The sequence below is a fragment of the Copadichromis virginalis genome, linkage group LG22 (genome assembly GCF_057382275.1).
Source record: "Copadichromis virginalis isolate Kocher_CV1m ecotype Utaka linkage group LG22, C_Virginalis_male_GT1.1, whole genome shotgun sequence".
Lineage (NCBI taxonomy): Eukaryota > Metazoa > Chordata > Actinopteri > Cichliformes > Cichlidae > Copadichromis > Copadichromis virginalis.
This window is the reverse complement of record NC_140638.1, coordinates 33,900,763-34,189,120: the sequence shown is the minus strand read 5'-3', so window position 1 is coordinate 34,189,120 and position 288,358 is coordinate 33,900,763. Positions and strand designations below refer to the sequence as shown.

General features: G+C 41.6%; 2 protein-coding genes across 6 annotated transcripts; both read left to right on the top strand.

Annotated features, from left to right (window-relative positions):
• The first annotated feature begins 14,962 nt into the window (after positions 1–14,962).
• LOC146683751 (syncytin-A-like) lies at positions 14,963–16,221 on the top strand. The gene is made up of 2 exons (XM_085446094.1): positions 14,963–15,984; positions 16,163–16,221. The coding sequence occupies exon 1, from the start codon at positions 14,988–14,990 to the stop codon at positions 15,900–15,902; it is 915 nt and encodes a 304-aa protein (XP_085302220.1). The 5' UTR covers positions 14,963–14,987; the 3' UTR covers positions 15,903–15,984; positions 16,163–16,221.
• Positions 16,222–88,489: 72,268 nt separating this feature from the next.
• phf14 (PHD finger protein 14) lies at positions 88,490–228,262 on the top strand. Of its 5 annotated transcripts, none has more exons than XM_085446839.1 (18): positions 88,490–88,594; positions 90,703–90,813; positions 93,894–94,645; positions 97,042–97,174; positions 111,432–111,591; positions 112,345–112,456; positions 113,457–113,594; positions 116,966–117,112; positions 117,982–118,252; positions 120,531–120,637; positions 123,828–123,923; positions 142,714–142,820; positions 144,340–144,471; positions 146,058–146,208; positions 159,011–159,073; positions 161,282–161,403; positions 184,133–184,250; positions 200,647–200,889. In XM_085446839.1, coding segments are annotated over exons 1-18 (2,949 nt in total). In that variant the 5' UTR covers positions 88,490–88,593; the 3' UTR covers positions 200,875–200,889. The 5 variants fall into 5 exon arrangements, with proteins under 5 accessions (XP_085302965.1, XP_085302964.1, XP_085302966.1 ...); XM_085446838.1 differs by lacking the exon at positions 88,490–88,594 and adding an exon at positions 88,944–89,014; XM_085446840.1 differs by lacking the exons at positions 88,490–88,594; positions 200,647–200,889 and adding exons at positions 88,945–89,014; positions 226,564–228,262.
• The last annotated feature ends 60,096 nt before the right edge of the window (positions 228,263–288,358 follow it).

Below are 288,358 nucleotides of genomic sequence, written 5' to 3'. Positions count from 1 at the left end.
CCTGCTCCAGGGCTGGGCCCCCATGCACCCACCCGCCTACAACCCCGGCAACACACCAACCAGGACCCAAGCCCCCGAGGCCCGGTCCGGGTCCCAGCCCAGAGACGGAGCGCCCCCAGAACCTCACGCCCATCCCGGACCCACCCAGGGGCAGCCAGGCTACCAGGTCAGTAACCCACGTCCGTCAGCACAGACCCTCCCCTAGCCCCGCTGCACGCAGCCGCGAGGAAACAGTCACCTGAGAGCCAACAGAGCCCCTAACCGGACATGACCGCTACCCCGGGTTGAGCCCCCCAAGGAAGATGCCTCCGGGGAACCCCCCGACGCCCTAAGCCTGTCCCTACCCCCACACCAATCACAACAGTGAAGGCGGGACCAAACTATGACCCCCCACCCCCACTAGGTAATGGAGCTGATCAAAGGAGCCCAGAGCAATTGATCTGATGTGGTGGCAGAGGCTGTATCAAGACTAATGTAATCTAATAGATAATTTCTATATTGGTTAGAATTAAGATTATTTTTATTTTTCCAGTTCATGAGGACTGTTTTCTTGGCTATGCATAGGGCAGTGAAAACCATATGGGCGATATTCTTTTCTGAAGTGACATTATCTAAGCTGCCCAACAAACACACTAAGGGGGAAGTTGGAATGTTACATTTCAGACACTTTGATAAGTCCTCACATATCTCGCGCCAAAACTTCTGAACTGGTGGACAGAACCAAAGAGCGTGGATATAATTGTCCGGTGAATTGGTTTGGCTGTGTGAGCAGTTGTTGGTAGACGTAAAGCCCATCTTGAACATCCGATGACCTGTATAGTGCACTCTATGTAATATTTTGTATTGAATTAATTGAAGACTGGGATTTCTAATTAGATGAAAGGTTTTAAAGCAAATCTGAGACCAGAAGTTTAGGTCTAAGTTAACTGATAAATCCGCTTCCCATTTTGCAATAGGAAGTGATATTGATTCATCTGTTTTAGAAAGCATTCTGTATATTTTGGATAGTAATTTGGGGGTTTTAAGAGTAAGAAATTGAACCACACTTGGTGGTGTTTGTAATTCAACTTGACCCGGTTTAAATTTCTTTTTTACTATGGATTTAATTTGTTGATATTCTAAAAATCTTTTCTTGTTGATCCCATATTTTCTAACTAGTCCGTCAAATGAAATAAATTCTGTTCCTTCTAGTATATGTTCTAAATATTTGATTCCTTTACCACTCCAATCTGAAAAGTTTATCATATTATTGTTTTGTAATATGTCAGGGTTGTTCCAGATAGGTGTACGTTTGCATGGGATTAATGAAGACGCCTATACAGGTACAAGACACCTATAAAATGACCAAGCCAAAATGATGTACCTTCTATAAAAATGCAAAATCTAAATTTATTTATGAACATATTAAGTATTCTTTATTTGTACAATATATGTTGATGTACCTTGCAAAACTATATGAACCCATATTACCTTGCTCTGATGACTTGCAGTAAATGGAATCAGCCAGGGATACATAGTCTGAACAGTAGCTGCTGATAGCTAGCCTCAAGCACATTTCCAAATGATCATCAGTCATGTCATGTTTCTGGTTTGTTTTTAAAGTCTCGGAACAATAAGTCAGCTGCTCCAACGAAGGCCTCTTTTACCATCTCTCCGTTTTGCAAGGACGTCTTGTGCTTAACGATGAAGTAACTCACCCACGGCTTTGGTGGCTGCCTTCACTTTTGTGGTCAGCTGTGAGAAAAGTGACTGCTGTAAGATAACTGGGATTTTAGTTATTTCACCTTTCTCTTTCCCAGCTCACTCTTTGGTGAGAAGTCAGTGTCGTAGATTTTATGAACAGTCCGACAAAGCCACTTCACATTTCCCTTCTTCAGAATAGCAGTGGTAGACTTGCAGAGGAGGCAAACAAACTTGAATATGACATCCTCCCATTGCGTATGGAAATGGTAGGGTTTTGGCGGGTTACTTGGTTCAGCGTCCCCACTCATTTTTATACCCTTTCTTGAATTTAGAAGAATTAATGCGAGGCTAACTAGGCAACTCGGTAGCTTACTAGAGTTTTGTAGCAACTGGCGCGGTTTAACGCGGATGCATTGTTACCAATGTATCGGAAAAGGTCAGATGTCATGCCGACTGCCCTGTATGTCAATCAAGTGACAAATTTTATAGTGAGGATGGATGACAGGCTGACGTTTACTTTTTTAATGCCATGTAACCTACCCACGCTACCTTTGAGATTGACCGGTAGATTGCGATCAGCGTATTGGGAACCCCTGCTTTAAATCTTACCAGCTGGATAGGCTATCTGCCCTAGTTGATGGTTTTTTGTGGGGGGGGGGGGGGGGGGGGGTTTCAACTCAATTCAATTTTATTCATATAGTAAGTAAGTAAGTAAACTATTTATTAAGCGCTTTTCGCAGACAGGCAATCACAAAGCTCTGTACACAAATATTAAAATATTAAAATAAACAATAAAATCAATAGACATTATATACAATGTAAAAGATCAAATGTAAATAATGTAAAAAAAATAAAATAAAATATGTAGATCAACAAAAGGCTTGTTTGAACAGAAGAATATAGCTCCAAAACACAACAACAGTCGCCTCAAGGTGCTTTATATTGTACAGTAGATCGTACAATAATAGACAGATAGAACAACCCAACAATCATATGACCCCCTATGAGCAAGCATTTTGGCAACAGGAAGGAAAAACTCCCTTTTAACAGGAAGAAACCTCCGACAGAACCAGGCTCAGAGAGGGGCGGGGCCATCTGCTGCGACCGCTTGGGGTGAGAGAGTGGCTGTGTCCCAATCCAGCGACCGCAAGCTTTGTAGTACGCGCACTTCGCGGACTACGTACGGCAGGTACTACGAAGTGCAAGTAGTGCGGAAGTGAGAGGCTTGTGAAATGGGACGGTCTGGCCTTCGTCGCGCTGCTCAGGTTGCCTAGCAACCATGATACTAACCGCGAGAAACATTTCATACAGCATTGTTTGACAGAAATGAAGGAGAAAAAATGTTGTTTTGCTCGTTCATCTTTTAATGACATCACTTTGATTTGTTGAGTATCTGAGGCTGAGACGACGGGACTGTAAAAACATGATTGCTGGGCTTCATTTCTGTACTGAACAGTCATTTCACGATTAGTAAGTAAATAACAATTAGCTAATGTTCATGAGACTAAAGTCATCTCACTTTGGCAATGTAAATATAATATGGCCAATATTATAGTTATTGTCTGATTATTACGATATATTACAGCAGTGAGCTTGAACTCTGTGTCATTCACAAGTTGCATTTATTCAAATTTCTTGTCACCTTAAATCGTCACTCAAAGACAAGTATCTTTGACAGTGTATATGTAGATGTATTATATATAAGAGACAAATATTGTTCGTTTAATTTGATTACTAAATTTGGCTCAATGCTTACATATATGTGTAAAAAGAAAATGTACAAGCTGTGAAAACTGTTTCTGATAAAATGAAGAGTAGACTGATATATTAAATATTCCTTTATTGGGTGAGAAAATCAGACCATGTCATAACTGCTTTAAGTCATAACAGAATAGATATCAGAGCCTTAAACAGGCTGACTTCTGCTAAATGGGTCAAACTGGGCAGAAAGTATACAAACACATAACATCCTTATAGAATATGATGTAACACTATAGATCAACTTACCTCATAATATATAAAGCATATAAACAATTACAGCAATATGATGCAACAAACACAGCAGTACTACTAATCCAAAATACTCAAAGCTTCATAGAACTGAAACAAACATTTATTTTTAGCTCCATTCTGCTGCTGATACATACTTTAGGTTTCTGAACATTAAACTTGTTGCTGCCTTTCATAGTGTGTAACTTGAAGGCCCTGAGTACTTTCTCCCACACTGGAAACACTGGGATGATAAAATTATTTAAACATTACCTAATAAGACTGATTCAGGACAGACAATTAGTTATTTTAAACTTTTCTAGCAGTCCTTCACAAACAGGGAACAGTCTGTCTATTCTCTCCATCTGTCAGCTGCTGCTGGATCTTCCTCCTCCTCTTCCTCACACACTGCTGAGTTTGTCCTGGTGGATCATCAGGGGTGCAAAGCCTCACAGATGATGTGCAGCAGTGGGTCCCTCAGTCTGTCCTCACTCTGGACCAGAGATGGGCAGTAAAGCATTACTTTTAACACATTACTATAATCTGATTACTTTTTTCAAGTAACGAGTAAAGTAAGGGATTACTATTGCAAAAACGGTAATTAGATTACCGTTACTTTCCCGTAGGAACACTGTGTTACTGCGTTACTAAAACTGTGATTTTTTTGCGAGAATGTCTCATGTAAGTGAGTGCGCTGTTGGTGACAACAGCTGTGTGCAGATCAACAATGGATAATATATCGAGTGCGGGAGAGAGTATGAGCATGCAGCATTTAAAGCGTGGAAGTACTGACCTTACTTTGAGTTTGATTCCATAAAAAGTGTCAAAAACATTAGTGTCCGTTGTGCATGGGAAGAAAACGTCTTTTTACAGCGAAAAAAAAAAAACCCCTAAACAAGTCAGAGAATGTTTCATATGATTAAATTTTTGCTTGATGCATAAAGTTAAAAGATTAAAACTGATAAAACAAGATACTTTTCCATTTGATTACATTTTGTATGATGGATTATGCAAAAAAAGTAGAATTGGGCTGAAAGATCTATCGCTTTATCACCTCTTCAGGTTGTAAATCATGTTTTTAAAAAGTAACTAAGTAACTAAGCAACTAAGTAATTAATTACTTTTGAAAATAAGTAATCAGTAAAGTAACAGGATTACTTTTTTGGGGAAGTAATCAGTAATTAGTTACTGATTACTTTTTTCAAGTAACTTGACCAACACTGCTCTGGACACTTGCAGTTGTCACACATGGAAATCAAATGTGTGATAAGCTGCAGGATTCAAACACAAGTGTAACTTATAAACACACGTTCATACTTTTATTCCACAATCAGAGAGAAAGAAACAAAGAGAGAGTGCAGGACAGACAGACAGGTGACAGTCTCAGGTGTACACACTGCTACAAAACAGCACAAGAGAAGGAGGATTTAGTGTTTGTGTTATTACGAGTGCTAAACAAGAAGAGTTCCAGATGGTGCAGTGGACACATGTGTGACTCCTGTGATTAAAGCATCTTTCTTTCAGCTTAACAAGTGAACCGTCAGCTCGTTCAAACACACGTTAAAGTCCGTTTGGCTCGACACCATCGAACAGAGGCAGCAATATAACATAGCTAACATTAACAGTGCAGTGAATCCTGCTTGTGCCGTCATATTCAGGACTGCAAACCGAGCAGCATCACTGACTTTCAGCTTGTTGTGTTTGTGGATATATTACTGACTTTAATTATCCATAAAATCATCACATTCTCTGTAAGATTAAGGGTGACTATTGAACGGCGTTTATTTTAAAGGCTTTAAAACCAAGTTAACGCTGGAAGTACAAACATCGCTAATGGCACATAACTTTGCCGACATGTGACCAACAGTCATGTTTTAATGTTCTTCATTATTAAACAAGTATTATGTCACATAAATAAGTGACATAATACTCAGTACTTACTTTTAAAAGTTTACTCTTCGGCCGGCCCGCATCAGCCGTCTGCCGTATTTTTTGGCAAAATTATCCACACCCACCGCGCTATGAATTGTGCGCTGTATGGGACCACGAAGTGTACACCGGACCACACTTCAAATTTGGGAAAATCGACAGCGCATTTCTCGACCACATTTGGAAAACACTTTGGTCTCCAAATGTGCACTACGAAGCGTGTGGTCGCTGGATTGGGACACAGCCAAGGATTAAGTTCCTGATTATTCAACACGTCTCTTATTTTATGTTCCAGGAATGATCTAGATAAATAGATAAATAAAAAATATTTCCTTCAGTGTAAAAAAAAAAACAACAGCTCTTGACCCTCTGGGGTCGCCGGACGCGCCGGCCCGTCAAAATCACATGACCAATTTAAGATGACACAGCTACAAGATGCAGCGATTCAGAGTCTCCATTTCAACTTGGGTCGAAAGTGCGGACTTCAAACTACATACCAGTTTTTGAATTGTGTCGATGGGCCACGTAAAACAGAGTTATGATAAAAAATACACCTGATGTTTTTTTCTGAACAAAACACTGGTGTTTACAGCGGGATGAATGGTAAAAACGGTGTTTTCTACAGACAGCGGTAGCAAACACTTTCGCTTTGCAAGTGAAAAAAGAAAAAGAAAAAACACCCCGTCCCTATTGGTGTTACAGTTTACCATGTCAGCCAATCAAAATAATGATAAGGCAACATGTGGCACTTGGTTGTTTAGGGAGAAGGGGAAGTTTTTAGGAGTGACACCCGCGACGGAAAGCGGGCGAGCGAAAGAAAGAGGGAGAGCGAGTTTTCATATGTGAGACATTAGTGACGTTTAGCGTGTTTGGAGGCTGTAGTGTTATTGTTTTGTATTGTGTGTCAGTTATACTGCTGAATTTCACATTTTCTCCAAAAAAAGCTGTCAAAGGCAGATTCCAGTGTAAACGCTGTTCCCACATGGAAAACTGGACTGATGCACCTTCTGCTGTCAGACCTGCAGGGTTTAGGCCTTTGGTGTTCTTCTCTGTCTTATACTGAACACAAACTAAATTTTTTGGGCTGGCACAAATAATTTGTGTGCCTTCTTATTTGATGCAGCACACCTGATTGTTCTGTAAATAGAAATAAATGGTTCTATAAAAAACACCTGAGGCCTTGGCTGCATTCTTAGGTAAATAGTACCATATAACTTTGTTGTTTGCAAAACTTGTGCATAATTTTTAGAAATATACAATTTCTATTTGCATTTCAAGTTATGAAAATGATTCGTTAAACATGTTTGTGGGTTTTACAATAAGAAATATAACTTTTTTCTGCTTGGATTTTGAATTTTTTGTCTTAATTTAGATCAACTGTGCTAATATAGTATACTAAAATGAAAAAATAACTCAAATTTCAGATATTTGTGGTTATGCTGAAAATAATGGTACCAAACAAGGCAAGAAAAACATATTTTAAACGTGAAATATAGAGGTAAAATCAAAAGTAGTCAAAAACGGTCAATTATACCCAGGACCCCAGAGGGTTAATGAGCTTGGAAAATAAGTCTACATCTTAAAAAATGGCAGCAGTGTAAAGGCTAGATGAAAACAGGCCAGAAGTTGTAGAACACTGTTTCAGAGGAAGCGATGGGGATTGTTTTGATGTATATTTATTTTAGATTTGACTACGTTCTGTACGTACTGCTTGTCTTGCTTGCTTGCCCCTGACAAAATACCACTACTTCACATTGTCATTGAACTGAAAACGAATTTCTTTCATCCTAAAACTGTATACAAGATAAGACAAGGATAAATAAATGAAAAATTCCTGCCTTGGAGTGATTCAAGTCATAATGTCCGACAGAAGTTTCTTTGTCTCACTCGGTAAATTTTATTCATCCTCCACCTCCCTCCCATGTGGTGTACCTCAAGGATCCATCCTCGGGCCTCTTGTTTTTAGCATTTATTTACTTCCGTTTTGCCTTAGTTTTAAAAAACACAATGTCTCATTTCATTTTATGCAGATGACTGTCAGATTTATCTGCCCCTGAAACACAATGACCCTTACTCCCAGAGGCCTGTTTTAAGGATATCAGAGCAGGGCTGTCTCTGAATTTTTGAAATTTTAATGAAAACAAAACTGAGGTCATTATATTTGGGCCAAGTGGCCCTGGTGTCCCACCATCTGATTTGGGTCCTTTCACATCCTCCATCAAACCAGTTCTTACTTGGAGTGAAAATTGACACAACTCTTAAAATAAACAAACCAATAAATACAGTGGTGAGAAATAGCTTTTTTCAGCTGACGCAGCTCTCTAAACTCAAACCTTTTATCTCTTTTTGTGTTCCTTCCTCTTTACACTGGTTACCTGTCCAATTTAGAATTTGTTTTTAAATTTTATTGTTTGCTTTTAAAGTTTTAAATGGCTTGGCTCCTACTTACCTGGCAGACCTTCTACACATATACACTCCACAAAGGTCTCTCAGATCAACTGACCAGTCACTCTTAGCTGTCCCCAGTGTTGGGAAGGTTACTATTAAAATGTATTCCACTACAGATTACAGAATACATGCCCCAAAATGTATTTTGTAACGTATTCCATTACGTTACCCAGTGAGAGTAACGTATTCTGAATACTTTGGATTACTTAATATATTACCATGCTTTTTACAACTACATGAATGTGATTTATTACTATTACTGAAGGTCCGCGGCTCCGAACCATAGTAAAGGGACCTCTGTCCAATACGTCGGGTTCGTGTCGGGCTCGTAACTGAAAACTAGCCTTACTTTGTTGTCTAGGTCAAGTTTGCTTGCGAGAGACAGAGAGAGGCGTTGAAAGACTGCTCCAACGGAACTTATTGTTTCAGAGGAAAACAGGAACACAGTGTACAGTCGAGTCTTAATAGTTTACTTACAACTGGGCTCGTCAGGCTCTCTGTTTGGCTGCAGTGGTTATTATTATATTTACATGCTTCCAGCTCCCGTTTCTGCTCGGTGACAACTCGTACTTTTCCACTCTCTTCTCCCTCCTCGCGCTCACAGACACATAACGGGTATGGCAGTCCATTCTCCCTGCAGCAGGGACTACACTGCCCATGAGGCTACAGTCTTTAGGGCTATGCCTGTAGCATTCTGCCTATTAGCTTAGCACAACAACAACAACAACAAAAAGTAGTGATGTGTGGATCGATCCTGAAATATCGATTCCTCCGATACCAATCATTTATGTTCTAGAATCGATTCTCACATTAAAATATCGATATTTTTGTCATTTAGAGTAAATTTGTAGTTTATCATTAACAGGAACACAGTGGAAAGAAACTATAACATTCGGATTGTCAACATTCAAAGGAACTACTTCCTCTTCCGCCTTTCATAGTCATGTGTGAAATACGGCTGTATAAATGTCTCACAGCCCCTGGCGTGCGCACTCACAACAATGGCTGAGCGTAATTGCAGTCATGTGCGGACTTATTTTACCTCCACAAACAGCTGAGACGTGGCTTGCGATAGATGTGGCAAAAAAGTGCTCCAAGACTGAGGTGTTGTGGCCATACTAGGGAGACATTCAAAAGGGCTTTTTTTTTGGGGGGGGGGGGGGGGGGTAAATACATTTTACAGGGTTTATTTATTGGATAAAATATGTTAAATGTCACCATTATTATTATATCATGTTTAATCCGAGTAGTGAAAGACCGCGGGGGTTTGAAGACGATGTGTCGGTCGGCTCAGACATTTGAAGTTTACACAGCTACATTCTCACCAGAAAATATGTTAGTTTCTTTGTGACCCAGAAAGAGAAATAAGAGTAATATTAAAACTAAGTCGCTGCCGCCATTGTTGGAAACATTATCGCACTATGAATTCTGCGATATGGTTTTTCAATTTTGTTGTCCGGGTGGAAAATTGGGAGAAATTCGGGAGAATGGTGGCTCCGGGAGATTTTCAGGAGGGGCACTGAATTTCAGTATTCTCCCGGAAACATCGGGAGGGTTGGCATGTATTGTTGTGGCAAAATCACTAACCTTGTCAAACACCTAAGGGTAAATCATATCACAGAATATGATGAGCGTATGTTGAGGCAAACTGAAGAGGAGGAGAAGGACAAGTGCTGCTAGGGCGAGACAGACGTCTCTCACGGAGTACTTTAGTGCTGCAGGCAGGCAAGGTGTTCAAATAGCGCACAACTTCAGTTTTTTAATTTCTATATGATGAACTCTGCATTATTAAGTGATAAGAACAAGTAATCTGATGTCCTGTAATCATTATGATGCTATAATTTGAGATACAATAAATAAAACAAGTTTTTGTGCAAAGTATCGGTATCGGATCAGTATCGTCGATATCACCCTAAATATTTGATACTTGGTATCGGATCGGAAAGAAAATCAGTGGTGTCGCACATCACTAACAAAAAGGCGCTCTCTCACCCAGGAAACAAACAGTTGCAGAGAGAGCGCGCATCACCCTGTAACCATGGAAACCGTGATGCTGCCACCTGGAACAACAGAACGTAGCTGTCAAACAAAACCCAAACAGTCCTGACCCGCCAGAATATGAAACAGGAAAATACCGCCGTGTAATCCATTTATTTCAAAAAAGTAACTGTATTCTAAATACCACCTTTTTAAACGGTAACTGTAACGGAATACAGTTACTCATATTTTGTATTTTTTAATGCGTAACGGCGGTACATGTATTCCGTTACTCCCCAACACTGGCTGTTCCCATGTTAAGACTGAAACACCAGGGGGCTGAGCATTTGCTGTTGTGGCCCACAAATTATGGAATAAGTTGCCCCTCCATATTAGGCTGGAGAGGCAACCTGAGATTTTTAAATCACTTTTAAAAACATACCTTTTCTCCAAGGCATTTTAGGAGTCAGCTTCTAGTCAGTATTAGTCAGTTTTTGGTCATGTTAAATCTTCTTTATTTTGTTAATTTTATTTATTGGATATTTTATTGTCTATTTTATTCATGTTTTACTGTTTATTTGATTTAATTTTAACTTTTATCATTGTCTTTGGAAAGTACTTTGGGGTGGCTGTGGTAGAGCAGATCAGCTACTGACTGAAAGGTTGGTAGTTCGATCCTTGGCTTCCCCAGTCTGCATGCCAAGTGTCTTTGGGCAAGATACTAACCCCAAGTTGCTCTCCGATGCGTCCATCAGAGTGTGAATGCTTAGATTGCACTTAAGTATAGAAGAAAGTGCTTGTATGAGTGAGGCATGTTGTATACAGCGCTTTGAGTACTCCGGGAGAGTAGAAAAGCATTATATAAGAATCAGTCCATCAACCATGTTGTTTTTAAAGTGCTCTATAAATAAAGTTGGATTGGATACCTCCACACACCTTGTTTAATCATGCACCTGTTCCTGATGCCCTCATTGTGATCTCTTGTTAAGGGAATGGCAGCTCTTCAGTCTTTGCTAGATTGTTGTCTTGCAATATTTAGTGAAACCTGGCTCCAAGCCTTGATTTATTGTTTCCACTTACCTGTGAGGGAGATATTTACCTGTGTTTTCCCTGTCCTCGGGTTTGTCATGGAGTGATCCCGACAAGTTCAGCTGAGTTGATGAATAATTTTTCATTTTAGTAAACAATAGCATAAATGCATGAATGCAAACTGTCTGTTTTCTTTTTCTATTGTTGTTGTTTTAAAGTATTAGCTTTAATATATTTAATCAATTTTTAGGGTAAAGTGTGTATGATTGTGCTTCTCTGTAGAACTGAATCACCAGGCCAGATTATTCAGGCGATCTATAAACATAAATTCAGTAGTTGAGGTGGTTTAGGGGCTACTGCCACTGAGATATCAATATCAGTGGTGCCCCAGTGGTAATGGTGAGATGGCTTGGTGTGTGTGTGTGTGTGTGTGTGTGTGTGTGTGTGTGTGTGTGTGTGTGTGTGTGTGTGTGTAGGAAGCAGATAAACAGAGCAGCCTGGGGGCAGGTTGCGAAAGGTGGGGGGGGGAAGCTTTGTAATATCAGAGCACATCCTACTGTCCTCAAGTGCAGCTTAACATATTTGCATCTTGGTCATGCTTTGAAGATTCCAGGATTTCTCTGGATCTGGACATTAAGCAGGATTTTTAATTCTTTACTATCAGACAGTCTAGTGTGTACTTGTTTAAGTGGTCTGTGCATGCATGGGTGGATGCATTGCACTATATGTGCACTATAAAGTATTATTGATGAGTCAGTAATGAAGTCTGTTTTGCGTCATTATTTTTCCTTTTTTACTGTGTATAGGTATACAGCATGTATACTTTAGGGGAGTTGGAGCATTGTATTTGTTTACCATATCTGTGCAGAATATAGTAATGACAAAGATTTAGCAATTGAGTAATTAGAATGATTAAGTAGTGAAAGACTCATCTTGTACCATTACAATGACAAATCTATAATTTTGAGCAAAAAGCAAAATTTAAGTACCTTCATGAGTAGTTTAAAAAAAAAATCAAAGCACTAAAATGAAGAATGTTACCACCATGCAGAAAATGTTAATTATGCCACTTCAGAGGAGCTTCTGAAAGGATAAGGAAAGCTGCATAAATTTAGCTGTAATCCAGGCAGGCAGAACTCATTTGCAGGGATGGTCTTATCTGGGCACTGCAGCTTTCTCACAAAATTAACCTTGGATATTTGGGCCCAATTCAGCTAGCGTTTGATTCCCCTCTCTCTCTCTCTCTCTTTCTCTCTCTCTTTCTCCCCCCCCACCCCTCCCTTCACTCACACACGTTGCCTGCATACAACCCCTCACCCTATAAGCCATTACAATCCCTTCCCCTCTGTTTGTCTATCTCAGGGTTTTATGTGTTGAGTTTATCATTACAGTTGAAGCAGCAATGAAAGAAAACAAGAAGAACGAGAGAGATAGAGAGAGATGGCTAGATGGATAGATAGCTGTAATAGTAAATTTGCATTTGTATACCACTATTATGGCTCTCCATTTCTGACCAAATTTTTTGTCATTCTGTTTTGTTTTTTCTTGGGGTTTTTTGTTTTTTAAATATCATTCTGCCTAATGCTGGAAATACACTGGGTTACAAGGCTGTGTTTCATTCATTTCAGAGAATCAGGCCATCACCAGGCTGGTGCTGGCAAAGGTGATGGGACACCTTAGGAAGCTTGGCTGATGGCCAACAGCAACACAAAAAACTGGACCTCTCCTGGCATGGCAGGAAGCTTACAGTGATGTAGATCGGACCCCACTGGTAGCTAGAATAGAAGAATAGAATAGAATAGAATTATCCTTTAATTGTTCCACAAGGGGAAATTTGGTTGTAACAGCAGCATGAAAAACACATATACAAACAAACAGTACACAGGACACAGAACAGAAACATAGATAATCTTTTTACATATTTACATCAAGGATAATAGTTACCAAAAACAGAGTACTGTACAGTTATTGAAATTAAATAAAATTAAATACAGATAAGAGGCAAACCCAGGTTATAGTGTGAATCGGTTGATAAAATAGTGCCAAGTTACAGCGCTGATGTAAACATCTATGTTTGTTGGGAGCAGTTTTGATTGTACAGTCTGACAGCTGCAGGGAGGAAGGACCTGCGGAAACACTCCTTCATGCATCTAGGTTGCATCCCATCCCAGAACAGAGCTGGCCTTCCTAATGAGTTTATCCAACCTCTTCCTCTCAGCTGCCGATAAACTACTGCTCCAACATACAACACTGTAAAAAATGACAGAGTCATAGAAGGTCTTTAAAAGCGCTCCCTGGACTCCAAATGACCTCAGCCGCCTCAGCAGGTAGAGTCTGCTCTGACCCTTCCTGTAAAGAGCATCAGTGTTGTGGCTCCAGTCCAGTTTATTATTCAGGTGAACACCCAGGTACCTATAAGAGTCCACTATCTCAATGTCCACTCCCTGGATGTTCACCGCAGTCAGTGTGGTGGGTCTGCGTCTCCGGAAGTCCACCACCAACTCCTTGGTTTTCCCGGCGTTGATCAGCAGGTGGTTCTGCTGACACCAGTCAACAAAGTCCAGAGTCCACTGTCTGTGCTCTGAGTCGTTGTTACAGGAAAAATGATTCTATGTTTCTTTACCTTCTTTTAAATGTACAAAGATGCCTTTCGTCTGCCCTTTGCCTATGGTTAGATTAGTTTAGAATTATCTTTTTAGACTTTCCCAGCAAACACATCTTGTTTCTGGGACATATTGTTTTAGATTGTTTTATCTTCCCTAGCTCTCTGCTGACTAGACTAGCACCATATATGGAGTTGTTTTATTTTATCTGTTTATTATTTGTTATCCTGTTCTCACTGTCTCTGTGCTCTGTGCCTATAAAAATTACCAAGCCACTGTGCATGGTGTGAGTTGTTCTTAGCAGCTCACCCGTGTACACGTTTAATAAAGAAAGTAACTTTGTCTCATTGTGTCTTTATTTCTCCTGGGTTTTTTACAGAGTTTTCCCCCAACATTTCTTGGTCCTTCGGAGCCGGAGCGCCTCCATCGTGTCCCATCTCCATGACCAGTCCACGTTGCTCACCTGTCGACAGCTCACATACTAGGTGTGTGATAAAAGACCAAGAGCGTTAAATTCGAGTCTTGGCCAACGTTCTTAGAAAGCGACCCACGGTGGTGGGGCCCGATCGAGGTGGACCAGACCCGGCGACACTGACCAGGTAGATACAGACACACTGACACAATCTTGCGTAAAAGCGCATTTTGAATTCAGGGAATTTAAAATAGCGGAAGTAGCTCGTCGACTGGTAGCTTTGGAAGCTCGTCGACTGGTAGCGTAGCTCGTCGACTGGTAGCTTTGGAGCTCTGGGTAGCTCCCCCAGCTGGGTCTAGACTGGGTCTAGGGAGTAAGTAGCTCTGGGAGCTCCCCTTATTATAAGGGTTCCGGTCGCGCGCGTCGAAGCTGTGAATGTGAATGTGTGTGTGTGTATTGTTTTAATTAACGGAGCAACCTGAATTTTCACGGTCCAATAAGAGACTGAGCTGCTCCTACTGTGTTTTTCTTTCACTGCTGTTCGCTGAAGTGCTGGTGGTTTGGGAAAACGGTCGAGTTCCGTCTCGTAAAGTTCACACCGCTTTTGGAAATAGTCCGAAAGTAGAAGGGCGTGTGAGCATCCACTCTCATTCCACATACCAGCGAAGGTGGATAGCAGCTGTGTTGTCAATATACTATAAATAATATAAGTACATGCATGACTAAATAAATAAATAAATAAATAAGTCAGATACACTAAATAATAAAAAATTGGAAAAATGGGGAATGAAACCTCAAAACCTGTTGCCAATAATGGACAGTATACACAAAAGTTCATTAATGACGAACAGTGGATAGAAAATAAATATCCAGGTGCAGGAAAAATCAACGCCACCTGTGCCAGTAACACGACGCTGATGAGCCTCAACTGTCGCTCCGACTACAGCTACCGAATGCCACTACAAACAAAGACTCAGTACCAGACAGGATGTGCACGGACGGCACCCAGCAGTAGAGGAACCAGAGTTTTGGCTGACTGGTACTTCCTATGTGGCAATAAGGCTTATCTGTCACTCCCTGAAGGTTGGGGGGGTCTGTGCGCCCTGGTGCAATTATCAGATCACGTCTTCTTCATGCAAAGTGTTGCACATCACCCAAGCAGCCGACAGAGACGTGAAGTGGACATCGCCTCACCCAATTCTTTCGGCATTACAGTGGACACTGGAGTGCCGGGAGAGTTTCGCATCTGGGGAGGAGGAGTGAAATTCTTACAGAGCTTGATCCCCGGCATTGGAGTTGCCGAGGTGCGGGATCATGTGGAAATCAACCGATATGCTCTGCTACGACACATCAACTTGACTAAGACCCTGGGAACCGCCTTAGCAGGAGAACAGCAGGCCATCAGAACGATGGTGCTGCAGAACAGACTGACACTAGACCTGCTAACAGCATCACAAGGAGGAGTTTGCAAGCTGATCGGGGAAACATGTTGCACTTTTATCCCTGATGGATACGAAACTGGAGGAGACATTTATGAAGCTTTGCAGAATTTGACCGCTCTGCAAAAATATGTCACTGACCACACACCTGGAGCAGCTACAGCACAAGGCTGGCTGGACTGGCTGTTCAGCGGTTCATGGCTGGCTGCTGTAGCAAAGCCATTTTTCCTTCTAGGTCTCATCATGATAGCACTGCTCATATTAGTGTTGTGTGTGTTGCCATGCCTAAGAGTAATGATTTCAAAGATGATAACAACTACAATGACTGCTTATGTTGCCGTGCCTCAAGAAGAACAGCATCCCGTTGCAATTCTGTTAGAGGAGAACTTGTAATAACTGCTAATAAATGACGTGGTGATTAAAAATGACTTGTCAAGTGATCATGCATTAGTAGTTTATGCAGGTACAATATAAGGTTTTCATCCTTTTATTTTTTGAAGTTCTCATCCTTTTATTTTTTGAAGTTTTCATTTTAAATATAAAGTTTTCATCCTTTATTTGTTGTAGTTTTCATTTTAAATATAAGGTTTTCATCATTTTAAATATAAGGTTTTCATCCTTTTATTTTTTGTAGTTTTCGTTTTAAATATAAGGTTTTTATCCTTTATTTTTTGTAGTTTAGTTTTATTATTTTTTCTTGTTTATTCCACTTGTTATTTCATTTATGATTTTCTTTTTTCTTTTTATTATTTTATTTTGTTTTATTCTTTAGACCAAATGACTTCCATTTCTGCTATGCTGACATTTTGAAAATTAAAAATTGCTAAAGATGCTTAATAAATAACCTTTACAGACAATTGTTGTATACATTTAAAATAAGTTAAAACAGGAGGGAATATGTTACAGGAAAAATGATTCTATGTTTCTTTACCTTCTTTTAAATGTACAAAGATGCCTTTCGTCTGCCCTCTCCCTATGGTTAGATTAGTTTAGAATTATCTTTTTAGACTTTCCCAGCAAAGACATCTTGTTTCTGGGACATATTGTTTTAGATTGTTTTATCTTCCCTAGCTCTCTGCTGACGAGACTAGCACCATATATGGAGTTGTTTTATTTTATCTGTTTATTATTTGTTATCCTGTTCTCACTGTCTCTGTGCTCTGTGCCTATAAAAATTACCAAGCCACTGTGCATGGTGTGAGTTGTTCTTAGCAGCTCACCCGTGTACACGTTTGATAAAGAAAGTAACTTTGTCTCATTGTGTCTTTATTTCTCCTGGGTTTTTTACAGAGTTTTCCCCCAACAGTCGTCCTCACCTGTGATGAGGCCGACTATGGCAGAGTCGTCAGAGAACTTCTGTAGGTGGCAGCGTGGGGAGTGGATGGAGAAGTCTGCAGTGTAGAGGGTGAAGAGGAACGGTGCCAGCACAGTTCCCTGTGGGGCCCCCGTACTGCAGACCAGCGACACAGCCCTGTGTCCTCACATACTGTGGGCGGCCTGTGAGGTAGTCCAGTATCCACTGTGACATGTGGTGGTCCACTCCTGATAGCTTCCAGCTTGTCCCTCAGAAGTCGTGGCTGGATGGTGTTGAAAGCACTGGAGAAATCAAAGAACAGGATCCTCACAGTGCTTCCAGGCTTCTCCAGGTGAGTCAGAGCTCGGTGGAGGAGGTAGATGATGGCGTCCTCCACCCCGATGCCAGGCTGGTAAGCAAACTGCAGCGGATCCAATGAAGACCTCACCAGGGGGCGCAGATGGTTTAGAACCAACCTCTCGAGGGTCTTCATCAGATGTGATGTCAGGGCTACCGGCCTGTAGCTGCTGAGGTCCTTGGGATGGGAGGTCTTTGGTGCCGGTACCACACAGGAGGTCTTCCACAGCTGTGGTACTTTCCCCAGTGACAGGCTCAGGTTGAACAGATATCCTAGGATGCCACACAGTTCATCTGCGCAGCACCTCAGGAACCTGGAGCTGATGTCATCTGGACCTGCAGCCTTCTGCACCTTGATCATGCGAAGCTCGTTCCTCACTTGAAGTGCAGAGATAGAAAGAGAGGATTTTGGGGGAGGGGGGTGTATGTTGGAGTCCACAGAAGCCGAGGGTGTGCATGATGGCTGGGAGCTGAGAGGTGTGAAGTGCTGAGATAAAAGACAGGCAGTCCCTAAAGATGAGGGAGATTGCAGCAGGGGGGACAATGCTGGGGGAGGGGTGGGTGGTTGATCAAACCTATTCAAATATTTATTTAGGTCATTCACCCACCCCAAGTCTCCTGCAGCCTGGGGGGTTGGTTTTTGTCCTGAGATTGTCTCCAGGCTGTTCCAAACCCCTCTGATGTTGTCCTGTTGCAGCTGCTCTTCCACCTTCCTGCTGTAGTTTTCCTTCCCCTGCCTTATCTTCCATTTCAGCTTCTTCTGGACAGCTCTCAGCTCCTGTTTGTCTCCAGATCTAAAGACTCTTAATTTCAGGATTTATCCATGGCTTGTTGTTAGAAAAACACTGTACCTTTATGATGGGTACGGTGTTGTACACACAGAAGTTCATGTAATCCGTAATGCAGTCTGTCATAATGACGTGTGTAAACTCTTGCGGTAGATAGTACGGTCTCATGCTATGCCTCAGTGTCCTTACAGCTTAGCATCTCTTTGATAGATAAATGCCCAGCGTTACACCATCTATCGTTCACAAACACAGCCAAATCCCCTCCTCTCGTCTTACCACTCTCCGTTGTTCTGTCGGCCCGGATCAGATGGAAACCGTCTATGTTTGCGTGTGAGTCTGGAGTTAGCGCGGTTAGCCACAACTCTGTGAAGCACATCACGCTGCACTCCCTGTAGCTCCTCTGATGTTGGGTTAGAGCCGCCAGTTCATCCACTTTATTGGGGAGAGATCTCACGTTCCCCATAATGACAGATGGAATCGCTGGCCGGTACCTCCTAACCATACCTTACTGCGATGCCCGATCCCGGCCCGAGTGCTGCGTTTCTTCCTCCTCACCTCGCGGGGGATGTTGGCTCGCTCAGCGGTAGGCAGAACAGCAGAGGCCCCGAGGGCTAACAGCTGATCCCTGCTGTAAACAATGGGAGGTCGGACCTACACGCGCTCTCCGGACATGATTGTCCATAAAATTCTGAGCTCGATTGTAAACTAGAACAGTCCACAATATTAAAACAAGAACACGAAATGAAATAACAACAGAGAAAGAGAAAAAAGGACGCGGTCAGGTCGGAGCTGCTGATACTCGCTGCCAGCTTGGAGTGGCACCGGAAACAAAGCTCAGCAGGTGTTTACAATGGAGAGGGAGAATGGATTCTTGAAGTGGCCAATGTCAGCAGAGGAGGCAAAGTCCCGAGTCACTGAGCTGTGGAGTGATAGGATAGGCTGGGCTTCAGGTAGGCTCATACACTCAGCCAAACTTGGACCCACAGGTACCCCTGGAGGCTTGGGCTGTGTAGGACCCTCTGGAGGCTGGGGCAACACAGGGTACAGAGATCCCAATGGACACTTGGGCTGGTGCTGCACAGTCCTATTGAGGGCTCATGTTACCCTGGGCTACACAAGACACAGTCTCTTCTAGCTGGGGCTGTGCAAGGCACACAGACCACATGGACTCAGGATGCACAGGATCCTTGGGATGCACTGAATTATCTAGCACAGGTTGTTCAAAATTAGTCAGCACAAGTTCATCAAGATTCACAAGGGTAACCAGCTGAGGCGCAGTCTGTGAAGCGGTCTAACCAGATTAATATGGAGCTGACAGAGTCTGGATAGAAAAAAATTGAGCCATTCCATTCATGTCACTGTAACCTTAGCTTGAGAAGCAGCTGGCAAGCAGGTCTGCAGCAGTAGTGAAGAGGGAGGTGGCTTGTTGCTGCAACAGTGAAGTCACAGGAAGTTCGGGTGGATATCTTGAGTCAAATGAGTGGTGAGGCTCTGCTCTGGAATTGTCCTTTCATGTAAATACATGAGGAAAAAAGCCTCTAAAAGAATTGGGTACTGAAGCAGTTAAGGGTGTTTCTCAATAATTTCTTCTATGCCTGAAAGTCTCATATAACCTTAATAAACCTAAAAATAAATAACTAGCTAACAAGAGAAATATATACAAAACAAGAGGAATATATACAAAACAAGAGGAATATATACAAAAAAAATAGGAGAAAGGCACACATTGGAGAACAAAATTTTGCAATGTGCTTGGAGGTAGTGCAAAGAAAAGGCTAAGAACAGAGGTAAACAGACACTAAATACACACGTACAAGGTAACGAGGAAATGGCACACAGGAAGGAGACACTGCTGAACCTATTTAGACGAGACTGGGAGGAAGCAAACCAGAAAACATGAACATAGAACTGAAAACACTATACACAACTAGAGATGGACCGATCCGATATAACGTATCGGTATCGGTCCGATACTGACATAAATTACTGGATCGGATATCGTAGAGAAATAAAAAATGTAATCCGATCCATTAAATATCAAAAAAGCACCTCACAAAACTTGCGACATAATAATAATAATAATAATAAATTTTATTTATGAGCGCCTTTTAAGTCACCCAAGGACACTTTACAATAAGATAAAACACTTAGTAAAACAATGGCAGAATAAGAACAATAAAATAAAAGCACAAGATAAAATGAACAAACAGTGGATTCACAGTGAATATGCAGATTTGAACAGATGAGTTTTGAGTTGGGATTTAAACTGGGGGAGAGAACCAATGTTTCTTATTTCTGGGGGCAGAGAGTTCCACAGCCTGGGAGCAGAGCAGCTGAATGCTCTGCTTCCCATGGTGGTGAGGCGGAAGGAAGGTACAGTAAGCTGGATAGAAGAAGAAGAACGAAGTGAACGGGCAGAACAAGTGGTGGTTAACAGGTCAGAAAGGTAAAGAGGAGCGAGGTTATGAATGGCCTTGAAGGTGGGCAGAAGAACTTTGAAAATTATCCGGAATTTCACAGGGAGCCAGTGAAGTTCCTGAAGAACAGGTGATGTGCTGGTAGGAGGGGGTTCTGGTGATAATGCGAGCAGCAGAGTTCTGAACCAGTTGAAGCTTATGGAGGGATTTTTGGGGGAGACCATGCAAAAGAGAATTGCAGTAGTCAATACGGGAGGTAACAAGACTATGTACAAGAATGGACGTAGACTGGGTGGAAAGAGAAGGAAGCAATCTGTTAATGTTACGTAGATGGAAGTAGGCAGAACGGGTGAGATTATTGATGTGAGATTTATAGGAAAGTGAACTGTCTAGGATGACACCATGGCGTAACTCGGCTCATAACCGTAGCAGTGTGCTCACGTGATAGAGCGGCTGTGTGTATTTGTAGCCTCAACCAGCATTTCATCTCCGATGAAGTTATCCCAGAGAGAAGTAAAGCAAGTGTGTAAGTTCATCTCGGAATGTTTGTAAAGCATTCCCACGTTAAGCTTAACAACCAATATATGGAGCGACTGCCTCTTCTTGCTGCTACTTCAATCGTGAAACTGATCAATGATCAGCTGATCGGCTTTTCTGTCGCGAGTCTGTCTCTCTTGTTTGTTTATCGCCCACTTCGTGCCAGAAAGAGGAAACCAGCGGCTGAACAACAGCAGCACGTTTAAGCTTGATAAGCTGTTGTTAGAATTTATTTAATATCACTTTCTACACCAGGATCTTTTTCTACGCAGCTGACGGCTGGTAACTGCAGGGGCGGATCTAGCAAAGTTTAGCCAGGGGGGCCGATAGGGCATGAACAGGGAAAGGGGGCACAAAGACATACTTTTCTTTCTTATTCTCATTTAAAATGTCGAGCTTTTAATAAATAATTATCTGAATCTTACACCCAAAGTTTTAATATTATGTAAAATATATAGAAGTCCATTACAGTATATAGTAACTGTTAAGTCTAATATACCCTAGTAAGCTATAGTACTTTTTCCTTTGGGAACCATCTGTGCAGTCTGCAATTCTGTTGAAGAAAGATGTTGAATCTATTTAATATTTCTTGAAAAATAATTGATTTCTGTGCATTTTTTTTCCACACTGCATCAATTTAAAGTTGATTACATCGATTAAGCATCATGAGGTGGAGGGTGGAGGGTGGTTCCCTTTTTTTTTTTTTGCTGGGAGTTTGCAACCCTATTAGTTAGGTTGCTTAATATTTCTGCTAAGTACTCTTTAAAATACCAGAATAGGAAGGATTGAGTAGGTTTAAGTTTATTAGATTGATCAGTGTTGCTGAACTATGAATTATTTTGGGTGCAGTGTATTTTTTACATACAGGTATAACAGAATAGCTTTAGTGTTGTTGTTTATTTAAACTTGAGTATGAACTTATACAAAATGCAGCAATATATTAAAAAAACAGTTTTATTGATTAAAAAACACACTATATTGGATTCATATCGGTATCAGCAGATATCCAAATTTATGATATCGGTATCGGACATAAAAAAGTGGTATCGTTCCATCTCTAGACACAACACAAGGAAGGCACAGAGAACAGCTAAACACTGGGAAAGATAACAAATACCCCAAAACTAACAAAACCACTGAACATTTATAAACATAAACACGGAGTCCACAGACTCCAGACCATGACATGGTCTGAATAGATTCGGTGGGTGAGTGGCCGGAGTGATGAAGGTTACTCAAATTGAATATGTATCTAATACTCTCCAGTTTGTTCATGTAAATGGAGAGTCCTCCTCACACACTGAGGTTAATTATGGAGTTCTACAGGGTTCAGTGCTAGGACCAATTCTGTTTACATTATACATGCTTCCCTTAGGCAGTATCATCAGAAGACATATCATACATTTTCACTGTTATGCAGATGACACCCAACTTTATCTATCCATGAAGTCAGATAACACACACCAGCAAGTCAAACTGCAGCAATGTCTAAAGACTTGGATGGCCTCTAATTTCCTGCTTCTAAATTCAGATAAAAGGCCATTGTACACCACGGGGCTATTGTACTCTGCCCTAAAAATCTTAGAAATACTGTATCTAATCAGATGCTTACTCTGGATGACACTATGAGAAATCTTGTTGTTTTCAATAAGGATATCAATCAATCAATAAATCAAGGCTTTATTCGCCACGTGCAGGTTGCCCTGCAGTGAAATAGGACCCCCCCCCCCCAACCTTACACACACAACACAGACATCACATGGGGATACAGGTCGGAGATCGGTAGCGTTACAGAAAAAAAACACTGACATATACACTACAATGGGAAAGTACAAGAGGAAAAGAGAGACCTCTACTCATGCTGGGCCCTTGGGAGGACAACAAGAGAACAGGAAACAAAAAAACTCCTCTGCACAAAAAAGCACATAAATGTCCACAGCACAACATTATGGAACGCGTGACAAGCCACAGGGTCGGGTGGGGGGTGAGGACTAATCCGAAGCAAACACAGCAGCCATCCTGCCCAGCGCTACCATTCCAGCGTGAGCTCAGACCCGCCGTGTTCCCAAGAGGGAACAAGCATCGAAGGCGTTTGGAAAGGGAGGGGAGAGTGAGAGTGTGCATATCAGTGTATATGTATGTGTGTGCGTGTCCAGAGTTCAGCTGAGACAGTGTCTTCGCCCTGCTGGGCTAAGTAAACAGTGTTCCCGCCAACCCAGGTGGCCTTGCATGGAATGGGAACGAACAGTCTAAACACAGTCGTTATCAGGGTGTTGTTGTTCGGCTCCAGCCTTGCGACCGCAGCTGGCGCCGAAAGGGTATCCGCATGAAGTGATGGTGCTTCATGAGCTTCAGCTCATATGAATTTCAAAGCTGTTCTAACAGTCCAACACTGGTCTCTCAATCTCCCGTTGGAGAGCCGTGAGCTTTTCCATGATGTTATCAAACTTGCACTCTGTGATGTTGTCATTCTTGTGCTCAAAGAGCAAATTCTGAGAACTCACAACCACAGTGAGCTTCCCCGAGATATAATCCAATTTGCACCCAGAGATGTTATTCCGAGTGAGTGCCTCCAAGATGTATCCAGTCTGCACTCAGAGATCTTATTCTGAGTATTCACGGCAGCCGTAAGCCTCTCCAAGATCTTATCCGTGCTGCACTCAATGAGCCCATTTTGAGAAACTCACGCCTCTTCCCATCGTTTCAATCCCAGAGGGCAGCCTTGTGGGGGTTTGAACAGCCGGTTCCGCTTTCTTAATTCTTCGATAAGTCAGGGCCAAGCCAGCTCCGATCAGCAAGAACCCTGTTATCATGGTTCTGAATAAGTAGATATCTTCAGCACTCAGGCTCACCCAAGCCCAGACTTCTCGTTGAGAAAGGGGTGTCAATTGCAAATCCATAATTCCTCTTTTAGGTTTTAGAGAACAAACTGTGAGAGATTGTTCCAGGGAAAAGTAATACAAAGAACACGAGACTAGACAAGGACATAAGAGGCTAAGCAGGGAAGCTAAGGGAGAGGAGGCGAGGAGGCGAGGAGAAAAGTGCGACCGCCTTCGTCAAGAGCAAGAGCAGAATGTACTTCAGTGCACTAACTAATGTGTGGAACTGCTTTCTTCCATTTCTGGAATATCTCAAATCTAATATCTAAAATTTGAAACATCCTGCCTCAGAGTGTTGCTGAAAAACTAGTTCATGCATTTATTACTTCTACACTGGACTACTGTAATTCTTTATTATCAGACTGTCTTGAAAAATACTTTGTTTGATCCAAAATGTTGCAGCATAAATACTGACAGGGACTAGAATGGGACTCTTCTCCTATTTCTATCATAGCAGTCCACCATAATCTGGCAAATACCCCCTTGGCACCTTACTCCTAGAACAGCTGCCCCACGTCCAGCATTGGGCATTCCCAGTGCAGGTGCAGTAGTCACCTCTAACGCTCCTGCCTTAGTGTTTCATAGCTCTCTTTGTGGAGAGCAGAAAAAGAGAGAGAGAGGGTTACTCACCTGCATTTGTGGCTGTGGCTCCATGGTCAGGGCCACTGGAGTGGAGCTGGGGAGCTTTCTTCTCGGGGCCAGAACCAGCTAACTCTCCCCCGCCGGTAGCAAGCAGCCCATGCTCTCCTCCATCCATGCTTCCTGGTGGTTCTTGGTTAGCGTGACCACCACCTGCTGATGTCAGCGGACCAATTGCACTGTCTCCCCAGGAAGCCCCTGCACGAACTGCTCCCAGATCACCACATCAAACAGCTGCTCCTCCTCCTGTGATGGCCCCGGCTAAAGCCATCACACCCCCACATCAAAGAGACAACACGTAAATGTGAAAGGCTGATCCTTCACGTTAATTCTGCTGCTGCGGAATCACTGGCGGTGAGAAAATTAGTCGCACATGCCTTGCCAGCCTCCCTTGCACCACCCCCACCCCCTGAACCTACTGCACCATCCCTTCTCTGCAGCAAAGCTGGAGACCACAGACCACCACAGTGTTCTAAAGAGAGTTTTGGATGTTTCCTTTCCTGCACAAATGTATATAGCACATTCTGGTGACTTCACTGTAAATAAAAGCACACTAAACTCTGATTCTCCCTCCATCTAAGGCCATTCCAGTATTCATGACTGATTATGGACTCAGTGGACTCTGACCCTGTTGGTTGTGCTCCTGCCACTGAGGAAGGGCAGGTTAGCCAGCACGAACAAATACTTATGACCGAAGAGCTCATTTCCCTCACTCAGACTTTGGCCAAACACAACACTTTATCCCATGCCTGTCTCCTGCTAACTCTCTGCCCTCATCCTATTGTAGGGTCTGCTTTACAATATACAGCGCCTTAAGACAACTGTTGTGATTTTGGCGCTGTATAAATAAAATTCAGTTGAATTGAACGTGCAGAAATGCTCCAGAGCTGGTCAGGAAAAGCAAAAATGAGGCAGACGACTCCAAGAAGCAGCCTATGCAGCTGGGCTGCACTCGCCTCACCCCACTGAATGCAGCCAAAAGCTCGCAGCTGGTGAGTGCTTCTATTGTGGAATTAAAGGGCATTTCCTTCACTCCTGTCCCATGGAGCTTAAAGGCCGTGCTCACCAGTAATGGTATGGGTACTGGTGGGTGAGGACTTAACCCTTTAGAGCCGGTCGGAGCGGGCACGCTCTGTTTTGCGTAACTATTTTTAAATTCCGGTAAATCCCCCCACGTAAGCTAGCGCAATAATTTTTTTTGCATATGAAACCGGAGGAGTTGTGCTTACATCTTATGCCATCAGCAGTGTTGGGGAGTAACGGAATACATGTACCGCCGTTACGTATTTAAAATACAAAATATGAGTAACTGTATTCTGTTACAGTTACCGTTTAAAAAGGTGGTATTCAGAATACAGTTACTTTGTTGAAATAAATGGATTACACTGCGGTACTTTCCTGTTTCATCTTGTCGCGGGTCAGGACTGTTTGGTTTTGTTTGACAGCTACGTTCTGTTGTTCCAGGCGGCAGCGTTACGGTTGCCATGGTTACAGGGCGACGCTCTCTGTCTCTGCAACTGTGTGTTTCCTGGGTGAGGGAGCGCCTTTTCGTTGTTGTGCTAAGCTAACAGGCAGAATGCTACAAGCATAGCTCTAAAGAATGTAGCATCATGGGCAGTGTAGTCCGTGTTGCAGGGAGAATGGACTGCCATACACGTTATGGGTCTGTGAGCGCGAGGAGGGAGAAAAAGGGGAGTGGAAAGGTACGAGTTGTCATCGAGGAAAAACGGGAGCTGGAAGCATGTAAATATAATAATAACCACTTCAGCCAAGAAGAGTGCCTGACGAGCCCAGTTGTAAGTACGCTATTAAGACTCGACTGTACACTGTGTTCGTGTTTTCCTCCGAAAACAATAAGCTCCGTTGGAGCAGCCTTTCAACGCCTCTCTCTGTCTTTTGCAAGAAAAGTTGACCCACACAACAAAGTAAAGTTATTTTTCGGCTACGAGCCGACAGGAACCCCGCCGTATTAGTCAGAGGTCCCTTTACTACAGTTCGGAGTCGCGGACCTTCAGTAACAGTAATAAATCACACAGCAATAGTACATTCACGTTGTTGTAAAAAGCATGATAATATATTAAGTAATCCAAAGTATTCAGAATACGTTACTGTCATTGAGTAACGTAACGGAATACGTTACAGAATACATTTTGTGGCCTTACCTAAACCCCCTCAGCTTTAGAAACCACACAGCTTCTTACAGATCACGTGTTCCATGACATCAAGTTGGGCATGGTCTCCAACCGGAGTACCCAGTTTCTCTCCCAGGTCTGGAAGGAATTCTGCTCTGCTCTCAATGCTAAGGTCAGTTTGTTCTGTGGTTTTCACCCACAGACCAATGGCCAAGCAAACCAGAAACTTATGTATTGTCTGTTCTAACCAATCCACTTGGAGTTCACAGTTAACCTGTGCATAACTATCCTCTCTTGGATACCAGCCTCCTCTCTTGGATACCACCACTCAGGGCATTCCATTGCCAGCACCCTGACAAGCCTGGTGGATTGCCAGGTGGCTCCGGTTAGGACGAGGTAATTTCATGGTCCTCTGTTCTCCCTGGGTTTTTGTTTTTCTATCACTTCAGTCTCTCTCTAATATGTTATGGTTTGTTTTTATATGGGCTTTGGTGCATACTCATTGCAGGTTCCCACCCTTGGCTCCATACACCTGGAGTAATCAACCGCCTGTGGCCCATGATTGCATCAGCACCCACCACTTGTGTGTTTTTTCCTAAGGATCTGACATTGTCTTCTCCCTCCTCTGCACAGGTCTTCCCTCGATTTACCTCCCTGGAGTGTGGTGAGCAATGACTGTAGAAAACATGGACAACGCGACAGCATCTCTACCCATTGTGCAAAAATGAAACCAAAATATCCCGCTTGTGGAGGCTGCCATCTTGCATTTCTGGAGCTAGAGTCTGCTCAGTAGTGTCTTGAGGTGGAGCAACTGTGTCATGCTCCCACCCACACACCCGCTGGACGTGACCGCAATTACGCCCCCTACACTTTTTACGTAGCCCGGCTGCTCCAGTTTATTTGCTGATGGGTTTACCGCAACTGACGACTCGTTCAACTAAGGTAAATACAACCATGTCACTGTTATGAAAAAGACACACAGCTTATCATCTTATAGTTCTAAAACATCTAAAGTCACTCTGTTGTTAATTCGTTTGCTAGCTTAGCATACGCAATGTGTTGGAGGCTTGTTGCTAGCTAGTTAGCGTTGCTACACACCTGTTACTCCAATAGTCTGTATTATTGAATGATTCAACACTCCTTAGGTTTTGTTATCCATTTTTAGACAGCGGTGAGATCAGCTGCACACTACACAGAGGCCCAGAGTTACTGTTAATATCAAAAATATAACGCTGTCCTTTGAGATTTTAACATTTATGACTGTGAGTGTAATGGATCTAAAACTGTTTAAATCTTCAGAGCCGTCTATATCCTGGTAATATCGAAACTTTAAAAACAGCAACAGATGGTTTCAGTAGTGTAGTCTAATTTGTTCTTTTCATTTAATAATAGAGTACATATGATATCAACAGCTACATTCACCCTGGGGAAAATCTAGTGAGGGAGACCATCAGGACTAAGCTGGATTTCCTGGGTCCAGAGGTTTGGAGAAACTTCTTCCCTTTCTTTCATCACAGCTGTCCTGTGCCAGATGTTCTGTTGACCCACTGAGAGAGGCATCATTTAAGAAACACCAGGAAGCCTGAAGCTCATCGCATTGATCAAGCAGGACTCATGATCTTCACCAGCAGCTCCCTCACAGGGAACTCTTCTGAGCTCCACCGTAGGCCCACCTCACAAGATGGATAAACCCAGCATTTCATGAATACTGTGATGGAGACCTTTGGTTTGTGTATTGTTATAAATACTCGGATACTCCCCAGAGGCTTCGGACTTTTACATAAAGATATTATATTCAGTCCTGTAGAAAGTTATATATTTAAAAATATATTATGCTCTCCGATTACTCTGGTATGAATAACTCTGAATTACTTTATGGTAAATAACACACTATCTGCAAAAAACTGTAAAGGAATTCCAGATCACAAGTTTGTAGTTCAACATACAAGTGACGACCTTTGACCTTCATCAGGTTTTATTTAATTGTGTTAGAGAAAATCTCATATGCTCTTCATGCAGCTGAGTACATAGAGTGTTTAAAACGGAAGCTGTGCAGGTCTGAGATCAGCAGCTTTGTGAAACACCAAACTGAGGTCCTGTTAATGCTGATATATAGTGACACAGTTACAGGGGTGAGTAATCCTTTTGACTTTTTGTCTTTAACTTTATCAATAAAACAGCTGCAGCTTTCACTGACAGCACATGTGGTACTTTAACCTTTGTACTGTTTTCATCAGTTAATTTTGCAGTGAACATGTTGGATGATCTGTCTGCTGTCACTGGGTGGTGCTGAGGTCTGAATCTGAGGGCAGCTCCTGTAATCACAAAGAGAACAGAATAATCACAAACTGAAATATAAAGTTTATCTCTCAAATCTAAAATGAAGCTGATCCTTCTCTGTCCTCACACACCCAGGATCTGAAGCTCTTCTCTTACATTTTTTCAGTTCTACAGTTTAATCCATAGTTACTGATTAATGAGTTACTGAAGTACAAGCTTTAAAAAGAAAAAAAAAATGGTGTTACTGTCTTTAAAGATGTGGCAAGTGACTGAAAACATGCTGCTGTTGGAAGATATTTAATAATCAGCTCTGCACAGGAGCTGAAGCAGAGTGCAGCTGGTTGCTCTTACACTATAATACTTGTAATAAAAGTACAGTAATGATAATTAGTGACTGAGCAACCCGGGGCATTTCTCTTGATTTCTTTAGTTGGGGTAAATTCATTCACCTGCGGTAGTTACGGATTAGCTTACAAACACGTTTAACTTACCAAAGAAGTGCAGCGGGGCCTCGGGTCCTTCTGTCAGGTAGTCCAGTTTACTGAAGAACACCTCAGGCTGTCAGGTTAAAACAGTTGGTCGTGGTTTTGTAACGTAAACGCTGGCCCTCCTCTCAGAGACTACGCTCTATCTGCTATTCCCGAACAGAGATACGCAAGTTTCTCCATGACTGCAGCTGCCAGTCAAAGCTGTTATGATGACGTTACACTCCAATTTAACATCACCGCGGTAGGAATTAGAATCAAACTTATGGGGAAGGAGACCCCTTGGACATAAATCAGTGTGATGAGAACTATTGATAACAAAAGAAAGAATCTTTGGAAAACATTTATCTGAGGAGAATTAATTTATTTTAGTCTGACCCCAGTCCCATCCGCTAACATGGAGGCGGCCGGGTTTATGACCTATACTGCAGCCAGACACCAGGGGGCGATAGAGACGTTTTGGCTTCATTTTTGGGGAGCTGTCGCATCGTCCATGTTTTCTACAGTCATTGATGGTGAGCCTGCCTGTTTGAGAGAGCGTGTTCTAAAGAGAGTTTGTTGTTTGTCCATTCCAGGAATCATGGCAAGCTCCCCATGTACCTCATCCATGCATTAATGCATTTACAGGACAATTAACTGATTGTTCTGCCTCGAAGTGGACTGGTTTTAAATGGTTGATTGTTATGACAGCATAGATAATCCATCTCTGTGTCATGGAAGTATTTCATTTTAGCCATGAGAACAGTGCACACTGAAGCCCTTTAACACATACCTGTTAATCACCTCATGTGCTACTCAGTGCTACTGACACGTCTTTTTGCTTAGTTTTATCACTTTAAATTTCCTCCTCTTGACAGGAATAGTTGGACTATATCTGCCATGATCTTTTACAATGTACTGTGCAGTATAATGTCAACTTTATTTAGTGCCAAAATGATAGCAATCATAAAGTATAATAGAACATGAATAAGTCATAAGCTCCCATGGTGCGATAAATTTTGTCAGCATCTGGGCATGTACCAAGTTAACTTATATTGCCTTTATTATTGTAATTGAGTTCTGCAAGAGAGATGCTTTCAAGGCGTTCAGAACCATTGAATTGTGATTTCTCTTGCTGCAAAGGCATTTTTCCTCTGATGCTGACAAGATAAAATTCAACTAGATGCAATGAAGGCAAGTACTGCAGCTGCAAAAGCTTTTTTCCCCAACTCTGACACTACCCATAACCCTCACTGCCCACCCCTTCCACATCATTTTGGCAGTACGTCGCCTGGAGACTGATGATCCTGACAACGTCACTTGTCCCCATCTGTAACACTAATGTCCCTGTCAGGTGATGCCAAGAGAAAACATAAATCAGCCCGTCTGTTTGTTTGCTAATGGGACAACTCCTAATGTATATACCTCCGAAAATTCTGTGTGCTGGAAACATGCAAGTTATGCCTTAGTGTCCATGAGCCATGAGCCTTCAAAGTCAACCAAAGCTCCAAAATGAAGTTCTCTCTTTTCAAATTTTTGAGAGACTTTGAGCCAAAGCTGTTCACAGCATCACTATGTCTATGTTTAGGCTGTTTATATCTGAGGGTTCTTTATCTTTGAACAGAAAGCAGTAAGACGTTTATACTTAGAAAGGTGGAGAGGATTCAGTGTACTTAACCCTTGTGTGGTGTTCGTATTTTTGTTACTCAGCCAGTGTTCATGGGTCTGGTGGACCCGCTAGAGTTTTGGCTTTCCAAATTAACACTATCAAACAATTTTATGTTAAATTACTCAACAGATGTTTACTTCATCCCAATTACAAGACATATGAACAGTTAGATCACATTTATGAATTAATGTGCTTCTCGTTTTTTTATTTTATATAAAATGTTATAAATAAATCAGTTATAATCAAGTGGAGTGAGTGGAAAGACACAACACATTTACACGTGAAAAAATAATTAATTGTTTAATTTTTCTTTTGAAAAAAACTGAACACGGGTCTCACAGACCCGAACACCATACAAGGGTTAAAAATAACAGAAGAAATCCTTCCAGAAATCCTCTTGAAAAAATATTGTTTTAGATGTTTTTTCCTCCCATCTGAAATAACTCATATAAGCATTTTTGAAACATTTGCAAGTTTGCATTAAGAGGTAGATGAGATGACACTGGCACAAGCACAGCTACTCCTTCACCAGGATGCTAAAGAAGAGAAGTCAAACTCACCTTTTTTTCTTTTTCCACATTTCCTTCCCGTTTTATTCACCAGTTAGCCACCAATCATGACTACTTTCCTTTGTCCATCAAAAACAATATTTTAATCAACTGAGGTTCAAGGCCAACAAATGTCTCATAGTCTGCCAGTCCAGTACATGTCAAATATAGATTAAGGTAAGGTATGAATGGTGTACATTGCAGTTGTCACCGGAACAACAACATCCATACATCTATCGTGCCTTTGGTTTCATTCTATAATACTGGACTTTGAGAGTTTAAACAAGAGAGAAAAGTGTGAAAGTGTGTAGTGGGGGGGTTTACAGCCTTAAAACATCTATAATAAATTGTAAAAAAAATTAAGTTGGCTACTTCACGGTTTTCACCTATCATGGCTTAATTTTAGAACGTAACTCCCGCGATAAATGAGGGACCACTGTGACACGTCTTGGTTGCTGAGTAACAGTAACAGTTTCTAAGCCTGCTTTGCGTTTGGAAACATCTTCCTGAATGAGTGGTTGTGCCCATATGGAAAGGATGTACATAAATCTTATAAAGTTTGTATCTGTCTTGTGTGAAAGTTGTATGAAAAGCATATAAGAGTGAAAACAGATATAAGATCCCTAGAAAAATTATATAAATGAAACTTGTATGTTTTGGACACTTACAAAAACAATATATGAAAGTGGCCACTTTCATGAGTAAATCATTCACTATATGAAGTAGGCCACATCTGATGCAAGTCTTTTCTATTTCTTTTCCATATGGGTGGTTGTAGGTAACCTCCTCACTCTTTGTTTGTAGTGAGGCTGAAGCTGAATAAGGTTGTGATCTGCTTTCCCCAGAGTAGGCATCCTCTAGGTTTGCATACAATGGGTCTACATGCTGTCCACATACTGACAAAGCAGGTAATATTTTATCCAGCGTCACATGCTTGAAGTCCTAAGAGATTAATATTAGCGTATATAATCACCAAAATAGCATATGTGAATTCTCTCTGCAAGTAATAGGAACATAGACTGCAGCTACGATACAGCCTGCTCCCCTCATCAGGTAGACAGGGGACCTTGTTTTCATTGTTAGTAATTGATTACTCAAATGAGTCTTGGTGTGTAAGGATTCATATCCATACCCAAACACAAAACTACTGGAGAGGCTGCCGCTCACAGTGGCCTCAGAAGCGTGCCACAGTGCTCTACCCACTTTTAGCAGCGCAAATAGGAGTGTACCAGATAGTTCAAATTAAATAATAACAATAACTTTACAAACACTCTGGAAATATTTGTAAGTACAAAATTGTACATTGTAACTGTAAACCACAATGTGTCAACAGTTCATTTTATATTGAGTGCTGGGCCCCAGGTACATCTACAAATTAACAAATTGATTCCAATATGTTTTGAATACAGTATTAGTCAAACATTGCTATTAGAGTATGACACCAAATCTGGCAGACTCCAAACTAGCTAGGATAGGTTTATTATGCTTATACAATCACAAAAAAAACCCCTCTAAAACTATTTTACAAATACAAAGGTGCCATAGTTGTGCTTATAATGTTTCCTGGCACATACATCATAATGATTTAGAAATTCTTACAGGTAGTGCATGCAGAACATTGGGTGCCGTGATCTCACATGCCATTCATTCACCTTTAAGTGCTTTGACATTTCGGTTTGCCTTTTTTCTCAAAAATGGATCTTCAAGCTGATGCACTGCTTTTGATGCTCTCAGTCATTTTGCAGTAAAATGTGATACATTCTGCACTGCTCCCGAACTCAAATGGGAGTTATTAGTCACCAAATAAGCTGAACGTCATTCAACAGGGCTTGAAAATTCAGTTCCGAGAACATGGATGAACTCAAGAGATGATTGTTTAAGGACATAATGTTTGCTTAAAGAAACATTATAACATCTTTGCCGAGCATGTCTTCATGACAAAACGAAGGCTTTTTTACAGAAAAGTCCACCCGTTAATGTTATTTCCAATAGGCGGATAGTACATGGATAACAATGAAAGGAAGAAAGCAGTTCCTCACTTTTTTTTTTCTAATTTGACTGAAATTAAGTGGAAGAAACTGCAAGACAATTAACTGTGCTTTTTATCAGGGTTGCACAGTCTGAAAGAGGTTTAGTGGTGGCCCGCCTGTGCTGCCAGCTACAGTCTTTCCCTTTGCTTTTCACAGCCTTTGTTTATCTCATTTTTCAATTAACCTCTACGATTTAACTCCATATATAAAGCGGGGAGCATGTTTGCTCTAAAGAACAAAAAAAATATCTTTTTGTCTCTCTCTCCTTCTCTTTCGCACACACACACATGCTATCTTTTCTTTTTCTGTTTCTCCATCTATCCCTCTGACTCCCCTCTCTTGGCTGCAGTGTTCTTTCAGCCCAGAATGCTGAGCTTCACATTGCCTTCCAGGGTTTTAGCAGGCATGAGGCTGTATGTGTCAGATTAAAGAGGGGAAATCTGTAGCATGCAGGGAGAGCTTTGTAGATATGGCAATTTGGTGATAACTTCCTCTTCTCTGCCCCCTCCCTCCTGCCTCCTCCTCCACCTTCCTCCCTCCTGTGCCTTCCATTTGCAAGGACAGTGGAGGACTGCTACTGGAAAGATCGGCTAGACAATCTTTTTCCCAGATCTCGTCCTTTCTGTGAGTTATCAAAAAAACTCAAATGCATGTTTATTTTATTCTGACAGTTTCTGACTTTACTTACTAACTCAGCTGATCTTGAAATTTATATTTTAATTAGCGAACATCTCAGTTGTTGTCTGCAGAAAAGTATTCCAGGCTAAATTATGTGCTCCTTTCACACCCGAGAAATTTGTCATTCCCTTTAATCCACTCCACTGATTTCATGAAAAAAAGATCCACTAATCTAAAAGAGAGGGTACTGTTTCACATTGTTCTTTCAGGGTTTAAAAGAAAGTCTGAAACCCAAAATGCACAAAGGAAACTCTATGATAAATCATTCCTAATGTGGGAGGCACAGGAAAAACAACGCAAATCAAAATGAATTAACTGCCTGAAGAACATAGAAAGAAATTGTATTACTTTCGTTTCTCTATCCAAGGATTGTATGAATGTATTACCCAGTGCCCAAAGACACACAACAAGTGTTTGCCCATGTGGTCCCCATTCTCCACCCTTTCCTTTGTGGTAGGAGCTGACTATTTATCAGTGCTGGAGGGGGGTTAGGGTTAGGGTTACCACGAGTGAGAGTCACATTGGCATAAAGCTTCACGGAGGAGCAGGAATTTACCAAGTATGAGCTTAAGATGTTGTCCCAGGTTTTTCTCCCTCTTATTTTGCACTCCTTCCTGTCTCCCACTCTTTCCATTGGTGGACACTTTAGCTACATTAGTTAGTTTATAACCTAGCTAAGCCTGGTAACTGACTATGGACTGTAATAACTAACAGGTTATTATATAACTGACAGGTTGATAGTCATTCAGTGCGATTAGCATTCATTTCCAGAAGCATCAATTAATGAATTAGAACAACAACAGTGCTCAGGCACAAAAGGAAAGAAAAATAGCTAAATAGCTAATATTTGGGTATGTAAAGGACAACTGCTCAGCAAGAGAAGTGTGATAATACTCTTGGGCATTTCCTCAGAGTTACCCACTGTTAGCCACAGAAAACTGAAAATAGAAATGACACTGGAAGCAAAGTTGGGGTGGGTATGGGTTGGGAATGTTGTATTTATTTTAAGATTCTTTGTTTATGGCATTCCATAATCTTCTATAATGTGTCACCTCATGAAAGGGTTATTTATCATTTGCTATAAATATGCTTCTATAGGTTTTACTAGAATGGCTGACTTAACACACATACACTATCCATCCACCCTCTTCTGCCTATAGGAAATATGTAGTCTGGAATAATCCTTATGTGTTAATCTGAAGCTCCATTATATTAATATTCACTCCCTTTTGAATAACTTAAAAAAAAAAAAACAATATTCTGAGTTGACCCTGTATTAAAATAATTGCCCCTGATAACCCACCTTTCTTCTGTGTTGCCATTCAAACAAGCTAGTTTTGATTTCTTGATGTAGGCTTACTGTCTGCAGTTCAAGTTATCTGTTACTTCAGTGACACTGATTTATTTTCCAATAATTTGGTGAGAGAGATATTTCCATTCATGCATGGCTTTTCATTGACTCTACCACAACTTTCTTTATTTGTTCAACCTTGCATTAGTTATTTACTCATCCTCTTTTGCTTATCCTTGTGTATCCTTCTACCAAGAAGCTTTCCAATATGGATCTCTCCCAGAAAGTTTTAAGGAAGCTATAACATCATTAATACCAAAGAAGGACAAAGATTGAACAAACCCAGCTAATTATAGACACAGGCCTAATCAAGGTTGACTGTAAAATACTGTCAAAAATATTAGCACTCAGGTTAAAGAAAGTGCTAGCGCAAATGATTAATAATAATCAAGAAGGTTTTGTTAAGAATAAGTCTTCAGCTGATAACATGAGGAGACGCCTGCATCTCATTTGGGCAAATAGAAACAACTCCTCCCCTATTTCGGCTATATCTTTAGATGCCCAAAAAGCTTCTGACAGGGTTGACTGGGACTTCATGTTCACTGCATTATCCAAATTTGGTTTTGGTGACGGCTTCTGTAGATGGGTAAGACTTTTATATTTAAGTCCCAAAGCTGCAGTCTTTACCAATGGAATACTCTCCCCATTCTTTAATATATCCAGATCAACCCGCCAGCGATGAAAACTTAGCCCACTTACTTATGATATTCTTTGAACCACTAGCAGCACTGAAAATAAATGAACCAAGAATACAAGAATCATTCCTTTAAGCTGCTGATGTGTTAATACTAAGCCAAGATGCCATTAATTCTGTGTCAGCATTATTAGTTGAACTGGCTAAACACTGGACTGAAGAAAATTCAGATCTAGACTAGATTTTGATTGAAAGAGAAATTGCCTCTCCTTTCACACCGATAGAGGTATTGGCACAAGCTACATAGAAAGAGGAAGATAAACAAAAAAGCCCTATTTTACCACACTCCATGACTACGTGGTACAAAGTATGCAAAAAAATATAATATATCTCATAAATATCAAAAGTATTCATGGTTATGGTTCAACATGAAGACCAGTATTGGTACATGCTGTTTTTGGTCTCAATGGTGACAGAACACTACACCATTTATTCAAAGGAGGTGATTTTATTTTGTTACGACCTGTCTAGGGACCAGGTCATAGCATGTCAGCCACAGGAAACAATCTCATGTCATTACATGGTGTCTACTTACAGAAATACGAGGAAAAACAACCAAACAGGAATGTCAACACTTCCGGGTGAACTAAGGCCAAAATAATAAATTAATCCTTACCCCCACCCCTTCCTCACCCACAACAGAGAACAGAGCCTGCACTTGTCATAGGCTCGATTGGTCAGGCGCTGGGAAAGAAAGTGAACCTCTCTCGTCAGCAGTTTTCCAGGCACTTCCCTAGTTTGGGGGTCACTGCAGCAAGTGCTCCAGTTACCACAGGAACCACTGTTACTTTCACCGTCTACATCTTCTCGAGTTCTTCTCTCAGCCCTTGGTATTTCTTTAGCTTTGCGTGTTCCTTCTTCATGATGTTAGTGTCATTCCGTATAGCTACATCTATCACTACAGCTGTCTACCTCTGCTTCTTCACCACTAATATGTCCATCACCAGTTTCTCTGTCTGTATCCAGAAGTTCCACAGGATCTTAGCTTGGTCATTCTCAACCACCCTTGGAGAGACATCTGCCATTTTGATCTCGGGACTTCCATTCGACAAAAAAGAATTCAGATCAGTTCCATCTTATTTATACAGCGCAAAATCACAACAACAGTGGCCTCAAGGTGCTTTATATTTTAAGGTAGACACCCTACAATAATACATACAAAGTGTGCTATTGCATTGGCACACTTAATAATAAATCCAAGGAATAAGAAGAAGTGTGCTACTGAATAGGAATACTTGAAGGGGACATGAAACACTAAATGTATAATGGCGAATTTACACTAGTGACTCCTGCTCTCAAAAACTGACATAGATCTAACTCTGTTTGTGAAGCTGGATTTAAGAAACAAGTGCTTAAAGTCAAAGTTTTCAAAACATGTTTAACACCATCTTCTGTCAGTACAGAACATTATGTCACCGGGTTGGTTGGCTGGTTGACTTACATTACTGTATTATGGTTAACTAGTAACAGAACCAATAACTCAGGGGAAGATAAGGAGGCAAAAATAAAAAATCAATTTAAGGTGGTTGTTTTTGTGCTGTCTCTGTCTGCAGCAATGAGCTTTATGTTAAAACCAAGGATATACATTTCCACTTCAATAACAAATCTGACAAATAATAAGAAGTGTGCTATTACATAGGCACACTAAACAAACAAAAAAAAATCTGAGTGTGCCTTTGCTACTACTGGGTCAGTCTTCAGAAGAAAACAGGATCTAACAGGTTGTATGAAGACAATCAGAAGCAAAGAACTAATGAGTTTTAAACTGAGAGAGAAAGGGTGACATCAGCACACAGATGTGAAGACAGGTTGCTATGGCAGCTAAAGTCAGTGAAAGGAGGGGGGGTGGACTACCCCCTGTCCGTGTCGGGGTGAGGCACAGAAAGAGCCAGAGAAGATTTTGCTTGTCTTGATGGTTCCCAAGACAAAACTGCAAGTGTTATCAGAAGAAAATCTTTACTGGTGAGTGATGGAAACAAACTGCAAAGATCAAGATTTTCTTGTTTGTAGTGTTGATTATGTGCATGTGGTCACTATAGAAAGACAGCCTGCACCACAGATTATAAACCAAAATTTGGGAGTCCTTTTCTTATTGTTCCTTGTGAGCAAGGTGGATGGAAGGGACATGCTTTGGTGGTAGTTATGAGACATATACATTATATTTGTAGAGCAAAAGGTTTTGGCATGAAATAAAGAGAAACATAATTTAAATAATTACTCTCCAGGCTCAAAATTTACAGTGGGTGATGTCATCGTGCAGTGTTGGAAAAATTCCATGAATGAGTAAGGGATTGAAAAAGAATGAGGATGACGTTACACATCTGCGGGAACCAGTTGCTATGGCAACTAAAATGGAAGGAACAACAGCTGATTCCATGTAAAAAGAAATAGCAGATGCTAAGTGTGAGTGTCAGAACCTAATGGCGGCATGTGTAGAAAAAATCTGGCTGCACTTACCCCTGTAATCTTCCAGTGTAATACCTTGCAATTTATGTACGTTTAAAGATTAAAGTCTGAAGACAGTTTAACATATAGTATATCTTTAATATAAAAGCACTTTAATATCTGTTTCATTCTGAGTTATTTTGAAAGTACATATTAAACAGGAATGAGCATCCTTTACAGTCCAGATGAGTAGCTTTAACTTTTGGGAGCTTAAATTTTGAAAGCCCAGAACACTTCCTATAACACCTGTGAGTTATTAAACCCTTAATCAACAGCCGTATAGTGAGACAGCTCAAACAAAAGAATAAAGCTAAGTTTGATTTCAATGTTGTTTTTTTTATTTGAAAGACAAAAATACTCAAACATTCAAACACATCACATTTATTCATATGATTATGTTCTATACAATAATTGATTGCACTTAAATATCTGTTTACATAATACCAAATGGAATCACTGGCGAAGCCATGATAAATTAAATATAGGAAAGCTGTTCCTGTTTAACTACTGCCAAAAGCCACAGAGTTAGTAGATAATCAGGTGTTACGTCCCCCCCACCATGGCGGAGGCAAAGGTAGGAAGGAGACAGCAACACTGGACAACCACAATCAATGAAGGAGGAAGACCACAGAACAGTTAAGTATCAGGCAGGATTTATTGGTTGCTTGCCTGGATAGTCAAACTTAACAACAGAAAAGAGGTGGGGGAGGAGGACTGGGCGGTTGATCCAAATCAAAGAAATTAGTAAAACAAAAAGAGGTCGATAGCTTCCAGGGCCTAACCTAACTGAAAGAAAAAATGCAAAACAAAAGGCCTACCTAGCTACTCGACAAAAGGTCAGTGAAAACATACAAGAGTGGCATCAACCGCATAACCTAGTGTGACTAACAGAGTAAAATCTACAACCAGTGTATAGGGTACCCCAGCTTACCTGTCCAGCCTCCCACCACACACAATATAAAGAAGCCTGTTCACAAATGTTTGTCAAAGCAGAAGCCAGCAGCCACCAGCTGGCCAGGGAGCTGCTCATTTGTAGTGTTCCTTGGAGTGTGATTGGCCAACTGTGCCAATAGACACCTGCCAATCAACTTCGAACTGGCCAATAGGTGGAGGCCTGACACCTGAAAGATAAATAGAACACAAAAGCAAAGCCACACCTCTTGGCACGTAACACCCCCACCCTTTAAGAACCAAACTCAGGGTTTGGTGACCTCTCTAAACAGCACCGGAGAGTGCGTCTGCTACAATGTTTTCTGAACCTTTTTTGTGATGGATATTGAGGGTATAATTCTGAATAATCAGTGACCAACGCATAAGCCGCTGGTTGTGATTATACATATTAGAGAGGAAAACTAAAAGGTTGTGATCTGTGAATACTTGAACTGAACTCTGACCTGACTCTGTATAGACTTCAAAATGTTGCAAGGCCCACAACAAAGCAAGGGTCTCCTTTTCAATGGTAGAATACCTGAGCTGATGTTTATCAAACTTCCGAGAGAAGTAACTCACAGGATGGTCAATGTCCTGGGTATCCTCCTGGAGAAGCACCACTCCTGCCCCAACTGCGCTGGCATCTATTTCCAGTTTGAATGGTAAAGAGAAGTTAGGAGCAGACAAAACAGGGGTGCAACAAAGTAAGCCCTTAAGGCTTTCGAAAGGCTGCTGGCAACTCTCAGACCAAATAAACAGCTTTGAGGGACTGGTTAAGTCAGTGAGAGGGGCAGCAACAGAAGAGAAATTCTTACAAAATCGTCGGTAATATCTTGTCATCCCAAGGAAACGCCGCAGTTCTCTCCTGGTGGTTGGTTGGGGGAACTCCCTAATCGCAGTGACTTTGGCATCTGCAGGGCGCACTTTTCCTAGACCAACTTGCTGGCCAAGGTAGAGGACACTGCCTCTAGCAAAATCACATTTGGCAAGGTTCAAAGTGAGAGATTAATTTTCTAGGCTAATGAAGACTTCTTTCAATGTAGCCATGTGGGTTGACCAGTCACTGCTATACACAATGATGTCATCCAAGTATGCTCTGCAGTTAGGGATGTTTCCCAACACTTTATTAACCAGTCTCTGAAATGTTGCAGGGGCATTGCACATGCCAAAAGGCATAACCGTATACTGCAGGAAGTGGTCAGGAGTGACAAAAGCTGAAATGTCAGATGCTTGCTGTGTCAAAGGCACTTGCCAATACCCTTTTAACATATCAAGTTTAGTGATGTATTTTGCAGGCCCAATTTCATCAATGCAGTCATCGATAAGAGGTAAGGGATGTGCATCTGGTACAGTGACAGAGTTCACCTTTTGGAAGTCAGTACAGAATCTTGGGCTTCCATCTGACTTCGTGTCTAAGAGACATCGTGAACTCCAAGAGCTGGAGCTTGGCACTGCAAATCCATTCTGAAGAAGATACTCAACTTCCTGTTTTATGATTTCTCTCTTTGCTGGACTAACCCAATAAGCGCGCTGTTTGATTGGTGTAGGGTTAGTCAGCACCACATCATGTTTTATGACAGTGGTTTGAGACGGGATGTCACTGAACAGAGATGGGAATCCTGATATGAGTGTTATGATATCATTGCTCTGTTCAGCAGGAAGGTGGGACAGGTATTGTGGTAGTGTTGACAATATCACAGAATTACCTAGTCGAGCACTTTGAGGCTCAGCACCTCGTAACACCAACCCATCTTCATCTGGAGTAATCTCCACCTTGGTCACAGAAGCCATCGGAGATGTAACCACTTGCTCTTGGACCACAGATGGCACAGTTGAAGGTTATGTGTTCAATGCCTAATGTTTTCAGGGCTTGGGCAAATACTCTAGACTTAAAGTTAGTGCCTTGGTCTGTTTGCACAACCTTAGGCAGACCAAAGGTTGAAAAGAATCTCAACAGCGCTTTAACAATCTGAGCTGTTATCCTCCGTAGTGGGATTGCCTCAGGAACCCTAGTTGAAACGCACATGACCGTCAACAGAAACTGGTTTCCAGTTTTAGATTTAGGTAGAGGCCCCACACAGTCAACAATCACTTTTTGAAATGGCTCCTCTACTACTGGGATAGGACAGAGAGGAGCTGGTGGGATTATTTGGTTTGGCTTGCCAGTCATTTGGCAAACATGGCAAGTACGGCAGTATTGAACAACATCAGTTTTCGGTCCTGGCCAGAAGAAATGTTTCAGAATTCTGCTGTATGTCTTGTTAACCCCCAAATGTCCTGACCATGGATGGTCATGTGCTAAGGACAGTACCTGGGTACGATAAGCAGTAGGTACAACCACCTGATAAACTGCAGACCAGCCTGCGTCTTCCGAGACCTCACTTGTCCATCTGCGCATCAGAAGACCTTCATCTGAGAAGTAAGCCAGCTTTTTCTTCTTGGCATCCTGTTGACTGAGGGTAGAAGAATGACACTTGGACAGTGTTACATCATTTTTCTGTGCAGTAATGAACTCCTCTCGGGAGACTGGCAAATCCAGGATTGGTTGTGTTTTGTCAGCAGGTGGAACTGTGGCCTGAACCTTAGATCCAGAGGTAAATTTGATCACGTCACCAAAGGGATCTGACCTCATAAAGGAATAGGCCAAGTCAGGACCATACTTTTTTTGTCTGGGCCCTCATAACTACACAAGCTGGAAAAATGGCAGGCTGGTCTTGGGCTGAGTCAGAATCCAGGTTCAGCTCGGGTCTGTCTAACACTTCAGGAATGGGTATAGCCTTGCCTCCAGCAAGGTCATTACCTAGGATGAAGTCAATACCTGGTATGGGCAACGCAGAACGAATAGCCACTTTAACAACCCCACTGACTAATGAAGACTGAATGTGAATAGTGTGCAAAGGGGCAGATACAAATCCGAGTTCTACTCCCTGGACAATAACACTGTACTGGCAAAATGACTCTTCAGAAAACGGTAAGACATTTTCTCTAATGATGGACTGAGAGGCCCCTGTATCTCTCAGCATTTTTACTGGCTGTTGATCTTTTGGATTCCCAGTCAGCGAAACCACTCCCTCTAGAATGAATGGTTTGAAACAGGGATCAGGGTGGTTATTGTTCGGTTGAAATGCCCTCCCATTCTCTGTAGCTTTAATCAGTCCCACCCCTTTTGGTTGTGAGGATAGTTGCTGTTTACACTTTAATGCCTGACAATCTGCAATGAGATGACCCTTCTTGTGGCAATAAAAGCATTCACGCTCACCGTAGGGAGGTGAAGGCAACCTCACTGGCCTTGCAGCAGAGCAACTAGACTCAAGCCGTGCTGAGCGCAAGGCTGTGGGCCTATCTGGATGGGAAATAGGGATAAAAACATTCTTATGTGTTAACACAAACTCATCGGCCAACACAGCTGCTTTGGACATTGACGTCACCTTCTGTTCATTTAAGAACATTATGACTCTCTCAGGTAATGAATTTTTAAAATCCTCCAGTAGCATTAACTCGCGCAGAGACTCATAATCATCCCCAACTCCGTTAGCAGCACACCACTTATCAAAAAGAGCCCCTTTTCATCAAGCAGGTCAAAACTCATGTCAGGTTCGACGGTGCCCCGACCGGCGACCTGTGTGTGTGTGTGTGTGTGTGTGTGTGTTTGTTCTCCCGCTCTGTTTTTGTCTCCGTTGTAGTTGTTACGCGGTTGCGTAGCAACGGGAGATGTCCGACCCGGAAGTTCCGCCACTCTGAGTGGTCCCACCTGCAACTGATTCCTCGCCAGCTGCTGCCAATCATCCACCATTGTGACAGAACTATTTAATGATGTGGCTGAGTGACAGACAGCGCTGGAGTATTCCACCAAGCCGGGCTACGAGTGAGACGGAGATACGAGAGGAGAGACGTCACTGTTTACGAAAATCGTATGGACACACGAGGGGAGCACGGAAGGGACTTAGCACTATGGATTACTTTGGATTTGCTTCACTGTAAATAAAGACACTGTTCAATCTTAACGAGCGATCCGCGTCTGGGTTCTCTTACTCATCACTCCCGTAACAACTCATCTCCGACTGCAACCATGAAACGTAGACACCCTAAAATCACGGCACACTTTCATTAATATAGGTTGTCCACAGCATAAAACGATCCCAGACGAGCCCCCACTTGTGTTACGTCCCCCGAGTGGGGTAGGCGGAGGTTTACCCTGGTGCAGGTGTGCCGCGGTCAGTTGAAGAATCCGCGAGTTTCTCTGTGAATTTTCCATTACGTCATAGCGCACTCGGTGCTTGCTTGGAAGTTTAGGGGTTTTTTTCGCTGTAAAAAGAAGTTTTCTTCCCACGCACGATGGACGCTAATGTTTTTGTCACTTTTTATGGAATAAAAGTCAAAGTAAGGTCAGTACTTCCACGCTTTAAACGCTGCACGCTCATACTCTCTCCCACAATCGATATGTGATCCATTGTTGATCTGCACACAGCTGTTGTCACTAACGGCGCACTCGCTTACGTCACTGTCGTGAGACATTCTCGCAAAAAATCACGGTTTTAGTAACGCAGTAACGCAGCGTTCCTACGGGAAAGTAACGGTAATCCAATTACCGTTTTTGCAATAGTAATCCCTTACTTTACTCGTTACCACCATGCCAATCAGATTACTTCTTCCATGTGAGGGTGAAGAGGTGACCCTCCTGGATAAGATGGTGAAGGTTTGCTGCGTTTGGTGAACAGTGTGATAATAAAACCAGGGGAAAATGAAACTTGCTCCTCTTAAATATTCTTAAGTCTTTTGCTGTATAAATAGCGATATTTTTTCAAAAGATACATACATACATAAGTAATGTTAGTAGTGGGTGATATCATGTAAACACTGTCATGATTTTGTGTAAACATTTTGTCATTTGTAAACTATAAATGACATGGATTCTACACTGTAACTGATGTGATGTTCTATAAAGTGGTTTTAATAATATAAAGAAAAAAGAGGCAAAAATTAGCTTGTTTCTTTATTCAACTTTTGAACAGTGGTACTCAGTCAGTACATATTCAGTAAATGCAAATTATTTACATGGCAGTGCACTACAGGCATAAATGTAGACCCCTAGATAAAACATTATGGGTCATTCCCAAAACCCACAGCTTTACTGTGTTCCAGCAAAGTATCCAATAGCAGTGACAACTCCTCCACAGTAGCAGGTGGTATTCTTCGTTTTTGGGGACGGCTCCTTTTACCTTTCAATGTGGATGGTCTGTTTATGTTTTGATCAAGAGCCTTTTTTTGGGCAGCTGAAGAGGAGAGGTCTATCTTGTGGCCAACCTATGGCTGTATCTTAGTCATATTACCAGGCAAAACCCAGTATGCAGGTTCATCTGTAACAGTCCTTGTGCCACAGATCAACACTGTTGCTTCTACATTAAACAGAAGAGCAGCGACATGGCTGCAGGTCTCTCCGAGTCGGGCCATACAGGTGCAGTGGGCAGCTTCAAACTTCCCTGTGATGCTCACAGTGACCTATGGCTGCAATGCTGGTTCATTCAGTCTTTGAGAGTGCAGGACCTGAAACCCACACAAAGTTCATTTAAAGACCAGAACTAATGAGCCAAGGCCGACACAAATGTGTTGTATCTACGTTCAAATACATTTATCACAAATGTAATAAAGTGTTTAGAAAGTTAGCACATACATGTAATTTTTCATTTCTTTATGTGTCCATCTATAGAACGCTGCAGGTTATATTCTAAATCTGCCTGCAGAAAATGAACCTAAAGTATGTAATGCAAGGATGTCATCACTGTCAAGATGGAGAAAGCATAAAGTGACAATTATGAATCCCTTAATATGATAAGGAGATTCTGCAGGTCATTAATCAATGTATAAAACTAAAATAAAATGTATTTTTAGTGACACAGGATACAAACATGGAAGCAAGATGTGTAATTAGGATTATTTATAATAAACAGTAATAAATCATTGCAATTTCTTTAACCATACAGAATAACTAAATCCTTTAGGACAATGTCTCATCAATGCACTGAACTCACTATGTTATCCCTCTGACAGCCTCCACATGTTCTCACTGTAATTTCCCCTCATGAATGAATTTATGCTGCACTAATGTGAATGCTTGCAGGGAAATCAAACACATTTCACTTGCAGTACTCGAGCTGACTTACCTTTGTTTGAATGACGACTTGTACGCGCTGATTCCACAGACAAGGTACGAAAATATGTCAGGCTACGTCAATAGTGGTTGGTCTTCAGGGTTTCTACTCCACGGCCGTATTTCATACGGGTCCACATTTCCAATGCACGCTATTTTCTGCAAGTACTGCTGCTTCGCCTCTGAACGCAATCGGTCTCTATACAGTCCATTCTCTTTTGAGCTGCTTTTAAGCATCTTTCTTGTAGTCGTTCCAACACAGTGTGTTTGTTTTGATTCATAGACCCGGAAAAGGGCGCCGCGCTCCCACAATGCATTGTGGCGTGACGTCAACTCCAAAGCCCTATAATGCCAAATAATTAGCAACTCTATAAATAGAAGGTAGTTCTGCAAAATCACTCAGTAGAATGTTTGTTCTAATTTGCTATGACCTCAGAGCGCATTGAAAATAAAACTAATAGGCTATAAAGAGTGATATGAACATATTTAGAACTTACCAGAATGAAAATGTCTGGAGCACCGACAGATATTTGGAGATGGAAGAGAACTGGATATTAGCTTGTCTCACAGCTGCTATCCAGGCTAGATGCCTTCGTTTGGTAACATCGATACACGAGCTGCCTCATGTTGCTTCCAGGTTGGGAAAGAATGAAAAGATAAACCATTTTCAAGCTTATTCTCTTGCCGGTCGTGTGATCAAACATTGCAGATGACCACACAGCAAATACGAACCATGGCTGTTGTGTGTGCCTTCGCTCCCTTTTCACTTGCACTTTGTTTTGACCCCTAAAATGGCGGATCAGGCCAAAATCCTTTCCACGCCCACCCCCATGACATCACGCTCCAAAGCCCTATTGGGGTCTGGAATGTGGGGCCTCCCTGCTGCTGTGGAGTCGGGGGCGGTCTGCTTGTCTCCACCCCAGGGAAAAGGGTAACACCTCCTGGGTCTGAGTGCAGTTTCCCCCTCTAGGGGCAAGGATACCTACACCGGAGGTATAGAGTACGCTTGGGGAGTGTGATTGTGTGTACAGTGTCAATTTATGTCTGTCTCCACGTTGGGTGAGTGCTGAGTATTTGCATATGTGTGCATGGGGGTGGGAATGGATGTTTGTATCTGTGTGTGCCTGTTTGTCTGTGTCTATATGTCAGATCGGGTATTAGACGCCACCTCTCTGGGGACATCACAGGCCCTCCAAGGTATGGAGGCCTATCTCCCCCCACCACACCCCCTGCCTGTGGCTGACGCCCTCAGACATCAGTGCATTGGTCATTCTTGGTGTCTGGGGCTGGGCGCTCAGGTATGCACCGGCTCACTCCCAGTGGCTGCTTGTCGGGGCCTGGCGCCTGTGGCTCGGTCGGGCCCCTTCAGGGGGTGGGGTGCCCTCGGCCTCTGGGCCTGGGGCTTGGTCCATTCTGGCACCACGTTATATCGAGGGACCACTGTACTGCAAAACAAAGGTAGTATGTTAGAAACAAACCTGAAATAAACTCAGTTTGAATCCATAAATTAAAAGCAGGCAGTTCTGATTGATGACAGTTTGTAAACACCCCTCTGCCACAAACACACAATCTCTCTCACACTCTTACAGGCAGGTTGTGTATAGTCACCAACTGACACTATTTAAAAGTACAGATACACACACAGAGTTGCATTTTTACCCTTCCCGAATTTACTTCGAAGGCAGATTAAACACTTTTAAATCAACTGTATTAGTCTGATGACACAGTGCCTAGATTTAAAAATTAAAAAGAAAAACCTTTCAGCACAAGAGAGTCTCTCATACTGATCTCAAATACACATTCACCCATCTCTTAGTTTCATTAGAAGTTCTGCACAGAGTCATGACAATTAATCACACAATGTAAGATAACACACCCTGCATGGCACTCCATGGGCCTCTAAATGGGGTAAATAACCCCAGTACTCACCACGCAGGAAGACATTTCATCAAACAAATATGATCAAAACAAAACTAATGACGTGTAAATTGTTTATGATGCATTCTGAAATGAACAGGCCCAGCGCCCTGTCTGGAAGTAATCACAGACACAAGACATAATCACGAAGAAATGAAAATGAACATAGCCTGAGTGCACTTTGACACTCCCAGCGCTGTCTACTGGTCTGAAGGTGTGTGTGATATAAATGTGTCACGTCTGGCACCAGGAAAACATGAAGTCCCTGTCATTTGTGCTTGCTGTGAAAAAGGCTTTCTCAAGAGTGAATGACTGACACTGATATGAAAAGTGTTCATCCATTTCATAAAAGAGCAATCACAATAGTGAATGAAGTGCTATTTGTAAGAAAGGGGAACTGTGTTAAATTGAACCATGAACCAGCTACTATTGTGCAGTGATTCAATAAATGAACTCGAAGGGCATCGTTACGACACACTTCAATTAGCCAACACATAGACTCCCAACTAAAACTTGTTGCTTGTTAATTACAGGCGTGTCTGGTGACAAATAACTTGCTGAATATATTAAATGCATAATGCTTATATATTACACATGAAAAACAAAGTTCTCCATATGAGCCTAAGTCAATGAATACAACAATTGTGATTTGCAATCTTTCTTACACTTTCAAAATAGACTGAAAATGTCAGTTCTAGCCCTCAACTTCAGAAAACCATATCAAGATGTCACTGAGCAGTCAGTTTAATTTAAACAAGGAAAACGTTTAGTGGGCTCGTCATCCAAAGTAACTGTAATAAAAATGTATTTTTGGTCTAAATCTGTCAAATCTAATGAAAAAACTGGAAAAAGAAACACAATAAAGAAACATATTGTCACGTCTCGGCTGGTAGTCGTGTGGAGGTGAGAAAGGAGAATCCAAAAGCTTACAGTGGCAGAGATGCAAGTGGGTTTATTTACAGTGCACAAAACCCAAGGTGTGGGCAGGACCGAACATAAACCTAAACTGGGAAAACTAATACAAAAAGGAGGACATGGAGCGATGAGTAGTGCGACACAGACGGAATGACGTTGAATACACGGAAGGTTCACAGAGAAACACAGGAGCACAGGCAGACACACAGTATAAATACACACACCAGGTGATTAGGAAATGGTAAACAGGAGGGGACACAGCTGGAACTAATGAACATAACGAGACACAAATCTACAAAGTAAAACAGGAAACACACAGACTTTTACAACACAAAACTCGGGGACCCGAACAGAGCACAGAGGGAAGACACAGGTAGGGATGATGGGGACACAAAGAACAAATACAAAACAGAATAAACTAGAAACTAAAAATAGAAACACAAAGTGCTGGGTCACCGACCCAGGACCATGACACATATTGTTTGTAATTTGGTTGTATTTGTAAGAATTCACCTAAAGTCTCTGAAAATCCCTAAAGCATCTTACTGTAGCTATGTACCGGAGAATACAAGTAGTTATTGGATCATAGTGTTATTTGCCAGGAACCATGTCAAACCATATCTCTACTGTATGGCCCCATCCTCAACCAAAGCACACTGCACCACAACCAAAGTGCATCATGCAGGACCAGAGTTAGTCCTCCCAAGGCAGAGAATTATCAGTCCTTACAGGCTGAAACTGAGGATCTTCCGTTGGAGAACAAAAGCTCTGTCTTCACAGTCTCCACACTCCACATTGTAGGCACAGACACCGCAAAGGTTTAGCAGGGTCTTCAGGGAGGTCCCCAGAAGGGTTTAGAACTGGATAAAGGTAAAGACACACAATCTTTTTGGAAGAGATGATACGAAAACAGTATGGATGAGGAATGCAAAAGAAATAGGTCACGAAATGTGGAGTGAAATGCTCCCAGCAGAACTTTACAGAAAATAAACACTTACATTAGTCGAAAGTGAATGGGGGGTGGAAATAGAAAAATTAGTCCAAATAAATAAAATATGTGATTAGAAACAAGGGAAAGACCAACATTACTTTAAAAGCTAGCAATTTGCTGAAAATGGTGGCATCTTGCAACCTCAAATGATGTGGTGGGAAAAATAGATCCAACATGTCTTCCTCTAACCTAAAAAATGTCAATGTCAATTGATTATCAGGGATTGTCATTTGCGAACCCTTTTATACTTCCCACATAATGCCCTATTTCAGACTTATTTGAAAAAAGTTACATTCTTGCCTCAGTGATGTATATTCTCTTGTGCTCTATGTATCAGTGAATAACAACAAGATCTTGAAGTGTTTCATAAATTCACTAAAAGAGAATAAATATTACAAAAGTATTAGGACTCTGTTATGAATCTCACAATTAAGCACTGGTCCTGTTAGGGTTAACTGCAATAGACTATATGTGAGACAATACTAACCCATCCACTGTCTACCCTGACCTGATAGTGGTAGTGTTGTATCTATCCATACATCCATAGAGGGGCAAACTTTATCCACTAAAGTTTTATCCAGGGCACACTGTTTTAAACGTTTTATTTTTAGAAGTCCAAAAAATCAAAAGCTTGTTTGTTATGTGTGGTATTTAGACACCAGAAACAAATAGTTTGAGTATCAGGGAATTAAGTGGTAAGGATAAATGGCTGTCAGTGCCTTGGCCATCATAAGAACACATGTTGAGAATAAAAATAAATAAATAAATCAAGTGTTGTAGATATTTTAAACAAATGACTTGAATGTGGAGAGGGACAGAACTCTGACTTCTCCTCAAATGATATGAAGTCCTTTTTCATGTGTCACATTGTGTGACTGGATTCATGCACATTTCCTTTCACACAAAATTTCAATACGCATAAATCCAGCCAATGTTATACTTTGGTTCTTCTTTCCTCCTTAGTGTCTACCCATCTTACCAAAATCTGAGAAACTCGTAACAGAAAAGCATCATGTTGCAAGGGAAGTCTCAGAAATGTTAAACCACACATAGCATCTTTTTCTTAGACTGTATTTTTGTTTGTTTTTTTATCACAAAAAAATAACCTCCTTAGTGTATTTCACAGCAAATGCTTAGCAAAACCAAAAGTTAATTTAGTGTAGCACTGATAACTGCTTTACATATCATGGTAAAAGTGTAAATGGCTGTGTGGTTGTGTTTCGGGGCTCGACAAAAAAGGATTTCTCCATGTAGTCTCAGAGTGCAACAGAGGGATATTCCCCTCCAGGAGCTGAAGGGAGCAAGAGAACATTCGATATATAATTATCTTCCACAGATATGCTTACAGTGTTGTCAGGAATTCAGTATGCATCCATGATGCTGGCAATGTAATGCAATGGCCTTGTGGGGTGGGGGAAGAAACACTTTGGCCGTTCATCATGAGAAGTAGTTTGAACATCTGCCCCCACCCCACCTCCACCACCACCATTTCTTGATAGTCGGTGATGTCTCACCACGACAGTGAGTTTTTATTGCCTAAAATCTCCAGCACCCCACCAGTCACGTTTTTATTCGATATTTGTATTGGTTGTGTAAGACTTTGTCACAATTTATTTTTCATTCTTATTAACAGCACGGGTGCAATTTATTTTCCTCTCGGGCAATGGAGGTAGCTGGGAGTGAGGGCAACTCTGGTCGGAGCTGATAAGCTGCTGCTCACATCCAGGTCTGCTGGAGGGACCAGATTTGCCATGAAGACATTGTCCACCATGTCACACGTACCTAAACACATGCAAAGGCAGACACTGCACACTTATTTTTATCACTACACTTGTGAGAATATAAACAAGATTTTGACACTGAAGGAAGTTTTTCAAACTGGGTCTTGGAAGGCAAACAAACAGGCAAACAGTCAGCAGCTGTGATACAAAGATTTTTAAATGGGAAAAAGGAAAGTTCAGAGGAGACAAAAACAAGTTAAAGGCAGGAATGAAGCCAACTGTTTATTATAATACGATAATACTAATATAAATCTGATGAATTAACACCAGGCAAGTGACTTAAGCGTAGAGTTCAGTACAATTTGTTTCTTCATTTGACTCCTTTTTTATTCTTTGTTGGCATTTCTCTTTCTGTGACTTTTTTTTTTTTTTTTTTTTTTTTTTTTTTGCCTGTCCCGTTTGGCTCTTTTGCATCAGAATTGTTGTCTAAAGGCAAAGAAAGATGCCCAACGGATTTACTTTACCAAATTGACCATCCCAGCCTTGCCATAATGGTCCATTTGATTCACCTTTTATTGTTTATTTTATTTTCACTTACTGAACATGGGACAGACTTGACTGGGGGAAAGAAGGGGAGAAAGAAAGAGGGAAAGAGAAACAGCTGAGAAGAGGGACGGGGGAGAAGGGCAAAAACCAAAAACCAACAGAATGAGCAGAAAAAGAAAAAAAAGAAGAAAAAAAGAAAAAAATGCGGGTGTGGGGGGGCCACAGCCCCGTCCTCCAGGGCATGAAGCAGGTATGGAGGAGATCAAAACTCCAGACATCCAGAGGCCCCCAGAACACAAGAGACCAAGGAAGACCAACAGAGGGGCAGCCGCGCCACTGTCCCAGAAAGAGCTGAGGAGAGTCCCAGATGAGGGTTCACTCAGCAGCCGCGGAGCAGAAGCCAGGGGGAGTTGCAGTGACGCGCCCGTGAGCTCCGCCGGCAGCCAGCCGTGCCTGAGTGACCGAGCCCCAGGCCGAGAGGCCGGGGGCACCCCACCTCCGAAGTGGCCCGAGCGAGCCCCAGGCTCCAGGCCCCGATAAGCGGCCGCCAAGGAGTGAGCCGGCGTGTACCTGGACGCCCACCCCCAGACACAAAGAACCACCAACGCACCGACGTCTGAGGGAGTCCGCCACTGGCAGGGGAAGTGGTGGTAGGGGGAGATAGGCCTCCATACCTTGGAGGGCCTAAGATGTCCCCAGAGAGGTGGCGCCTGACACCCAACCTGACATATAGACACAGAAATACAGGCACACACATATACAAACATCCATTCCCACCCTCATGCTCTCATATACACTTACTCCACACTCAACCAACGTGGAGACAGACATAAAGAGACGCTGTACACACGATCACACTCCCCAAGCGTACTCTAAGCCCCGGGTCTAGGTACCCTTGCCCCTGGAGGGGGGGGGAACTGCACCCAGACCCAGGTGGTGTTACCCTTTTCCCTGCGGTGGGGGGAGGCAGACCGCCCCGACTCCGCAGCAGCAGGGAGGCCCCACACTCCAGACCGCAGTCGGACGGCCAACTCCTCCTCCTAGCCCTCTTTCTGTGACTTTAAGAGTCCAACAGAACATGGAATGTTCAAAAATGAAGACAATACCAACAATATAGATATAGATTATTATCATACTTTTCATACGTTCAATTTGAGGTCACACATTTTGACTCATTTATTATACTATATGGCATCATTAGACTAGATAACGGATTTCACTTTATGTATTATCGTCTCTTTCAGGAATCCAGTATTAAAGTGACATTTGGAAGGTGAAGGAAACCTACGTTCTGTCAGGGCAGGACAAGACTACATTAGAAATAAGTTCATTTATATTGTGAGCTGCAGTAGGATTTCCTTGTGTCAGGGTTCCTGGGTCGGTGACCCAGTGTTTTCAGTTCACATTCACTGTTTATCTACTGCCTGTTCCACTTCCTGTTTTATTGTGTTAGCCTTGGTCTGTGTGTATTATGTTCAGTCCTCTTCCCATTATCATTAGTTCATCATGTTCAGCTGTGTACTCACCGGTCCCTCATTATCATCATTATCACCAGTCTGTGTATTTAACAGAGGTGGGACCAAGTCATTGTTTTGCAAGTCTCAAGTAAGTCTCAAGTCTTTATCCTCAAGTCTCAAGTCAAGTCTCAAGTAATGTCAGGCAAGTCAGAGTCGAGTCTCAAGTCACTGGTGTAAAAGTCCAAGTAAAGTCACAAGTCTGAAATTTTGAATTTCAAGTCCTTTCGAGTCTTTAAAAAAAAAACGAAAAAAATAATGTTGCAGTTATATGCTAAATGTAAATATTAGACCATGTAATTTTAAATCTGTGTTTTTCTCAACACATGACAAAATAGTGAACTTAGAAAATATACACAAATTGTGAAATTGCACCTCTTTAAAATGCAGCTCAATTAAACTTAGCTCCAAGAATAATTTTCACCGACAGTTCTGAGATAAGCTGCATGTTATTCTTGGATGCGGTTGTAGGACTGGCTTTAAAATCGCATGACAAAAATATCATACATAAATAAATGATATTTTTTTTAAAATATCATTTAAAAAAAAAACTGCATCACCAACGTAGCCTGGAAAACATTTGCTAGTTAGATGAAGTCAGCTATCTCATCGTAGCATATTTATATGCATATTTATAATTATACGCTTCTTGGAGTGAGTGCACACACTCATGAAGTTTAGTAACTTCAGGTCACTGCAACAAGCCCAGGTACAGTTTACCGACGGATGGGTACAGGACCTTGAAATGCACCGTGTAGAACGAAAGACCATCGTACGTATCATAAGTTTACCAGTCTCACAAATCGTCGTCATAAATACACATTCCTTAACCGTTTATTAATAGGACCTTTGAGCTCAATGGTAATTAATTAGTAGTGGATATAATTTCTGGTAGCATCACAGAAATGTAGCATTGACAATAATATTGTATGCTGTAATCGTACTGGACAATTAGTGATACAAAACAACTGTTTTATCCTGTGAATAAAAGTATATGTTTTTGTCAATGTACCATAATAACAGAAGCGAAACGCAATATTGTGTCAGGACAATTCACTATTTATGCACAATAAACAAAGGAGCATAACGCGACAATTTCTGTTCAGCGCCAGACTTGCTTGTAACCTATATCACCAATTATGTTAAGAAAAATGACGTATTAACTACAACAGCAGACTGACCTTTGTGGAAATGCTTGGAGCAGACTAACCTGTGAGCTGGAGGGTTCTGGGACGTTATATTTTGTCTTTGAATGGCTGCAATCCAGGCCATCCGTCGCGTCTTTGTTACTTCGGAAACATGGCTCGAACAATTTCTCTTCAACGACGTAATCCGATAACAACCGATCTCTTTACCCGTCGGCTTCCCGTGGCTGTCATGCGACCGGCTATTGCAGTTAATAATACAACAGCTTCTTGACATTTTTGTGTTTCTTTTTATCGCTGTATAACTGATTTTAATTGAAAGCCTGCGTGCGCTAGTACCGCTTGCCACGAGTTCCCAGAATCCTTTGCGGTTCTACCCGTGAATGATGTCACATTTTCAATCTCTATATAATATGCATGTTAAATTTTATATTTGGGGTAAAATATCAAGTCTTTTCAAGTAAACCGGTTCAAGTCCAATTCAAGTCCCAAGTCATTGGTGTAAAAGTCCAAGTCAAGTCACAAGTCTTAGAACATTTTTTCAAGTCATAAAATTAACGACTCGAGTCTGACTCGAGTCCAAGTCATGTGACTCGAGTCCACACCTCTGGTATTTAAGCCCTCTGTTCTACCCATTCAGTGTCGGGTCATTGATGATGTTGATGATGTTGTTTCTGTCGTGTGTTCAGTCCAGTCAGTCAGTCAGTTAGCCAGCCAGTCTACCAGTCCGCTAAGTCCAGCCAGCCAGCCATCCATTCTATCATCTGTTGTCTACATATTCAATAAACCTCGTTCTGCACCACGAGTCCTGCATGTGGGTCATCCCTTCCTCGCCTCCGCACACGAGCCCTGACACCTTGTGGACAGGCTATGGTCAGCTGACCTAAACTACCATTCAAAGTTTGGATACACTTTCTCATTTAATGGTTTTTCCTTATTTTCATGACTGTTTACATTGTAGATTCTCACTGAAAGCATCAGAACTATGATTGAACACATATGAAATTACCATATGTAGTTAACACAAATGTAAATTAAAAAGTGTGAATGTCTTGATGCATGCTCAATAGTCCATTTTGTCACTCATCCAAGTGACTTCTTCATCTCAGCTGACTGCAGGTTTCACCAAACTTATAAATAGTACCTTTGCACAACAACTGAAACTAGCCCACTGAATGAACAATGGGCTGGGTGGTAGTTCCTTGATCATTAATATCCAAATTGTCGTGACCATTCATCAACCACCACTTATCAAAGACCACTGATCAAAGACCAGTGGTCTCTAAGAAGTCACTTGGATGAAGCATTTTCAGTTTCTTACACTGAAAACGCTTCATCCAGATGAACAGAATCAACTTTTTGGGATTTCCTTACCTGGATGACTGTGCATGCGTCAAGATATTTTAACCCACTTTGGCATGGACTGCCTAAAGCTAGTACATGTGTATGAGCAAACAGCACGTAAGATGAGCTGATTACACAAACCACGTGAGATGGAGATGCAGACAAAATCCGATTACTCCTAAAAGTCTACAAATTAGCTCTTCAGCTAAGGGCCTCTGAGCAAAAAAAATCCTCCAGAAAGCACAGCATCAGGTGCTCAATGAGCGGGTGAGACAAATTTTACCATCGATGTGGTAAAATCTAAAGAAGAGCAGATCCAGCAGAGACTCATTGATGTTCTAGTTTCTTTTTAGCTTATTTCACTAGCTTGGCCCACGTCCTCATTTTAGGGTTGACAGCATTTTAGTAGGTAAAGGTGAATGCTTGGACATGAATTGAGCTGCGGTTTGGGGAAGGCCTTGAGGGGACTGGCGACAGCTCCCGGGCCTGGCTGATCCCCATGTACTAAATAGAAGTGAAGAAGTTAAAGAACTGAAAAGAGGGAGGCAGGGAGGGTGGGGAACGTAAACTAGAATGAACAGTTTACAGAACTGGAGGAACATATATAGATGAGAACCGGAAGGAGCGTGTTTGGAGGCGTGGTCCCGCTCCTGAAATTCCGATACATAATCTCCAACTAGTTAATTTCTGTCATGCCTAGGTTGCTGTCATAGTTTGCTGTTTATTAGATCTGTTTGTGTCATCATCCCCTGTGTCTTAGTCCCACTCGTTGGTTCATGTTATCAAGTTTGTGTCATGTTTGCGTCTCGTCATGTTGACTATTTAGTTTGAAAGTCTTGTTTCCATGTTCCATGTCTTTGTTTTACTTACCCCTTGGTGTCATTATGTTCATTCATTCTCCAGTCAGCTGTTTCCTAATGTGCTTCCACTTCCCATGATCACCTTCTGTGTGTATTTGGTCTGTGTGTTTTCATTTTGTCTTTGTCTGATCGTCTGGGTTACCTCCTTCATGTAAATGGAGAGTCCTCTTCACACACTGAGGTTATTTATGGAGCTCCACAGGGTTCAGTGCTAGGACCAATTCTGTTTACACTATACATGCTTCACTTAGGCAGCATCATTAGAAGGCATAGCATACATTTTCACTGCTATGCAGATGACACCCAGCTCTATCTAGCCATGAAACCAGATAACACACAACAATTAGTTAAACTGTAGGAATGTCTTAAAGACATAAAGACCTGGATGGCCGCTAACTTTCTGCTTCTTAATTCAGATAAAAAAAGAGGTTATTGTACTTGGCCCTGAAATATGATGCAGGTGGGGTAATGCCATCCAGATTCTTACTCTGGATGACATTACTTTGGCCTCCAGTAACACTGTGAGGAACCTTGGAGTCATTTTTGACCAGGACATGTCCTTCAACGCACATATTAAACAAATACGTAGGACTGCTTTTTTCCATTTGCCCAACATCTCTAAAATTAGAAATATGAAAAACTAGTTCTGTCTGCAGTGCACCAGAGACAAGGAACGGGAGGAGGTAGTTCAACAAATACGGGTATGCATGTCTGTTTTCCCCTGGTCGTTGGAGTCGCTACTGACGTTGATTAGTGGTTTTCTTAGCACCACACTGCAACTCCAGCCGTGGCAACAGCAGCCTGCCAACGAGCAGTTCCCCGCCGCTGACTACAGGAACAAGAGTGAGATTACTGAGTTTTGCTCCTCCCCTTGACATTCCTACATCACCACCGCAGTTGGACCTCCCGCCGTCTGCCTCTTCTCTGGCTGAGAACGAGAAGGTCGCCACCACGTCACCCTTGGCTTTGGGGGCGTTTGCATCATTCACAAATGCTTCCAGGAAGAAGTGGCGCCCGCATTGCCGCTCCACTGCTCAGCAAATGGAGGTGAGTGACAGTGGGTTCTTGCTTCCAGGCCTCCGTGATATTATCATGAGTGAGTGTAATTCAGTGGTAGTAATTCATGGACTCGAGTGTGAACAGACTATTAATGCTTCAGAGGCATAGACACTTTTCCTGTGCACTAAAGATCCTATATTTACCCAGTGTACATTGTTAAAGACTGTTTCCCAGGGGGCCAGCGATGAGGCTTCACCGTCCATCCCTGCAGTAAATGTTGGAAGTGGTGAGCATGAACTCACATTTAGGGCAAAGGGTTTAAATGATCATTCATTCCGTGACTCTCAGCTAACCTATAAACTGGCAGATAGTATGATCATGAGCATTCAGGAAGAGAATGTGTCTGGAGAAACTGAATCCGTTCTGCCTGAGACTGTCATGAGTCAAGTTAATAGAGTTTTGAATAACACAGATTGTGTTGCTGATTCTGTAAATTTAAAACAATGTTCATTGAACTGATTCCCTCTAGGATTGAAATTCTGTCAGAGCCAGGCTCTAAGGTGGACAGGACTATGTTTAGTGGGTCTGAAAAGGCACCTCAGGAAGAGGTGGACTGTGTCTGCAAAAACAACAATTCTTTCCATGTCTGTACCTCCTGAACAGGACATTGACTGCTCAGCTTCCAAACAGACTGGAGACCCAATTGTTTTGTTTTGTTTCCCTCAGTTAAGGTGGGCAAAGACACTGTAGTTGATTCTGGGGGGGTGTAAAGATGTTAATTTGTTCAGTGTTTCAAATAATTATCAAGAAACATCTGGTGGGTGTGAAATAACCAGCCCAAGTGTGTGTGCTTCTGCTCTGGCCCCTTTGGACGGTTCTATGAGTTTGTCTCTTAAGTTTGCCAAAGACTGTTTTTCTTGTACTCCTTCTGGGGATAGTAATGAGAAACTGTTTGTCGTGTGCCCCTTCTGAGCCTGAATTATCAAGGCCTGCCTTTTCTGAGCCCACGTCAGACGCAGAGGCAAAGAATAAGGACTTTAAGTTTTCTAGTTGTATGTCTGGATTGAAACTACACTGTATTTCCCAGCTCTCTGAGGCTGCGTGTTGTGTTTCACCAGTGACTTATGTTAAGACTTTGCAGGGTGTTGTTGGTACAATTCAACCTGCTCACTTTGAGAGTAATACATTTTATGGAATGATCTTGGCTTGAGGGATTTTAGAACCTGTCTTTGATAGCGAAGTGTCTCACCCGGCTTATATGAGCAGTGCAGTCTGTGAACATGGTAAGCTGGCCTCTGAGACTGCAAAGTCTGTAAACTCAAAGTCTGTAAGCCCAAAGACTGCCTACTCAGAGTCTAAAAAATTCAGGCACTATTCACCCCTGGAACATATATCATAGGGCTATGGACACAAAGGACTGTTTATCTCTTGCCCTTTTAGAATATGGAATTATTCCCTCACAGACTGTTTTTTCTGAGGCAGGATTTTCTAGCTTGGCAGACGTAAAGGACTGTGTCACCACGGCTTCCTCCGAGCCCAAGATTAATACTACAAGAACTATTATTTCAAAGGCTCCTGGAGTCTTTGGAGCCAGTGCAGCTGCCTCCATCAGCAGCTGAGAGCTCAGTTGATCTCATCCAGTCCACTACAAACTTTGGATTATTGTTACTGCCTGAACAGGCTCCCTGCACTGTGCAACCCCAGCCTGCTGCACCCGGAGCCGGCTGAGCCAGCTGTGTGCCCTGAACAGCTACGTCCACCTGCTGCTCCAGCTGTCTGTCTCCGCTGGAGGGTCCCAGGAGCTCCTCCAGCCATCTGTCCTGTTCCTGCCACGTCTCAGCCAGAGGTCACCGTCATGCCTAGTCTCGTCTCGACCCAGCCATAGGTAGACTCGTCTTGCCTGTCAAGTCACGTCCACATCCAGCGTGCCTGGTGCCGACCAAGCAGCCAGAGGGTTCTCATCATTGCAGACATGGAAGCAGGGCAACTACGGACGAAAGTTTCAGCCTGTTTCACCAATGCAAAGCCCTCAGCACCCAATATCAGCCTGGAAGAGAGGAAGGCACACACATCACTTAGTAATGACAACAACATTATCATCTTTCTGGCAGACAAGGGCAGGTGCACAGTTTTGTTAAACCAGAGAGACTATCATGACAAAATTTTGTCACTGCTCAGTGACAAAAATACGTATGAGCCCCTGAAACGAAACCCAGGAAGTGGTTACATTTGTCTTCCAGCTTGGGTTCCATTTGGGTCTAATGTTAAACAGCATGTCATGAATCTGTGAGTCATCATGTACTTGGATTTTAAATGTAATATACAAATCAGTTCTGTGTTGCAAAAAACCTTTTCCAGTTAAGGCAAATAGCAAAGCTTTAGCCAGTTTTGTCAAAGCATGACTTGGAGAAAATAATACATGCCTTTCGGCTTGACTTTTGCAGTCAGCCAAGGATCACTCTCACGTCTTCAGCTTGTTCAAAATGCTGCTGCCCTTCTCTTAACTTGTCATGGTTCTGGGTCTTTTTGATAAAGCATTCTGAGTTTCTTGAGTTTTTATTACATTTTGAGTTATGGTTATTATTTAAGGTTCATAGAGCTAATCCATGTATGCTTTTGTACATTTACCCCTGTGTCTTTGCTCTCTGTGTCTGTGTTTATGTAGGTTGTGTGAGTTCTTGTGTCTTGTTTTTCTCATGTTTCATTCTGTATTCCCCCCGCTTGTCATATTTATCCATGCTTTCCCAGTCTGTCATGTCATGTCTGTCATGTCTGCGTCTCTCTCTCCCTTGTGCACATTCATGTTCCTTCGCTCCCTCTCGTCTGCCTTTTGTCCACTCCTGTGTCATGTTCCTCAGTTTCTTGTTTTATTGGGAAAGTCTTGTGATTCCATGTACGGTGTGCTTCCCCTGTGGCATCATGTTAATTTGTGTCACCTGTGTTCCCTGAGTGTTCTCACTTCCCTCGTTGTCCTTTTTTTTATTGCATCCAAGAGTCTGAATTTGGGTCCTATCCTGCCTGCTCTGCACACAGTTCATGACATAACTGTCATGGTCCTGGGTCGCTGACCCAGCATTTTTCTCTCGCTGGTTCGTCTGTGTCCTAAGTCCTAATGTTGGCTTATAAATGCCTAAACGGTCCTCCATACCTTTCTGATGTACTTCAGTCTTATATTCCCTCGCGAGCCCTTAGATCAGCCGACCATCTGCTTTTGGTTGTCCCAAAACCTAGGCTGAAACTTAAAAGAGAATGAGCTTTTTCAATTGTGGCTCCCAAACTTTGGAATACGGTGCCTTTAAATATTAGACAGGCATTTTCACTTCCTGTTTTTAAGTTAAATAGCTTTTGGACTGGTGTGAGTTGATATGCTTTTTATGCTTTTATGTGAGTTTTTTAATGTGAATGGTTTTATCTTTTGTTTTGTTTTTTCTTGTTTTGTTTTTGTACAGCACTTTGGTCAAACTTTCTGGTTTTTTTAAATTTGCTATATAAATAACTTGGATTTGGATTGCAGCCACTGAAGGTGTGGAAGTAGAGAAATGACAGGATGACCACAACCTCAGCAACAAGCCCACTCTCAGCCCCGACTAAGTGTGTTTGCTCCTGGAACTCTGTCTTCATTCCACCTATTTTACATACAAGGGTCAGTACTACAGGCAAAAACATGGGTGTGCCATGGGTTCCCCGGTTGTTGTCTGCTCTGGCCCATGGAAAACAATTCGCCATGGCTGCTGGTGTCTCTAACTTTACATATCTCAAGCTGAGAATTATGACAACCCTCAAGCAAACTCAGGGAAGCAAATTATATTCTAATGAAAAAATGAGTCGTTTATTTGTGGCTGATGAAACACGCAAAACAAAGGGCAAAAGGAAACTAAGACTAAACTAACAATAAACTAAACTGGGCAAAACTAAACACTAAAGGCTGAACACTCAACAGTGAGAAACATAGAACATGAGAACATGAGCACTGTGAGTTCTTTTTTGCTGAGAGAAGTTCAGGAGACAGTCTATCAGTTCACTATATTTTAGTGTCAGGCAGTTAAAGATTCTGGTTGTGCAGCTGTGGACTTCTCTTTGTCAGGCTGTCTGCACACAGAGAAGTTTAGCACAATTCATAATTCAAAGTATAAATTAGACACATGGAAACAGGAAATAATTGTGATTGGCAGTTAATTGGAAAATGCCGTGGTTTAGACTTAGCACTCCCTGATTTTGTTCTCCACAAGCAGGAAAATTCATATGAAAGAGGTAAACGTGGGATTCAGCAGGTGGGGGAACCCTAAAAGCAGTTTTATTGGCTCACAATAATTTCTATTGAGAGCACCAGTAGATGTTCTTAATGTACGGGCTGTGATCAGCTGATCTGCTGCTCTTTGTGGAAATATACATCTGAATTCAAACAGATGTGAGCAGATGTTTCATGAGTTGTCCTGGTCGATTTCCATTCTCTACACCAGGGGTCCCCATCCCAGTCCACGAGGGCTGGTGTCCCTGCACATTTTAGATCTCACCCTGGGTCAACACACCTGAATCACATGATTAGTTCATTACCAGGCCTCTGGAGACCTTCAAGACGGTTATTTATCCATTTAAATCAACTGTTATGGATCAAGGACACATCTAAAACCTGCAGGGACACCAGCCCTCGTGGACTGGGATTGGGGAACCCTGCTCTACACTGACAGTATTCTTATACTAGCTGTAACCCTGCAGGGCTCTAGACTAACTTTTTGCCATGGGCGTGTGTGCACAAAAGTTAGGCGCACACAAATTTTCTAATAATTGATATAATATGATGTGTTTTTCTGGATACACTGTGCTTTTTCAGCATTCAAAGATTGATGACACCGTGTCAAAGCACTGGCTATGAATTTCAGAAGGATCAGGCCTTAACTTAACAGAAAAGTTAGCAATAGTTCTTTTCCTATTACAGCTACATCCACTTCTATCGTGCCTAGGCTGCTCACTAGGGCTGGGTATCATCACTGATTTCTATAATCCATTCGATTCCGGTTTTCAAAGTCCCGATTCGATTCAACTTGGCCTCAGACAGTCAGAAATATTATAATTCTGATCATTTATCAGTACTGACTTCATCAGAATTGTGAACATCACAGCAGATGCCTTTGTGTGAAAGTAACTGAGAATAAAACACAGAAAAACATGAAGGAGATTTTCCTGGTCTGGCGTTTTATAGCAGATAACCTTAAAAATATTCTACAATGTTCTGCATATAAAGTTTAAATTTCTTCAGTATTGAACAACAGAAAGAATAGGGTAATAAGCGAATGAATAATACAGAAAACAGAGATTGGAGACGGGAAACTGTTCTTTCTGAGATAGAGAGAGAGCTAGCTGTGCATGGAGTGTGATTTTAATAGTCGTGGAAGCAAAACAGCAAAATTCATGACGACATTGATCAAATGTGAAGCGCAGTTTGCTGCTTCTTTTGCTGCTGGCTCGGTGGATTTTGGCTGGAGAGAGGCAAAACCTGCAGCTCATAATCAGCACAAAAAGACGTAATCACAGCGCGGACCGGACGCATCAGGATCGCTGAGCTCCGACAGCGTGTCCGTCTACGGGCCGTCGGGTGAGAAAGCCGAGAAAGACAAAGCTGATTCTGATGCGTCGGTCTGTGTTTACGTCTTTGTGTGGAGTCCGTGTACCTGCTCTCATTTGCTGTTTGGTTGTTGTTGAAATGGTTTTGTGAGCTTTAATCTGAGAATCTGGCGTTTCTGGCAAAACACAGTTATATTTAAAAGTCGATTCAGGATTTAATGAATTGATATCGCTTTATTCAAGCTACTCACCTCCCACTTCCACCTGCACTTTCAACTGGACCACGGCCAATCAGAGAGGTCCCGCCCCTTACTATCTCTGATTGGTTTAGTCCACGATAGGGGCAAAATGTGTGTCTGTTGTTGACCACAGGGAAGGTTGCAGATTTTTTATTTTTTTTTTGCCACCCGAACAGTTGGTCGCACAGGTGCAACCAAATATTTTTCTTTAGTCGCACCACTGAAAAATTTGGTCACATTTGAACAAAATGTCATCTGTAAAGACCAAATAGCTGGTTTAGAATAGAATAGAATAGAATAGAATAGCCCTTTATTGTACATGTACAAAATTATGGAAATTATTATCTGAAAACATGAGGACGTATATGTACACTGTAAAATATAACTTGTTGTTTCAACTTAAAAATATTAGGTAAAGGGTTGCCTTAAAAGTTTAAGTTAAGTCAAGAAATAGAGTTTGTTCTTGTAACACAACCAATTGTTATCTTAATGAAAAATCACATGTTGTCTAAGCTTTCATCTTAGTTTAGTTGACTGAGATTTGTTAGTCAGTTCAACTCCTTTAATTGTCATTTTTACTTGGGAAAACCCTTTCAGCTAAATTAAAATAATCTATTGTTTAAACTCTTGTCCTAGTTCAGTTGACTTGGGTTTTTTAGTTAATTCAAATACTTTAGTAGTTCTTTTAACTTGGGAATCTATTTTAGCTTAACTAACATAATCTGTTAGCTAAGTTGATTTAAGTTTATTAATTAACTGAGCTCCTTAAGATAGCTGAGTGAACTTGTAAATCAGTTTCATTTTAATTATCAGAGTTGATTGACTGGATGTAAAGAAAATGTGTATTGAACATCTTAAGTTTATTTTTTTAGCTTTCCAACATCCATTTCAGCAAAACTACCTGTTAGGTTTATCTTAGATCTCAGGTTTAAATATAAATGGCCTGCATTTGTATAGCTCTTTTCTAGTCCCTAAGGACCCCAAAGCGCTTCACACGACATTCAGTCATTCACACACTGGCGATGGCAGCTACATTGTAGCCACAGCCACCCTGGGGCGCACTGACAGAGGCGAGGCTGCCGGACTGGCGCCACCGGGCCCTCTGGCCGCCACTAGTAGGCAAACACGGGGTTAGTATCTTGCCCAACGATATTTGGCATGCAGCCAGGAGGCAGCCTGGGATCGAACCACCGACCTTCTGATTAGTGGCTGACCTGCTCTGACACCTGAGCTACAGCCACCCCAATATCTACATTCCTTTAAAATTTCTATTGTTTACAGAAAGAAAGAAAAACCCACAGATTCCATTAAAGTGTATCTGATCATTTCAGGCAGAAAGTTTGTTTTAAGAACATGACAAGACAATTACTCATGAGCACCCAACATTCACCATTTATTGTGCCATCTTAGTCATCTGAGAAACAGAAAAATCAGTGACGTAGCTCAACAGGCTCACAATCCATCAAAACTCAAAGGTTGCTCCCTGTGAAACAATAAATTTGAACTTGGTCTTGAGCCCAGTTTGGATGAAGATTAAATTCTGACCAATACTCTAGGAGCAGTAGTGATTCTTGTGAAGTAACAACATAAAGTCTGCATTAATGTAATGTATCAACGGGACACTTGCTATTTTAGAAAAGTTATTCTTTACATTTGCAAAATTTTTAAACTTCATTGTGCTCAGTCACACCTGTTAGCACAAAACTTGAAATATTAAAATAGTACAAAACCTTTGGTTGGTGACAGTAAAGATCAGTTTATAACAACTAAGACATCAAACTCTTCTATTTGTCTTCGTTTACAATTGCAAAAAATTCCACAGGACCAATATCTCTGAAAATGAGTGCATGCTTCTGAAACATTTGATAATATGAATATTTCAGAAACACTAGTTTGAGTCTGCTCAATTGCAAAACAAAGGAAAAACTACTGACTTGATGAGATAAGCATCTGCAGAGTCCACCATTATATTGTTGTTCACATAAGTTTCTTAAACCATGAACAAATGAGTAATGCCTTCCACCAATGTTCATTAGGACATTCTGAATGACTTCAAAGATGCCCTTAAGTTCCTTTGGATAGTCTATGTTGAGGGCAAAAAGAAGGCCCATCAGCATGGAATTGGCACTTGAGACATCCCTCAGATTAGACAGGATTACTGCCGCCTCAAGGACACCATCACAATGCCAACTTTCATCCTCTTAGAAAACGTGTCTTCAATACCTGTCGGCTATAAAAGGGTTCAAAGACAAAATAATAATAAAATTACACAATTACAATTACACAATAGCCCTCGTGCTTAAGAATTCATGTCTTTCCAAAGAAGAGCCACACTGATGCCTTGGATGATGGTGATTGGCTTTGGGTAACACTTATTAGCTAAAGTTTTTTCAGAATGAGATATGCACCCCCATGTTACAAATCCATTTCTTGCTTTAAACAAAGACCATGTTCATAAATAACTTCAATTGCAGAATTCAAACAAAATTTTCAATTTAAATGGTAAATGGCCTGTATTTGTAAAGCGCTTTACTAGTCCCTAATGACTCCAAAGCGCTTTACACATCCAGTCATTCACACACATGGGTGGATGACTTAATCGTGGCTCAAGAGTTGACAGTTCGCCTTATAATCGGAAGGTTGCCGGTTCAAGCCCCGGCTCTGACAGTTTCAGTCGTTGTGTCCTTGGGCAAGACACTTCACCTGTTGCCTACTGGTGGTGGTCAGAGGGCCCGGTGGTGCCAGTGTCCGGCAGCTTCGCTCTGTCAGTGCGCCCCAGGGTGGCTGTGGCTGCAATGTAGCTGCCATCACCAGTGTGTGTGAATTTAAATCTACTTATGCTAAATATTGGCTGTGCTCTAAACCAAATCTGGCTGAGAATACATGAAATGTGCAAACTGCAGCTACACTACAGGATCAGATTATGGCTCCATAGACAATGCTCCTTTAATCAGTTTATTGATTAAAGTTTATTTTTTCCTAGTTAGCCCTCCTATGCCACTCTTGATTTTGTACAGCTCCATGAACCTCTCCATAATGGTCAAGCACAGCAAAAAGGAACCCTTTCAGGTCAACAGATGTAAGACGGGCAAATCCTGCTTCAACCTGAGCAACAGAAGAAGAGGGGTGGAGAGTACAGGCAGAAAAGATTCTTTGAGACCCAAATTTAAACAAACCGTCATCTGAGGCCCATTAGAGAAAACACAAACACACGCAAACAAACAAAAAGATGCACTTTACCTGCCATTCAGCGAAAAAGGAAGTTCAGAGAACAATAAGCTCTGTCTTGAAATCTTTTAAAGTAGAATGATTGTGAAAATGACTTATGTGATGTAAAACTTTAGTAAACATGCAATTAAAAGAACACTGAGTAAAAGGACAAGTAACAATTTCCTTATTCCTCAGATGTTTACCTTGATGAGCAATACTGCTTTAGTCCAACTGCCTCATTAAAGTTACACAACAGGCTTTTTACAATAAAGCCAGCAAGTCCATTACATACTCCCTTTTTATATCTGAAATACTGTGCACATTCTGTGTATATGTAGTGGACAGCAATTTACCCAAAAGAGTGCAAAGTTTGCAAGTCCACCTCATTTAAATGACAAAGTCAGATGTGATCATCTAGACCTGTGAAAACAAATGAATGACAAACCTGCAGTTATGGATGTTATTACAACCACAAGAACCTAAACAGTCTGCTCCACTGCTTTTGTTAATGAATCATGTGTTGGTAGCACGTCTGAATATTTAGTTTATGCCACCTGCATGCGATCATCAATAGTGCGATATTACTTCTTAAGAAGTACCCTGACACTACAATCTTTATATCATTTGTTCTACAGAGCTATTAAGTTACAATATAATCTGTGGTGTTTCCAATATGACAAAATGCACAAATTGTAACTTACCATTTGACTCCACTGACAAAAACAAATCCCCAGCATCAAGTTTGGCTTCACAGACCTAAAATAAGTAAAATAAAAATATATGTTATAATTATTTTGTTTTTGCCATTTATTCATGTTTGCTAATTTTCTGACATATAAACAATGTTAGTTTTCTTACAATACAGGGAATGCAGTTTAATTAAAAGGTAAATTATGCAACAACAAAGAAAACCAAACAAACAAACTTCTGCAGTATACCATGCCAAAAATCAGTTTCTCTTATGCCAATTATTTTATCTCTACAGCTCTTTTAGTATGGAAACTCACACAATCTAGTCATACTGATCACAAGAGTTCAAAAATAAGTTAAAATAGTGAGCTGTTGTTAAGCATAAAGCATTTCAGGGTAACAAATAACGGCACAATATTATTTAAGCAAAAAATAAACACACTGGAGGACTATCTGATAAAAACGAATATAATGCTAGTTTGGAGACCATATTTTGTCTCAGTCCTCAGTGCGCTCTTGCAGCTTAGCATGCAGCAGTTAATAACAACTTAAGTGATTACATAGGGGTAAACAGATGACAACAAGCATAGCAGTCCTGCCAAAAAGTTCTTTTTGAACCTAGTCAGTTATTGGAAATTGTGACGGAGTTACACCGTCCCGAGCCGCAGACAGCTGATCTGGGCGCATACACGCACCACCACCATTAGTTTCTACAATTACCGTGGCTGCGCGTCTTTTCGTCGACCGGGCAGATAAACAACAAGGGGTGAGAGGTATATTTTGGGCAGCGCAGAAGGGTGGCCAACATATTTTCCCACTTACCTTCAATAAAGCCGGTCGCGGAGACTCGCTGTGATCGCCGATTATGCGGGGTTATGCAAGCCGATGGCATAGTGTTCCGGGGTTTAAATAATGGGTTCGCGCGCGCTTGGAGGGTCACGTGAACTGCATTATTTTTTGGTTTGTTTTGTGTTATTGTGAAACACTGTAGGCTGCCTGGAAATGGCCATAGATGTCTGTATATACATATATGTATTGTAGGAATACAGCAGGAAATAAGCTGAGGGGGAAAGACTGTTTGATAAAAGAAATAATAAAGAGATGACCATTACGCCTAGTGGGAGGGGCTATGGGGTATAAGAGAAGGCGGTCAGGGCCTACCTGTGTTCTTCTCTCCAGAGAGCTGTTACAGAGAGGGTAACATGCAGACTGTGTTTTGTATATAGATGTTTGTTTGTGATGACTTAAGTCAGTTCTATTTTCTTTGTAAATAACTTTTTGTGCACCTGGGAGGCCGGCAGAATAAATTATCCTCACTGAATGCTTTCTGACTACGCCTGTATTTGTTCGGGAGAAGCTTAGGAGAGGACCCCCGCGAAATGAACTTCCACCAAAATACAACAGCCTGTGAACTTGAAAGAAATTTACAAGTACAGAGACAATATGAAATAAGCTTTATTAATTAGCTGAGTTAGCTTGCTAATATCGCAACAGTGGTTGAGTGCACAACCTTAAAGCTAGCGGCACAATATTTGTGATTTGGTCAGTGCCACATTAAACCCATAAAAAAGCCCATATGTCAGTTTATTAGGTCAAATTTGGTCATGACACACAAGCTGGACCTTGTCGGCTAAAGTTACATTAGCTAAAGCAAACATTTTGGTAAAAGAGAAAACCCACGCCATAAATTCAAAACATGTTCTGTAGAATGACCACTCGGTAGCTGTCTTGTGACGCTCTTTATTGAACGTGCATCCAGCATGGGTTATAACAGCACAACAACGGGTGTGGCAGCTAAGTGAAGAACTGGACATAGACAGCCCTGCCGCAAAGCATGTCATAGTGGCGTAAAGCCGCAACGCCCACCCGCTCGACACAGGCAACCCAGTATATGACATCTCCCCCCCTTTTCATGTTATTTCCAATAACAAACCCCAAATAGAACAGCAACGACACAATGATAACATGTGACACTATAATAGCCTCTGGGCGGTTCTCTTAAGGACCGGGCACAAATGGCTTACTGTCGGCCTGAAGGGCAGTGTCCACAAAACAGGACTTATTAAACATGGTAAACCTTTAAGGTAATTAACTCAACCAGGTAACAGCAGTATTGGTTGCAGCTCAAAACATAAGTGCAAAACAGCAACAATACAACATTCCCACTCCCCAGTCCTTCCTTCTGTCCCATTACCCCAGTGTCTACAGATCCAGCCTCTTGACTGGCTTGTGTACCCGGCCGCACCTTCTCGCGAAGACCTGGAACTCAGAGCTGGAGAACTGAGGGCCATTGTCACTCACCACCTCGTCAGGGATCCCAAACCAAAGGTCGACTTCAGTTTCTGAACAACTTGGCCACTGGTCGTGGATGGTAGGTGCAGTATTTCCAGAAAACGTGAATAGTAGTCCGACACAACAAGGTAATTATTCCGGTTGCGTTCACAGAGATCCAGGGCTATCCTTTGCCATGGACGATCTGGCAAAGGTGTGGAGATGAGCGGCTCCCTTGTCTGTGTTGGCCTCTGTGCCAGACATGTGTGGCACTGCAGCACTGCATTCTTTAGCTCAGTGGAGAGCCCCGGCCACCACACAGATGAATTAGACCTATCCCTGCACTTGGTGAGGCCTTGGTGCCCTTCATGTAGTTTGTGTAGAATGGCTGTTCTCTGTGACTTTGGAATGACAATTCTGCAGCCTCGTATAACCAGGCCGTCAGCCTCTGATAGCTCGTTTTTCACTTTCATGTACGCTTTAATGTTCAATGGCACACTAGCTCCGTATGCAGGCCAACCCCTGCGTATGTACGTGATGACAGTCTGTAGTTCAACATCCGTTGTAGTGGCTGCTTTAATGCTTTCCATTCGGCTTGGGGATGCTGGAATGCCCTGTAACACGGTGGCTATGTAGCAGTCCACTTCACTGTGAGTGCTAGTGTCATCCTCAGCCCGAGTCTGTGGACTCCGTGACAACGTATCGGCGATGACAAGCGTTTTGCCAGGGACATAGACGGCCTCCGGCTTGTACCTCATGAGCCTCATCAGGAGGCATTGACACCTCAATGGAAAATTGTCAAGGTCCCGGCTATTGACCAGGGGCACCAAAGGTCTATGGTCTGTCTCAAGCCTGAAGCGATCTAAGCCACATAGATACTTATCAAACTTCTCACAGGCCCGAACACTTGCCAAACACTCCTTTTCGATTTGTGCGTAGCGTGTTTCAGCCTCTGTGAGGCGTCTAGAGCAGTAGGCAACAGGTTTCCACTCTGCGCCATGAAGCTGAAGCAGCACAGCCCCAAGCCTGTAGCTACTGGCGTCGGCAGATACGGCTGTGAGTCTGTTAACGTCATAGAAGACAAGAACAGGCGCTGATGTAAGCGCTCTCTTAATGTTCTCGAAGGCTGCCTGCTGTGGGTGGCCCCAGATCCAACTGTTTTTGCTTTTAAGCAACTCGTACAGTGGCTGGCATACGGTGGCAAGAGCAGGAATATATCTGCCCAGGTAATTAACTATTCCTAGGATCTGTTTAAGCTCTTGCACATTTTCTGGTGACGGCAACTGAAGAATGGCGTTCACTTTCTCAGGGTCTGGCCTGACCCCAGAATAGTCGATCAGGTGCCCTAGGAAGCGAAGCTGGCTCTGTCTGAAGGAGCACTTCTCTCGGTTGAGCTTCAATCCAGCTAACTCAATGCGCTGCAGCACCTTCTCAAGTCAGGTGTCGTGTTGTTCCATGGTGGCCCCATAGACCAGGATGTCATCCATAAAGACCTCCACACCTTCGAGCCCCTCTAAGGTCTCCAACATCTTTCGCTGAAAGATCTCTGGTGCACTTGTTATCCCAAAGGGCAGCCTCTTAAAGCAATACCTGCCAAATGGCGTGATGAATGTCGTTAGTTTGCAACTCTCGTGATGCAATGGGATCTGCCAAAATCCACTGGCTGCATCCAGTGAGGAGAAGACCGTTGCCCCACTCAACCTGGACATGGTTTCCTCAGGGGTAGGCAAGATATAGCGCTCTCTTTTGACAGACTTATTCAGTTTTGTCAGATCGACGCAGATCCTGGCCCTTGCTGTGTTCTTCTTCAAGACAGGCACCATTGGGGCACACCATTCGGTAGGTTGGGTCACCCTCTCAATGACACCATGGTTCTCCATTCTTTGTAGCTCCTCCTTCACTTTCTGCAGCATGGGGAAAGGCACACGGCGTGCCGTATGCACCGCGTATGGCACAGCATCGTCCCTTAACTGAATTTTGACTGGCTCAGTTTTTAGTGTTCCGTGTTCACCGTAAAGTGGTTGGTTCCTGGTGGGTGTGATCGCTGCCTCATCAATTCTTCTCACCAGGTTCATCTGCACTGATAAGGAGCGGCTGAGAAGGTTGCTAACTCTGTGTCCACGAACCACATACACCTTGGACAGGTAGTCTTGGCCTTTATAACGTATTGTGGCCTTTAAGTAGCCGAGACATACTGTAACAGCTCTCCTCCGGGGCTATCTAGAGGGAGATTAGAAGGCTCTAGTGTTCTCTTATGAGCAAGTGTGTGGAACGTGTCTTCATTTATGATAGTGACATCTGCTCCTGTGTCAATCTTAAATTCTATTGGGGCAGAGTCTAGCAGTAACTGCACAGTCCATGCTTCACTATTTCCTTTTGCATTACACGCTGAGCCTAGAAAATATGAGGCCTGCTCGTTTTTCTCTGTCTCTGTAACCTCATTCACTGATATGGTGTTACGACACACCCTGGCCCAGTGTCCAATTTTTCGGGAGCCATGGCAAACAGATTTTGCTGCCGGGCACCTTTCATCCCTGGCATGCTGTGTCTTCCCACATTTACCGCATTTCTTGTCACGCCCCGCCCATTTTTTTTCCCGCGGTAGCCTGCCTTGCTGTTGTTGTGATTTCCAGTCCATGCTTTTCCGTTTATCCCGTACCTCCTGTACTGAGCCTCCCGCATCTCCTTGCAAGCTGACCTGCGCTGCGACCTCCTCTGACTGTCTGACGATCTGGGTCGTTTGCGCCAATGTGATGTCCTTCATCAGCTGTAGCCTGCAGGAGAGGTCCTTGTCTCGTATCCTGACCACAATACGATCGCGGATATTTTCCTCTTTACATGCACCAAACTCACAGTGCTCTGAGAGGTCATACAGGGCTCGGATAAAACTCTCCGCCGTTTCGCCTGGCCGCTGGACACGCTGGTGAAAACATGCTCTTTCATGTATAATGTTCCGCTGCGGGAAAAAATACTCGTCGAACTTCCTCATTACGACGGCGAAGTCGTCACGACTTTCATCGGCGGCGAAGGTGAGTGACTTGTAAATGTTCTCTGCTTCATTTCCCATCGCGTAGATTAGGCAGCTCACCTGTACTTGTCCTTCGTCTTTGTGGAGTTTCGTTGCGATCCTGTAGCGCTCGAAACGCTGTTTCCAGTCGGGCCATTCCGTCGGCTTATCGAAGGGGAAGCTTGTCGGGGGATTAAACTTAGCCATTCTGTTGTTTTCTCCCTTATGGCGTTATTCCGGCGATGGTCCGGGTCACTTCTGACACCATGTAGAATGACCACTCGGTAGCTTTATTGAACGTGTATCCAGCATGGGTTATAACAGCACAACAACGGGTGTGGCAGCAAAGAGAAGAACTGGACATAGACAGCCCTGCCGCAAAGCATGTCATAGTGGCGTAAAGCCGCAACGCCCACCCGCTCGACACAGGCAACCCAGTATATGACATGTTCCAACTTTTGTAGCTCTCTTTCCTCATAGTTATAACCAATGTTACTCACCTTGAAAGCATATTCCAAAGAAGACAATTAGAAAACGTCCAAGTAAAGTGAGCATGTCGTTATCCGCCAATTCCCCATGATGCACCTCGATAGCAGTCACGTGGGACAGTTTTGAATCCTGCTGTGCTCAACTTACCCACGTTGTCAAGTTCACATAAGTTGCTGATTTAGCTGGACATGAGTTTTCAAGTTAGCTTTTTTTGGTGTAATTGGGACGTTTTTAACTTGTAATTCTATGTTATAACAACAACTTCAGTCATCTATTGTCAAACTGATATAGAATAATATGTTGAAATAACAAACATCTAGAATTACATTTTACAGTGTAAGCTTTACATTTCCAGTTTATCAAATCTCACTGATCTGATAAAATCAGTCCTTATCTTTAAGCCTAAGCTCTGTTCTTCCTCTCCTGTCTTTCTTATCTTTCTCCATCTCTGAGTGAAGTTAGCTCTCTTTATTTTCTCTCTTTGTGAAATACAGCAGCTGGAGCTTTTGCTAGCAACACACTGTGCAACAAAATGCACACAAATAGTCTGTGTCTTTGCTGATGTTTGTTGAGCTGAACAATAGCTGCATGTGAAATTATCTTACCCTGAAAAAAATGTCATTCCCTTTGCGCTCGCTCTTCTTTTGCCACACTAGCTAGATGCTGAAGTACTGCGATTGAAACTTACAGACACTTGCAGTTGTTCTGGTGTTGGGTCATAAATAAAGAAAACACAACCCACTTAAAACCCTGACTATGGCACATGACTGTGCCTCTTTTTATTTATCTAAATACAACATCGTCTGGTGATTAATAAACGAATAGGATAGCCTTTTGTGTTTTGTGTGAAAAGTTAAAAAAAAAAAAACTCAAGTAAAGTACAGATACCTTAAAATTCTACTCAAGTACAGTAATAGAGTATTTGTATTTCCCACCTCTAAATACATGTGTATGAATAAGAGGGAAACAGCTGTAACAGCAAAGCAAGCAAGGAACAGGGCACAAGACAAGTGAAGAGGAGAGCGCAGGCAAGGTGGAGTGGGTGAAGACAAGTGACAGGATAAAAGAGTGAAAGGGAACGTTTACAAGACGGTACTGAGATCTGCTCTAAGGTCTGGTTTGGAGATGGTGTTAGTAACAAAAAGACAGGAGGCAGAACTGGAGCTGGCAGAGTTGAAGATGTGTGACCACAATGGACAGGATTAGAAAGTATATTGTTTGGACATGTACAGAGGAAGGATAGTGGATATACTGGACAAAGGTGGATGGATATGGAGCTGCCACGAAGGAGGAATACAGGAATAGCACAAAAGAGATTCCCGGATGTAATGAAGGAAGATATGCAAAGGGTTGGTGTGAAGAAGAAAGGTAAAATGGAAACAGATGATCAACAGTGGTGACCCTTAAAGGGAGCATCTGGGGGGGAAAAGCAGCAGCCAGGTTTTCAGATAATGCATCACGTTTTTCCATTCTGTTTTGAAACTACAGCAAGCACTGCTATGAGTAAATTTAAGGCTTAATTGTTGTCTGCCAAGGATACACTTCGTCTCAAGAATCTTTGTGTGTCCGTCAGTGGTGATTTGGCAACAAGCAAACTTGGATGAGTGGAGCTGGTGGGGCGTGAGCAGGCAGGTGAGTTCTTTCCTTTACAGGTTTTGGAGTTTCCAAGCTGACTTGGCAAGTGTGGCTGAAGGTTTTCACATGTTGAGGGATTCAGGATTTCCAGAGAAACTAATTAACTCAAGCATGAGACAGGTAGCATCCTAGCAAAGAATTGAGGCAAACTCCAGCCCTGAAATACCCTGCACACGATGAGTTGATCTGGTACAGGGGTGCAATAGACAAACCAGATTGGAAACACTACCCGCAGGCAGAGCAAGCACCTGGTGCCAATCTCACCTCTCCGCCTGTGGCTAAATAACAGAGAAGTTAAACACAAATACTCAACATGACAATGATCATCTGTAAGTTGGAGAATGTTATATTCTAACCAAGTATGCCTTATATTTTGTGTGTTCATATATTTTCACATAACCAAGCTTATTGTTAAAGAGAACATAATGCATTCCTTACCTCAGTGTGTGATGTCAGATAAGCATGATATACTTCTGCATTGTTATTTTCAGTGTATGTGTGCAAGGTCAGATAAGCTGAGATAATGCCTGACCTCTCCCTTTTCAGTTAAAAGAGGAAGTACTATGTAACTTACTTTCACTATAAATAAAGCAAGCAGGCCTGCACTCGGTGTGTGTGTCTTCTCAGAGGCATTCACCCGTGCGCACATCTTCTAATACTCTCTGAGTCGGTCTGCAGTTGTCTCATTTCTCTTATCTGTGTTTGAACTAATGTCAACCCCTGACAGAGAATCACAGTTATTTTTCATAATTTTCCATATTTTCTCTTGTTTGATTATTTTTGAGCTTTGACTTTTTTCTTCTTTTTTCTTCAGTTTTGGCCATTTCACCTGCACTTGAAATATGCTGTACGTTCTTTTATTTTTCCATACTAAGAATTTTACTGCATGAAAATCTTTTTAATTGTAATTGAGGAGGGAGACCTGAAAAAACAACACGGGTCTAGTCACTTGTTAAACTACTCACATAAACTAGTCAAAAAGATTGTCTTCACAAAGGTTCATTAAGGCTTGGATGGCTTTCAAACCTCCACCAATTCTACTATAATATTTGGACCAGCATTAGATTCAATTCAATTTTATTTATATAGCGCCAAATCACAACAAAAGTTGCCTCAAGGCGCTTCATAGATACAGAGAAAAACCCAACAATCATATGACCCCCTATGAGCAAGCACTTTGGCGACAGTGGGAAGGAAAAACTCCCTTTTAACAGGAAGAAACCTCCGGCAGAACCAGGCTAAGGGAGGGGCGGGGCCATCTGGTGTGATTGGTTGGGGTGAGAGAAGGAAGACAGGATAAAAGACATGCTGTGGAAGAGAGACAGAGGTTTATGTGTGACCTATTTTGTAATAGATTTGCTTTTCCCGGCATGCCAGTTTCCTGAGTGATGATGCTGGGTCTGGAAAAGGTTAGTCAGAATTAACTTTGGTTCATTTTAGAATTAATCAAACTGAAATTTACATAAATAGTCTAAATTGTATCATCTGTCCAGAGCCCTCTTCTGCACAGACCCCTAGATCTTCTGAAGTCTGCGAGACAGTATTAAACAGTAAAATGTTTTACTCTGTGTTCATCACAGTGAATTATCAGATTAATTTAAAAGAGAGATAAAAATAGTATCTCCTTAAATACAATTTGTTCTACATGCCTCAGAAGTAATTGGTCACCAGTGAGCATTTTATTCATTAAGAAATCATCAGACACTTCCAGTGGGACAGTAATACAGTCCTATATTTCTCCAGATCCAAAAGAAGATGTAACGGCAGACTCATGAAAGAGAAATGCAGAACATGGTGCCACCTTATTTACACCACATGAATGAATGTTCCAATTTAAATGCAAAGTCCTGAGGTGGAGGGAGGCTGTAGATCACACTGACATTTTGGGACATTTTACCTCAAGATTTATAAATAACATCCAATGTAATTACTCCTCTTCAAATGAGTTTTTAAAGCTTACTTGTCATGGCATATCCTTATAGTAGTGTTTTTATTGCCTAAAGTCTGTGTTATTCTTACTCTGTGTAATTACTTCTGTCCTCTGGCTCATCAAGAAAATCGATGACTGAGCAGGATGCTTTCTCAAGATTTCAGCTTTCTACAATGTACCTGTAAACTATGGAGGGCCTCAGGTGCCAAAATGAATTCATTAAATACATCATTAAACAATTAATGTGTCATTATTCAATTAAAATGGGAAATAATTCATTATTCATATATACTCAGCCTCTGTCATGTTCTTGTCAATATTCTTGATATTTATTATAATCACCTTTGTAAATTCTTGATATTTATAATTGAGCAATTAGTCTGTTACTGTTACTGTCCTGGAGCAACTGTAACCCACATAATTTCCCTAGGGATTAAGAAAGTATTCTGATTCTGATTAATTAAACATATTTAAAAAAAAATAATTTAATTTCAATTCTTTTCATTTATAACATTTAATAAATTATTTATTTCTATTAATTAATGACACATTTTCTAAACAATGTAATGATGGATTTAATTAATTAATATTGGGACTCTTGGCACTGTTGCTGTGTTCATGAACTAATGTTATCTGTCAATCTCACCCATCAAAGTCAGCGGGCAGAGCTAACACTGTCACTGCAGCCTCTGATTGGTTAGCGTGCAATTTGGGATTCTGTTCTACTATGCTGGGTCAGCAGAGTCTAATTGCCAAATACATTAATTTCACTATCACAATAAATCATATTAAATTTTTCCAAGTGACCTTGCCTTATTGAACTAAAACCACTGAATGAAGCACAAACTGCATTGGAATGAGCATGTATTAATTTGGTGATTTAGAAAATGTATAAATGTTTTTCTACTTGATCTGCTGTTGAGTCTCTTTTACACTGATGGAAATGCAGATACTTGGACATGTCAGCAAGCAAAATCATGTTCTGAATGCTTTGTTGTGCCAAGCACATTTGCTTTCCCAAGAGGAGCACTATGGGAAAGCACTCTAGGCTCCTCATGATAATCTGATTTTATTTATTTCATTATTCATATTATTATCTGTGTGGATGCTATGCTCGAGTGGACAGGGGGTTAAGCCCAGGATAGAGAAAGGAGAAGAAAGTGGAGGGATAGAAAGAGAATAGGGGCAGACTGAGGATGAAACAGACAAGCTGGGTCTGCATCTGTAACAAAACAGACTCAAATGATACACAGAACTGGAAATGCAAGACAAAGGGAGGTACACAAAAATGCATTTGCTGCGTGTGGGTGTGAATGAGGGACGATCTGATATCCTCGTGTTGGTGTTGTTCCCTCGTCATCATAAATAATGTTGTTCCAGGTTCAACATTGCAAGTGACCAATCACCTTCTCCTGACGTCATCTGCGACCTCGAAAAAAACAAACGCCTTCAAAAAATCTACTTCACTTGCGAGAAGAGAAACCGCCTCTGTAAGGACAATATGTATAATGCTTACCGTTTATTAAAGAAAAGTATCCTGAAATTCATAGAATTAAAGTTCCTGGATCGGCGGACAGAAGCGGTTTCTCTTCTCACAAGTGAAGTAGATTTTTTTAAGGTGGTATTTTTCAAAGGCACAAAAGGGGGACGTCACAATAATGTGATTGGTCACTTGCAATGTTGAACCTGGAACAACATTTATTATGATGATGTGGGAACAACACAGACACGAGGATATCAGATCATCCGTGAAGGAGTGTGAGACAGACGAGAGAAGAGAGAGACTGAGTGTCTGTGTATGAGAGTTTGCCATGAAGGACACTTTAAAATGAGGGTGAGAGAGACTGCAACAATGGCCCCTCACGTGTGTGAGTGATGTGTTGTCAGAGGAAGTAAGGGGAGGAAAAGGCTCAGGATATGTAAAGGCTGGGGAGGCTTACGGTGCGTTCACACCAAACGCGATAGACGTGGCCAAAACGCGCCAGACACCCCTAGCTGGTCGCGTGCACATTCGCACCTCGACGCGCGTCCAACGCGAATTGGTCGCACGTCCAATGGAAATGTGGAAGGAAGTAGTGCCAGACGGTATGTTTGCAAGATGGCAGCTGTCGATCTAGCATTTGAAGAGAGAATCTCCCTTCTCCATAGGGCTTTGGAGTTGACGTAACGCTGCTATGCATTGTGGGAGTGCGGCACCATTTGAGAAGGCCACGAATCAAAACAAACACACTGTGTTGGAAATCAGTTCAAAAGTCAAAGGACTGTATTGAGACTGGTTGCGCCCAGACGCCAAGAGACGGTATTTGGAAAAAATAGCAGTGGAGTAGAAACCCTGAAGACCTACCGCCATTGTCCTACCCTGATATCTTCTCATACCTTGTCTGTGGAGTCAGCGCATACACGGCAAATCATTTTTGGAATTGTAATTCCCTGGAGGTGCACATCTAATTCACAAACGGTTGGGTACAAGATCTGGCCGTTTTTAAGCCTCCATGTTGTGAGTACGTTGACCATATGACCAAGATACAGGCAAAAATTGCTCTAGATGAAACCATAAACACACCGTCTGCAGTGGAAGGCAAAAGGAGCCGTCCACAAAAAAGGCAAATTCCACTTGCTACTCTGGAGGAGTTGTCACCGATAAGCTACTCCATAAACAGAACATAGTTCTGCTGCATCACACATTAGGATGTTTGTTCTAATTTTCTATGACCTCAGCGCATTGAAAATAAAACTAAAAGCCCATAAAGAGCAATATGAATTTCTTTAGAACTTACCGGAATGAAAATGTTGGGAGCACACCAACAAAAAACTCGGGATGGCAGAGAACTTGATATCAGCTCATCTCACCGCTGCTATCCAAGCATGATGTCTTCGTTTGGTAACATCAGATACATGAGATCCCTCACGTTGCTTCCAGGAGGGGAAACGATAAAAAGAGAGCCCATTTTCCAGCTTATTCCCTTCCCAATCGTGCGGTCTAACATTGCAACCGACAACACAGCAAGTACGAGCCATAGCTGATGTTTCCGTGTGCTTTCGCTCCTGTAGCCCTTTGTTTGGCCTACTAACATGGCGGCTCGACCAAAAATCCTGACCACGCCCCCTCCAGTGACATCACGCTCCAAAGCCCTATTTACTTTCCAACTCGAGCGGTAGACACGATACGCGCAAATGCACAAAATGCACCACAAAAACTGATGCGCGTGTTTTTATTCGCACTTCAAACGCGTCAGTCGCGCTACTTGCTCACGCGTTTTCGCAACGCAAATCTGCTTCTAAATTTTCGCGGGACCCCCAGTCGCGCTTCATTGCGCTCCTCCATTGACTTTATATGTAAACCTGACGCTCTGGTTGGTCAGGTTTACAGATTTGGGGCCCATTTGCACTCAGAGCCACAGAATCAGTACCTGAGTCAATCAACCACAAAAAGAATAAGACAGACTGGCTTGAGTCTGTAACAAGCCATTGGCCCAGCCCACCAAAGGGGCCAAGAGGACAGACCACCACAGTGCAAAGAGGGACCCAACAAGAACACGGGCAGTCCCGGGCAGCGGGGCCCCAGGCACCACACCCAGACCCGTATAGAAGAGGCCAGCAACCCAATATCTGCCACCACAAACCCCCCAGACCCCACATCCCAAAACTATAAGGCAGCAGCCACCTACCACCATCCACCGAGGCACAGCCACAGATGCCCCAAAACAGCAGCCGCAGCCCTCCAGCTCCCACGATGCCACAAGATTTCTACTTCAACATTGGAAGGAACTATTTCCTCTTCTGCCTTTCATAGTCATGTGCAAAATACGGCTGTATAAATGTGTCCAGCCCCTGGCGTGCGCACTCACAACAATGGCTGAGTGTAACTGGAGTTACGTGCAGACGTATTTTACCTCCACAAACAGCCGAGATGTGGTTTGCAATACATGTGGCAAGACAGTGAGGTGTTGTGGCAACACCACTAACCTCGTGAAATATCCATCCATCCATCCATCCATTCGCTTCCGCTTATCCTTTTCAGGGTCGCGGGGGGCGCTGGAGCCTATCCCACCTGTCATAGGGCGAGAGGCGGGGTACACCCTGGACAGGTCGCCAGTCTGTCGCAGGGCCAACACACAGAGACAGACAACCATTCGCACTCACTTTCACTCGCACATTCACACCTAGTGGCAATTTGAATTATCCAATTAACCTATCCCCACAAGTTGCATGTCTTTGGACAGTGGGAGGAAGCCGGAGTACCCGGAGGGAACCCACGCAAACACGGGGAGAACATGCAAACTCCACACAGAAAGACCCCGGCCTGATGGTGGAATTGAACTCAGGACCTTCTTGCTGTGCGGCAACAGTGCTAACCACCGTGCCACCGTGCTGCCTCGTGAAATACCTCAGAGTAAATCATATCACAGAATATGACGAGTTTATGTTGAGGCGAACTGAAGAGGAGGAGAGGGACAGGTGCTGCTAGGGCGAGACAGACATCTCTCACTGAATCCTTTAGTGCTGCATGCAGGCAGCGTGCTCAAATAGCGCACAACTTCAGGTTTTTTATTTCTATATGATGAATTCTGCATTATTAAGTGATAAGAACGAGTAATATGATGTCCTGTAATCATGATGATGCTATAATTTGAGATAAAATAAAAGATACAATAAATAAAGTAAGTTTTTGTACAAAGTATCGTATCGGATAAGTATCGTCGATACCACCCTGAATTTTACTTGGTATCGCATCGGAAAGGAAATCAGTGGTATCGCACATCACTAGTGGAAATGATTGGGTTTGCGTCTTACTTGGCAGGTATGGCTCTGGAGGGAGGGGAAATGGCCGAGTGAGCGTCCTGCAAGACAAGTTAGTGGAAAACAAGGCAACAAGTACAACACAGAAACACCAAGCATGCAGCACTGCAGACTGTTACTGACACAAACTGGCAGCGAAGAGATGCTGACTCTGGTCTTAAGTACTGATTGCCTCAGATCTCCATCAGTTGAGCTGAGCAGGTGGAATAATGACGACTCCACCCAGAGGCGGATAACAAGGAACACACGGAAACAGTAGAAAGACACAGGATGCTCGCGTGGACCATGACAACATATTTGCTGCCGAGCACAGTCTCTACACCAAAATTTGTGTTTTCTTATTTATTAATTAAATTTTAATTTAAGTTTATTTCAGCTTGTTAAATTATTTGTTTTTGTGGTAAGGTAGCATAGGCAAATTCGAATAATTACATTTTTGTTCTACTGCTAATACAGCAAGAATTAGAACAGTGAAGTTTATTTTTCTGGTAATTAATATGGCTCCTTGTGTAAGGAGTATCAGAACCTTTGAGATGCATTCTTTCTAAATACAGAGTCTCTGTGGCTTTTACGCCCCAAAACTGCGCCAAAAATTGGTCCACCCCAAGGATCGGGTCCCCTGACATGAACAGAGTAACATAGTGTACGCTGTTAAGTGCCAGGAGGACTGCCAGGATTTATACATCGGGGAAACCAAACAACTTCTGGCGAAGCAGATGGCACAACACAGAAGAGCAGACATTCCCCAACTCTCTGTGAATGGGACTCGTAGCCACTGATCAGTAGTCTTTGATCAATGATCTCCCAGCCTTTTGAGATAAGAACCAGTCCATTTTTATTGCTGACAATAGATATGGTCAGCAATAAAGTGAAGGTAAGCTGTGGTATTTAAACAATGCTTAAGTGGTACTAATGGGCCCATTGTTTGCTAAGAAAATATTCCCCACACCATTACACCACCATCAGCCTGTACTGTTGATATGAGGCAAAATAGATTTCACATTGTTTACACAAAATTCTGACCCTACCACCAGAATGTAGCAGTAAGAATTGAGACTCATTTTACCAGATTGATGAGCTCCTGCAAATTGTAGTCTCCATTTCCTGTTTTTACCTGAAAGGAGTGGCACCCATTATGCTCCTCTGCTGCTATAGCCCATCTGCTTCAAGATTTAATGTGTTGTGCGTTCAGAGAATTCACTTTCTGTCTGGCTATTCTCATCTGACTTCTGGCATGACCAATGCACTTCCCCCCGAAAAAACTGCCCCTCTGTGGATATTTTCTCTTATTAAATTATTCTTTTGTAATGCTCAGTTTGAACTTCAACAGGTGTTTTTGACCATAGCTACACGCTTAAATGACTTACTGCCATGTGACTGAGTCACTAAATATTAGCGTCAATGGGCAGTTGAGTGGGTATAACTAATAAAGTGGCTGATAAGAGTACATCAGGGGATCAACCAGTTACACACAATCCTGCTTTGCCATAAATCAACCTGTTTGCCCAACTAGAGGACCAGTCAGGGTCACGTTTGAATTAAATGGGTAGTCCATTAGCATGAATTCTGAACAGATTGGTGTTAAAATTAGATAATTGCATTGCTTGTGCCATAGATTAGCATCTTGGCAGGTTACAAAACAAATATCTGACAAACACAGTGAGTTCTTTTGTTTTTATTGTTTTTTCTTTGTTTGTTAATTTTTATTTATTTGTTTTTTGGGGTGGGGAGGGGGGTGTCTTTTACTCTTAGATCAAATTCAAATTCAAATTCAAATTTTATTTGTCACGTACACAGTCATACACAGTACGATATGTAGTGAAATGCTTGGACAACTGCTCGTGACCTAAAGAGAACAAAAAAGGAAAAGGCTATGAATAAGATAGGAAATAAATATGAAAAATTAAAAAGGGTAAATTTAACTAGGAAGGAATAAAATATAAATTAAGGTTAAAAATGAAATAACTGTACAACACAAATTAGAATGAAGGGTAAATTTAACTGGGAAGAATAAGATAAAGATAAATATATAAATTAAAGTTGAAAATAAAATAACTGTACAACAAAATACACAATACACAATATAGAACTATATAAGAATGTATGAAGAAATCTAAATCTAAATAAATATATACACAATAACAGCAGCTGTACAAGTATTAACCGGAAATGAAGAATATAGTGACCAGTGTTGTGCAAAACCAAAGTCCAGAAAGTCCAGTGTGTGTGTAAGAACCATATGTGTGGGTCAGTACTGTGTGGTGGTGTGATTGAGAGACCGTATCGCCTGCGGGAAGAAGCTCCTCCTCAGTCTCTCTGTGTTGGTCTTCAGGGAGCGGAATCGCTTTCCTGACCTCAACAGAGAGAACAGTCTGTTGTTGGGATGGCTGAGGTCCTTCACGATCTTCCTGGCCTTGGTCCAGCACCGCCTGCTGTAGATTGAGTGCAGGTCAGGGAGCTCGGAGCGGATGGTGCGCTCAGCTGACCGCACAACCCTCTGTAGAGCTCGTCTGTCCTGCATGGTGCTGTTCCCGAACGCTGTCGGGCCTTTTTCACCACGGTGTTGATGTGACAGGACCATGACAGGTCCTGCGTGATGTGAACTCCGAGGTATTTGAAGCTGTCCACTCTCTCCACTGGGCACTCGTTGATGACAGGGGTCTGGTAGTTCCTCTCCTGCTTAGTGCTGAAGTCCACTATCAGCTCCTTTGTCTTACTGACGTTTAGAAGGAGGTTGTTCCTCTGGCACCAGTTCTCCAGATTCCTAATCTCCTTCAGGTAGGCCGTCTCATTGTTATCAGAGATCAGGCCCACCACGACGGTGTCGTCAGCAAACTTGATGATGGTGGTGGAGCTGGTAGTGGCCACACAGTCATATGTGTACAAAGAGTACAGCAGGGGGCTCAGAACACACCCCTGGGGGGCTCCAGTGCTGAGAGTGGTGGAGGCTGAGACATGTCCGCCCATCCTTACTGCCTGTGGTCTGCCAGTTAGGAAGTTGGAGATCCACTGACACATAGATGAGCTGAGTCCCAGATGCTCCAGCTTGGTGGTGAGTGTGGAGGGAATTATGGTGTTAAATGCAGAGCTGTAGTCTATGAAGAGCATTTTAACATAATTCCCCCTTCTAGTGTCCAAGTGAGTGAGTGATGTGTGGAGGAGATGAGAGATGGCATCGTCTGTGGAACGATTTGGACGGTAAGCGAACTGTAGTGGGTCCAGTGTGTCTGGTAGTGAAGAAATGATGAAGTCTCTGACCAGGCGTTCAAAGCACTTCATCACTACTGAGGTGAGGGCTACAGGGCGATAGTCATTGAGAGAAGCAGGGTGGGGTTTCTTCGGGACAGGAACAATGATGGACTCTTTGAAGCATGTGGGGATCACCGACTGAGATAAAGAGATGTTGAATATCTCAGTGAACACAGGAGCTAGCTGGTATGCGCAGTCTCTTAGGATACAACCTGGGATGCCGTCTGGTCCTGCTGCTTTCCTGGTGTTCACTCTCTTGAAGGCTCTCCTTACTTCATGCTCGGAGATGACGAGCACGTTTCCGGTGCTGGCAGTATCTTCCTGTCTGCAGCCGTTAGCGCCGCTAACACTAGCATTGTTGGAGACCTTAGCTGCAGCCTCGAAGCGAGCATAGAAAGTGTTCAGCTCGTCTGCCAGAGTCACGGCCGCGTTCGTCATACCGGTTGTTGGTGCTTTATAGTCCGTTATTGTCCTTAGTCCCCGCCACAGGCTCCTAGAGTCACTCTGTTGGAGTTGTGACTCTAGTTTCCTCCCGTAGCGCTGCTTCGCCTCTTTCACCGCCCTCCGCACGTTATATGACGCGGCTTTGTACGGGTCCATGTCCCCCGTCATGAGTCCCGTGTTGTAGGCAGCGGTGCGGGATCTCAGAGCGTCGCGGATGGTTTTATCCACCCACGGCTTCTGGTTGGGAAACGTTGTGATAGTCTTTGTCTCCACGGTATCATCCGCTAGTTTCCCGATGAATCCCACAACCGCTTCCGTAAACACGTTGACGTCATCGTCGGAGCTGTTTCTGAACATGCCCCAGTCTGCGTCATCGAGTGCGTCCTGTAACGCGGCCACCGATTGATCCGTCCAGCGCGCGACCTTCCTCTGAACCGGAACTTCCTGTTTCAGCCTTTGTTTGTATTTTGGCATGAGGAAGATGGCGGCGTGATCAGATTTGCCAAACGGGGGGCGGGATTGTGCCTTGTAGCCGTCCTTGACCGTAGTGTAGCAGTGGTCCAGTGTCCTTTCACCCCTGGTGGGGCAGGTGATGTGTTGATAAAAGTTCGGCGCTGCGCGTTTGAGGTTGGCGCTATTAAAGTCCCCCGTCACAATAAGCGCAGCGTCCCGGTGTTGTGTCTGGTGCTGTGTGAGTGCCTCATGCAGCTCGCATAAGGCGGTGACCGTGTCCGCTTGTGGTGGAATATAAACGGCACTTACAATGACCGATGTAAATTCCCGAGGTAGATAAAAAGGACGACACATGATGGACAGTAGTTCCAGATTTGGTGTGCAGGAGCGTGTGAGAGGAACACCGTTCGCACTGTTGCACCAGTTGTTGCTCACCATTAAACACACGCCGCCTCCCCTTGACTTCCCCGAGTCCCGTGTCCTGTCCATGCGGTGAACCGAGAAGAACTCGGCCGGCTGGATGGCGTGGTCCGGCACCGCTGGGTTCAGCCATGTCTCGGTGAAGCAGAGGAGATTGCAGTCCCGAATGTCTCTCTGGAACTTTATCCTGGCCCTGAGGTCGTCAAGCTTGTTCTCCAGTGACTGGACGTTGGCGAGCAGGATGCTAGGCAGAGGTGTGCGGTGTGCACGAGCTCTCAGCCTGTTCCTGACGCCGGCTCGCTTCCCTCTAGGCCGCTGCCGCTTCCCTTTGTTCTCCCTCGAGATCTCACTCGGCCAGCTCGGATCCGGAGTTAAAAACTTCGAATTGTGAGTACATTGTATACCAATAGAAACAAGAGTGTCACTGTCATACCTAATGTACCCAATGGTGATGATTTTGCCGATTTAGAAACGCTGAAAACTAACTTAAAAAACAAAGACAAAGAAAAAGTGGTCGGAGCAGTCGTGACGGCAGCCGACCTCACCGGCGCCATCTTAATAATGATATTTATCATCTTAAGATGATATTTAATAAAAATATTTTGTTACAAACTCCTTCCAATCCTTCTTCATTTTTTGTTGCCATAGTACCGGATGAGGAATCCAGCGCATATGACAATGTCATGTTGGATTGCATTTTGAAAAATGGCACAAAAGTTATACACAGTCCATTAAAATGCCTAAACTTCCATATGTGATGCATTGGAGTGAGACCATCCTCACCTCACTCTCTCTTAGTCTCAACTTCTGAAAACTTCTATTCTGATTTCCTTTTGTGTTTGGGGATTGGTTTGAGGCTTTAACTATAATAGTACATAAGCACTATAGGCATAAACCCTTTTTCTGCTTGAAAAACTGGTGCAATGAAGTGGCTGTTACACTTCCACCTGGCCTGACTGTCATTATCCCACTGATTTCAATGTCAGACAAAGTACTCAACACATTCCCTCCAACACTATCTACTGCAAACAGGCTCCATGTTGATCAAAGTAGGGCAGGAGAGAAAAGGATGAAAATGCTGATAGTGATGATGACAGTGATCACTACTGTGATATCCTCAGTATTTTGATACAAGCTGATAAAAACGGCCTCTTTCTGCACAATTCAGGGCCATTTTTCATCAAGAAAGGACAGCTGTAATCATCCCTTTTGCTTTCCTGTCCCATCCGTCTTCCCCTTAGCATGCATCAGGATCAATCTAGGTTCATTTATTTTAATCATCTCTTATTTGCAAAACTGACAAAGTCAAAAGAGGACAACAGAAACAAAGTTAATTTTGAAAATAAGTCAAAGTATACATTTATACAACTCCATTCCTTTGGAGTAACATTCACATTTTTTCATTAGAAAACATAATTTTTAATCCCCCCCCCCCCCCCCAATCTGTTTTAAATTAAATAAGTTAATTGTCAGCATTAGATTCTCTATGAATTTTTTTTTAATCAAAAATATGCACAAAAAAATCCAAACCTCAGACATGAGCAATGATACAATTAAAAAACAATTAATTAACAATAGATTTTGAATCCTATAACTTTTTTAATGATAAATTAAGTGTAATTTTGAATCTTTGAAAAATATATGTGGATAATTTATTTGTCCACCTTTTTCATGTTGATACAGTGCACCCAATCTGATTGTTCAAACCTGAGTTATTCTATATAGTTATTCCACCATAATGTGAGAATGTTCATAAATAGATATTTTAAATGGAAATTTAAACTTTTACCATCCCCATGAATGTTCAGTGCTGTTTACATCAATTCCAGCTCAAATAGGTACATTTTTAGAAAAGTTCTGATGTGCATAAACATTTTATCCCATTTATTTATTTTTATAGTCAGCTTTTTACACACTAACCTTTATTTTCTTTGTATTTAACTGAGTTCTTTTGTGTTATGAAGTTTTTAGCTTATGGAAATTTTGTTGTGCTACATACAAATTTCAAGCTATTTATTAGTTTTAGCTGTTGTAACAAGGATTTCCCAACTTTCAGAATGAAAAAAGTTGTTATTCTATTGATAATTAGTAATTAGTAATAGTAATTACTCTTAAAAAATCCATAAAATCCCCTAAATTGGATAGTCTATGATAAAAACGTGTATACAGTAAGTGCTGTTTTAATAATTTCTATGGTTCCAAAACTTAGCATTGGTTTTATAGTAGGCCTACATGCACTCTATACACAATTAATGTCATCATTAATTAAATAAAGTTTATAAACTCAGATATTATTATTTTGAGTCACTAACTCTCACGTGACTGTCATATTGTACTACGTAACTGTCCTCATAGCAACAATATGCAGCCGTCAGTACGTCACCACGGTGTTCTCCATTGTCCATATACCATGCTTCTGATAGGAGACCTGTCGTAGTGAACGTGAAGTACAGAGTGAGTCCTTCCACGTTGTCATTTTTATATATAGATATATATATATATATTCAAATTGTATTTGCCGTCTGGCACAATTAACAATTATTTGTTCCCTCAAACTGTTGCTAGTTAGCTAGCCCGGCTCTACTTTGTGACTAGTAGTGATGTTGCTGGTATGCTAAATGCTAATGCTGTTGTGTTTTACGTGCAGTTTTGCATTAACTTGGTCTGATGCTAACACATTAACTTGGATCTTACTTTTGAATGCTTTTAATTGTGTCCCTATATATATATATATATATATATATATATATATATATATATATATATACTAAAAGCATCACGAGCATCAGTGATTCAATTAGAAGGTCATAATTTAAGTACAGCTAATAATGCTCAGCACGATTAGCTATGGTGCTTGACGGACCAAAATGTCTGGTAAGTGTACCTCTTAAGCTGTTTTAGACGACTATCGTAGATTCTTCAGTTAAAAAGAAAAACAAACATGTATCGTTCGTGAAAACAAAACAGGGACCGCTTTTGATAGCCGTTTAGGCGCAGCGGTGCTATTTGTTTGCTAACAGTGTGCTAATAGGCAAGTTGCGTAGCTAAGAGCTGTACAAATCCCAGCATCAGAAAACCTAATGTCTGCAGCTGATTAACGTTGTGTTTCGTGTTGGTGTTGAAGGGAAAACAATAGATAGGTTTACGCCACTATTTAAAGCCGCGTTTGAGAGAGAACTGTCCTTTTGATACAGGATACCCGAACGTTAAGGGCTAAAAAGTAATTGGACGTTTGGGTGCTGAATATTTTGTGTAGCAGCATAGATTGATTTGCATAAAGCACAAATTGAGTTTGCTTTAAATGTCTTTAAGTGTAACTCGCCGTCAATCTGAGGTGCAGACCGTACAGGTGAACTAGACCATCATTACAAAACAATCTCTACATTGAAGCAACTTTGTGTTATCGTACACAACCTACCTACGGCACTGCGGTACCTTTGGTATTTTATAGGTGTATATATAAGGGTATGTATTTTCCTATGACAAAGGGAAGTATGACTGAATGAAGGTAGACAAGAAACAACACAGCCCAGGAGTTTTCAACCATAAAACTCCTAATCTTTCAAACATACTTTTGTGGAGTCCACCAAAACTCAGCAGCATGTAGGCCAATGCTGATTGATTGGCAAGTGGGATGAAACTGCTTCTTTTGTTCTGGAGTTCACCAGGAATGTGGGAGGCAAGAAAAAGATTATGTATGAAAAGCATAGACTTGGCTGCAGAAAACAGTATAGGCCTTCAAAGTCTGGAACTATCTTGCTGACAAATTGTCAGTGGCTCTCTTATAGACATTTTTCAGCCCTTTATGGACACTTAAGTTTACCCCAACTCAGACACTCCTTACAGTGTTACTGGAGCTTAAGGTAGTGGCATCCAGAGGCTAGATTCCATATTTGTAAGACTTTTTATGGCCGAGCACAATAACCTCAGTTTTATCTGAATTTAGAAGCAGAAAATTGGAGGTCATCTACCTACCTTTGAGACATTCCTGCAGTTTAGTTTAACTAAATAGTGTGTGTTATCTGTTTTGGATAGATAAAGTTGAGTATCACCTGTATAACAGCAACAATGTATTCTATGCCTTCTAATGATACAACCTAAGGAAAGGATGTATAATGTAAAAATAATTGGTGCTAGCACAGAACCTTGTGGAACTCCATAATTAACCTTAGTGTGTGAAGAGGACTCTCCATCTGTTAGACAGATATGTTTCAAACCACTGCAGCGTACCTATAATACCTATAGCATGCTGTAATCGCTGTAATAATATATTATGGTCAGCAGTACAGAATGCTGCACTTTACATATGGGCACATAACCACCTGCTAGCATCTCCTTTTCATAGCCCAATTTTATTTGAAATACTATCAAATAAAATATTATCACTTTTATGCTTTATAATGATCATTATGCAATAAAGTAAAAACAATTTTGCATGGTTAAACATGCAAAGCTTATCTGCTTTTTATAGTTTTTTTCTTCTCAGCTGTGTTTTTCTGCTCATGGCATCTTACTCAAATGTTGCATTCTTGTCTGTTGGTTTCTGGGACTCCCCCATGTAGTGGACCGCAGTTTAAAGCGACGGCAGGTAAAACCACTTGCTGCCTCTCTGCTTGATGCCTTGGATTATGACAGTTCAGATGACAGTGACTTTCAAGTAGGAGATGCTTCAGGTAAGTATGGCCTTTGTGATGTCTAACAGTATTAAATACATGCATAGTTTTTTATTGTTCAGAAATGAACAGTCCAAATGGCTTGAGACTAATAAGCTTTTGGCTGGCTAACTTAAATGCAAACTGTTTTATTTAATTTAATTTAATTTTTAATTTTTTTTTTTTTTTTTTAGAAAAGTTGAAATGCTGCGCAAAATTTAATAAAAATGCTATGACTTTACAGTATTAGAAAATAAAAGAAAATAATTTAACCCCAATATTTCATTTACATAAAACAACATATGAAATGATGAATTTTAATTTTCTTATGCACAAGTCACTAAGTTTGGAATAAAACTTTCCGGTGTAATTTTCTTTTTATGAATTTCGTCATCTGTGGTTCATAATAATCCCAAATTTCAAGAATCTGAAAAATATCACATTAGGCTTTCTTCTGATGATTTTCTGAAATTTTCTATAGGGTTATTTTCGGGGCTTTGAGCGGACCATTCACAGACTTTATTGTACCCTGCTACATCGATTTCAAAACTAGTTTGGATGTGTGTTTGGAATAACTTTCCTGCTGGATAAAGCCGTTGCATCTCAGTTTTAACTGTTAAGCTTTTGATTTTAGATGAAGTTGAGGAATTTGGAGGAAGTCAATTCCTCCAAATCTTTCTATACTAGAGGATGATGCCCATGTGAGCAGCTGCACATTTTAAGCAAGGCAAGTTTATTTGTATAGCACAATTCAACAACAAGGTGATTCAAAGTGCTTTACAGAGACATTAGAAACAAAAACAAATAAAAAGCATGATTTAAAATTGATTAAAACAAGCAAACAAACAAACTAATTAACAAACAAACAAAACAGTATATAAAATCAAAACAGATAAAATCAGAACAATAGATAAAATCAGTAGTTAAATGCAAGTTTTGAAATTTAAGCTTAACAGTGTGGATTTGGTGCTTTATTCAAATGCAGCTGAGAATAGGTGAGTCTTCAACCTGGATTTAAATAAACTGAGTGTTTCAGCTGATCTGAGGCTTTCTGGGAGTTTGTTCCAGATATAAGGAGCATAAAAGCTGAATGCAGCTTCTCCGTGTCTGGTTCTGACTCTGGGAACTGATAAAAGACCGGATCCAGATGACCTGAGGGATCTGGAAGGTTCATACTGGGTCAGGAGGTCATTGATGTATTTTGGTCCTAAACCATTCAGAGCTTTATAGACCAGCATCAGAACTTTAAAGTCTATCCTCTGACGGACAGGCAGCCAGTGTAAAGACCTCAGAGCTGGACTGATGTGGTCCACTTTTTTGGTCTTAGTGAGGACTCGAGCAGCAGAGTTCTGAATGAGCTGTAGTTGTCTGACTGATTTTTTTAGGTAGACCTGTAAAGATGCTGTTACAGTAATCAAGCCTACTAAAGATGAATGCATGGACTAGTTTTTCCAGGTCCTGTTGAGACATCAGATCTTTTATCCTTGAAATATTCTTGAGGTGATAGAAAGCTGACTTTGTTATTGTCTTAATGTGTCTTTCTAAGTTTAGGTCTGCATCCATCACTACACCCAAATTTCTCGCCTGGTTGGTGGTTTTTAGGTGTATAGATTGAAGTTCTCTGGTGACCTGTAATCGTTTTTCTTTGGCGCCAAAGACTATTACCTCAGTTTTGTTTTTGTTTAGCTGGAGAAAATTGTGGCACAGCCAGTCATTAATTTCCTCAATGCATTTACCAAGAGCCTGTACAGGGCCTCGGTCTCCTGGTGACATTGTGATATATATTTGTGTGTCATCTGCATAGCTGTGGTAGTTTATTTTGTTGTTCTTTATAATCTGTGCCAGTGGGAGCATGTAAATGTTAAACAGAAGGGGTCCCAAGATGGAACCTTGGGGAACTCCACATGTGATACTTGTCTGCTCGGATGTGAAGTTACCTATTGATACAAAGTATTTCCTGTTTTCTAAGTATGTTTTGAACCAGTTTAGTACAGTTCCTGAAAGACCTGCCCAGTTCTCCAGTCGTTTCAGTAATATGTTGTGGTCAACTGTATCAAATGCTGCACTGAGATCCAATTTTAGTCAAGCTTTAGATGCTGATTTTGAAGCAGGGACTTCTTTCTTGATTTGCACAGTCTCAGCCCACTGCCACATAAAACTTCAATGTGGGCAGAGACTGTGAAGGTAATTATGTCGCAATATGTGAGAGCTTGTAGAATTAAAACATGTTCTTTTAAAAGAGAAGACGTTTTCTTCTGACAACCCTTCCAGACAACTCACACTGATTTTAGTCTTTTTGTAGCTGTACTGTCGTGAACTTTAAAATTTCACACCCTAACTCTGGTGCCTGTGGAGTCTGAGATATAGGTTTTGGGTGTTTTGCAGTTTCTCTTGAGCATTGCCTGGTCTGATCTTGAGGTGAATTTGGCATGTCGTTTGTGAGAAGATTGTGGCATTGTGTTAACAGATACCTAAATGCTCCAGAGGTAGTCACCCTTGCTGATGATCAGTTAATTAATTTCATTAGTAGCACCTGGCTGCTACTTAACCTCTTAATTCCTGTGGAAACAGTAAGGGTGTACTTAGTTTTTTGTTTTTTTGTAGAATTTAACAGAGTCCTGTGAAATCAAATGACCCCTATGAGCAAGCGCTTTGGTGACAGTGGGAAGGAAAAACTCCCTTTTAACAGGAAGAAGCCTCCAGTAGAACCAGGCTCGGGGAGGGTGGGCATCTGCCGTGACCTGTTGGGCATTATAAAAGAAATACATCAAAGGAGGCCCTAACCACAGAAGTCAAAACAAACACTGAGGAGGTGTATACATACGAAGTTGAGAAATTTGTGTTTGTTTGATTATTTCTGTGCTGTGAGAATGCTTCTTGACAGTAAATGTTATTCCATTTGAAACCCTGTTTATTTACATGGTGCCTGTTTTCTAAAGAAAATGAAGTTGTGGGTCCCAAATTTCTTTACTTTTTGCTATTAAGTTCACTAATGCCAGTTTGACTGTAAACAGACCCCCTCCTCCACATTGTGGGTTCTGCTGGAGAAACAGCCAGACTTTTCAGTGATCTCACAGACACTTTCTTCTCTGTTGTGACAGGGTCAGAGGGCACAGGCAATGGCAGTGATGAAGAAGGGTCCAAAGTGAGTGCAGGCGGTTCAGAAAGTGATTCAGATAATGCTGCTTCAGCAGATGATGGCATAGATGAGGAGGAGACCAAAGACCTGGCTGCTGAGGAGAACTTGACTGAGGATGAGGAGAAGAGCAAACGGCAGCAATCGTCAGACAGTTCCACCAAAGACACTCCCACTGTCATCGCACCCAAAGGCAGACGCAAGACCAAGAAAATTTCAGAGCCTGCTGAAGCTGCTGAAACTGGATCTTCCTTAGTGTCTGCATCCAACAATGTAAATGCTGAAGAGTCTCAAGCTGAGCCCAAGAAATGGAATTTCCGCAGGAACCGCCCACTTCTGGACTTTACCACCATGGAAGACCTGAACGAGATGGACGACTACGATAGTGAAGATGATAATGACTGGAGACCCACAGCAGGAAAGAAGAAAGGCAAAGCAAACTCTCAGAAAGGAGGCACAGATGAAGAGGGTGGTGAAAGTGCTAGTGATGACGATGACAACGATGACGATGATGATGACGACGACGATGATGATGATGACGAAGATGGCGACGGCGATGATGATGATGATGATGACAAGGAAGATGGTGAGGACAACATTAATAGTAGCAGTGATAGTGACAAAGAAGCGAAGAAGTCCAAAAAGAAGACGAAGAGCAGCAGTGCTTTTGATGAAGAACTGACCAATGATAGCATGTCCCAGGGAAAGGGCAGCGAGGTGAGTACAAGATCAGACACGTTTCAAAAAGCAGTTCAAACCAAATAAACATTGTTAATAATAATAACTAATAAAATGTTTTTGATGAACACCATTGTTGAATGGCCACCCTTAATTACAGGATGAACACTCCCTTCTCTGTTGGTGGAACAATGCGTTATGTCAACCAATCAAAAAATTATATTGTAACATGTGGCATTTGATTGCTTAGGAAGAGGGGGAAGTTTTGCACGTGTGTAGTGTTGTGTAGTAGTGTAGTTATTGGCTTTGTTTTGTGTGTCAAAACAATGACTCCACTACTGAATGTCACAGATGGTAGCCAAAAAGCCACCAAAGGTAGATGTAATGATGCAATGTCAACGCTGTCTCCGGGTCTAAAACAGGAGGAGTGACACCATCTGTTGTCAGGCCCGTGATGTGCTACCCTGTCTTGGTGTGGACAGAAACTATTTTTTTGAGTGGCAAAAATCATTTGTGTGGCATCATTTTGTGGGACCTGTTTTGTAAATAGTTTTAAATGGTTGTGGAAAAAAACCAAACAACAACCCAAAAAAAACCTAAAGCATGGCAGCATTTCTAGGTAAATATTATGTATAACTTTATTGTTTGCAAAATTTGTGCTTAAGTTTTAAAAATTTACAATTTATATATCAAGTTAGGAAAATAATTTGTGTTGTGGTTTTTATTAGTCTAAAATCGAACTACTCAGATTTTACGATTGGTTTTGTTTTTATGTGAGTTTAGGTCAATTGTGTTCATACAGTTTGTCAAAATAAAGACTGTAAATTCTGACATGGTTGTGCTGAAAAGCATAATACCCGTGTTTAAAGGTGAAATAAAAAGATAAAGTCAAAAATGGCCAACTACACCCGGAGCTCAGAGGATTAATGTGGAGATGGAGCCCACCTACACACACACCACAAAGAGCAAAGAGGCAGAGTCATTATGAAACGCTGAGCTCAGGTTGAGTGAAGGAAAACACAGTTCTAGCATCCAAAACATTCCTTTACTGGGTAAAAAAAAACAAACCCAAAAAGAGTGGGAGGCGTTGAACAAAACACCCGATCAACAAACTCTGACATGAGGAAAAAGCGAACAAATCATTAAAAATATTGGCCTATCAACACAATTTAAAACTATTGCAACATCTTGTTTTTAGCAACACAAAAGCTTTGCATCAAAGTACAGGGCAAACTAGGATGCTGATACTGTATGCTGGCCTCTTTTCATTGCAGTCACATGCAGACAAACATGTACAAAAGCTCATAACCATGAACACACCAAATCTCAGAGTAGAGCCGCTGCTCCTCCACATCGAAAGGAGCCAGCTGAGGTGGTTCGGGCATCTGACAAGGATTCCTCCTGGGTGCCTCCTGGGTGAGGTGTTCCGGGCATGTCCCACTGGGAGGAGGCCCTGGGGCAGACCCAGGACATGCTGGAGAGATATTATATCTCTCGGCTGGCCTGGAAAAGCCTTGTTCCCCCAGATAAGCTGGAGGAGGTGGCTGGGGAGAGGGAGGTCTGGGCTTCTCTGCTTAGGCTGCTGCCCCCGAAACCCGGCCCCGGATAAAACAGAAGAAGATGGATGGATGGAGGTTGAACTCTTGTTAATAACAACATGTAATTTTTATTGTTCATTTATTAAAATTCCTTTTACATTCAATTCAATTTTATTTATACAGCCCTAAATCACAATAACAGTCACCTCAAGGCGCTTTATATTGTAAGGTAGACCTTACAATAATACAGAGAAAAACCCAACAATCATATGACCCCCTATGAGCAAGCACTTTGGTGACAGCAGGAAGGAAAAACTCCCTTTTAACAGGAAGAAACCTCCGGCAGAACCTTCCTGAGCCTGAGAGAAGGAAGGCAGGATAAAGACATGCTGTAGAGGAGAGCCAGAGATTAATAACAAGTGTGCTTTAATGAAGAGAGGTCTATTAACACATATTGAGTGAGAAAGGTGACTGAAAAAGAAAATACTAAATGCATCATGGGAATCTGTTTTCTTCTTCTCTTATATGCTGGTTTAGTGTTTTATCTATTAAGAATAGAAACTCTTTTCAGGAGTGTTGTTAACGCCTGCTCCAAAATCAGAGATAATCTAAAATAAAATAACTATTTTTTTAATATCTGTAATATCTAAGAGCTTAATACCATAAGTTTGTTTTAGCTTATTTGCAGCTGAACTAAATTTAAGGCAGCTGGCTTTTACATTGGCACCTTTGCTTGGTGCTCCATAATACCAAAGTATAACACGAGTCATAGAATGCCTGCAATCCAATGAGAGGTTTTGATGTCATCATAGTAAATTCAAGAGAATCAACTTCAACCGTTTCCATGAATGTCAGTCATTGGGTTTGTGACTCTGACTCTGCTCCCTGATTCCCCAGGGTGCTTTGCTGGATCGGTCCCAGACCTGGAGCACACAACACATTCTCATCTGCTGCGTTTGTCTGGGAGACAACAGCGAGGATGCAGATGAAATAATTCAGTGTGACAACTGTGGGGTGACCGTCCATGAAGGTAAGGTAGAGTTATTTCAGTATAGTGGGCATGTGCATGCATGTATGTAGGACGGTGGTGTGGTGGTTAGCACTGCTGCCTCACAGCAAGAAGTTCAAATTCACCATCTGACCAAGGTCTTTCTGTTTGGAATTTGCATGTTCTCTTTGTGTTTGCATGGGTTCTGTCCAGGTACTCCGGTTTCCTCCTACAATCCAAAGACATGCAGTTAGTGGGGTTAGGTTAATTGGTAAGCTAGGTAGCTATATACTCTTTAAATACTCTTTAGCGTCACCAGGTATAATCGTAGTAGTAAAAAATAATAATGTTAATGAGCTATGAAAGACTTCCTGTAGCAGTTTTTAGGGCAGAAGAGATGAATAAGGCAGTTGGTGGATAGAGAGATGAATGCTTTCTCTATTAACCTTCTTCCACTACTACAGACTCGCCTCTGTTTTAGTTGTTTTCCATAACAGTCAAGTATAGGGATGGGTATCGTTTAGGTTTTATCCAATACCGGTGCCAAACCGGTACTTTTGAAACGGTGCCGATGCTCGAACCGATGCTTAAAAAATGGAGAACACAAACTTTGTCCAAAAACCTCTTATGTTTTTATTTTTAGAAGTCTCTTTTTTTTCTGCAAAATGATAACCAAGTTAGCCTTTTCTGTTGATACAACATACCTCCTTTGGTTGGAACCGGTGCTTAAACAATGGCAAACACAAATTCTGTCCAAAAACCTCTCATGTTTAGCTGTTTTTTTTTTTTTTTGTTTTTTTTTTTCTGTAAAAAGATAACAATGTTAGCCTTTTCTGCAGCTGTAGGGCATATATGGTATCACTCTATCGAACAAGAAGAAAGCCGCATGTAACTATGACGGTGTTTGCTAGTTCACCATACATGCATTAATTTAATAACGTGGTTAGCCTACTCAACGTAAATTACAAACGAACAACATTAAGCTACTCACGCAGAGAAGAACGGCTGCTGCTGCCATCATCATCCTCATCATTTCTGCTACACTGGCAGGGCTAGGGGCCAGGACTCTCCTCTTTGGGTTCTTGGTGGGATGTTGCTAACTCCGGGTCCGATAACAGGCGCCACACCCTCAGTAGATGTGCTCGGTGTGAGGTCTTGCAGCAAGCTATCAAATACGGTGCATTTCTCGGCTTTTAAAAAAGCGCTATGCGTCGCCAGGTGTTTTATCAGATTCAAGGTGTTACCTCCTTTGCACAGCATCAGCTTAAAGCACTTGTTGCAGGCTGCTGAGTTTGCATCTTTTGGTGTGAAGTACAGCCAGACTTTTAACCGCTTCGCCTTGGGCATTTTTAATCTGTAGCTCTGCTCTAAAAGAACGTACGTACCTGGGCCCGCCTACTATCCTTGGAAAGGTAAAATAATTGGCTAGAATCCAAAGTGTATGACATCTCAGGAAAAAAAAAAAGCACAGAAATAAAGCACCGAAATGTGCGCTGCTGGCACCGGATACCGGTACCCATCCCTAGTCAAGTACCACCTAATGTGCGCAAAGCCAGTATAGCAACGCAGGCCGGAGTAGATACTTGATTATCCATATACGCTCATCGGCTACTTCATAAGTTACACCTTACTAGTACCAAATTTAGAACTTGTTTGGCTTTCAGAATGTAGAATGTATATTCTTTTCTTTTCTTTCTTTTTTTTTTTTTAGAAAAAGAAAATTTGTATCAAAAATATTTTAAATAAAAGTTCATTTTCAAAAAACCAGTATGAGATTGAGACTAAGGCTTTGAAGTCTTCCTGGCAGTCTGCTGTGACCTCTAGCATCAGCAAGACATTTTCACCCAGAGAGCTTCTGATCAGTGGATATTTTCTCTTTTTAGGAACATGCTCTGTAAACCAAAGAGATGGTTGTAAGAAAATCCCAGTATTTCAGCTGTTTTACTCAGACCAACACCTCTGGGACCAGCAACCATTCAAAGTAAACTTAAATAACCATTCTTCCCAATTAACATCAGTATGTCCCATTGCTAGGTTTGCTTAGTCTACCAGCATATTGTCAATAGCAAGGATGAACTTCCAAGGGTCTTGTGCTCACCTCAGTGTTGTGAAGCCCAACAGTAGGCTGTAATGGAGTAAACTGATATATAACCACTTGACTTTAATACCATTTAACCATATTCTGTTCAGTGAATGTCAACCTACAAAGAAAGAAGACTGCTGCTCCTACATAATTCTGCTTCATTTAAATAATTTTTGGTCATCAGGCCTATTGAGTCAAGGTCTTTCTGATCACAAACGTTTCCATTACAAAATCCTGTTTTTACCCATTCTTCCTGTGCCAAAATGATGACTGTATTTAGATAAGAAAAGTCTGGTTTTAGTCGGCCTGTCAACACAATTTAAAAAAACAGGTATCTAGTTTGAAGTCTACACTTTCATTTCATTGAAATGGGGAGATTGCAAGGGCGCAATGCTGCAATATCATGTTTAATAGGTCATTTGATACCGATGCTACTCTGATGAGTATGCGAGTTAAAGCCCTTGTTATAGGAAGCAAATGCTTGTCTCCTCTGCTGCTTTGCTTTGTATACACAGTCATAATAAAAAGGAAGTACATCTTCTGTTCAGTTCAGTTTTGCATGGCAGGATATACCAGGTGTTAAAATGAGGTAAATACAATCTGAGATAAGCAACGGTACATGGGATATACATCATGTCAATGTTTATAAAAAAAAACATAAGCCAATCAGTGCCAAAATAGGTGAGCAGTGCATGATAAACTAAGTACTCCCTGTGATTCAGTAGCTTGTAGGACCACCTTTAGCAGCAACAATTTGACATAATTGTTTCCTGTATGACTTAAACACTTTCTCGCATTGTTATGGAGGAATCATAGTAAATCAAGTAAATGTATTACTGAAGGTGCTACTGACATGGTAAATGGACTGATTCTTATATAGTGTTTTTTACTCTCCTGGAGCACTCAAAGCACTTTAATGTTGGTAACAACCCATGCAATCCACACATGCAAAGAAATCAATACACAAAGTCCATAAATGATGTGTAATAATGAGAAATGACACAGGGACAAACCTTTAGAAATGTAGTTAGTTCGACAACTGGGGATGTGTTCAATACTGATTTGCTTTTTACTGTAATGGTTATTTGAGAAATAGCAGTGTAGGGATGTATTTATTTATGTAAATACGATCTGGTAACATAAAAAAAACCCTATTCAGGCATCTATCTGCTCTTTGATCTTGTATCGTTGTTGTATTATTGAATCTTGAACTGTAACAAAGGACAAGGAGGGAGTAAACTTCTGTCCAGCTTCTTCAGCTGAGTGAGTGCAACCGCTTGGAAGCAAAATCAATGACTTAGTGAGTCATCTCTTTTGAATTGGAGTTCTCGGAGAAATACACAATTAAGGGTGGCCATGCATACACTCTCATTCAATTATTTCCCCTCTTGTTGTGCTTTAAAGGAAGATTTAAAGGGAGCAAGCAGAGCTCATTTTAAGATAAACGTGTAGTTATAAAGCTTTCAATGGTGCTATAAAGCATTTTTTTTACTTCTCTAAGTTGGTTTGTTAGTCTTGGGCACTCACATGTACACAGGTTATTTGATCCATTATCCTGGCAATGACATGCCTGCTGGATTTAAAAAGTGCAACTTTTGTTGTCAGGACAGTCACTCAAATGGGCTGAATTAACCCTTAACCTTGAAACACCAAAAACCTTTGAGGTAAAAGCAAGACCTGTTCTACCATCTTGGACAGTCACACTCTTTAACAACACAAACACAGAGTAGTGAAGGATAAGAAAAGTGCTGATCGCCAATTCTCCATAGGCATAGGCAGACACAAGATATTAAGAGCTGGTCTTAAATTTATCTTGTTCATATTCCTGGTTGATATTTTCCTTCTCTGGGACATGTTTAATCTCCAAAAAAGGACACAGAAGGGAAGCTTAAGTGGTTTGCAATAGAGGTTGATAAAGAAGAGGACATGGCAGCCCTTGCAGCCAGTTCTTATCGTCATCTGGAAGGACAGATATGGTGTTCATCTTTCCAGACTGTTAAAATATTGAACTTAATTGTAGAAAGAAGTTGGGCATTTCAAATACTTGTGATTGCTTGCAGTCACACAATTTCTGATTCCAAAATACTGTTTATCTCATTTGAAAAGTCTTTTCCTAAATATTGTTTATTTTTATGGCTCTAATAAAGATGTTGTATCATTTCTTCACAAAGTCTAATCTTCGCATCTGTTACATTAACAATCTGCTAAGCTCAGAACTCAAAATGGGTGATGACTGTTGCTGTACTGAACCCCATAATAGATCGATCTGCCGTTTCTCCTAATAACATGGTGTCACTGTACGTTTAAAACCGTACATGGAAGTGTGTGGTCTTTGCGATAATTGAAGGTTGCACCATCCAGATCATCAAGAATAAGTCTTAGGTTGGGCTTAGACTTGGGGAGAAGCAACCTGTCTCTGAGTAGACTCCTTTGATTATTTATGACCACATGCGGAGGATGTTCAGCATCGTCCATAATGTCCAGCAGTTTCTTTAGTGTCGTCTTCTCTGCCACTGTCACCAGAATGTCCAGCTTCATGCCGGCCACAGAGCCAGTCTTCCTGATTAGTTTTTCCAGCCTGGATGAGTCCTCCTTTGCTGTTCTGCTCCCCCTACACAACACAGCATAGAAAGGTACACCGGCAACCACCGACTAGTAGAACATCCACAGGAGTTTCCTGCAGATGTTGAAAGACCACAGCCTCCTGACGAAATAGTCTGCTTTGGCTTTTTTTTTTATACAGGTGCTGCGTGTTGTATGACCAGTCCAGTTTGTTGTCCACCCACAGTCCGAGGTACTTGTACATGTTGACCACCTCCTTAACTGGCACTGCACCTGGTCTGGACCTTCCGAAGTCCACAACCAGTTCCTTGGTCTTCAATGTGTTGAGCTGCATGTGGTTTGTGTGACTCCATGTAACAAAGTTCCTCACCAGACTCCTGTACTCCTCTTCCTGACCATCCCAGATACACCCCATGATGGCTGTATCATCCGCAACTGTCTGAATATGGCGTGATTCAGAGTTATAGCTCAAGTCAGAGGTGTACAGGGGGAAGAGAAGGGGGGACAGCACAGTTATTGTGGTGCTGACCACAGTGTCAGACGTGATGTCCTTCAGCCTGACGTACTGTGCTCTGTTGAGTTTTTCCTGGAGCAGACGGGGCTGGATTGTATAATAGGCACTAGAAAAGTCGAGGAACAGGATCCTTACCGTGCCTTATCCTGGTGCGAGTGAGCTCTGTGTAGGAGGTACAGAATAGCATCCTCCACACCGACATCTGCCTTGTTAGGCGAACTGTAGTGGGTCCAGGTTATGTTGTACCTGGGGCTGGAGGAGGTTGAGAAAGAGCTGCTCTAGAGTCTTCATAAGATGTGATGCCGGTGCCACCGGTCGAAAGTCATTTAGCTCATTGGCCCGGTTCTTTTTGGGGACCGGAATGACGCAGCATGTCTTCCAGAGGGTGGGCACTCTCCCCAGTCATAGACTGAGGTTAAAGATTTGTTGTAGCGGCTCCCCTAGTTCAGCAGCACAAGCCTTTAACAGCCTAGGACACACCTTGTCTGGGCCTGCTGCCTTCCTGGAGCAAAACTTCGGCCATGTCCACACTAATACATTTTCATTTGAAAACACATCTTTTTCTCTCCGTTTTGGCCTTTCGTCCACACTGAGGCAGCGTTTTTGGTCAAGGAAAACGCAGCATTTTGAAAACGCTCTCCAAAGCGTATACATTTGAAAACGCAGTTTTCGCGTTGCAGTGTGGACAGAGAACCCGGAGCCTTTTCGAAAACGATGACACATTTTAGTTATGTGATGCAGTCATATGACCAATTAACCTAAGATAGCGGAAGGCATTATACAGCAGTTGTTTTGTTTGCGCTCAATTATTTCAGCCATATTAAAGATTAATATCAGTTTGTACATGCACCAAATAGCTTTTCTTCAATTTCTTTAATTCTCAATAGCTTTTGCAACTTTGTACTTTTGTGTTACTCGCAGCAACAACGCCACCTCATTGTTAGTCCATTTAAAAACCTCTGTGCTTTTCCTTGGCATTTTGCCGGGACGTTTCAGTTTCCGCGGCAGAAATGAGGCAGATCGAATCGTCTTGGTTTCACGCATGCGCAGTACTGGAACGTAAGTGTTTTCGGCCTTTTCAATGTGGACGCACAACTCTGTGAAAACAGAGGGGCTCTGCAGTAGAGGTGGGGGGGGGGGGGGGGGTTGAACTCACCGAACTAACACAACAAGTCCCTCAACATGTTTGTACTCTCTGCTCATGTTGCCTTCATATTAAATAATGTTTTTCTTTTTAAAAAACTTATTTAAAAAATTGCACTCAACAACAAACACATCCTCCCTAACATAAAAAGTCACTTTAAGGGCCAAATTTGAGACCCCTGCTTTAAGACATTATCTAATACAGAACATAAATATCTCCCTTATGCAGATGGTTTGCCATTAATCCTTCAGGACCCCATTCTTCCTTGCCGCAAACATTTAAGGTTAGAGAGAAGTCTCCAGCTACTCTCTGAACTGGTCAAACTCTACCATTTTACCTCTTTCAACCAGTTTTCCACAAGAAAACCTAAATATTCTGGGATGAAGGTAGGATCAAAGTTCACAGTTCAATTTCTTGAATACTGACAACTTAAAATCTGTTATCCTATACTCCAAAAAATTTATAAAAGCCTTACTCTCCAAACTCAGTACAGTAACTGCTGAATCATTGTCTTAAGAAAAAACTATCCAACATTTAAAAAACTTTGCTACTCTAATACATTAAGGTACCTATCTATTCAATTCAATTCAATTTTATTTATACAGCGCCAAATCACAACTGCAGTCGCCTCAAGGCGCTTTATATTGTACAGTAGATTGTACAATAATAGATCTATCTATATGTCTACAAAATCGACTGCCACCTGCTGGATTAGATGAGTTGAAACACAAATTTTGCATTACACTGATGAACCTAGAACCTATCAAAACCTGGCCCATAATGTTTTTGTTGTCCAAAGCACAACTATGCTTTTGTTTTGTTTTTCTGTTTTTATAAACGGGTTAAAACTGAGACTTTTGAGAATGCTACAGATCTCTATCTTGGTGACAGACCTTTCATAACGCAGATGAGGTTGCTCCCAGATTGGATCTTGTCCATCCCAACATTTCCTACCCCTATGACACAACCCTTTTTCCATGAGAAAATGGAAACATCAGCCTTGGCTGCCAGAGACAACACGGGAGACAAAAAAAATATCTAAGCTTGATTTTAATCCTTCATCTCCTGATAAGGCATGGCTAGGAGATCCAACTTTTTGTTAATGGACTCAAAAACACTTACCTGAATGTCGGTTGTGAGTAAGTCCTCGGCATCAGTTGACAAATCAGTCTTTCTAACTTGGTTGGGTTTTGTTTCTTGGATCTGTTGATGAAATCTTCAAGTTCTTCCACTCTGGGTGGTGCTGTCACTTGTCGTTGTATGGTTGTTTGTTTTGAAATTAGCTGTTTAAGTGTAAATAGTAATAAAACTAGTTAAGTTTAACACGAAATCTTGCAGTCAACGCTACAACCTTTGAATCTTAAATTTTGCACTGGAAATTTTGCGATCTGACATCGGGCTATTTAGATATGGGAAATTAGAAGTCATCCAGGCCTTTATGTCTTCACTTCAGCTAACTGATTTGTATCATACAGCTTCATGGATAAGTAAAGGTGGCTGTCATCTGCATAGCAATGCAAATCTATACAGTGTTTTCAAACTCCATGACTAGCTTTTGAAGTAAAGATACCTCAGAAATGCCACAAATTGGCGTCTCTCAGATAGATATGATTGAAACTTTGCAGTGTAATTCCTTTCATACCTATGGTGTGTTCTAGTTCTCTGTAATAAATTGTTATGGTCAACAGTATTGAATACTGCCCTGTTATCTAGCAGGACAAGCACAGAGATGAGTCCACTGTTGGAGGCCATAAAAAGAATATTTATAACCCTCACTAGTGTGCATCCTAGCACAGAAACACTGCTGACTGAAACTCGTCATATAAACCTTTCTTCCGCAAATATTTAGTTAACTCTTTGACACCTACTCTTCAAGATTAAAAGGTTAGAAACCGGTCTATAATTAGTTAAGACAGCATTAATTAATGCTAAAACTTACTTGAGCGGTCTTGTAGGAATGGGGCCTAAAAGATGTGCTGATAGTTTAGTGGAAGAAATTCAGGTCACCTCAGAATGATCAATATTGGGAGCAAGACTCTTAAGGAAATATCAGCAGTTATTAAAGTAGCACTACTCAATGATACATGTGTGGGAAGGCTGGTAATATTTTTTTTCTCTCAATCCACCCATCTGTTCTCTTCTGTTTACTCTATTTCGGGTTGTGGGGGTGGGGTGGGCCTTAAGTATTTTGTTAATTGCTGGGTAGGGTCAGCTGTACAAAAGGTGTGACGCCTAAGGAGGGACACACCTATATAAATTGAAAATCACACCAGGCTCTACAAAGGCCGTAACTACTGTATATTTGCTCTCTGAATGGTGTTTTTTATAGTGATGATGTAAAGCAATACTTTCTAATCACACTGTCTAGTGGTGGTCTGACTGGTGTCTAAAAACACAATGATGTAGTTTGGTTTTGAGTTCATACTGGATCAGTAGGGGAAAAACAAAACACCTGCGCATTCAAGAATAAATACTTGAAGAACGAATGCTATGCGCCCTTGCTAAAAAGGTGTAGTACTCTTAACATACTGACTCATTTCAAAGCTCACAAACTATTTTTTTAAGATTAAAACAAAGGGCTTTAGGTCAGAGATGAAAGGTGAGTTGTATCTGCAGTTAAGACTTTACTACTTTAGTTATTGTACATTTTTCAGGGTAAAAGAGTTTCAGATAGCAGACCGTATATATGGGACCCCTGTACTGGAGTGGACAGCACTAAACCTCTGTACATTCATCAAATTTGGCTGATGAAAAAAATGCCTCTTGTCCTGAGATTTATTTTAATTTCATACATGGTTATGTTACAGTGACAGAGATAAAAACACACGAATAACTATTTATCAAACTTATGAACTTAAAATGAACGTACTTTTCCAAGTTTTTCTAGAGATGGGGTTGGAGAAAATATTTCCAGTATACCGTAAATGAGCATTATTATTGGTAAAAAGCAAAATGTATAATTAAGTGAAAGTTATAAAAAAAATACATACATTTCACAATACATGTGAAAACGAGTTTATATTTTATTCTGTAACCTTGTACACTTTCTTTTGATGTATTTTGTGTTTGTGGAACATAAACAAAGCATTTTTTTTCATAAAATGTCAATATAGTTGAGCAGTTCTCTCGGTGGTTCAGTCAACTCTACCTTTTTTTTTTCCTGCAAAGTCCATTTCTGACAGGGATAATCTTTCTTCAGGGATTATGAAGCTATCTTGTAGTCATCACTTTTTGTCAGCTTAGCTCATATTAGCCAGTAACCCATGGCTAAACGGTCTGAGCTTTGTATCTCAGTTCAAAAGGAACACCAAAGATTTGTGGCACGGTTCAACTATACATCATTTAAACCAGCACGGTGGTTGTTCACAAACCCCAGTTTCAGAGCTCAATAAGTAAAGACGAACTGCCTAGATGATCCTTTTTTTAAGCCTCCTGCCCTTGGTACATCTTGTGGGGGCAAAATTGAGGTAGAATACATAATATTGGTGCTAAGGGGTAACAATAGATTGTGAAAACAGATTGTCCTATTCTTTAAAAAGGAAAAGCTGCAGTTGTGCCTTAATTGCACGAGTGAGTTGATTCCACGGAAAAACCAGAGGCCTGTTTTAAAATTTCAGACTAGAGCCCCAGCAGCCTCTGAAGAGCAGATTTCAGAATTAGTGATTCACCATGGCACACAGCAAATGGTCTCTCAATCAGAAAAGGACGCGCGCCCACCAAACAGTGTAGAGCTGAATAAACAACTCTGTCTACCCCAGTATTTGCTTTTTATGGGCTGTCTGACTCCCCAGTGTGGCATGCAGAACACTAAGTTTTTGATTTTTGAGTCTTTCCCATTGCTCAAAAAGCCCAAAGGCTGCTTGACTGAATTAGGAGCTGGAGTGTTATCTCCCTGACAGAGGGAGAGTGCTGATTGCTGTTCTCATTGGTAGTAAAGCGCACGTATGCCTGGTGTAATAGCAGCCATAGAAACCACATCAGCCAAGTAATTGTTTAGGCAGCCTCAGAAAATTAAGAGGACAATATTAAAATGGTTTTTCTTGGCAATTTCATTGTTCTTGACAATGACAATAAATAAATAAATACTAAATACAAATACTAAATACTTCATCCAGCTTCTAAGTTTTTTCTCCTGCAATGTTAGTTTGCTGGGTGATTTTAATATACATCCAGACACTGTCACTAATACTCTTATGAGAGATTATTCATCATCTGTTAATAGCGTTGGCCTGCAACAATTTATTGATTTTCAGTCTCACTCTAAGGGCCGTATTCTTGATATTATGTGATGTATGCAGTGTTACTCCTCAGAACCGTATAGCATCTAATCTTTCCATATCTGGCCACAAGCTGGTATCTTTTGATGTCCATTTAATATTATCTAAGTCAAACTCTTTTCGCTCTATCATATCGCAATATTAAAAACATTGACATAACTGCCTTCTCCTGTAGAACTGACAGACAATTTATCTACTCCTGATAAACTGGTGTCTTACTACAATAATGGACTACACAGTCTACTCAGTACTTTCCATTGAAAACTTGGACTGTCTATTTCATTCACTCTGCTCCTTGGTTTACTCTGGATTTATGCAAACTTAAAACTAAAGATTGCTTGGAATGGCTTTGCACAAAGACTGGTCTTGCTGTCCATATGCATCGTCAACACGTGGAATTATAAGGATGCTCTGTCTGCAGTCAAATATGAATATTATGCAGTACTAATGAGGTCTGGTGAAGGAAATACAAGGACTCTCTACATTAAATCACCTGACAATTTTCCACCTCAGGTTTACTGCACTGAGCATTAGAACATTTTTATAGCCTTTTTCAGTACTAAGGTTAGTAACATCTGTCAGCAGCTGGCTCTAGATAATTCCACATATGGCACACTGTATGATTTTAAAGAAATCTAAACCTTCTACGTGTTGCCTTGACCCACCTCTGACTGGCAACATCCTGTTTATCCTCTCTCTCTCTCCTTTAATAACTGAGGTTATTCACTCTTCCCTGATCCCTGGGTTTTTTCCTCTACCTCTTAAAACAGCTGAGATAAATCTAACACTTCAGAAACCTGGTGAACCTCAATAAGTACAGTTCAATTGCAAATTTACCTTTTCTTTCAAAAGTTCTTGAAAAAAATGTTGTTGTACACCTTAATAACAGTCATTCGTTTGAACAATTTCAGTCTGGTGTTCTGCCACTTCACACTACAGATGAAGTCCAGGACAAAATCACAAATGATCCACTAATGGCAACTGACTTTGGGCTGTTAGCCATGCTTTCTCTATGATCTGAGCTCTGCCTTTGATACAGTGTCTCATGATATTCTTTTAAAGAGATCAGAATCGGTTGACATCATTGGCACTTGCCTAATTTTAAACCATATCTCTCAGGTTGTAATTGGCAAGTACAGTTAAAAAAAAAAAAATCAGATTACAAGCTTGCCTGTTGTCAGTAATGTTCCCCAGGCCCTAAAATCAGAACTGTTGCTAAATATCTACTGTCAGTTTGATTTATTTTTAATTTTTTAAGAGAGCGAAAACCTTTGCCATTGATGAATTCTTCCCCTTGCCACGCAGGATAAAATCCTTTTTGAGGAGCGTGGAACTCCTTAGATAGTTCCCTTCCAGTATGTAGTGAGCACCATATTGGATAGTAAATATTCAATTCAATTTGTGGTCCATAGTGGGTTGCAAAAAGAAGGCTAAATCCTCTGGGTTTCTTGCTGTGAAATCTACTGTGTGATGCAGGGTCTTCTAATCTTCTGCACACTTCGACAAAACCCTGAGGAAGTAACGACTAATCATTATCTGCAAAGGGTCTTATAGTCCCCTTCTTCTCTCTGCCTTTCCAGTACGACATGGCTATCACCTGATGTTGGCATCCAATTACTCGATGTAACTCCAATCATTTGATTTTGAGTCACACCTTGTTGTTCTCTTGTTGCGCTCTCTCTCCTTATCTCTGTATCAAAAGTTACTTCATTACTGTCGTCACACTTAGTTAGCATAGTTCACTTCAGTTTACATAATTTCAATGTGTTTTGTTTTTTTTGTTTTTTTAATTTCGATTATACCCTATATGCAGTTCCCTGCATTAGCAGGCTAAGATCTACCATTGACATTTTTATAACAAAGGAGATCTTTTAGCTGCTGTCCACTTATACAAATGTGCACGGGAGGTGAATGTGTGAGGATTGGAGGAGTATAGATGAAGTGGACATGAGAGCATACAACAGAATAAAGCAACTTGTGGCATGTTGGATGACAACATTGGAAGTTCCCAGGAAGCAGGAGCACCTTTTGCATCTTCTTCTCATTTTATTGGTTGTGGGTAGCTCTGGGTTGTTTCCCCTGATTGTGCCAACCAGAGCCAGTTATCATCTGAGGTAGGGCTGTGCGATATGACAAAAATCTCATATCCCAGTATAAGACATTAATCGTCCTGACAACGATATAAATCACAAAAATGTAATATTTTTCTGTAAATTCTGTGAATCTCGGGCAACTTGACTTGCGTGAAGTTTTTCCAGCTGGTGTAACCAATGCATGAAACTATACATTTTTAGTCATAAGTTGTGACGGCCACCATTTTCTTTCAAAGTTTGAGTCTAAGGTTAACTTTTAAGCACCCGATGGCTCTTTTTTCTCATCTGTAAACTCTCTGCATACTCTTTCACGTGATTCAGTTTATTTTGAAAAGTCTCAACAGGATCTTGAGCTTTATTGTGAAAGGTTTACATGGAAAACAAACAAGCGGACAGCAGAGCCAAGTGATGGTTTTACCGTCATTGTTGCTAACAAGAACATGTAAAAACAGGCGCTTGTCCGTCAGTAGTGTGGTTATTTTAAATATAAGAGAAAGAGAGAACTTTAAGAAATTAATATAGCCACTACAGTGACCATCAAAACGATGAAAAAATATTGCTGTAAACTGTTTATTTTACGACACCACAAAACAAACGATAGTGTAATAGGAAACAATAGACGTTTTTATATCGTCATTCAATATATATCATTATATGGAACAGCCCTAATCTGAGGAGCTGCTCTGCCAAAGTGAAGCAAGTAAAGACGTTGTCAGTGTGTCCTTGGAGCTCCTCTGTTAGTTGGCATGTGAACCCGTTTCCCTTTTTTACATTGTTTACATTTGTGTCTTAATAAAGGCAAAAGGCATAGAGATATGTCACATGGGCAGTGTTTGGTGTAAGGTGTTTTAGAGTTATACATTACTTTAATCAAAGGAGCTTGTTCTGTAATGCAGTAGTGTACTGCACTTGCTCCACTTGCGCTGACTTCAGCTCATTGCAGAGGAGGAAAATAGCCAAGCTAGCTTTTGAGGACATTACTTTTATTTTTTGCTGTGGGAAGCGTCAGGAATGTGACGGTAAAGTGCATACTGAGCCTGTCATTTAAAAAAAATAAATAATAATAATCAGAATTGAATCTACAAGGATGTGCAAAAACAGAATGCTAACATAAAGGAAATAGATAATCTCAGTATGATGTGAAAACTGACTGTATGCAAAGCCCAGCCAAGGACTGATTTTTCATCAGGAAACAAAAGCAGTGATTAGCAGTCACGTTGTAACCTTAATTTCTGCTTGTGGTAATTTCCACAGTAGAATCACTGAAGTGATAGCTGTGAGCTGCTATTTGGACTAGTCCACAGTTTCACCTTTGCTGTCTTTGTGTTGGTTCTCTCAAAGAAACATATTTTGTGCCCTGATTAGGTTAGGAATTTGTGCTAGAGTAAATGTGTAGCCTAAGGTTTATATTATTAAATGCTAATGATGTGTCAGTGGATCTCAGACCATGTTACAGAGTAATGCAAAATTATCTTTTTTTTTTTTTTTTTTTTTTACTCCTAACCTCTAACCTCTATGGCACAGCTTCGCATCTACCACATGTGTTGCACGCTGTGGCTCACAGGAGCAGTTTTCATTTGAATGGGATGACTGTTCAGTAAGGTTAATACTGGTCTTTGCTTCCAGGGTGTTACGGTGTGGACGGCGAGAGTGACTCGATTATGAGCTCGGCCTCTGAGAATTCAACAGAGCCTTGGTTCTGTGATGCCTGCAAGAATGGAGTGACTCCCAGCTGTGAGCTATGCCCAAACCAGGATGGCATCTTCAAAGAGACGGATGCTGGGAGGTGGGATACAGTGGCACAATGACCTGGTGGTCAGTTGCCATTTAGAAGATACAGCAAGTGGAACATGTTCAGAAACAAATAACAGCTAATGATCTGTGCTATTCAAAATGCTGCAGGGATCCAAAGACTGTCTGAACTGTGTTATATATTCAGTGCTGAGGAGAAAAGCAGGTTTGATTAAGAAGGAAAATAGAACTGTTGGAGGAATGGAGGGAGGAGAAAAGAGAGGAAGAAAAAGAGTGAGAGAAAAGACTGTGTTATGTGAAGCGTGGAGACTTCAGCCACGTTATCGCTGATAGTGCTCCTCAGCCAGGCTGCACACGAATTTACTACTTCAGTAGAGCATGAAAAACACAGCAAATTAAACTGTGAAGCGGTTGCTTGCTAGAGATGGATATCTTTATATTGGACTTTGGATTCTCTTGCCTAAAGTCCACATTTGAAACTGTCTCACACCAAACTGTAGCATGAGTCTGGGCCTACATAAATCTATGAGTCAATTTCTTTTTGAGTATCTGAGAAACTAGTTTCATGATATTAAGTGTCTTATTGTCTACACAAATTCTCTACATTAAATGCAAAAATAAACCATAGCCATGATTTATCAGTTCACAGCTTTTTGTGAAATCAGCATCCAGAAGTCGAAATGTTTAAAATGCTACTTGATTCTGAGCCATTTCCAATTCTGGATTTTTCTACCATTCTTTGTACCATTTGTTCACCAATTTTGCTTTTATTCTTTGATGTTTTCAGGTGGGTGCATGTGGTTTGTGCCCTTTATGTTCCTGGAGTGGCATTTGGAGACATTGATAAGTTGCGACCAGTAACACTCACAGAGATGAATTATTCAAAATATGGGGCCAAGGCAAGTTCTCTTTTTGCTCACTGATGAAGATTAATTTCAATGTAAATAGTGTTTATCGGCCATGAGGCCAATCCGTGCAAAGACTGGGGTCGTACCATTAGTGAAAGGAGGAGGGGGGCAGGCGTTCGGAAGACAGCAAGTGTAGTGGTACAGGCAGTTACACGGCGAGACCTGCAAGCCAGATTTAAACGCAAGCTTGTCGGGGGAAAAATGAAGAAATGGGCGAAAATATAAAATGAGCAGCATCTGGCTGCATTTCAATGATATTAGTGAATTTCTAAAATTAGGAGGTGGCTAAAGTGAAGCCCAATTTTATTTTCATTGAGGAAAAAAAAGAAAAACTGGACAGTCTTTGTAATGAGCTGCCAGAACTTTTTCTGTAATCTTGCATCATGCTGACGAATTTTTTTGTCACAGCATCTTTTTCTTTATGATGTAGAAAAAGTTAAATTTGTAACTTCTTTACATTGACAGAAAGGAGAGTTTCACTGGTCCCGCCCACTTATGATCAGAGAGGGCTGAGTTTGACGCCCATAAACTAGAGGCTGTATTCAGACATTTTTCTCGCAGCAAAACTGATTAAACACCGGAGATGCTCTACTTACAGTAATCATTATGATCAGTAATGGGGCACAATTTAAAAGTGGCACGTTCCACCCCTAAAGTTGCTGAAGTTACCTGTTGAGAAGGCACTTAGTGGGGGCAAAGTTCCAAGGAACAAGTTTGAGAAATTCGGCTTTAGAGCTTTTCAGCTCAAGTTTCGTCAGTCTGAACTGATGTATAAGCGAGGTAATTGTGCTAAATACAAGCGTTAAGGTGAGGCTGATTTATCATGTAAAACCTGAAAGCAGCTTAAGTAGAAATTCACATGGAAGCGTCAGAATTTCAGTAGATAATCCAAAATATCTGTCAAAATGAAAACCGGTTAACAGTGAAACAGTTGCATACTGGCATTTTTGAAAAATGAAAAAATGTTATGTGTTATTTTTGTTATGAGCAGGAGTGCAGTTTCTGTGAGGATGCCCGTTTTGCCAGGACTGGTGTGTGTATCAGCTGTGATGCAGGAATGTGTCGATCCTACTTCCACGTCACCTGTGCACAGAGGGAGGGGCTTCTGTCTGAGGCTGCAGCGGAGGAGGTAGGGCGACCTTGTTGGCAGCTTAACGAAACCAGCATTATTAGTGAACGTTCTTCCCTCAGAGAAATGAAGAGTCCATGAATATGCAGATATTTTCCATTTAAATACTTGGGTGGTTGATTGGTAACAGTTGATTCTTGATATGTCATTTACACCGTACAAATACGTTTATTAATTTAGCTTCAGTGGTTGTCATGTCAGAAGTGTTAAAAGGATGTTTTAAATTCAATAATACATTAGTCTGCTCAGCAAAGAATTATGACTTTTTGTGTAATGACTATTGGCTGTGCAGCTCTTAAAACAAACCAACAAACAAAAAACTAGGAAGTGAACTTGATGCTATAAATTTGTCAGCTCAATAACAGTCACCTGTTAAACAAAGCGGTGTTAGCTGTTGAAACTGTAAGCAGCATATGTGTAGTGACTGGCAGAACAAAAAACAACTGTTTGGTCTTGGGTTTGCACAACCTATGCCTGTTGCTGCAAAAACTATCATAACTAAACCAAAATGTCACTAAAAAGTGAAAAAATAAAATAAAGTTTCCTTGATTCCTGGAGGTCTCTAAACTGAACCTCTTGCCCTGTGTTTGAACCATCCATCTGGGGCTGCAACGATTCAGCCTTCGATGCTTCGTTTAACACACGGCTCTGCAGCGTGCAGATGTGTTAAACTATGTAAACGCAAGTGCTTCACCCACATTTGCGAAATCTGCAATACAAACATATTTAGGAGCAGTGCATGAATAAAAAGTTTGACAACATTAAGCCCGCACAGCCTGCAGTTTTCTTTTGTTTTGTTTTTTTAAACAAAAACATTAATAACACAACAGCAGCAGTGATGATGACTCTGGCAGTTTAACATGGAGCTGGAGTCTGTTTACACGCAGCAAAGAGGAGGAGCCATTACAGAGATGTGAGCTCAGGTTGAATGAAAGAAAAATGTGTTTCCAGCATCCTCCCTGTGATCACCATTTAAACCTTTACTGGGACAAAAGTGAGCAGGAGTCCTTGATCAAAGCACCTGATTAACGAACGCTGATGTGAAGAAAAGCAAATTTTGAATTTTGAATTCATTTATTTATTTAAAAGGGAGGGCAGCATGGTGGCACGGTGGTTAGCACTGTTGCCGCACAGCAAGAAGGTCCTGAGTTCAATTCCACCATCAGGCCGGGGTCTTTCTGTGTGGAGTTTGCATGTTCTCCCCGTGTTTGCGTGGGTTCCCTCCGGGTACTCCGGCTTCCTCCCACCGTCCAAAGACATGCAGCTTGTGGGGATAGGTTAATTGATTAATCCAAATTGCCACTAGGTGTGAATGTGCGAGTGAGTGTGAATGGTTGTCTGTCCCTGTGTGTTGGTCCTGCGACAGACTGGCGACCTGCCCAGGGTGTACCCCGCCTCTCGCCCTATGACAGCTGGGATAGGCTCCAGCGCCCCCCGCGACCCTGAAAAGGATAAGCGGAAGCGAATGGATGGATGGATATTTAAAAGGGACAGTGCAGTTAAACATAGTTCAAGTGCAAGACATGAGACTGATGTACCGCACATAGGTTTATAGCTACTGCTAATTTTCAACAATTGTCCCTTGTTGGGCTAACAATCTAAATAAATACATATTACAATAAAACATACATTTTCATAAAACCAAATTACATCATAAATACAATTACAATTGAGAGACAATTTAAAATAAAATTAAAATCATCAGATAAAATGACTACAACTTTGGTTTCCCTTTAACCACACTTTAGATCCTTTACATTGAAGGTTAATGTCTGTAATGTTGTAGCTGCTCCATCCACCGCTGTTTGTTTTACACAGAGAAAAATCTACAGTAAGCCTCCAGAAGTTTATTTATTAAAATATGCAGATGAACTGTTAACTTGGTCTGAGACCGTGTTTAAATTATACAGCTTGCTGACCGTCCTATTTTACACAAAGATACCTTCCAACAGTTTTTCAGATTGAAAGTGAAATAATATAATATATTATGTTTAAATAAATAAGATTAATGTTTAAAAGTAAAAATACAAGTTTTCTTCACAAGTCCATGAAAATGGTTGGACACTGAATTAATACTAATATCATGTCTACTTTAAGTCATAACTTCTTGTTTTTAGCAGCACAAAGATTTTGCATCATATGCTCATACTCGCTTTTCTTCATTGGAGACGCCACATACTCCTCATACTCATACTTTAAATACTTACAAACACAAACTCACTCATTCACGTGGACACGCAGATCCACATGCAAAAAAAATAATCCACATGAACACACACTGTCTACTTCATCTAGTAGATAAAACGCTGTCAGAACCCCTATTAATGCCTTCCAAAAAGAAAGAGTAAAGGTAAAAGTTGTGGCATAGTTATGGCATAGTTTAAATTGCATATATATGCAATTTAAACTATGCCATAATAAACGATAATATATCTTCTTTTTTTTTACTTTGCCTGTACTTGAGATTATTTATATATTAGTCATGTATACAGTAGGGATGGGAATTGATCAGAACTTGGCGACTAAGGATTTCGTAGTTTTTGCAGTTGAACTTTAGAACATTACAATTTCTCAAATAGAAACCAATGAGCAGTTTATTCTGAAATACCTGTGATTTTTGTGAATGCTTATTATTGCTCATTTCTTGTTCAATTAATCCATGGAATAATTGAAAGATTACTCGATTACTAAAGAAATCGATACCTGCACATCCCCACATCCATGACGATCTTGTACCCTTGAGGACTTTTCTGCTCTTACCACAGTGCCACCAATTTTATTTATTTATTTTTTTACCACACTTGGTACCTTTATGAAAAAACCCCAAATAATTTATCTTATGAATATTACTATAATAATACCAATAGACCAATTTTAACCAATACATGAAGTGAGAGAAGCGGTAAAATCAAGCCGAGAAAGAATCCACTAATTTTATTTTATTTTTCCTCACCTCCTTTACACAGCTTCTGTCAATAAAGCATCTACCACTTGGAGAAATCAAACTAGCGAGTGACAGATTTGATTGATAACGACTATTAATGAAGTTCTTTTGGAATATTGTCACTGCAGTCCACCAAGCAAAACAAATAAAATTCATATAACACAAGTATTTGGAAAAATGCCTGTTCACTGCAGCAGCCTAATCCAGTTAATCAGCTACAAATCCTCCACTACAACAGACTGCACACAGATGACTGTAGGAAGTCAGCAGCTGCAAAGCACTGCTTCTGCCTCAGCTGGATTTTTCACTTTAGTGAGTGGCAGGTTCTGAAAGTTCAACGTGGTAAAAGCTTTACAGGCTATTAATACCTGTTTTCCCACCAGTTATCTTAACTGTTAATTCCCATGAGTGCTCTTTATTTCCTCAGGATATCGCGGACCCATTTTTTGCATACTGCAAACAGCATGCAGACCGCTTTGACAGAAAGTGGAAAAGGAAGAATTACCTGGCCTTACAGTCTTATTGTAAAGTCTCTCTGCAGGAGAGAGAGAGACAGCTTACTCCCGAAGCTCAGGTAAGGATTGTTTGACCCATCCCATCTATACTAAAAACATGCACTATGTTTAGTCTAAATGACAAAGGACAGTTTGGATGGGTGAGATAAATTGTGTATTTTCGAAATAATATTTTACCCTAAAACAAGTTTAAGAAATGCTACAGTTTTCCTGTAACTGTTAATAAACCTGCACACAAAAGGAATAGGTTTGGGACAGAGGGAGGCGATCCCCACACAGCAGCATCACGTTGAGCTGACACGGATAGTTTAGCACCTGACTCCAAGAAAATGTAGAAATCACTCTGCTCATTGCTATTGCCCTTACTTTTCAGTTCTTTGGTCTGTACTTTGAGGTGGCCCTTGATCGAACTTATATTAGATCACAGTTTTGTATTTGTTGTAGGTGGTCTAAATGTGACTGCATGGTTATATCAGATTGACAGGCACACTAAAAGTCCCAGTTAACAAAATTTAGGCACTATAAGCAAGTGTGAGGGACAGCATGTGAAATTTTCATTGTCCCCAAATGTAAATACAATTGCACATATACAGTGCTTAGCATGAGGAGCACAAACTCCCAGGCATAGTCATAAAGAACTGTCTTTAACCAGAACACTGAGCAAGCAGAGCACTGCATGTATGTCACATCCACACTGTAAGAAGCACCCTGTGTTAGTACTTTCGTAGTCTCTTTCCTCCTTCAAGATGACTGTGCAAATGGGCAAAAAACGATGGGCTGAACTGGTTTCCACAATTCAGTGTTTCCTAACAGCGTGTTGTGTGAAATTCTTTTGAAAGTAGATGCTACTTATATATACTAAAAGTAGAACAGAGCACAATATATCCTGTTTCTAATAGCAAAGTGGTTGTATGTGTCCCACCTGCAGGCCCGAATCACTACTCGCTTGCAGCAGTACAGGGCAAAAGCTGAGCTGTCCAGAAACACTCGTCCTCAGGCATGGGTACCCCGGGAAAAACTGCCAAGACCTCTGACCTCTAGTGCCTCAGCTATCAGAAAGTTGATGAGGAAGGCTGAACTGATGGGCATCAGCACTGACATTTTCCCTGTGGACACATCTGATACCAGTGCCAGCATGGATGGACGCAGGAAACACAAGCAGCCTGCTCTCACAGCAGACTTTGTCAACTACTACTTGGGTGAGGAAACTGTGTCATCTCTGCTCTACGCTGTTCTGTTGCTTTGTGTCAAGTGTTAATTATTATGCTGCTATTTCACTTTACCAGCTAAAGTAGGTGGGTCTCTGAGAACAGTGAGAAAATGTTTCGCAGCAATTCTTTTAGAAGCTCCTTGTTTGTTGTGAGTGAAATTGATACTAAAGAAGAAAACACTGAGATTAGAAAACTGCAAAGCACTGCAGTGCAGTTTAGGAGAAATTTGAAAGTTTCTTGATGTCATGAGCAGAAAGGTGTGCCGTTTGCGTGTATTCACTATACCTGCATGAGTTTACTCGAGTTACTCAGATGTTCTCCAAAAGTCCTAAGACATGCATATTAAGTTAGATAGTGATTGTGTGTCTGCAGTGCATGGATTTAACACTGTTACAGTGGCTTGCAAAAAGTATTCAGCCCCCTTGAACTTTTCCAGATTTTGTCACATTACAGCCACAAACATGAATCAATTTTATTGGAATTCCAGGTGAAAGACCAACACAAAGTGGTGTACACGTGAGAAGCTGAATGAAAATCAAACATGATTCCAAACATTTTTTGCAAATAAATAACTGAAAAGTGGGGTGTGCGTAATTATTCAGCCCCCTGAATCAATACTTTGTAGAACCAGCTTTAGCTGCAATTCCAGCTGCCAGTCTTTTAGGGTCTGTCTCTACCAGCGTTGCACATCTACAGACTGAAATTCTTCTTTGTAGAACAGCTCCAGCTCAGTCAGATTAGATGGACAGCATTTGTGAACAGCAGTTTTCAGATCTTGCCACAGATTCTCGATTGGATTTAGATCTGGACTTCGACTGGGCCATTCTAACACATGGATGTGTTTTGTTTTAAACCATTTCATTGTTGCCCTGGCCCCTGGCTCAAAAGACTTGAGACTGGGGCGGAGGTTCACCTTCCAGCAGGACAACGACCCTTATGTTTAGGGTCGTTGTCCTGCTGGAAGGTGAACCTCCGCCCCAGTCTCAAGTCTTTTCCAGAAGAGGTTTTCTTCCACGATTGCCCTGTATGTGGCTCCATCCATCTTCCCATCAACTCTGACCAGCTTCCCTGTCCCTGCTGAAGAGAAGCACCCCCAGAGCATGATGCTGCCACCACCATATTTGACAGTGGGGATGGTGTTTTCAGAGTGATGTGCAGTGTTAGTTTTCCGCCACACATAGCGTTTTGCATTTTGGCCAAGAAGTTCCATTTTGGTCTCATCTGAGCAGAGCAGCTTCTTCCACATGTTTGCTGTGTCCCCCACATGGCTTGTGGCAAACTGCAAACGGGACTTCTTATGGTTTTCTGTTAACAATGGCTTTCTTCTTGCCACTCTTCCATAAAGGCCAACTTTGTGCAGTGCACGACTAATAGTTGTCCTATGGACAGATTCCCCCACCTGAGCTGTAGATCTCTGCAGCTCGTCCAGAGTCACCATGGGCCTCTTGGCTGCATTTCTGATCAGCACTCTCCTCGTTCGGCCTGTGAGTTTAGGTGGACGGCCTTGTCTTGGTAGGTTTACAGTTGTGCCATACTCCTTCCATTTCTGAATGATGGCTTGAACAGTGCTCCGTGGGATGTTCAAGGCTTGGGAAATCTTTGTGTAGCCTAAGCCTGCTTTAAATTTCTCAATAACTTTATCCCTGACCTGTCTGGTGTGTTCTTTGGACTTCATGGTGTTGTTGCTCCCAATGTTCTCTTAGACAACCTCTGAGGCCGTCACAGAGCAGCTGACATTAGATTACACACAGGTGCACTCTGTTTAGTCATTAGCACTCATCAGGCAATGTCTATGGGCAACTGACTGCACTCAGACCAAAGCGGGCTGAATAATTACGCACACCCCACTTTGCAGTTATTTATTTGTAAAAAATGTTTGGAATCATGTCTGATTTTCGTTCCACTTCTCACGTGTGCACCACTTTGTGTTGGTCTTTCACGTGGAATTCCAATAAAATTGATTCATGTTTGTGGCTGTAATGTGACAAAATGTGGTAAAGTTCAAGGGGGCCGAATACTTTTGCAAGCCACTGTATGTATCGTTAAATGTGGTAGCGATGGTGTTATTGCTTTTATGTAGTCAGCCTACATTGAAAAAGCAGCAGTTGTACTAGATTTATATTTTCCTTCTCCACCATTCTTCCGTTATCCTTTAGAACCTAATGTAGCATCATTTGCCAACATTGCCTCTTCTGCTCCTTTAACTTCATTAATCACTTTTTGTATCCCCCTTTTCTTCCTTTTTAAAAAAAAAAAAACTACTCAGAGCGGAACATGAGAATGATCCAGATCCAGGATAACATTTCAGAGCAGAAAAACCTTAAAGATAAGCTGGAGAATGAACAAGAAAAACTACACGTCGAGTATAACAAGGTGAGTGACACAGTTCAAACACAATTGCTATATTTAAAAATTAGTTTTAATTATACGCTAGTTTCAAAAAGAAATCCTTTAGTGCAAAAACAACAGAAAAGTTTTACTGCTACTTTTATCTGCAGCAGTGACCTGATATACGTGCCCATGTCTTAATGTTGCTTGCAGCATATTTGACAGACAGTAAGGTCTGTTTTAGACAATGAACTGTTCATTTTCTTTTCCGTACTAATATGTCTTCTCATCATTCTGGTACAAGTTAATGTTCTTAGTTATTTCCAGGCAAACTGTAATCTGTACTTCTGTTTTTGAGTGCCATCAGTAGTGTGCAACTTCTTGCAAAATCTCAATTACAGACTGAATTATGGGATAGATGGATGAAGTTTATTGGTCACACAAGGAAATTATGAAATCTATAAATATATACAGATTGATCATATTGAATATTGAACTTGTCCTAAATGACGCTAAATGCTTTAGCATCTCTTTGGACCTCATTTTAAGATTCCAGTAACCAACTGCCAAACACAAGTTTAACATTTTGAACAATCTTCCGTTCTTTTGTCTGTCGTTGCATAATGACAGAACAGGTTGAGGTTAACTAACCAGTTACTTTTGAGCTTCTGAAATTGAGGGACTTTGCATAAAAAAGGCTGTGATTCGTTAACACTTAATGTAGTACTGTAGTAAAATGTCGAATTTCTATACTCCACTCACATGTTGACTGATTGTAAAATCCTCAGTGGAAGTTTGAATCTGGGATGGATACACCGATGTACATGGAATGATGGTGGAGTGATTTGATCTGATTTCAAGTTTAGAAAGAACAAAGCTTTAGTCAACAGCTGACATTGCTGTTCATATTGACAGGCCCATTTCATTAATATATGCAGGTTTTCTCATGGAGAAAGGGATGTTGTTGTGGTAGCAAAAAACTGAATATACTGAATAGTGTCCAAGCAACACACCAAAAAAGGTACATCTTTCCAAAAGGTTTGCTTGAAGGAAACATTAAAATGAATGTGGTGAAAAAAATGTAGTGATATTATCAAAGCAGGTGGTTAAGCGTTTTCAGTCTTCTTTCTTTTTTTTAACCCCTCAGCTGTAAAAACTGTACTGAAAATCTCATTGAATTTCAGTGACCTTCACCTCAAGGTCAGATGTCGTTTCTGAAAATCTTGTGAGTGTGATATTGCAGGAAGGAATTCACCTAGGATTCACATTCGTGCTATTTTAGCGCATCTACTAAAAATCTCAGTCGAGTTTAAATCAAGGTCAGAGATTATCTGACGTTTTCTAAAAATAAATCTTGTGAATACGATAACTCAAGAATTAAGGCACCCAGCGTATTTATGCCGACTACTAGGAGGCTGAGGGGAGTCAACAGTGGATACCAGTATTTGTAAACTTGAACTTCAGTTGTGCAAATCTTTCAACACATTTTAAACCATTTTAATGGATTTTAAAGCTTTGTTGTGCCATGAGAGAAGGTTGAATTTAGGAGTTCTCTGTGTGCAGCCTTCATGTTTCTCTTCAGACATATGACCTCTGCAGTAAGCCTGCCACTCCGTCTGTCAGCATGAGGAAGGGAATACAATGGCAAAGTAGAAGTCAGAGTTAATGTTGCATTCAGTCTTCTGCCATGCATGTTAAGCGTTATTAATGGAGTGTGTATTGCTAATTGCACTGCCTGAGTTGCTGTCAGATGGCTTGGGCTTTGGAGAAAATACCATTACAAGTTAAGCTTTGACTAATGGACACTAGTGGAGAACAGTACAGTGTTAACCTGGACAAAGGGGTTACCAGTTGCAAATCATATGCAGTGATAGTATGAAACAGTTTCAGTTGTTTATATTTGAGTGCAAAATTGATGTTCACGTGCCACAGAACGTTAGCATGGCCGTTGTGCACATATCACAAAAGGTCTGGCTAACAGCTCTTCAGGAAACACCTCCTTGGGGAAGAAATTCAATTGTATGCTTGTCAAACTGTTATCGTTCACTTTTTACATAATGGGAACATGTGAGCTACTGGACTTCTTTAAGTTTTGTGAAGACATTTTACTTTTCATTCAAGAGACCTCTTCAGTTCCTAGGTATTTAAACCATAGAGGGGGTTGTCTCTTAAGAACATTGCTTAGCATGGTGTATTAAGCTCCTGGCCAAACTTGTAAATGGCCTGGATAACATGAAAGGATGCACAGGACAACTCTTTCTTGCCCTTTTACTCCCAGTCACATGTATGGCAGTACCTAATTAGTTTCTAGGAGTCTGTGAAGGTTCTCAGTCATCCAGGTCATCGTAGTCAAAGGAGCTTGCAAAGAAAAGTGTGCGAATCATTCGCATGATAAGGTGGGGCCAGGTTTCACAATGAACTCACACGAAACCCTGGCTGATTGGGACCCACACCCAGTTTCACACCTTGGCTCAGGCGACTAGAGGATCATCAGGGGGTCCTTTTGTCCCTCTGTGGGGGCAAACTCCCACTAGGTTTATATCTGGGACTCTCCACCATTTGACCTTAGAACTGAAGAAGCTTCTTGGATGAGAGGTGAAACGTCTTCAAGCAACTTAAAGAAGTCCAGACGCTTTTCTTTGCAAGCTCCTTTGACTAGTTTCTAGGAGAATTGTTTAGTTAGGTTGATAACCTTTAAAATGAAAAAAACCAATCAAAATGATCATTACTGATGGATGGAAGATCAAATGTTTTACATTCCCTATTTTGAGATGAATAAGAGACAAGTTGGTCTGTTTTTGAAATTTGAAAAAATTGAATTTGACCTTAGTTAGGTTAGCCTCGTACCACAACCTGTTCTTTTTATGTGCGCCTTTTCTATACTGTGCCTTCCTCCTGTTTGTATATAGCTCTCATGTTTTTATGTTTCTCAAGTTTGTTAAATATTCCTGCTGTCGTACTATTTATATTTTCTACCTGAACAGTTGGAGTGAAGCAATTTCGTTGTACATGTACAGTGACAATAAAAAAGGATTCTATTCCTGACCCAGCTAACACACAGGTTGAGACCGATGTTTATATTGTTGTTTCATCCTTGTGAATGGTAAATGCTTATGGATTCAACTTTTTTCCTCTTACTCAAAACAGTTATTCTTTAGGTTTATTAGAAAGGGAAAAAAATTATCACATGTTATATGATCAGGGCCACAGTTTGTTTCCATTTGTCTCCCTCCAGCTCTGTGAGTTTCTGGAGGAACTGCTGAATGCAAATGGAAAGCTGCGAAGTGAAGGCCAAGCCACGTGGAGTCTGCTCGGCGGCATCCTGGGCCAGGTACGTTTGTTCAACCATTGTTTTTTTCCAACACATGTATTAGCTGTTGTTTAAACAAAGTCTCAGGAAGCATCTTGTTAATGATTTACTCTTTTGATTGAAGTATTGATTTAGGTGAATGGGTTATCCATATCATACTTTTATTCAAAGTCATCTGAGCCTGTAATAATAAGTTGTTTTGATTTCATTTGAATTAAAAACAAGAACATGAAACAATTTCTTAACCCATAAAAATGAGCTTTAACAATATAGCACAATACAAAACAATACTTAGGCTCTGAAAGACTATGGAGTTTTTTTTTCTTTTCAATGTGGCAGTTGTGTCTTAATTGTGGGTAAGTGTCCAAAAACCTCAGACTGTCAGCATATTTTTTTTCAGGGTCATGCCAACCAATCGGATAGCTCACTAAAGCTTTCTCCTTCCTGAGTGATATCCAGCTTTACATACAACAGTAGAAGTTTTCATTTATTATCCTTTATTTATCCAAGTAAAAATTCTCATTGAAATTAAAATCTCTTTTCCAAGGGAGACCTGGGAGAAAGGTGCAACAAATACAACACATAACAATATAACAAGTAAAAAACCAAATATAAGTGAATAATATGCAATAGCAGATTGTTTTTAATGTTGCTCTTGAAACAATCACTTGCTCCTTTGTCTTGCTCGTTTAAAATGGACTTGAACTTGAATAATTATTTCTGACAATTCAGTTCCTTATGATTACTGTATTTTTCGCACCACAAGGCGCACCGGACTATAAGGCGCATTAAGCGAAGCAAAACAGTCAGATAAGTCAAACTATACTCAACTCATTCTTCTTGGTTCCTCCAATTCTGTACCCTTGATTCATTAACCCTTCAAGAACTACCATAGAACCAAGTCCGCCAGAGCTTATCTTTACATTTTTAATCAAATCAAATCAAATCACTTTTATTGTCACATCACATGTGCAGGTACATTGGTACAGCACATGTGAGTGAAATTCTTGTGTGCGAGCTTCACAAGCAACAGAGTTGTGCAAAATACAATAATGTAAACAAGCAAAATACAAGAATGGCTGCATCTGAAACTAATAAATATATGTACAATATATAATAGTATATGCATTTCTGGATGTGTATACTAAATATTTTTCTACGTGTGTGTGTGTACACATATTTTACAAATTAAATAGAGTAAACAATAAATAAAATATATAAAAATATACAGAGTGAGACATGTGCAAAACAAGTGGCATTACTGTACAGTATGGAGTGCATAATGTTGAAGTTCCAGTAGTGAAGCTGAGGTGTCTATGACGTGTTCAGCAGTCTGATGGCCTGATGGAAGAAGCTGTCTCTCAGTCTGCTGGTACGGGACCGGATGCTGCAGAACCTCCTTCCTGATGGAAGCAGTCTGAACAGTTTATGGCTGGGGTGACTGGAGTCCTTGATGATCCTCCCCGCTTTCCTCAGGCAGCGCTTCCTGTAGATGTCTTGGAGGGAGGGAAGCTCACCTCCAATTATCCGTTCAGAGCACCGCACTACTCGCTGGAGAGCTTTGCAGTTGTAGGCGGTGCTGTTGCCATACCAGGTGGTGATGCATCCAGTGAGGATGCTCTCAATGGCACAGTGATAGAAGGTCCTGAGGATGCGGGGGCTCATGCCGAATCTTTTCAGTCTCCTGAGAAAGAAGAGGCGCTGCTGCGCCTTCTTCACTGTTTTGTTTGTGTGTACTGACCACGTAAGATCCTCAGCCAGATGTACTCCAAGGAACCGGAAGCTGCTCACTCTCTCCACAGCAGCGCCGTTGATGGTGATGGGGGTGTGTACTTCTCTGCACCTCCGGAAGTCCACTATCAACTCCTTTGTCTTTGCGACGTTGAGGGTGAGATGGTTGTCTTGACACCAGTGGGTCAGGGCGCTGACCTCCTCCCTGTAAGCCGCCTCATCACCGTTGGTGATAAGACCCACCACTGTAGTGTCGTCCGCAAACTTCACAATGATGTTGGAGTTGTTAGTGGCTGTGCAGTCGTAGGTGTAGAGTGAGTACAGGAGAGGGCTCAGTACACACCCCTGTGGAGCACCAGTGTTCAGTGTGATGGGGGATGAGGTGATGCTGCCCAGTCTGACCACTTGGCGTCTGTCAGACAGGAAGCTAAGGATCCAGCTGCAGAGGGAGCTGCTCAGTCCTAGATCCTGCAGTTTCCTGTCCAGCTTCGAGGGAACGATGGTATTGAATGCTGAGCTGTAATCTACAAACAGCATCCTCACATACGTGTCTCTCTTCTCCAGGTGTGACAGGGCAGTGTGTAGTGTCAGGGCTATGGCATCATCAGTGGACCTGTTGTGGCGGTATGCGAACTGTAGAGGGTCCAGTGAGTCGGGTAGTGCAGAGCAGATGAAGTCCCTGACCAGCTTCTCGAAGCATTTGCTTACGATGGGGGTCAGGGCTACAGGTCGCCAGTCGTTCAATGAGGAGATGGTGGAGGATTTGGGTACAGGGACGATGGTGGCCATTTTGAAGCAGGCTGGGACTACAGACAGAGAGAGGGAAAGGTTGAAGATGTGCGTGAACACTCCAGCCAGCTGAGCCGCGCATGACTTGAGGACGCGGCCGGGAATCCCGTCCGGACCAGTAGCTTTGCGTGCGTTCACCTTCCTGAAGCACTTCCGCACATCCTCCTCAGACACAGTGTGCGCACTGACGTCATCCGCGGTGCGCACACTGTCCGGTCTCATGGTGTTCGCTGTGTCGAATCTAGCGTAGAATACGTTTAGATCCTCACATAGAGAGGCCGTGGTCTGCGGTGTGCTGGTTTTCCCTCTAAAGTCTGTGATCGTGTTTAGTCCCTGCCACATACTCCGCGGGTTGTCAAACTGTTGCTCCACCCTGTCCCTGTACTCACGTTTGGCTGCTTTGATCGTCTTCCGGAGTTGGTAATGTGCGTGTTTGTAGTCCGATGTGTTCGCGGAGGCAAAGGCGGTGCTCCGTGCCGCGCGAACATCTCCGTTAATCCAGGGTTTTTGATTTGGGAAGGATTTGACTGTTCTGGATGGGACGACATCTTCCACGCATTTGCTGATAAATCCACAGACTGAGTCTGTGTATTCATCAATGTCTCTGGCGGCCACGTGAAACATTTCCCAGTCCGCGTGATCAAAACAGTCCCGCAGCGCAGACTCCAATTGGTCCGTCCAACAGTGCACCGCCCTCCGGGTTGGAGCTTCCTGTTTCAGCTTCTGCCTGTAGGCGGGCAGGAGCAGGATGGAGCGGTGATCTGATTGGCCGAATGGGGCGCGGGGGAGGGCTTTGTACGCATCCCGGAAAGAGGTGTAGCAGTGGTCGAGTAGCCGGTTTCCACGCGTGTTAAAATGGATGTGTTAAAATGGATGTGTTGGTGGAGTTTGGGTGAGACTTTCTTCAGGTTTCCCTTATTAAAGTCCCCGGTCGTGATAAACGCTGCCTCTGGGTGTGCGGTTTCCTCGCTGCTGATCGCGCTGTACAGTTCCCTGAGTGCTCGGTCAGTGTCGGCTTGTGGGGGAATGTAAACAGCCGTAATAATCACTGCTGTAAATTCCCTCGGTAGCCAGAATGGCCGGCACTTAATCATCAGGTACTCCAGGTCCGGTGAGCAGAAGGATTTGACCGGGTGCACGTTCGCATAATCACACCAGCTGTTGTTGATCATGAAACACACTCCACCGCCTCTGCTTTTCCCAGTAAGATCCTGTGACCTGTCCGCGCGATGCACGGAGAACCCCGGTAGTTGTATTGCGGAGTCCGGTACCTTGTCCGATAGCCAGGTTTCTGTGAGGCAGATCACGCAGCAGTCCCGCATCTCTCGCTGGAATGAGATCCGTGCCCGAAGCTCGCACAGCTTGTTCTCCAGAGACTGCACATTAGCCAGTAATAAACTGGGTAACGGTGGTCTGTTAGTGCGCCGTCTCAGTCGAACCAGAACGCCAGATCTTCTCCCTCTGCGTCGGCGTTTGCGGCCTCCAGGGCCAGAGAACAAAGGCGTCTCAGGTGAGACGCCTTTTACATGCTGTAGTGCCATTTTCGGGAGCATTACAGCATGTAATACATCAATACAAACATCATAGTCCAAATTTTAATAATATGTATGCATTAAGTGCAAAGTAGCTACATAAATTGCAAAAAAGAGAGATTTAGATAGAAGTCAACCAATGGGAAAGTCTGATATACAGTGATTGCCCATTTAGCAGCAGCATAGAGAGAGCAGTGACGTACATGATTTCCACAGCAGTCTGTAGTAGATGTTTTTCTTTTGTGAAAATTTTTTACACTTTTTTTATTGAGAAGGTCTCTTCCACAAGGGCTCAAATCTCTCCTTGTGCTCATGACCTCTCAGTCTCTGTTTCCTGCTCTGTCTTTGACAGGTTTGAGCCTGTGACTCTGTCCTTTTTAAAGGAGACTGTTGGTCATCTTAAGCCTGCAGGGTCTCCAAATGATGATGTCCCTCCTCGACTTTCAAAAGAGGTGTTACCTACAGTTGGTCCTTTGGTTCTTGAGCTGGTAAACCATAGTCTGATGTCAGGTGTTGTCCCTAAAGATTTTAAACATGCAGTAGTCAAACCCCTGATTAAAAAACCTGCTCCTGATCCTACGGTTCTTGCAAATTACAGGCCTATCTCCAAACTACCTTTTCTTTCCAAAATTCTTGAAAAGGTAGTTTACAGCCAAATAACGGCCTTCCTGGAAAAGCAAAATGTGTTAGAGGTTTTCCAATCTGGTTTGAAACCCTTTCATAGCACTGAATCAGCCCTTTTAAAAGTTTTTAATGACATATTTTTAGCGACTGATGCTGGGGACTGTGTTGTTCTTGTGCTTTTAGATTTGACAGCTGCGTCTGATACCGTGGAATATGCCATTTTATTCTCTCGTTTGGAGCACAGGGTGGGCATTAGGGGCACAGCACTGGAGTGGTTCAGGTCCTACTTGGCAGGGTGAACTTTTTGTGTCAGCCTCGGTTACTGTGTGTCGTCCTCCGCTCCCCTCTTGTGTGGTGTCCCACAGGGCTCAGTTCTAGGCCCCCTCCTCTTCTCTTTATATCTGCTTCCTCTTGGTTCTGTACTGAGAAAGCACGGCATTGCTTTCCACTTTTATGCTGATGACTGTCAGATCTATGTCCCTCTAAAGAAAAAAGGCAGATACCTTACACAGCCATTACTTCAGTGTCTCGATGACATTAAGGCTTGGATGTCTGTTAACTTTTTAAAATTCAATGATAAAAAGACCGAGGTGATGGTTTTTGGTAGCCCCACTGAGACCCCCAATGTGTATGTAGATTCCCTGGCCCAGTATGTTACGTCAAAGTGGACTGTGATCTGAAGTTTAATAATCAAATTAAGGCAGTGGTAAAATCTAGCTTCTTTCACCTCAGGCAGCTGCAAAAATAAACCCAATTCTTTCACAGCAGCACTTTGAGACAGTGATCCACGCCTTTGTTAGCACTCTGCTAGATTACTGTAACGCACTTTATATTGGGGTCAGCGCATCATATATTAGTCATCTACAGAGGGTGCAAAATGCCGCAGCTCGTCTTTTAACTGGCACTCGAAAGTTTGAGCACATTTTCCCTGTTTTAGCTTCGCTTCACTGGCTGCCCATTTCTTTTAGGATTCATTTTAAAATTCTTTTATTTGCTTTTAAAGCCCTCCATGGCCTAGCCCCATTGTATCTCTCTGAGCTGCTACAGCCTTATACACCCACCCGCTCTCTCAGGTCAGCTGATCAGCTGCTCCTGAATGTACCCAGGACTGGGCGTAAATTTAGAGGGGATCGTGCTTTTGCTGTAGCAGCTCAAAAACAGAACTGGCCTGTCTAATCTCTAAAGGAAGCTCGTTCCACAGTTTTGAAGTCACTCTTGAAAACCCACCTCTTTACCCTGGCCTTTGACACCACGTGAGATGTTGGTTTTTATTTTTATTTCAGTTGTTTTTAGGTGATTCGATGCGGTTTTATCTTGTTTTAATATAGGGCTGTTTTAATTTTATGTTTTATGTGTTTTATTTATTTATTTTGCTGTTTCTGTACAGCACTTTGTTCCTGTGCTGGGTATTTTAAAGTGCTTTATAAATAAAATTGGATTGAAATTAGATTTAGAGCATTAAAATCAAAATTAATTTATTTGGCCTATGACAGTTTGCGTAGGATCCACTTTCCAGCAACTATGAATTGGATAAGCAGTTAAGAACATTAGTAGATATAAAATAAATGTTTTTGATTATAATTTGGAAACACAAAAATATTAAAGCTGTAAAAAATACAACAACAAAAAAAAATCTTTCAGCTTTTACGAACAAGCCATTACAACTGCACTCACTGGCTATTTCATTAGCTACACGCCCCTGGTGCTGGTCTATTGGATCAAGACTTGGTTGATGCTGTTTGAAGTGAGTGAACTGACTGTCATGTTCAAAGAACCATTTTGAGATGATTTAAGACTTGGCATCACCTTTTCCTGCTTTTCCTTTTTTTTGTTGGACTATCCTCTGTAAACCATAGAGGTGGTTGTCTGGGAAAATTCCCTTATATCTGAACAACCAGTCATTGAAATGACCTTTGTTCCCTATCCTGACTCTTGGTTTGAATCTCAGTAGGCTGTTTTGACCGTGTCTGCTGAACTGTTGCCATATAATTGGCTGGTTAGACTGTAGTGTTCAACAGTCATACCTAATAAAGTGGCCAGTGTAGTTGTAAATACAACTCTTCAACATTTTAATAATCTCTGCAACAGGATTTGATAATTTTCTTTCCTGCACATGATATCAAAGTGAATCTCATAATTTGAAAATATTCCTATGGTCAGTGGGTTTAACTGAGAAAACATACAAACTGAAAGTGATATTTAAATTCCTTGCTGTCTTTCTCTTTAAGCATCTCATCTGCTGACAACAAGTAATTGTGACAATACTACTACGTGCAACATATACAGCCAGTCTCTAGCCACATAGACATAACGTGATTATCTGAAACAGTGGTGTCCATTTTATTCAAAATTGCAGATCAACATGGTGGCTTCCACACACCAGTGCCTGCCCGGTGTATTTTTACTGGATTAATTCTCAGATTATGAGTGTGCATCAGTTTTGTTGGAAAACATAATTACACACTAATCTATGTATATTTGTAAGTGTCCATGCTGCCTGTCCCTCCACCCAGCAAGGGGACAACGATACCCCATCACCTTTTTAAGGCTGAGGAGTAAAACCTTAAGTTTCCAGCAACTTATGAGGCATTTTAGAAACCTTTTTTTGTAAATGTTCCACGATTACTGTGTCCCCATTAAAAATGAAGACATCTGGACATGCATAATATTTTACAAGACAGCACGATAGTACTACATCTCCATAAATATAGCTTTGTAAAATGAAAGTAGCAAAAATAAATGTGCATTCATAGTGTGCTTCTTTTTCCACTTCTGCTTTGGGCCAGTGTTTTTAGAAGTTTTCTCACCCCACCGCTACCATCATCTTTTGCGTGTCCTTCGGTACGTCCATGAAATTCCTCTGTGGTCTTCCCCTTTTACAGCTCTAGTATCAGCATCCTTTTCCATTATATCCACCATGCCTCTTGTGCACTTGTGCTCCTTTTGTGCTCTTCTCTTCAAACCATCTCAGCCTTGCCTCTCTTTGTCCTCCAAACTGCTCATATCGAGCTGTCTGTCTGATGTCCACTCATTTCCAATTCTTTCTAGTCTAATCACTTCTAATAAAATTCTTAGAAACTTCAGCTCTGCCACTTCCAGGTGGGCCTCCCATATTTCTGTCAGGGCCACGTCTCCAAATCATACATCCAAAACACGTCTCACTAAGTTGTAAACCGTAATATTCTCTTTAGCTGCTATCCTTCTCTCTCCACCTCTCTTGTGGGGCTGTCAGTTGCTTTGTATGGTTGACCCCAGATATTTAAACTCATCTGCTGTCACTGCCTCTGCTCCTTGCATCTTTACTCTTACAACTATCTCCCACTCATTTAAACACATGCATTCTGTCTTTCACTCCTCTTCTCCACAGCACATACCTCCACCTTTCTAGGCTCTTTTCCATCCATGTACTGTCAGTACATTTAAAGCTCTAGCTTTCATCACGTTAACTTGCTGCAGCTCAATCTGTCTTTCTAGCGAGTTGCCTACATTATATGTAGGCGATCCTTACTTAGTGTCCAGTTAAGCATGCAGCTGATAAAAAGCCTTTTCCTTTGCTTTTGCCACCCCTCTCTCTATGGTGTACTAAAAATGAATTACTCAGTAATTAGTATGACTTACAGTGTACTTAAATAGGACAAGAAATACCGAACATATAAAGGCTAATTTAATCATGGAGCCCTGCTCTCAAAATCTGATGTAGATTGTAACACTGTCTGTGAAGCTGGATTTAAGAAAGAACTGCTTAAAGTTAAAAATTGAGAACATGTGTGGCGCTGTCTTCTGTCTGTACGTTACGTCATGTGGTTGGTTGGTTGCAGCTAATAGATTGACATTAGTTTATCTTGGCTAACTACTGACAGAATCGATAACTCTGAGGAAAATAACGACACTAAAACTAAAAATCAGTTTAAGAGGATCGCTCCATGATGTAATTTAGCTTTTTATATGTAGTGCTTCATGTCATGTTTAAGATTTCCTACAGTGCAATTTCTGTCTCTGTTCCTGTAAAACACCTAGATGTTATGCAAGATTAAGTCACCCCAAAAAGAAAAGCGTACTTAATGTAAAATGGGGAAATATTGATTGTTTTTTCTGAAATTACGATAAAATTTATTTAAGTATGACATAATTAAAATTACTTTAGATTAGATTAGATAGAACTTTATTAATCCCTCGGGTGGGTTCCTCTGGGAAATTCGATTTCCAAAAAAGCACAGCACCGACAGAAGTTACAGAGTTACAGAATATTTTATATATATATATATATATATATATATATATATATATATATATATATATATATATATATATATATATATATATAGATATATAGAGATATATAGATAGATATATATATATATATAGAGATATATATATATATAAAAAAAAATAAATACAGAGACAATATAAATAAAATATACGAAGGGGATAAATAGAATAAATAGAAATAAAAATACAAGTGAATTGCACATTTCAAGTATTGAGTCTATTGCACCGTTGACTATTTACAAAAGTATTGCACAAAAGGTATTGCACAGTGAGGTGAAGAGGCACTACAGCTTAGTTGTTCCCAGTTTATGACTTACAGCGTGCTTAAAGTTATTTGCAGTGCAATGTGTCTTTTCTTGTAAAGTATCTGTAAGTATCCATAAGTACCTCCAAATTACATTTAATTACAGGGTAATTGTGCCCTTAGTTGCTCGTATTATAAAGTCACCCCTGATGCTGAATTGAAGTGGAAGAAAATAGATAGCTGACTGTGTTGCGTGGATAAAAATCACAATATATCAGAAACTCTCTAAGAAGACGCTGAAATGACAGTTGTGCCAAATGTCTGAGATTTGGTTCTTATTAGGTGTACTTGTATGATTAATACTGGTCGCTGAATAGCTTATTCAGCTCTTGTTGTGAAGGAAAAGTTAGCTGGACCCTAGAGCAGTGGATATTGGATAGGTTGATCATACGGTTAACAGACAGCCTTTAGTTCTCATATCCACACCTCTGAAAAGGCTCCAGAGAAACCTCACCACTACTACTCTTCATGTGAAGAAAGTCACAAGTATTAAAATCACATGTGGTTTTAGTTAAACGTTTAGACAATGAAATGAAGAGCTGCGTGTGATCTGCAGTGAAGTAAAGCTAATTTTAGCCTCATCAGTTGCGTACCTTTTATATACTAAACAATATCAAAAGATCAGATCAGAAATTAGAAAATGCCACTAATGCCACTAATTCTTTACATGAATTTATTGAGGAAAATGAATATTACATCACTGTAATGCTGGGATGGTGGAGCCACTCAGGATTCAGGATTTTATGTATATAGTTTAAGCAGCAGGTAAATCCATTAAAAGCTTTATTAGACGTGTGGTCGTGGAGAGTATGAGCTGAGCAGATAAGTTGTCAAATGATGTTAATATGGTGGCGAGGCAGCAGAATGTACAAGAACTTGCAAGAGTGGCAGTGAATCTGCAATGACCACCATAAATCACCAATTATGAACATGCACTGTTTAAGTAGCAACATCAGTCACAGCAGTGAATGCCTTTGTGTCATCTATCTGCCACATTTTCATCTCCTATTTGTCATCCTTCTGTGCATTTGCAGAAATGGATGTCCCCAACTGGGACTGTCATCATTCTTCCACTACACAGTCAGTGCTTTTGTTCTTGACGCCTCTAGAAGTTTAGCACTCCTGGCAACTTCATAAGAAAAACATCAGAAGTCATATTCCAGGAGTGCTATGATTAGCGTTTAGATTAAATTACTTTTTTAAGTTACCCATGTGCAGACCGTAGTTCTGCAATTAAGACAAACTAAAAGTGTTATCAATAGTCTTAGGTCATCTTTACAAATGACGTAACTAAGCATATGGATTTGACGTCTTGTTGTTACTAAGTGCAGTTATTTTCAATCTTTTCAAGATTAAAAAGATGCATACTTGATGTATTACGTGTTTTTCCACTACAATGGTTAAAATGGCTTTATCTTAACCACCAAGTATAAATTGCTGTGACAATAATAAGCTGTGATATTAATGATTGAAGTGGAACAAATATGACCCAAGTGTCCATTTTGCGCTGTGTTTGGATAGGTTACAGTCTGGCAGAAACCCAGATGCCTAAAAGCTTACTGAACTGTTATTTAAATTGTTCAAACTCATTGTTTAAATGTGTACTTTTAAACTTCTTTATCTGTCTGATGAAGCTTGTTAACCAAACTGCTCTATATTGTCAGTGGAGACATTTTCTCGTTCTTACACCCTGGCAGACTTTAGTTTTAGTTAAAGAGATGGCCTCAGCAAGCCCTTGTGCTTTGGTCACCTGCCCCTCCCATCTATCAGGTTTCCCTCTGGAGATGCTCCTTCAGCGATGCAGGCAGAGTGAGAATGCTCAGATTAGAGCTTCCTTGGGGAAAACCTTGTCTGTTTAGTGAGAGACTGAATCCCTGCGAGATAAGTTTTCTAATTAACCTGCGTGGCAGCACTACACCTGAGATGCAGGGGAGGCTTGAATGTATCTGCTGCCGCTTTTCACCTACCATACACAACAGGTTCCCTTTTCCCTTCTCTGCTTTGAGGAAACTTGCAAAGGACTGCTTCAGCTAATATTGTTGAGACCAAACCCTCAGGCAAAAACAAACAGATGTTCAATAAATGCTCACTGTGCTTTCTGTTGCATCAAGTTAGTGGGTAAAATTGTTTAGCTAAAATGCTTCTTCAACTACGATGAAACCTGTTTGTACAAATAGAGCACTTGGTGAGCTGTTATTCACTCTTTGTATTTATTAGTTCGTTTCTGATGTTGGTGCGTATGGACGAACCCAGACTTTAACCTTCTGAGTCTGATCAAAATCACTACCCTTTCAGCTTGTTCGTGGCCAAAAGTGTCCACCAACAGATTAGGTCTGTAATTTTAATAATTTTTTGTTTTTTTGCCATTTTTTCCCACAAAGCTTTTTAACTAACTCCAGTTCTTTTCATAAATATAAAATAGTTATTACTTAAATTACATTTTTAACCCTTTAAACACCAGTTTGTTTGTCCACTGTACTAGGTGGAAGACAACCTCAAATCTCACAGTTTTATATATTTGCAGTAGGGTTGGGTTTTGATTATCGATTAAAATCGATTCTGGATTGGATAACGTGATATCGATTCATTAAAATCCTGAATCGATTTTTAAATATAAATTTATTTTGTCCAAACCGCCAGAATCTCAGGTTAAACCTCACAAAATTTCTACAACCGCCAAACAGCTAAAACAGTAAATGAGAGCTGGTACACAGATTCTGCACAAAGACGTAAACACAAAACACGGACCCAACGCATCCGAATCAGTGAGCTGTCGCCTTTCTCACCTGACGGCACATACACACGGACACGCCGTTGGGGCTGAAAGCCGACAGCTCACTGATTTTGAAAAGGTGGCAGGTGCTTTGTGTATCTGCGCTAGATTCTGAAGCTGCAGGTTTTATCTCCCTCCAACCAAAATTGATTGAACCAGCAGAGAAAGTAGATCGAAACTATGATTCACATTTCGCTTCACATAAACATCGCCAGGAATTTCCTCTTACTTTTGCTGTTTTGCTTCCACCATGATAAAATCACACTTCCGACATGTAATTGATTCACATCAACATTGATTATAATGCATTATTTTTGTGCAGGGAGAGCAAAAACATAAAAACTCCCTCTCAGCTTGTTCGTGGCCAAAAATGGCCACCCCTTGTTTACATTTACAAAATGCTATAAAATTAATATATATTAAAAAAAAAAATCCACTTTCATTGACTTAATTTTTTAAATTGGCAGCAGTGTTATTCAGGAAAATTAAAATTTCATTCAAATTCAGAATTTTAACCCTTTAACCCAGTTAAATCACATAATTGTAATTATTTACATAGGGATAAAATCATAAAATCTATTTTTTTTTTTTTAAATAATACATGCAAAATGATTTCTTTTCTAACCATGGTGGAGGTTTGATGCATAGCAATAATTAAAAGTATTAATGAGTTTTATGCATCTTTGTTTTTTGTGCAGTGACAGAAAAACAAAAAAATACAAAAAAATGGGCACCTCCTGTTTACGTTCACAAAATGCTATAAAATTAATATATATTAAAACATTTTTCTACTTTCATTGACTTGATTTTTTTAAATTAACACTGGTCCTAGTCATGAAAACCAAACTATAATTCAAATTCAGAAATTATACCCTTGCATACCAGTCAGATTACGTATTATTACTACGCTTTTGGGTGAAAATAGCAATGTTCAAAGTTCACATTTTTTAGCATATGAATGATGAAACCTCTTTTTTTTTTTTTTTTTTTTTTTTTAAATCATCATTGCAGGGCAGTACCAGTAACAGTAACAATTATTTATTTTTACGTTATTTAATTTTTTTTTGGGATGAATGGCCAAAAAGAAAATCACACATGGTGTGCTAGTGGCCAGAAAGGCAATTTAATGACCAAATAACCACAAAAATGATCAAAATTTATATTCCAGTGTGTGTGCTTCTGTATGCATCCTCATTAGCAGCAAGATGTGCTAACCACAGTAGAGTGGTTTTTGTAGGCACACTTTCTAAACCTGAGGGGCTGCTGTTCCTGGAGGTGCACCTTTTGCACCTTCTTCTCATTTTGATGGTGGGGTGTGGGTCACACTCTGGTTCAGACTACTGTGTCTTGATATCAATGGCAGAAATGGTTGAGAATCAGGGACAAGGGTGTCCTGAAATTGTCGAGGTCACCAGCATGTGCCCCAGCTCTCCCAGGATCACTCTTCATTTGTAGGTTGTAGAGGACTCCCCCACTTCAGTGAAGTTGTTTCCAGTGGGACAAAGGCATTGTATCCCAAGACATCCAGGAGATTGGAGAAAAGAGCCATCAGCCATCAGTTAGTTTTCCTTCTACAACTCAAGGTGCCAGCATCCTCTCTAAGTTATCCAAGCTGTATTTGTGCCTATTGTAGTCCAGGATTGCTTCTTGCTTCCAGGCTTCCTCTAATCCCCATCACTAACTGCTGGTTCCTTGTGCGTTGTGGTCAAAAGAAGCACATTCCTCTGTTGCTTTAGCATGTGGGATATCGCCGTGGTAGTTTTGGTGAAGCCAAAGACAGACAACAAAATCTTCCACTGTTGCAACTGGAGGAGCTGGGGAGGAAGCTCTGGGTTGTTTCCCCTGTGCCAGTTTTCATCTGAGGAGTTCCTCTGCCAATGTGACCGAAGGAAAGACGTTGTCCTTGGAGCTCCTCCGTCAGTTGGAGTCTGAACCCCATGCCTTTTTTTACTTCCTGAGAACTTCCAGTGTTGTCATCCAACATGCTATGTATTGCTTTATTCTGGTTAAGGCTCACATCTCCACTTCATCTACAATCCTCACGCCTTCGCCTCCCGTGCAGGTTCGTAAGGGTGCACAGCAGCTAAAAGACCGCCTTTGTTTTAAAAAAGTCAAAAGTAGATCTCAGGCTGCTAATGCAGGAAACTGCATACAGGGTGAGCCCTGGTTTGATACCAGTAGGTATTGGATTGTAGAGCAGTCTCTCTTCAGTTAGTGGGACCCACACGGTTTTCCGGTTGTAACAAAATAGTTTTATTAAATATTATCTAATAGCAAAAGACCCCCCCCCCCCCCAAAGAAAAAACAAAAAACAAACAAACAAAAAAACGAAAAGACAAAAACAAAAACCCCAGAAGAGGATTCCGGCACTAGCTAGTACTCATCATGGTAATGTGGTCAGCCTCTTTGGAGATTGTCCTCTCATCATCTGGAGAGGAAGTTTCTTCATCTTGGGCAGATGTCTTTTCTTCAAGGACAGATGACTGCTGCTGTCCTTGCTCTCTGACCAGATCATATAGACAGTGCTTGTAGCAGTGATGACCTTCTTGCCATATTGCCAGAATAAATGATCTGGAAGTGCTACTGCTGTAAGTAAGCCTGTCTGCACCTGCATAAACTCCAGGACACCTTTATAAATAGTGTTTGTTGTCGTTTGCGCTGCAGCTGCAGCTTTGAACTCTGCAAAATGTCCTTTGATCGGGTTTTCTTTTTTTTGGGAGTTGATATTTTGGGTATGGTATCTTTTCATGAAAAATACAAGAGTAAAAGTTTGACTGGGAACCTCAAAGCTCAACAGTCTGCATCGACAGAAATTCACTGCAACCTGTGTAATATTTGATGCGTCATAATTTATTCCAGTCTATCTTGCAAATACATGTTTGTGCTGCAATGTCATGCACAAGCACAAACTATTAGATCCTTAAGATCAAACCTATGTCAAAATTGTGTCATTCTTTTGGTCTGTTGGAGTGTGATAAGCCATCAAAGGCCGCTACTAGAAACTAGGAATATTACATGAGCATCTTCCTTGGGGGGCTCAACCCGGGGTAGCGGTCATGGCCTATTAGGGGCTCTATTGGCTCTTAGGTGATGGTTTCCTCGTGGCTGGGGCGAGGGGAGGGTCTGTGCTGACAGATGTGGGTTACTGACCTGGTAGCCTGGCTGTAAGTAAATCCGTTGGGTATCTTTCTTCGCCTTTAGACAAATAATTCTGATGGCAAACGGGACAGGCAAAAAAAAAAAAAAGGAATACTACATATACTACATTAAATTGCTTGTTTGGCCAAAAATGGGTAAATGATGTAATTTGGTAAAAAAAACTTTAAAAACTACAATTTTCATGTGTTGAGTTTAGAATGAAAGAAAATTTACCTAAATTGTATGATTTAGTACTGTCAATAACAAGGAATCAAAAAAGGTGGTTATAATGGGTTTCAATTGGCCAAAAATGGCCACGATAGAGCCAAGAGGAACAATTTGGTGTATAGTGAATATTATTGACATTATTAAGGAGCTGATGTTGAAAATTGAAAAATCTTTAAAAAAATGTAGACCTTTGGGAAGTTTCATTCCATTTGCATTAACAGAATGGAAATGGTTGAAAAAAATAAAAGTGAAGTGGCCACAAATGGCCAGGATAGAGCCAAAAGTGTTAATCTGGATTGGACCCACAGTATCCCACCTAAGATTGTGAGACCACTGGGCATTCTGTGGGTTGTCAGGAACAGCAAGCGACACAGGCGGCGGAGGAAGAGGAAACAGAAGCAGGGATGCAGAGCTGGCAGTCATGTCCAGCTGCGAAAGCAGCAGCACAAACCCCCGTTTCCATCAATCTACCTCACCGATGCCAGATCCCTCTCAAACAACACGGAAGAACTTTAATCAGAGATTTACTATAGCTGTTTTGTCCAGGAGTGTTGTCTATTGATTGAATCCAGGCTCCATCCATAAGTCCCCAATGCCTAAGTGGAGCTACTGCTCCAGACCTTAAAGCTCCGGGACTGCAACAAAGACTTTGGAAGGGGTGGGGGGTTCTGTGATTATATACTCCAGGTCTGTTGACATAACCACAGAATTATAGATGGTAATTGCTTACCAGACTTAAAGGCCATGTCAATTAAATTCAGACCCTATATCTACCTCGTGAACTAATGGTGGCTATAGTTAACATTGTTTACTTTTTCCCCTGATGCTAAGCCCAAAAGGGATCATAAAGCCCAAAAGAGATAAGGAATGTTACTCCAAATTTCTAAACAGCAGAGACTTCAACAAAGTCTGGCTCTAGAGGCTTAATTAAACTGACCAACCCAAAGATATTTATTTATTAGGTCCTGCAAATTATCTGAATTTCCCAAGAATATGGTGGAAAATTCTAAAGGAATATTATTTACCTTAAATATACTGATTAAAGCTTTGTTGAGCCATAAGAGTTTAATATTTGGGCTGTCCCAAAATATGTGCCAATACACGACATAACCTCCAACAGTTCAATGTACCTGTGTCAAGATGTACCATTTGCTTTGGAGTTATGAAAAAACACATCAGACGATGACTTTTGATTCATGGGTTTTCAGTCATCTCAAGATGAATATCTAAATTCGTATGAGCTAAAATTGCTTGGGTTGGTGGGTCTTTCATCATTGAGAGTTCAATGTCTTTCCATTTAGCATGGAATTTTGTTGAACACATATTATTATATAATGTCTCCATAGTCATGTTTCCAGAGAGGAATCACCAGTCTTACTAAAATATCAGATTTGTAAAACAATCCGAGATCTTCGGTCATCATCATATCTCTCCTGAACACCTGAAGCTTCTCAAGTGGATCTCTTCTTGATCTGGGGTGGCTGTAGGTTTTAGCACAGTGTTGTCATCATTTCTCTTGTTGCTTTGGCGCCATCCTTACATAGGTGAGTCCACGACCCCTTCATAAAACACCTCTTTCTTCTGTCATGCTCTCCAAAGAACCTCTTCTTTCATAATTAGTGTTGATGCCGATTGTAGCACTGTCTCGGTCTCTTAGATTCCTCCTTCTGCCTTCTTAACCCCACGTTTAATATCCGCATATTGTTCGTTGTTATCTTTTCTGAAGTCACAAAGCTCTTTCAGGATTATTCAGGAGTGTGGGCTCAGCTGTATCCATGCCTGCTGTGGCTAACATTAGCTCAGTTGAATGGCTCAGACCCACATGGCTTTTCTCTGTCAAGTTATGACTCTCATACTTCTTGTGATAACCTTTGTTTCCATTTTCAAAAACAATCTTCAATATTGACAAAAATAGTACCATCAGGGGTCATTTAAACCAAACAAAAAAAAACCTATTGGGAGCTCGTCATTCTGTTGTGGGCGGATGCCTAGAGCAGTTCTGTCTTCACCTTCAGGTTTCTGGGTGCCCATATCTCCGCAAATCTCACTTGGACACCATCACCATGGTAAAGAATGGTGGTATGGAGGGACATGGGACACAAGATCAATTGTGATTAAGAATAACTGATTAAATGCAGAGTGGATTATAAACACATGGAGAGTGAAAAAAGATGATTGAAGAAGAAACAGTGCATCATGGGAAGCCTCCAGCAGCCAGACCTTGTATGTGATGACAAAGGTTTTAAATTCAATATTATTTAGTATTTAGCACCGAGCAAATGAAGAGAAGCCAGTATGGGCAAACTGTGCTCTCTTTCTAGTCCCTGACAGTACTCTTGCTGCAGCATTTTGGATTAACTGAAGGCTTTTTAGGACATCCTGATAATAATGAATTACAGTAGTCGAGCCTAGAAGTAATAAATGCATGAACTAGTTTTTCAGCACTCACTCTGAGACAGGATATTTCTAATTTTAGAGATACTGGAAGAAAGTAAATGGACGAAAGCAGTTCTACATATTTGTTCAGTATGCACAATGAAGGGCACGTCCTGCTCAAAATCGCTCACAGTGTAAATAGAAGCAAAGGTATTGCTATCCAGAATAAGCATCTGGTTAGACACAATATTTTTATTTTCTGAATTTAGAAACAGAAAATTAGAGGTCATCTGTCTTTATGCGTTTAGATTTCTGCCACATCCTTTGGTGATCAATGAAGCTATGTATCATCTGCCTAGCAGTGAAAATGTATGCTATCCTATGCACTGAAGGACATGTCCTGGTTCTCAAAGTGTTGCTAGAAGTCTGGGCACAATTTTTCTAACTAGTACAATAAGGGTAGGGTACAATAACCTCAGTTTTATCTGCAATTAGAAGGAGAGAAATTAGAGGTTATCCAAGTCTTTATGTCTTCAAGATATTTCTTGGATTTAACTGAGTGAGGTCTATCATATGGCTTTGTGGAGATACCAGGATATCATCTGTATTACAATGAAAATGTAAGCTCTCCCTTCTAATAATACTGCCTAAGGGAAACCTCTGAAGTATCTGCTTGCAGGACCCACTGCAAACAGATACTTGTTGGGCTACAAGTAGCCCAACTCCTGGAGTTGAAAAACTGGGGGGGGGAATATGAAAAACCATTTCTGTTTTGGGGGTTGTCTCATTCTTGCCATTCTAGTGCAAATGTTGTTCATTTTCAAAGCATCTGGGAACCCCCTGCTACTTAACTGACTACATCAATATTTCAGAAATTTAACTGACTTGAATACTATGATGAGCTGTGTATTCCTTTTTCAAAGAAAATCTTATTTGTCTTAGTTTTTATAAAATCTACTTCGCAGTGAAGTATAAGTTACTTTTCATGTATATTAAATATTCATCAAACTTTTTGTGTGTGTGTTTCTTTTTTCTATTTTTTGGTAGAAATTAAATACTCCACCAATCTTGAAGGCCCCAAAAGAAAGGAAGCCCAGCAAGAAGGAAGGAGGCACCCAAGGGAAGGCATCTAGTCTGCCAGCGATCCTCTACAGGTAAACACACAATAGCTTTGAGTCATGATGGAGCGAGAAAGGCAAAGGTTAATGAAATGGGTAAAATGTTAGGACGAGGATTGTTTTTTATCCGTCATCTTCAGTGCTTTGAAATAGGAGAATTTATCTGAATCTGATACATTTAGCTCAAATAAGTATTTGATACTTGTTCTTGTCATTCTGCCTATGGGCACCGCAGTCATTTTTTATTTTTATTTTTTTTGTTCAGTCTTAAAGCTTTAATTCAAGGAGTTAAGAAAAGCATTGCATTAATTGGTTTGGAATTGGAGCCATTTTCACTCCTTAGCCATAAAAGGCTAATGAGGTATTGTTGTCACCCTGCCAAGTAGGTGAGCAGGCGGGCAGTGTGGACACCCAAGTTTGCCTCATTCTTGAGTTATCGCATTCACAATCTATAATTTTAAAATTAATATCTACTACTAAAGATTTTGTGTGAGTTTGGATTTCAGCGACCTCGACTTTATGATTAAGATGAGAGGTCAGGTTTTCTGAAAATATTGTGATTGTGATAACTCCAGAAGGAAGTTACCTAGAATTTTCAAACTTGTACCATAGGTACAACTGCTAGGAGACTGAGGGGTAAAACTGGCGGCTGCCATTTTTATTTATTCTCAGTCCATATTTTTTTTAGAGGCTAAAAACGCAACAGTTGTCTGACAAGCAATTTCATGGTCAGATGAGATCTGTTCCTTGATTATCCACTGACTGATTATGCAAGAAAAACATCTTAAGCCGCTTCCAAGTGTAAGTTGTTCATTTAGTAGCTGTTCCTTGAAAAACCCAGTTTCAGGTCTGAAGACATGTTAATGCAAGTGAAGACGGACATCATTCTGTTTTAAACCCAAAATCACATTTCTATAAAATACCAAAGATAACAGTCTGACAGACTTCTATAATATAAAACTTCACAGTGATTCCCAAAGAGCTTGAGCTGACAACATGGGATATCTCAGTGTGGATGAAGTGTGCTCATGCAATATTTGAGGAAATTGGAGTAGTGCATGTGGAAGTGATGGGTCTAAAAGCTACCTGTAGCTGATAAACAACGTCTGTGAAAGTCTTTTAAGAAATGGGAAACAAAAACCTGACATAGGACCCGACAGAAGCATCTGGCCCTTCAGCTGATCCATCAGCTGTTTACTGAAGCCTAATAAGAAAAGGTCTCACTTGATGGGTGTCTGTCAAGAAGCCCTTCTTAAGGAAGGGAAATGGGGAAATGAGGTTATACTTAAATAGCATAACTGGACTGAAAATCCGTGGCAACTGGTGTTACGGAGTGATGAATCAAATTGTTTTCAATATGTACAGAGGAGATCAAAAGCGCGATACATCAGTGAGTATCATCTGTAAAACACGGAGGCTCTTTCCCTCTTTCCTGTTGGAATTCATTATACAGTTAGAGAAATTTTGTTATAAAACAAAAATAAAACAAAAAGCAACAACCTTTTCTCATGCTCATTATTTCTCATACTCACTGAAACCTGATGTATTTCTGCAGCTGCGGAATTTGTAAAAAAAACCAGGACCAACATCTGCTTGTACTGTGTGACACATGCAAGCTCTACTACCACCTGGGCTGCCTGGAGCCACCACTAACACGAATGCCCAAGAAGACCAAGAACAGCTATTGGTAAGTTGGGTTTAAGTGGACCCTGAGGCTCTCCCCTAAACACCATGAAAAGTGATCTAATTTGAGCAGCTGACAGCATCCGTTGTTGTGAGTCATATGAGATAAAACTGGCACAAAACAGTCATTAGTGAAAGTCACACATTAACCCCATTTCTCATTTCCTTAAGTGCAATTCAGTTCATTCAATTTTATTTATATAGCACACAACAACAGCTGCCTCAAGTGGCTTTATATTAAAAAGAAGAGTAAAGATCCTACAATAATTCAGAGAAAGCAGAGAGAACCACAATCATATGACCCCCTATGAACAAGCAGTTTGGCCACAGTGGGAAGGTAAAAACTCCCTTTTAACAGGGAGAAACCTCCAGCAGAACCAGGCTCAGGGAGGGGCGGCCATCTGCAGCGACTGGTTGGAGGTGAGGGGAAGACGACAGGACAAAGACAAGCTGTGGAAGAGAGCCGGAGATTTATAATAACCAGAAGCGGCAAATTTACTGAGACTCTTTACTTAAGCAAAAGTACAAAAATCTGTGTTAAAAAATACTAAACTTTTTTTACTCAGTTAAAAGTGAAAAAGTAAATGGTCTGAAAGTAAAAAAGTAAAAAGTAGCTCTTTGAATGACAATTCTACCTATTCTGTTTTTATGCAAAAGTAATTAAATCTTCTGCAGTATTCATATTTTCGTATTTAATTTTTGAATTAATACTAGTACATTAGAATACAAATGTTATTCAAATCCACATTCTAATTTTAATGTACTCATAATGTACTCAGCTTCATTCTATTATGTAGAAAACAATGAGTAAAACAATTTTAAAAAATAGCTATTTTCTGTTGCCTACGTTGTAGAGTGTTAGTTTGTCTCCACATCTGAACAGTCAGGGGTTAAAATGACATTCAGCAGGTGGGAAACTCTAACATCGGTTGTAATGGCTCAGCTTGGAGAAAAGAAGCACCACTCGCAATAATTTTTAATGTGAGCGGGGCAGATTCTTACTGTACAGGCAGAGGACCTGCTGCTCTTTTTTGATTTACGCAAATGAATTCAACAAGATGTAAGCAGATGTTTCAGAGCTGTCTCGGCTGATTTCCATTTCCTACACTAACAGGGAACTGTATATTGTGTTTATGCTAGACCAGGGGTAGGCAACCTTTTTGATGACGAGTGCCATCTAAAATTTCCTCAGAAGTCAATGTGCCATATAATTGCATTAGCAATAAATTTAATAACGCTCTATATTAACAGTTGCTGTGCTGAGTGGACAGCTCCTGAAGGGTCGGAATGTGGAAATTTGAGCATTGCTTGAAAAAACTGACAGCTAGCAACGTCCCTCTCACCAGACTAAGTGATTTTTAGCCAATTACAAGTTGAATCTGGTAGTTGGGCTTGTTAGCTAAGATACCATCATTAAGAAGCGGCACAACTAATGTGTCTATGTGAGCTAATTTGCGATGTGCACCGCATTGTCTGTTTGTAAACACAATCAACTAATCGTTACATTAAAGACTGAAGATTTAGGTGTATGATTAAAAAAGAAAAAAATTAATTCAATTAAATGAGTCAAGTCGTTTTCAATTTCCTTAGGCAATGCTCTGAGTGTGACCAAGCCAGCAGCGATGAAGCTGATATTGCCATGGAGACGTTACCAGATGGCACCAAGAGGTCCAGGAGGCAGATCAAAGGACCGATCAAATTCATCCCACAGGAGATGTCACCAGAGCCCAAGAAACATCAAGTAAGAGGCACTGTGTGTACTGACACACTGGAACCAGCTCATATTAGCTAAAATGTGCAAAAGGTTTGCATGCTCTATTGTTCCTCCACTCTAATTACAGTGTATCTCATGTTGTCACTGGCTAACTGACACATTCATATTGATTACAAATAATTAACTTGCGTTCCCATTAGTTCCCTCTTCTTCTAAGGTTATCAGTACGTTGCACACGGTGATCTCACGCATGCAATATAAACAGTGTTACTGCATACAAAAAACACACAGGCGTTCTCCTGGTGGAACTCAAAATAATAAAAGAGAAGAAAATGAACTTGAATCAAAAAGTTGTTCCTTTTTGATTCACTGTGTTTGATGAGAAACAAGAGTAGGAAGGTACAAACCCAGTTTGAACAGACTAAACAGATGGGCTCCATAGAGACATGTTTTAAAAGCAGTAGGTCTGTGCTGTTACTCATTAAAATCCTCAGTCTCAGTAATTCTGATCTCTAGCAAAGATAACATTGTTTATGTGTATAGGTTTTGTGGTTATAAATAGGAATTTAAAAACCAGCATGTCGGCTCAGAAGTACAGTGAGTAATCCAAAGAAACAGAATGTTAAACACTTTTGACTATGTTGCTCAGTTCATTTATTGTTTTTTTTTTAAGCTAAAAGATGGCATATTTATTGACTTTCTGCAACCCGTCACTTGGTCTACTTTTTTTTTTTTTAAGGTTTCATCTTTCTGGTTCCAGATGGTGTTGATGCTAAAGTAAAAAGTTAAGCCCCTTGTGATTAAAGCTGGACACTAGTCTGTACACTTCTAATCAAATAGAAATATCAGATTAGATATGACCACATTTGGCACAGTTATTATCAGTGTACATATTTATTTATATATGTATATGTATGTATATACATATGATGTTGTTGTTTTTTTTTGTTTTGTGTGTGTGTGTGTGTGTGTGTGTGTGTGTGTGTGTGTGCGCTTTGTATCCAGGCCTCTAAGGCAAACGTATTTTTGCCCACATGGTGATAGTTTTTTTGTTGTTGTTTTTTTCCCTTTTACTTCTATTTTCCAAATTAAACAGTCAAACAACAGGTAACATGCACAGAAAAGGAAGAAACGAGATTTTGGGATAAAATCAACGAAATCATATACAGTATTCCCTGTCTGCAAAAAAAAAAAAAGATAATTAAAAAAATTGTGTGATCATCAAGGTTTTGCAGTCTGCTTCACTAGCTAACTATATATAACTACAGCGGTCCCTCGTTATCGCGGTAGTTATGTTCTAACAATAACCTGCGATAAGTGATCCGCAAAGTAGCCGACTTTATTTTTTACAATTATTATAGATGTTTTAAGGCTGTAAAACCCCTCACTACACACTTTATACACTTTTCTCAGACAGGCAGGAACATTTTCACACTTTTCTCTCTTGTTTAAACACTCTCTAAGTTCAAACCTTGTAGAAAAATAAATGCAGTACTATAGAATCAAGCCAAAGGCACCCACTCGACGTTTTGTCGACATTGTTGTGTTTGTTGGGGAGAAAACTTACAAACATACAGTACAGCACTTTAGAGTCAAACTGACAAACTGATAGCCATTGAAGCATTTATATCACAAAATAGTGCATTTTCTGTAAATTCTGTGAATCTCGGGCCGCCATTTTCTTTGTGAGTATTTATTACACGGCGTGCTGCGGGGAAAAGCCTGTTCTAACGTTTGAGTCTAAGGTTTATTTGGAGCACCTGGCAGCTCTTTTTTTCTTCTCATCAGTAAACTCTCTTCATACTCTTTCACATGATTTTTGCATCGGTGGTAGAAGAGATTTGCTGTGTTTGAGTCTGAGGTGGGGGACCGGTTTGCAGCATAATTGCATAGTACAGTTTTATCTGGTCTGTGTCAGACTTTTCATAACCAAACCATTTCCATGCTACAGAGGTAGCCCCTCGTTTTTTGACTGCCATATGGAAAAGATATATATAAATCTTATAAAGTTTGTATCTGTCTTGTGTGAAACTTGTATGAAAAGCATACAAGAGTGAAAAAAAGATATGATCCCTAGAAAAAGTATATAAATGAAACTAGTATGTTTTGAAAACTTACTAAAACAATATATGAAAGTGGCCACTTTCATGACTAAATCATATAAGCCTTATATGGTTCACTCCTCTCTTCTTCCTGCTTCTAGAAGATGTGAAAGTGTGTGAAAACTCTCTCTTTTTTTTTTTAAAGTTTTTTGATAGCTATCTTTAACCCTTTACAGCCGATCGGAGCGGGCACGCTCTGTTTTGCGTAACTATTTTTAAATCCCGGTAGCTCTGCAACCAAGTAAGCTAGCGCAATAATTTTTTTTGCATATGAAACTGGAGGAGTTGTACTTACATCTTATGCCATCAGCTTGTCCTAGGTCACAGTTTCCTTCCACATATAGCTTTGCAAAAACTGCATAAAAATCACTTGCAGCAACAAAAACATGATATTCCAGAAACACGCTTCGCCGATCCATCAGCTGTTTGTAACACTTCCTACGTCCATCAGCGCGAACTATCACATGACCGCATGACCTGCCCGAAACCGGAAGTGACGTCATTTTGCGGAAATGTAGTTTTTTACGATCGGGGCCTTATGAGCTTGTGTTTTACTTGTTATGTGTTTTAAAAAGTTATGTTTGACTTTATGACTTTCGGTGTCGTTTCTGGGATGCTTAAGACTCATATTGCACTGCTGGAAATAGTTTATTTTGATGCATATGCTGTTATTTTGCAAATTTGCACTATAATATTTATTTTCGTTTTTCCTGCAGTATATAAAAATTGGTGTATTTCAAAAATAAAACTATGAAGACACTCAAAATAAATTTCCTGTGGTGGGAAACTAGTTTGTGTAACTTTTTTGTATTTACAGTTTTGAGGGATAAGCCTCTTAAATTTCTCTAACTAGAAATATATGTTAAAAAAACAAAAACGATTTTCAATTTTTTTTGTAGTTTATTGCACTTTTTTGCAATTTATGTAATTACTATGCACCTAATGCAGACATATTATTAAAGTTTGGGCTATAATGGTTGTATTGATGTATAGCAACTTGAAATGCTCCCAAAAATGGCTCCACAGCATGTAAAAATATAATATAAGCTCTGGCGAACTTGGTTCTATGGTAGGTCTTAAAGGGTTAAAAAAAAAAAAAGAAACTGCATTTATTATCACAGACCTCAAAATGAACACAAATAGCATAATCCAAAACCTTGCAGCCAACAAATGAGGTTCCCAGTTTTAAGTGAGAAAAGAGAAAAAAATAAAAAACAAAGCTTGGAGGTAGATTCAGAAGCATCAGTATTTATGGTTAAAACAAGAAGAGAAGAATATGGCTATTCCTAAAATGTCATTCTACTATAATGTTCAAACAAAATCAGAGTGACAGTATGGGAATCCAAATAAAAGTTAGGGGGCATAGTCAAATTAGAGAATGGAAAAGATGCAAATGCAAAGTTTTGACCCCTGAGATTTAGCCTAATAAGATTCGCGTGTATCACCTTTGGCACAAGGGCCCAGTGTGCTCACTCTATTCCCAGGTCACACTCTTGGTTCAGCTTAGTGTTTTCAAGCCAGTTCCAACTTCATCAGATTTTTTTTATAAAAGCGACAGTGGAGGTGCCTTCTGCACCCTCTGGAATACCATCAATTCTAATAATATTACATCAGTAGCATCCTTCAAGGTAAGACGCTTCGTTCATGTCCTCATCTATTTCTCCAGTGCATTTCTCAGTTGTTCCGATGATGCACAGTTTCTTGTATTTTTCCAGTTTAACTCTGCTGTTAGTTCAGTTCAAAAGAGCGACATCCCTGATGTCATGGCTTCCTTCACCGCTTCTCGAATTGTTAGTAATTGTTTTTTCTCTAGTAAATATGTGATCTAGAGGTTCTCACTTGGAATTCAAGAAAATTTTTCATTGGGTTCTTCCAGCTGAGTCAGTAACACAGAGTGGTGAGAAGAGCCTGAAGTCTATCTATGAAATGGGAGTATGTTAGAACTAGAAATGGCACGATATGACTTTTTTTATGTCCGATACCGATATCATAAATTTGGATATCGGCCGATACCGATATGAATCCGATATAGTGTTTTTTAATCAATAAAAATGTTTTTTTTTTAATATCTTGCTGCATTTTGTATAAGTTCATACTCAAGTTTAAAAAAAACAACAACAAAAAAAAAACAAAACACTAAAGCTATTCTGTTATACCTTTATGCAAAACATACACTGCACCCAAAATATTTCATAGTTCAGCAAAACTGATCAATCTAATAAACTTAAACCTGCTCCATCCTCCCTATTCTGGTACAGTGGGGCAAAAAAGTATTTAGTCAGCCACCGATTGTGCAAGTTCCCCCACTTAAAATGATGACAGAGGTCAGTAATTTGCACCAGAGGTACACTTCAACTGTGAGAGACAGAATGTGGAAAAAAAATCCATGAATTCACATGGTAGGATTTGTAAAGAATTTATTCGTAAATTAGGGTGGAAAATAAGTATTTGGTCACCTCAAACAAGGAAAATCTCTGGCTCTCACAGACCTGTAACGTCGTCTGTAAGAAGCTTTTCTGTCCCCCACTCGTTACCTGTATGAATGGCACCTGTTTGAACTCATCATCTGTATAAAAGACACCTGTCCACAGCCTCAAACAGTCAGACTCCAAACTCCGCCATGGCCAAGACCAAAGAGCTTTCGAAGGACAACCAGGAAAAGTATTGTAGACCTGCACCAGACTGGGAAGAGTGAATCTACAATAGGCAAGCAGCTTGGTGTGAAAAAATCAACTGTGGGAGCAATCATCAGAAAATGGAAGACATACAAGACCACTGATAATCTCCCTCGATCTGGGGCTCCACGCAAGATCTCATCCCGTGGGGTCAAAATGATCATGAGAACGGTGAGCAAAGATCCCAGAACCACACGGGGGGACCTGGTGAATGACCTGCAGAGAGCTGGGACCAAAGTAACAAAGGTCACCATCAGTAACACACTACAACGGCAGGGAATCAAATCCCGCAGTGCCAGACGTGTTCCGCTGCTGAAGCCAGTGCATGTCCAGGCCCGTCTGAAGTTTGCCAGAGAGCACATGGATGATACAGCAGAGGATTGGGAGAATGTCATGTGGTCAGATGAAACCAAAGTAGAACTCTTTGGTATAAACTCAACTCGTCGTGTTTGGAGGAAGAAGAATACTGAGTTGCATCCCAAGAACACCATACCTACTGTGAAGCATGGGGGTGGAAACATCATGCTATGGGGCTGTTTTTCTGCCAAGGGGACAGGACGACTGATCCGTGTTAAGGACAGAATGAATGGGGCCATGTATCGTGAGATTTTGAGCCAAAACCTCCTTCCATCAGTGAGAACTTTGAAGATGAAACGAGGCTGGGTCTTCCAACATGACAATGATCCAAAACACACCGCCCGGGCAACAAAGGAGTGGCTCCGTAAGAAGCATTTGAAAGTCCTGGAGTGGCCTAGCCAGTCTCCAGACCTCAACCCCATAGAAAATCTGTGGCGGGAGTTGAAAGTCCGTGTTGCTCGGCGACAGCCCCAAAACATCACTGCTCTCGAGAAGATCTGCATGGAGGAATGGGCCAAAATACCAGCTACTGTGTGTGCAAACCTGGTAAAGACCTATAGTAAACGTTTGACCTCTGTTATTGCCAACAAAGGTTATGTTACAAAGTATTGAGTTGTATTTTTCTTATTGACCAAATACTTATTTTCCACCCTGATTTACCAATAAATTCTTTACAAATCCTACCATGTGGATTCATGGATTTTTTTTTCACATTCTGTCTCTCACAGTTGAAGTGTACCTCTGGTGCAAATTACTGACCTCTGTCATCATTTTAGGTGGGGGAACTTGCACAATCGGTGGCTGACTAAATACTTTTTTGCCCCACTGTATTTTAAAGAGTAAGCAACCTAACTAATAGGGTTGCAAACTGCCAGCAAAAAAAAAAAAAAAAAATAGGGAACCACCCTCCACCTCATGATGCTTAATCAACGTAATCAACTTTAATTTGATGCAGTGTGGGAAAAAAATGCACAGAAATCAATTATTTTTCAAGAAATAATAAATAGATTCAACATCTTTCTTCAACAGAATTGCAGACTGCACAGATGGAAATAGTACTATAGCTTACTAGGGTATATTAGACTTAATAGTTACTATATACAGTAATGGACTTCTATACATCTTACATCAGATTAAAACTTTGGGTGTAAAATTCAGATAATTATTTATTAAAAGCTCGACATTTTAACTGAGAATATGAAAGAAAAGTATGTCTTTGTGCCCCCTTTTCACTGTTCAATCCTTATCGGCCCCCCTGGCTAAACTTTGCTAGACAGTTACCAGCCGTCAGCTACGTAGAAAAAGATCCTGGTGTAGAAAGTAATATTAAATAAATTCTAACAACTAGAGCTGGGCGATAGAACGATAACGATATGTATTGCGAAATAACTTTTTCTCGATAGAAAAATTAAACTATTGCGATAGACCTCACCACTCTTGTCCTCTTAAAAAAAAGAAAAGAAAAAAAAAGAACAGCCAATCCAAATTAAGTAGCGCAGAGCCGAACCAATCACAGCCGCAGCGTCACGTCACGTGACTTGTTACGTACAGCACAAGTGCCATGCTGTATTTGTTTGGGAAGCAGTCAACCGCCATTCCACCCGGGGAATGGAGGAAATGAGTGTGCCGACTAGAAAAATCAACCGAGAGCGTTACCGAAGAGAAAACAGATGATGGTTCCAATGCCGGAGAGATTGTCGAACGGAAGAGCCATAGAAGTTTCGTAGTGTGAAGGTATTTCGGCTATTTCAAGTCTGACAAAAAAACAGAGTAGCGCGCACTGTAAATTGTGCCGAAAGCAAGTCTGGAAATACAGTAAAGCGGTGCAGCTTAATCTCTGACTGGAAGCGCTAATTCATCATTCGGCTTTTGTCAGAATAAAGTAACTCAATTCAATTCAATTCAATTCAATTTTATTTATATAGCGCCAAATCACAACAAAAGTCGCCTCAAGGCTGTTAAAACTGTTTGAAAAGCTCAGCTATACAACAAGGAGAGATTGAGAATTTCCTTTTAGTTCTCAGTTTATTTGATATTGACAAAAGTTAGTCAAGGACTTACCCCAAATAAATTCCAAATTATTTCATCCTGTTTATTTTAGTTTAGAAGATCCTAAAACTCAATACAGTACTGCTTATGAACTATTATGTAATAACAAGCAACCGTTTTGGGGTTTTTTTTAAAGCAGAAGCTTTCATCCTTGAAACATATAAAAAACTGAAAGTGACAGAAAAAATAGCTGTACCTATAAATAAAGGCACTTAAGGCACTTTATAAAGGCACTTTAGATTGCAGGATTCCAACTGTGCCCAGCTTCCAGTAGAGTGCATGTGACTTTGACACAATCTCCTTTCCAAACAAAAACAAAATAAACAATGAAAGGAGAAAAAAAGTGAATTTTGCCACGACCTAAAGACCTAAATGTCACCTTTGTGGCCTCTACGAAGCTGGCTGTTGTCAACAGGGTTGTAACATGGGGTATTTTACCAATGAGGGACTTCATTAAAATGAATTAACTATGATTAATCACAGTGAATATCAGTTTCACTATCCGCACCCTACCCTGATTGCTGTCAAAACTCTTGAACTGAGAAGTAATTCAAGTGTAACCTGTCTGATAAAATTAAACAAGCGCAAGAACTGATGAGAAACAAAATCATTGACATTTGCGATTTTGGAAATGGTTACAAAGTCCTTTCTAAGGCTTTGGGACTCCAGGGAAACCAAGGTAAGAGCCCTTATCCACAAAAATGGAGAAAACTGTGGCGAACTTTCAAACTTTCTATCAAATGATTCTAATAACACATTGGGTCGTGACCTCCTGGATAAGGTATCAAAATCCAGAACAATATCTCCAGGCCTCACTTGTCTCAGTTAAGGTTAGTGTTCTTGATTCAGCAATGAGACGCACACTGGGAAAAAATATCCGAGGGAGAGTTCCATAGCTGGCCAAAATGAACACAAGGCAAAACACATTTTGATGATACACAAGACTTTTGGGGAAATATTCTGCAGACTGGTGGGACAAAACCCTTGAATGTGCCTGAATGAAAACAATTCTGCCAAAAATTGTGGGCCAAAGTTCCTCCACATCAATGTGAAAGACTCATTGCCGTTTATCACAAGTGCTTGACCCTTGCTGCCAGGCGTGGTACAACCATCTCTTAGGTTTAGGGGGCAGTTGATTTTTCATATAGGACCACGAAGGTTTGGCTAGCTTTTTCTCTTAATAAATGAAATCATTATTGAAAACCTGGATTTTGTATTTACGCAGATTATTTTTGTCTAATGCTGAAATTGGTTTAATGTTTTGAAGCATGTAACTTTGACAAATATAAACTACCAGTCAAAAGTTTTAGAACACCCCAATTTTTCCAGTTATTTATTACAGTTCATGTCGTTCAAGTCCAATGAATAGTTTGAAATGGTACAAAGGTACAAATGTTTGTTTGTTTGTTGGTTTTAAAGGTAAGGTTAACCAAAAGTGAAAAATAACAGAATTATACAAAAAGGCCTTTTTCAGGGAACACAACATAGATTAACAATTTAAAGCTGTTCCTCAGCAATAGAGGTTGATCAAGCCTGGAAAACTACAGTATTGTACTGCAGAGGAGTAGTGTGTTGCTACAAAAATGGTGAGAAAAAGGCAATTAACAATGAAAAGAGAGACAGACCATCATAACATGTAGGTGTTTCCTACAGAGAAATTGCAAAGAACATCAAGGTGCCTGTAAGTACAGTTTTCTTCACCATCAAAAGTCTCTCAGAAACAAACTAACAGGAAAAGGTCTGACAGACCCAAAGCCACAACTAAATCAGAGGACAAGTTTCTGAGAGTTAACAGCTTGTGTGATAAGCTGCTCACAGGACAACAGCTTCAAGCACAGCTTAATAGTGGTCGTAGTAAGCAAGACTCGGTTTCAACTGCGAAGAGAAGAATTCCAGCTGCAGGTTTGACAGGACGAGTTGCAGCAAGAAAGCCATTGCTAAGACATCATAATAAGACAAATAGGCTTGCCTGGGCCATGAAACACTGCCAATGGAAGACTGGAAGGAGGTTTTATGGACTGATGAATCAAAATTTTGGTTCAAATCTTCGGTTCATCACACATTTGTAAAGACAAAGTATTCACCACATTCCTGCTTTGTTGGTAGTGGCTCCTGAGAAGCAATTCTACAACCAATCTGTTTGATCAACACTAGTTAATCTGTGACACCGGTTAATACAAAATAACAGTCATGCTGCCTCTTTCCTTTACATTTTTGCTTATTTGGTGATAAATGATCCTTCATATCATGCGTCGAAGGTGCAGACACAAATTAATATTTTCTCACAAAACTAAAGTTTTGTGAGAAAATATTAATTTGTTGGAAGGCCTAATTACAAACCAATCAGTGTATATTTATAATTACAAAGTATAACTTAAAGAACAGTCAGTTGTTCTTTAAGTTAGAAATAGAACACTGAAGCCTTTGTAATGACGCCTTCACCTAAATTTTACCTGAGTTACGGAATAAGGTGGACAAATGAAAAAAGGTGGCAAATTGAAATTAGCGTGTCTTCTCATGCTCTGTTAATTTTTCTAATCCTGTGCAATAATTCATGCTTCTTAAAGATGCACTGATGTACTTAATTAAAGATTGATTTTGCCTGGGACGTATGAACTGCCCACATTTTTAATTTCCTCACCTGAGCAGAGCCTGAGAGTAGCTATGCTATGTGGCTGAACCTTTTTCAGCTGATCCAGCTACACTCTGTTCTCCCTGGGTTTATAGATTACTTTAACTGGCACTACTTTAATACAAAAATTATTAAATAATGTCAAGCCTTTTATTTGGTGCTTCACTCACAGGAGAAAAGGAACTATGAAGGAGCCAATTGGCAGCAATCTTGCAGTTAACATTCTTAATGATAAGTGCTCCATCTGGCAAGTTGTGCTGAGCCAAAGGCGACAGATGGGATTGTTTTCACAATCTGTTTAAATATGTTGTCAATTTTTCTTCCCCTTTTAAACTCTCTCCAGCAGCTCAGACATTTGCTTGAAATAAGGTGTTTTCTGTTTTCTCACACTCGTATTCAACTTATGGTATCCTTTTTTCTGTGAGAAGAATGGACACCAGAAAGGTTTATTTCTATGCTTGTCCACTTTGTGGCATCCACGGGTATTTCATCCGTAGTCGCTTGAAGTCATGGAATATCATTCGCTTTTTTTGCTTTCTAGTCACCATCTTTGGTTTCTGGTCATTGCTTCCAATGTAGCTTAAGGGTTTACCAACAGTGCTGTGAATGAAGTTGCGAAATAAAAGCATTTAATTCATCTACTTGGCTGGCTCACAGTCTAAACCTTATCATTTTTTTTTAGTAACACCCCCTCTGAATGAAGTTTTTTCCTTCTAAGTTAATTGAATTAGCCCCCAAGAAGAAACTGTATGAAAATGTTTCTATGTGAAAGTAGAATACTTTTCATTTTATGTAGAAGAAATATATATATATATATATATGTATGTATGTGTGTGTGTGTGTGTATACATAGAGGCAGATTGATATTTTTTTTCCGTTTTTTTGCAGCGCTTCTAATGTAATACGTGCATAGAGAGCCAAATGAAATGATTAATGAACCCAGATTAATCCTTTTTCCAAAACATCTTTCTTTAACAAACTTTGAACATTAATACCAATTTCTCGTCGTAGCAGACATTAAAAAAACAAGATTAAACACAACATAAATATAACAAAGTGCATAACTTAATAAAATTATTACGATATGACCAAATATCTTACGAAGGTAAAAGCATATCTGAAATCCTAACCAATGCATTTAAATTAAATGAAAATAATTTGAAATGCCATGATTTAGTCATAATATAATATATATACTTAAATAAGATATTTCAAAAATGCTATATATTTAAAGTTCCAGTCCATGACTTGTTGAAAAAAGTAACAGCATGTGTCTCCTTTTTGGCACATTTGACACTGACCCAATGTAAAATTTAAAAGAGGAGAAACAATAATGACATAAAGTTTCCATGTGCCAGGAATTTTATCTCTTAACAAAATGATGTTAATCATTATATCATCCATACTTATGCATCTCCTTACTGTTATGTGTTTATGGTCACTGTTATAATACAGCGTGGACTGTGAATAGATACCCAGTTTGTTTGATAAAGACAAGAGAAGATACTGATAGAAACAACTGTTCATCTATTATTGTGTCAGATTGTGTTTGTCTATGACTATAATTATAATTAACTATAATTGAAGACTCACCTGTTCTCAGCTGCATTTGAATAAAGCACCAAATCCACACTTTAAGCTTAAATTTCAAAACTTACATTTAACTACTGATTTTATCTACTGTTCTGATTTTATCTGTTTTGATTTTATATACTGTTGTTTGTTTGTTTGTTTGTTAATTAGTTAGTTAGTTTATTTGCTTGTTTTATTCAATTTTAAATCATGCTTTTTATTTGTTCTTGTTTCTAATGTCTCTGTAAAGCACTTTGAATCACCTTGTTGTTGAATTGTGCTATACAAATAAACTTGCCTTGCCTTGCCTTGCCTAGATAATGATCAGACCCCGTACTGTCAACTGCTGCAACAAAAAACAAAACCTACAGCAACTGGTACACAAAAATTAGAAAATGCACAGATACATAAATCAACAGTCTTCTTGTGTGTGTCTGTGTGTGTGTGTGGGTCTGAGCGAAACTGAGTGTCTGTGTATGTGACTTTGTCACGAAGTGTATTTGATAATAAGGGTGGGAAGCCGCAATGACAGCCCCCAGGAGCCGAAGGCAGATAGAGATAGATCGAGGAGATCAACCCATCCGCAGGCCCCATGAGTACCGAAGACCTGAGGCTACACATTTTGTCGACAACTGCGAGTCTGTCCGAGCAGGAGGTAGACCTCAGATGGGGTGCCCATTGCCAAAGGGCGAGAGGCAGCCAACCCCGCTAGAGGCTCGTCACCCTAGCAACCAAGAATTGCCCAGGACTTGGCAGAGTCCCGAGCCCCCTACCCCCACCACTCTCCCACGCAGAAGAGGTCCAAGAAACCCAAGACCACCACTCCTGAGAGAGTGGGTCAACGACCACAGCAGAACATCCACCCGCGCTCCCTGGAACCAACAAGACCTGTACCTGGGCAGCAATGCTCACCTGGAAGCAGTAGGGCAGGATTACCCCACCCTCCATGACCACGTCCCCACAGGGGCCAAAGCTCAGAACCGAACCAGGACCCAGCCAGATCAGTCCACAAACCACCAAGGGTGTAGGAAGACACGTGTTTGTCATTTCAGTACTCTTCCATAGATTTAATTTCAAGACTCTTTGAGTTCCTTGTCTTCATGTTATACAATGTCTCTTCTTCATGCTACCTTTGGCAGCCCCTCCCTGTTCCTTCAAGGACACAATCTAAGGCAAATGAAATGAACCAAGAATGCCACATTGCTTGAAAGCCTTTTATAAAGCAACCAACACCTGGATTACTAAAATTAATTTCTTCTCTGATCTGGATTTCAGCAGAGAAAAATCAAGCTATAAGGTGTCAGACAAGGCTTTGACCCACCCAGAAATAAAAATGTCTTAATTTCTTCTTAAAATTATATTGTATTGTTTTGTATTTTGTATGGCATTACCATTTCAACCATTTACAACCGCTCGGATTTTTAATTTATCTTTTTAAATAGAGAACCAGAGGGCAGAAGAGGAAGAGAGTTCCAGTCTGTGAGGAGCGAGAAGATAAAATTGAGGTTTGTTGCTTTATTTCTCTACAGAAAAAAAGGTATTGTTCTAAACAACATGTTCTTGAGAAATTCAGTTAAGCTCTTCTACCTGCCCATGTTTGCTTCTTTGTCGCATTCTGTCATTCCAGGGGTTTTTTTTGTTTTTTGTCTTTTCTTACTCATATTTGCCAGTATTGTTCCTCTATTGAAATTAAAAAATAGTTAATTGTTTCTTCAAGAAGAATCCTACTGTTTAAAGGAACTGACTTTCCTCACAGTACAGATTTCAATACATACTTTAAGAATGTAAGAGGAAGAATGCAAATGTTTTTAAGCTTTTTTTTTTTTTTCTCTCCTTTGCCAAGTTTGTGATTGCGAGACTGACAGAAAAGGTCAAGCTGGGCTAATAAGACCAAAGCTGTTTACCCCTTAGCTTAAAACACTGGTGAGGTATTGTTGTCATCCTGCCGGGCAGGCAGTGGGCAGGTGAACACCTAATTTGTAAATGCATTAACTTCAAATAGATATCACAGGTATATCTATGACAATGTTGGATGAGTTTGAGGTCAGAGGTCAGAGAATCTTGTGACTGTGATAACTCAAGAAGGAAGTCAACTAGAATTTTGAGATTGATACTATAGGTGCATCTGCAAAGAAAGTCCAAAAAGAAGTCTTGGACAAATCTCAGTCACTTTGACCTCAAAGTCAGAGGTCAAGTGTTATGAAAATCTTGTGAACAAGGCAAATGTGTGTCTACTAGGAGACTGAGGGGTAGATCGGTGTATCTGTATTCTTATACACAAGATTGTACAGTGCACAACTTGATGTGTTGGTGTTTATTTTTAGAATTTGTTGTGCTCATGACAGAGTTGTAGAAACTTTTGTACATACACAGTTCAGTTGATTTTAATGAACACGTTAGACAGCCCTGATTCTGATAATCACTGTTTAATAGCAATTGCCATTGTGCTATGTGCAAAAATGAATTCAACTATTTTGGTTTTGGGATGCTCATGGATGATTCCAAGTTCTGAATGTTGTCTCAGGTACGTAATAAACTCAGAGCAAATATTCCTATAGGCTGATGGACTCATTTCACGAAAACGTCATTACTACTGGCATGTTGCTTTAATCTGATCTGTCATGTTTCCTAATCGTGGTACAGACTTTATAGTAAAGTTGCATTTTATAGGAGCTAATGTTGAAAAAACAATTCATTAAGTTTTTTGTGAATTTTCTGAGGTTTAGGTATGCCTTAAACAAGTAAAGATGCAAAAATTTTGTATTTTACAGGCTCCAGGATATTAATGTTTATGTCATTTTTAATAACACATGCACAGATAAAAGGAATTATGTTCCTGTGTATGCTGATCCATTAATGTGACTGCTTGGTTCACATTTGTAATCAGTGAGGAAGGACATTAGGGAGATTAGGACAAAGTGGACACACTTGGGAACACAGCTGAACAGAATCTAACTGATAAGAAGCAAAACTGAATATCATGCACATGAGACAGGGGACTATGAAAATAAAACAGGATATGACCAATAAACATGCTGAGACCCAGGCTAAGATGTTTGAACGTGACACAGGGACCGGAGATAAACAGATGACTGATTACCACAGGAAACACTGAGGACAAGAGACAGAGACAAAACTAGAACAGACTGGGCACGAAACAGAAATAACACAATCATAAGAGCACAGAGGACAAACAAACTCAGAAATGCCAGGGAACAGTGTAATCCTCAAAGGACAAGATAGTGAACTAGAACAGTAAATCATCTCAGATCCAAAAGAAATAAATCACAAGTCAACAACAAAACTCAAAATACTGGGTCAAAGACCCAGGACCACAACAGTTAGACACGATGTTTTTACCATTTTAGGGGTGAGTACAATAACCAACTTCAGTTTTATCTGAATTTAGAAGCCAGAAATTAGAGGTCATCCAGGTCTTTATGACATTTATGCAGTTTAACTAATTGGTGTGTGTCAACTGGCTTTATGGATAGATAAAACTGGAAATCATCTGCATAGCATCCATACAGCTGTTTTAGTAGTTAATGTAAAGTTTCAATAGGGCCTTGCCCCAGTTATCACATTCATCAGTTATATTGTGGAAATAATGCTTTAATGTACTTCACATCTTTCCCCAGTTTAATACTCATTATTTTTTACTACTCAACAAGCACTCATACAGGTCTCATTCCTAATCAGCCTTGTTTCCATAGGAACCTCTGCCACGGGAACGGCGACAACGCCAGTCTGCAATGCAGAAAAAACCAAAAGCTGATGACACGAGGACTGAGTGTACAACCTGCAAAGGACCAGGCGACAATGAAAACCTTGTGAGGTGAGGTAATGCAAGTGTGTGTGTGTGTGTGTGTCTCAGTCTCAGAGGTTATTATTTGTGTGTGTGTGTGTGTGTGTGTGTGTGTGTGTGTGTGTGTGTCCCATGACGCAACCATATCCTCCTGATGATTAAAGTTCAGTCTTCATTAGGCTCGGGCTGCCTATGCTCTGCAGAATGAGGGGGTTGACGATTTCTTCTCCATAGGCGCTCTATATTGACCTGCCACATACATTTGCACAGTTCATTAAGGCATAATGAACAGCAGAATTTCCTCTACCCCTGATGTCAGGTGTCTAATAAACAGAATTCTTCTTGGCATTTGGCATTCTATGAAAGAAATAATTTAAAAAAAGTTGGTAATAATGGGGACCTTGTCGGGACATTGCCCTGTGATGAAACCCTCAGATTTTTTTTTCCCAATTATTCAGACTTCCCACTGAACACAGTTCCCTTCATGAACATTGTCTTGTTGCTCTAGAGTGCACATAGACTTGTAACTTTAAGCACCTTATCAGTTTTTAAAAGGTTATGTTGAAATATAACTTTAGCCGTTCTATTGTAAATTCAAAGATGATGCATGAAGTCACTTGTGTTTTTCATTCATTTTTGTAAAACATCTGTCCTAATCTGCGGGTGTTTGTTTGTTTGTTGGTGCAAAATCAACATTTGCTTTTTTTTTTTTTTTTTTCAAGCTTTTGGATAACTTTAGAAAGGGTTCAGCATCAATTCTGTAATTCTGCTACAGTTTTATTGCAGTGACTAAATTATAAATTCTCATCTCTTCTACTTTACTCATTGTTTCAGTTCCATCATTGATTTAAGTCATTCAAAAAAAGCTTGACACTCAGTGGTCTCTAGTGTGTACCGCTCTTCTTTTTCTTTACTCGGTATAAATAATGTGGATAGTGTGAATTACTATGTGCTCTAGAATTCACTGTCTTCTTTTCAAGATCAGACAAATAGTGAAGCAACAAATGCACATCCTTTAAATTAAAAAAAAGTGCAGAAAATTCTATTGTGACTATTAAATACCCCAATGAGTGACAGGAAACAAAGAAGAGTACAAACACTTTTTTGGTGTTTGGATTCTTTTGAGTTGAAATAAAACCATCATCTATCATCCAGCACTTGTACTGGGTTGATTCAGGCATCCTATTAGTAACTATAGTTTTATTCAACAGTTTAAATCTTTAATGTCTTTTCTTTTGCAACAATCTGCTAAGTAGTGTCTGTAGTGTAAAGTATCACACTAATGTAGAATGAATGTTACAAATATTAGTTTTTCATTCACATTGACATGTCAAATACCTTTTCAGGACCAGTGTCATTTTAACAGATTGGAATGAGCTCAGCACTTGAATACTAAAGTATTTGTGTGTTATTTTTGGTGCTCTTGAGGCAGCATTTGAGTTTCAGGGGTTCTGATCGGGGTGTGAGGTGTGCTGCCCTGACTCTTTCTATCTTTGCATTGCACAGGTTGTGAGAGCTGGGGCAGCTACCTCACCTCCCATAAGAACTCGGGACAGATGACCGTTGGCTTAGAGAGAGAGAGAGACAAATTGAAGCATTTGAAGAATGGCAGTCAAGTCAGACTGAAGAACGAGACCATCACGCCGCCCCACAGCCACCTCTGATCCAAACTGGACCAACGAAATTGAGCAGATCTGTGTGAATCTAAAACATGGATCCCTACATGATGAATTGTTGTCAGACACAGTTATATTTCATTTTATTACTATATTTTTATTAGTGTTGGACTCTCAACTGCTTGCACATATGACCATTAACTTATCTTATTATTTGGACACAGCTGCATGCAGCAAGACATGTTAGGATTTAAACACTTTTGACGACTGACTAAAATACATGAGCAAAAGAAAAAAAAAAAAAACAAGTAGAAAATGACAGCGTTTACTATTAAGCCACCTGAAATTAAGATCTGTAATACATTTGAGTTATCTGTAATGGTTTTCATGAAATATTGTCATTCCTTCTTTAATGTGTGCTGTATTTCCTTTTGAAAATCGTTTTAGATTAACATTAGACAGTAACAGTGAAACATGAACACCTGTATTGCTCTGTTCATTAAAAAAAAAAGAAAAAAAAGAAAGCAATTTAATGCAAAGTTCAGTTGCCCACTTTGTGGCTTCCTTAAGATTGATTTCAAGTATAATCAGTCGAGTAGGATAAAGCTTTCTCAATGAATAAAGCAGCTAAGTTTGTTTGGTTTAGCGTTTAACTTCTTAAAGGAAGTCCTGTAGTAAGCTGAATGTGCTGCTGTGGAGCACTTTAGACTATATCTCAACGTAACCCTCTCTATGCGTCTAGGCGTACTCCTGAAACCAGCGTTTCGACATGCTTTGCTTTGCTTCTACTCTGGTGTGCCACACATTTGACCTGCCTGTGTGACCTATCGGTTCTGGTCAATGGTGTCTATTATTAAATATGGTTAACTGGAAACATTCTTGAACGTGGGCTTTTCTAAAGTTGATTGTTGTTGTGTGCTGATGAATACTGAGGAGAACAAATATTAAGAAACAGGATTATTATGTACAGAAAATGCAAAATCTCTAATACACAAAGTTTCTGTTGTATCACGTAAAGGAGTAAAGTAATCAACTGTGGTAAGCAGCTGTAGTCGGAAGGAGCTAGTGTAGTTAGCAGTTAGCAGTAATAGCACTTAAATATTAGTCCTAATGTCTTTAGTGTCTTTAATGTCTTTACGCATTTAGAAGTCTTCCTTTGTCTCATATCTTGAAGTGACAGTTAAACTGACGTCCTCAGAAAGAAGCGCAGCTTTGCTTGCATGTCTCTGGTGGCCCGAAGTGCTGTCAAAACAATATCTTATTGCTGCTCTCCCAGGGCTTCTGACAAGTGTCAGATTCTGCCCTCAAATGTCACTCCATTGCCTATTTGGGGCCATATATGCATGCTTTTGAGAACAGTTACTGCAGTTGCAGGCATTTTACTGCTGTTTGCTTTTTCCAGAGTTTGTCCAGAAACAGCACCACATGGAGTTTTCTCTTGGGATAAGATTGTAGAATGACCTACTGACTCCTGACCAGTCCTTATCCCATTACTCCTAGTCTCCTAGTCAGTCTCAAAGACTGCATATCAGTTCTACAGTGCATGGCTATATCAGATCTGTACCATAACTTCAAACTGAAAATTAGTGATGTTGTCTTGTCGCTTTTGAAAAACAGGTAGTCATTTAGTGTGATGCAGTGTACAGTATTTATTAAAAAGGCCAAACATGTCTTCACTTTGTGCCAACATACTTAATTGTAGTAACCTTAAGCTTGTGTTGCCGAGTTCGAACTCTGATTTGTGACGTGTTCGAGAAGTTTCTTTGTCTGGCAAATATTTGTTTACAGATGTGCTTTTAAGGGATTCTTTCTGATTAATTGTGTTTTGTGTTACTGTCATTCTGTATGAAGTAAGAATGTGAATGTTGCATATGTATTTGTACATGTATATGAAGTGTTTCCTATGGTCTATAGCTCTTGAAAAATAAGCAGAGCTTTAATAAACTCTTGACTTTTTCACCTTATTGTTGCCATGATAAATGACTGTCAGACAGTTAATTAATTGTTGTAAAGCTGCGGCATGGTGGTCCGCTTGTGCATGTAGTGCCCTCTGTCATCTGTGATTTATCGCCTGCGAAGGGGCCTTGTTGGTGGAGGTGGGGGCAGAGGAAATATTGCTTCTTGGCCTACGTAAAGTTTCAGCAGATGTGGTTGATTGTGTTATTGCAGTGACAAAATTTTTACGAAACAAAACAAAGACGGTAAAAAAGAAAAAGTAACTACAAACCTTCTATTTGTGGGATGTTAATGTTTTCTTTTTCGGTTTTCATACTACAGAAAATCGTCCACGTTCACAATTAGGTCCGTGGTTGGACAAGCCGAACAATGAAAAAAAGATTAAGAACAAAAGACCCTGAAGTCAATAAACTTGTTGCTAACTGTACATTAACTGTAACATAGCATACATGTTGTTATTAAGCCAGCTGATGTCTTTCCGTAATAGGATGCAGATATGTCATAGGCCTAACGTTGGCATACAAGTGATTATTATCATTACGGAGCAGTAAGTCAAATACAGGCCACTAGAGAGAATACAGAAATGTGTGAGAACCTTGGGCAAAAAGATGGACACAGCCACTATGACAACATTCTTTGATTTGTAAAGTCACTATATTGTAGGCTTTGAAATGTATTTTTTAAAATTTATTTATTTATGAGAGAAAATGACCATATTTGGGCAAGCGAGTGGAATGCTATCAGCTAACACTGCCTTGTTTGGACACACATAGTTGTTAGTCGGCCAGTGCTGCGGTGAAGTGGTTAGTGCTACGACCTCAGAGCAAAAAAGGTTCTTGGTTCGAACCCCACTTGGAACCGTTTTTGTGTAGTACAGGTATTGCAGCTTTCACAAATAATATGAATTTTTTGCTAAATGAAGTTTGTATTCTGAAGTGCTTTGAGTGGTCAGTAAGACTAGAAAAGTGCTATATAAATCGCATTACATTTCATAATCAGTGCAAAACCTGGACCTCATGTTTCTCGGATACTGTGTTAATATCATTAGTTTCACATCGAGCCGTATTGTTTATCAGACACTACTAGAACAAACTGGCTGAATCAAAGCATTTCATTCATAGGACCTATGTTCCTTCCTCCCTCCCTCCTTGCACGTCTCTGTGTTTGAGAGAATGTATGTATAAAAAACTTCAAACTCGGGTCATCTACCAGAGGTTTGGAAGCTTGAGGGTCCTACACAGTATGTTACCTGTTCTTAGACTGTGCTCTTCTGGACAGATGTCTCGGAATCACTCGCCCAGCTTGGCTCACTGCCCTGCATGCTCCGATTACCACAGGGACCACTGTTACCTTTACCTTCCACATCTTCTGGAGCTCCTCTCTTAGCGCTTGGTATTTCTTGAGATTCTTGTTTTTCTTCTTTATGTTTCTATCACTTGGTATGGCTACATCTATCACTACGGGCTTATGCTTGTCTGCCACTACTGTGTCCAGTTCGTTAGCCATCACCAGTTTGTTCTTGTGTATCTGGAAGTCCCACAGGATCTTAGCTTGGTCATTCTCAACCACCATTTTGACTTCCTAATTTTAGGGCCATACTCGACACAGATGTTCCTGTATACTATGCCAGCTGCTTGGTTATGGGGTTCTATATATGTATGTCCTGCCTGCTAGCATCTTGTATCCAGCTGTTGTGTGCTGGATTGTCTCAGGGGGCATCTTTGCATCATAAACAACCAGGGTCTTGCCTGGTGTGGTAATCCCCACACCAGGCAAGACCCTGGTTGTTTCTTAGCTGTCATGATTAGTTTCTCTGTGCTGTCCTACCAATAGCTTTATCCAGCCATTGGTAGGATTTCTCAGTATCAGCCACTTGTTCTTTCTCCTCTTCTTTCTCAGGTTTCTGCTGCCTGAGGTATCCACTAACCATGTGGTGAGTTGTGGCCATCTTTTTAATATACTCATACTTTGTTGTCCTCAGTCTTCTTTCTTTGGCTTAGCATACAGTCTGAGGATGCAAGTCCAAAGACATGCAGTTAGTAAGGGAATTGCTTGTAGGCGGGAATGTGAGTGCAAATGATTGTCTGTTTCCATGTGTTAGCCCTGCGACATACTGGCGATACATGTATATATGCATATGTATGTGTGTGTGTGTGTGTGTGTGTGTGTATCCCCATACCATTGTTAATAAGAAAGAGATTAGCTATAGAGACCAACACTATAGCAGGCTCCAGTGTTCAGCATTCAGTTTGAAGGAGTTATTCTGCACAGTATCTTCGACTAGGTCGTGTATCTCTCTTGGACTGAAGGAAAAAATTTTAAAAAGATGCATCTAGGGATCTTATGTGTCACTTTTAAATGTAAGGCAAGCTGGGTTAGGATTTTTTTTACCAGTTGAAACTATCTCTTGAGATTTAGCTCAATTTGTAATGCTGCCATCCTGAATATAAATAAAGACTCAAATTTAGTAGCAGACATTAACAAGATGCACTGTTTCTGCAGGAGGCCAGGCAGCCTTTGGAGTTCAAACAATATTTGGAAAAGATGTAAGAGGGAAATTTTGGGTTTGAACAGGGTGGCAGCATTAATTTAGGCATCTCCTTCAGGTGAAACCAACTCACCATGGTGAGCTTTAGATGTTCCCATCCATCATCATCAAGTAAAGAGTGTTTTATGGCAGAACAGCAGCCAGCAAATAAGACATGATCTTGGCCACAGCTGACTCATGGTTAGGGGATGAGCACGAGGGGTAGAGGAATACAGAGAAAGAAAAGCTAGCACAGAGATTCAAGAAAGGAGTAACCTTTGCGATCATGGGTGCATTCCCATTACTGCTCTGACATTAGATTCAGGAAGATGATTTAATGGTGGCAGTTTGTTTTTGCTGACTTCACCCTTTTCCCCCACATTTAAAACAGAAAACACCAGAGGACTGGGTCTGTGTGGGAGGTGTGGCCAAGGAGCTAAAATCTATTAGTCTCTTCCCCATCTGTTAGTCCTGTGACTTTGCCACTGTGTGGGTCTGTTGAATGCTCCCCAGAGTTGTCGTGGTTTCCTTCTAGTCCATAACTGGTTTGTTCTTGATATCCAGTTAACTTCAGTGTTTGCCTTTTGCCCATTTAATCATTACATCTTGAACCCCAAGGCCATATCAAAACGTTATATCTTAACTGATTCCTTCACCTCAGATTGGTTTGATGGATTTACAGTGTGCTACAAGGTCTTTGTATTTCTAGACGATTGTCTGTAGCAAATTTCAAACACGAGGACAACATATCTAATGTGAATTCAGTCCTGTTGTCGATTGATACACAGTTTAATGGGGCCCCCTGCTGCAAAATACGAAAATGTTCAGTCAAAAACAAAACACTAGGTGAGGGTTGTATAGATCACTCCTGTTCCTCTCTTCCTATCTCTTCTGTCCCAGCAGTGAATAAGCTGTGGTCAGATAAGCTAATAAAGGGACCTGATCTGACTTAACTTTTCTATAGGTGCAACTTCAGCAGTCCATTCATTATTTCCTATCTTGTAAAACAGTAGCTGTTTTGTAACGTTGCATAGACCAAATAGTAGATCAAAAGGTAAAAGGCTTTCTAAGTTCAATAATCAACTGTTCTTTGGAAAGACAGTTGCACACTTTGTTATGGAGAAGAGTTAATGGCTGAGTGCTTTGTGTCATATTGATTCCTGTCACATGGACTTTTCCAAGGTAATTGTGTTGCCCGGTTCTGACAAATTCACTTACTTGTTTCAGCCATTTGAGCTCGGGCTCAGACACAAACACACTGTTGCAAAGATTTGAAGTTTTTGAGGTTACAAAACCCCTTTCAATACATGATTTCATGGTATTCAGCAGTTGCATAGAAACAAGTATCAATAACATGGCCGATTATATGTTTTATCGTCACATTTGCTGTTCTAAGTGATTGATTTCTATCATTTTAACTTTTCTCATTATTTTATTTAATATTTGGGGGAGTTTAACCGTAGTGATGCTGAATTCAAGACAAAACACTCCTGTGCTCACTTTATTAAACAGAATTCATAGTAGCGTGTTTGTGGCCATTTTCCTAGGTATTCGGCCACACAGAGTGAATGCAGTCCTCTAAAAAAAAATTAATGCGCTTAGCCTCACAGGGAGACCTGAAAGGCAGCAACAGCAGAGTTCAAGTTTTAATTTTCATTAACACACATATTCACTGTAAAAGGGTTGTGTATCTGAAACAGCCTAACTGCAGCTATAATGGTCCTGTTGGTCAAAAGTATCCCTTTCACCCGTAGTCTCATTTGACCATATGTTACGCTAAATTCAGTACCAAAAATGGATCAGGCTTAAGACTGGATTATACTTGAAATAAATATACTTCATAATATAAATATTTGCTGTGTGTTGGTGAAGGTTTGAAGAGAAAAGGGACAAGATAACTTTGGTCAGTACTTTGAAACAAATAAAAAAAAAAGTGCTTTGTGTACACTTTACTTAAATTACCCCATTATGATACACACAAAACATTTATGAGCACACATCATATTTAAAAGAACAAAAAACACAATGTATAAGCTATATAGTAAAACATGTTGTCCTTTTTAGGGTGAGTGTTAATGGAAAGATAATAGTTTGATATCCAAACACAAACCTTATGAAGTGGGCTTTTTATTACATTGCCAGTTATGATCAGTTAGCTGAATCAACCTGCTGTCGGCCAATCTAAGATTTTTTTCATAGCTTTTGCTTGGTCTGTTGTGAACAGTATCTTATTGTGGCTAATGTTAGTAAAGTCTGTGTAGAAAATACATGTATAACATTTTAATGTTTACTTTTAGATCATGATTATCAAATTTTGGCCACTGACCAGAACGGTTCAGGCATATAGTGTATATAAAACACATCACATATTGCTTTTAAGCTTTAAATGTCAGCGTTTTGGCTGAAATGTAGTGGGGTTTTTTGTTTTTTAACCAGAATTGACTATGTTTGGATGAGAGTTTGTCAATGAACCTAGCTAGGTTGCTTAGCAAGAATTTTCTGTAAAATATTTTGCTAATTATAACTAAGTAATAAACTTATAAAATTGAACCACAGGTTTCTTGGATGGGATGAACTCATCATTAAACTTGATGTAATGTTTTGTCGTTTATTTCCTGATCAGCATGATTCAATTTAGTTCTAATGACAAATCGGTGAATATTTCTGCAGGCGATATGATTTGATATGATACGGGAGTAATGACACTTCTCTTTAAGAGATCTAGTCAGGACTGTGAGAGTGATTTTGAAGATGTGGACGAGATCAAATGTAACCAACTTGGATTTTGTGGGCCATCAGCCCCGCCTGGTGAGAACCTGTCTCTGGGGACTGATATGAGAACTTCAGAAAAAGATTAAACACCAGATCAAAGTGGACATGAATCGCCAACTGAGAGCAAGACATGTAGCAGACAAAAGCAATCAGTCATGTCCCGTCCATCACCTCACCTCCAATAAGATTACATCAATCAATAATCTCTTATATGACTGATTGGATTTTGTCTGCTTAGTACAAGTACAAGGGAGGAGGGGGGGAACTACTCAATTTTCCCAATGATTAAAGCTGGGCCAAATTGCTTTGATAACATCAAAGACCTTGCTGTAGCTCTGTGTGTAAGGGTAATGTTGGCAGGAGATAAAGGCTGATGCTTACAGGTGACTGGGAAGCAACTGAAAACGACATTCACTATGTGGATCAAACAACAGGGCCACAAACTGACCATTGTACAGCTGAAACCACAGAATGCAGGGGAAGTGTCTATGATCGTGCACTCAGGTTTCTGGGCAAATGTTTTAATGACTGACCAATTAAATGTAGTTTAGAGTTGAAGGGCAAACAACAACTAACCATTAAGCCACATCCATCAGCGTGAATATATTTTTAAACAAGATTGTATGTCTGCAGGTGCATATCTTGCAACAAACTGATGTGTTCTCATAAATTTAGGATTAATCCAATTAAAATTGCATGGGAGGGGGCACCGGTTTGTGGAAGCCAATGTTGCCCTGCCATCTTCAGTACAGTGGTTCTGCCTAATTACATTTTGCATGTGTGGGTGGTCTCTAGCCACATGCATACATAGTGAAACTGTCTTTGAAGTAGTTCTAACACCATCTAATAGCAACAAAAATAGCAGCGCTCATGCCAAATGAGTTCAGGATATCCTCAACAACCTGCTTCAGTATTGTTGTTATTGGATAGAAGTGAGCTTCACTGACTCATTCACTCGTATTGGACTCCCTTCACAAAGTTTTACAGCTTCCTCCAAAGTGAATATGGGGACACATTTTGACAGCGGAGGTAAATAGCAGATTGACAGCCCATACTCACTGCAGATAAACAGCGACCAGAGATGTTTGTCCCACAGCAGCCACTGCAGCAATTGGGAGGGGAAAGAAAACAGAATTCAGTTGACTGCAATCGACTGATATCTCGTGGTGAGATTTTACATAGTGTACCTTTATGAATTTAGCCTTCTCCATACCAGCACCTTGAATAAATATCACAGACACTTTTTTTAAAATAATATTTGAATATTTGATATCAGTACATGAGCTAATACATTTCTGTAAGTAGACATTCCCAGTGAACTGCTAATATTGACTAATACACAGGTACTTAACAATTCAACACAAAGTAGTTAGTAGTTAGTTCCATTCACTGCTGTGAATGACACTCATTAAAAGCATATTAAAGACCACAAATGGATTTAAGTAAAAGTATGTGAATATGCTACATGACCAAAGGACATTTCAGATGTCAAATGATGTGGCTATTATAAGTATACAACTTTTTTGTTTAGTTTTTTTGTTAATGGCTTGGTGCACATAACAGAATTAGCATGTATTTTGTTCCATGTTGACTTTGAATGGAGCCATTTAAGAATCCACAATGTCATACAACTGCGTGTATGTTCAGGGCTGTGAGGGAAGACCAAGCATTATATCCAGTTTGACTGTTTGTTTTTTTCACATGCAGTTTTTATCATGGTGACTCCTGAAATTGAAAATTAAATTATGCCTGTAGGTGTTTCCAAGATTAATACTGAGTGGCAAAACGTTGATATTTGAAATGAAAATGTTAATTAGGGAAACCTATCTTATACAGACATGCTTGTAAAAGTGACATAACCAAAATAATGTATTGATATTAGGCAAGTAGGAAATGCAGTTGGTTTGTGAAATTGTAACTTACATTCCCCTACCACACATTTCCAAGTAATCGTCACACTTGTTGAAGGTTGCTTTTAATAGGTAACTAACATGAAAGAGACTTTGTTTCCAGGTAAGAAGCTGCAACATTAAGCACAATATTTACACTCTTGCCTTCAAACAAAGAAGGATGTTAGAGGCGTGAAGCAAGATTAATTCTAGCATTATAATTTAGTCCCGGTATGCTAATATGTTAAACATTAGTCAGTATTACCTTATTATGAGGTTAATAACACAAGTCAGTATGTGAAAATTGTAATGCACAGATTCTTTGGCTGTAGCTCAGGATGTAGAGCAGGTCATCTACAAATCAAAAGGTTGGTGATGGCTCCTATCTGTATGCCAAATATCTTTGGGCAAGATATTAACCCCAAGCTACTCTCTGATGCGTTCATTGGAGTATGAATGTGTGTGAATGATACATAGATGGCACTTGCTTAGAAAAAAAGCATAGAAAAATGTGCTTGTGTGAATGGGTAAATGAGGCAAGTCGTGCTCATGAGGAGTAGAAAAGTGGTATATAAGACCAGTCCATTTACCATTCAGTCCATGTTAGGTCATCATATTTCCACCAATATAATACTGATTGGTTTTTCCCTCATAGACATGTATTTGTTTCACATTATTACCCCCAGTTTCTGGCCTGTTTAGTATCTGTTTAAATAAATTTCAATCTAATATTACTGTAGCTATAACTTTCAATTCAATTCAATTTTATTTATATAGCACCAAATCCCAACAACAGTTAGGTTGTTAGGTTAAGTTAAAGACCCCACAATAATACAGAGAAAACGGAGAAAACCCCAATAATCATATGGTCCCATAGTAAATGCTTTGGTGACAGTGGGAAGGAAAAACTCCTTTTAATAGGAAGGAACCTCCAGCAGAACCAGGCTCAGGGAGGGATGGCTATGTCTTGAGACCGGTTGAGAATTGGGGGAGGAAGACAGGATAAAGACACACTGTGGAAGAAAGCCAGATTAATAATAATAACTAATACATGCAGAGTGATGTGTTAACACAAGACCTTGTATGTGATGAAAAGGATTTGAAATTCAACTCTGACTCCGTGTTAAATACGAATAATGTAGAGAAACCGGTAAAGAAGAAATCTGCGCTCTCTTTCTAGTCCCTGTCAATATTCTTGCAGCAGCATTTTAGATCAGCTGAAGGCTTTTCATGTAGTTTTTAGGACATCCTGATAATAATGAATTGCAGTATTCCAGCCTAGAAGTAATGAATGAATGAAAATGAACGTTTTCAGCGTCAGTGAGACAGGACATTTCTAATTTTAGAGATGTTGCACAAATGGAAGAAAACAGTTGTTCATATTTGTTTAATACGCACATTGTCCTGGTCAAAAACAACTCCAAGATTCCTCACAGTGTTACTGGCGGCCACCTGGGAGGTAATGCTATAGAGAGAAACCATCTGATTAGATATAGTATTACTCAGATTTTTAGGGCTGAGTACAACAACTTCATTTTTTTCTGAATTTTGAAACAGATATTTAGACATCTTTATGTTTTTAAGACATTCTCGCATTATAACTAATTGGTGTGTGTCATCTGACTCCATGAATAGATAAAGTTGGGTGTCATCTGCAGCGAAAATGTATGCTATACGCTCTAATGCTGCTGCCTGTAGGAAGCATGTATCATGTAAACAGAATTGGTCCCGGCACAGAACCCTGTGGAACTCCTTAATTGACCTTAGTGTAGTGAAAGTAGTGTAGTAGCTGTAATGTCAACAGCATGCTCTAATAGCTGTACCAGAATATTATGGTCAACAGTATTGAACACTGGACAAGCACAGAGATGAGTCCACTGTCAGAGTCTGAAGAAGATCAATTGTAACCATCTCTAAAGCTATTCCTATGCTCTGATGAGCTCTGAAAGCTGACTGAAACTGCAATAAACCATTCCTCTGCAGATGATCAGGCAGCTGTTTTACAGCTACTCTTTCAAGATTTTTTTTAGATAAAAGGAAGCTTGGAGATTGGCCTATAATTAGCTAAGACAGCTGGGTCAAGTGATGGCTTTTTAAGTAACGGTTTAACTACTGCCAGCTTGAGGGCCTGTGGTACAAAGCTGATTAATAGAGATAGGTTGATCATATTCATGAGCAGTCTTGTAGAAATGGTGTCTAAAAGACAAGTTGATAGTTTGGAAGTAGTGATTATTGAAGTTAACTCATAAAAATCAAGACCTTGTTACTCCACTATTACCACATTATTACCGAGCTGGAATAGAAAGTGATTTTGGTCTATACTGACATGATAGCATCAAAAAATTACTGCAGATTTATCAGTGACAAAGCCATGATGCAAATTTACTATTCCTGTAAATCCTTGTGTTATTGTTGCCTTCCTATCAGCTCACTGCAATCTAGCCCTTCTCCTTTGATCACTGGCATCTGTTTGAACTCCATAAGGCTGCCTTTTTCTGTGCTCTTGGTTGTTTATTGAAATTCCAAATGGCCAAGGGGAAGAAGCAGTTTGTGAGTCTGGAGGTGTGAGACCTGATTGAGGCGCTGACCAGAAAGCAGCAGGTCAAATGGGTGGTGAGCAGGGTGCATGGGGGTCACCTGTGATGGCTCTGGCTTTGCTGAGGATCTGGTGATGGCCTGCAGTGGTAGCAGAGGGCAGGTAATGATGTTGTGGGCAGTGCTAGTTACCCTCTGCACAGCACTGAGGAGCTGAAGGACAGCAGCAGGAGCTTCTGGTCCTGGTTAATCTTTCTCAGGACATGCAGGAAGTGCAGGTTATTTTCTGAGCACCAGTGGGACAAGTTCTCTACCTCCGTCCTGTACACTGTCTCACCTCCATTAGAGATGAGCCCAACTACGGTGGTATCATCAGCATACCACCGCATACCAACCCAGGTGGGCCTCCTACGCAAGGCCACCTGGGTTGGCTGGAAGACTGTTTACTTAGCCTAGCAGGGCGAAGGACACTGTCTAAGCTGAACTCTGGACACACACATACACTGATACACACTCATCCCCCCTCCCTTTCCAAACGCCTTCGATGCTTGTCCCCTCCTGGGGAAGATGGTGGTCGACTGGACCAGCGCAGACATGCTGCAGGACTGGATGCGCTGTCTACACCGGCTCTCTCTTACCCTTTACCCGCCCCTGTTGCCTGTCTTGTGTTTCAATGGTGTATTGATAGTCATGTGCTTTTTGTGCTGAGGTGTTTTTTCTGTTATCAAACTGTTCTCCCAGTAGGAGCTCAGTCTGAGTGGAGTTTTTTTTCTCCTCTTCTCACCTCATGTTATGTATTTTCGTTGTTTTTTTCCTATCAGCATACCTCTCTGACATGTCTTCCCAATGTGTTGTTCGTGTAAGTCTGGTCAGAAGGCTCCTTTGTAAGTGCGCATGCGCCATTAGCGTGCTGCCTGCTGTAACCCTAATTTCCTTCGGGATTAATAAAGTATTCTGATTCTGATTCTGATTGACAATCACGCTGGCTGGGTTGGTGTGCAGTCATAGGTTTACAGAACATACAGTAGGGGGCTGAGAATGCAGTACTGCTGGGATCCGGTGCGAAGTGACAGTGGAGGCAGCCAACTTGGACGAATTGAGGCCGGTTGGTGAGGAAATCTTTGATCCAGGAGCAGGTGGCAAGGGGAATATGAATATGGTCCAGTTTGGCGTTGAGAATGTCTGGGTTTATGGTGCTGAATGCTGAGCTGCAGTCCACAAAAAACATCCTCACATAGCTCTTCTTGTTCTCCAGGTGTCTCAGTGCTCTATGAAGGGTGACGGCATCCTCCGCAGACCAATTTGCTCTGTAAGCAAACTGTTGGAGGTCGTGGGAGGGGGGGTAGACAGTCTCTGATGTGCTGAGACACTATCTGCTCGATAGCTGCAGCTACTGCTGTAGGTTCCTATGTTTTTGACTGTTAGATCTGTTAATTTGTGTTAAACTGACATTTTTATAGTTAATTACATTACACTACATGAAAAGTGTCATTTGGATGTGCTTCCTCTGCATAGGATTCCTCATATTGAAATAATTAATGTCGGTCCCAATGTTGTGCTCTTAGAGATGTAGACTGTGCTTGTGTTGCTCAACGTTTAGTGTAAACTTCTGAAATTACCCGAATATAGAGCTTTCTTTTGCTGAAAAGTGTAATGAAGCTTATTTTGCTATCCATAGAGAAATGGAAATTAAAAACTGCTGCACTGTCACACATACAGAAAGGGGGAAAAAAAGTATATCAGTAAGCGGTGCTTTAATTCAGAGATCTTCCACATAATGCACAACAAATATTACAAAAAGTGCACTCAAGTAGAGTAATTAGCGAAGCATCTGTGCAGTCGTTGCAGGCTTGCTAAAGAGCCCTCCTGTGAATTTGAAAGGCCTTCAAGGGTCTCCAGCAGCGAAACGGAAGAATTTTCCCGTTCCTTTTTTTCCTTAGTTGGAGATTCATGTGAAATCAATTGGCAGTTTGTGTGCAACAATAGGAATGTGCTCATTAGTGGAGCCCACACACTTTGGTCATTTGTCTTCTGTTCACTAGGGGGCTGGAGGGTACTTTAAATTCTCATTGTTTCCCTAGCAGATAGGCCAGCTCAGCTCATCGCACAGACTGTGTGTGTGTGTGTGTGTGTGTCTGTTTGTGTGAGACTGTGAGAGACTTTGGTGCTTTGGCATATTTGTGTTAATGTGCAGCAGTTATCTTATGTCTCTACAAATCAAAAGATTCCAATTATCTGTGACAATGAAATTTCTGCTATGGTTTTAGTCAATCTAAATGGGTTAATGTTTAAATACCACAGTGTGTATTGCACCTGTTTCGTGGGTTTTCTAGTCTTGTGCAAGAGGGCAACATTCCATAAATTTAAATGCTTATTAAAGTTTGGTAAGTATCTCCGTAACCCAACACAGATGCTATTACAACTCAATCATCCAGGAAGGGAAATCCCAAAAGGTTGATTCTGTTCATCTGGGGGTAGAGTTTTCAATGTCCCACTGAAAACGCTACGTGCAGATGAATATCGTCCAAAACCCAAGACTCCTTCTGATGCCTCTTACATGTCAGACTTGGTACTGGTACACAGTAACACCAGAACTCTCTATGAGGTAGGCATATCATTGTCAAAGTCTATAAGAGATGCCTATTAATGTAAATACAGAGGGTTTACAAGGTGCATACCACTGGTTACACTCAAAAACAGGAAATCTAGATTCGATTTTGCCAGAAAACCTGAAAGAGCCTGCACAGTTGTGGAAAAAACTGATCTCTAAGACATTATCGTTTAGTAAATCTGATTGCTCTAGGGTTGCACCTAAAACTGTCAACATTTTCCTAAGATTTTTAGGATCAAGTAGAATAATCTCAGTTTTGTCTGAATTTCGAAAATATTGACAGGTGTCCCAGCCCTGTAGGTAAATCAGGTAGCAAAATGAAATGTCAGCTCCACCACCAGCAACAGGCTGAGATATCTATCATCTTGTATTTCTCTAATAAGTCATTAACCTTTTTTTCCCCCCCTTGTGGACACATGAGTGTGGTCCTCACCAACATCCCAGGCACCAACACCCCCAACAACCATATATAAAAAAAGGTATTTAAACATTAGGCACTTTAGTTTTACTAAAACCACAGCAGAAATTTAATTGTCGCAGATAATTGGCATCTTTTGATTTGTAAGGTGATGAATAATAAGAGTTTCAGTCAGGTTTCAGAACTTATCTCTGTACAGAAACGGTGTTAGTGAAAGTTACTAATGACCTTTGTATAGCCTGTGACAGTGGACTCATCACTGTGCTTGTCCTGCTAGATACTATTTTGTTAGATACTGCTAGATGTCACGGCTTGCGGGGACAGACCGTGTGTGAGTGAGTGAGGAGATAAAACTGAGTTTAAACGAATAATGAACCTTTATTATGGCTGATGTCATTGAGTCCAAACAAGGCACAAAACACAGTGGCGAAACAGAACTAGAACTAAACTGGGAAACTAATACTGAGATACAACTATGAAAACTCAGAAGACTATGCCGAAGAAAACTAAGACTATAAATACAAAGACTAAGACTGTGACAGCTATGGCTATGAATACATGGGGGGTGGTAACACAGACAACGCGACAGCGAACAAGTGGAAACACAGAAAAAATACACAAGGGATGATCATGGAAAGTGGAAACAGCTGAAACAAATGCACATAATGACGCGACGGGGGAAGTGTACACTAAGCACAGAACATGAAACAAAACCCTTCAAAATAAACCGGAAACATGACAGGATGCCTACATGGCACGAGCTTGACAAACCTGAACAACGCAGATATGAAACATGACAGCTTAAGACATGAACCAACAAGTTATGGAGCTGTTGTTGAGGGACCAGGAGAGGTTCTCTGCAAGGTGGACACCAAGGAATTTCGTGGTCTTGACAACTTCCACAGAGGATCCATTGATGTTCAGTGGACAGTGATCTCTCCGTGCTCTCCTGAAGTCGACAATCATGTCTTTTGTTTTGTCCACATTCAAAGACAGGTTGTTGACTCTACACCAGTCTGTTAGCTGTTGCAACTCCTCTCTGTATGCTGACTCATCACCACAGTCCTCAGCTCTTGCTGATGAGACAAGCACGGTCGTTTCATCGGCAAACTTGATGATGTGGTTCAAACTGTGCATTTCTGCACAGTCGTGAGTCCAGGATCCAGTTGCAGAGGAAAACTGAATGGGGGAAGAGTTGCTGAGGGATGATTGTGTTGAATGCTGAACTGAAATCTATGATCTGATGAAATTTTATACACAGTCCGACATGCAGTGAAATGCTTATTGTTGTGCAATTCCCAACCAGATACAAGAATAAACTGAAATTAAAAATCAAGTATAACATTAAAGTTAAAAATCAAAATTAAAAAGGTATGCAAATCAGCAGTGTGCAGATTGACAGTGAATAGTCAAAAACAGTTATTGAGTATATTATTGAATTAAATTGTTTTATTAAGTGCATGTACAGTGATGTGATATGAGAGAAACCTGGGGCCTGTTCTTCGTACCTCGCTAAGTAAGTTAGCTGGATTAGATTGTTGACGATTTCGCGTGATCCTGGATCGTTCGGTTCCCCGAAGCTCATCCGGGACTTGCTGTCATAGCAACAGAGCCGTAAGCGTAAACCTGCTGGGGAGCAGGTTTACTTTATGTAAACAGGATTAGATCGCGGCCACGCAGGTATGTCCGCTTCATTTATACGAAAGCAACAGCGATATTCCACCACTGTTTCACCATAAATAAATATTATCAATGTAACTAAAGATAATGCAGCACCTGATCCTTTTATTGATGTCACACAGATACATACAGGTCATTTCCTAAAAAAGGGAAATGAACTATTAACATTCTATTACATGTATGTGATTATTACAGATGTAATTCATATTTCAGAGTAGTAATTGTAAATTACTTCGTGTAATCAAGATGAGAGACCACGGCTATAAAAGCGAAGGTGGATTTGGGAAGTCTGTCGCAGCCATATCCTGTCCGTATACGCGACCAACCCATTGCGGAAGGTGCAAGATTGATAAGGAGAGTCCTCAGAATTCAGCGTATATTGCGGGATAGACAGGATCCTTTAGCTCAGCGCGACAGTGTGCTCATTGAGAGATATCGATATTCCCGTGAGGATATTATTTACTTAACCAACTTGTTGACGAGGGGGTGCAGGACCACCACCTGTCTTTTTTTCCTCTTCCCTTTTCTTGGTTGCTGTTATGAACAAACTAACAGAGTATTACAGGCCAGTATTACCTTGCCAAGAGACGAAAAGCAATCTAAGAGATAAATATTACCATTCTGTAGAATACTCCTGTATTCCACTTTTACTTGTTCCCATGTTCTTGTGGGTCCTGTTGTGGCTCTAATGTGAAAGGGGATATAATATAACATATTATAATATAATATAATGCCATATGATATTGGACAATATAGTGTCATATGATAGATCTACCCTACCGCCTACTGGTGTTGGCCAGAGGGGCCGATGGCGCGATATGGCAGCCTGGCTACAACCGTAGCTGCCTCCACCAGTGTGTGAATGTGGGAGTGAATGAATAGTGGTATCGTAAAGCGCTTTGGGTGCCTTGGAAAGCGCTATATAAATCCAATCTATTATTATTATTATTATTATTATTATTATTATTATTATTATTAAATTACCTACGAGTTTGATTTGTCAGCAACTTTCTGCCAGCCCTCTCTCCTTGCTTTTGCAGCCTTTGCAGTGTTCTCTTGCGTTTTAATTAAACTCTGAAACTCCTGAAATCCCGCACTCATGAGTTCTTGCTCTGCTGCCGGAAAATACCGTGCACGCCCCTTCGACATTTTCGCCGACCAATCAGCGGGTTGCCGATCAATGTTTCTACTATCGATGCGTAGCCCCTTTTACGACACCCAGTGATGTCACATTACTGCGTCCAGCTGTACTAATCGTCAACAGCAGGTGTGTTCGGGGAACCGGATTAGCGAGCTCACGGTTAGTGCGATGGTTTGGTCTTGGATGTGTCATGTGATCTTGGATGTAGTGAGCGACGTACGAAGAACAGGCCCCAGATCAGGCGTACATTATTTTGCGATGGTGTATAGACATATTTAGAGTCCAGTCCTACACCTGGTTCAGGGCCCATATAGCCTGGAGGAAGAAGCTCCTCCTCATTCTCTGTGTGTTGCCCTTAAGTGAGTGGAAGCGCTTCCCTAACCTCAACAGTGCGAAGACTACCTTGTTGTTATGGGAGAAGTCTTTCATGCACCACTTGGTGTAAATAGACTGCAGGTCAGGAAGCACTGAGCAAATGATGCATTCGGCAGAGTGCACCAATCCTTGGAGAGATCATCTATCCTGTTTGGTGCTGTTCCCATACCAGGTGCAGATATTTCCCGTCAGGATGCTCTGGATGGTGCATGAGTAGAGTTCTTGAGCACCTTCAGAGGTAGGTGGAAGTCTCTGAGTCATCTGAGGAAGAAGAGATGCTGCCGGGCTTTCTTCACCAGAGTGTTAATGTGACAGGATCACGAAAGGTCCTGTGTGATGTGAACACCCAGGTATCTGAAATTGTCTGCTCTCTCCACTGGCGCACCGCATATAGTGCCTCGTAATTTCTCGCCTGCTTTGTGCTCCTTGGATTTGCTGATGTTTAAGAGAAGGTTATTCTCCAGGCTTTATTATCCAGGTGGATGAGAGCCCAGATGTAGGGTGGTGGCAATGGTATCATCTGTTGATTGGTGAACTGGAGTGGGTCCAGTTTGGGTGGCAGCAGGGTCTTAATGTGCCTCTAGAAGCACTTCATCATGATGGGTGTCTTGATTGTAGGGCTGTAGGGCGATATGGCCTAAAATCCATACTGCGGTATAATTTGAAGCATGTGCAGCAATGACATATATCGCGATATATTCTTTTCTTCTGTATACATATGTCAAAATGACTGAACAGTATAGCATGCCATTTTAAGAACACTTATTGTGCAAAACCTTTCTTAAATTTTTTTTAATCTTAATCTTTTACATATTAAAAATTACAAAACTTATCAAATATTTTTTTAAGATGTAACAGATCTTTTTCCAAACAATTTAACACAAAACTCTTAAATAACAAATAAAAATGAAGATAAATGCACAAAGATTTTTGAATAAAAAAATATCGGTAAAACACAAAATTCTAAACTGTTTAAAATAAAGTGTAAAATGTGCCTTTAGAAAAGGCTTGGAAAAAATCAGTCTGCTGGTGTGTAGGGCCACCTTTTTTCTTTCCACTTGAATGACTGGGCATTTGTGGAAGGCGCAGTTTTTGGTTTTCCTCATATTCCAAAACGTGTTTCATTTTGAGGTTATAAAACCAATTACTTGTATTCCCTCTCTTCGCTATTACTGTCACCTGGCATAATTTGCAGATGATATTTTTCTGCTCAACTTCTGACAGCTTAAACCCAAACCAGGTCCATATCACCGACGTCGCACTGGTCTTCTTTATGAGCACTCCCTCCTCCTCCCCACCTGTAAGCTCCATGCTAGCTTGCAGCCGCTGCGATGCTTTCGACCAAAACAGGAACAGCTTGATGACCTCATAAACATGCACTATCGCGGTAGAGCGGTATAGTCAAAATCTCTATCTTTGGCCAGATTCATATCGTTTCTACTGTATACTGTTTATACCGCCCAAACCTAGTTGATTACCACATTGTACACAGCTGCCCTGCCAGCCTGCACAGCATTGCCCCTCGAGCCCGCTGCATCACCCCTCCCCTGCAGTGGAGCCAGAGACCACACCTCTGTCTCAAACATCTACAGGGTTTAGCTAGTAAGCTACCAATAATGGTGACTTAATGGTGATTAGCTATGTGAGGAAAGAGTCTACACAGCATTGCCCAGCCCCTCCGCTCCCCAGCTGTAGCCTATCCAAGCTGTCAAAGGGCAAAGGGATGGGTTTCATCCTGGACAGGTTGCCAGTCTGTCTGTGTTAGCCCTGTTACAATCTTTCAAGTTTACATTCATTGTCTCTGAACTGTAGGAAGAAGCTAGGATACAGGAGAGAACTCGCGTAAGCACAGGCAGAACACACAAATTCTACACAGAAAGGTCCAAGATGGCCACCAGATGTGAGTGCATAACCCCCTTGCTATGAGGCAACAGTGGTAACCATTGTACCGTTGTGCTGCCCAGTTAACTACTGGTTAAGGAAACTAAATTAATTAATGAGGTTTTGTAGTTTAAGTTGCTGTATCTCTATAATTTGAACAGAACCATGTTACCACTTTACAATCTGTATGCTAAATTAATTTCACTGTGATTCTAACCCAAGATTTCTATGCATGTGAACATTTAATTTTCTAAAAAAGAAAGAAATATCAGAATCCGATTAGAAACTTTATTGTCATTGTCATGAGAACAACGAAATTAAGAATGGTCCCCGATCATTGCATCATCCCTAGCAATATCAAAATATAAATAAAACAATAAAATTCAATAAATAAAATAGATAGAATACTTAAAATACTAATAAGATATAACAGTAAAACATTCACATACATTCCCACACACATGCTTCAGACCGTGCATAGATTAACACAAGAGTGGCGTGATGGACATTTTTTTGTAGTATTCAGATGTGTTATTGCAGTTGGATAACAGCTGTGTTTGAGTCTATTAGTCCTTGCTCTGATTGCCCTGTACCGTCTGCCTGAGGGCAACAGTTCGAACAGGGAGTGGCCAGGATGTGAGGTGTCTTTTATGATGTTTTGGGCCTTTTTAAAACAGTGGGCGTTGTGTAGAACTTCCAGTGTGGGGAGAGGGCAGCCAGTGATCTTTTGGGCGGTGTTAATGATCCCTTGGAGTGCTTTCCTCTGAGCCCCTGTGCAGCTAGTGTACCAGATGCATATGCAGTAAGTTAGAACACTCTCAATGGTGGCTCTGTAGAAGGACACCAGCAGTCTCTGTGTGATGTTATTCCTCCTGAGAATTCTCAGGAAGTACAGTCTCTGTTGGGCCTTTTTCAGCAGCTCGGAGGTGTTCACACTCCAGGAAAGGTTCTTATGTTCATAAATCAACTATTAATTTGATTGTTTATTTCAGTTTTGGTTTGAAAAGCTGCAATTGAATATATGTCTTCTCTGTGAAACATACTCTAAAAGTTATTTGACCCCTTTTGCTTCACCAGAGGGCTTATATTCCAGCTCCTTAGGATTTTATAGGCACTACTGGCACTACCAAGGCCTGTATTTATCTGAACACTGATATGAACCACTGGGCAGACAATGATTGTGTAAGGTCAAGGGAATGGAGTGATTAGAGGATATTTGGAATACATTAACAAAGTTCACTCACTGACACCTGCCTTGTCATCATCCATCACTGTTGAACTGGCCTCATCATTAAAGGACTACTCAGGCTTTAAGTGTCTGGGACATAACGTGTGCCCCCCCTTTGTCTGCATCTCAGGTGTGATGAGTGTCGACTCTGCTATCACTTTGGGTGTCTGGACCCTCCACTGAAGAAATCACCCAAGCAGACAGGATATGGCTGGATCTGCCAGGAGTGTGACACATCCTCATCTAAAGTGAGTGTGCATACAGTCTATGTGTATAACTCAGAAAGAAACTTGAGGACTGTTGTTAATTACAGTTCAGAGGTACTATAACTTCATTTTAACTACTACTTCTTTTTGACTGTAACATAAAAACTCATAAAATAAAACATTTATCTACAAGTAAGTGGCAGTTCTTCCACTAAAGTGTGACTTCCATTATAATATTCTTAAATGATTTCCTTTAAATCACTGCCCCAGTTAAAAAATTCACATCAAACTAAATAATTCCAAAAAACAAAACCAAAAATGTGCTTTTACTTTGACATTTTAAATACAAAGTAAAAGTGTTTGTAAGCTGGTGAATACTAGTTTATCAATGTTATTTTTAAATTGTTGTTTAGACCTTCTGTGTTTATGTTTTTAAGAACCAATACATAAATTACTCAATGATTCACATTTCATATTCTAGCACATTCAGCCAGTGTAGCAGGGTGTTATGGCTGTAGCTCAGGCGGTAAAGCAGCTCACCTGCTAATCGGAAGGTTTGGTTTTTGTTCACCGTATGATCCAGTCTGCATGCCAAATTTCCTGGGGCAAGAAATTGTTGCTCTCCGATGCATCCATCAGAGTATGAATGTGTGTATATATACACACATTCACAGAAATAAGTGCTCGTGTGAATTGGTGAATGAGGCAAGCTGTGTAAAGCACTTTGAATGCTCAGAATAGAAAAGTGCTATATAAGAACCAGTCCATTTATCGTTATTATTTAGCAGGGCAATCACAACCTAGGTGGTGAAGTGGGTTGTCCAAAGTCACAGTACCCACCGAAATCCAGATTTTTCCTGAATGACTAGGATGGCAAAGAAATTTGCTGAAGTGTTATGATTAAAAATGCTGACAGGTTGCAATTAAATGGATATAGAAAGCAGTGAATATAGTTTGAATCCGTGCTGTTGTTGATGCTTTTTGTAGTAACATTATTAAATATTGTTATTATATTCATTCTGCTGTTGCTCTTGACGAAGGCGGTCACACTTTTCTCCTCTCCTCCTCCTCCTCTCCCTTAGCTTCTTATGTCCTTGTCTAGTCTTGTGTTTTTTGTATTACTTTTCCCTGGAACATTCTCTCACAGTCTGTTCTCTAAAACCTAAAAGAGGAATTATGGATTGGATCAACTGGTCCCTAAATGCAATTGACACCCTTTCTCAACGAGAAGTTTGGGCTTGGGTGAGCCTGAGTGCTGAAGATATCTACTTATTCGGAACCATGGTAACAGGGTTCTGGCTGATCGGAGCTGGCTTGGCCCTGACTTATCGAAGAATTAAGAAAGCGGAACCGGCTGTTCAAACCCTCACAAGGCTGCCCGCTGGGATTGAAACGATGGGAAGAGGCGTGAGTTTCTCAAAATGGGCTCATTGAGTCAGCACGGATAAGATCTTGGAGAGGCTACGGCTGCTGTGAATACTCAGAATAAGATCTCTGACTGCAGACTGGATTACATCTCGGAAGGGCTAGCTCAGAATAACATCTCTGGGTGCAAATTGGATGACATCTCGGGGAGGCACACTGTCGTGAGTTCTCAGAATCGGCTCCTCGAGCACAAGAAATGACAACATCAAAGAACGCAAGTATGGCAAAGCTCGCGGCTCTCCAACGGGAGATTGAGAGACCAGTGTTGGACTGTAGAACTGCTTTGAAATTCATATGAGCTGTTCGCACTAAAGTAAAAAGCACCATCACTTCATGCGGAGACCCCTTTGGCGCCAGCTGCAGTCTCAAGGCTGGAGCTGAACAACAACACCCTGATAACGACTGTGTTTAGTCTGTTCCTTCCCATTCCATGCAAGGCCACCTGGGTTGGCTGGAAGACTGTTTACTTAGCCTGGCAGGGCGAAGACACTGTCTCAGCTGAACTCTGGACACGCACACACATACATATACACTGATATGCACACTCTCACTCTCCCCTCCCTTTCCAAACGCCTTCGACGCTTATTCCCTTCCAATGCTGACGGTGGATCAAGGAGACCAGTGCACGCAGCCCCGGATGTACTGTCTAAATCGGCTGTCTCTCACCCTTTACCCACCCCTGTTGCTTGTCATGTGTTTCTTTGGTGTATTAAGAGTTTTTTCATGTGCAGAGGTGTTTTTTTCTGTTCTCAAACTGATCTCCCTGTTGGAGCTCAGTCTGGGGGGAGTTTTCACCTTATCTTTCCTCATGTGGTGCATTTTTCATTGTTATACCTCTCTAACCTGTCTTCCCCATGTGATGTTTTGTGTAATGTATGTATGGTCGGAGGGTAAGATGGCGCCGCCAATGCGTGCAATAGGTCGGCAGCCTTATGAAATTTCCCCTTGTGGGACTAATAAAGGTATATCAAATTAATTAATTAAGTAATATTCAAGTATATGCAGATTGAAAAACTGTTGATAACTTACTCAACTGGGGCGATCGTGGCTCAAGAGTTGGGAGTTTGCCTTGTAATCGGAAGGTTGCCGGTTCGAGCCCCGGCTTGGACAATCTCGGTCGTTGTGTCCTTGGGCAAGACACTTCACCCGTTGCCTACTGGTGGTGGTCAGAGGGCCCGGTGGCGCCAGTGTCCGGCAGCCTCGCCTCTGTCAGTGCGCCCCAGGGTGGCTGTGGCTGAATGTGAGTGTGAATGTGTGCGTGAATGGGTGAATGACTGGATATGTAAAGCGCTTTGGGGTCCTTGGGGACTAGAAAGGCGCTATATAAATACAGGCCTTTTACCATTTACCATTTACTCATGCAGAATACTGATTATAGGCCATTCTTTCATACATTTAAAAAAGTCGCTCTCATATTAATTAATCATTTATACAGTATGATTTTCATCATTGAGCGGTCCCTTTGTCATCTGTGCGTTGTCAGGGTTAGAGTCATTTATAGTTATAAACATCAGCATGAGAACTCCTGCTTCCCTACTCACTGTCGGGATAGTTCAGTGAAACCTCTATTCTTCCACTTGAAGTAAAATCAGGTACATCCTAAAGATAAAGTTAGCAGAAGGGTAAGGAAATTGTGTTTGTCGATTATTTTTTTTTGTTGTAAATCACAGTAAATCTTATATGTTTGGAAAGCCTGTTTATTTCCCTTTAAATTGTGCCATAGTTAATGGTGTTTTTTCTATAGTACTTAACTTTTACATGGAGAAAGTAAAGCTGTTGGTGATATGTGGATGACACCCGGGTCACCATCAATTTTCAGATCAACTCAGTGGATAGAAACAGTTCACCAGGGAAGAAATGAAGGATAATAGCTGTTTCTGGACTGCACTGTGCACATTAAAAATGATGAGGGTCTAAACATTGAAGTGTATTGAAGTCCACAAAGGCAGACCAGTACCTGCTCTTTGATTTCCACCACCCTCTGGAACACAAGACTGGGATAATCAGGACCCTCCAACACCAGGCAGATAAAGTTTCCTGTAAGGCAAAAGGGAAGGAAAAGGAGCACACCCTTTTAAAGAAAGATCTCAAAACGTGTTGTTATTCCAACTGGGCCATTATCAAATTGGAAAAGATGCACAGGAAAGAGGGTCACACCAAGTAGGGAGAAACAGAATGACAAACGGAAGAACACTGTCATTCCTTATGTAGCAGTTTATCAGAGAAACTCAAGAGAATTTTTTCCAAGCATGGCATGGCGTTTAATGGGTGCAACTCACATGATCAACCCTGCTCTTCAACCCACAAATGCATTTTCCTGAAAAATGTGGCACCATTTCATGGGAAACAACTAACGAAATATAAAATGCATTACCAAGAAGAATTGTTAGAACAAACATCAACCAAACACAAATTTCCTTATTTTCTATACTAAGTTTGTATATGTTTAATATACATTTATGAATTATCACAATGAGATTATCCCACATATTTTGGTTTAGATTTTGTCTAGTTGTTTGTTTGTACGGAATAATATTGCATTGCATATGTTTGACAGCCTCTCGAACTAATTAATAACTACATCTGAATTTTCATATCTTTCAAATCTACCATGGATTTCTACTAAACTTTTCTATGGAGCAAATACTTCCTTAATGATTCTGTTGCAGAGGTAGGGAATTATAAAGGCCATAGTGGAAACACTGAATCTCACACACAAGACACACAATTAATCCATCAACTTACTCCTACTACACTCCATAGAAAAAGGTTTTGTTGAGTGTTTGTGTATGGATGAATTGGGCTTATCGTGCAAAAGCAGTAGGCGTGATCAGCAAGAATAGAAAGCACTTTTTAATTACCGATAATATCAGTGATACTAACATGATTCTGGTTCCATCCAAAATAATTCTTTACAACAACCAGTCCTGTTTCCAACACCTGAAGTACTTCTACTTGGGGAAAAAAAGTGATACAATTCTTGCCTCTTAATTACCTTTACTTTTAAAGCCACTGCAGTTACTACGGTCTAAAAACACTCGTATACAAAATAAATTTACTGAAATAGACTGTCTAGCATTAAGAAGAGCTAAATTAGAGTGATTAAGTGAAATAAAATACCAAGCTGATTTGATGATCAGCCTTGTGAATTAAGACATAATTCTATTCTTAACTGCAGATGATTTCTTTAGACAGAAATGACAGTTGAGAGCCAAACTTCTGTGTGGGGTTAGGGTTAGATTTGAATGATCAGTGAGAGGTTGAATCATTTCATCCTAATTATTTAGACAGTAAGTCAAAATAATCAAAAGCAGAATTTCAGAGAGTTTCATATTGTATGAGCAAAGCTAAATTGATTGTCAAAAGACTCAGTGTATATGAAATGAAAGTTTTCTTTTCTTCAGTTACCTTTTTTTGCCTAGATTAGTCATTTTTCAGAAGCTAATGTATCTCTGTTGTTTTAACATTTTTCAATGCTATCCCCAACCACAACATGCTGATTATAAAGAAGACATAAACTAACTAACGGTTAGTTTAGAACAATCAAATAGGAGAACCTCTAGGCTAATAGCAGGGCTGCATTTCATGGTAACAAAAGTACTGATATGAAAAAGTAATATGAGCGTTCTTTCCTCTATTATGTTAGCATGGAAAGAACACTTGTATTTAGCGTCTGTTCAAAGCATTGTTCATAACAATCTGTTCATTTCTGCTTTGGAAAGTAACTCATCAATATACAACAGGCTACGTGGTTTCTGATTTTGAAGGATTTTTACTATTCACTTTGAATTCATCGGGCCCGGTGAAGAGGCTTGGTTAAGCAACAAATGGATGAAAGAAACCACGTGTGAGCCATTTCTGATATTGCAGGGTCTACATTTGAGAGGCATTTAAGAATGTGACATTTTTGCGAAAGTATGGTGTACAGACCTTTTCAGGCGCAAGGTGCTCAGAGTGTCTCAGTAATAGCAAGTGCGGGGAGATAATTGACTCCACTAAGGGCAGCTAAAAAGCACTCTGAGATGAGAGCTGTATTTAAGGAAAGTTTTATTATCTGCTTTAAAATGCCAAGTCATGCACTATTTTTGCCTGTGGGGGGAAAATGATTCTTAAATGCCAGCATTAAGTGCAGAATATTACCTGATCAGTGCAGTCGAGATTCAGCTAGATGAGCAAGATATAGGGGGTTAGGCAACCCCTCTGCTTGACAGTCTGGTACAAAAACCGGTGTAAAAAGTTATTCACCCACCCTCCATCCCGCTTTCAATATGAGCAGCAATTTGTGAGTGGATGGGAGAAGCAGCGTCTGTAAAAAAACAAAAAACAAACTAGGTACACCTTATGATGCAATAGTATGTGGAACCACCTTTACTAGCAATAAGTATTTTCTGTATGGCTTTATCAGCGTCTTACATTGTTGTAGAGAAATTTTGCTATACTGTTCTTTACAACATTGATGTTTGAGGGCATTCGCAGCTGTGATAATTTCCTTCCACAGCATTTTAATCAAGTTGAGGTCTAGACTTTGACTGGGCCATTGCCATTGTTTACTGTCCTTGCCTCAGTGTTAAAAATATTAGAGTTTTCTTAGGGGGTTAATACAAACTATTAACAATTTGCAGATCTCCTTTGACTAGGCCACTCCAAAGTCTTTATTTTGTTTTTCTTAAGCCATTCAGAGGTGGACTTGCTGGTGTATTTTAGGTCATTTTCCTGCTGCAAAACCCAAGTGCACTTCAGCTTGAGGTCAGAAACAGATGGCCTATGTTCTCTTCAGGACATTTTGGGAGACGCCAGAATTTGTGGTTCCATTTACTACAGAAATTCTTTTAGGTCTTGGGCAGCAAAACAGCCCCACACCATCACACTACCGTCACCATATTTTACTGTTGGCATTATGTTCCTTTTCTGAAATGCTGTGTTACTTTAATGCCAAAAGTCTAACTTGTGCCTTGTCAGTCCACGTAGTATTTTCCCAGAAGTCTTGGGAATCATCAAGACCTTTATGTTGCTAAGCAAAAGCAACATACAGTGGGGCAAAAAAGTATTTAGTCAGCCACCGATTGTGCAAGTTCCCCCACCTAAAATGATGACAGAGGTCAGTAATTTGCACCAGAGGTACACTTCAACTGTGAGAGACAGAATGTGGAAAAAAAATCCATGAATCCACATGGTAGGATTTGTAAAGAATTTATTCGTAAATCAGGGTGGAAAATAAGTATTTGGTCAATAACAAAAATACAACTCAATACTTTGTAACATAACCTTTGTTGGCAATAACAGAGGTCAAACGTTTACTATAGGTCTTTACCAGGTTTGCACACACAGTAGCTGGTATTTTGGCCCATTCCTCCATGCAGATCTTCTCGAGAGCAGTGATGTTTTGGGGCTGTCGCCGAGCAACACGGACTTTCAACTCCCGCCACAGATTTTCTATGGGGTTGAGGTCTGGAGACTGGCTAGGCCACTCCAGGACTTTCAAATGCTTCTTACGGAGCCACTCCTTTGTTGCCCGGGCGGTGTGTTTTGGATCATTGTCATGTTGGAAGACCCAGCCTCGTTTCATCTTCAAAGTTCTCACTGATGGAAGGAGGTTTTGGCTCAAAATCTCACGATACATGGCCCCATTCATTCTGTCCTTAACACGGATCAGTCGTCCTGTCCCCTTGGCAGAAAAACAGCCCCATAGCATGATGTTTCCACCCCCATGCTTCACAGTAGGTATGGTGTTCTTGGGATGCAACTCAGTATTCTTCTTCCTCCAAACACGACGAGTTAAGTTTATACCAAAAAAGTTCTACTGTGGTTTCATCTGACCACATGACATTCTCCCAATCCTCTGCTGTATCATCCATGTGCTCTCTGGCAAACTTCAGACGGGCCTGGACATGCACTGGCTTCAGCAGCGGAACACGTCTGGCACTGCGAGATTTGATTCCCTGCCGTTGTAGTGTGTTACTGATGGTGACCTTTGTTACTTTGGTCCCAGCTCTCTGCAGGTCATTCACCAGGTCCCCCCGTGTGGTTCTGTGATCTTTGCTCACCGTTCTCATGATCATTTTGACCCCACGGGATGAGATCTTGCGTGGAGCCCCAGATCGAGGGAGATTATCAGTGGTCTTGTATGTCTTCCATTTTCTGATGATTGCTCCCACAGTTGATTTTTCACACCAAGCTGCTTGCCTATTGTAGATTCACTCTTCCCAGTCTGGTGCAGGTCTACAATACTTTTCCTGGTGTCCTTCGAAAGCTCTTTGGTCTTGGCCATGGCGGAGTTTGGAGTCTGACTGTTTGAGGCTGTGGACAGGTGTCTTTTATACAGATGATGAGTTCAAACAGGTGCCATTCATACAGGTAACGAGTGGGGGACAGAAAAGCTTCTTACAGAAGACGTTACAGGTCTGTGAGAGCCAGAGATTTTCCATGTTTGAGGTGACCAAATACTTATTTTCCACCCTGATTTACGAATAAATTCTTTACAAATCCTACCATGTGAATTCATGGATTTTTTTTTTCCACATTCTGTCTCTCACAGTTGAAGTGTACCTCTGGTGCAAATTACTGACCTCTGTCATCATTTTAGGTGGGGGAACTTGCACAATCAGTGGCTGACTAAATACTTTTTTGCCCCACTGTAACAGTATGTCAAGTTCATGGAGGAGGTCATAAAAAAAGGGTGATGCAGAGGAAGTCCACGATGATGGGAAGGAGGGCGAAAAATGGTACATACCTCATCACGGTGTATTCCATGACAAGAACCCAGGCAAACTGTGTGTGGTGTTCGACTGCTCTGCCAAGTACCAGGGAACCAGTCTGGATGATCTTCTGCTCACTGATCCTGACCTGATGAACAATCTCAACGTCGTACTCTTTCGCTTCCGGTTGCACTCCACTGCATTGATGTGCAACATAGAGAAAATGTTTCACCAATTTCATGTGAGGAAGTCGGACCAGTATTACCTGCGCTTCTTTGGTGGAAGAAAGGAGATCTCGGTGCACAGCCCCAAGATGAGTGTGCATATCTTTGGCACAGCCTCATCGCTTGGTTGTGCGAACTACGGATTGAAGCATTTGGCAACAGAAAATAAAGACCGATACCCATTAAGCTCTCAGTTCATTCTGAGAAATTTCTATGTTGACGATGGAGTCATAAGTACAGACAGCTCAGAGAAGACTATTAAGTTGGCAGAAGAAGCCAGAAGACTTTGTGCCCTGGGTGGTTGAATCAGACTGCCTGAAGATCAGCACCAATCTTAAGGAACAGCCCGCAACGCGTCGAGGCATATTGTCCATTGTTGCATCCCTGTACGATCCCTTGGGTCTCGTAGCCCCCTTTTTGTTCATTGGAAAGGAAGTGCTGCAGCAGATGTGCTGTCATGGAACAGGTTGGGATGACCCTCTAACCAATGAACTTCGCCCATGGTGGGAGAAATGGAAAAATGACCTCAACAACTTGGAGAAATAAATATACCCCGAAGTTCCGCACCAGCACACTTCGAAAAGGTTATCAAACATGAGTTACATCACCGTCCAACCGGTTATGGACAGTGTTCATATCTGAGGCTTAGCAATGAAGAAGGAGACATTCTCTGTGCACTAGTCATGGCCAAATCTTGTGTGGCCCAACAAAGGTCACCACAATCCCAAGATAAGAGTTGAGGGCTGCAGTCATCTCTATGAAACCCAGCAATGTTTTGAAGGAAGAATTTGGATATGCGGACATTGAAGAGCATTTTTGGACTGATTCAAAGGTTGTACTAGGGCACATCAATAACGTGGCTCGACGTTTTCACACGTTTGTAGCCATCCGTATCCAGAAGATACATCTCTACACGCATCAAAGGCAATGGAGATGCGTCCCTACCGACCAGAATCCTGTGGATCGTGCTTCTAGAGGTTGTTTTGTCAATGAGCTAATATCATCAAACTGGTTTACCGGCCCTGCATTTCTATGGTAAAGGGGAATTGACCTCTCGGAAGAGGTGGCTCCGGGAACTGTCAGTCGGAGATCCAGAAGTTTAGGAAACACGGACTCTAAACACGGAAACCGTAGAACAAGATTTTCTTACCTATTGGCTGACAAAGTTCTCGTCCTGGACTTGTGCCGTTTGTGCAGTGGCTGGCATTCTTCGAAGGATCAACAAGGATAAGTCAAATGGTCTCTCTGCAGTGCAGGAAAGAGAAGAAGCAGAGTGCCTCATTATCAAAATCTGCAGAGACAAACATACTCGGAGAAAGTGCAGCTTTTGAAGAAAGGTTGTCAGCTGCCACCTCATAACAAGCTACATCACCTCAACCCCTTCTTGGACAGCGATGGTGTGATTAAGGTTGGAGGTAGACTCTGTGATTCAAGTCTTCCTCTCTCAGTCAAACACCCTACCATCATTCCAAAGAAACATCATGTTACAAGGATGATCATAGCATACTGTCATGAAGAAGTCAAGCATCAAGGCAAGGGGATGACTCTCAGTATGATCAGGACAAGGGGTTACTGGATATCAGGAATTGGTAGGACGGTTGCATCTTATCTTCGCCAATGTGTAGTTTGTCGAAAGCTTCAGAGACGGACAGAAGAACAGAAAATGGCCAATTTCCCTCCAGAGCGAGTAAATTCATCTCCACCCTTTACCTACTGTGGAATGGATTGCTTTGGACCCTTCTATAGCAAGCAAGGACATAGTGTGCGAAAACGATACAGTCTCCTTTTCACCTGCTTCTCCTATTATTGAAATGCTGGAGGACCTATCTACAGACACATTCATAATTGGACTGCGCTGCTTCATTGCTATAACTGGAGCCGTGCCCCAGATCAAATCTGACCAAGGCAGTAATTTCTTAGGAGCCAAGAATGAACTGCAGGAAGCCCTCATGGAACTAGATGGTGATAAACTGACTAACTTCCTTTCTAAGAAGCAGTGTGACTTCATCCTAAATGCTGCTGGTTCAAGTCATGTTGGTGGAGTGTGGGAGCGTCAAATTAGAACAGTCAGGAGTGTTCTCAACGCGACCCTTGCACTCTCACCTAAAAACCTACCTGATGCTTCCCTCCAAGCATTCTTCTATGAAGCAATGACGATAGTTAAGAGTCGTCCTCTCACTGTCGAAAACCTACACGATCCCAACAGTCGTGAGCCACTGACACCAAACCACTTACTTACCCTGAAGCCTACCATTGCCCTTCCTCCCCCCAGCAAGTTCATAAGGGAAGATATGTACGTGAGAAAGACATGGTGCCAGTTACAATATTTGGCCGAGCAGTTCTGGAGCCGTTGGCAGAAAGAGTATTTGGCCAACATTGCCTTCAGACAACGCTGGCAAACCCCAAAGAGAAACCTGCAGATCGGGGATATAGTCATAATGAAGGATGAAGACTTGCCCAGAAATGAATGGAGGTTGGGCAGAGTCGTAGAAACTACAATGGACAGAGATGGACTGGTTAGGAGAGTAAAGCTATGTCTAGGGGACAGGAAACCTGGCAAAATTGGTGAACGTCTCACCAAGCGGTCAGTGCTTGAACGGCCAGTTCAAAAACTAGTCTTATTGTTGGAAAATGACTAGTTCATTCCTTGCATACTAGGCTTCTGTTGGTTGGTCATTCTTTGTATTAGGAAATCATTTGTGTTCTCTCTTCCTATGTTTATGAAGTTATGATATTTGGAATACTAATGATTTGGTGGGAGTGTAAATGACCCAGATTACTTGTTCTATTTGATATTATTCCAATTATTCCTTTCTTATATCCCTGAACGAATTATACCTTATAATGTTCATTAGACTCTTATTTTGAAATTCGGAACGGGCAACATCTGGGAAGGAAGATCGAGCTGCTACTGTTTGCTCACAAGAAAAAGTTAATGAGAAAGTTATTGTTTTCCATCCATCTTTAAATTAGCATCTAGCTGGAAGGCGAACAGCTCTTACGATATGTCTGTGGTAACTTGTGAATAAATGGGTTGGAATACCCCACCATGGTCCATCCGTTATAGTCATTGAGTGCGTCGTCTGAATAAAGTCCGGCTGGAATGGTTTTCATCTTGAGACTCTGCTATGCAGGCCATTTTTGCCCAGCCTCTTTCTTATGGTGGAGTCATGAACACTGACTGAGGCGACAGAGGCCTGCAGTTCGTTGGATGGTGTTCTGAGGCCTTTTGTGAACTCTTGGATGAGTCGTCGCTGCGCTCTTGGTAATTTTGTTCAGCTGGCCACACCTGGGAAGGTTCACCATTGTTCTATGTTTTTGCGATTTGTGGATAATGGCTCTCACTGTGGTTCACTGGAGTCACACAGCTTTAGAAATGGCTTTATAACCTTTTCCATACTGTGAAATCTTATTTACTTTGTTTCTCATTTATTCCTGAATTTTCTTGGATTGTGACATGATGTCTGGCTTTTGAGAATCTTTTAGTCTACGCAACTTTGTCAGGCAGGTCCTATTTAAGTGATTTCTTGATTGAGAACAGGTGTGGCAGTAAGCAGGCTTGGGTGTGGCTAGAGGAACTGCACAGGGCCATGTAGTAGGGCTGGGCCATATTATGCCGTTCACGGTAATACTGGTATAATGTTAGGCAACGATAAGAAAATAAAATATCGTGCTAGAATATGGGTAAAATGCGCATGCGCAGTGCATTTGTTTTCATACGCACATGGCCGAAATAGCGGCAACGGAGAATGAGAAGGGGGAAAGCAGGTTGTTGAATGAAACGGATGAACCAGAATTGGTTTGTGAAAATAGTGCAACTTCAGTGGTGTGGCACTGGTTTGGTGTTTGTCCATCAGATACCCACTAAAGCACATTTTTTTGTAGAACATGCAAGCGGGCCGTCATTATTACTGGATTTCTCGGACTAAGGTGCTCGTAAATCTGGGAGTAATCTGGGTCCAAAACTCCATCTGCTTCAGATCCCAAAGTCCCAAAGTCAAACAAACACTGCGGCACACTGAGAGAGTTAAAAACTGTCTAAATTCTTTCATCTTTAATAAAAATGATCAGCATTGCAGCTTTACCAGGTGTAATAATTAAGTTTAACATCCAGGCATCCATGAAAACAGAATGTATCACATTTAACGGAGTTAGAAGTTAGCAGGAAGTTAGCGGAAGTTAACTCGCTAATTTCGCTAGTTACCTAAGCAGATATACCACGTTCTGACTGACAGATTTCTGAAAAAAATTCAAATGTACAGCTGTGCTGTCACTTCCAACTCTATGAAGCGCCTTGAGGCGACTTATGTTGTGATTTGGCGCTATATAAATAAAATTGAATTGAATTGAATTGAAATGAAGACAGGAAACTAAACAGCAGTGATGTTTTGTAGGGTTACTGAAGTTGGGTTAGCTGCTTTATAATGATGTGCTACATGATCGCTACCGACACAGCTATGTTAGCATAACATAAACATTGAAGCTGCAGGATAAACGCTAACACTTTTCCACTCAATAAAAGTTAACGTGAGGGCTCCCGATGGTTAGAGACAAATGCAATTGCAAGGCAGGATGCTGTAAACGAACCAACCTTCAGTCAGGAGAACAACTGAGATAATCCATCCACAATACGAAGTTAGTCATTAAAATACTGTGACAACATGGGAATAGATCAGCTGTGATAGAATACAGCATTAATGAATCAATGGTACAGAAGTGGAGGAAGCAAGAAGTATGAGTTGAATAAAGTTTGATCTATCTGACTGCTTTGTTTCGCTTAATGTGCCTTATAATACCGTGCACCTTATGGTCCGAAAAATACGTATTTGACTTTTTTATTTGGCACACGGCAGTTTAATGTTGCAACGCACCTCTTTTTAACTTTAGTGGATATTATACATGGTTATGCTCAGGATATGTCAGCACATTTCTACTGGAAATGCCCTTTGGTTAAACTGTCAGCAAGGAATTTGCATTTGCACTGTTAAATTTTTATATAGCTTTAATGCACATAAAAAAACAGCTGCTTGTTTAAGTGAAAATAAATGGATGGGTTTTTTGCGCTATTAAAGTTGTGGAGTTGCATTTTGTATTTTGTCTTGCATCAATTATATCGTCAGTTATATCGTTATCGCAATTTTCAAATATATATCGTGATAAATATTTTTGGCCATATCGCCCTGCTCTACCATGTAGGTTTGGATTTTTTCCCCCCCATAATAGATATCGATGATCTATCATGCATTTTCCATTGTTTCGGTTCCGGGTCGCTGCTCGTGCGCTCGACCGGCCAGTGCTACCTAGCCTGACCTGTCTCCGCAATATGATGTTTGTGTATTGTATGTACGGTTGGCAAGGTATCTATCTTAATTGCCCTTTGGGGATGAATAAAGTCTCTCTGACTCTGACTGAAATATTTATGTGTGACAAACCTATACAAAATAGGAAATCAGGAAAGAGGAAAAGTCTTTTTCATACTACTGTACATTGCTGGTAAAATAGTTTTATCATACAAAGAATTGTCTTTCTAACTTTCTTTCTAAAAATCTCAGTCTTGTATGTGTTTTTATTTGTTAGAAAGGACTTTGTCTACACTTGTACAACAAAGTTAATATTGGTGCTATCATTTCTTCCATAAACAAACTGCGAGATTAGTCTTTTTGTTACTGTAAGAGTTTTGCTTTGTTTCTTGCTCAAGGTCACAGAAAATAAGTTTCATTCTGATTTGTAACCAACATCTTTTTTGTTGATATGTCCCTTTGATTTGCTTGGTGTTGATGAATTATTTTAAAGTTATAGTAATTACAGCTCCTGGTTTAGAGTGTTACTGGAACACTGCTGGTGCCATTGCACACATGTTTCTGTTGTGCAACAGGGGGAAAAAAGGCTTTGTTGGATAGCCTTGAGGATATTATAGATGCTGTGTTTTTCTCAGCCTGCTTAGCTTAGATAAACCTCACTCTGACCAAGCCTACATCCGTCCTGCTAATGCCCCAGGCGCTCACAAAATTGATTTCAGTAATAAAGGGACAGTCTACTCATAATATATGGATGGTGTTCAATTCAACCCTGTTACCATGCCAAAGGGGCACTTGTTTAAGACTTTATTTACACCCTTGCAGCACTGCTTGGCATACTCCGTAATGTGGTGAATCAGACCATAAGATTTGGATAAAAGGTTTGAATTGCCAAAAGCTCTTAAAGTTCTTCAGACAGTGTTTAAAGTACTCAACTGTGAACTTGTGTGGGATGCACTCCTTTTGCTGCACTTAGTCTTGTTTTCATCAAAAGGATTGCAACTGCTGAAATTATAGCCTAAAAGTTTCATTTTCTTCACTTCCTCCACAGCCAATGGCCTCCTACTGCTTAGTAAATAATTTGTATTTGAAGTTCTGTTATGACCTCAAGAGTATCCAGCTCTTTATGGCAATATAGCAGTTAGGTATTTAATGCTAGTGTTTGCTGATTTGGACTACTGGCTGTTTATATGCTTAGTGTGCCTTAAGCGTTCAGAATTTTTTGATGCGTTTTTCTTACAGCTAATGAAATTTTTTTTCAATTCACAAGAAGATTACCTTTACAGGCTGTGCCATCAATCAGAAGCTTCATGGTTGACCCATGAAAGACTATAATTAAGTTACCCTAATTAACTTAATGAAGTGTTACACTCTGGTGATTTTACTATATAAAGTAAATTGAAAGAAAAATAGGCATCATTACTCATCAGCTGGTCTGGTATTTAGACAGAGGCTTTAGGAAGAGTTTTTTCGTCAGTTCTTCTTTCAGTGGGTGTCTTACTGGAAAAATCTAACAATTACCATGTTTTATTTTCTGAAAGAATTTTCAGGTGATCACTATCGTTGATGCATTTATGAAATGAAGATCAGTCTTTGAGTGTGATTTGAATTTGTGGCTCTCCATGTTTTCTTATCTGTATTCAAGCTTAATTCTAATGTTATTACAGAAGTGCACTTAATAACACTTGAGGCTTTTACTCAAGAATATTTTTTTAAGGTCTGATAACATCATCAGTAATTGTTGTGTCTTTGAAGCAGCTGAAGTTTAACCACAGTTTAATGTGATCTAAAAGCAAGAAATGACTGCTAAACTAGCCTGCTCAGAGTACAGACGAATGATCAAGGGTGGCCAGGCTTGATGCTGAAGACAAAGGAAAAAATCAATGGTTTGGGGTCACCTCAATCACTTTAACTAGGCGCTACAGATGCCCATGCCCCTCTCTGAGGCCAATTTGTGGAGTAAACAGAAGTGTGTAATTGTTGTCAAGTTCCCTGGTGGCCCAGGCAGTACAATTCTCTGGACCTTATTCTATTCTAATAACCTTCATGCTAGAAAGCATACATGAGGCCACTTTTTAGAGCCCTTAGTATTGTATGTCTGTAAACAATATAGCAGACACTGAGAAACAGCACACAGTCTTCATTAAGGTAGCATTCCCTCATGTCCCTGATGGCTCAAAAGAAATGATGCTATATTCTAATGGCACTGTGGACTCAGAAACAATATGTTCTTTCCATAAATATGCACAATGAACTTCAGAGTTTTAAATTTCCACTTATCAAACCAATCATATATTAGGTATATTTTTGTCTTAAATTTGACTTTGACTTAAGCCAAAGACTGTTATGATTCCTCAGTGGTTTCAAAATCATTCAGTTGTCTATCTTGGGAGGAAAGTGTTGGAGGAATTCAGTCAGTAAAAGTCACTCATGGTGTTGTCCTGAGGAATTCACCAAACAAAGGATCCAGGCCTTGCTTATATAGGCACCCCTTTATTACCCCGTTGCTGGGTAGCAAACCTACCCAGGTCAAACACAGCTCAACAGGATATATGCAGTAGGTTAAAGTAGGTTAAATAAAAACTTAACTGCCCAGAGGCAGGAAACTGGTCACTGCCTCAATTAAGGGGATCCCGCATACCTGCACTTCTACAACCTGCAGGGGTCAAGCATTATATAGGCACAGAAGAAAGAAAGCTAATTCTCTACAAAAGTCAAATGAGTTTACTTATATGGCACATTTAAACAAAGTAAGTGTTTATTATGTTGATGTCTCAATGCATGCTCAATCATCCAGGTCAGGAAATCCCAGAAAGTTGATTCCATTCATCTGGACGTTCTGTTTTCATTGGGAGAAATGTTTCATCACTCATCCAAGTGGCTTCTTCAGTCTCCGCTGCTGCAGGTTTCCCCAACCTTACAAACAGTATATTTGCAAAGAACGAAAGTAGCACCACTAACTAACAAGGTCAGTTTCATGTTCATTAATATGCAACTTGTTATGACCACTGATCAATGGCCATGATTACTGTGACGTTGGACCTGGTACACATAGACAGGACACGGATGTAATGACAGCACTACTTTATTTCCGAATGTGATTTCACTGTGGTTTTTGTTTTCACTGGGACACAGATGCTCCCCCTCTGCTGTCACGTCCGCTCTCTCCCTCTCCGACTGTCACTGTGAACATATAAAGAGACATAATCACACTCACATCCCAGCACATCTGTTCACCCCCCCACTGCGCCGCCCCGGGAGCTCACTGCGTCACCCCTCCTCTGCAGCTGGCCAGAGACCACACCCACGCCACACATGCCCATCCGGCCTACGGATCACCTTGAACTTAAAGGGCTGCAGAGCCAGATACCACCGAGTGATCTGGGCGTTGGCATCCTTCATGCGGTGGAGCCACTGCAGCGGGGCATGGTCTGAGGAGACGGTGAATGGGCGTCCGAGGAGGTAGTAGCGGAGGGAGTCGACCGGATCGCCAGGCACTCCTTCTCCAAGGTACTGTACCGTGACTTGCGATCCGTTAGCTTCCGGCTGGTCAACTCCCCCTACCTGTTGGGACAAAACGGCCCCCAGCCCCCTGTTCGAGGGGTCAGTCTGCATACAAAAAGGGAGGGAGAAGTTAGGCGTGAACAGCAGCGGCTCTCCACAGAGAGCCCATTTCACCTGCACAAACGCCGCCTGGCACCTCTTTGTCCACTGGACCAGATTCAGGCACCCTTGCGAGTGAGATCAGTTAAAGGGCTGGTCAGGTCCGCGAACCCTGGTACGAACTGCCGGTAGTAGCCGGCCAGCCCCAGAAATTGTCTCATCTCCTTTTTCGTCTTGGGGCGGATGCAATCGCCCCGGTCTTCTCCACTTGAGGCCACACTTGCCCGCCCCCCAAGTGGTACCCCAAATACTGTACCTCCCTCCGTCCAACCGTACACTTCTTCGGGTTGGCCGTGAGCCCCACCTGCCTCAGAGACTCCAGCACCGCAGCCACACGCCGCACATGCTCCGCCCACGTGTCACTGCAGATTATGACATCATCCAGATAGGCGGCAGCATAGGCAGTGGGGGGCCGCAGCACCCGGTCCATGAGGCGCTGAAAGGTGGCAGGAGCCCCGAACAAGCCAAACGGAAGCGTAACGTACGAAGTGGAGAAGGCCGTCTTTTCCTTGGACTCTGCAGACAAGGGAATCTGCCAGTAGACCTTGGTTAAATCCAGCGAGCGGTGCCCAACCAGGCAACCAGGAGCTCGTCGACCCAGGGCATGGGATAAGCATCAAAATGTGACATCTCATTCACTCTGCGATAATCGACACAGAACCGTATAGACTCATCCTTCTTCACCACAAGAACAATGGGGCTACACCAAGCACTGTGTGACTCTTCTATTACACCCAACCTCAGCATTTCCTCCAATTCCCGGAGAACAGTTTGTCTTTTATGTTCCAGCAGCCTGTAGGGTCGTGAACTCTCCATCACACCAGGCTACGTTTCAAAATGGTGCTCTATGAGGCCAGGTAGGGGGGGAGAACATTTCGGCAAAAAGCTGTTGCAATGCAGCAATATCTGCCCTCTGGGCCTGTGTGAGATGGTCACTACAATGGAGGGAGTCAGGGTTGTTAGATTTTGGCACCTCCGGCCCCAACTCGTCTCTCTCCCTTACCAGGCTCACCAGAAAAGTGGTCTCCGCCTCCCTCCAGGCTTTGAGGAGGTTGAGGTGGTAAATCTGCATGGCTCCGCCCCTGTCCGACTATACTACTTCATAATCAATGTCCCCCACTTGCCGTGTGACCACAAAGGTCCAAGGACCACGAGTAATTTAGAGCTGGAAGAAGGAAATAACACAAGCACTTCATCTCGCGGTGAAAATTGCCCGAGTTGTCACCCCTCTGTTGTACAGGCGTTGCTGTCGCTGCTGGGCCTGGAGCAAATTCTCCCGTGAGAGTCTCCCCAGTGTGTGCAGCTTTGCTCTCAGGTCTAGCACGTACTGAACTTCACTTTTCGCAGGGCTCGGACCCTCCTCCCAGTTTTCCTTAATCAGGTTGAGCACCCCCCACAGCTTTCTGCTGTACAACAGTTCAAAGGGAGAAAATCCCGTGGAGGCCTGGGGCACCTCCCACACTGCGAACAACAGAGGGTCTAACCAGCGATCCCATTTGCGTTCATCCTCGTGAATGAACTTACGGATCATGGACTTTAGAGTTTTATTCAGCCACTCCACCAACCCGTCGGTTTGAGGGTGGTAGATGCTGGTCCGAACAGCCTTAATGCCCAATAACCCGTACAGTTCCCTCAGTGTGCAAGACATGAATGAACGATGTGCCCTGGTCGGTCAGTATGTCTTTCGGAATACCAACCCGGGAGACAACCTGAAACAGTGCCTGACTTCTCGCGGAAATGGTGCGCAGTGGCACTGCTTGCGGGTATCCTGTCGCATAATCCACCAGGACTAATACGAAGCGATAGCTGCGTGCACTCCGGTGAAATGGCCCGATGAGGTCCATACCGATGCGGTGAAACAGGACCTCCATGAGGGCTAACTAGCTGACACTCCGGACATGACGAGCACCGGCGGCGCATGCAGCCCAGATGCCAATAGAATCGGGCCATTATCTGCTCCAGAGTTTTTTCGCATCCCATGTGTCCGGCCGTGGACAATCATTTCCCGGCGGCTTTGCGGTACCAGCAACTCGGTACGAATTTTGTTAGTGCGAGTGTAGCGGCTCACTCGCTACAGCCTATTGTTTTTCAATTGGAAGTGCGGTTAAGTCCGCGTGGCCACAGGGTGCACCCATTGACCATCAATTTCCATCACTTGGTCATAGGCTTAGCGTAGGGTGTCAGTCCGAGACTGCTCGAGTGGGAAATCTCCCGTGGGGCACATTACCGGAGGCCCCCCCCCCCCGCGACCCCGCATTACCACTGAACGCCGCACAGACATTACACGTGTCTACCAGCCGCAATCGCATTCCTGCATACTGCCCCAATAAAGTTTGGAACCCCGGCCAATCTGTGCAGAAAATCAGGGGATGTGACAGGCGCGGACTAACCACTGCCTTCACTCTATGTTTTTTGCCCTTAAATTTCAACACCAGCGACACCACAGGATATCGGTGAATGTCCCCGTGCACACATTTAACCTCCACCCAGTCAGCCTCCAACAACGCCCCGGGGCGAACCAAACTTTGGTGGACCAGGGTCTGCGTGCATCCCGTGTCCATCAAAGCATGGCGAATGCCCCCTTGACACCTTACCAGCACGCGGTACGTCCCTCCTGGACCGGGGAGGGCACTGGAGCACCGGCAACACGGAACACCTACCTCACCTCTATGAGCGGACACTCCCGGCGCAGGTGCCCCAGCCGACCACACTTCCAGCATTCCGGCCCCGGCGTCTTTGCGGCTCCCCGTGGCTCCGGCTGGAAGCAGCGGCCGGAACAGGTTCCTGGGGCTCCACCCCGCTGCCTGCTCCGTTCCAACAGGGCCGCCGTCCCTCCTTTGTGTCACCGCCACCGGCAGCCTAGGCAGCAGAACATGGTCGCTTCGCTGCGGCTCCCCTCGGCTGGGTCCCGGGTTGGCCGCAAGATGGTCCTCTGCCAGCGTAACCACCGCCGTCAGATCTGCCGGGCGGTGGCAGCGGACCCAATGAGCCCCCCACGAATTGCTCGAGGACGACCAGATTGAGCAGCCGAGCCTCCCCAGCCTGATTGCAGCCACCTCGCTGCCGCGTCCTCCAGCTGCCGAGCCCCTCCCATCATTCTGCTGGCTCTGAATTGACAGCGATAATCCTCCGGGGAGACACCCAAACGGTCCAGTACCGCCTGGCATACATCCTCAAACACCCCCCGCGATCTGGGGGGCAAGCTCAGCACCGCCGTCTGAGCCTTGCCCGACAGAAGCGGCAGCAGCTGGGTGGCCCATTCCTCCTCCGGCCAGCGACAGGCCAACGCCGTGGCCTGGAAAGCCTCAGTAAACACCAGCAGGTCCTCCCCTTCCCTCATCCAGTGCAATGTCACTGACAGCAGGGGGGGGGCGCCGGCGCAGCTGCATTCCCCAGCAGCTGCTCCAGAGCCGCGGTCTGCTGCTCAAATTGCTGGCGAAGCAACGCCAACTGCTGGTCCTGTGTCGCAGCCTGTCGAGCCGCCATCGCCGCCATGTCCATCATCTTTTGGCCCGCGATCTGCAGCAGTTGGGCGGGCGGCTGGGCAGGCGGCTGAGCCGCCGGGGGAGCAGGTGGAGCGGACTGGGGATCGGACATCGCGCCAGGGTTTCGACACCAGTGTGACGTTGGACTCGGTACACATAGACAGGACACGGACGTAATGACAGCACTACTTTATTTCCGAATGTGATTTCACTGTGGTTTTTGTTTTCACTCGGACAAAGACACTCCCGCTCCGCTGTCACACCCATGCCCATGCCACAATTACCTTTCACAGAATGGCTACAATCACAGCATTCAGTTTTATTTATTTATTTAACAGTCTTTAAGTTACAAGATAATGACCCCACAATAATACAAAGATAACTCCAGCAATCAAACTACCCCTCCAAGAGCATGCACTTGGCGACAGTGGGAAGGAAAAATAGCTTTTAACAGGAACAAACCTGCAGCAGAACCATCTTCAAAGTTACAGTCATCTGCTGCGACTGGTTGAAGGTGAAGAGAGGAAGACAGGATGAAAGACACATTATAGAAGAGAGCCAGAGATTATAAGAGCTACTGACTAAATGCAGAGTGGTGTATAGTGAGTGCATCATGGGAAGTCCTCAGCAGCCTAAGCCTAATGCAGTGCAACAGTGGGAGGAATCAGGGTCACATGATTCAGCCCTAACCTTATGCATCATCAAAAAGGAAAGTGTTAGACTTAATCTTACAGGTAGAGAGGGTGGCTGTGTGTCAAATATAATTCAGTTCCAAGCGAATGAACAGTGTCCACTCATCAGCAGGGACATTCTATCTCATGCACGGAGGCAGATATATTATCCTCACCCATGCTGGTTGGCTCTCTGGACTTGTGCATGAAAGTTGTCAAAATATTTTTTATCAAAACACTTGAGCAATGGCCACAGAGTCTCACAAACACATTTTCAACAGGTTTTACTTGCAGTAAGGAGACGTACAGAGTCCACACCAGTGTACAACGCAGTGGACAAAGTACGACTAAAGCATACAGTGTCTTGCCCTCATTTATAATGTGATTGCACAGAGTTTTACAAGTACTTAAATGTGCTGAACTTTCCACTGCCCATGCATATATGCTGAGAACCAGTGTTCTTATCTTTATAACCTCGACCCCAACTGTCCTGTCTTCAGTTTGTTTGTTTCTCAACGTTTTGTCCTGTTTCACAAGTCCCCTTGCAGGTACACCTTAATTAACTGCTCTCATGCAGACATAAGTTGAGCAATGGTTTAACAAAATTTCCCATCAAAAGGTGTAATTTGAATACTGCAGTCCTGCCTCAGAAGGTTATTGCCATCATTTAGAGTGCAAGAGCTGTGTCCACCTGCTCTCTTTTTATTGCATGTTTTAGAAGAGTGGTATTTTGAAAAACATCCTTTTTAAGTGCTTTGCAGTTGAGGTGCTGTGTTTTCTAAGTTTGACAACCCTACATTATAGGATCTGTTGGTCGCTTTAGACATCCTCTCCCACCACCCCTTGATCCTGGAGTTAAAGTTTCTCCTACTTGAAACCACTCTACTGTTGGCTCTAACCCCTGTCAAGCAAGTTAGTGAGTTACATACTTTATCCATTCACCCCATCTTGTTTGCAGTTGACCTCTGGACTCACTAAAGTGTATTTGAGGACATATCTCTGGCCTAAAGCTGTAAGAGCTCTCTGGCCTCGGTGGGACTCTGAGCTCTTTCTACTATGGGTATGGCCACGTCATGGATTTTGTTCAGAGGTGTGTCAGTACAGCAGCAAGTTGGGCTATGCGTTTTATAGGCTGGATGTTCCACAGTCATCCCTGGCTCAGGCAGTGCTTGAATTTAGTGTCTCAGGTCAACCTGAGACAGTAGATATTAGATGCATTGATGCATGCTCAGTCATCCATGCAAGGAAATCCTCTTGTTACTGACCAATGGTCATTAATCATTGGTTGTTGCTCTTGGAACCGTGTCTTCATTCCACTTATTTTGTATACAAGGGTCAGTAGTACATGCAGAACTGGTGTGCCATGGGTTCCCCAGTTTCATCCACTGTTTCCCACTCGTACATAGAAGAAGTGGAAAAGTTGGCTTTGTTATCCAACTCTACATCACCAAGTCATTGGTTCAGGTATGTGGATGACACCTGGATAAAAATCAAATCTCAGGATGTACCACAATTCACTGACCACATTAACTCGGTGAACCAACACATAGGATACACCAGGGAGCATTTAAACTTGACAGGCTAGTCTTCTTAGACTGTGACATTTCCATCAGTCCACAGTAAACCAACACATTTGGATCAGTATCTAAGGTTTGATTCTTGTAATGGAGACCAGGGGTTCCATTACCTGGTTGGGATTGGGAATTTAAAATAGGGTAATAAAGAAAACACATTAGTTCTTATGGAGTCTTTTATTAGGTTATTTGACATACGTTTAAATTGACAGCTTGTAACAGAAAAGAGACAGTGGGACTGGCCATCCTGCCTGTGTCGGAGAAGAGCCAAAGTTAGAGCTGCTTGCAGTTAATCATTTATCAATAACCTAAACATATGTGAAATGAGAACTTGTAAAGGTACTCACCTGTCCTGGTTGCTTCTTGCAGGATGTGGAGCAAAAGAGTGAAAGCGGCTCAATCACCTGTTTAAGAGCTCTTGGAGCAGACCAGTGTGCCGGGTTAGGGAGTGTGGTTAAAGAGGGTTTTAATTTAGATAGAAATGAGTGAAGCTTATGTTATTGGTTTGTTTATAGTATATGTTGGAAATATGTATATGTTTGTGATGTGCTTTAATGTTATTGTATGTTTGTTTGTGTGGAGGGTTATGTTTCATGTTGATTAGTTAACCCCCATACTTGGGCTATTCCGGATGCTCACCTGAAAAGGTAGAGTATAAAAGGAAGCCATTTTGTTTAGTTGTGGTTAGTGTTTGTGCTGTTATCATGCTCCGTCTTTAATAAAGTGCCAATCCATGGATGTCTTTTACTCCAGTCTCGCGTCATATTATTGCACAGAACCTATGACCGCCAGCCAAAACTGACAGTTCTCATCATCCACTGGAGCACAAACTGGGTGTCATCAGCATACTACAACACAGACCGAACACAATCTCCACAGACAGCGGCCAGGAAAGCAGAAGAACATCATATTAAGAATGCCCTGAGTAAATGTGGTTATCCCAGCTGAACATTTGTCAAAGCTGGGAAGGCACCAGTGATCCAGAAGAGAAGAAGGACAGCATCTGCTCTACAAACAGTTCTCCCTCTGAAATTGCTACGTCCAAATGAACAGAATCAACTTTTTGCGATTAGCACAGGAAAAAAAAGTGCTTAGAATGAGTATGGAGGAGCTGGCTGACCATGTTAGTATGAGGGGCTGGACCCCTAACCATGGCTCAACAGGTGTGTCACAGACAGATGTGGTGAGATTGGAGCTTCTATATTTGGTCGTGTCAAGTAGATTCCCATAGTGAAACACCCCAGTCTTATTAAAGAACTAGGGATTATGTTATCTAACCCATAATTATATTGCAGGAAGCAGCTATCAGAAAATATATGCTAAGACCGGCTGTTATGTTTAAACAATGCACAGTTGATAGTAGGAGGCCCAAAGTTTGCCAAGAAAATCAGGATCTTTGACCCTGTTGTCCAAATGACAGAAACTGAGACTCATCTGACCAGGCACTATTTTTCCAATTCTCTGTTGGCAAATGTTGGACGGTCTGTTCAAATTTTTGCTTTCAATCTCATGTTCTTAGCTAACAAGAGTGTCACCTGATGTGGTGTTCTGGGTCCATTTGAAGCAGAGTTTGTTCAATTTTTGTCGTTGAAGCCGCAAAGACATAATAAGCAAAGACAAATATTTGATAGACAGTATTGTACTGTTCTTGCATTCCTGGTATGCCTGTTTGGAGCCATTTCCTAGTCAAGATTTTCTTAGATAACATTATAATAATTCTCAGTAGATATTTATCTGCTGGAGTGGTTCTGTTTGGGATTTCCAGGCCTGCGTACACATATAAGAAATCAAAAAGGATTTGGGTCCAAAAATCTTTTCCAAACATTTGTGGATGTCTTGTCAGAATGAAGTAACTTGGGGCGGGACCAGAATAGATGGAAGTGATTAGCCTTTAGACTGTCACATAGCCTCAAGTTTCACATCTCTTTAATAGTTGGGACTAATAAGGATCATTTTCTGTAAAAGAATATCGATATGGCACGTGAATTAGGTTTGTAGATAACCGTTAGATTAATCTGATGCCGCCAACACTTTCATGTGACCACACTGGAAAACCCTGGTCCCAGCGTTAGGGTCAGTGATTCCAGATAACAAAAAGATATCCTGGATATGCTGACCTCGCACCATGGTATACAGGGTTCTGAGACAGTAGCTGGACTGCCTGTTTACCCTCATCATTAATATTTGCAATGAAAATATTAGTCTAACATCATGAAGTCTGTATGTGTTTCATAGTGTCGAACAAGCTTTGTGCAGTTAAACCTAACAGTTACTACATGACAGAAACACCAACGATATCTCTTTTAATAATTTTTTAAAGTTTACGTTTGTATACACAGGTCACACTGATTATTGGAAAAAACACAAACATGTTAATCAGATTTATTTGCTCTCTCTCCTCCTTCAACATCCTTTAATGCTAGATTTAATACAGAATTGGCGACTGAAACAAGTATGACACATACGAACATCAGGAGATAAAGACCTGATAGATACAACCTCAGTAAATTAAGTCAGTGTTCAACCTCCTTTGCCGTGAGACTGGGCTGGGCAGACATATCCAAAATCATCGAAGCACTTTTACAAATAGGCTCTGGTCGACAAACCAACCAGATATCTGAAGAATAAACCACTACATTCCCGGCTAAAAAATGTTAAAAGTGTATTTGGTGACACACAACCAGTGTTTTTCAAAGCACAGTTCAGTTAGCTCCTACATGTTCTTTCATGCACTGAAACGATGGCCACCAGGCCAAAGCAATGGTTTTGACTTAATCAGTGTTAACCCCGCCCCCTGACTTGATGATGAGCCTTTATTTGTCACTACAAATGTTGCACGTACATGTTACCTGCAGTGACATTGGACACTTTGATGGGTGAGGCTGACAGATAAAATAAATTCATGAAGACAACCGCAGGGCCACAAGTGCCAAAATGACTTAAATAAATACATAATTGTGTCAATAATTAATTTATTAAATGTATCATTAATTAAATAAAATTATAAATAAATACATAATAAATGTTTTAAATTAATTGAATGAACATTTAATTAATTATTGAAATATTTATTTAATTCCAATTTAATTCATTAATAAAGCATCTAAATAATGATTTAACAGTATATTTAATTAATTCATTTTGTCACTCCTGGCCCTCCACAGTTAAAGATCATAACTTGTGTTTTTTTTAATATTTATAGCCTGATAGTGATCCAAATTCCTCTATTATCATCATGATTCTAGGTAGGGATACATTTGGTTGGCTTAGGTAGATAAAAATATCATCAGCTCCCTGTATATTGATTCCTCTAATTTGATTATCCTGTTTTATGTACTGGCTAAGAGGTTCAACAAACTGAGCAAATAAGATCGGTAACAGGGGGGCAGACCTGTCGGCATAATCTTTCAAGAGTAAATGGTTCCGATAGACTGCCATTTATTTTCATTTTGGTTGTTGGTTTATTGCAGATTGATTGAATTGCCTTAATGACTATTTGATGAAATCTAAACTTTAAAACTTTATAGAGAAATGACAATCTTACAGAGTCAAATACTTTTTCTGCATCTAAACCTATCAGCATTGCCTCAATATTATTCTTTTTATATGATGTATGACGTGGAGAGTCCTTCTAATTCTGTCTTGGGTCTGGCTCTGATGGATAAACCCAGCTTAGTCAAGATTAATAAATTAATGGATTATTAACATTAATCCAGGTTTAATACTGATCTTGGTTGATAGTGTCTATAATTCAATTTATCTTTTTCCTCCTTTGGAACAACAGATATGGCCGCTTCTTTCCATGAGCAGGTAACCTCCCCTCATTTAAGGACCCAGTTACACGCTGCCTTTAGTCTAGAAGTTAATTCCTCCCTGTAGGCCTTATACCATTCACCAGTGAAACCATCCATGCCAGGGCTTCTATGTGCTTTTAGTCTTCCAATTGTGGCATTCATTTCTTTATAACAATAATTTTGCCCTGTATAACCGCTTGAGGATGCTGAGGACCCTTCTCTTTCTTACCTTCCACTCCGAGTCAGTTAGCCTCAGTTTTCTTATTTTCAGGACAATCCTTAATCCAATTATTCATGTGTCACCACACTAAAAAGAGCCTCATGTTCTCTTCTCCCTCCACTTCTCTGCTGCTCCCTGCCCTGCAGTATTTTATGGTTGTGACATGTACATTGTCAGCGGTGTGGTTAGGTTTGTTTCAGCTATCTGGAGTCCCTCTGTTCAAGCAACTTAAAGAAGTCCAGACGATTTTCTTTGCAAGCTCCTTTGACTCTTGATGTCACTGCAGTTGCTCTAGTATTGTGTCTTAAGGGAGAGGGTTTTTTTGTCGTTGAAACATGTTTTTCACAGTTCAAGATGGCTGGCGGTAAAGCTGTGGAATATTTAGCCAAACCTGGCCCTTGATGTAGGTCTGATGATGTTGGTCGAGGTTGATCCAGGTCTTGGTTTGCCTGCTACTGACACACTGAGGCATTTAATTAATATAATTTTTCATCCCTGCCTGTTAACATGTTCCCTCTCTGATTCTTGCAGTCCTGCCACAAGATAATAATCATTTCAATCTGTATTAAATGACACATACTATTTCTCTTTTAATTAATGTCTCCTCATCTTCCTTTTCCCCTTTTTGCATTATTTAATCTTATACTGAAATACCCATTTTTTAGAAATTAAAGTTAATTTATCCGCACATTTTATTGCTACAATATTTCACCATGTTTGTTTTTCATAAATTGGACATTTGGACTATTTTATGGTATACCTCTTGAGTCGGCTTTCTGTTTTGGACTTTGAGCTCCCCATATTTGTTCCTGGTGGTACTCAAGTTCAATCTCAGACATCCAATCTGTAGATTCTCAATCACAACTAATCAACCAATGGCTGTTTGTGAATTCAGGCCCAGTAAGTTGTCCCTTATGTAACCCATAATGCCATTAGCGTGTGTCTGCTTGTGGCAATCAGCCCAAACTAACGGTGATAATTTGCATCTGCCGATGGTCCTCAGCCCAGGTTAACAGATAAGGGGCAGGGATAGCTCAGTAGGTAGAGTGGTGGCCCCATGATCGGAAGGTCGGGTGATCGACTCCACTGAACGGCTACCCTGAGGTACCCCTGAGCAAGGTACCGTCCCTACACACTGCTCCCCGTGCGCTGCATTGGTGGCTGCCCACTGCTTCACTGGGTGAATGGGTTAAATGCAGAGGAACTATTTCCCTATGGGGACTAACACACACACTTTACCTTTACTTTACTTTACAGTGTTGATTTGCATCTTCCCTCTGGCGATCAGCCCAAACCAACTGTGTTTACAGAATTTTTCTCTGAATGGTGGACCCTCTTACCAAACACAGAATAATTTCAAATTCCTTAAATCAAATTATTTGTCCTTGAAAAATTCTCTCCACTCTGGATTCTTTATCAATTGAGATTTCAGCGGTCACTGTCTGCTCTCAGTTGCCAGGCACTCTTCTCCTCAGTAATTTGTTTGCAGGTAAGCACTCTTTCAGACTCATGGAGTCTAAATCCAGGTTTTCCTGAATCAACATGAAACCAAACTGATTTTCTGAGATTTATTAAAAGAAAGTTAAAACCTTTGCAAAGTGATTGATACAGCACGAACTGGCAAAGACAAAAAGGTAAAATAATAACAGTTCCTTTGTAGCCAACAAGTGGGAATCTTTGTGTGTTCAGCTGTAGGGAGCTCAGTCCTCACAGTCACGTAGGCACCAACCTGATGATGAACACAGTTCCAATTAGTTTGTTTACAAATATTCACACTCATTCTTTGTTCAAGAAAACTACATACCAATAGTAAGCTGGGCTTCAATAAGGTGAAACACAAATTTTCCATTACAGACCAAATAGAATAGAAATAGATTCTATAATTCTATAATTTTTATAAGCTATAACTATAATATCATCCACAGCAGGTGGCTCATAAGGTTGCTAATAGTATAGCACAACAACAGCAAAACTAACAACAACTACTATGAAGCAGGACAGGCCTTTCTTCTTAATAAAGTTGTATTTAATTACTACAGAAGACTATTGATGCTGACATTGTGGCGGGGCTTCAGGGGAGGCCGATACACCGGAATTCCATCAGCTCATCACGCCTCCCCTGTACAAAACGTGCCAGGACCTGTGGTGTGTTGTGTGTGGAGGTTGTAGCTGAAAAGCTGCAACTGAGAGTGGTAGAGACAACAACCGAATGTTGAAAATGTGAACTGTGTGGTCGGGTCCATCTTTCATGATAAAAACATATTATCAGGGGTATGAAAAAAATGTATTAATAAGTTACATATTGTTAACATTTATAAGAAGTAGCTTAACATGACAAAAGAAATAACAGAGATTTTCTTATGCAGAACTAACTTTCTTTAACTAACGTGCTTTCAATTGCTTTATAACTGCAACTGTAACTGCTCCAGTAGGAACACCAACTGTATGTTAAACACATAAAGTATTGCAAAGGTCTTTTGGGTCCACTTGATGATCATGTCTAGTATTTTAAAGGGTAAGTCAAAGCAGGACAATTTGTGCAAAAAGTTAATGGACATAGATAAAAAGGATTAGTTTGATCACATTTGGTCTTTTATTTTTGTTGTTATGGCAGATTTATTCACAGCAGCTCTCATATTATTGTAAAATTGTAAAAGGGCTGATTCTTATATAGCGCTTCTCTACTCTCCCAGAGTGCTCACAGTGCTTTATACACCCACTGTACGCACTTTTTTCCCAAGAATATTTGGCATGCAGACTGGAGCAGCCAGGGATCAAACCACCAACTTTCCGATTAGTAGATGACCTGCTTTACCTCATGAGTGACACCCCATCAAGCAAGGTGGTAGGTAAGCAGACTCAGCAGATATTTTGGGTCCCCAGATATGACCAATTTATTTACAGTGATCTCCATAACACATGAAAGTTAAGCCTAAGATCCCCAGATTAACTCATAATAATAAAAATCTAAAAGCATATGGCCTAGGCAGCACAGCTCACCGCTCCTCCTCAGGGAAATGAGAAAGACATAAGGCTCACTACTCCACTGATTAGCTCATTTACATAAATCCCTCTAAGATAACTCTTGATAAGTTAGTCCGTAATCTCGAAAAACACAAAAACGAAGAAAACTTTCCTTAAAAAAACTCCTCCTCTTGGTTAAGGCCGGTGATGGCAGGTATGGTGATGATCCCAAACACCTAACACCTAAGGCTCAAAACAAAGAAACAAAGGTAAGTATGAACAAAGGAACAAACAGCCTCTGACTGACTGCAAATGCCAGCCTAATCCATCTGTCAATCTCTTGCTCCCCTCTCCCCTGGCTCGTAAACCTGAAATCCTGAGATACTTAAACGCCTCTACTTGGTGCAGCAAATTATCCCTGACCTGGAGTGAGCACTTCACCCTTTTTTAGCTGAGGACCATGGCCCCAGATTTATAAGTGCTAGTTCTCATTCCTGCTGCTTTACACTTAGCTGTGAACTGCTCCAGTGCGAGCTAGAGGCCACCACATGATAAAGCCAATAGAACGGCATCATCTGCAAAAAGCAGAGATGAGATTCTGAGGCCACCAAAGTAGAAGTCTTTTGCCACCTGGCTACACCTATTATGAAAGAATAGGTGACAAAGGGCATTCCTGGTGGCAACAGTTGACCAAACTCATGAGGTTGTGTCTTTAGAAAACAACTGTCCGAATTAAACATTGGGCTTGCAGGTCAAATACAACCCTCCAGTCACATCCATTATCAGCAGTTCTCCACTACACGCCGTTGGAGTAGAGGGTCGCAAGCTCGATTCCCGCCTGGCATACCAGAGTGAAAGAGATAAATAAGTCATGCTGGCTCGGTCATCGCCCTGATCAACAAGGTGTTGGGGAACCAGCGCACCCTGATGAGAAGTGGCCTACTGGAACAAGAAGGCATCGGTGGGCAAGAGAAGAAAATAGGGTTTTGTTGGAATGCTATTATGCAAGGAACCCTGGTGGAAGGGATTGCATGGATAGGATGAGGGATGTATGAAATCGTCGATACCCAACATCATCATTGATGGCAAAACAACTAGTAGCTCAGTGTTCCAACATTCAGAAGAAGGGACTGCTCTCACAGGAAGAGATTGACGAGGTACAAAACATATGCTACAGCAAGGGGGAGCCATCAGAGATTGGTTAGAGGAGCAAAACACCAGCTACTGGTAAGACTGAGCAGTCGCCCGAGACTGCAAGACTATTCAATTCAATTCAATTTTATTTATATAGCGCCAAATCACAACAAAAGTCGCCTCAAGGCGCTTCATAGGTACAGAGAAAAACCCAACAATCATATGACCCCCTATGAGCAAGCACTTTGGCGACAGTGGGAAGGAAAAACTCCCTTTTTAACAGGAAGAAACCTCCGGCATAACCAGGCTCAGGGAGGGGCGGGGCCATCTGCTGCGACCGGTTGGGGTGAGAGAAGGAAGACAGGATAAAAGACATGCTGTGGAAGAGAGACAGAGGTTAATAACAGATATGATTCAATGCAGAGAGGTCTGTTAATACATAGTGAGTGAGAAAGGTGACTGGAAAGGAAAAACTCAATGCATCATGGGAATCCCCCGGCAGCCTATGTCTATTGCAGCATAACTAAGGGAGGATTCAGGGTCACCTGCTTCAGCCCTAACTATATGCTTTAGCAAAAAGGAAAGTTTTAAGCTTAATCTTAAAAGTAGAAATAGTGTCTGTCTCCCGAATCCAAACTGGAAGCTGGTTCCACAGAAGAGGGGCCTGAAAACTTAAGACTCTCCCTCCCATTCTACTTTTAAATACTCTAGGAACAACAAGTAGGCCTGCAGAGCGAGAGCGAAGTGCTCTAATAGGGTGATATGGTACTACAAGGTCATTAAGATAAGATGGGGCCTGATTATTTAAGACCTTGTATGTGAGGAGCAGGATTTTGAATTCAATTCTGGATTTAACAGGAAGCCAATGAAGGGAAGCCAGAACAGGAGAAATCCGCTCTCTCTTTCTAGTCCCTGTCAGGACTCTTGCTGCAGCATTTTGGATCAGCTGAAGGCTTTTGAGTGAGTTTTTTGGACATCCTGATAATAATGAATTACAGTCGTCCAGCCTGGAAGTAATAAATGCATGAACTAGTTTTTCAGCGTCACTCTGAGACAGGATGTTTCTAACTTTAGAGATGTTGCGCAAATGGAAGAACGCAGTCTTACATATTTGTTTAATATGTGCGTTGAAGGACATGTCCTGGTCAAAAATGACTCCAAGGTTCCTCACAGCGTTACTGGAGGCCAAGGTAATGCCATCCAGAGTAAGAATCTGGTTAGATATCATATTTCTAAGATTTTCAGGGCCGAGTACAATAACCTCATTTTGATCTGAATTAAGAAGCAGAAAGTTAGCGGCCATCCAGGTCTTTATGTCTTTAAGACATTCCTGCAGTTTAACTAATTGGTGTGTGTTATCTGGCTTCATGGATAGATAGAGCTGGGTGATCAGCATAGCAGTGAAAATGTATGCTATGTCTTCTAATGATACTGCCTAAGGGAAGCATGTATAATGTAAACAGAATTGGTCCTAGCACTGAACCCTGTGGAACTCCATAATTAACCTCAGTGTGTGAAGAGGACTCTCCATTTACATGCACAAATTGGAGTCTATTAGATAGATATGATACAAACCACTGCAGTGCAGTACCTGTAATACCTACAGCATGTTCTAATCGCTCTAATAGGATATTATGGTCAACAGTATCGAATGCTGCACTGAGGTCTAGCAGGACAAGCACAGAGATGAGTCCACTGTCAGAGGCCATAAGAAGATCATTTGTAACCTTCACTAAAGCTGTTTCTGTGCTGTGATGAGCTCTGAAACCTGACTGAAACTCTTCAAATAAGCCATTCCTCTGCAGATGATCTGTTAGCTGTTTGACAACTACTCTTTCAAGGATTTTTGATATGAAAGGAAGGTTGGAGATTGGCCTATAATTAGCTAAGACTGCTGGGTCTAGAGATGGCTTTTTGAGTAAAGGTTTAACTACAGCCAGCTTGAAGGCCTGTGGTACATAGCCGATTATTAGAGATAGGTTGATCATATTTAAGATCGAAGAATTAATTAATGGCAGGACTTCTTTGAGCAGTTTTGTAGGAATGGGGTCTAAAAGACACGTTGATGGTTTGGAGGAAGTAATTATTGAAATTAACTCAGAAAGATCAATTGAAGAAAAAGAGTAACTTAACATCAGTGGTACTAAGAGTAGCTGTAGATAATATTACATCTGTGGGATGATTACTGGTAATTTTTTCTCTAATGATAAAAATTTTATTTGTGAAGAAGTTCATGAAGTCATTACTAGTTAACGTTAAAGGGATTGTTGGCTCAAAAGAGCTCTGACTTTTTGTCAGCCTGGCTACAGTGCTGAAGAGAAACCTGGGGTTGTTCTTATTTTCTTCAATCAGTGATGAATAGTAAGATGTTCTGGCTTTGCGGAGGGCTTTCTTATAAAGCAGCAAACTATTTCTCCAGGCTAAATGATGATCCTCTAAATTTGTAACACGCCATTTCCTCTCCAGATTACGAGTCATCTGCTTTAGGGTACGTGTTTGAGAATTATACCACGGAGTCAGGTACTTCTGATTTGAGACCTTAGTTTTCACTGGAGCTACAGTATCCAGAGTCGTACGTAGTGAGGAGGTGAAATTATTAACAAGATAATCGACCTCTGTTGGGGTAGCGTTCAGATAGCTGCTCTGCTCTGTGTTGGTACAGGGCATTTAAGATGATAACAGTGGGTGGATTATATTCTTAAACTTAGTTACAGCGTTTTCAGAAAGACATCTACTTTGATAAAGTCTACTCTCCACCGCTGTGTAATCAATTATTGTAAATGTAAATGTTATCAGGAAATGATCAGACAGGAGAGGGTTTTCAGGAAACACTGTTAAATGTTCAGTTTCTATGCCATATGTTAAAACAAGGTCTAGAGTGTGATTAAAGTGGTGGGTGGGTTCTTTTACATTTTGAGAGAAACCAATTGAGTCTAATAACAGACTAAATGCCATGTTGAGGCTGTCATTTTTAGCATCTACATGTATGTTAAAATCACCCACAATAATTATTTTATCTGAGCTCAGAACTAGGCTGACCAGCCGGTGCACTGCCTGGATTGATTACAAGAAGGCCTATGACTCAATGCCCCACACCTGGATCCTGGAATGCCTAGACCTATACAAGATCAACAGGACCCTAAGAGCCTTCATCGGAACTCAATGGGGATGTGCTGTACAATGCAAGATACCAACTTCAAGCCCATAGCACAAGTCACCATCAAGTGCGGGACCTACCAAGGAGATGCTCTGTCCCCACTGCTGTTCTGCATAGGCCTGAACCCCCTCAGTGAGATCATTGACAAGACTGGCTATGGATACCGACTATGGAATGGAGCAGTTGTCAGCCACCTCCTGTAGATGCATGACGTCAGGCTGTATGCCAAGAGTGAACGAGACATTGATTTACTGATCCACGCCACCAGGATATACAGCAATGACATCGGAATGTCGTTCCAACTGGAGAAGTGTAATCAGATGATAACAAAGAGAGGGAAGGTAGTCAGAACTACCAGAAGGCAACATTGCAGACATAGAAGACAGCTACAAGTACCTAGGAATCACAGGCAAATGGGAACCATGAAGAGGCCACTAGGAAAGCTGCAACTACAAAGTACCTGCAGAAGGTCTGGGGTCCTGAGGAGGCAGCTGAACGGTAAGAACAAGATCCGGGCTATCAACACCTACGCCCTGCCCGTGATCAGGTACCCTACTGGGATAATAAGTTGGCCAAAGGAGGGAGATACAAGCCACTGACATCAAGACCAGGAAACTCCTGACCCTGCATGGAGGGTTTCACCCCAAACAGATGGACAAAATGGTGACGGCTAACAAACCAGACATAGTGGTGGTAGATAAACAGAAGAAGACAGCCGTACTGATAGATGTAGTGGTTCCAAATGACAGCAACATCAGGAAGAAAGAACATGAGAAACTTGAGAAATACCAAGGGCTCAGAGAAGAGCTGGAGAAGATGTGGAGGATGAAGGTAACAGTGGTCCCAGTGGTAATCGAAGCACTAGGTGCGGTGACTCCCAAGTTAGGCGAGTGGCTCCAACAGATCCCAGGAACAAAATCGGAGATCTCTGTCCAGAAGAGTGCATTCCCAGGAACAGCTAAGATACTGCGCAGGACCCTCAAGTTCCCAGGCCTCTGGTAGAGGACTCAAGCTTGAAGGATAGGCCGCCCACTGGGGCGAGAGAGGGATTTATTTGGCCTGTTGGAACCTGCCAGTTTCCTCCGGTAACCTACAAGCTAACTAAGCCAGATAGGACTCCTCTTTCAACTTAACAGCTCCCTTCATCTAGTTTGGGGATTACCGCCATGACAAACATCAACTAGTGTTGTAGTTCTGTAACTAAGTTTAAGAATATAATTCACCCACTGTTATCATCTTCAAAGCCCTGTACCAAGACTAAATTCAGATAAAACTGAGGTCATTGTACGTGGCCCAAAAATTCCTAGAAATATGGTATCTAACCAGTTTCTCACTCTGGATGGGATTACCTTGGCCTCCAGCAACATTGTGAGGAACCTTGGAGTCATTTTTGACCAGGATATGGTAAATGGCCTGTATTTGTATAGCGCTTTTTTCTAGTCCCTAAGGACCCCAAAGCGCTTCACACATCCAGTCATCCACCCATTCACACACTAGTGATGGCAAGCTACATTGTAGCCACAGCCACCCTGGGGCACACTGACAGAGGCGAGGTTGCCGGACACTGGCGCCACCAGGCCCTCTGACCACCACCAGTAGGCAACGGGTGAAGTGTCTTGCCCAAGGACACAACGACTGAGACTGTTCAAGCTGGGGCTCGAACCAGCAACCTTCCGATTACAAGGCGAACTCCCAACTCTTGAGCCATGATCGCCCCATATAGATATGTCCTTCAATGGACATATTAAACAAATATGTAGGACTTCTTTCTTCCATTTGAGTATTTCTTCTTCAATCACCTTTCTGACTCACTATGTTGACCTCTCTGCATTGACTCATACTTGTTATTAATCTCTGGCTCTCTTCCACATCATGTCTTTTGTCCTGTCTTCCTTCTCTCACCCAGTCGGTCAAGGCAGATGACGGGCCCCTCCCTGAGCCTAGTTCTGCCAGAGGTTTATTCCTCTTAAAAAGCAGGGAAAAAAAGCTTCTTTTTTCTTTCCCACTGTCGCAAAAGTGCTTGCTCATAGGGGGTCATATGATTGTTGGATTTTCTCTGAATTTATTATTGTAGGGTCTACCTTACAATATAAAGCACCTTGAGGCAACTGTTGTGAATTTGCGCTGTATAAATAAAATTGAGGAATCTAAAATTCAATTCAATTTAATTTAAAATAGCCATCCTTGGATTTCTTGACATTACTGCAAACCTTGGCCTTCTCTCAATGATCCTCATGATGTAGTCACCTGAAATGGTTTTCACTTCACAGCCTTATCAGTGTTCATTTGTGGAATTTTTTGCCTTCTTAATGGGAATGGGATCAAAAAAGTTAGTACACACCTCACCTCCATATAGATTATTTATTATATAATGGAAGATATTAGAATACCCATCCTTCCCCGCTGCCTCTCACTGTTGGCAACTGCAGTCCAGCCCCTCTCAAAGACTGTGCCTGTGTTGTTAAGACGTTAAGATAAGCGACTATACTGAATCATGGGACAATATTGAAGATATGACACTTTGATGCAATGTAAAGTAGTCAGTGTATAGCTTGTATAACAGTGTAAATTTGCTGTCAGCTCAAATAACTCAACAATACAGCCATGTAAAAGATCTCTGATATATGCCGATGCTTGTCCATGCAGAGCCCTGAATGTCAAAGTCATAATCTTAAAGTGGACTCTGAATTTAATGGGGAGCTAGTGCAGCAGGATCAGCAGGGGTGTGACATGAGAGTACTTGGAAGACTTGGTCAGAAGCCTTGTAGCAGTATTCTGAACACTTTGCAGACATTCCATGGAGGCCTTCCATAGTGAAACTTAGTCTATTAGACTCCATGCCCCAGATTTCACTCCATGAGAGTTTCCTCTTTTCCGCACTCTCCCAATTCATCCAGCAACCCTGCTTGGCCAGTACCACGGCTCTGGCATGTCTGGCTGTTTCCTCCTGTCGACGCACCTACTCCACCACCATTTTTCGACGTTCAGTTACAGATGCCTGTTGCGACCAAGGTGTTACTGCGCCATGACCAAATCCCCCTCTTTCCTGTTGGACATGACCCACCACGTCACGATGCCAAAGAGCGGATTTCGCCTGTAGCACAGATGTGGCTGGGATCCACTTCCTCCGCGTTGCTAGGGTGGGAGCAGTGCCTCTCACTATGGGGTCCCAGGAGTCCATGAGTGACATCTCAAGCCTCACTTTTGCACATTTAATCTCCTCGACCAGGCAGGGGATAGGCAATGACAGTATCCCGTCGCTGTAGAGTCCAACGCTGCTGAGGCATTTGGGAAGTCCGAGCCACTTCTTAACGTAGGAGCTCACTAGCTTCTCTAGTCGATTGGCATGATTGAGTGAGACCTCGTACATTGTCAACGGCCACAGTAGTCTGTGTAATAACCCAAACTGGAAGCACCAGAGCTTCAGTTTCTCTGGGAGTGCAGTGTTGTTAATCCACTTGAGGTCATCAACCAAGTTCTGCCTTAATTGTTCTAGTTGCCACGTATCATTGAGGTCTGCATTATACCACCGTCCCAGGCTCTTTATGGGCTTCTCTAAGACTGTTGGAATTGGTTCTCCACTGATATAGAATTGCTCGGCTGTCAGTTTTCCTTTTGTGATGGAGATGCTGTGAGATCTACTTGGCTTAAACTCCATTTTTGCCCATTCTATGTTTTCCAGGAGCTTCTGTAGCAATCGCCTAGTACATGGTTTTGTTGTTGTAGTGATGTCATGTCATCCATGTAGGCCCGAATGGGAGGAAGACGAAGGCCACTCTTGAGTCTCTCACCTCCCACTACCCACCAGGATGCCCGTATGACCAACTCCATTGCCATGATAAATGCCAGAGGGGAAATCGTGCAGTCTGCCATAACTCCAATTTCCAGGTGCTGGCAGGCTGTAGTGGTGTTCTCAGCTGTCACACAAAACTGTAAATCCTGAAAGTAGATCTTGACCAGTCCTGTGATGTGGTTTGGTACGCTGAAATAGTTGAAGGCCATCCACAAGATCTTGTGCGGAACTGACCCAAAGGCATTGGCAAGGTCTAAAAACACCACTTGAAGGTCTCTTCGTTCTTTCTTGGCAGTTTGAATCTGGTGCCAGATGATGCTGGCATGCTCCAGACATCCCAAGAAGCCCGGGATGCCGGCCTTCTGCACTGATGTGTCAATATATAGTAGTTTCTTTGCAGGAAGGTAGATAGCCTTTGGGCCAAGACACCGAAGAAGATCTTTCCCTCTACGTTCAGCAGGCTGATCTGGCGAAACTGGCTGAGCATGGAGACAGCTGGTGAAATAATCAAGTGCAAGGCAGCTGTTGCCTGGGAGCCAAGGAAACCTCTTTCTATTGAAGAGGTGGAGTCAGCCCCACCTAAGGCCCATGAAGTTCGCATTAAGATCTCTGCTACAGGCGTGTGTCATACAGATGCCTACACTCTGAGTGGCAGTGACCCTGAGGGGCTTTTCCCTGTTAGCTTGGGACACGATGGTGCTGGAACGTTTGAAAGTGTTGGCGAAGGTGTTACCAAGTTTAAGCCAGGTGATACTGTCATCCCGTTGTATGTGCCTCAGTGTGGTGAATGCAAATTCTGCAAAAACTCCAAGACTAACCTTTGCCAGAAAATTAGAGTAACCCAGGGTCAGGGTCTGCTTCCTGATAAGACATCACGCTTTACTTGCAGGGGAAAGCAAGTGTATCACTTCATGGGGACCAGCACCTATTTTATGTTCCACATTCTTGCATTTCATGCTCTTAATTACTGAATTCTGTCTAATTGCTGCTGCTAGTGGTTCAATAAAAATTGCAAACAGTGAAGGGGAAAGTGGGCATCCCTGCCTGGTGCCCCTCAGGAGACAGAAGCTGGAGGATGTTTGGTCATTTGTTTTGACACAAGCTGTTGGGGAATTATATAATATTTTTAACCAGTTAATGAAAGAGGATCCAAAACCAAATTTGTGTAAAGTTGCAAATAGAAATTTCCAGTTAACTCTGTCAAATGCTTTTTCTGCATCTAAAGAAAATATTGTAGTTTCTAGGTTTTTACTGTATGAGTAGTCTATCAAATTGAGTAACCTACGTGTATTTGTTGATGAGTGCCTACCTTTTATGAAACCAGTTTGGTCAGGATGAATTAAGAGGGGGATTATTTTCTCTAATCTTTTTGAGAGAGCTTTGCAGATTATTTTAAGGTCTACATTTATAAGGGATATTGGACGATAGCTTGAGGGATATACAGGGTCTTTGCCTGGTTTTAGCAGGAGATTAATGTTTGCAGAATTCCTATTTGATGGAAGTCTGCCCTTTTCTTTGATTTCCAACAACGTTCTGTAGAAAACTGGTGCTAGAATCGACCAGAATTCTTTGTAGAATTCTGCAGGAAAGCCGTCTGGACCTGGAGCCTTATTATTGGGCATACTTATCAGGGCTTCCTGGAGTTCACCTGGTGTCAGTGGTGAATCCACTGCCATTGCTTGAGTGTCCAATAATTTTGGAAGAGTTATGTTGTCCAAAAACTGATCAATTTCTTTTTTAGATGGGTTTATTTGTGGTGAATACAATCTTTTATAGAAATCCATGAAAATGTTGTTTATTTGTTTCGGGTCATATACCCAGATGGATCTTGAACAGCACATATAGTTGTTTTTTCTTTATTTATTTTTAGCTGGTTTGCTAGAAATTGACCGGATTTATTACCATGTTCATAATTTTGTAGGCGTAGTCTTTGTACTAAGAATTTTGTTTTTTTTATCAATTATCTCATTTAATTCTAGTTTTGTTTTGCGTATTTTGTTCAATGTTTCCTGATCTTGGTGGGACGCGTAGGCTTCTTCTAGTGATTTGATGTTTTTTTCTAATTCCTGAATATTTTTGTTTTCTTCTTTCTTTTTATGTGGTGAGAAAGAAATTATTTTACCTCTCATCACAGCTTTCCCTGCTTCCCATAGAACAGATGCTGATGTTCCGGGAGTGTCATTATAGTCTAAATATGATATCATATAAAACTGGCGTTTCATTTTTAAACTTGAGTGCGTCAAACCAGACACGGATGGTATTTGTAACAAAGAGGTTTGATGTATCTTTCATCAGATCTTTATACTTTGCGGAGTACAGGTAAGTGCTGAGCGGTAAGGGGGTAGTGCTTGTCCTTTCTAAATTTACCCAGGGTAAGGTTGTCGTTGAAAACCAGCATGAGGCCGCAGAAAGCTGGGCAGCCCAGTAGTACCATTTGAGGTTTGGAACACACAGACCTCCCCTGTCATACAGGAGATATAGTAGCGAAAGGCGCAGTCTGGCTCTTCTATTATTCCAAATGAATTGAATGAATATTGTTTTTGCCTTTGTGAAGAAGTCATCTGGAGGGCTGAGAGGAATGACTTGGAAGTGACTCTTTTTTAAAATATTTAATAAAGTCTCTTTAAGCATTGATGTATTAAATCTCCAGTTTTTACTTGGCGTAGTATTATTCTTGTGCATTAGTGTTAAAGATACAGGAGCATGATCGCTGATAGCTATAGGGTGAATCTGTGTCTGAAATGCCACTGAAGGATTCATTGTGAATGAGTTTATCTAATTAAATTGCAGCTTTTCTGTCAATATTTTGAAAATATCCTTCCTGCCATGTGGGGAATGATGTAAAAAGTTTGAGAACAACCCCCCCCCCCAAAAAAAAAAGATAAAAAATAAAAAAAGCTTCAGCTCCTGACTATTTTATATAGCACCAGACCCCTACGGCACCTACAATGGATGGTGGGGCCTTGTCAAAAGGTGGGCCCGGGTGACCCTGTCGTGAGCAGGGTAAGCTGATCCCTTGTTCTCGTTTCTGTCTGAATCCCTCTGTTCCCTTACCCAGTGTTCATGATCATCCCTCAGTATTTCATTTTCCCCATAGCAGTGGTCTTTTGCATGTGCATATGATCAAAGCTAACAATTACATTACCCCGGTTAGTAGTCTTACTACTCAACAACAAAGGTGTCATACTCCTGCTGCAATATTTTTTATCTTAAGATGGATTTTCAGTTACTGCCTTTTTTGAGCTATTGAGTTTCTCTAATTAAGCCAGACACACCCCATTGGCAAAATAAATAAATAATATTACTATTATTTAAAGAATTAGTTTGTCTGTGTGACTTGAATTTTAACATGCTAACCTAATGAGGCAACAGCAGGCAATGTACTCTTTAGTGTCTCTTTTTTCAGTATTCTATTATAAGCCAAGAAGTGAGATCAACTCCTACTGGATAACTATTTTCTGTGTAGAAAGAGGGGGAAATTCTTGCTGGACAGTAAGGCTCGAAGGTCGTCTTGTTGCTTGGAGGTTCAGAAGAATGCTGACAGATTTTCATACCTCATACTTTACACCTAAAGTTAATATAAAAAACAACAACAAAAAATTTATTTTACAATCCTTAAATGAGTCAATGACTACAAGGGATTTTCATAAAAGTAATAAAAACCATCCTTATATTGTGTTTATAATTACTTTTAAAAGTAAATGTAAAAAGGCGTTGGATTAAGTGTTTAGAAATGACAGCCATTTTTGTAAATAGTCCCTGTGTTTTAAGAGGCTTGAGTAACTGGACAAATTAACATGATATTAATTACAAGGACTTCACTCACTATGTATTAATAGACCTCTCTGCATTGAATCATATCTGTTATTAACCTCTGTCTCTCTTCCACAGCATGTCTTTTATCCTGTCTTCCTTCTCTCACCCCAACCAATCACACCAGATGGCCCCGCCCCTCCCTGAGCCTGGTTCTGCCGGAGGTTTCTTCCTGTTAAAAGGGAGTTTTTCCTTCCCACTGTCGCCAAAGTGCTTGCTCATAGGGGGTCATATGATTGTTGGGTTTTTCTCTGTATCTATGAAGCGCCTTGAGGCGACTTTTGTTGTGATTTGGCGCTATATAAATAAAATTGAATTGAATTGAATTTTGAAAGTAGAAACAAATTACATCTTATCCCTCCTTAGTTTTGGTCAGGGAACCTGAAAACACTGTAGTGGTTTTTGTGTATATGTTGTCTATATAAAAGTGTGCTGTGTCTTTGCAGGAGGAAGAGGAAGAGCCGATGGAGGAAGATGAGGCTGTTCAAGAGGAAACAGCAGAGCGGGGGAATCCAAACTAATCCAGATAGAGAGGACACAAACACACCTTCTTAATGGCTGCGCTGCCACTCTGCTTTTGTTGTTCAGACTAAAGCACATGTAACTTTCTACTAGTTTCCCAAAGTTTGTAGACAAACAGCTTTTAGCTTCTACTTTAGGTTAGCAACCAGAGGTGTATTTTGACAAATGGTATTCAAATGTTGATATCTTTACTTTCAAGGAAAGAATTTGTAATTTTTACGGATGAGGGTGAAACCGACAGGTTTCAGACAGCCTTATGAAGCACATGAAATCATCCAGCACAGGAGTACACACAGAAACATATATTACTGAGCTCCTTCTACAGCAGTGTCTGACTCTTTACTCTGCTTTCATACACTTATGATCATCATGCCACACAAAGTATGCTCAGTGTCCTGTTTACAAGATGACACTTTTTCGTCAGAGCCCATAGAGCACCCCCCTATTCCCTGCTGACCATGCTTACACACTTAAACCAGTCAGAGGTCAGCAGTAATACCTCCAACAACTTTCAATGTGTGTTTAACTGGAGCATTTTATTTTTGTATCTTATTCATACCACCAGGATTTCCTACTTCTTATGAACTTATGTAACTAAACAAGTGAGAAAATAAGGTTTTAGGATTTGTTTTTTTGTTGATTTTTTTTTTTTAACTTTTATTTTCAGCAGTACAAAACTTATTATGCTACATTTTGCCTTTGGATCTTAATGAATATCTTGTTTAGGAAATATATCTACTTAAGTATTTTATTTATATACTTTGTAAAGTAGAATTAGTTTGGAACTCTTTTACTTCTTTTTCATAGGTTGTTTGACCTGCTTGTAGGCTGTAATCATAACTAAATGTCCATGCTCTCACTCACTTTGCAATTGAAATTTAACATCAATTGAGGCCAAAGAGCATGGCCTTAAGAGGTCAAGTGCACTACAACTTAAGAAATTCAATTCAATTAAGTTTTATTTATTTAGCGCCAAATCACAACAACAGTTGCCTCAAGGTGCTTTATATTGTAAGGTAGAGCCTACAATAATGCATACAGAGAAAAACCCAACAATCATATGACCCCCTATGAGCAACCACTTTGGCGACAGTGGGGAGGAAAAACTCCCTTTTAACAGGAAGAAACCTCCGGCAGAACCAGGCTCAGGGAGGGGCGGGGCCATCTGCTGTGATTGGTTGGGGTGAAAGAAGGAAGACAGGATAAAGACATGCTGTCTTTATCCTGTCTTCCTTTATTAATGACAGCAAATAGAAAAATGGCATAAAAGCACACAAAACACAACAGAAGGTGAATAAAACATAGTGGAGAAAGGGGGGAAAAAACACTGCACCAGCTCACAAAAAAACAGAATTATTAGGAGTATTTTTGAAGCATTTGTTCCATCAACCTTTGTTTTGTGTCTTGGAGTTTTGTGTGCCTATTAGACCTTTTTTCTATTTGCTGGTATTTTTTTTTAAGTTGCAGTGTATTTGACTTCTCAGGGCCACTGTAAAGGAAGCAGCAAAAGTGTTATCTCACATCAACTGCTACAGTATCCACAACCTTAGAAATGTTTGAAAGTGGTGACTACATTTAGTTTCTATGACTGTTAACAGAGAGTAAACGAATCATTAGATTTGACCAGAGATCATGGCCTGTCAGATTTTTTGCCTGTCAGCAAATCTGAAGCTATCCCTTAAAGTGCCAATAAATCCGAATTGGAAAGCCTAAATGCTTCTCTATCACTTAAACTCACTAACACACGTTCAAAGTCTCATTCTCTAGTTATTAGCCTGTTTAGCGTCATACTACCTGGAGTAACACATCATCAGAAAGTAATAGTTGCAAAAAACCAAGAACTTTACATTTTATACAAAGCCAGAAAATACTACAGGAGCCGGATTACTATGGGCAGAAATCTGTGCCATCAGAAACTGAATTTGAATAAGTTCAATTTGAATTTGAATTGCTCAGATTGAATCTGAATTGTAACTTGAATAAATGCTTTTGAAAACTGAATTTGAATTAGTCTAAATTGAAATTGAATTTATGGTTTGAAAATGATCATCACTAAATTGAAATTGAATTTTATATTTTGAAAATGAATTGATTTGCTTTGAAGCTGCATTTTATCCTTTAAAAATTCAGCTCTCGAATAATTTCAGTTTCATTTCTCACCATTCAGTTTCAGTTCTACAATTCAATTTCAGTTCCAAAATTCAGTTTTTTGGAACTTACATCCGGTTCCGGTTCAAGCGCAGATTAATAGAACTACGTTTTACTAGCGGACCGAAAGTGTTACTGACGGGAATCTACAGCGTCTTGAGCTGAATTAAGACTTCAGAAAGTCATTCGTCATGGCGAATGACCAGCGGATAAACTCTCAGGTTGTTGTGTTTAATATTGGGTATACTTTTGTAGTTTTGAACAATACTCTGTGTATTCCTTTGTGTTTGCACCTTCAGTAACTGCACAGTACATGGCAGTGCTTCTCAGTCGTTGCTTTGCTGATATTATTTGACTTATACGTTCGGAATCTTCTGTGAGTTTTAATCAATTCCTTTTTACTATACTACCCCCAATTCATCACAAACTCACAACGTTTGTGATGAATTGGGGCTTGTCCAGAATATTCACCATTTGGTAGTCTACACAATATAGTGTTTTAGTTCATATTGAAAGCAAAATGCATCACCATTTTGCTTTACCATTTTCTTTAGTTAGCAAATACATTTGTTTGTAATGTAACAAATAATTCTGGTGAGTTTCAATAAGACATGTATATCTCTTCATACAGTTTCAGAAAAATCAGGTTGACACATTCTACACAGCTCACACGGTCTTTTATAACGTGCAGTACGTACAAAGCAGAACACATGATGACCACACAGTGCTTTTCTTTTAAGTCTGGTTTAATCAGTGCATAAGTTCTTAGCAGAAATATATCTTAAGACTAGAGTTTAGACTTGAATGGTGCTGGTTAGCTGTGATTTGAAGGCTTTTGTTTTACCCTTGCTCCTCTTGAGGTACATGTATTGGGAATGGGATTTTCACCTTTGCAATACTATGTCTACAATGACATGTCTACAATTTATAAAACACACACCGTCTGCCTTCTTATGCTGACTTTGTTATTTCAAAATAGAGTGGTCTTAGCATCAGTATTGCTGTGACTTAAATGGATATGAAGTTCTGCAGAGAAACGGTTTAGTCAACGGCATTGGTAAAGGTTACAAATGGACTCTTCTTATGGCCTCTGACAGTGAAACATCTCTGTACGTGTCCTGCTAGACAACAATTTGTTCATATAAATGGAGAGACCTCCTGACACACTGAGGCTAACTATGCAGTTTCACAGGGTTCTGTCCTAGGACCAGTTCTGTTTACAATATACATGCTTCCCTTAGGCAGTGTCAGTAAAGGGAATAGCATACATTTTCACTGCTATGTCTCAACTTCATCTATCCAGATAACACACCCGCAATTACTTAAACAGCAGGAAAGTCTTAAAGACATAAGTACCCGGATAACCTATAAAACTGAGGTTATGGTACCTAAAAATCATCAAGACATATGGTAGGAAACCAGATGGCATTACCTTGGCCTTCAGCAACACTGAGGAGTCTTGGATTCATTTTTGACCAGGATATGTCCTTCAATACACATATTAAACAAATATGTAGGACTGCTTTCTGCCATTTGCAGATTATCTCTAAATTAGAGATCCTCCATCTCAGAGTGATGCTGAAAAACTAGTTAATTATGTATTATTTCTAGGCTGGACTACTGTAATTGATTTACAGGTTTTCATTAAAAAAAAAAAAATCTTTCAGTCGATTGAAAATGCTGCAGCAAAAGTACTGACAGGGTCTAGAAAGAGAGAGCATATTTCACTCATTCTGGCTTCTCTTCACTGGCTCACTGTTAAATCCAAAATCAATTTAAAGTAATTTAAAATACTCCTCCCAACATACAAGGTCTTGAATAATCAAGCACTGTGTTATCTCATAGTCCCTTAGTCACCCCAATAGAGCACTTCTCCTGCGCTTCTCCACAGCTGGTGCTAGCAAGACCAGCCTCCTGTGACTGCAATATCTTGTTACTAGTTGTTGTTGGTACTGGTGACAGTGCAGCAGCTGCCACAATAGCTAATATGTTGACACATTTTGCTGTGTTTCTTTTTAGTTTCTTTTTAACTTTTTAGCTTCACCTTTTCACAACTTCTTCCACACTAAACTTCTCTTCTAAAAGCTGTGTGAGCACACAGCAAAGATACGGGAGGGCCTGATTGTATTTAGAGATTTGAATGGGCACAATACAGTATCAGTAATGAAAATAAACAGGTTGTTGTCAGGACTTGACACACTTTTGGGTCAATTGAAAGGCCAATGTCGGCCCACCGGACAAATGCCCGATATGCCAGATTACCAGTCCAGCACTGCTTTCAGGGCCCTCTTCTGTTAGAACCAGCTCACATTTTGGATTTGGGAGACGACGCCCTCTGTACTTTTAACAAAGCATATAGTTAGGGCTTGATCAGGTGACCCTCTCTCAGTTGTGCTGGATTATGCCTGTGTTATCTGTTTTATATATATATATATAAAGGTAACCTTCACTCATCACAAAACAGGAAGAAACTTAAAGATGCCATAGTGACTTCATCAAGCTTGCATTACAAAGTTGTATTGTTGCAATATGGGATTTGGAGTCATGTATGAGGAGCAATCTGTTTCTTGTCTACCATTTTTAGGGAGACATATCACAACATTGTTGTACAGTGATGGACCTCACATATACACACAAAAAACCCATCTTCTTCCACTGTTAATCTATTTGACAAGATAAATGGGATCAGATCAAAACTTACCATTTAAACTGCCTGACTATTATTTTCATAGTTAAAAAAATCTTCTATGTTAAGAAAATAGATTTTGTTATTAATAAAAATGACAAGTGGTGGTAATGGTCATTGTAAAAAATTTAATTAAAAGGCTTGAGCAGCGTGTGACATGGTAGACTGTCAATATGTACAGTGGGGCAAAAAAGTATTTAGTCAGCCACCGATTGTGCAAGTTCCCCCACTTAAAATGATGACAGAGGTCAGTAATTTGCACCAGAGGTACACTTCAACTGTGAGAGACAGAATGTGAAAAAAAAAATCCATGAATTCACATGGTAGGATTTGTAAAGAATTTATTGGTAAATCAGGGTGGAAAATAAGTATTTGGTCACCTCAAACAAGGAAAATCTCTGGCTCTCACAGACCTGTAACGTCTTCCGTAAGAAGCTTTTCTGTCCCCCACTCGTTACCTGTATGAATGGCACCTGTTTGAACTCATCATCTGTATAAAAGACACCTGTCCACAGCCTCAAACAGTCAGACTCCAAACTCCGCCATGGCCAAGACCAAAGAGCTTTCGAAGGACACCAGGAAAAGTATTGTAGACCTGCACCAGACTGGGAAGAGTGAATCTACAATAGGCAAGCAGCTTGGTGTGAAGAAATCAACTGTGGGAGCAATCATCAGAAAATGGAAGACGTACAAGACCACTGATAATCTCCCACGCAAGATCTCATCCCGTGGGGTCAAAATGATCATGAGAACGGTGAGCAAAGATCCCAGAACCACACGGGGGGACCTGGTGAATGACCTGCAGAGAGCTGGGACCAAAGTAACAAAGGTCACCATCAGTAACACACTACAACGGCAGGGAATCAAATCCCGCAGTGCCAGACGTGTTCCGCTGCTGAAGCCAGTGCATGTCCAGGCCCGTCTGAAGTTTGCCAGAGAGCACATGGATGATACAGCAGAGGATTGGGAGAATGTCATGTGGTCAGATGAAACCAAAGTAGAACTTTTTGGTATAAACTCAACTCGTCGTGTTTGGAGGAAGAAGAATACTGAGTTGCATCCCAAGAACACCATACCTACTGTGAAGCATGGGGGTGGAAACATCATGCTATGGGGCTGTTTTTCTGCCAAGGGGACAGGACGACTGATCCGTGTTAAGGACAGAATGAATGGGGCCATGTATCGTGAGATTTTGAGCCAAAACCTCCTTCCATCAATTCAATTCAGTTCAATTCAATTTTATTTATATAGCGCCAAATCACAACATAAGTCGCCTCAAGGCGCTTCATAGATACAGAGAAAAACCCAACAATCATATGACCCCCTATGAGCAAGCACTTTGGCAACAGTGGGAAGGAAAAACTCCCTTTTAACAGGAAGAAACCTCCGGCAGAACCAGGCTCAGGGAGGGGCGGGGCCATCTGCTGCGACCGGTTGGCGTGAGAGAAGGAAGACAGGATAAAAGACATGCTGAGGAAGAGAGACAGAGGTTAATAACAGATATGATTCAATGCAGAGAGGTCTGTTAATACATCAGTGAGAACTTTGAAGATGAAACGAGGCTGGATCTTCCAACATGACAATGATCCAAAACACACCGCCCGGGCAACAAAGGAGTGGCTCCGTAAGAAGCATTTGAAAGTCCTGGAGTGGCCTAGCCAGTCTCCAGACCTCAACCCCATAGAAAATCTGTGGCGGGAGTTGAAAGTCCGTGTTGCTCGGCGACAGCCCCAAAACATCACTGCTCTCGAGAAGATCTGCATGGAGGAATGGGCCAAAATACCAGCTACTGTGTGTGCAAACCTGGTAAAGACCTATAGTAAACGTTTGACCTCTGTTATTGCCAACAAAGGTTATGTTACAAAGTATTGAGTTGTATTTTTGTTATTGACCAAATACTTATTTTCCACCCTGATTTACCAATAAATTCTTTACAAATCCTACCATGTGGATTCATGGATTTTTTTTTCACATTCTGTCTCTCACAGTTGAAGTGTACCTGTGGTGCAAATTACTGACCTCTGTCATCATTTTAGGTGGGGGAACTTGCACAATCGGTGGCTGACTAAATACTTTTTTGCCCCACTGTATGGGGAATTAAAATATGAATGAAAAATTGAGGTGAATGTTGGCAACAAACACAGCAGTGCTACTAATCCAAAATACTCAAAGCTTCATAGAACTCAAACCTTTATTTTTAGGTCCATTCTGCTGCTGATACATACTTTAGGTTTCTGAACATTAAACTTGTTGCTGCCTTTCATAGTGTGTAACTTGAAGGCCCTGAGTACTTTCTCCCACACTGAAAACACTGGGATGATAACATTATTTGAACATTACCTAATAAGACTTATTCAGCACAGACAGTTATGTTAAACTTTCCTAGCAGTCCTTCACAAACAGGGAACAGTCTGTCTATTCTCTCCATCTGTCAGCTGCTGCTGGCTCTTCCTCCTCCTCTTCCTCACACACTGCTGAGTTTGTCCTGGTGGATCATCAGGGGTGCAAAGCCTCACAGATGATGTGCAGCAGTGGGTCCCTCAGTCTGTCCTCACTCTGGACACTTGCAGTCGTCACACATGGAAATCAAATGTGTGATAAGCTGCAGGATTCAAACACAAGTGTAACTTATAAACACATGTTCATACTTTTATTCCACAATCAGAGAGAAAGAAACAGAGAGAGAGTGCAGGACAGACAGACAGGTGACAGTCTCAGGTGTACACACTGCTACACAACAGCACCAGAGAAGGAGGATTTAGTGTTTGTGTTATTACGAGTGCTAAACAAGAAGAGTTCCAGATGGTACAGTGGACACATGTGTGACTCCTGTGATTAAAGCATCTTTCTTTCAGCTTAACAAGTGAACCGTCAGCTCGTTCAAACACACGTTAAAGTCCGTTTGGCTCGACACCACCGAACAGAGGCAGCAATATAACATAGCTAACATTAACAGTGCAGTGAATCCTGCTTGTGCCGTGATATTCAGGACTGCAAACCGAGCAGCATCACTGACTTTCAGCTTGTTGTGTTTGTGGATATATGACTGACTTTAATTATCCATAAAATCATCACATTCTCTGTAAGATTAAGGTCGACTATTGTATTATTATATTTTAAAGGCTTTAAAAGCAAGTAAAAGCTGAACGTACAAACATCGCTAATAGCAAATAACTTTGCCGACATGTGGCCAACAGTAATGTTTTAATGTTCCTCATTATTAAACATTTGCACATATATAAGTGACATAATATTCAGTACTTACTTTTCACAGTTTACTCTTCGGCCACTTCGCTTCTGCCGTCTGCGGCAAAATTATCCACACCGACTGCTGCGCTATGAATTGTGGGATATGTTGGGCCATGAAGTCTACACCGTCACAGCCTTGAAATTCAGGGAAATGAAGGATGTATTTGAGGGCCGCATTTCGAGCAGCCTTTGAATTTGGACAGCCTTCGGTGCACCACTGTGACGTAATCGGCCTTAAAATGCAGCCTTTAAGGCTGCAGACCCTGAATTGGGATACAGCCTTTGAGACATGTTCAGGAGGTCATTAAGCCATTTAAATCAGCTGTGTTGGATTAAGGACACATCTAAAGCCAGCGGCCCACGAGGCCTGGAGTTGCCTACCCCTGTGATAAACAGACACACCCATATGAGAGCTGCAATGTCCTATGAGATTGTAAGTGCAGCTTTGAGCTTTGACCGCTTATTGCGGCCACAAGATAGTGGTAATGTAATGGATGAATGGACATATTGACAGGCCACTATACTCACTATAACAGTATTTTGATTGCCTGCTAACAAAGTCTGGGTTTCCAGCTCCTTAATATTCACCATGAAGCAGTAAGATGAACCATAATAATAGTATCAGATTAAGTTTTTAATCCGCAGTTTAACAAAAGTGTTAGAGATGCCCATAAAGCAAACTGCAAACCATCCTCTATAATGCCATTGAATGCACAGAAAATATCAAAGATATAGGCACGGCGCTGTCAGCTGAAGTTCTTTGTTGCCATGCAAACAACTCTGTGATAAATGATGTGAATGTCTCACAAAACTATCCAGTGTGTTTCAAAGGATTTGTCCTTGTAATGCAAAAGATGAAACATTTCCAAGCTTCCTTTTGCACAAAGCACTGTACTGGTCCATGCTGATGGGTGTCTGTGTCTGTTTCTTTTTTTGTTTTGTTTTTTTTGGAGGGGTTCTTTCATCAGCAGTCAGATCTGGGATGCCAGCGCTCTTGTATTTTGACATTAAGGCATCGAGGGGTGTAATTCCAATTTGTTTCAAAGGAACTATTAATTTGCCCATTTCAGGGCCAGGCAGGAGGGAAACCCTGTAAGACTGCTGAAGCGTGAAAGACATTATCTAGAAGCTTGCGATTTTGGGAAAGAGACATGTGGAATTGATGATGGGAGGCGTAGGCGCCTGCAGACATTTGAGCCGGGCTCCCTGCGGTCGAGCTCCCAGCGTGCCATCTGAGAGCGATGTCATTAGGCGTATGATAACAGCAATGGGCACATTAATGACAGAGTGGCTCCGCTCTGCAGCCCAGTGCCCCGGCAATCTCCCATTTACACCCGCAGCATACTAAACAGCTCCTGATGATGAGAATAGTACAAAGAGCATGGAGCAGTGCTTAACAGCCAGCTCTCACAGCAACAAAAGGGAACATGGCTCACTTTGACATGTTCGTTGCATTATCACATACTTCTCTTGATTATACAGGTTCTCTGTCTCAACGTCACACTAACAAATCTTTCAACCAGTGCTTTTCTTGTGGAATCTAAAACTAGATAAATCTAAAAGTAGATATAATTAAGATTTACACATATATATATGTAGAAATGTATATATATACACAGTACTGTGCAAATGTTTTAGGCAGGTGTGGGCAAAAATGGTGTAAACAAAGAATGGTTTCAGAAATATAAATGATTGTTTATTGGCCCCAAATGTATCGTGCAGCAGGACAACGAGCCCAAACACGCAGCCAAAGTCATTAAGAACTATCTTCAGCGTAAAGAAGAACAACAAGTACTGGATGTGATGGTCTGGCCCCCACGAGCTGCGATCTCAACATGATCGAGTGTGTCTGGGATTACATGAACAGACAGAGGGATGTAAGGAAGCCTACACAGAAGATCTGTGGTTGGTTCTCCAAGATGTTTGGAACAACCTACCAGCCGAGTTCCTTCAAAAACTGTGTGTAAGTGTACCCAGAAGAAGGCAAAGGGTGGTCAAATCACCAAATATTGATTTGATTTAGATTTCTCTTTTGTTCATTCACTGCATTTTGTTGATTGATGAAAATAAATGATTAACACTTCCGTCTTTCACTTCCACCTGCCTAAAACCTTTGCACAGTACTGTATATATATGTATGTATATACACACACGCACGCACACACATATAACTGCCACTTTCAATTCTGATACCTGCTATCAGCCAGTCCCCCCCCCCCTCCCCAGAAATGTAGTGTACATTACTATGTAGATGTCATTTTATGTTTTAATGTAAACTACCAATAAAATGATGTCTACGTTTCTAGTAGGATAGCAAAGGTGGCATGCACGCAACTACTTACTGCTCTTCACGTTCTGTGCTTTGTTTTCTATATTGTCTACATGTATATGTGTGGGTGTATGTGTTTTTTACCAGTGTATGTCAAGTAGAATTTACTTTTACGGTTGTCAGGACCTTCTGAGTTTGGGATTTAGCTGTCCAATTTTACATTGGACTATTACCACTTCCACAGCATTCCGGAGGACAAAATAAGAACGCCAGAGTCTCTGTGGCTGGTTCCTCTCAGCGGCAAGCCCAAGAGGGAACGCAGGCAAAGTAGGCAAAAACGGGGCTGCAGGGTGGGCCCTCTAGCACAGCTAAAGAAACAACCACTTAAGCCTTAGCATGCCGCACGGTCCACCAACACGACAGGAACAGCCACTTAGGTAAGAACAGAGGAGGGTGCTTATGCATCTACATCAATGACAGCTGGTGTAAAAACATATGACTGTAGACAGCAACTGTTCCCTGCACATACCTCGCGAGTTATTGCACAAGGCAATAAGCAGTCAGCAGAACTCCCATCTTGACACAAAGCTAGGTTTGTCAGACCACATGTCCATGCTGCTGATCCCTGCATACACTCTTATCCTAGAAACAGCAGCAGGTAAAACATCGGATGGCAGCATCAGCCCAAGCCTCATGGTGCTGGAATATGAGGTGAGGTGCACACTGAGGGCAGTGAACCCCTGGGAGGTCACCAGTCCAGATGGGGTGACCAGGAGAGTCCTAAAAGAATATGCAGACCAGCTGGCTGGGGTCTTCACTAAGATCTTCAAAGCTTCGCTGTCCCAGTCCTGCATCCTGCTGTGCCTAAAGTCGGCCACAGTTGTCCCACTGCCCAAACAGACCAACATTAGCAGCCTCAATGACTTCCTTCCACCACCTGCTGCTGTATCAGAGACTTTCTTTCAGACCTTGTACAGAGAGTTAGAATGGGTCCTTATCTTTCCTCAGCCCTCACCCTCAACACCGGCTCTACACAAGGCTGCGTACTGAGTCCCCTACTGTGCACTATGTACACACATGACTGTGTCAGCACCCACTCAGGCAACGCAGTCATTAAGTAGATGCTACCACCGTGGTGGGGCTCATCTCTGGGGGAGACGAGTCAGCATAAAGAGCTGAGGTTCAGAGGCTGCTGGATTGGTGTGCAGACAACCACCTGGACCTCAATACCACCAAGACAAAAGAGCTAACTTTTCAGTTTGCACATGTGTAAACAACAGTTTTATGAATATACTCTGGATTGCAAACTTTTAAAAACAGGATTTTGACAGTAGTCTAAAAAATAGACAAATCTTTCATGAATAATTTTATTAAAGGACAAAACACATCAATGGCATTCAATAAGAAATTGTTCAGACATGGAGAAAAGGGATTGCTGCTTGTCCATAGAACAAAGGCTCTTATTTCATCATTAAGACGTGATGATAGTTTCAGTGTGATGACGGGCGAAATGATGCGTGACAGCTGAACAACAAGCACTAAAATGAGAAAAGCAAAAATCCCTCATTTTTTACCGTTGTCCTAAAGTTTGGGAAAATACAAAGAATAAGCTATTCTACTACTATTTTTTATAAAAGTGTTAGTTAATACTTTCAGTCAATGAGTCTTCCAAAGAGGATGCTTTACTGTGTTAAAATCACAGCTGAGAAAAGAAAGTGATATTTTGGCTGTAATTTGGAGGTTGTTGCCCTTCTGTGGGGGGCTGGGAGAGCTGTTTGAATGGTTGTCTCAAAGCAGACAAAAGAATCCACTGTACTGCTAATTTTAGTCTGAACTCTCTTACCTGTCTGTAAAAATAGTTTTTTTTCCTTCAAATTACTGTAGCAACTTACCAGATATTATGCAGTGTTATCATTTTTAATTATAATTTCATAGCAGCTGGATAGCGAGAAACAAAACTGAAGCCATACCGGCCGGCTCTGACGTCAGCTGGATTAACAAGGTCCATGTCAGGTGTTGAGGAACCAGAACACACTGACGTGAAGTGAGCTACTGGAACAAGAAGGCATAAGTGGGCAAGAAATGAAAATGAGGTCCTGTTGGAATGCGACTATGCAAGTAACTCCAGCGGAAGGAGTTATATGATTAGGATGAGGGACGTATGGAATCTTCAATACACAGCATCCTGATTGGTGGTGTAACAACTAGTAGCTCAGTGTTCCATCATCTGGAAGAAGGAACTGCTCTCACAGCTAGAGATTGATGAGGTACAACACAAATGCTATGGCAAGGGGGAGCCAGGCTGACAGGTCAGGGGAGAGATATCATCAACCCCACACGAGATTCAGTACCAAGCCCCAGGTGTGATGGAAGAATGATCGTTGAGTGCAACTGGAACTGACTTGAAAGACAGATTCATGTTGAAGCTTGGCACTACACAAACAGCAGCAGTGATCAGTGAGATGCTTGGCTACAAGATGAACAGCCACAAGGAGCAGTACCCTAGACAGTACCCTAGACCCCTGGACAAGTGGCCAAGATCAAGGAAGCACAGAGGGAGGTTAGCCAACTTTCAGAGCTGCAGAAAAGGGCGATGAAGAAGGTACCTAAAGAGTACAAGCAAAAACTCACAGCCTAGCCCAGACAATTGAAGGCAGGAGAATAAACCAAAGCACCACCAAAGCTTGAGATGGAGCAATACTTGAAGAGATATGGGAGAAGGATGCAACCCATAACAGCAATGCTCAGTGGCTAGTGGATCTAAGAGCAAACCACAGCATCCTCTCTGAACAGGGTCCAGTAACCATCACAGTGGCAGCCATCTAAGAAAGCACCTCCAGTATGAAGAGGTGGAGAGAACCAGGCCCTGACATGATTCACGCCTACTGGCTAAAGAAGCTGACTGTACTCCATGAGCATCTGGCAGTACAAATGATTCAGCTGGTAGTCAATAATGGAGACCCCCAGATTGGCTAAATGAAGGCCAGACAGTTCTCCAGAAGGGACCAGTTCCATCCAACTACCAGCCAATAACCTGCCTCAGTACCACATAGAAGCTCCTGTAAGGCATCATAGTGGCTAAGATTAACAGGCACATGGTTTAATATATGAGTGGGGCAAAGAAAGGGATTGGCAAGAATACCAGAGGCGCAAAACACCAGCCACTGCTAAGACTGAGCAGTCGCCCGAGACTGCAAGACTAGGCTGACCAACCGGTGCACTTCCTGGATTGATGGCCTGCATTTGTATAGCGCTTTTCTAGTCCCTAAGGACCCCAAAGCGCTTCACACTACATTCAGTCATTCACACACACATTCACACACTGGCGATGGCAAGCTACATTGTAGCCACAGCTGCCCTGGGGCGCACTGACAGAGGCGAGGCTGCCGGACACTGGCGCCACCGGGCCCTCTGACCACCACCAGTAGGCAAACATGGGGTTAGTATCTTGCCCAAGGATATTTGGCATGCAGCCAGGAGGCAGCCTGGGATCGAACCACCGACCTTCTGATTAGTGGCTGACCTGCTCAGCCACCTGAGCTACAGCCACCCCTAAGGCCAGAGGATTGATTAAGGACCCCTAAGGATTGATTAATTCAATTCAATTCAATTTTATTTATATAGCGCCAAATCACAACAAAAGTCGCCTCAAGGCGCTTCATAGATACAGAGAAAAACCCAACAATCATATGACCCCCTATGAGCAAGCACTTTGGCGACAGTGGGAAGGAAAAACTCCCTTTTAACAGGAAGAAACCTCCGGCAGAACCAGGCTCAGGGAGGGGCGGGGCCATCTGCTGCGACCGGTTAGGGTGAGAAAAGGAAGACAGGATAAAAGACATGCTGTGGAAGAGAGACAGAGGTTAATAACAGATATGATTCAATGCAGAGAGGTCTATTAACACATAGTGAGTGAGAAAGGTGACTGGAAAGGAAAAACTCAATGCATCATGGGAATCCCCCGGCAGCCTACGTCTATTGCAGCATAACTAAGATAAGATAAGATAAGATAACTTTATTAATCCCTCGGGTGGGTTCCTCTGGGAAATTCGATTTCCAAAAAAGCACAGCACCGACAGAAGTTACAGAGTTACAGAATATTATATATACACTGAACAAAAATATAAACGCAACACTTTTGTTTTTGCTCCCATTCCCCATGGGATGGACGTAGAGACCTAAAATTCATTCCAGATACACAATATAACCATCCCTCCCAAACAGTGGTCACAAATCAGTCCAAATGTGTGGTAGTGGGCACATCTGCTATATTGAGATAATCCATCCCACCTCACAGGTGTGCCACATCAGGATGCTGATCTGACACCATGAGTAGTGCACAGGTGTACCTCAGACTGCCCACAACAAAAGGCCACCCTGGAATGTGCAGTTTTGTCTCACAGCAAAATGCCACAGATGCCACAAGCAATGAGGGAGCGTGCAATTGGCATGCTGACAGCAGGAATGTCAACCAGATCTGTCGCCCGTGCATTGAATGCTCATTTCTCAACCATAAGCCGTCTCCACAGGCGTTTCAGAGAATATGGCAGCACATCCAACCGGCCTCACAACCGCAGACCTCGTGTAACCACACCAGCCCAGGACCTCCACATCCAGCAGGTTCACCTCCAAGATCGTCTGAGACCAGCCACCCAGACAGCTGCTGGAACAATTGGTTTGCACAACCAAACAATTTCTGCACAAACTGTCAGAAACCATCTCAGGGACGCTCAACTGCATGCCCGTCGTCCTCATCGGGGTCTTGACCTGACTCCAGCTCGTCGCCGTAACAGACTTGTGTGGGCAAATGCTCACATTCGATGGCGTCTGGCACGTTGGAGAGGTGTGCGCTTCACGGATGAATCATGGTTCACATTGTTCAGGGCAGATGGCAGCTGAGAATGTCCCAGTTCTTGCATGGCCAGCATACTCACCGGACATGTCACCCATTGAGCATGTTCGGGATGTGCTTGACCGGCGTATACGACAGCGTGTACCAGTTCCCACGAATATCCAACAACCTCGCACAGCCATTGAAGTGGAGTGGACCAACATTCCACAGGCCACAATTGACAATCTGATAGACTCCATGCGACGATGTGTTGCACTGCATGAGGCAAATGGTGGTCACACCAGATACTGACCGGTTCTGGGTCCCCAGACCCCCAATAGCGCAAAAAACTGCACATTCCAGGGTGGCCTTTTGTTGTGGGCAGTCTGAGATACACCTGTGCACTACTCATGATGTCAGATCAGCATCCTGATGTGGCACACCTGTGAGGTGGGATGGATTATCTCAATATAGCAGATGTGCCCACTACCACACATTTGGACTGATTTGTGACCACTGTTTGGGAGGGATGGTTATATTGTGTATCTGGAATGAATTTTAGGTCTCTACGTCCATCCCATGGGGAATGGGAGCAAAAACAAAAGTGTTGCGTTTATATTTTTGTTCAGTACACACACACACACACACACACACACACACACACACACACATATATATATATATAAATACAGAGACAATATAAATAAAATATACGAAGGGGATAAATAGAATAAATAGGAATAAAAAATAAAAAATAAAAATACAAGTGAATTGCACATTTCAAGTATTGAGTCTATTGCACTGTTGACTATTTACAAAGAGTATTGCACAAGGTATTGCACAGTGAGGTGAAGAGGCACTACAGCTTAGTTGTTCCCCCCTCCTTTGTCCTCCTGTTTCCCCTCCCTCTCCCCTCCAGAGAGGAGTTAAACAGTCTGATGGCGTGTGGGACAAAGGAGTTTTTAAGTCTGTTAGTTCTTGTCTTGGGGAGAAGCAACCTGTCACTGAACAGACTCCTCTGGTTGTTAACGGCCGTGTGCAGAGGATGCCTGGCATTGTCCATAATGTCCATCAGTTTCTTTAATGTCCTTTTCTCTGCCACTGTCACCAGAGTGTCCAGCTTCATGCCGACCACAGAGCTAGCCCTCCTGATCAGTTTCTCCAGCCTGGATGAGTCCTTCTTTGCTGTGCTGCTCCCCCAGCACACCACAGCATAGAAAAGTACTCCAGCAACCACCGACTGGTAAAACATCCTCAGGAGCTTCCTGCAGATGTTAAAAGACCTCAGCCTCCTGAGGAAGTACAGTCGGCTTTGGGCTTTTTTATACAGGTGCTCTGTGTTGCATGACCAGTCCAGTTTATTGTCCACCCACAGCCCGAGGTACTTGTACTTGTTGACCACCTCCACCTCCTCCCCCTCTATCTGAACCGGCAGTGGACCTGCTCTAGACCTCCCGAAATCCACAACCAGTTCCTTAGTCTTTGAGGTGTTGAGTTGCAGGTGGTTTGTGTGACTCCATGCGACAAAGTTCCTCACCAGACTTCTGTACTCCTCTTCCTGATCATCCCAGATACACCCCATGATGGCCGTGTCGTCTGCAAACTTCTGAATGTGGCATAATTCAGAGTTGTAGCAGAAGTCAGAGGTGTACAGGGTGAAGAGAAGAGGGGACAGCACAGTTCCCTGTGGTGCTCCTGTGCTGCTGACCACAGTGTCAGACGTGATGTCCTTCAGCCTGACGTACTGTGGTCTGTCGGTGAGGTAGTCGGAGATCCAAGCGACCAGGCAGGGGTCAACCTCCATCCTGTTCAGTTTTTCCTGAAGCATACAGGGCCGGATGGTATTAAAGGCACTGGAAAAGTCAAGAAACAGTATCCTGACCGTGCCTTTTCCCCCATCCAGGTGTGAGTGGGCTCTGTGTAGGAGGTACAGGATGGCATCCTCCACTCCGACACCCGCCTTGTATGCAAACTGTAGTGGGTCCTGGGCATGTTGTACCTGTGGTCGGAGGAGGTTGAGGAAGAGCCGCTCTAGAGTCTTCATAAGATGTGACGTCAGTGCCACCGGTCGGAAGTCATTCAGCTCATTGGGCCGGTTCTTTTTGGGGACCGGGACGATGCAGGATGTCTTCCATAGGGCGGGCACTCTCCCCAGTCGCAGACTGAGGTTGAAGACTCGTTGTAGCGGCTCCCCAAGTTCAGCAGCACACGCCTTTAGCATCCTAGGACACACCTTGTCTGGGCCTGCTGCCTTTCTGGGGCGAAGCTTCCTCAGTTGCCTCCTGACCTGATCCACTGTGACACTGGGAGATGTTTGGGAGGAGGGGAGGGGGGGAGATGTCTTGCTGCTGAGAGAGGGATTGGAGGAGGGGGGTGTCATGGTGTCAGGAAGGGGGGGAAGCGAGGGAGGCAGGAGAGTGGGGAGAGGACTCTGTAGTGAAGGTGAGGGTGAGGGTGGGGGGTTGTGGGCTGGTCAAACCTGTTGAAGAAGTTGTTGAGTTCGTTTGCCTTCTCCACAGTCCCCCCCACTGTGCTTTTCTTGGTGTTGTGGCCTGTGATGGTTTTCACACCATTCCAGACCTCCCTCATATTGTTCCTCTCCAACTTCTGCTCCACCTTCCTCCTGTAGGTGTCCTTTGCTTCCCTCAGGCAGCGTTTCACCTCCCGCTGTGCTGCTTTCATCTCCTCCTTCATTTTGCTCCTGAAAGCCTTCTTCTTCATGTTGAGGACAGCTTTGACTTCCTGTGTTACCCACGGTTTGTTATTAGGATAACACCGTACCGTCTTAGCAGGGGTGACCGTGTCCACACAAAAGTTGAGGTAGTCTGTAAGACAGTGTGTCGCCCCCTCTATGTCCTCACCATGTGGGCTCAGGAGCACATCCCAGTCTGTGGTGTCATAGCAGTCCCTCAGAGCATCCTCCTTTTCTGGGGTCCATCTCCGGATGGAGCGCGTTGTGACCGGCTGCCTTTGGACGAGGGGTGTGTATTGTGGCTGTAGGTAAACCAGGTTGTGGTCTGACTTCCCTAGTGGGGGGAGGGGGGTGGCTCTGTATGCATCTCTCACATTAGCATACAGTAGGTCAATTGTCCTGTTGCTCCTTGTGGGACAATTCACAAACTGGTGAAAAGCAGCCAGAGTAGAGTCCAGTGTGGCATGGTTAAAGTCTCCAGATATAATAATGAAAGCCTCGGGGTTTTGTGTCTGAAGTCTTGCTGTGACTGTGTGTATTTTCTCACAGGCAGCTGTTGTGTCGGCCCTCGGAGGGATGTAAACACACACACAGATCACATGACTGAACTCCCGAGGTAGATAATATGGCCGCAAGCTAACAGCTAGCAGCTCCAGGTCCGGACAGCATACCGAAACTTTAACGGAGACGTGTCCAGGGTTACAATATCTGTTGTTAACGTAGACAATGAGTCCCCCACCTCTGCTTTTTCCGCTGGCCTGCGTGTCCCTATCGGCTCTCACGGATGTGAAACCACATAGGTCTACGTTAGCCTGCGGCGTTAGCTCGGTTAGCCACGTCTCCGTGAAGATAAACAAGCTGCACTCATGGTATAGTCTGTGGTTGTTCAGAGCGCACAGTTCGTCAATCTTATTCTGTAACGAGTTCACGTTGCCCATGATCACTGTCGGGATTGATGGTTTGAATCGCCTCCGGTGATCCGCTCTCCTCGTTCCAGCTTTGCAGCCTCTGTAGCTCCTCTTTAGCTCGGCCGGGATGTTGTGTCGCATGCCGGTCTGTCCCTTTGTTCTTAGTGCCAGCAGCTCCGCTCTCGAATAGATGAAGGAACTGGTTCCAGAAGTTTTAAAAAGTGCATTATCCATCTTGTATCGCTATATCTAAGAGGTATAAGTAGAGGAAGGTGAAAAAAACTTTGAAAAGCCTAGTCTAAAAAAGTTTAAGTTAACAAAAAAGGTGCGGTGTTGCAGAGCTACTTGGAAAGGCTGCCGTCACTCCAGCGCCATCTTTTATCCTAAGGGAGGATTCAGGGTCACCTGGTCCAGCCCTAACTATATGCTTTAGCAAAAAGGAAAGTTTGAAGCCTAATCTTGAAAGTAGAGATAGTGTCTGTCTCCCGAATCCAAACTGGAAGCTGGTTCCACAGAAGAGGGGCCTGAAAACTGAAGGCTCTGCCTCCCATTCTACTTTTAAATACTCTAGGAACAACAAGTAGGCCTGCAGAGTGAGAGCGAAGTGCTCTAATTGGGTGATATGGTACTACAAGGTCATTAAGATAAGATGGGGCCTGATTATTTAAGACCTTGTATGTGAGGAGCAGGATTTTGAATTCAATTCTGGATTTAACAGGAAGCCAATGAAGGGAAGCCAGAACAGGAGAAATATGCTCTCTCTTTCTAGTCCCTGTCAGTACTCTTGCTGCAGCATTTTGGGTCAGCTGAAGGCTTTTCAGGGAGTTTTTTGGACATCCTGATAATAATGAATTACAGTCGTCCGGCCTGGAAGTAATAAATGCATGAACTAGTTTTTCAGCGTCACTCTGAGACAGGATATTTCTAATTTTAGAGATGTTGCGCAAATGGAAGAACGCAGTCTTACATATTTGTTTAATATGTGCATTGAAGGACATGTCCTGGTCAAAAATGACTCCAAGGTTCCTCACAGCATTACTGGAGGCCAAGGTAATGCCATCCAGAGTAAGAATCTGGTTAGATACCATATTTCTAAGCTTTTCAGGGCCGAGTACAATAACCTCAGTTTTATCTGAATTAAGAAGCAGAAAGTTAGCGGCCATCCAGGTCTTTATGTCTTTAAGACATTCCTGCAGTTTAATTGGTGTGTGTTATCTGGCTTCATGGACAGATAGAGCTGGGTGTCATCTGCATAGCAGTGAAAATGTATGCTATGTCTTCTAATGATGCTGCCTAAGGGAAGCATGTATAATGTAAACAGAATTGGTCCTAGATTGCAAGAAGGCCTATGACTCAATGCCCCACACCTGGATCCTGCAATGCCTAGACCAGTGGTTCTTAACCTTGTTGGAGGTACCGAACCCCACCAGTTTCATATGCGCATTCACCGAACCCCTCTTTAGTGAAAATTTTTTTTTTCTTCAAATTCAAGACATAGATATGTTTTTTTACTGGTGCACAAAATGAGCCGTACATGAACATCACCTTGTTCAAAGAACAAAACCAACACAATGCATGAACTTACAACAAATTACATACCTGCAAATCAGTGTGACTTCTGCTGTTGCCTTTGAGAGACCAGTTCAGATATGCGTGGCTTCACCTTGGCAAGTGCCAGTCTCATGTCATTTTCACAGAAAAGTCTGTTCCTTTTCTTCGTTTTTATGTCCAGCATCGTCGAAAAGGATTGCTCGCAAAGATATGTTGTAACAAATGGTATAAAAAAATCCAGGGCTTTCTTAGCAATAATTGGATACTTGTCCATTTGTCGACACCAAAACGTTGAGAGTGTTGTTGTTCTGAAGAGTTGCTGTTGAACCTGGCTCTGCTGAATTTCAATGATTTCGTCAAGGTATTCATCATTGACATCTGCTGTCTCAACAGCAAACGTGAACAGCTGTCTCACCCATGCTGGATATGACTCTCTTGTAGGGAAATATCTGTCGAGAGACTTTGCAAGCTCATCTAAGTGCGTTGCAATTGTTTGCTTCAGTTCCGTGGATACAGAAACATCTCCGATTCCAGACACATCTTCGACCTTACTTACACAGTTGTCCAGAAGGGGGAAGTTTGCAAAGTTGTTGTTCTCTGTTCGTCGTTTCCATAACGTTAGCTTTTTTTGAAAAGCCTTCAGGTGTTCTTCCGCTTCTATGATATTGACTCCACCACCCTGCATCTGCTGATTGAGATGATTGAGAGCTGCGAATATATCAGCCATGTACGCTAAAATGAGAATGAACTCAGGATTTTTGAAGCAATCTGCATGACAGTGTTGGTGCTCTTGCAAAAACAGGGCTAATTCCACACGCATGGCAAAAACACGATTCAGCACCTGTCCCCGGGATAACCACCGAACATTAGAATGGTACAGAAGTACCTCGAATTCAGAGCCCATTTCTTTACACAGCTCACTGAAGATGCGGTGCCTCAGAGCACTATTTCGCACATAGTTCACACATTCCACCACGGTTTTTAATACTTCTGCCATTTTTGGAGGCAAGGTTTTTGTTGCCAATGCATGCCTGTGCAAAATACAATGAGTCACAATGATGTGTGGTGCATCGGCTTTTACTAGCGCACCAAAACCAGAGTTTCTTCCCAGCATGACGGGAGCTCCGTCTGTACAAACTGCAGAAACCATGTCCCATGAAAGATTGTTGTCTCCGAAGAAGTCATCCACAAGCTTCTTCACATCGGCTGCCTTAGTTGTTGTTGTAAGAGGCTTACAAAATAAAAAATCTTCTTTTATCATGTCATCTTTCACATAGCGCACAAAAACAGTAAGCTGGCTTAGATTAGCATCTAGTATCAGATTTACCATCTTTAACGCGGCTGGTTTCACGAGTGTTTCACCAATGGTGTGTGGCTTGCCCTGCTTTGCGATCAGGTAAGCAACTTCGTACGATGCTGTGAGGATCGGTTTGTTAACGGGTACAAATCCAAGAGCAGGCAGAGTGGGCCTTTCATCGAATCTGGCTCTCTTCACCTTGAATTCAGCAAGTGTTGTGTTCTTGTATTCCCCGTCTCCATGCAGCTTCAAGAAGTGTTCCTTTAGTTTTGCCGGTGCGAGACTAGAGTTGCTCAACTTGGCGTTGCAAATCATGCAGATAGGACGCTCACTCCCATCACGTTCCGTGATACATGTAAATCCATATTGTACATATTCGTCCAACCACTTTCTTTTTTTGCCCGACATAGTTAGTATGGATTAAAATGTTAAAAAAAAAATCACGCGAAGTACTACCACGACATTCACATGTTGACTACTGCGCGCGCTACATTCCCCGCAGCCCTGATTGGCCAAGCAGTGTAGCATGATCGTCTGCAGCCAGTGATGGCCAGAAGGGGGCGTGTCATCACAAATTTACACGATAATTCGGGCGTGGCTGGACCTCTGCGACCTCCGCAGTGGAGGCTCTGCCGAACCCCTGAGACCGACTCACCGAACCCCTAGGGTTCGATTGAACCCAGGTTAAGAACCACTGGCCTAGACCTATACAAGATCAATGGGACCCTAAGAGCCTTCATCAGGAACTGAATGGGGATGTGCTGTACAATTCTAGATACCAACTTCAAGCCCATAGCACAAGTCACCATCAAGTGTGGGATCTACCAAGGAGATGCTCTGTCCTCACTACTGTTCTGCATAGGCCCGAATCACCTCAGTGAGATCATTGACAAGACTGGCTACGGATGCCGACTACGGAACGGAGCAGTTGTCAGCCACCTCCTGTACATGGATGACATCAAGCTGTATGCCAAGAGTGAACGAGACATTGATTCATTGCTCCACACCACCAGGATATACAGCAATGACATCAAAAAGTCATTCGGATTGGAGAAGTTTAGTCAGATGATAACGAAGAGAGGGAAGGTAGTCAGAAGTGAGGGGATAGAACTACCAGATGGCAACACTGCAGACATAGAGGACAGCTACAAGTACTTGGGGATCCCACAGGCAAATGGAATCATGAAGAGGCCGCTAGGAAAGCTTCAACCACCAAGTACCTGCAGTTGGCCAGGCAAGTCCTGAGGAGTCAGCTGAACGGTCAGAACAAGATACGGGCTATCAACACCTATGTCCTGCACGTGAACAGGTACCATGCTGGGATAATAAGCTGGCTAAAGGAGAAGCTAAAAGCTACTGACATCAAGACAAGGAAGATCCTTACCATGCATGGAGGGTTTCAACCCAAGTCCAGCACCCTGAGGCTGTATGCTAAGCGGAAGGAAGGGGGCCGGGGACTGGTGAGTGTCAGCACCACAGTCCAGGATGAGACAACGAACATCCACGAATAAATCAGGAAGGTGGCCCCAACCGACTGCTTGCTCAGTGAATACCTCAGGAAGCAGAAACCCAAGAAAGAGGAGGATGAAGAGGCACCATAGAACGACAGGCCCCTGCACGGTATGTACCACCGGCAGATAGAGGAGGTGGCTGATATCCAGAAATCCTACTAGTGTCTGGACAAAGCTGGACTCAAAGACAGCACAGAGGCACTAGTCATGGCAGCACAGGAACAAGCTCTGAAGAATTTGCTTAAATAACTGGGTGCCATAACTTTTAAAATTAATTAGAAGAATTTTAAAATCAATATGAAAATGAAGGGTAGGAGACAGATGCTGTCCAGTGTAGCAGGTGATTTACACTCACTGTGACCAAAAATATTGACAAAAAAAATCATCAACTCAAAAGTTAACATGGCACAATTAAAAATAACTGAACTTAAACCAATCAAAGCTAATGTCAAGTGCACTCAGCTACACTCACCTGGTCCTCTTCTCTTGAATAACTGAGTTCTTCTGTTTAAATGCTCAAAATATCCAAACACAGTACTCTCCAATGGAATATTCAGTACAAGAATATTACATTACAATCATCCACTTATGATGCTATTTTTTTTTTATCAGCAACAAAGCACACACTTCTAAAGTGTAGCCATTACATTTTACAATAATACATATAACAATAAAGCAAACAAAACGTAATTAAATGGCAACAGTTTTCTTCCCCCTCTTCACCTGGTTCCTTCCTGTGACATCAGCAATCAACAGGAAGTTATACATACAATAGATGGTCTCTAAGGGCTTGTCCTTTTCTTGACTGGACTGTCATCTGTTACCAAGCAAACTGAAATGCAGTTAGAAGCTAAATGAATTTTGGGCCTTTGGCCTGGCAAGTTTCTGGATTATATGTGTGTTGTAAGCATGTACGAAATCCTTCTATGCTCCAAGTCACCTACACAATAGATTGTGAAGACATAGCGCTTCACAAAGCTTAAAACCTTCTTTAATAGACTGAGCATCTACTCTGAATGAGCACAAACATGCAATGTGTATAAAATAATTATAGCTGCACCTGTAATAAAAAGGTTAACATGGTGGCAATAGCTTTAATAAACATCTTTAATACAATATCAATGCTATAGGATATATTTTTAATACAATGTTAATAATGCTGCTTATATTGTAGCAGTAAAATAATTTCTGTTTCTCCACATTCCCTCTTTTGACATTTTGAAAGAAATGTCACTCACCTCGAGTTGTGTCACTCCTCGGCCCACTCAGCCGGTTCTAGTTCCATCAATGGCATTATGGACACCGGAACGACCGCTCCCGGGTCCACAGCCCTCGTTATTACCTTTACCAACAATCCTCTGGCACAAGGAATGAAACAACAACCGCAGGTGACCAGTATCCCTAAAAATGTGGCAACTGAAAGCATTGCAGACATAGCCAATCCCTTCCATTGTCCAAACACGGATACCATCCAGCTCTCCAGCGGGTTGTCAATTCCTGAGTGCTCATGCATGGTTTTAGACAAAGTTTTCAGGCCCTCGGGTTACTGAGCCATCTGGAGCAGTGTTATTGGGGATAAAGGTGCAGCACATGTCTCCAAACATGGCACACACGCCCCCCTTCTCCACCAACAACATGTCAAGGGCCATCCGATTTTGCTGGACTGGTTTCCCTTTTGGTTCTTGCTCCTCTTGGGTAACAGTTGACGACCAATTCCCCAATTGCCCTGTAGAGTGTGTGACAGAGTCTATTGTATTGTTAATCATGTGTGTGACAGTTTTTTCTATGACCGGCTTAGACTTTGGATTGACTAGATTTACTCTAACTACCCCACTTGGATCTGTTCCCGACACATCTACCCCAATTACCAAATAGAACACACCTCCCAGGCTATCGGTTTTGGGCAGAGTGTTCCACGGACCTAGGGAAATTGTGACAGGGTTCTGGGATGCAGAAAAATCCCTCTGAATTCCTATTCCCTTTAAGCCTATGGTTGCCACCCTACTCCTGTCCAACTTACCGCGTTATCCCAGGAACACCATTGCCCTGCTGTGTATTCTCCCACTGAACGATGGATCCCTGGACTGAAATAAGGGCTCCCTCTCCTGGTGCATATCATTTGGTGACTACAGACCCACACATCATATCCCCTCCAGCTGCTACTAGCCCCTTTACACTCAATGACCTCACACAGGTCAAACGTCAATGAGCTTGTGGACCCTTTAACGGAGTCCAGTTCTATGCCATTATATGTGCTGAGGCACTCATCCCCTTTACCTGACACCTCGCGCTTTCGTCTTCCCAACGGTCCCGTTTCGGCAATTAGTGTCTCAGGAAGTGCTGTGCTGGACTGGCCTCCATGTTCGGACAAGTCGCCTGGGGTGCTCTGCAAAATATAGACAATAAAAAACACAGCCATGGTCAATATTACTGCATACATGTGGTTGTAAGGAACATTTTAATAAGTTTTTTTCTCAGAAATCCCTCAATCAGAACATGGTGTTTTATTTAATCTTAAACACGTACCACAAGAGGCCCACTTACCACTATTGGTACACGTACCACAGTTTGAGAACCACTACTTTATGATTTCCATGCTTGAAGTAGCCAAGATTTTATACCTGATGCGCCTTCTGCTGCAACTCTACAAATTTTTTTGAGCTTAAGGTTTGTGGCCCCCGGTTACTGTTTTTTGGAGAGAAAAAAATAGTGCCTAACAAACTTCTCATAAGAAAATATTGTAGAAATCTTTTAAAACCTATATAAAAACTGTATTAGAATTATTTTATTATTTATTAGACAAATAGAAAATTCACAAATTTTAAAGCAAAATTTGGGCTTGTACAATGGCAAAGGCAGGGGAGAAGTCAGAAATTAATCAAGTTAAATGCAAAATATAAACAGAAATATTTTTGCTGAAGCAGAGCTACTTATTTCAGTCTCAGAAAGAAGGAATGCATTAGGAACTGTGTAAAAGCTAGACCCTACCCGGCCTGTATAAAGGACCCAAATGTTCTCGTAAAGGTTCTGTTACAAATTGTATTATTTCTACAATAAAACAATGATTACATTTCTTTATCAGTAGTACAGTGCTACTAATTATTGTTATAGATACATTTTCAAAGATGCTGTTTTTCAGTGAAGCAGAAAAATTAGCGAAGTACATATTTTATTAATTTGCTAAAATACAGATAGTCCTGAACAGAAAAATTTGTTTTCATAGTTGAATGTTATCATTGCTTCTCTGAGAAACACCCCTGCCTTTGCCATTTTGTTGGCTCAAATTCGGGTATGAAAATGTGAATTGTGAACTGTTAGCTTTTTACATTACATTTTTAACTGTAAACAAGCTTTTAATAGATTCAATATTTTGTTGTTCCTATGACAGGTGGTCTAATAAAATTGTTAAACGCTATTTGTTAAACATATTCTAGGGTCCTTACCATATAAAGCACCTTGAGGCGACTGTTGTGATTTTCCACTTATTTTTGCACAATAAATGCAAAAACAAATAAAATTGGATTGAAAATGTAATATATTGAATAGTCAGTCGGTGAGGCAAACCATTTCCAACTGACCGAGCTTCGCTACATGATAGCTGTACAGCGGCGCCACCATTTTTACATAGAAGTGGACATTTGTGTCCACTGAAAATATTGAGGTAGGACACCAAAAACAGAATTATAGGTTAGTTGTAGGAAGTATAGGTTACTTGAAAAATATGACAGAGCGAAGGGGGTGACGACAGGAAATTGTGAGGGACATACATAGTGACACCATACAAATGGCAAAAATTGTATATGCAGGAATAAATAAGTTAATGGTTCAACTCATTGTAGAGTTAACTTAATCTGTCTTGTACTCTCTCACATTGTTGTTGAGCTAATCAGAAAGTCACATGATGTTTCAAGGTCTGTAGCAATGGACTCTGCAGAAAACTGGCAACCTCTGCACACTATGAGCCTCAGCATCTGCTGACCCTGCGCCAATGTTCCCTCTAAGCTGAGCACGTGTCTCTGCACACAGAAAATCTGCGTTGCGCACAGAAAAAAAATCTAACCTGAACTGAAATTAAAATAAATAATTTAACAATTCTGTTTTGCAGTGTTAGTCAGTAAGTGACTGTCTGCTCCCGTATGGGATTACAACGATGCCACCTTATCCCATAGTCCAGCCAATGATGCGATTCGTATATACGCAGTTAATCAACGTCGTTGACAGGCTATGACAGCGTCCTTATGTACCGACACTAGCAAGGCAGCGTGGCTGATGTGGAGTGAAGCCACATCAATGACAACGTGTACAACCATTGGAGATGTGAGCAGGACAGACGGAACAATTGATGGAAAAAGTGTGGACTTTATACCAGTTTTTAAACTGTGTTGATCGGCCACGTAAAACCAGAGTTATGATAAAAATATCTGCAATGTTTGGTTTTCTTCCTGAATACTGTCGTTGTTTATATTTACTGTGGGAAGAAACAGTAAAAACTGCATTTTATAGGGAAAACGCTACAAAGCACTCTCCGCCTGTGAGCAAAAACAAAACCAATAAAACCCCACCCTTTCCTATTGGTCGACAAAATGTACCACGTGGACCAATCAAAAAATGATATGGCAACATGGCATTTAGTTGTTTAGGAAGGGCGAAGTTTTAGGAGTGGCGGCGGTGTTTTTTAGATGTGAGAGATTTGCGACGTTTAGCGCAAATCTTGTGTAGTTAGTGTGTAGTTAGTGTGTAATGTAGTCAATAGTTTTGTTGTGTGTGTCAGAACCATGAGGCGACTGCTGAATGGTACAGGTGTTACAGCAGTGATACATCTCCTGTTGTCAGGCCTGCAGCTATCAGGCTGTTGTTCAGCAAGCAGTCCTCTACCCTTGAAGAAAAGACATCTGCCCAAGATGAAGAAACTTCTCCAGAAGATGAGAGGACAATCACCAAAGAGGCTGACCGCATTACCACTGATGATGAGTACTAGCCAGCACCTGAATCCTCTTCTTTGGGGGAGGATTGGGGTTGGGGGGGCATGGAGGTGGAGGCCAAGCAGCTGATAGAAAAGAACATAGGAGCATTTTCTGAGACCGAGGAGCCGGTGACTGAGTGGATCCGTCATGAAGAGACTGCTCTACAATCCAGTACCTACTGGTATCAAACCAGGGCTCACCCTGTATGCAGTTTCCTGCATTAGCAGCCTGAGATCTACTTTTGACTTTTTTATAACAATGGCAGTCTATTAGCTGCTGTGCACCCTTACAAATCTGCACGGGAGGCGAAGGTGTGAGGATTGGAGGATTATAGATGAAGTGGAGATAAAGCCTACACCAGAATAAAGCAATACATAGCATGTTGGATGACCACACAGGAAGTTCTCAGGAATTTAAAAAATGGCATGGGGTTCAGACTCCAACTGACGGAGGAGCTCCGAGGACAACGTCTTTCCTTCGGTCACATTGGCAGAGGAAGTCTTGAGATGAAAACTGGCACAGGGGAAACAACCCAGAGCTTCCTCCCCAGCTCCTCCAGTTGCAACAGTGGAAGATTTTGTTGTCTGTCTTTGGCTTCACCAAAATTACCACGGCGATATCTCACATGCCAAAGCAACAGAGGAATGTGCTTCTTTTGACCACAACACACAGGGAACCAGCAGTTAGTGATGGGTAATAGAGGAAGCCTGGAAGCAAGAAGCAATCCTGGACCACAATAGGCACAAATACAGCTTGGATAACTTAGAGAGGATGCTGGCACCTTGAGTTGTAGAAGGAAAACTAACTGATGGCTGATGGCTCTTTTCTCCAATCTCCTGAATGTCTTGGGATACAATGCCTTTGTCCCGCTGGAAACAACTTCACTGAAGTGGGGGAGTCCTCTACAACCTACAAATGAAGAGTGATCCTGGGAGAGCTGGGGCACATGACACCCTTGTCCCTGATTCTGCCATTGATATCAAGACACAGTAGTCTGAACCAGAGTGTGACCCACACCCCACCAAAAAATGAGAAGAAGGTGCAAAGGGCATACCTGCAGGACTGGAACAGCAGCCCCTTGCACCAAGTGTAGAAAGTGTGCCTACAAATACCACTCTACTGTGTTTAGCACATCTTGCTGCTAATGAGGATGCATACAGAAGCACACACACTGGAAGATAAATTTTGATCATTTTTGTGGTCATTTCAGTGGTTATTTGGTCATTAAATTGCCTTTCTGGCCACTAACACACCATGTGTGATTTTCTTTTTGGCCATTCATCCCAAAAAATTTTTTATAAAGTAAAGTAAAAATAAATCATTGTTACTGTTACTGACCTGCAATGATGATAAAAAAAATTAGGTTTCATCATTCATATGCTAAAAAATGTGAACTTCATTGCTATTTTCCCCCAAAAGCGTAGTAATAATACATAATCTGACTGGTATTCAAAGGGTATAATTTCTGAATTTGAATTATAGTTTGGTTTTCATGACTAGAGCCAGTGCTAATTTAAAAAAATCAAGTCAATGAAAGTAGAAAAATATTTTAATATACATTAATTTTATAGCATTTTGTAAACATAAACAGGGGGTGGCCATTTTTGGTCACGAACAAGCTGAGAGGGAGTTTTTTTGTTTTTCTGTCACTGCACAAAAAATAATGATGCATATATAATCATTGATACTTTTAATTATTGCTATGCCTCAAACCTCCATCATGGTTAGGAAATAAATCAGTTTGCATTTATTATTTAGAAAAAAAATGGGGATTTAATGCTTTTGTCCCTAAGTAAATCATTATATTATGTGATTTAACTGGTATTTAAAGGGTTAAAATTCTGAATTTGAATGAAATTTTGATTTTCATGAACAGCACTGATGCTAATCTAAAAAATCAAGTCAATGAAAGTGGAAATTTTTCTTAAATTCATGCACAGCTCTCTCTCTCTCTCTCTTGCTCTCTCTGTATACTTCAAGAACAGTTTCCTGTCTAAAAATCTGTTTTCTTCATTATTCGCTTGCTTGCTATGCACAAGTCTACCATTGTCGACCGCTGTTTTTTTTTCCTTTTACTTACTTCCGAAAAGAAAACCTAATTTCTGCCGTTCAATAGGCTTCTGAACAAATTTAAACTTTTTAAAATTATGCAAAATGCAAAACGCTTAGCTGTGTCTCTAATAAAACCGCTGTAACTTCAGAGGTAATGTTCATATGTTGATTAATGGTTTTCTTTCGTTTTTGACCTACTGCAGAACATTTTTATAAAATCCCAGGCCAGGAAAATCACCTTTATGCTTTATGTTTTGTCTTCAGCTGCTTTGACACAAAAGCATCTGCTGTGATGCTTACACCTTTGATAAAGTCTTGAGAGTGTCAGCTTCCTTTTTATAGATACAAAAATATGTAAATATACTGATCTGAATTATAATGTTTCTGACTGTCTGAGGCAAAATTTCCCAGATTCAAATACAATCGAATCGAATCAAATCGATTCTAGAAAACAGTGACGATAGCCTACCCAGCCCTAGTGTGGATAATTTTGCCGCAAAATACGGCAGAAGGGAGCGGCCGAAGAGTGAACTGTCAGAAGTAAGTACTGAATATGATGTCACTTATTTATGTGCGAATGTTTAATACTGAAGAACAATAAAACATTACTGTTGGCCACATGTCGGCAAAGTTATGTGACATTAGTGATGTTTGTACCCTCAGCATTAACTTGGTTTTAAAGGCTTTACTTATATATATATATATATATATATATATATATTAGGGGTGCAACGATACTCGTATCGATATCGAACCATTCGATACAGAGCTTTCGGTTCGGTACGCATATGTATCGAACAATAAAAAATGTTTAATTTATTTTATCAACTTTCCTTCTGACGATGCTGTCTGTGTTGAGCGCTCAGTGGATCTGCGCTCGACAGTGCAGCCTAGGCGGAGTAGTCGAACGCAGATTCACTGAGCGCAGGGCAAGCTAGCGAGACAGAAGTTAAGCTCCCCTTGCAACATGGCAAATTGAACCTCCCCCACCCTCATTCAGATCTGGCGTTTGGAACTATTTTGGTCTTCATGTGACGTATGACCCTGAAGGTAAGCGCGTCATGGACTAAAGTAAAACAGTATGTTGGATGTGCCACGCAATGCTCAATTACATGGGTGGGAGCTAGTGTGTTAGGGCAGTTAGCTCCTTAACGTGTTGGCCGTCCAGCCCCATGCACTGGGCGATCCGCGGTAGCTCGTTAACGGAGATTTGCCGTGTTGTGGCGTTAACGTCATTTCAACGAGATTTACGCTGACAGCACTAGTGAGAAAACAACGAATATGACTGCACATTTACGCCGACATCATCCTAGTGCAAAGACAAGTGGAAGCAGACAAAAGCAGTCTCCTTATGGGGACCTGATATGTTTAACATGCTGCTGAGAGTATACCCCATGCCCTGGAGGACGGGGCAGTGGCCCCCCCACACCCTCTAGCAGATCATTACATGAAGGAACCTTTTAAAAAACAAGCGCGTCCATGCTTACAGGTGTACACATGGGTGATCACACACACAAACTACACCCTTTTTGGCTTCTACCTCAAAGCACACTGTGCGCTGTCGATCTTACGTGCTGCACAATAATGTTTAATATTTAGAATTTACTGTTGTATTCCCATAGATCATTGTGATGTTGTTTATTCTATTACTCTCGTTTTCTTCTGCTTGTTTTCTTTTTTCTTTCTCAACAGGTGATCCAGGTGATCGATATATGTATTTTTTTTTTGTTTGCTTATTCTGTTGGTTTTTGTTTTTTGCCCTTCTCCCCGTCCCTCTTCTCAGCTGTTTTTCTTTCCCTCTTTCTTTCTCCCCTTCTTTCCCCCAGTCAAGTCTGTCCCGTATTCAGCAAGTGAAAATAAAATAAACAATAAAAGGTGAATCAAATGGACCATTATGGCAAGGCTGGGATGGTCAATTTGGTAAAGTAAATCCGTTGGGCATCTTTCTTCACCTTTAGACAACAATTCTGATGGCAAAAGAGTCAAACGGGACAGGCAAGAAAAAAAAAAAAAAAAGAAAAAGAGAGTATACCCCAGAAGAAGCGTATAGTATAGCTTTTATTTTGGAAAGAGCCATTTCTCTGTAATAAACTCTCTTTTCCGAAGATGAGTGATTTCTCAATCAGATAGATTTATTTTTTTTATTTGTCGTTTCAGCAACATTAAATTTAAAAACTGTACTTTTGAGTTAAAATATATATTTATAATTTTAATAAATGACAAATTAAAAAGGTATGAACATTTTTTGTATCGAAAAAATATCGAACCGTGACACCAAAGTATCGAACCGAACTGAACCGTGAATTTTGTGTATTGTTGCACCCCTACTATATATATATCTATCTATATATATAGATATATACATACATACATACATACATATATCTCATAACAATCTGACAATACATATAATATTGGCCATATTATATTTACATTACCACAGTGAGATGATTTTAGTCTCATGAACAACAAATTGTTATTTACTAACTAATCTTGAAATTACTGTTCAGTACAGGAATGAAGCCCAACTATCATGTTTTACAGTCCCGTGGTCTCAGCCTCAGATACTCAACTAATCAAAGTGACGTCATGACAGAAATGAATGACCAACAAAACATTTTTTCTCCTTCATTTCTGTCAATCAAAGCTGTATGTAACGTTTCTCGCGGTTAGTATCATGGTTGCTAGGCAACCTGAACAGCACGACGAAGGCTAGACTGTCCCATTTCACAAGCCTCTCACTTCCGCACTTCTCGTACTTATAGTACACACCATATGTAGTACGCGTAGTGTGCGTACTTCAAGCGTGCATACCGTGAATTGGGACACAGCCTCCGTACAGAGAGTGTGGAGCACCTTTTCCCCTAACCCTGTTTCCCCACGGACCCTGGCGACCCGGACCCCTTTCCCCTGCACATTGTATATAGCCACTTGGTGATTGTACTCACTGTAAATAAACGCACCGTCTTTCGCATAACAGAAAAACCTGGCCTGCACCTGAGTCCCTTTCAAAATCCTTATCAGGGTGGCCATTTTTGGCCACGAACAAGCTGAGAGGGAGTTTTTTTGTTCTTCTGTCACTGCACAAAAAAACAAAGATGCATAAAACTCATTGATACTGTTAATTATTGCTATACATCTAACCTCCATCATGGTTAGAAAAGAAATCAGATGGCATGTATTATTTAGAAAAAAATTGGGGTTTTGCGATTTTTTCCATTTATGAGTTCCTAGGATTATGTGATCTAACTGGTATTTAAATTTATTTTTAATATATATTAATTTTATAGCATTTTGTAAATGTAAACAAGGAGTGGCCATTTTTGGCCATGAACAAGCTGAGAGGGAGTTTTAATGTTTTTGCTCTCCCTGCACAAAAATAACAATGCATTATAATCAATGTTGAATTAATTACATGTCCCAGACTCTACTATTAATAATACAAGAAATTCCAGTAGCACTGCAATTATATAAAATTGTGAGATTTGAGGTTGTCTTCTAGCTAGTGCAGTGGACAAACAAACTGGTGTTTAAAGGGTTAAAAATTTAAAAAGTAATAACTATTTTATATTTATGAAAAGAATTGAAGTTAGTTAAAAACTTTATGCAGAAAAAGATGGCAAAACCCCCCACAAAAATAATAAAAATTACAGACCTAATCTGTTGGCCACTTTTGGCCACGAACAAGCTGAAAGGGTAGTGATTCTGAACAAACCCAGAGGGTTAAATGGTTGAGTAAATACTTGAGGCCAGCCATTCCCCAAGTCAAGACTGCTGTGGCTCACTTAGAAAGTAGAACATCCCGTGGGACTCACCCAATCTTAAATCTTTACTGTAATCAAAATACAATGGAAAATGGTATAATGCTTTGAAAATTTCATTTTTTTATTTTTTATTTATTTTTTTCTCCCGCCTGTCCCATTTGGTTCTTTAGCCATCAGAATTGTTGTCTGAAGACCAACAAGGATACCCAATGGATTTACTTTGCCAAATGGATCATCGTGGCATTGCCGTATTGGTCCATTTGGTCGATCTTTGTTTTTATTATTTATTATATTTTATTTTCAGATGTTACAGACGGGACAGACATGAGTGAGAGATAGGAAAGGGAGAAAGAAAGAGGAAGGAAAGGAAAAACAGAAGGGGAGAGGGACAGTGAGAAAGGGGGGGAGAAAAAAAATCTCCTGGATCACCTGTTGAGAGAAGAATAGAAAACAAGCAAAAAAAGACAAAAAAAAAGAAAGAAACAAAGCAACATACTAAACACAACACCATCGCATTAATCTAGCTAAGTGTAAACAGCAGTAAATACTAAATATTCAATGTTGTTGTGCAGCACGCAGGACAGATGTGCTTCGAAGTAGCAGCCAAGAAAGGTGTAATTTGGGTCTACGAGCAGTGAACACCCGTGTGCATACCTGTGTGGATCAGCGCGCTTGTATTCCAAAGGTTTCTCCATGTAACGATCTGCTAGGGAGTGTGGGGGGGCCACAGCCCCGTCCTCCAGGGTGTGAGGCAGGTATGGAGGAGATCAAAACTCCAGACATCCAGAGGCCCCCAGAACACAAGAAACCATGGAAGACCAACAGAGGGGCAGCCGCGCCACTGTTCCAGTAAGAGCTGAGGAGAGTCCCAGATGAGGGCTCACTCAGCAGCCGCGGAGCAGAAGCCAGGGGGAGTTGCAGTGACGCGCCCGTGAGCTCCGCCGGCCGCCAGCTGTGCCTGAGTGACCGAGCCCCAGGCCGAGAGGCCGGGGGCACCCCACCCCCGAAGGGGCCCGAGCGAGCCCCAGGCTCCAGGCCCCGATAAGCGGCCGCCAAGGAGTGAGCCGGTGTGTACCTGGGCGCCCACCCCCAGACACAAAGAACCACCAACGCACCGACACCTGAGGGAGTCCGCCACCGGCAGGGGAAGTGGTGGTAGGTGGAGATAGGCCTCCAAACCTTGGAGGGCCTGAGGTGTCCCCAGAGAGGTGGCGTCTGATACCCAACCTGACATATAGACACAGACATACAGGCACACACAGACACAAACATCCATTCCCCCCCTCATGCTCTCATATGCACTCACTCCACACTCAACCAACGTGGAGACAGACATAAAGAGACGCTGTACACACGATCACACTCCCCAAGCGTACTGTACAAACCGGGTCTAGGTACCCTTGCCCCTGGAGGGGGGAACTGCACCCAGACCCAGGTGGTGTTACCCTTTTCTCTGCGGTGGGGAGAGGCAGACCACCCCGACTCCGTAGCAGCAGGGAGGCCCCACACTCCAGACCGCAGTCGGACGGCCAACTCCACCTAGCCCTCCCGCTCCAGCAGGCCGCAGAGAATGGGGGTGGGAGAAGACTCCAAACCTCCCTCCACCCGCTCATTGTAGTGTTGATGCATGTGTGTTCTAAGGTGCAATTAAAACCCAGGAGGGCATGGAGCTACCTGCCAAGGAGCAGCAGGTAAGCGCATAGTCCCTCCTGATAGCCCTCAATGTCTACGTGTATTTAAAATTGAGAGGTGGGCAACGACGCCAGGGGTGGGGTGTACACCCTGATGGTACTTTGGACTCCGTGATTGTGCCCACCCCCAAGATCCTATATGTATGTGTAATGAGAATGTGAATAATGTGAATGTCTAAGTTGTGGGATAAAATTGAGGCAGAGGCAGCCAGAAGGGGACGGGGGGGGGGGTAGCCTCCTCTGCACCCTGGTGACATACCCCTACTCCAAGGCCCTGCATGTGTGGGTGGTTGTGGTGGAGCGGGAAGAGAGAGGCAGCTGGAGATGGGGAGGGAAGGAAGGGAGGGGCAGGTAACCCCTCCCTGGGGCCAGCTCCCCCGCTGACCCCAGTAGGCACTCCCACACTCCGCGACCCGCCAGGGAAAGGGGGCCCAGGCCCATCCAGACCAGGGCCCAGTGCAGCAGCGCCTCCCGGCCCCACAGAGCCCGGGACAGTCCACCCAACCCCACCACAGAGAAAACTGCACCCACCCCACCATCCACTCATCTTCCAGACTACATAAGACAGTAAACGCCCAGGCTGAGATCTTCCTCCACCTCTCCTGTATCTCCCCCTCCTGCAGAGAGAGTTCCTGAAGAGAGGAAAGCTCCTGCAAGATGTGACCATCTCCCCCACCCCAGGTGGTTCGACGCACCGGCGGCACCCTGCTCCAGGGCCGGGCCCCCATGCACCCACCCACCCACAACCCCGGCAACACACCAACCAGGATCCAAGCCCCCGAGGCCCGGCCCGGGCCCCAGCCCAGAGACGGAGCGCCCCCAGAACCTCACGCCCATCCCGGACCCACCCAGGGCCAGCCAGGCTACCAGGTCAGTAACCCACGTCCGTCAGCACAGACCCTCCCCTAGCCCCGCTGCACGCAGCCGCGAGGAAACAGTCACCTGAGAGCCAACAGAGCCCCCAACCGGACATGACCGCTACCCCGGGTTGAGCCCCCCAAGGAAGATGCCTCCGGGGAACCCCCCGACGCCCTAAGCCTGTCCCTACCCCCACACCAATCACAACAGTGAAGGTGGGACCAAATTATGACCCCCCACCCCCACTAGGTGATGGAGCTGATAAAAGGAGTCCAGAGCAATTGATCTGATGTGGTGGCAGAGGCTGTATCAAGACTAATGTAATCTAATAGATAATTTCTATATTGGTTAGAATTAAGATTATTTTTATTTTTCCAGTTCATGAGGACTGTTTTCTTGGCTATGCATAGGGCAGTGAAAACCATATGGGCTATATTCTTTTCTGAAGTGACATTATCTAAGCTGCCCAGTAAACACACTAAGGGGGAGGTTGGAATGTTACATTTCAGACACTTTGATAAGTCTTCACATATCTCCCACCATGCTGTCAGAGAAGAGCTGATGTTGATACTTTTAAAGCATTCATGTCGTTGGATGTTTGAGCTGATAAATGGTAGGTCTGAAATCTCTAGATCCTTGCATAGTGCCTGTTCAACATCTAGCCAGGGCTCAACTAAGAAGGTATGTTTTGACCATTCTGAGATGAACTGAAGCCTGTTGGCTAAGAAGTATTGGTGAAAATTAGGCAGATCTAATCCTCCTCTATCCTTGGTTCTTTGTAGCGTTTTTAAGCTGATACGCGGGGGTTTATCTTTCCAAAGGAATTTGGAAATATATGAATCCAGAGATCTGAACCAATCTTGTGATGGTTTGTTAGGGATCATCAAAAATAAGTAATTTATTTTTGGCAAGATCATCATTTTTATAGTGGCGACCCTTCCCATGAGTGATATGGGTAAAGATTTCCATCTAGTCAGATCGCCTTCTACTTTCTTTAGAAGTGGGATGTGGTTTAATTTAGTTAAGTCTGAAAGCTTAGGAGAGACATTAATACCTAAATATTTAATATTTCCGGATTGCAGTGGGGCAGAGGAAGAATTATGGAAGGAGCAGTTAATGGGACTGTAGATTTTGGCCAGTTAATTGAATAATCTGAAACTCTTGAAAACAAGTTTATTAAAGTAATTACCTCAGAGAGGTTGGTTTGTGTGTTTTGCAGAAAAAGCAACACATCATCCGCATAGAGACTGATTTTATGTTCTATGTTCTTACATTTTATGCCCTTAATTGTTGTAGCCTGTCTAAATGCTGCTGCTAGAGGTTCGATAAAAATTGCAAAAAGTGAAGGGGAGATTGGGCATCCCTGTCTGGTGCCCCTCAGAAGATAGAAGCTGGAGGATGTCTGGTCATTTGTTCTGATACGAGCTGTTGGGGAATTGTATAATATTCTTATCCAGTTTATGAAAGAGTTTCCAAAACCAAATTTGTGTAAAGTTGCGAATAAAAATTTCCAGTTAACTCTGTCAAATGCTTTTTCTGCATCTAGAGATAATATTATGGTTTCGATGTTTTTATCGTATGAGTAGTCTATTAAATTAAGTAATCTACGAGTGTTTGTTGAGGAGTGCCGACCTTTTATGAAACCAGTTTGGTCAGGATGAATTAAGAGGGGGGTCATTTTCTCTAATCTCTTTGAGAGAGCTTTGCAGATTATTTTAAGGTCTACATTTAAAAGAGAAATTGGACGATAGCTTGAGGGAAATAAAGGGTCTTTGCCTGATTTTAGCAGGAGACTAATGTTGGCAGAATTCATATTTGGTGGTAGTCTGCCATTTTCCTCGATTTCCTGCAACATGCCGTGGAATACTGGTGCCAAAATTGTCCAGAATTCTTTGTAGAATTCTGCAGGGAAGCCATCTGGACCTGGAGCCTTATTATTGGGCATACTTATCAGGGCTTCCTGGAGTTCACTTGGCGTCAGTGGCGAATCCAGTTCCATTGCTTGACTGTCTAGTAATTTTGGAAGAGTTACGTTGTCAAGAAACAGATCAATTTCATTTTTAGATGGGTTTATTTGTGGTGAGTATAAAGTTTCATAGAAATCCCTAAAAATGTTGTTTATTCTTCCAGGATCATATATTATGTTCCCCGATAAGTCTTTAGCAGCACATATAGTTGTTTTTTCTTTATTTATTTTTAGCTGGTTTGCTAGAAATCGACCTGATTTGTTACTGTGTTCAAAATTCTGCAAGCGAAGTCTTTGTATAAGGAATTGTGTTTTTTTATTAATAATTTCATTTAATTCTAGTTTTGTTTTGCATATTTTGTTCAATGTTTCCTGATCTTGGTCGCACGCGTAGGCTTCTTCTAGTGATTTGATGTTTTTTTTCTAATTCCTGAATATTTTTGTTTTCTTCTTTCTTTTTGTGTGATGAGAAAGAAATTATTTTACCTCTCATCACAGCTTTCCCTGCTTCCCATAGAACAGAAGCAGATATTCCGGGAGTGTCATTAAAGTCTAAATATGAAGTCCATTCCTTTTTAAAATATTTAATAAAGTCTTCATCTTTAAGTAGTGATATATTAAATCTCCAGTTTTTTCTTGGCGTAGTGTTATTCTTGTGCATTAGTGTTAAAGATACAGGAGCATGATCGCTGACAGCTATAGGGTGAATCTCAGTGTCTGAAATGTTGTTCAGCAGTGAGCTGCTGACCAAAAAATAATCCAGACGAGAGTAGGAGTGATGGACATGTGAGAAAAAAGTATATTCCTTACTGGTGGGGTGAAGAGAGCGCCATGCATCGCAAAGACCAAAGTCGCTCATATACTGTTTGATTATATTTGTGGACTGCCAATTGCGCTGAGTTCCTGTTGTGTTGAGCCTATCCATTTCTTCATTTAGTCCAAGGTTGAGGTCACCGCCAAGAATGAGTGTGCAATCAAGGTGTTCAGAGAGTGCACTAAAAAATCCGTGGAAGAATGAGGGTTCATCAACATTTGGACCGTATATACTTACAATACATAGTTTTTTGTTCAATATTGATAGTTTAATAATTAGAAATCTACCCTCTGGATCTATAACTGTATCGAGTACTGTAAAATTAACATTTTTATGTATTAAAATTGCTACTCCCCGTTGTCTAGAATTATAACCGGCTGCAAACACGTTAGGAAACTCAGGTGTTTTAAGTTCGTTTAAACCTGTGACAGGTCTGTGAGTTTCTTGTAATAAAACAACATCTGCCTGTAGTTTTTTAAGCTGGTTAAATATCTTTAACCTCTTTCCTCTGGAGCCAGCTCCATTTACATTCCATGTGACAAACCTCAGCATGCCCATAATTGTGTGTGTATGTCTAATGAAGTATGCTGGGTGTTTCGTTTAGACAGGTGGAGAGAATATGGAAACATCCCTTGTTTGTAAATAGAAAGAGAAAAAGAAGTGTGGTGAGAGGCTCCATAAGTCTGACTATGTGTGTGAATATTCACTAATATGAACAAGCGTGGCTTGCTTATGTGTCCTGCAAGTCTGTGCGTGCTGTGAGGCTGTTGTGAATGTGCTGCCGTTGAGCTGATGTGTTTGCGTGATCGTGGTGTGAAAATATGGAGAAATAGAGGGTGTTGTTTGTAGGTGAGTGGGGAAGTAGGTGATCACAGCAGTGAAAGACAAGAGAAAGAAAGAAACCACATGAACTGTGAGCAACAACAACAAAAAAGAAACGAAACGGAAACATTCCAATTAAAGCAATGACGGAGGGTGACGGTGTTATATCTGCTATGACATCATATTGATATTACTAGGTTAAACCCATGTTAAAGGAGAAAGTGTGAATGAATAAGAAAAGAGTGTAGCGGGTTCTTATCTGGAGTGCAGTCAATATAACCACGGTGTGGTGCCGGGGTCGCGGTAGAGCTGTCCGTCCACGTAGAGCCGGTCCACGGCGATGACAGCACGGGAGCCTTTCTGGATGAAGCTACGTCGAACTGGGAACAGGACCTTGCGTCGTTCCAGGATCTCTTTGGGGAACTGGTCGTTCACGCTGAAGTCCGTTCCTTTCAGCTCTCTGCCGCGACTCTTCACCTGTTCCTTCTGTTTGAATTGACCGAATTTGGCCACAATAGGCCGTGGTCTCCCGGTCCGCGACCGCACGCCCCCCAAGCGATGTACTCTATCGAAGTTGATGTTCTTTACGGTGTCCTCCGGCAGCTTCAGGTGGATTTTAATGAAGCTTTTCACCGTTGCCTCTGCGTCCTCTCCGGCAGTTTCTGGAATACCAGAAAACACAAGATTATCTCTCATGCTACGGGCTTGTAGATCGATAACGGACTCTTTTATTTTTTTATTTTCAATGTTTAGCTGGGTCACGTTATCGGTGAGAGATTTAACCGACTCCCGTAGCGTGGCATTTTCAGCGGCAAGCGTTTCCACCTGCTGCTGGCTGAATTCCAGGGATTCTCTCAGAGATTTAAATTCCCGGTGTAAGATCTCCACCAGGGACAGCCTCGCATCGAAACTGGACAATCGCTTGTCGATTGACTCCAGGATGTCTGCGATGTCTTTGCCGGCAGGCGATGTTGTACCGGGGGAGTCTGCCGGGCGACATCTCTTCGATGACGGCGTCTCAATTTTGGCCGGGGAAGATGCACTCTGGGCCTTATTCATTACTAAATCTTGAAAACAGCGGTCGATGTAATCTTGGAGAGCGTCTAAACTCTCCCCGTTGTCCTCCAGGGTGTTAGAGATGATAAAACAGATGTTGTTAGTTATATGACAGTTGATTAGTATATTTGGTAATACTGAAGCTTGAAAAACCTTTGTTAAACTCTATGCTACCATTTGCTTTTTCTCCGCCAAAATCTCCGGCGTCTGACGTCACCTACAACATGGGTCGCTTACCTTGTCCCTTTGAAAATTTCATTTAAAAAACATAAAGAATGCAGGCTGTTGGCTCTAAACTACCTAGTCATATACAAAGTGTTAAGGTCAGTGAGTGACTCACCTCCCAGTGGGACTCAAACTACAATACAAGAGCAATAAATTTAGGTCAAGGTAATGAGTTATAACACAAACTAACCACCTCCTACTACAAGTTTGAAATCACCTTTTATATAAAATAACTAAAAACGAAATAATTTATAAAAATATATGTGACTTAGAAATTCAGTTTGAAATAGAAAGCATCCTGTTATGACTAAGGCCCACCCACAGTGCCTTTGTGACTAACCAGGGGTATCCACCCACACTTTGGGAATTGCTGCTTTAGGCAATATAGTGTACATTTGCCGTAATGTAATGTGATTGTGATCTTAATCCACAATGGTTAGGACCATATGTATTACCCCACCTTTGTTCTTTCTCTCATCAAACAAACAAGCCCATTATTTTAATTATAAAGGTCTTATCAGTCTATATGTGATTCCTTTTTATCTGTGAACTTGGTGATGAAATTAAATCTTTTTAGTTTAGGTAGGACCATATTCATATTAAATATTTATATTTTAAATATGTGCATTAAATGTTTTAACTGTTGCTCCTTTACAAACACAACTGACAAAAAGGAAAGACATCTGGTAAGAGGCTTGCATTTGGCACATGTCAAATTTACACACATATAAAATGGTAAACACCCTGTAAGACTGGACAGACAAAAGCTGCTCATTGCCCTTCCTATTACAGCTTCATGAAAGATGCAATTCATACAGATGTCACCCACAAAGTAAGCTTTAATCAAGGATTTTCTCTCCTATGAAAATAATCAGCCTATATACATTAATGTTAAAATACCCCAGCCACAGAAACCTCCTATAGAGGACTGGATAAGAAGATGGCGAATTAATTGCTCTTATCTTTACTGCAAATGGAGCTTTGTAAGGACCTGTGTCTTCATGCACTTCATGGCACAAATAACTTCAGTGTTTTTGAATGTAAATATATTTATCCATGAATTCAAATGTATTTGGACAGACGTGTAAATGGTAAATGAACAGGTTATAATATAGCACTTTTCTACTCCATATAAGAACTCCATCCCTCATTCAGTCATTCATACAAGCAGTTTTTCTATTCACCCACTGATGACTGCATCAAGTGTTGCAGCCTGGTTTAGGGGTACAGGAGGGGAACATGTCCTCAGAATTGCAACTTCCTTACACTTGTCTCCTCTTGAAACTAGAATATGCAGAAGACGAACTATAAAACGCGCGTCTTACAGATACACCCACTCAAAATTGTTGCTTTCAGCCCAAGGTCAGCCGGCTGACAGTTAACTGACAGCCAGCTGTCAGCAGACAGTCAGCCACTGGGAGTCCCCCTTCCTTCCCTTGGGGTGTATCTACTTTCCATTATAAACCTTCTTTCACTCAGTTGCAGAGTGCCACCAAGAGATGCCGCTCTCTTCAACAGTGGCAGTTAGCTGTAGATGATTTTCTCAGTATTATCCTAGGGTCTTTGCCTTATAATCTAATAAATAGATACTATTTAAAAGAAAATTAAATACAGAAAAATGATATTCTTGCAGACATGCTTCCTTATAGATCCCAAACCAGATCTGGAGGTTGTGTCTGACACTAGTAGAGCTTAAGTTTTTATTTGTTACTTTGTCCGAACACAGTTTTACAGTATGCTTTTTCTCCTTTGTCGCTGATAGCAAACATAGGCACACACACACTGTTTTGTTTTTGTTTTTTTGTTTTTTCCCAGGAAATTGAGAGACAAAGCTCCAGGACTCCAATTGTTTTCATTTATTCTACTTTTCAGTTTTGCTGATAATGTGCTTCTTCATTCATGATTCATTGAAATCTTAAATGTTACCTGCTCCCATATTTTTGCCGAGTTTCATCTCAGCAAAATTCCTGAGAAGTTAAAGGACAATTATGCTCAAATTCAACACAAAATGCGTTAAAAATGAACACTCTACCCTTACCCCATATGTATATGTAAGTCATCGTGTGCCCTGCTGTGTGCTCTGTTTTCTGTCTTACTGTCAACTTCTTGCTTCATGCCAGAGTTTTGTGTTTTCGTCAGGGCTAGCGGGTCAGACTCAAGCACAGGCAGCGGGTCACGTTCACAGTCTTAACTTTATTGAACACCAGGGCCCTGTTTCAGGAAGCCGGTTTAGTGGAAAAACTGAGTAAGTATACCCTGAGTTAACGAAAACTCTGGGTTTTCGGTTTCACAAAGCGAGTTCAGATGAAGCCTCAGTGAGTCACTATGACGACACACTCCGTGAAGCTAACCTGCCCCCTAGCAGGTTTACTACAACTAACCCTGACTGTCTCCGCCCCTTTGTCGGAAACCTGACAGTAGGAAGTGTCGGACATGGCGTGCCACTTCCTTGAAGAGCCAGTAGATCGTGAAGCCCAAATTCTCCGCAGAGCTCTCCGCCGGGAGAGAGTGATCAGAGCGCGTTTGGACATTTTATCATTTCCTGATGATTTTCTGTGCGAACGTTACCGTTTCTCAGCACAATCTATAATTTATTTGGATAACATCCTCAGGCCATATATTACGCATGTGACACATCGCGGACATGCTCTCAGTTCATTGCATATTATTTGTATTGCACTTCGGTTTCTTGCAAACGGGAGCTTTCTGTATAATATTGGTGACGCTGAGCACGTTTCCAAGGCTACCGTCTGTCGGGCAGTCAGGAATGTTACAGTTGCACTGAAACGTCTCCTGTACTCGTTTGTGGTGTTCCCCGGTCACAGACCCACAAGATTTATCAAAGAGGGATGCCACAAAATTGCAGGTATCAGGATGACCAAAACTTAATGTATGATGTGGTGATACTTGGACTACTACTTAAATTGCACATTTATTTTCAGGGTTCCCAGGCGTGATTGGCTGTACAGATGGCACTCACATTCCAATCATTGCTCCTTCAGTAAATGAAGGAGACTATGTGAACAGGAAGTCTTTCCACAGCATTAATGTACAGGTACATAGTTCCCTGTAGCATGTCAAACTAACAAATTATTTCATTATAGTAATGGATGCTAATCCGTGTTCTCTGCACTGTGAAGATCATATGTGATGCTGCCAACATTATCACAAATGTGGAAGCCAAGTGGCCAGGCTCTGTCCATGACTCACAAATATTCCGTGAATGTACACTGAGCACAAAATTTGGACGTGGTGAGTTGAGAATACTTTAAAATATATAAAGACCAATTGCTACAGGGACATTTGAACTGAAGTGTACCCTTCTGTCTTAGGAGAGTTCACTGGCTACTTGCTTGGTGATAGGGGGTATCCATGTTTACCCTATTTGCTTACCCCTTACCCTGACCCTGAACCGGGCCCACAGCAGCGATATAATCTGGCTAATTGCAGGACAAGAGCCAGAATTGAAATGACTATCGGAATGCTTAAGGCCCGGTTCCAGTGCCTGCAAAGACTCAGGGTCACCCCAGAAAGGGCATGTGACATTATTGTGGCATGTGTGATTCTTCACAACATTGCCACAATTAGAGGAGAACACTGTCCTTCTGAACCAAACATCAGCAGTGATCCAAACCATGAACATCCTGACCCTCCCACGGACATACAAGATGGAAGAGCAGTCAGAGACACCATATGTCACAATCATTTCTTTTGACCCATCACCTCAACATGTTGAAAGAAGAATAAACAGATTTTTTGTTCAACTGGCTTTATTGGTCGCCTGTATTTCCTGTACACAAAGTATTAAAAGATGTAAACCTCATAAAGTGTCTCTGTTGCTTCCTCCTCTGTAACAGCTGTCAATGTTTCTTCATTATTTTCCTGTAGTAAAGAAATAGACAACATTGCTGTTCTACTGTAAACTCATAATCTGTGGAGTATTACTCACAACTGCATGTTGGTCTGGCTCAACAGGAGGCTGCACCAGATGCAGTACACCATCACCATCAACTGATAGAATATGAGGTTCATACAGGTCACTTATAACTTACAAGGGACCAAATGGCAATTAACAAACATACCAAGCACCTTACACTTCATTGTCATTATGCTCTCAAAGACAACCAAGGCTGAGGGAAGGCAAAATCAGTAGGAAAATAACTTCACTACAAAATAATTCATTATGGTAAAGAGTTTATCAAATGAATGAGCAGCACTGCAAAGGTGACTGTGAAGAAAGGATGTATGCACATCATGTATTATTTTGAATTTACCCCCTATGTAGGCACTTGTGTCTTGCGGGGTTATTGACTCAGAGGATGTCCCCGCAGAGATGCCTTCGGCCACAGGGCGCCCACTGTTTTGGCTGAGGGCCAACTGCTCAGCCTCTGTGAGTGGTGGTGGAGGAGGACCCCCACCTGTTTTTCGGGCCTCCGCTTTTTTTCTGTTGGCTATAACGGGCCACATTTGAGCATACAGAGTAAGCAAATATGTACTTGTAATGTGCTCAGATAATTTCAATAAGTGCTTACAGAAAGGAAATTAATGTAGCCTCTAACTGCAATTGATTTACATCGGACAAACAGACCAAGCACTATGGCTCATAATACAATTACACCTTACCTGTTTGGACTATATTTTTATATTTCATTTTTACTTGCTGCCAGGAACGTTTGGGGCCTGTTGGGTTGCACCTGCGCTCACATCACTTCACAAAATAAAATGTATGAAATAAAAAATAAAATATAATAAAATAACGTGTTAAATGGGTGGAAATCCCTCGATCAATGTTTAAATTAACACTCACGCATTGACTCTGTCGGCTATGTTTTGCCATGCATGCTTTTGCAGCTGTGGCTGTGTTACTTTTTTCCGCGGAATTTGCATGTTATCAGCATATGCTGCCATCAGAATTTCGGCCTCAAGCGCTGTGAAATACATTGACCGCGCCTTCTTTCCCTCTGTCTCCATGGTGACTCGCTTAATCTGTGCTCCGCTTATCAGGGCTTTATGTATCCTCGTCCGCGCGCTTCACTTGGGGTTAAAGCAACTCCGCGTTGACTGAACTAATTGTTATCAGCCTTTCTGAAACCGAATATTCCGAGTTGGACAGTTCGGGGTTACTCAACCGTGAGTGTCGTTTTTCACTCTGAGTTTTCCAAACCGGCTTCCTGAAACAGGGCCCAGGTGCTATTTACAAAGTGAGGGATTTGGGGTAGGGCTCCAGTGGGTCCATGGGTTGATAGCGAAAGGGACGGGTGCTCCACACTCGTGGGTCTCAGCCACTCCTCACTCACTCACGCTTAATCCTCCAAACTGCGGGGAACGGGAAGGGTCCGGGAATCTGAAGACAGGAAGGGAAGCAATCACTAAAAGGCGCACAATATTGGACACGAATCTATAAGCTGGGATTCTGACTAATATGGTAGTTCAATATTCCAGCGACAGGAGGCTCTGAGCTGCTCCCTTTAGTAGTGACCAGAAACAGTGATGAGCTACAGGTGAGTGATTAGTGGAAGGTGTACATGCCAAAGGCAGGAGCCCGAGGAGAGCTCCGCCCCGGCTGAGTGATGCAGGAGCAGGAGGGAGGAGAAACGAGAACAAACAAAAACACATGTAGCCTGGCGGGGCTGGCTGGGCAGACACGGGGACCATGACAGTTTTGTGTTTTAGTTCGTAACTCCCGGCAATAAAACGATTTCCAAGTTTACATTTTGCCTCCAAAATCCAGCACCTGGGTCCTCATTCAGCCTGCCACGCAGCCAGCACTTGACCTTAAAACCCATTAGAGCGATTAGAACATGCTGTAGGTATTACAGGTACTGCGCTGCAGTGGTTTGTATCATATCTATCTAATAGACTCCAAATTGTACATGTAAATGGAGAGTCCTCTTCACACACTGAGGTTAATTATGGAGCTCCACAGGGTTCAGTGCTAGGACGAACTCTGTTTACATTATACATGCTTCCCTTAGGCAGTATCATAGCATACATTTTCACTGCTATGCAGATGACACCCAGCTCTATCTGTCCATGAAGCCAGATAACACACACCAATTAGTTAAACTGCAGGAATGTCTTAAAGACATAAAGACCTGGATGGCCTTGGAGTCATTTTTGACCAGGACATGTCCTTCAATGCACATAATAAACAAATATGTAAGACTGCTTTCTTCCATTTGCGCAACATCTCTAAAATTAGAAATATCCTGTCTCAGAGTGACGCTCAAAAACTAGTTCATGCATTTATTACTTCCAGGCTGGACGACTGTAATTCATTATTATCAGGATGTCCTAAAAACTCCCTGAAAAGCCTTCAGCTAATCCAAAATGCTGGAGCAACAGTACTCTATTAGAGCACTTCGCTCTCGCTCTGCAGGCCTACTTGTTGTTCCTAGAGTATTTAAAAATAGAATGGGAGGCAGAGCCTTCAGTTTTCAGGCTCCTCTTCTGTGGAACCAGCTTTCAGTTTGGATTCAGGAGACAGACACTATCTCTACTTTCAAGATTAGGCTTCAAACTTTCCTTTTTCCTAAAGCACGGTTTGCCAGGGCAAGCCGTGTGGAATATTTATGACCTGGATGCGGCAGCTCTGATGCAGGTGAGTGTTTATTAACGAAGGGAAAAACAAACAACAAAGGCACTGGGAACATGAAACTGGAACCTAAACTGGGTAAAACTAATAAAACAAACCAGAAACGAAGCTGCAGGGAGATCCGGGGAAATACACATGGTGAGATGCAGGGAGACCGAGGGGAAACAACACAGACGAACCAGCAACTACTATGACAGAAGACACAACTTAAATACACTCAGAGAACACAGGGAGATTACACACAGGTGGGGAACACAGCTGGGAGTGATTAACGTGACGAGACTAGGGAGGCAAACTGAAAACACTCACATAAGACGCAGACCTTCACAATAAAACAGGAACTTACACATGAAAGGACACAAACTAAGAAACGCAGACTAGATACAGGAACACACGGGCAGAACAGAGTAAACACTAACCAGAGGAAGAACAGAACCAAAATCGCAAGAAGAGAAAACACAAAACGCTGGGTCAAAAGGACCCAGGATCATGACATATAGTTAGGGCTGGATCAGGTTTAGCTGAATGAAAGGTTTCCCCAACTTTAGAAACAATACATTTGCATAATGGCTGAATATACAAATGAGTGATGAAACATTTCTCCCATTGAAATCGCTTTGTCCAGATGAAAAGAATCAACTTTTTGGAACTCATTTGATTTATTAGAGTTATTTGATTCTGCAAAAGTTGAATCAAATAATAATAAAAACAAATCCTATAATCAGATCACTTAAATTTGCTCTAGACTTTGGAAGGACAGAGATTGGAACTAGGGCTGCCACAAACGATTATTTTGATAGTCGACTAGTCACCAATTATTTTTGCGATTAGTCGACTAATCAGATCATCATCCATTGGACGTAAAACTACAGCTTATTGCACCAGCAGCATCTGCTCTTATATAACTATCATTAGCTTACAGCTTTAAGTGTTTAAGGTATGTGCTAACTAAAAATAAAGACAAGATGATAGTTTATTAAATTTTAATGAAATTTGCAGATTGTTTCGGTGAAGTTTAATAAACTCCTTGCTATCTAAAATATAACGGGACAGTATATTCTCCAGCATCTCACACTTCTGATAATCAGCTGTCTGCTTGACGTTTATTCAGCTGTGTAAAAACAATAACTTTGATCTCAGCCAGGAACAAATAAAATACTACAAAAAGCCAAACAATAACATTTTTAAGTTATCTAAGTGACTTATATATCATGTTTAACCTGAGTAGCGAAAGACAGCGGTGGGTTTGAAAACGATTTGCTGGGAGTGCGGTGTTCTCACGGCTCTAGTGAGCCTTGCCCTCGGCTAGCTATCGAGCTAGTGGGTAACAGACGTCTCCGAAAACGTCGGAGCGCTCTTGATAAACTGAGCAGATATTTGAGGTTTACACAACTACATTCTCACCTGAAAATATGTTAAACGTTTATTTTGTGACCCACAAAGAATAATAAGAGTAATATTAAAACTAACTAGCTGCCGCCATCGTTGGAAACTGAGCAGTGCTGCGCTATGAATTCTGGGACAGAGTTACTTCTTCTTCTTCGGGGTTTAACGGCAGCTGGCATCCTTGTACATGCAGTGCTGCCATCTTCTGTTTCAGTCCGTTATTACACTCTTAAATCCTACTACGTATTCCTGCGTCTTTTGGGATCTTACAAAGCTTCAAACGACGCGTCGACTATTAAATCAATCGTCGACGATTTTGATAGTCGACGTAATCGTGACTAGTCGACTAATCGTGGCAGCCCTAATTGGAACAAAAACGAGTACATCCAGGCCCAACAATGGACTTACCTCTGTGTTCTATGTTGATAATAATCCAATAGGAAAGCATTATCCCTTGGAAATTCAATCCTTCAGGAATACTGTGGAAATCCAAATCTTCTCAAAGTTACCGACCACAGGGAAGTTGTAATCCAGCAGGAGGACAAAGGAAATCCCAATCCTCCTCCTTTGTAAGTTGTATTTAACATGATTTGTCAATAATTCCATCACATTTGAACATTTGGTCACATATGAATACACTCCACTTCAGGTTTTATTCAGTGTATGCAATTCCGCTTTAGGTATATGTGTTATTAGCTCATTCTTATAGGAGTATCCATTTCAGCAAAATCTTAAACTTTGATCAGTATTAAGCATAGGTAACTCAAAAGAGCTAGAAATTAGAGGTCAGAAGACTATTTAACCTGTTTGTTTAGCACAATTTTTAAAAGTGAGAATGCCCGAGGAATGAAGAAGAACTGATTTTCAAGAAAGGTTATGTGCATAGCTGTAGTAACTAGAGAGGGATAAATCTGATGAGCCATGCCATGAAGCTATGATAAATAGTTGTTGAAGAGAGATGACCATCAGCGAGCAGCAGTATGGTTTTATGCCAAGAAACGTCACATCTGTAGTGCTCACATTGGAATGGAAATTCCATAGTTTTCCTCATCTCAGGGCTAACAAGCTCAGTTTTCCCTGAAGCTGTATTCTGGAATGGGGCCCAGCAGTGACATTTGGCAGTCTGTATTTAGAGTGTCCACATGTCACTCATTGCAAGCTACACTGCATGTTACAATCTCTGTTAGTTTTTTGTTTTGAGTATCAGAAGTTATGTCCATCCTCTGTCCCATTGTTGCCCATAAATGATTAGGTGTTTGACATTAAAACACACTGTTACGCCTTGTGTTGCATTTTGTATGCATAACACACACATCTTTATTTTTACTCAACCTCCATTCTGTTGCAACAAATACTCACAGCACAGCAGTGCCAAATAAGGATTAATCAACTGAATGAATAAAAAACTAAAGGACTTGATTTTAAGATTGTGATAACCCTCTCCTCTCTACGGTGGCCCCTAGAGACAAAGCACGTACAAACTCCAAAGCACTTACAAAATCCAAAACACTTGCAAACTCCAAAACACTTACAAACTCCAAAACACTTAATGTTAAGTCAAATTGTTGAATGTTGCCATTGTGTTTCTTAAATTTGTAAAGTCTTAGTTCAAACTATATGATCAACACATTCCTTTGTCCCCCTCCCCAGCCTCTCGAAGTTCTGGGAGGAGGCTGTAGTGTTTTATCACAAGCACATCCCTTGTGAAGATACCATTTGATGTTTGGTAAGCTTCCTGCTTTTATGACCCTTTTGGTGAGCAGGAGGTCACACAAACGCACCCCCATGACACACACACACACACACACACACACACACACACACACACACACATAGTGCCTTGTCTTAGAACCACTGGGGGTTTTTTTTACGGTGGGAGGTGCTTGTGTTGTGTTGTGTTGTATTGTGTATTGTAACTGTTTTTCCAATAAAAGGCAGCGAGCGGAGGCCGGAGTCAGGGTCATATTGTGGTAGGATTCGAAGTGCGTTCCTGAGATACCGACGAGGCCTCCCTTGCGCAAGTAAATCGATCGACCGCTGTTACCTTGTTTTTTCCTTCACAGGAATGAGTCCCAGGGTCAGCAGGGTCTGAGTTTAGACCCAAAACTTACAAACTCCAAAAAACGTACAAAATACAAAACACATGCAAACTCCAATACACAATGGACGCTAGGGGCAGTGTTGAGCTTTTGTTACCTAGTAACTACACAAGCCAGGAAGTACCAATGACCGGATTTGGTGTGTGGTAGTAACGGGTAAATGAATTTTTTTTAAATTATTTGAATATATATGAGTGTGGTTGTTCTATCTTTGCAGGTGTTTCCGCCGGTATCCAACTCCATAGTCGTGTCCAAATTCATGGGCTGCATCCTCCTGAGGCCGCATTTGTAGACCGATTACGTCACAGCGACGCGCCGTAGGCTGTCCCAATTCATAGATTCCTCCGAATGCAGCCGATAAATGCGTCCTCCTTTTCCCCGAATTTGAAGGATGGGTCGGGTGTGTCCTTCGTGGCCTACCATATCCCAGAATTCATAGCACGGCCCAGCCAAACTCCAGTTTCCAACAATGGCGGCCGCTACTAAGTTTTAAAATTACTCTTACTAATCTTTCTGGGTCACAAAATAAACTTTTAACATATTTTCAGGCGAGAAAGTAGCTGTGTAAACATCAAATATCTGCTCGGTTCATCAAGATATCGCATATTTGCAAAAGTGCTTTGACGTTTTCGGAGACGTCTGCTACCCACCAGCTCGATAGCTAGTCGGGAGCTCGAGGGTCACTGAAGCCGCCGAGAACGGCACAACTCCCGGCACAACTCCCGGCACATCATTTTCACATCACCGCGGACTTTCGCTACTCAGGTTAAACGTAAGTCACTTAGACAACCTAAAAATGTTATTGTTGGGCTTTTTTAGTGTTTTATTTGTTCGTGAGTCAATCGGTTTGGCTGAGATTAAAGTTATTAGATTAGATTAGATAAAATAAAACTTTATTAATCCCCCTCCTCCTTGGTTTTTACACAGCTGAATAAACATCAAACAGAAAACTGATTAAACAGAAGTATGAGACAGTCGAGAATTTACGCCAGTGTCCTGTTATATTTTAGATAGCAAGGAGCAGACGGCCGAGTTTATTAAACTCCACCGAGACAGCGGTGACGCTAATCAGAAGGCTAGACCGTCCAATTTCCCCAGCTGTTTACTTCCGGCCTACCCGACCTTCTGAGGACCTGGCCCACATAGACCGCGAAGGCTGGGTCCTCGGGAGAATGCAGCCCATGAATTTGGACACGACCCATGGCTGTATCCCAATTCAGGGTCTGCAGCCTTAAAGGCCACGTTTTAAGGCCGATTGCGTCACAGTGATGCAACGAAGGCTGTCCCAATTCAAAGGCTGCTCTACATGCGGCCCTCAAATGCGTCCTTCATCTCCCTGAATTTTAAGGATGGGTCGGTGTAGCCTTCATGGCCCAACATATCGCAGACTTCATAGCGCGGCGGTGGTGTGGATAATTTTGCCGTAAAAAACCGGCGGAAGCGGGGTGGCCGAAGAGTAAACTTTCAAAAGTAAGTACTGAATATTATGTTATTTATTTATGCGCAAATGTTTAATAATGAAGAACATTAAAACATTACTGTTGGCCACATGTCGGCAAAGTTATGTGACATTAGTGATGTTTGTACTAACTTGGTTTTAAAGCCTTTACTTCAAAATATACGCCGTTCAGTAGTCGACCTTAATCTTACAGAGAATGTGATGATTTATGGATAATTAAAGTCAGTCGTATATCCACAAACACAACAAGCTCAGTGATGCTGCTCGGTTTGCAGTCCTGAATATCACGGCACAAGCAGGATTCACTGCACTGTTAATGTTAGCTATGTTATATTGCTGCCTCTGTTCGGTGGTGTCGAGCCAAACGGACTTAACATGTGTTTGAATGAGCTGACGGTTCACTCGTTAAGCTGAAAGAAAGATGCTTTTATCACAGGAGTCACACATGTGTCCACTGCACCATCTGGGAACTCTTCTTGTTTAGCACTCGTAATAACACAAACACTAAATCCTCCTGTTTGCAGCAGTGTATACACCTGAGACTGTCACCTGTCTATCTGTCCTTCACAAACAGACTGTTCCCTGTTTGTGAAGGACTGCTAGAAAAGTTTAAAATAACTAATTGTCTGTCCTGAATCAGTCTTATTAGGTAATGTTCAAATAATTTTATCATTCCAGTGTTTTCAGTGTGGGAGAAAGTACTCAGGGCCTTCAAGTTACACACTATGAAAGGCAGCAACAAGTTTAATGTTCAGAAACCTAAAGTTTGTATCAGCAGCAGAATGGAGCTAAAATAAATGTTGGTTTCAGTTCTATGAAGCTTTGAGTATTTTGGATCAGTAGCTGCTGTGTTTGTTGCATCATATTGCTGTAATTGTTTATATGCTTTATATATTCTGAGCTAAGTTGATCTATAGTGTTACATCATATTCTATAAGGATGTTGTGTGTTTGTTTACTTTCTGCAGTTTCAGTTTGACCCATTTAGCAGACGTCAGCCTGTTTAAGGCTCTGATATCTATTCTGTATGACTTAAAGCAGTTATGACATGGTCTGATTTTTTCACCCAATAAAGAAATATTTAATATATCATTTTGATCTGGCCATTTTTCTCAGAAAAATGGCGGCGGCGCACACAGTTGCAGCAGCTCGATGTACCACTGGTCGGTGTGGTGTTTGGTTATCTTTGTACGTTTTGTGTTTTGTTTTGTGCGCGATCAGTCAAGCAAATAACATCTTCAGCAGACATGATCTTCTTAAGATCGGAATGAGTTACCGTGTGAGCGTGACCATGGAATTTATCCACACACACAAAATACCAGAGGAAGTAGCGAGGAGACCGGGCGCTCCTTGGATTACTATTCCGGCGGGAGGGAGACGCAGACGGCGACGAGAGAGAAGGAGGAAGCGAGGCTGCCGGGCTGGCGTGCTAACCAGGCTAAGGAGGAAGCCTTTTAGACCACCGCTCCCGAGTTTATATCTCTCGAATGTCAGATCCTTGGCGAACAAGATGGACGAACTAAGGTTACAAATAACAACGGACAATCACATCAAAAACTCATGTATTCTTCTGATCACTGAGTCCTGGCTGCATCAGTCCATCCCGGACTCTGCTATTGAGCTAGCAGGCTACACCGCACAGCGCCAGGATAGAACAAACAATTCCGGTAAGAGAAAAGGAGGGGGAATCTGCATATACGTGAATAACAGCTGGTGTACTAACACAGTGATCATAGACCATCACTGTTCTCCGGACATAGAATATCTGACTGTCAAATGCAGGCCCATCTATCTTCCACGGGAGTTCACTGTTGTGGCAATAACAACTGTTTACATACCGCCAGATGCAAATACTAACGTGGCACTAGCGCTTTTGCACACGAACATCAACAATAAACTCAATAAATACCCTGACGCAGTGCACATTATAGCGGGTGATTTTAATCAGGTGGATTTAAAAACAGCTATCCCTAATTTCCACCAGCATGTGAAGTGTGCCACGAGAGGGGCTAACACCTTAGATAAAGTCTATTCCAACATCAAGAAGGGCTACAGGGCAAGACCCTTACCACATCTGGGCCAATCTGACCATTTATCCCTGCTCCTAATTCCTGCATATGCCCCAATCAAGAAAACTGCGTCGACCATCACTAAAATTGTAACAACATGGCCAGAGGGCGCTTCTCAACAGCTACAGGACTGCTTTGACAGAACCAACTGGAATATCTTCCAACATCAAGATCTGGAAATGTTCACAAACAGTGTCCTCTGTTACATCAAACACTGTATAGACACTGTCACAGTAGACAAGCAGATCCGGGTTTACACCAACCAAAAGCCATGGATGACCCGGGAAGTCCAGCAGCTGTTAAAAGAGAGGAACAGCGCCTTCAGGTCCGGAAGCAGGGAGAGCTACAGCAGGGCTAGAGCCAACCTGAAAAAAGGCATTAAGAAGGCCAAGGCGGACTATAGGAAGAAGATCGAGAACCACCTGGAGAGTAAGAACAGCCGGCTGGTGTGGCAGGGTGCCCAGCAGCTGACAAACTACAAGTCCAAATCAGGTATGGCTGAAGGTGACCCAGCACTGGCGGAGGAGCTGAACATCTTCTTCACACGCTTTGAGGTCACTGCACCCTATGCCTCAGAGGAACAGCTACACCATACAGCCCACAGCAGCAGTACCATCATCACTCTGGAGGAGCATGAAGTGAGGCGCACCCTGCGGGCTGTTAACCCGAGGAAGGCAGCCGGCCCAGATGGTGTACCAGGACGTGTGCTGAGAGACTGCGCAGACCAGCTTGCCTATATTTTCACCAGGATTTTTAACTAATCCCTTGAACAGTCAAACGTCCCACCCTGCCTCAAGACCTCCACCATAATACCCTTGCCCAAGACACCTCATATCTCTAGCCTAAATGACTATAGACCAGTGGCACTAACCCCGGTGGTGATGAAGTGCTTGGAGAAACTTGTGCGTTACCACATCACAGCAGCGCTACCCAGCAGCCTTGACCCACACCAGTTTGCCTACAGAGCAAACCGATCGACAGAGGACGCCATAGCAACAGCACTCAATGTAGCATTAACACATCTGGAGAGGCAAGGAAGCTATGTGCGTATGCTCTTTGTGGATTATAGCTCGGCATTTAATACCATTCTTCCATACAAACTGGACGCCAAGCTAAAAGACCTAGGGCTTCCTCACAGCACCTGTAAGTGGATCAATAGCTTCCTCACCGACCGCAGACAGAGAGTGAGAGTGGGACGTTACACATCTCCAGCCCTAAATCTAAGCACTGGGTCGCCACAGGGCTGCGTGCTTAGTCCACTGCTCTACTCGCTTTATACACACGACTGCACCCCCGCCCACCAGAGCAACACCATTGTAAAGTTCGCAGATGACACTACTGTGGTGGGGCTCATATCTGGGGGAGATGAGTCTGCCTACAGAGATGAGGTGGAGCGGCTGTCTTCATGGTGCAAGGATAACAACCTTCTCCTAAACACGAAAAAGACCAAAGAACTCATAATTGACTACAGAAGACACAAGACAGAAATCCAACCACTAATCATCAGCGACGACTATGTGGAGAGGGTGGCAGACTTCCGCTTCTTGGGAGTCAGCATAGAGGGAAACCTATCCTGGAGTGTGAATACCTCTGAGCTACTGAAAAAGACACAACAGAGACTGTACTTTCTGAGAGTGCTTAGGAAGAACAACATCACACAGAGACTGCTGGTGTCTTTCTACAGAGCCTCCATCGAAAGCATACTAACGTACTGCATAGGCATATGGTACGCTAGCTGCACAGTGGCTCAGAGGAAAGCACTCCAGGGAGTAATCAACGCTGCCCAAAGGACAATCGGCTGCCCTCTCCTCAAACTGAAAGACCTACACAGTTCCCGCTGCCTCAAAAGAGCCCATAACATCATAAAGGACACCTCACACCCTGGACACTCCATGTTCGAACTGCTGCCTTCAGGTAAACGGTATAGAACAACATACACAAGGACTAACAGACTCAAACACAGTTTCTACCCAATTGCAATATCATGTCTCAATGCTAATAAAAGTAGATGACTTTCATTGCCCCTGTTGTCATTTGTGCCCTTGATGTTGGAATGCTTTCAGACATGTTTTGTTGGATGCGCTAACAAATTGACTGAGTGATTGATTGTTTGAGTGATATATCAACTAGGTCGTATGTTGAGTGTCTGTATGGGGCCTTAGGCCTGGATTGCTTGGGTGTATTTACTGTATGAGAACACTGTATTTTATATGTATTTCTATCTTTTATATCATATCTATTATAGTTTTTAAGTATTTATCTTTCGTGATGTTGCACTGACCGGAGACATCTTTCAATTTCATTGTACTTGTGACAATGACAATAAAGAATATTCTAGTCTAGTCTACTCTTCATTTTATCAGAAACAGTTATCACAGCTCGTACATTTTCTTTTTATACATACATGTAAGCATTGAGCCAAATTTAGTATTGCCAACATACTGAAGGAACAACATTTGTCTCTTATATATAATACCAATGACCAATACATATATATAGGTATATATGCACTGTCAAAGATACTTGTCTTTGAGTGAAGATTTAAGGTGATAGGACATATAAATAACTGCAACTTGAATCTTTACTGAAGCTCAGTGTTTGACACAGAGTTCATGTTCACTGCTGTAATAACTAATAATGATTAATATATTAACTATAATATTGGCCATATTATATTTACATATAACTGATATGACTTTAGTCTCATGAACAACATTAGCTAATTGTTATTTACTAGCTAATCTTAAATGACTGTTCAGTGCAGAAATGAAGCCCAACAATCATGTTTTACTGTCCTGTGGTCTCAGCCTCAGATACTTATCAAATCACACAAAGCTCTTGTAGAAACAAACAAACAAATGAACAAAATATGTTCTCCTTCATTTCTGTCAAACAAAGCTGTATGACACGTTTCCAGCGGTTAGTATCATGGTTGCTAGGCAACCTGGGCAGTGCTACGGAGACTAGACCGTCCCATTTCAGAAGCCTACAAGCCTTGCACTTCCGGCCTTAGTGGTCTTTGAGAACGCGGCCCTTGTGGACCGTTAAGGCTGCGTACTTAAGGCTGCAGACCCTGAATTGACTATGTGCACGTTAGCATATGCTACTTCCGGTGTGGAAACTCCTGTGGGGAGCTTTGTTTCCGGTGCCCTATTCGCGCCTGGTTTACGGTCCAAAATAAGTTAAGCAAATGAATGAATCAAGCGGCGATTTACATTTCTATAGATGTCTTGGGCATTTATCCAATATATCTGTAAATGATGTTCATCGACTTGTCAATATTTTTTCCCCGCGCCTCAGGGCAAAAGAGAAAATGGATTCAAATGTTATATTTCTCAGCTGTCCCTCGTTTATCGCGGGTGTTAAGTTCTAGAAATAACCAGCGATAGGTGAAATCAAGTAGCCAATTTTATTTTTTGACTGTGCAAAACGTTTCGTGGACATCGTGGACATACAGTACTGCACTTCAGAGTCACACTGCTAGCAATCGATGCAGCGATTCTGTACTGTACTGGAGAGACGTCACGGAGGAGATCGTCTGCAGCGATCAGGACGCAGGACACAATGTGATGTTAAAAAAAAAAAAGCATGCAAACTTGCACTAAAAAATCTGCGAAACAGCGAGGTGAAAGGTGAACCGCGTTATAGCGAGGGACCGCTGTAATTTTTAAGGTAAGTCACAACATACCCTTCGTACATACTAATGTATAGAAACCGTTACCAGCAGTCATTCATTTTTTGTGTGGCTTTTTTTCATGGTTTGTTAACATGCTGTGTAGGTGTGTACTTACAGTACATCATTCAAGAAGGTTCAAGATTCAAGATTCTTTATTTGTCACATGCATAGTCATGCAAGTACAACACACAGTGAAATGTGTCCTGAATTGCTGCATGACTATGCAAAAACAAACAATAAGTAAATTTAAATTAAAAAAAAAAAAAACTTAAAATGCACACTGTGCAAATGGAATGTTAAAGTGCTTTGTGCCTTATTAGCAATGTATTAACAGAGCAATTCAAGTAGAATAAACAAAATGACCAAAGTGATGGTATCAGTAATTTAACAGAGTAATGTGAACTGAATGACCAGAGTAATAATTACTTGTTATTAATCTTGTGCTCTCTTCCACAGCATGTCTTTTGTCCTGTCTTCCACCCACACTGGATGTGGCAGTTGGCCGCCCCTCCCTTCTGCTGGAGGTTTCTTCCTGTTAAAAGAAGAAGAGACCCCTATCTGGGGAGTGAGGGCGGGGCCTCCAGGATGTACTTGGAAGGTAAATCTTCATGTGACTTATAAGTGAAGAACAGCTCTCTCTCTCTATCTGGAAGGTGGGTGTGGGAGGTTTCAAGGATGCGCTGTAGGTATAGGTCCCCATGTGATGTGGCGGTAATAAACTGATTTTAAAGATGCTTACTCTCCCATATTGGCTTCTCTTCACTGACTCTCTGTTAAAATCCTGTTAAATCTAGAATTGAATTTAAAATCTTTCTCCTCACATACATGGTCTAGAATAACTGGACTGGATCTTTTCTTAAAGACCTCACCCCAATAGAGCACATTGGACTTTCATTTTTGATAAAGCTTATAGTTAGGGCTAAATCAGGTGACCCTCAATCCAACCTTAGCTATGCTGCAAATTTAGACTGTTCGGGGCTTCCCATGATGCACAGTGTTTCTACTTCTCTCACGCCTTTTCACTCACCATGTGTTTATACACTGCTCTGCATTTAATTATGGGTTATTATTAATCTCTGGCTCTCTTCCACATCATGTCTTTTGTCCTTTCTCCCTCTCCTCACCCCCAACTGGTCACAGCAGATGGCCGCCCCTCCTTGAGCCTGGTTCTGCTGGAGGTTTCTTCCTGTTAAAAGGAAGTTTTCACCAAAGTGCTTGCTCATAGGGGGTCATCTGATTGTTGGGGTTTCTCTGTATTATTGTAGGGTTTTTACCTTGCAATATTAGCACCTTGAGGCAACTGTTGTTGTGGGTTTTCTGCTATATAAGTAACATGTAATTGAATGGAATAGTCCAGCCCAGAAGTAATAAATCCACGAACTAGTTTTTCAGCATCACTGTGAGACAGGATGATTCAGATTTTAGAGATCTTGTGTAAATGACAAAAGCAGTCTGTGACCAAAGGACCCAACATGTGCACAATATTGCCAGGTTGGTGACATTTTATTTACAGTGTTTTCCTGCTCACCTCCCAACTAATACAAAGTGATATCCCCATGCAGTCTGGTGAAATGGCCTGATGAGGTCCATACCAATGCGTTCAAATAGGACTTCTATTAATGGTAACAGGTGCAAAGACTCACCAGTGAAGACTACCCAGAGTATCACACACTGATTCCCACCATTGTGGCCCTTCTCCAATTAAATGCTTCAAAGTATTTCAAAAAATGGATACGAGGGCAACTTTTTACTTTATTGAAAAGTGATATACCATTCAGGAGCCCAAGATTGTGTTGGATGGTTCACATAGTTTTTAAAATACTTGTGTAATTTTCTTGGTGAATGTTAAAGATAACTTTATAGAAACTGTATGTTATACGCCAACAATTGCCCCCAAATTCTCGATTTTTGCTGTACTGTATCCCAGAGTCTTCTTTGTGGGCAACGATGGCACTTCAGTTCCATTTTCATTTTGACAGGTGTCAACGAGCTCACCAAAGGCAACAGAAACGTCTGTTTTACTTTGTTAAAGTGATATAATATTAAGAATCACAATAAATTGTCGAAAGAGTCACATAGTTTTGTCATTTTCTTGATCATTAAAATGATCCATATTATATGACCTTTAACATTTCACACTTGAAGCCACTAACAAAAAAATCACCTCACAGAAATTAATGTTACGTGCCATCAGGACCCCAAAATTCTTGATCTCTGATCCATTTTCATCTTGACAGGTGTCAAAATGACTCTCAAGTGTCATATAGGCATTTCTGATATTCAAATTAGATGACTACGATGTAATAAATAAAGCAGTCCTTTGACTCAAAATGAATAAATATCAAATACTGTGGCTCGTGTGGTAGAGCAGTTTTGGTTCAAATCACCTGTCAAAACGCCAGAAAGACCTGGATCCACTGTTTTATTGCTGTTAATGTAGAAAGAGTCTCTGGTTTTAGATTTCTGTTACTCAAAAGAACCAAAGAGACACAGAACAATTTAATAAACCAGCTTTTAAACAGTATTCAAATGAGTGATGTTATGGTGAATGATGCAGCATCAGCCCATTAGAATGTGCTGGATCTCTGTCAGCTGGCTGAACTCTTCATCTTGTGGCAGGGAACCTTGGCTGGACAGAACTACACCACTGGAAGGCAAAACCACATGACAGCCAGCATCTGAAGCACACACGATAAGGTTTCATTACCATATATTTATTTTGCTCTTTTGAAGCAGCTGCTAAAACAAAAGGGCACTTGATTACTTTTTCCTTGATCAGTGTAGCATTCAATGCATCTGATTTGAAAGGGGGAGGGGAACCAGGACAATGAAATCCCTCCCAGGGAGAAGGGGGTAGCTGACATGCATACAAGGCAGGGAGGTTTGGATTCCTGAGGTGGGATCAGCCTGTCTCGTCTTCACAATAGACCCGTGAGAAAAGACAGATGCACAAAAGAGCTGAACGTGGCAGTCCATCCACTTGACCAGCTGACGTCCCCAGAGATGACGAGTTGGTTGCTTAGTCCTCCGCCTTCACAAAAGCTTCCTTCAGCATTGTACTCAATATTTGACAAAGTTGACA

Coding starts and splice junctions, on each gene's coding strand:
- LOC146683751 (XM_085446094.1), top strand. CDS start 14,988: ATGAGCCTCAACTGTCGCTCCGACTACAGCTACCGAATGCCACTACAA.
- phf14 (XM_085446838.1), top strand. Junction 112,457..113,456: donor ATTCAAAATATGGGGCCAAG/GCAAGTTCTCTT, acceptor TGTTATGAGCAG/GAGTGCAGTTTCTGTGAGGA. Junction 146,209..159,010: donor CAGAGCCCAAGAAACATCAA/GTAAGAGGCACT, acceptor CTTTTTAAATAG/AGAACCAGAGGGCAGAAGAG.